This window comes from Diceros bicornis, chromosome 13 (genome assembly GCF_020826845.1).
Source record: "Diceros bicornis minor isolate mBicDic1 chromosome 13, mDicBic1.mat.cur, whole genome shotgun sequence".
In the NCBI taxonomy this organism is placed as follows: Eukaryota; Metazoa; Chordata; class Mammalia; order Perissodactyla; family Rhinocerotidae; genus Diceros; species Diceros bicornis.
In genome coordinates, this window is record NC_080752.1 from 22,780,124 (window position 1) to 23,059,129 (window position 279,006).

Consider the following 279,006-nt stretch of genomic DNA (forward strand, 5'->3'; position numbering starts at 1 on the left):
TGTGGCTATTTAGATTTAAATTAATTAAAATTAAATACTTGAACAAATGTTTGTACACCAATGTTCACAGCAGCATTATTCACAATAACCAAACGGTGGAAACAACCCAAATGTCCATCAATGGATGAATGCAAAAACAAAATGTAGTGAATACATATAATGGAATATTATTCAGCCTTAGAAAGGAAGGAAATCCTGACACATGTTACAACATAGATGAAGCTTGAGGACGTTATGCTGAGTGAAATAAGCCAGACACAAAAGAGCAAATATTGTTTGATTTCATTTATATGAGGTCCCTAGAGGGGTCAAATTAATAGAGATGGAAAGTAGAATGGAGGTGGCCAGGGGCTGGGGGAGAAGTGGGTTTTTTTTAAATGTTGACAGAGTTTCAGTTTGGGAAGATGAAAAAGTTCTGAAGATGGAGGGTGGTGATGGTTACACAACAATGTGTATGTACTTACTGTTGCTGAACTGTATGCTTAAAAATGGTTAAAATGGTAAATTTTATGTATATTTTACCACAATAAAAACATTTTAATTAAATAAAATTTAAAATGCCATTCCTCAGGCACAGTAGCCACGTTTCAAGTGTTCAGTGTACCCACGTGGCTAGTAGCGGCCATGTTAGGTGGCCCAGATATAAAAAGTGCCCACCATTCCCTCGGTCTGCCCTGGTCTAAAAACAATCACAGTCCAGTAGCAACGAGCACTCTTAGCACCGACTGTTGTCCCTACATGCCATTTCCCGCTAAAAGAAACCATACCTTCTTAGAAAAATGACTGATTTCTGATCTGAGGCAGAAAACGTACAAGATGATCCTGGAGCATCTTATTGACAGAAAGAAAGGCAATTATCAAGGATTCTAGCATGCATCAGAAGATTCATTAACCAGTTTGGAGGAGCTCTCACTGGCCAAAGTAAGGACAATTTAAGGATCAAAAAGAAAAGTAACTACGATGGATAGAAGCCCATCAAATATATTAATGTCCATGAGTTCATTTTTTAAATACAATCCTCATTGGTCACCTTTGAAGGATGCTAGGCTACTAAGTCACTATTCTGAAGACTGTTGTAGCAGCCATGGGGGACATCTCCAATCTCCCTTCAAGAATGGATTTGCATTTGGCCACAGGGAGCACAGCTACTGCCGTGGTGCAGCAGTGTTGGAGCTGACCCCGGTCGCTCTCTGGGTAGCCCCTGGCCAGTGACTGAGCATGGCAGGGTCTCTAGGGCCTGACCATGTCCACCAACACAGGACCCGTCTAATGGACAATCTCTGCTCCAGATCCTCCACTCCCCTCCTTTGGGTTGGCCAAAACTTTGTCAGATTTGCACTAGAGTTAGGCTCTCCCTGCCCACTTCTGCTTCCTTTCACTTTCCAGTCACAGGTTTCAGATCAGTATTGTGGTCTGAAGGCTTTCTCAGCCCAATTCCACTTCCTCCTCCTTGATCTTTTGTAGGCATGAGCCCCCTGAATTGCATTTCTAATTCCATCTCGTGGTCTGCTGACTGGAGGACCCAAATTGACACAGTTGGTGCCAGGAATGGTCTGAGAAAGCAATGGTAATATGGTGATTTGTAACTGGAGCTGGCAATAAGGAGCCCATCCTGGGTAGTATGCGGATGCCTTGAACAAGGTGGCAGCCCATTGGTAAAACTCCCACCAATAATAAATTGGGAGAGTGGTGGCTGGTACAGTGATTGAGAAGATGTGTGTTTGGAGGACAAAGGATATGTATACAAGAACAGTACAATGATCTGACCGTTACTAAGTTGCACAGACACCCTACAGAGGGATCATGAAAAGTTGGAGACAATTAACAGACAATTGAAACTAAGTGTGAAGGCCAGAGCTTCTTGGTAGTTTATAAAGAGGCTCTTCTCTCCTTCAGTGGGAGAAGAGGAGAAGCTGGAACCAAAACGAGGGCTGAATAGTTAGAGATGTTGAGCTTCAAAGATGACTGAATCTCGATCATGGTAGATTTGCTATATCAAGGTCAGGGTCCTCGTTGGGAAGACTTTGACACATGGGATGGGGATTTCTAGGTGGATGCCCAGGAGGTTTTGTCTCTGCAGACTCTTCTGAAACTTCAGAGCCTGCAAAGATGCCTCACCCCTCCCAAAGAGGAGCTAGCACCCCCCTCATGTGGGAAGACACTGCAGAGGTCTCCCAAACAAGGCAACCCGGTCTCTTTCAGGATCTGTCTCCCGGCCGCCAGGCTGGCAACTAGGGATAAGTGTGGCCATAACCTCATTGAATACACGCTGGGCCTGATGAGAGAGAAGACACAGCATGTCCCGTCTGGGGGAATGGGTTTCAAGGGTGCTTGGTCAAGGGGGCTGCAACTGAGACTCTGGAAGGGAGAGTTTATTGTCTTAGGGCGTTCTCTCGGGATACGAGATTTCATACTCTGGCAAGGACCCCAGAGGATGGGGGAACTCACTGCCTTAGTCGTGAAAATCCTCCAAACTTGGTGAAAACTATAAGCCCAGAGATCCAAGAAGCCCAGCAAACCTCAAGCAGAATAAATATAAGAAAATCACACCAAGACATATAATAATCAAATTGATGAAAATGAGAAACAAGGAAAAACTCTTTAAAATACTTAGAGAAAAGACACCTTTCATACAGAGCAACAAAGAAATGTCAGCCAACGTCTCGGGAGAAGCCAGAGGCAATGGAGCAACGACGTGAAAACACTGAAAGAAAGGAAAAGAAAAACACAAAACACCGACGACCTAAACTTCTGCACCAGAGAAAACAGCTCTCAGAAATGAGGGCGATTTCATGGTGTGCAAATTATATCTCAACAAAGCTGTTATTTAAAAAGTATTTGTGAAAAATAAAGGCAAGTTTCTGCTTCTGAGTGAGAGGGAGTAACAGGGACAGATTTTCCTTCTGCCTGAAACACCTAGAAACTCAACAAACTCTGTGGGACAACAGTTGTCAAGTTATTGGACACTGGGGAGCTAAGGACCACGATCCTGGAGAGGTGGGGACAAACGAGGTGAGACCTCTGACTGCCCCAGTTTATTGCCTGGAGAGAGCTCCCAGGCCACCATGCAGGGAAGGGCGGCCCAGGCGGAGCATGAGCAATGAAGGAATATAGACAACATGGATTTCAACAAGATGAAAAACTTTGACTCTTCAAAAGATATTGTTAAGAAAATGAATAGGCAAGCCCCAGACTGGGAGAAAATATTTGCCAAACATATATCCAACAAAGGACTTGTATCCACAATATATAAAGCACTCTTACAACTCAATAATAGGAAGACCAACAACCTCATTTTTAAATATTGACACAAGATTTGAACAAGTAAATAAGCATGTAAAAAAATGCTCGGTGTCATTAGCCATTAGGAAAATGCATGTTAAATCCACAATGAGATGTCTCTACATAGCTACAAGAATGGCCAAAATTAAAGATATAATCAAGTGTTGATGAGGCCCAGGATGAGTTAAAATCTCATACATCGATGGTGGGAATACAAAATGGTGCAGCCACATTGGGAAACAGATTGGCAGTTTCTTATAAAGTTAAACATACATTCCCCTTACAATCCCATAGTCCCACATCTAGATATTTATTCAAAAGAAGTGAAAATGTGTGTCTACACAAAGACTTATACTTGAGTGTTCAAAGCAGCTTTACCCCTAATAGCCAAAAACTAGGCACAGCCCGGATGTCCATCAGCAGGTGAGTGGTTAAACAAATTAAGGTATATTCATACAATGGAATTCTACTCAGCAGTAATAAATAAACTGCTGATCCAGGCAGCACCGTGGATGAATCTCGATGTGTTATGCTGAGTGAGAGAAGTCAGACACAAAGACTACTGCCTTACTCATCCATTGCTGCCAATAAATTACCACAAGATGCACGGCTTCCAATAGCACAGTGATCTCACAGTTTTGGCTCACTGGCTCGGTGTCGCTCACAAAGCTGCAGTCAAGATAGTGGCCGGGGCACGGTCATCTTAAGGTTCAACGGGGCGGGACCCACCTCCCAGCTCACTCTGGCCGTGGTGGGAGTCAGCTCCTCACCATCTCTTGGACCGAGGCCTAGTCTCCCGGTTCCTTGCCCCATGAGCCTCTTGCCACATCAGCTCCCGACGTGACAGCTGGCCTCATCAAAGCGAGCAAGCGAGAGAGCTTGCCAGCGAGGAGGAAGTCAGTCTTTTACACGCTGACCTTGGAAGCAGCATCTCATTGCTTTTGACACGTTGCTGGAACAAGTGAGGTCTAGACCTCACGCCAGGGAAGGGGTTTCCGGGAGGCAGGGGTCACTGGGAGCCATTTTAGAAGGCTGCCAACTTCCTACTTTGTGATTCCATTTACATGATGCTTCAGAAAGGGCAGAACTATAGTGACAGGAAGCAGACTCCAGTGGTTACTCGGGACCAGGGCTGGGGGAGATTGACTGCAAAGGGTCAGGATGGAACTTTTTGAGGTGGTGGAAATGTGCAATGTCATGATTATGGTGGTGGTTGTACAACCTACACATATTCCAAAACCCATCAAATTGTATACTTAAAATTAGTGAATTTTATTATAGGTAAATTACATCTCAATAAAGCTGATTAAAAATAAAACCTAGGCTCCAGGCCACAATTGAATGGGCTGTGCATGATTTGGCCCCTGCCTGCCTCTCTCTGCTACCCAAAACTCCTCCCTACATCACAGCCCACACTAGCCTGGCCTGGCTCCTGTTTGAACTTGCCAGTTCATTCCTGCCTCAGGGCCTTTGCACTTTCCGTTCTCTGCTGGGAACACTTACCTGGCTCCTGATATGGCTGGTTTTTTCTCCAGAAGAGATGGGATATAATTCAAGTCTCAGCTCCAATGTTAACTCACAGAAAGGTTTTCCTGACTGCCCTGTCTGAAGTGCCTCTCACCCTCAACACAGTTATTCTCTATTATTTTTATCTTGCTTAAATTCCTCCACAGCACATATTACATTTGAAACGATCTCTTTTGTTTGTTTACTCACTGAATGTCCATCTTCTTCCTTCTAGAAGGTGAGCTCAGTGGGGCAGGGACATTTTATATCTTATTCACATCCAACATCTAGACCAATACTTGGCACATAGTAGGATGAATATTCTATAAATATTTGTTAAGTGAATATTGATCTGTGTAGGGGCCTTTCTTGAGGGAGTTAATGAATGTATTCAAATATCGAGCCGAAAAAAGATAACAGCAAATCTCCAGCTTTATTCCTCCAACACCCTGCACAGAGGGTCAGCGTCTGGACCAGAGGGAGGCCGAGGCCACGGCCGCCTTCCTCGCAGAGTCCGGAGCAGCCTGCCGCTGGGTCTGGGGCAGGTCTCTTCTTCCCAGCCTCCCTTCTCAGGAGTTCTGTTGTCAATTCAGTCCTGCTCGCATCTCAAGTTGAATGTTTTTCTCACTTGATCGACAGCCCTTTTGTCAGGAGTGTTAATTCGTGTTGAACATTTTCTGTCACAGGAAAGAATTCAAATTGCCTCTTTAAAAAATGTAAAATACGAGAATAGAATTCTGACTCCACATTAAACATGAGCAATTGTACTTGGACGTCTATTTAGCTCGTGTAGAAAAAATTCTCTGAGTGGCCAAGCTTGATGGTTTATTGGTTCTCAGGGCCTTGATTACTAAAAACAGCAACAAACTGAAGCCGTGTCCTAGTGAAGTGCACCCTTTGTTTGGGTAGACGGCTGATCTCAGGCTGCTGGAAGGTTCTGCATTTGATCCTTTCTGCCAAGTTCCCTCTGCTTCTCCAAATGAATGGATTCCATCTGAAAAATCACAGAATTAATAATTACACTCTAAGCTCAAGAAAATTCTTCTCTGTGTCCCTGCCATTTTCTCTATTTGGTGCATTTTCCCAAGAAAATAATAAAGCAGCCTCACAAATATATCAGGCAGAGATTTTAAACTGAGCCTGTGCAGTCTCCCCTCCCGGGCCCCTGTGACTCACCTCTACCTCCCGGGGCCTGGCCTGCTGCTGCCATGGATTCAGGCCAGCTACCCGCCCAAGCCCTGGACTTGCTGCCATCTCCGCATAAGCTGAGAGCACCTGGCAAATCGATTCCCCAAAAGAAATAATGCAAAAAGGCTGCAGGCTGATGATCTCAAGAAGCAGCCGACCTGCAGACCATACTTTTGTGGTGACACCTGGGGCTAACCAAGCAGGCAGAGTCTCCATACCATCCAGGGCCGAATATGTGATTGTCCTGCTCAGGGCCCTAGGGGGAGAGCATAATGCCTCCCTGCACTAAATAGAAGAAAGAGGCAGCAGCCACTGCCCTGAGCCCCTCACCGGAGGGCCCTGCACGGATCCTGCCTGACGGAGAAGCCACCGTGTTACGTGTCAGATGAACAAAAAGGGAGACCACGGACGAGTTGACTAGACGTACAGGGATCAGATGCCTTAGGTTTGAAGTTCGAGCTTCTTTTTCATCACTGTGGTCCTGTACCAGGTCCCCTGTCCTGTGGTCTCAGTGTGCCAAGACAAGGGGGCCGAGGCGGCCCGTATGTGGACGAAGAGCACAGACCTCACCTGAAACGGAGAGCCTTCTGTGGACAGGGCCCCTCCTTCTTATTGATTCTGAAAGCTTCACAAAAGTCACACTTGGAGGATGGGGTTCTCCCCCCAAAAACACAACAACAGAACTGGAATAAACATGGGGAATAACCTACAGTATTTTCCAGAGAAGAGGGGTGCACCTGAGCACCTGTGAGTTAGATCTATGTTTCCAGTGAAGACAGCCTGTCATCTATCATTTGCAAGGAAATGAGACTCTTATTAATAGAGTTCAGCGGGCTGGCGTGGACTTCTGATACAGAGGAAACCAAACCGATTCCTGCTGTCACAGCCTCCTTTTGCAAATGAATAAAGCAAAGCCAGGAAGAATTACTTCCCTGAGGCCACATGGTCAGTTAGGAGCAGAGCTGGGACTAGGACCCAGACCTCTGACTCCGGGAGTAGTCCCAAATTCTCCAAGGGAGGAGAGAAGTGGACCGTTTCCGTCTCACAGGTGTGGACACTGCTGTGTCACAGGGCTTGCCTCAGCCAGTGGCTGACCGCACAGGACCAAGGCCCTGGTTTCCTGACCTCCGGTGGGCACGCCCCCAGTTGGCTTTCCCCATTCTGGGAGAGCTGGAGCTTGTCTGGGTGGAGCTGAAGATGAGGATGGGGAGACCAACTGGCTCCACGTATCAGTGGGGTGCGATCAAGGTTCAGAAGTGCGGCAAACTATTTCTCAAAACACTTGAAGGAGGAATAATGAAAATTCCCAGTCTTTAGGTCTAACAAACCAATTAGGGACAATATAGAACTGAAATGAAGCTTGCAGACTGTGGGGAAGAAATTAAGCCTTTGAGTTAAGTTAATAAATGTCCCAGGCATTCTGGAGAGAGCTGCATGAGAGAAGCCTGGGAGTGACGGGCGGTGTCTATGCGTCTACAAGAGTCTACGAGTCTGCAAGTGACTTCACCTCTTCCTCTATTCGTGTTTTGAAATGTGCTCTCCTCCGGGGTTCGAGGAAGAGGAGACAATTAGATGCCACCAAACAGCCAGAGCTCTGCCAAGATGCCTGTACAGGACAGCTCTGCGGTGAGAGTTAAGGGTGAATGTTACACCTCAGATGGCAGAGGAGAGTGAAGAAGACAGCAATAGTCTGGTTCACCCTGAACTAAGAGTCGAGTGACTCAAGGTCAACGCTACTTCTCAGAGGCTGTTAGCACCTGAATCTTCTCAGATACTGAAAGGAGTGTGACAGTGAGCCCAGCCAAGCACTGGGACGGACGCCTGGACCAGCACAGAGACTGGCAGGCAGGGGATGGAGTGCTGTGCATGGTCCCAAGCAGTAAAGAGGTGCTGACCACACCCGCTGTGCTGGCTGTTGGGGACCCTGAGCCTGCGTATTTTCCTACATTTATCGAGCACCTATTGTGTGCCAGAGGCTGTTAGACGTGAGGGACACTGTGAAGAAGCAGACAGACGTGCTCTCTGGTCTAGCAGGGGAACGATAGAAGCAAACCTCGTGGACACTCGCAGCTCTCACTCTGCGCCAGGCCAGGCTCTGGCACTTTTTCACGGATTAGCTCCTCAACTCTCCGAACCAGCCTGTGCGGAAGAACAAATGCGAATGAGGCCACAAGGCCCGGAGACTGGGCCAGAGCACACACTCAGACGTGCAGCAAGTGAACACGCTGAGGTCAGTGCTTCCCACTCGGGCAGGGGCCGGGGCGGCCTCTCCCAGGAGGCACTGGCAGCTGAGATCCGACTGGCTTTCCTAGAGCCCCTACCGGCTTTAGGAAAGAAAGCTGACAAGCAGTGCCGTCCTTCCGTCCTTGGCACTCAGGACTGGGCTGGACATTTCCAGCAGCAAAGCCCTTTCTACACTTTGCTCTACCTGCCCGCTGCTCTGGCCACTATCCACAGTCATCCCAGGGGGCTTAACCCACTCCAGGACCAGTTTGCCCATTTCTAGTGTTTTCATGAGAAGTTCCCTCTCTGTTGTCAGCTGACATTGAGTCCAGAAATGAATAAATGAGACCAATGATTAAAGTTTGTGATCAGCTTTTTGCGGGGAAACTGCTGCAGAACCTTATGTTCAAAAGAATTAAACTAGAAAATGTGCCAGGCCTTGACCTTCTCAGCTCTTTTGGTGGTATGGGGTAGATGTCACCGTGATTGGAGCCCAGCCATCTGCGGTGCCCTCAGAGCGGGTGTGGACAGGTGTGATGGAGCCTCGTCAGGCGGCAGGGAAGCCACTGCATCCCATGATCAGAGACACAGCCAGCAGAACAGCAGCGCCCAGCCGGGTTTCTATCTCTGCGCCCGGCGGAGGGTGGGCAGGACTGCTCTGCAGGCGCATTGCTCTGGCTCCCCGCAAGTGCCAGAGTTTTGGAAGTTGCTGCTGGGGTTGGGCGGGAGAGGGGAAGGGTCTCCCACTAGAAGGGGAAGGCTGCAAGGATGCTGCCCTCACCCACTCTGCCCGCGATGCTCAAACCAGCTCCCCGGGGCCTGTGACCCCCACAAACAGCTCCCGGCAAACTCCACCAGGGACGAGGTTCTGCCGCGCCGGTCGGTCCGCAGGCACCCGGCCGGGCAGCGGGAGGCCGCGTCCATGCAGGTCTTGAGCCTGGGTCACCTCCCGGGCAGACGCACGGAGGGACCCGTTTGCGTCGGCGAGGACAGCAGTGGCGGGGTGGGGAGGGCCAGATCCCGGCCCAGGAGCGCGGCCGCCTGGGAGGGGGCCGCGGCTAGGCGGGGGCCGAGGAGGGGGCAGTGCCACGTGGCTTGGGGCAGGAGGAGGAGGCTGGGCGGGGCGGGCGGGGTGGCCGGGGGTGGGAGACGGGCTGGTTCGGGGCGGGGCGGGCTCCGGGCTCCGCGCTCCGTCCGCCCCCGCGGCCGCGCGGCGCGCCACCCCCTCCCGCCCCGCCTGTGCCGCCGCCGCGGCCGCCGGCGAAGCAACTTCGCGAGCGCCCCGGCCGGCCGGACCCCGGCTCCGCCCCCGGTCCCGCGCCAAGCCGGCTGAGGCCATGGACGCGCTGGCCTGGCTGCTTCCCCCGCTCCTGCTGCTCTGCACGCAGCAGCACCACGGCACCAGGTGAGCGAGGCGGAGGTCCGCGCTGCGCCGGGGGTCGCCCTGGAGGGGATCCCCGCGCCGGCCGAGACCGAGCTGCAGGGATAGAGCCCGGCGTGGATCCCTGGTCTTCGTCCCCCCGCGTCTCCCCTCGTGTCTCCCCCACCTCCCCCCAGGGCTTGCCCCACTCGGTCTCCCGCGGGCCCTCCTCTCCCGCCGCCCGGCCGCCCGGGTGCTGTCCGCCGTCCCGGTGCTGAACCGGCGCCGAGGGCGGGACGAGGGCGTTGGGGCCGCTCCCGAGTCTCCCCGGTGCCGAGGCTCGCGTGGTGAGCTCCGATTTCTCGGCCACAGCCGGCACTTGGCTGATCCCTGGCTGGCTGGTGCCCTTCCAGGCGCGGGCTGGGCGCTCAGCACGGCACAAGCTGCAGGCAGGCAGGAAGGAGCGGGCCTGAGAACACGGGGAGGAGGCTGCTCCCTTTCCCGGAGGAGCAGAGCTACGCCGCCCCTCTGCGGCGGCTGGCGGGTCTGGGTGGACAAGAGGGAGCGTCCTAACAGCGGTGTGTGTTGTGCAAGAGTGTTGTGCAAGAGTGCGCTCCCGGGACTGTGGGCTCTGCTCTCAGGGGCCATTTCAAATGCCATCGATTGAACTCAAGTGTGCAGGTGGGAGGGAGCCAGGTGACCCCCGCAGGGGAAAGACTGGGGATTTCTTTTTAAGCGAGGTGGGGGTGGGGTGGGGGGGTGGAGGGTGAGAGTCCTGTCTCCTGGGAAAGGGAAAAGGCTAGGAAGAAAGGTCCCCCTGGGCTGAGCCTCCCTCGCTCTGGCTTCCAGGGACCAGCATGGTCCCAGCTCGATTTCTCAAGGGGTCTCCCTCATCCTGAACACCGAGCCTGGCCACCTTCCATGGGAGTTGTGAGGGACCTTTTTGAAAATCAACTCAGTGCAAGGGCTGCAGAAAAACAAGAGCAAAAACGGCCCCCCAGCGTTCTGGACTTCTTGGTCCACGAACTGACGTGGAGACTTTAGAAACCGGAAAGGGAGGAACATCAGCCTGCATTTCGGCTGTAGGCACTCAGGCAGCGTGCAACACGGAGCAGTGTGTGTGTGTGTGGTCAGGGTTTCCTTGTGGGCAGGGTGAGGGCAGAGCAGGAAGGCCTGGGTCCGGCCGTAGACATGGCCATCACACCCGAGGTCGCAGGCAGTGCAGAGATGGCCCCTTCCTTGGGAGGGTTTTGCTCACTTATGGAGCCCCATGGCCTCTGTCCTTTCTCCTCTTCCTACTTCGAGGTACCAGGAAGGGCAGAGCACTGTGGCGTGGCCGTGGACACGTGTGCAGGAGGCCCGGGATCAGCTGCTGGCCCAGGCCCACAGCCACGTTGCTGAGATTCTGAAATCCAAGCCGCTCTGAACCCCAAAGTCTTAGCTCAAGTTTGACACCAAAACTCATTTGGCAGCAAAGCCTGTCCTGCTCTGACATGAGGCTTGTTTTGCATTTATTCATCCTGCTTTTGGGGCGTATTTATACATTTCCTGCTGGGAAATTCTCCAGACCCCCCTCCAAGTCCATATGTGCACCATATCACCTTTCTAAAATCTGAAACCTTCTGAACTCCAACCCCATCTGGCTCAGGGTGTTGAGTAAGGGATGTGCCTGTTTGCCTGTTCGGGAAGGCCGGAAGGCCCCGGCCCCAGCCGAGAGGAGTGCCTCTGGGCTTTGTGAGTCAGACAGCGCAGTGCTGTCCATTCGGGGCCTCTTCCGTTAGCTTCTGTCCCTCCACTCCAGAAACCAGGAGGACAGCATCCTCACTTCCCTCGGTCTCATCCCTGTACGGGTGTGGGAGGACAGTGGGACTAACAGGAGGTACCTGTTCTGGCTGCCGCTGCTCAGTCCAGATCCCATGATCTTGGTGGGAAAGGCTCGGTGGGGTAAGAAGGGAGTGCGCCGTGCAGCATTTGTGGGTTGGGTCAAAGCCATGCATTCTCTGAGTCTGAGGATCTGCTCACACAGCAGGAACCCGAGCTCGCCAGCTGCACACCTGAGTGGGAGGCCCTCCCCGGGCTGCTGGCACCTTCATCTCCCTGGAGAAGCTGTGCCCGCAGCTCCTGCCTTGCCAGCTCACCGTGCGATCGTCGCAGGGTTCCTCTTTGCCTTGGTAACTGAGGTGCCAGCGTGGCTGGTGTTGCTCTAAAAGCAGAGCTGTCAGGGATCCGTGGGCCTGTGTGTGCACGGTGGAAGGATCCTTGGAGGGGGGAGTACCCCACTGCCTCGCTCAGCTACACCCACCTTCCCTTTCTGTCTCCAGGGGCACAGACAGTTACAGGGGTGGGCTCGTTTCTCAGTGGGGCCAAGAGAGCCAGGGAGACCCGATGACACCCAAAAGCAGCCCCCGGCGGAAGCTGCCAGTGTTTTCATGGTGCTTGCTTCGCCTCAGGAGTTTGAGCTTCTGTTTGTTTGCTCTGAGGAACCCCAAGCCTAGGCCACCGCTGGGTTCCAAGGCTGTCAGATGAGTCAGAAGGTCTCTCCCAAGATGCGGGTCAGTCACCACATTCTTACCACATGCTGAGCTCCCCCCACGTGGAGAGTGTACCCCACCCATCCCGTTAACTCTGCCTGAACTGTAGGAGGAGAGTAGGGCCCTCCTGAACCCAGACTGGCATGTAGCACACCCTCCCTGGCCCTCTGGCCCTCCACATCTCTTCACAGCTGGAAAAATGACGGCCCCTGTCCCAGGTGAGAGGTGATGGGGCCGGGGGGGTGGGGAGGGGAGTCTGTTCCCTTCTCACCCCCCAGCGATGACAAAGGCTAAGAATCTGTGGGCCCCCTCCCACTTCAAGGCGAGTTTCACAGCAGGGGGCTTCCCCAGGGCCCTGCCTGCAAGCCCCTGAGTGGGTGTGGGACCAGGGTGGAGGGACGCTGTGCCCGCCTGTGCCACCACTCAGAGGCCCGGGAAGGACGATGTCTCCTGACGGCCTCGTTCCAGACAGGCCAGCCACTGCAGCAAGACGGCAGCTGGGCCAGTCCAAGAATAAAGCCTAATTCGAATCCGTCTACACCCGACCTTCAGGGTGACCTCTATTTGCATTTTTAATTGTGCTTTACTTGGGGCCAGGACTTAATTTAATTCCTTCTTATACATTGTTACCAAAGTGCCCTCCCTGTCCCCACCCTGGACCAGGCCGAGCCTGGAGGGACCGAGGTGGTCCTGCAGGTTAGATCAGGTTTGCAGGTTTTGTTAGCTACGAACTCCTGGTTCAAACTCAACCCTCTTCAAAAGTGTAGGAAACGTTCGAGGGGCCTGGGCTCCTCCCTTGCTGCTGCTTCCCAAACCCAGGCAGCCCTCGAGGGCTTCTGGAACCCACCTGACGGGACAGTGTAAGGGGCAGGTGTCCAGGCCCCACAAACTCAGCCGCAGAGCTCGTTCCCAACCCCTCCCACCACTGCCACTCCAGCCAGAAACCCGAGGTCCCAGGGTGTCCCCCATCTGGGCCAGGCCCCTTCCTATCTCAGGTGTGTTTGCCACTCCCCACTGTTCCATCTGGTCCAGCCCAGCATCACCCCAACCCCTGCAACGGCCCCCCAGATCATTCACTCGCTTCTTCCATAACACGTCCCGTTCGTTCACCAGAGTCATGTTCTAGGAGTCTAATGCGGCTCCTTGTTCAGGGCCCGCATCTATTCCTCGGCCTGGAGGAGTTCTGACGTCCACCCCTCTCCACTCTTTGCCACGACACCTCCCGCACCCCTCCAGGCCCCACCACCAAACCCACCTCTTGCCTCTCCCCCGATCCTCACGTTCTCTGCCTTTGGGCTCTGACATCACTTTCTCAGGGAGGCTGTCCCTTCCCCCCCTCACCCCCAGCCAGAGGGGGTCCTGACCTCCCCTTTCTGTAGCTCTCATCACACTTAAAGCCACTTGCTTTGTCACCCCTCACAGACTCTGACCTCCACATGGACCTGGGCCGTGACTGTCCTGGTCATGGTGTCCTGACCCCAGAGGGGGCCTGGGGCTGCATCTCAAGGCAGGACTAGGAGAGAGGACGGAGGGTTCAGTGGGGGTGGGGGGAATCAGCATGAGAAAATGGGGGTTCAGATGGTGGAGGATCTGGAGGGTCAAGCAAGCATCTAAGAGAGGAGACACTGGAGAGGGCGGGAGTCAGGGACTAACTGCCACAGGCCTGGGGATAGGGGAGGGGCTTGCTGAGGAGGAGTTGGGGGTGCTGGAAGGGGGAGAGTGAGGCTCAGAGGAAGCATTGCCTGGCTCTGGAGGAGCAGGGGGCCAAAGGGGGCCAGAGCTGGAGAGACGGGGGCATGGGCTGCGGTGGCCCATAGGGGTGCTGGTGATGGGGCTGGGCAGGACCTCGGCTTGGCTGTACCGACGGGCGCCGCGTAAGCAGGAGCTGTGTACCAGAATGCAGTTGAACGGGAGACAGTTCCTGAGGGTGCAGGAGGCCAAGGGGATCCTGAGGCATGGCTGCAACCGCTGGGAGGGGACAGTGGCCAGCAGTGTGACAGGACCCTCGAGGGGATGGGAGTCCCCTCAAGGTGGCCAGAAGGGCCCAGAGTGGGGCACCTGGGCACATGGCCACGGCTGGCTTTGGGGATCTGTCTCCAGGGAGAGTGAGCCGTGGCCTCAGGGTCCCAGCAGCCCCTGCATCCAGGCCCTGGCCCCCAGCTCTCCCCCATGGGCTCTGGCCAGGCTCTGGGCCCAAGGTGACCCGGAAGCCTTGTCCTGAGTTGCTTCTCTGCCCGCTGGGAATAGAAGTGATTCAAAGAATAACAAGAGGGTTATCCTTGAATGCCCTCCTCATTCCCTGCTGTCAGATTTAGGAGAAATGCCCCTCCCCCACTGGAGGCTGGGGGAAGGAGGGTTCTGAGTTTCCTGGGGCTCCTGCAACAAGTGACCACAAACTGGGGGGCTTAAAACTACAGAAAGTAATTTTCTCATAATTCTGGAGGCCAGAAGTCTGAAGTTAAGGTGTGGGCAGGGCCGGTTCCCTCTGGAGGCTCTGGGGGAGAATCCGTTCCGGGCCTTTCTCAGCTTCTGGTGCGGCTGGAGTCCTTCGCGTTCGTTGGCTTGTAGACATTTCACTCCAGTCTCTGCCTCTCTTGCCACATGGCCTTCTCCCTCTGTGTCTTCTGTGTTTTTTCTTCTTATAAGGACATCAGTCGTTGGATTTAGGGCCCACTCTAATCCAGCATGACCCTGTCTTAACTAGTTACAGCTGCAAGAGCCCTATTTCCAAATAAGGTCCCATTCTGAGGTTCCGGGGAGACATGAATTCTGGGGGGACACTGTTTATCCCGGGACAGGTGAGCAGAAGGAGGTGGGCAGGTGAAGGTGCTGGGAAGCCCAGTGCTTCTGGCAGTCTGGCATGTGGGGGCCACAGGGCCACCTGGGACACCCCCTGTGGCCCTGCCAGGGACGAACACCAGCACAGGCTGTCAGTGGGACTGGCCCCAGCTGCTCTGGGGTCAGGCTAAGCTCAGAAGCACATGGCAATTTGGCGATCTCTGGGGCCTGCCTGGGAAGGGACCGAGAACAGGAGGCCGACTCGCAGCCTCCCCAGGGGCCCTCATCCTGGCCCTGGGTCCCGGTTTGGGACCTTACCCGATTCCCCCCCCAACCCTGCCCTCAACCTCCTGGTCACACGTCTTTTCTCCCGAGTCACCTCCTGCAGGACACCTCACCCTCTGAGGCTGAAAGGGAGACCAGGCGCCCTTGCTGAGGTCCTCCCAGGCCTATTTGATAAGGTATCCCAGGGGTGGGATGCTGGGGCAGGCCGCCCTCCAGGGGCTAGCTGTGGAGGAAGCCTGGGGGCTCGGCCCGTGCTGGGGACTCTGCCTCACCCGGACAGCCTCCCTCGAGCCTGGGTGGGCAGGACGAAAGCTGAGCGGAGAGGCTGGTGGAAGAGGCAGAGGGGTCCCAGGCCCTGCACCTCCCAGGGCTCCCTGCTTCCCGTGTGAGTTGCTGGGACTGGCCAGGTCCAGCCTGGAGGGGCCCTTGCAGTGGCCCTCCCTGTCCACCCCGGGCGTGGGTGCCCAGGACAGAGCTCCATCCCTAGGCTCCGTCCCTGGCATCCTGCCTGTGACCACTGGGCCTGCGTTTCCAGAGCAATGAATGACATTGGGGACTACGTTGGCTCCAACCTGGAGATATCCTGGCTCCCCAACCTGGACGGCCTGATGGAGGGCTATGCCCGCAACTTCCGGCCTGGCATCGGAGGTGAGAGCGGCCGTCGGGGGCAGGGGCAGACCCCTGGATCCAGCTGTGGGTGTGAGCCCTGCTGGGCTCTGGGCGGGCTCCCCGAGGGGTGCGTCAGACCTCGAGCGCTCGCCCCCAGAGAGACAGCTAGGATGGTGGATCTTCTCAGGCCTCGTTGCAGACTTGCACCAAGACGGTCCTCCCTGCAAACCCCTGGCTGTCCTCCGCCTCCTGCCTGGTCTGGCTGAGTGGCCAGGGGTGCTGGGGCCTGGCCTCACTCAGCCCCACCGGACTTGGGTCCTGCTCTTTCCTCGTAGGCCCCCCTGTGAACGTGGCACTCGCCATCGAGGTGGCCAGCATTGACCACATCTCAGAGGTGAACATGGTAGGTGCCAGCCAGCCTCCACCCCACCTCCCGGCCATGTGCCCCAGGAGAGGAGCAGGCTGACGGCCAGGGCCCCTCCACCTCCCTCCGCAGGAGTACACCATGACGGTGTTTCTGCACCAGAGCTGGCGCGACAGCAGGCTGTCCTACAACCACACCAACGAGACCCTGGGCCTGGACAGCCGCTTCGTCGACAAGCTCTGGCTCCCAGACACCTTCATCGTGAACGCCAAGTCTGCCTGGTTCCACGACGTGACTGTGGAGAACAAGCTCATCCGGCTGCAGCCCGATGGGGTGATCCTGTACAGCATCCGGTGAGCCCCGGCCCTGCGTGCCCGCCCCCGAGAAAACCCAGGATGCTCCGCTGAGAGCTGGGTGGAGTGTTTCTATCCTCCTGAAACCGCAGCTGCTCATGAAATGTCAACTAGTTTTTTGGCCAATATGGTGCCTTTTGTTTTTTAAATTGGGGTGAAATTCACATAGCAGAAAATTAACCATTTTAAAGTGAACAATTCAGTGCCGTTTAGCACCTTCTCAATGTTGTGCAAACATTACCTCTATCTAGTTCCGGGACATTTTCATCCCCCCAAAAGGAGACCCCATGCCCATTAAGTGGCCACTCCCCATTCCCTCCTCCCCAGCCCCTGAAGCCACCAATTTGCTTTCTGTCTCTATGGATTTGCCTATTCTGCACATTTCATATAAAATGAATCCTACACTGTGTGGTCTTTTGGGTCTGCCATCTTTCACTTGGCATAGTGTTTGTGAGCTTCATCCATGTTGTAACATTCATTAGGGTTTCATTTCTTTCTATGGCTGGGTAACCCTCCATTGCATGGATAGCCCAGTTTGTCTATCCACTCGTCCATCCATGGACACTTGGGCTGTTTCTACCTTTTGGCTATTGTGAGTCATGCCTCTATGAACATACATGTACATGTATTTGCTTGAACACGTGTTTTCTGACAAGTGCCTTGTAAAAATGGAATTAATTGCCAATATTTTAAACATCAGGAGATTTATATAGGAATCTAAATTCTCTTGGAAAATCAGAACACTTGGCAACCCGGGCCTTTTCCCGCACTGCATGGTCAGCGGGAATGACTGGAAGCTGTCCCTAGGGGCAGGCCGGTGTGCTCAGGCTGGACCTGCCTTCCAGGCCCGCAACTAAGCCAAACAGTCAGCATTTTGAAGGATGAAGAAAGTGAATGAAATCTAGTTCTTGATTCCTGAAGAAACACCCACAAATATCCATAAAGTGACGAGTTTTCAGTTTCCCTCCAGATGCCGGCACCTTGCCAACAAAGCCTGAGAGGCCCCGGGGCTGGCACAGGGCCATCCCCACTTGTTGGGGACAAAGGAGCTGCTGGATTCCGGGAGGGTGGGCTCCCCCCTGGGGATCTCACCAGCATGTTGTCTGGGCAGAATCACCTCCACGGTGGCCTGTGACATGGACCTGGCCAAGTACCCCATGGACGAGCAGGAGTGCATGCTGCACCTGGAGAGCTGTGAGTGCTGCCCCGGCCCCGGAGGGATGGGGCCTCTGCTCCGGGCAGGCCACGCCAGCTTCTCCAGTGGCTTTGGTGTGGGAGGGCAGGAGACTCAGACCGTGCAGGCCTACGCAGCCAGCCTGGCTTGGGGGCAGGAAGGTGCCTGGGACGGGGCATCCACGGAGGGAGAAACCTGGGCAGGAAGAGAAGAGACCAGAAGGCCTGAGCAGCCTAGCCCCCCTCCCACGGGTGAGTGCCCTGCCTGGGTCAGCCAGGCCTCAGAGTCCAGACGAGGCATGTATCTGCGTCACTGGGCCAGCCTGGCAGCCCCTGCAGGTCGCTTGGCAATGGTGACTGCACTTTTGCCAGCTCTTCTGGCCCTGACCACCTGCCTGAAGTGCCGGCCGTGGCCCCAGGCCTCCTTGCTCCTGTCTGGGTCTTCCTGCACCATCTCCTCTCTCTGCTGAGTCAGGTTCCCCGCGTGGGCAGGGCACTCCTGCTGGGGTCTGCCAGGGGCTGGGGGGGGGCCGGGCTCTGCTGCCCATCTGTGGGCTCTCCTGCAGACGGCTACTCGTCCGAGGATATCACCTACTACTGGTCTGAAAACCAGGAGCAGATCCACGGGCTGGACAAGCTACAGCTGGCCCAGTTCACCATCACCAGCTACCGCTTCACCACAGAGCTGATGAACTTCAAATCGGGTAATGCGGGCTCTCGTGGCCTCTTCCTGTGAGCCTGGCTTGTGGGTTTCTAGAGCTTTTAACTGAGCCACTAGCAGGCTCTGAGGGCCCCGATGATGCTGCTGGAAAACCGCTGATGGGCACAGGCTGGGCCCGACCAAGGGACTTGGGATATGCCACGGTGCAGACATGGGTCAGGTTTTCTTCATCTTATTCCTCAGTCGTTCGTTGCTTCCCGGGGGCTAGCAGCAGCCTGAGGGTGTGGGGGGCTCCCTGAGGGCTGCCATGGGTCCTGGCCCCTCTTGCCCTTTCCCTACTCCTGCTGCCTGGTCATCTGAGCCAGTAAGCCCAGCCTGCTCTTTCCTTGAGCTTGGCTGTGTACTGAGGAGGGCTAGGAGAGAAGGAGGGAGCTGACCCACTGCTGGGAGGGTCCCTCTGGGCCAGCGCAGCAACGTTGGAATCTTTCTCATCTCCTTCCTCTGGATGACCCTGTGCAGGGCCAGCCTCTCTTGTAAGACCAGGCCCAGGGCAGGGGGCACCCCTGACCCATCAGGCTGTGTGGGAGAGGTGGGGAAGGCAGGGGTAGAGGATCTTCCTTCCTTCTGAGGCTTTCAGTGGCCCCCAGTGTCCGCCAAGCCCTCCTCTCCCCCCGAGTGCCGTGGTGTGTGGCGGGTCTGGTGGGACCATGCTGGGTCCTAACGGGGCGGCCCCCCTGCAGCTGGCCAGTTCCCCCGGCTCAGCCTGCATTTCCACCTTCGGAGGAACCGGGGCGTCTACATCATCCAGTCCTACATGCCCTCCATCCTCCTGGTCGCCATGTCCTGGGTCTCCTTCTGGATCAGTCAGGCCGCGGTGCCCGCCAGGGTGTCTCTAGGTACGGGGCCCTGGCCTCTCCTCCAAGGGAGCTGGTGGAAGGAGCCTGGGAACCTGGGAACAGGACCCCGACCCCATTAGTCATGAGCCCAGGCCTTGCCCTCCAGCTCCTCAGGCCAGCTGTCCTGGGACCATGGCCTGCCAGGCCAGGCCTGGTCAGAGGACCCTGACCTGCACCCGGGCTGGTGTGGGGTGAGGGTGGTGAGGTGGCAGGGGCTCCAGCGATGTCGCCACCATCCCATCAGGCATCACCACGGTGCTGACCATGACCACACTGATGGTCAGTGCCCGCTCCTCCCTCCCGCGGGCATCGGCCATCAAGGCGCTGGATGTGTACTTCTGGATCTGCTACGTCTTTGTGTTTGCCGCGCTGGTGGAGTACGCCTTCGCCCACTTCAGTGCCGACCACCGGAGGAAGCAAAAGGCCAAGGTCAAGGTCAAAGAGCAGAGGGCAGAGGTGAGGCTGGGCAGGACCGGGTCGTTCGTGTTCAGGACCAAGGGCAGCGACCCACACCCTACACACGCCTGGCACAGGGAGGGGCAGCCACTTTTCCTGGGTCCAGCCTGGCACCCTCGGCTGACTGCCCTGGGGACGTCACTTGCAGCCTGGGCTCCAAGAGAGCAAGCCGATCCTCAGCCCCTGCCTGCTGTGGGTCAGGGCGGTGCTCACTGAGGGACGGTGCTGCTGGCCTGGGTGGGGTCCTCGTTGTCCAGGAAGGCTGACCACTCAGCCCTGCCTCCTCCTCCTCCTCCTCCCTGGGCAGATGGACGTGAAGAATGCCATCGTGCTCTTCTCCCTCTCGGCTGCTGGCGTCACCCAGGAGCTGGCCGTGTCCCGCCGGCATTGCCGCACGGCTGGGAACCTCATGGGCTCCTACAGGTCAGTGGAGGTGGAGACCGGGGAGACCAAGAAGCACGGGGGGACCCGCTCAGGGGGTCAGGGGACACTCCGTGCGCTCTTCAAGCCCATCGACGCAGACACCATCGACATCTACGCCCGTGCCGTGTTCCCTGCGGCCTTCGCTGCTGTCAACGTCATCTACTGGGCGGCATACACCATGTGAGGCCGGATGGCGGGCTGCGCTTGTCCTGTTGCTCAGAACCTCCTGGGAGCAGGGACCCTCAGATGGATCTGCCTGCTCCATGTCTCAAAGTGGGGACGACTACGGACCACATAAAACAAGAGGAAAACCTTGGCCCCCCAAAGCCTCTCACTGTGTCCCCACCCTCCTGGACACCACCTGGGGCTCTCCCATATGCCTATCCTGCAGACACCCCCGTCCAGCTCCTCCTTCCCAGCGGTAGAGCCCGCCTGACCCCGAGGCTGAGCCAGGTGGGAGCAGGGCCCTCAAGGGGCTATGCATTTGACTCAGAAATGGTCCTGATTCTAGGACTTTGCTCTGTGGGATAGGGACCAGGGAGCAGGAGGAGGCCAGATGTGGACGGTGCTCATTGTCTTGGTGAAATGGTGAAGAAGGACGTTCGTGGGCCTTTGGTCCCAGCATGAAATAAAACAAAGCCTTTGGCTGCCGGTTCCATTCTCTGTCGCTGCAGCTGGGCCATGGCCTCCCCTCCCCCTGCCTGGAGCTGCACCCTGGCTGCCTGGAGAGCTCTCCTCCAGCCGCGGGCACCATGGGCTTGGGACAGAGGGACTTGGAGACAGAAACTTGGGACAGAGCAGCTGAGGGGCTGCGTCCTGGAGGCTGAGCTGTGTGGCCACGTCCGGGGGCATCAGTAGGAGGGGCAGAGGTGTAGGGATCCTGGAAGGGCTTGAGGAGTCACAACCCCCTACTCCCCCCGTCTCTTGGTCCCATGGCCAGGGTGCCACTACAGTGCCTTCTTGGACGTGGTGATGAAACAACGGAGTCCACCAAGTACCCATATACACCCAGCCCCTTCCCACCTCTGCTGCCACCACAGACGTGAGGTAAGAGGTCACAGCTTGATGACCCCTGGCAATTGGAGATCTGACAGGCAGCTCTGAATAAGGGGGTCCAGATTTTCCATGGCACCAAAGCAGAGCATTACACTCGGAAGAAGCAGAGCTGCAATTAGAGGAGCAGCTGTGTGGGCTCTGCTCTCTGCTGAGGGTCGGGAGTCCTGACTCCCACAGGCAAGGTCGGCCAGGTCCAGTCCCCGGCTGTGGTCAGGGTGGCAGCCAGGCCATGGCCTCACTGGCTGCGTGAGGCCCCTCTCAGGGTGCCCTCACTTTAAGCCACCTTGAGGGGAGCATGACAGTGACTGTGTGAATCAGAAAGGGCGCCCTGCTGGGCCATCTGCCTCAACCTGTCTGGGGGTCTGCAGTGGCCCCAGGCCATGGCAGCAAGATGCTGGAGGACACTCACCCATGGGCAAGGCTTGGCTGGCAGTGACCACTGAAGTCCAGGTGTTCCAGCCCAGGAGTGCAGGGCCCAGCTGCTTCCCAAAGGACCAGGCCATGTCTGAGGTCAGAGGAGGGCATTGGCCCCTCTGCCCAAACCGTGCCCGGGGGCTCGCCGCCTCCACCTCCACCTCCACCTCTAGCTCAAAGGCTTCTCACCTCCTGAAGACCGCTCTGGCACCAGCCTGCCCCTTTGGCCCCTGCTCTAAAGGACTAGGCTGCAGGACTTGGCAGGGCCATCCCAGGGGTGGGATGGGCCCTGAAGCAGGGCTTCCAGGCTCCAGTGTGACCAGGACCTGCAAGTGGAGAGGACCTGGGAGCAAGTGGAGAGCAGGTGCCGAGGAGCCGCAGAGCCTGGATCTGGGTACGCCGGGCTGCAGGCCACCTCCGGACAGTGCGGGTGGCAGGCTAAGCCTGGCCAGCTCTATGAATGAGGACAGTGATGCCCAGGGGCAGTGGCCTCTTTCTCCCCTTCCCCATCTCGGCACCCTCTGGTCTGGGTGACCCCATGCAGGGTCGCTGCTCACCCCCCTGGAACCCAGAGAGTTTCCCTGCGGTAGGGGGTCCAAGCCCCAGATGGTGCACTGAAGCTACCAGGCTAGGCCCAAGACTGCCTGCACCACCCCGACCCCAGGAGCACCGAGGGTCCTGCCCCAAGACTCAGGCTTCTGCCTGGGCCTCCAGGGGGATGCGCGGATGGGTTCAAGGTTCACAGAGCTGCTGGGCTCATCTGGATGCAGAGGCCAGGGAACCAGCCCCCCACTGCTGCCAGGACCCTGCTGCAGCCCACCCCCGCCTCTCCCTGCCTTCCCCGCCACTTGCAGGCTGCCCTCCTTCTGCTGCACGTACCCACAAGGAGCTATTTAAAGCCGGCCTTTGTGACGGCCTTGGGTACCCACGCAGCGAGGCTCACCCGGGCAGAAGCCTCCTCCTGATTCCACAACCAGCAATCACTCCCTCCAGCCTGCAGGCTGCTATTTCTGCCCACATATTTACAGGGCCAGGAAGAAGGGACGGGAAGGGCTGATACTTTCTAAACCCAAGTTCTATTCTGGTGGTGATGACATGAGCAGATGGAAGGCCAGGGGCGGATCAAGGTGTGCAGCTGAGCGGAGCCGGCTTGGGAAGGGGATGTCAGCACCTGGGGCGGGTTCCATGGGCAGGGAGGGGGCCTGGGCTCTGCATGTGCCTCATTCCAGCAGGGACAGTCTTAGGGGGCTGGTGACTTCCTCGTCTGTGGTCCCTGGTGGAGGCTGGACTGTGTGTTGCCAATGTAGACTCTTAAAAGCTTCCCTGAGAGCTGGGACAGCTCTTCCCCAGGCCAGAGGGCAGGAGGGGCAGGGGACAGCGCCTGTGGCAGGGGCAGGATGAGCACTGACCCTCCCCTCCGAGTGAGGTGGACGGCATGCACACCGAGTGGAGCCCACACCTGGGGACATCGTGGGGGTTCCCTCAAAAGCAGAGCCTGAGACAAGGATTGGGTGCAGGGAGTTTATTTAGGGGGGGTATTAGTTTCCTGGGGTGGCCAGGAAATGAAGTACCACATGCTGGTCTTGAAACAACAGAAATCTATTCACTCCCAATCTGGAGGCCAGAGGTCCAAGATCCAGGAGTGGGCAGGGCTGGTTCCTTCTGGCAGCTCCGAGGGAGGATTAGCCCAAGGCCTCTCCCTCAGCTCCTGGTGCTGCTGGTGACCCCTGGCATTCCTTGGCTTGTAGACACAACACCCTAATCCCTGCCTCTGCAGTCGCATGTGGTTTTTCTCTGTGTATCCTCTCCTCTTCCTCTCCTCTTCTTATCAAGGCACCTGCCATCAGATTTAGGAACTTCTAATCCAGTATGACGTCATCTTAACTAATTACAGTTACAAAAATTACAATTACAGTTGCAAAGACCCTAATTCCAAACAGGATCACATTTTGAGGTTCTGAGTGGACATACATTTTGGGGGACACTGTTCCACCCAGTCCAGGGGGTGATGTGCAAGAAGCAGGAGCATGGGGTAGGGAGAAAAGAGGAGAGAGGGAAAGCCGACAGGGTGCTTTACTGGTCTGGGGCAACCAGACCACCACCCACTGCCTCCTACCACCTGCCACCACCCACTGCCATCTACCACCACCCGCCGCCACCCACCACCACCTGCTGCCACCCACTGCCACCTACCACCACCCACCGCCATCTACCACCACCCACCACCACCCACCACCACCCACTGCCACCCAGTTCCATCTGCTGCCAGCCACCATCATCCACTGACACCCACTGCCATCTACTGCCACCCACTGCCATCTACCACCACCCACCACCACCCAGTTCCATCTGCTGCCAGCCACTATCATCCACTGCCACCCACTACTATCTACTGCCACCCACTGCCATCTACCACCACCCACCACCACCTGCCGCCACCCATTGCCATCTGCTGCCAGCCACCATCATCCACTGCCACCCACTGCCACCTACTGCCACCCACCGTCACCCACTGCCACCCACTGGCATCTACTACCACCCACCACCACCCACCGCCACCCACTGGCATCTACTACCACCCACCATCACCCACTGCCACCCACTGGCATCTACTACCACCCACCACCACCCACCACTGCCTACCCGGTGTGTTCAGGCCACACAGGTGAATTGAATGGGAACACGATGGGGCCACCACTCCTGCATTCCTTATGTCCCTGAGGGTGGCATTAATGTCTGTGATTCCATCTGGAATGAGGCACATGTCTGTATTACTCTCTGCCTGGGGAGGAGAGCAGTTTCTGACTTTGCCCTTTTCTGCCACAGTGGCTCTTTCTCCAAGGGTCAGGGAAACGATGAGGAGATTCTGGCGGTTGCCAAGTAAATCCATTCACGGTGAACGTGGGGACCAAGGAATGACTGCAGGATGAGTCCAGAAACCCACTGAATCGACCATGAGATGGACGTGGGCCAGGACTCCGTTTGTTGCTTGGCGTCCGTAAGCCACCATGCTAGCTGGGGCCAGTTTCGACATTTTAGGTCCCTTGGTATCATTGTCAACTCAGACCTTGCATCCAAAAGCCCTTCAAAATTAAGTGTGTCCCTGTTCCAGAGCAGAGTCACTCTGGTGAACGGCAGTGGGGAAGGTCTGGGGGATATGTACCGTACGTGTGTGTGTGGCATTGTAGGGCCTTCCTGCAAGGAGACGGAGGGGGTCTGGACTGGAGAACTGGCTCAGATCTGGAAACCAGACCAGGAATCACAATTTCTACCATGGCTGTTGACATCAGCCTTTGCCCCCCAGCACCTGATGGTTCCTGGTCGGGCAAGCCAAGCAACGCCCTGCCTGCTGCTCCTCCACACCCCCAGGGGGTGCTATGACCTGTGATCCAGAGCTGTGGATTCCCACAGTCAGGGCACCTCCAGACCCTCTTCCTGTTACCACAACTGCACCGGCCTTGCCTCTGATGGTTACCTGCAGTCACACCTCCCTATTTCAGAACCCACGGTGGCATTTCCTCCCGTCAACACTGGCCTTACAGGTCAGGCATCGCTGAGCTTCGCAGCAACGCTGGTCCCCTCTCACCAGCTCCTTCCTTGTTGCTTTACTGAAAGGCACCTTCCAGGCTGTCCTGGGGACCCAGACAGCTGGTGATTTCCACGGACTCATTCCGATAGGCACACCCTGCTGAGCCTAGGACCCCTTCCTCATACTCTCCCAAAGATGTTCCAGTGTCCCCATCTGGTGTCTATTGGCCACCATCGTGTCCCAACTTCAGAGAGCCACTCCAAGTGCATTAGGGCTGATTCCACCCTGCTAGGGCATTAACTCCTCGGCATAGGTGAGTGCTCCTGTATCAACAAACTCTCCCCTGTCTGGCCTTATATTCCACCCCCCCATCCAACATCCTCCAGACCCAGTCCCACACGTGACCCCAGGGTCCCGCCAGTACAGACTAGCCAGGAGCTGCAGTTCCCTCCAGTAGCAGTGATTCTACACCCCTGCTGAGGAGTAGCTGCGTCTTGGTCCCTGTGGTGGGTCTGGATGCGATGAGGAAGGCAGGGGCAGGTTCCGAAGAGGACAGTGGAATGGTGGAATTGTGTCTCCAAAGATATGTTAAGTCCTCATCCCTGGGACCTGTGAATGCGATATTATTTGGAAATCGGGTCTTCAAAGATGTAATTAAGATGTAGGTTAAGACGAAGTCATACTGGATTAGGGAAGGCCCTAAATTCACCACTGGAGTCTTTACATAAAAGACATACAGAGAGACACGGGGGAGAAGGCCATGTGGAGACAGAGGCAGAGACTGGAGTGACATGTCTACAAGCTAAGGAACACCAAGGACTCTGGCCACACCAGAGGCTGAGAGAGACCTGGAGCAGGCTCCCCTCGGAGCCTCCAGAAGGAACCAACCTGCCAACATCTCGCTCTCAGACTTCTGGCCTCCAGAACCATGACAGAACAGCCACCTGGTTTGTAGGCCTTTGTTATGGCAACCACAGGAAACTAATACAACAAGCGTCATTTTGCGAGGTGTCCACCTCAGAGGAGGTCTTTCCAGGGACTCCTGAAAAGGAAGCCTGCTCTTCTTGAACAATTGGGATATGATACGGTGAATTCACTCATAAAGACCCCGAACCAGGCCCCAGGTCCTGCGCCTTCCATCAGGGCCCTGATCTTAGCACAGGAGACCTGGCGAGGCCATGTGCTCAGTCATCTCTGGGGTCTATGGCCCTTATGATTAGATCTTGGGCCTGATTTTCAGCACTATCTGCCCTCAGGCTGCAGGAGACAAAGTTCTCGGCCTGGGGAACTTTCCAGCTTCCATAGCGTGTCCCGAGGCCCAGTTGGCTCCAGACTCAGCGACAGTGAGGGCTCCGCAGGCCGGTCATCACCACCCTGTGATCCACCAGCGGGGCCCTCGTCATCGTCATACTAGCGAGTGACCACACTCCACAGTTACTTCCAGACCCCAAAGGCAGAGTCTGCGACAAGGACTTGGGTGCATGTGGTTAACTTGGGAACTGGTCCCAAGGTAGGAGCGAGCCAGCGGGGAGAGAAACTGGTGAAGTCTGTGTCCCTGAGCTGCTTCCTCTGGGGACAGGCCCTGGGGACTCTCTGAGGAACCAGACAGAATGCCCTTCGAACTGCCCTTCTGAGGGTGGATTAGCCAACCCCGCCCCACTGGCTGAGGGTTGCCCCCGGGGGTGTTAATTCCCCTCCTGTGCAGGCTGCCCCTGCCCTAGGCTGAGCATGTTAGAGACAGTCCTGGGGCAGAACAGCAATAGAGACAGAGGAGCGTTTGGGACAGAGTACTGCCAGGGTGCTTGGGGACTGTCCACCCCGCTGCTCTGACCCAAGACGCGAGCTGAGGGACATGGCACAGGGCACCAGAAGCATCTACGACCAAGAGGTTCGGGGTTTCCAGTATCATCGAGGTGACCCTTTGGAGGGAAATGAATGTGCTTTTCTCGTTTTCCCTTTCCGAGCGTGACTTTTTGGCTGAGCAGTCCTGGAACACGGTGGCTAGGAGTGCAGGTGGGCTCTGGAGCTAGATGCCCGCCCGGCTCTGCCACGTCCCATCGCATCACCTTACTCAGCCTCCCTGCACCTTGACATCCTCATCTGTAAATCGGGGTCGTGATGGCACAGTGCTCAACTCACTGGTGTCATAATTAATGAAAAGCACTTAGAACAGTCCTGGAACCTGGTACACTCAACAAGGGCTATTTACTTTTATTGGCTGGCCAAGACACCCACCTGCCTGCGTCAGGAGGCGAATAGCCTTGTTAGAGAAGAAATGCAAAAAGAAGAGCAGACTTAGTATTTGGGTTTAGACGTTAGAAATAGGATTTGTAGCAAGACACTAGCCTGGCAAGCCGGACCGTGTCTGAACATTCCCCAAACTCTTCTACCTCCCGTTCAACACAGCCAGGGCAAGTCTAGGGGACAGACTTACTCCTCGGTGGGAGGTAGTGCAGGCCCTGGGTTTGCTACCCCAGGGAGAAGGAGGATTGATCTTTGAGAAAAGGAAAGCCCACCTCTCCCAGCCCAGGGGCAGCGGGAAGGAGAAGGCAGACAGGCGGAGGAGGAGGCGCAGAGAGATCTGCGGAGGAAGGGAGCTCCTCCAGGCCCACAGGAGCTGAAAGTGTGCATCTCTTCCCAACTCCAAGTTCAGGGACTTCCTGCTGTGGAATTCAGCCAACACGACAATGGGGCCTGTGGTTTCCAGACAGCTGCTTTACCAGAAAGGCCGTGGTGGGTGCCATGCAAGAAGGGACATAGGTCAAGGGCGCACCTGCTCTCATTCTAGACTCCACACGGTTAGGAGGGTGGAGCGGTGGGGCTGGACAGTGGTGTTAGACCATAGGGCAGGACAGTGGGGTCAGACTTGGGGGGTTGTCCAGCCAGCCTCTGGAGTGCCTGCCTCAGGTCCACTGAGGCCGGGTGAGATGACCCCAGGAGGGAGGCTGGGGCTCCACCTGGACCAAGTAGCCGATGCACAATCAGGCAGAGGACTTGGAGGGGTCACCTACCAGGACACCCAGGGGAAGCCACCCCTTCTGACCATTAGGAAGCAGCGTCCCAATTTCCCACTGGGAGACAGTCCTCCACGGGTCTCTGTTTCTGCACATGTCGTGAGCGAGATGCTAACCACCTTTGTCTGGGCTGTCTCTTCAAGGAGGTTTGTTGAGCCAACAGCTTGGCATTATCTCCCTCAGGAGCAGAGGGCGGGTTTATTTTCTGCCCATTATGAATACTGGGGTTCCCTGAGCTCAGGGTTCGTCTCCTGTAATGCAACCCACTGCGTGTGCAGCGCCCACCTGGGCCATCTCCCTCACGATGGTTCCTCCCAGGGGGCCTGCGTGCACAGCACCTGGACAGGGTGGCCATGGGCTGTATGTCCTTGGCCTGGGGTGCCCCGCAGCCCCTGTTTCCCTGGGTATCAATGACTCCACACCCCCAGGCACAGCCCTTGAGCAGTTACAGGCCTGGAGCAGTCCCAGGAGCCAACAGGCGGGCTGGGCGGCTTCACCTGCAGGCTGGTCCCCTCAGGTCGACCTTGAAGGCACAGCTCTTGGGCTCCCCTGAGACGCCGTGGTGAGGAGGTGGACAGGTGCGCTGAGGCTCCTGCCCTGGGGACCTGCTTGGACCCCTGGAAGGTGCCGCAGCGCCTCCCCCAGGCAGGAGGTGTAGAGGTTGAATGAGGTCCTGTCCCGAAAGTGATTTGTCAACTCCAGCCGCCCTGCTCACGGGTCTGCTCCTCGGGGTCGGCGAGGGCCAAGTGCAGCCTCTGGGTGCTACTGGCTGTCCCTCGGGGGTGGCAGCTGGGGCACTGCACACAGGAGGCTCTTCTCCCGGGGTGACAAGGTCCTAGGGGATCTTGTCCCTGCATGGGGCAGGTGAGGTGGTTTCCTAAGAGACGCCTGGACACAGCTGGGCGGCAGGGCCTCCGGGCCTAGAGCCCCCGATGGGCAGGGCCCTGCTGATCCATCTGCTGTTTGCTGGGCCACTTGGCAGGGGTCCCACCTCCTTCTGTCCTGGCAGAGCTGCTCCTGCTTGGCCTGAGTGAGCTTGAGCAGGAGTGTGCGCATGTGCACACACATGCGTGTGTGTGTGCAACGTTAGATCTCAAAGGTCATGCAGGGCTTGTGGTGGACTTTGCCTCTGTTCTGCGGCCGGCCACAGTCACCTCCTACCTTCGACCCTGCAACTAACATGGTGGACACCTGGTGCGCACAGCCGTTTGCACTTCCCAGAAGTGGAACAATTAGACCGAATGATATCCACGTCTTTAAGGCTCCGGATGCGCTGCCTTCTAGAAGGCAGTCCCAGCTGCACCTCCCCTGCTGGGCGGCGTGAGGGCCTTCTCCCACACCCTCCCAGGACCGTGGTTCAGGACGATGGCTGGGATCCTCCTTGCCCAGAGGCCTGGAGACCTGACCCGGGAGCAGTCTATAAGCAATACCAGGCTTTGGGCCACCCCGCCTGGGAGCCACCATCTTAGTCTTTGAGTAAAAGGTAAAGGAAACAAGGGTGGGTGGGCTCAGCGAGGTGGTGGCCCCGTGGGTTCCCTGACACATGTGCACAGGTGTGGCAGGCCCCACCCTGCTGAGCGCAGCTCCCCACGTGAGGACTGACGAGGGGCTCGGCGGAGCAGTTGGAGACCTGTCCTGGCTCTGCCACTGCGTCTCCCTGTAATGCTTCGAGTTAACAGTGAATCTGTCTCTTTTCATGGGGCTAAAATAGCGCTGGCACACAGCCCCCATGCAGCCGCTATGGCATTGCCATGGTGACTGTGGTTTGGGGTGCTGCCTCCTCAGACGCATGTCAAGCTCGCTTTGGGTTTTAAATATAATCCCAGGCAGCAGAGGGGATGGGAAAGTGAGACAGACTCCTTTTCCCAGCAGCCTCGTCCATCTTGCAGCACAGGATGGGAAGTGCCTCGCCCTTGGAGGCACTCTGATCCGGCTTGTCTTTGACTCTGAGGGGAGGGGCTCCCTTCTGTGGGCACGTCCAGCCCAAAGAGAGAGACACGCAGTGTGTCCGCACCGGCCTGGACGGGCCGGCCATGATGTTGCAGCCTAACCCTGCGTTTTGCCAGCCCTGTGTCCCTGGAAAAAGTACTGGGCCATCCTGACCCTCGGTGTCCTCATCCAGAGAATGGGGCCGTGACACCCACGTCCTAGGGAGGTGCTGAGGGTCCCAGAGGTGACATCCAGGGGAGGCACAATTGTGCCCGGTGCAAAGCGTGGACCCGGGGGTTGCCTGTGCCTCATGGTTCTCACTTGCACAACGGGGCAGTGGCATCTGTGGCCTCTGCTGTGAGACTCCGCAGGAGAGTGGAGAGCACCTGGCACACCTGTGTCCAGCCCTCCCCAGCCCCTCTGTCCCCCAGTCCAGCCTCCCCTCCCCTCTCCAGCCCCTGGACACAGTAACCCCACCCCTCCTTGCTGTCCGGCCTCTGCCGGACGAAGCCTCTCCCAGCCCCTCCTCTGGGGCACGCACACAGAACACACAGGGACACAAACACGCACACACAGCACACAGGGACACACGGAGAACTCCACACACACACACGCACATGCAGACTGTACCCACTGGGGTCCAATCAGCAGACACAGGCCTCACAGTGACTTTAAGCAGGGACTGTTTTATATGAAGGATGGTTCAGCTGCGAACAGAGGGACAACAAGGCAGAAGACACAACGGTGCCCTGGGGCTGAGGGAGCCACCCACCGGGGGATAAACTTGGAGGGGCCCCTCCCAGGCTGGACTTGGGCCCCCAGTTCTGACTGTGTGGCTGGGCAGAGCACGCCCAGATGTCCTCAGCCCACGCCCCCACCACGAGGCAAGCAGAGCCCCTTCCTCCCGCCGTGTCCCTCCCGCGCCCTCTGCTGGGAGCGCGCAGCGCTGCGCTGACCGGGAAGGGGAGACGCTGGGGCTGCCAGCCTCCTGTGGGCGGGCTGGGGGTGGGGGATGCTGCTCCACACCTGCAATGCACAGTGCTCGGGCCCACTGCACCACGACGCAGGAACCGGCCCGAACGTCGGCAGTGCTGAGGGGAGAAACCCTCACCCTCGCCTCGAAGAAAAGCCCTCTAGAAGCACAGGTGGTAAGTGGTGAACTTGGAGCTGACAGGCGATCCACTGGTAACCAGCACGTGGACACGCACTGATGCACACAGACACACGTACAGACACACGTACAGAGACACGTGGATGCACACCCGGGTTCGGAGGCCCACAGGGATGCGGACATCCCTCTCTCTCTCCCTCTCCCTCTGGGCAGGACCTTGCACACTGGGATGGGACAACTTTTCCTGAAAGCTTCGGAGGCCAGGTCACTGGCTTGCCCACCCTCCTTAATGTGGCCCACGAGGCCCCTTGGGATCTGCTCCGGCAGCTTCTGCAGCCTGGCCTGTTCCACACCTCCAGACCACTCTGCCCCCTGGGGCCACAGGGCCTTTGCACAGGCCAGCCATCTGCCTCCCCTGCTCTCCCTCTTCACTCCACAAATCCTCAGATCCCATAGCCAGCCTCTCTTATGGGGGCCTGGTCAGACCCTGCTCTCTCCGACAAAGCTACCACGTCTGTGTGACCCAAAGGGGGTGGCCTGTCCCCCCACGAGTGTGCAGGATCTGTGATGAAGCAGCGACATCTGGCTACTCACCACTGAATCCCAGCATGATGCCTGGCACCCAGCTGGCCCTTGGTCAACATCTGCTGAACGAACGAATGAGTGAGTGAAATGAATGTTGTCACTTGAACCTGTTTCTCCAAATCCCGTGACGGTGACAAAGAAAGGAAACACCTCCTGCCCCGCCCCTCCACAGCGCCTGTCAGCAAGTGTCCAGGCTCTTCCTGTACGGCTGCCATCCTTGCCGGGCCCCGCCCGGGCCAGTGTCACACCTGGCAGGATGACCAGTGTCCCCGACCCCACGGGCTCCCTGAAATGCCAGCTCCCGACAGCCTCTTCTCTGCGCTGTCCCCAGTGCTGAGCTGGCACAGATGAGTCTGTGAGCTCTGAAGAGGACGGTGGCCCCCTGGGTGGGGGAGGGACAGCCGGCCCCCGAGGGAGGCTTCTGCTTCTGTCTGATGAGTCTCTCTGAGCGTAAACTCTGCCTGGCTTCCATCTTTCACCTAAAGGATCTTGGAAGTATTGCCACAAAAGAACTTTTATCCAAGAAAATCAGGGGGTGAGCCAGGTGCTGCCTGGAGGGCGAGGGTCCTTGGCCCAAAGCCAGGCAGCCCACCTCTGCCCTCTGCTGGCTGGCCACCCTCCTCCCCCGACCAGCCCCACACCTGGGGGCCACCCTGCACCTCCGTCTGCCCTCGGGTCCCAGGTGACAAGAGAGGGACAAGAAGGCTTCGACATGCATGTCCCCCACCCGACTGGATTTGTCAGGCGTTGGGGGCACAGGTCAGGAGGGCTTCTCTCTCTACACTGTTCCCTGTTGTAAAGTTTTACAAAAGCCCATGTCACTTTTATAACCAGTTAAAACAACAACACACCGTTGTATTTTTTCACTACAGAAAGAAGAGGTGTTGGTGATTATGAGTGTATGAGGTCTTGGCGAACATTTGGGAAGACAGAACCTGCAGAGAGGTGAAAAAGACCCACCCTCAGGTCTGGCCCCCGGCACGCGCCTGGGCCCAAGGGTCACCTCCAGGTCCTCCCATTGGCCATTACGCCTCTGCACACTGCAGACAGGGAGAGGCAGCAACCCTGCCCTGTGACCCCAGGACAGGGCCCAAGGTCCTAGGGGCCCACGTGGTCCCAGCCCTTCTAAGAGGTCTCCACCTGTTCATTCACTCCTCGTGTGCCACACGCCTGCAGACGCAGAGGGGACACAGCAGTGGCCCAGGCTGATGGGGTCCCAACTCCAGCCATGTCCAGAGGGGGAAGTGGTCGGCGAATTTGGGAATAAACACCCTGCTCTGGTTGCCAGGGTGCAGGGCACGCAGTGGACACAGCAACGCCGGGCCAGGCGTGGCTGCCTGTCCCTCAGGACCAGCCCTCTGCCCTCTGCTCCGCGGGAGTGGCTCAGCACTGGTGGCGGCCAGGAACTCCCCCTCCCCCCACAGTGATCCACCCCTGCCCTCCGGAGGCAGGCGCTGGCCTGGGCTGCCAGCGGGATGGGGGCTGTTGTTTTGCAGAGCTTGTTGAGAATACAAAAGGGGGGCTCCACCCTGTGAGGGAGGCCTCAGGAAGCTTTCTGGGCAATGCAGGCGACCCATATGCCCTCACCCTGGCCTGGGACTGGATGTGGTCCAAGACTGGGGTGTGAACCCCCTCTCCTGGAATAGGCCCCTCCCCCTCCCCCAGGCTGAGGGGCCTGGCACAGGGGGAGCTGTGTCCCACACACTCACCTGCCTTCGGGGTTTCTGCTCACGTGGCTCAGGGTTTCCTGCCCTTCCCCGTGAGCACCGGGCTGCTCCCCTCCCATGGCAAACCCTCGGTCCCCTTCCCTTCATGCCCAAATGACAGCCACAGAGCTCTGCGTGCCCATGCCGGGGGCATGGAGTCGTCACCCCGCGAGGTGGGGGTTGGGGAGCAGACTGCTAATATAGGCTTGAGGGATGTTAAGTAGAGATTCAAAGGAAGTGTGGGTCTGGGGAAGGTGCTCCTAGGAGAGGGAACAGCGTGTGCAAAGGCCCTGAAGCAAAGAGAGCCAGGTGGCTAGAGTGGAGTGAGCCAGGATGAGGATGGTGGGAGATGAGGGCAGAAAAGCTTGGGGTCCCAGATCCTGTAGGGCCTGTGGGCTTTTCCTGAGAATGATAGGAATCATCGGGGGTTTTGAAAACCAGACAGATGGACATGGACTGACTTATGTTCTAAGAAAATTGGAGGCTGCTGCAAAAATCCCAGCACAGAGGAGAGGGTGTGGCTGGAACCAGGTGGTAGCAATGGAGGTGGTGGGATGTGGTTGGAATCCGGAAATATGTTGAAGGTGGAGCCGCCAGGATTTGCAGGTGGAGAGGTGTGGGGTGTAAGAGGGAGAGGAGGCAAAGGTGACTCCGAGGTTTCAAGCTGAGCCCCTGGGAAGGGGGGGTCTGCACCGACTGGATGGAGAAGAGCACAGCTGAGGGGGGTTGTTAGCATGACAGTTTGAGTGTGTGTGGTGGGGGAAGCAGGCTCCCAAGTTCAGGGAGCGATCTGAGCTTGGGATGGTGTTTGGAGCCCTAAGAGGAAATGAGAAGCTCAAGGTCCTGAGACTCGCTAAAGACTGAGGGGGGTGGCGGGATGGGACACAGAGGACCAGATGGGGGGGGCCGCATTAAAGGCTGGGAGACCAGGAGGAGGCCATAGAGGGAGCTGGAGGAGGAGAAGGGAGAGAGCAGCATCCTAAGGTGAGAGTTTCCAGGGGACACACTGACAAGGGTCAATTAGGACAAAGCCTGAGAAATGGCCATTATACTTAAAACACAGGAGCTGGCGGTGAAAGTGGGGGGAGGAGGGGTTAAGCGGCAGGAGAGAGAAAGTGGAGCTAAGGGCTGCGGACAGCTCCTGGCAGGAGTTTCATTGTAGAGGAGCAGAGGAATGGGCGGGTGGATGGAGGGCTGGATGGTGCAGAGGTTTTTTTCCTCCCCAAAGCCCCGGTACATAGTTGTATATTCTAGTTGGAGGTCCTTCTACTTCTGTCTGAGCCACCACCACAGCTTGGCTACTGACAGACGAGCGTGTGGTTCCACGCCCAGGAAGCCAAACCTGGGCAGAACTTTAACCCTAGGCCATCAGGGCTGGCTCCAGAGGTTCCTTTATGGGGGAGAGTGCACAGCACTTTAAGTAGGTGAGAGGTAGGCTGTCGACAGGTTTCTCTGGGTCCATCTCTAGGAAGAATATGGTTCTATGAGCAGAGGGACTGTGTCCATTTGGTTCCCCAGGGTCATTCCAGTGCCTGGCACCAAGGACGCACCAGGAAGCATCTGTGGAATGAACGAGTGTGTGAATGGGGGGAGTGAGTGGTGAAGGCTTGGCTGGGACTGGAGTCTGGGTCAGAGGTTGCCAACCGGGTGGGGTGGGGAAGGGGAGGGAGGCAGCAGGGGAGAGGCTGACAGGAAGACTGTGTTTGGCAGGGGTGGCAGGGATGAGGGGCTGCAGACCTCTGAGTCTGCCGTGCCCAACTAGTGCCCAGCTGAGGTCCTGCAAACAGCAGATTTGGGTCCCTGTGGACGCAACCAGTAAGGAATGGGTTCCTGAGGGAAGCTCGAGCCCACATTTAAGGGGAACGGGCCCAGGACGCAGGCACCTGAGCAGGTGGTGTGGGGTGTGGATGGTGTCAAAGGTGACTGTCCAGGTCAAATGCCACGGAGTTAGTAAGACCCAGAGAGGCTGTGGATTCAGAAATGAAAGTCATGGGCGGCCTGGGCAAATGCAGTCTTCTTGTCCTGGGCAGAGGAGTGTACTGGAGCAGAGGGAGCCGGCTAGCGAGTGTAGACGAGCCTTTCCTGCAATGGGATCTTGGATTCCGCACGGGAACGAGGGCGGGTGGGTCGGGGGAACCAGCTGAGCCCGGACCTCCCCGGCCGTGACGCTGGCCGGCTTCTCTGCTCCTCGCAGCCTCCGTCTCCGCATCTGGAAGCTGGCCGGACGCTGGGTACGCGGTCCAAGCGTCCTTTGCAGTCGGGGGTCTGAGCTGCTGGCTGCACGCGTGCTCTCAGGAGGCGGAGCTCCCTCTGGCCGCGCCCCCCGCCCTCACGTCACCGGCGACCCCTCCCCGCTGTCCCCTAGATCAGCGGCTCTCAGACTCGCCCTCGCCCCAGAGGTTACCCGGGCTTGTTCGCAGACTGCTGGAGTTTTGATTCAGCGAGTCGGACTGGGCCGAGAGCTGGCATTCCCAACAAGTTCCCGGGGTGCGGCAGCGCAGGGGCCCTCCCCAGGAACCGCAGCCCCGCAGCCCACCTCACGGAGGGGCCAGCGTGCAGGGCGGGCGGGGGGCGCCGGACGGTCCCGGTGTCCCCGGGCCGCACGCACTGGCTTCGGTTGCCGGGCAGAGCTGGGCCGCGCGAGCTCCCATTGGCCGCAGGTGGGCCGCGCCCCGCCCGACAGGTAGTCCGCCCAGCGCCACGCCATTGGGCCTTGGACGCGGGGTCCCCCGGGGATTGGCCCAGGTGGCGGCCCCGCCTCACCCTCATTGGCCGCAGGTGCCACCGCCCCCGCCCCAGGACCGCCCGCCCCGCCGATTGGCCGCCGGCTGTGCCTCGGGTCGGCCATGTTCGGACACCCCCGCCCCCAGCGGGGCCTGGCGCCGGGACTCCGTGCGCGTCCCCCGCGCGCGCCCTCGCCGGCCGCGCCCCCGCCCCGCCCCGCCCCGCCCCGCCCGCCGCCCAAGTTCCGCGGAGTTGGCCGGAGCGGCGCCCCTCGGTCCCTGCGCCGTGCGCTCCCTTCCGCGTTCCGCCGCCGGCCCCACCTGGCGCCCCGGCCCGGCCTCTGGGGGCCCCGCGCCATGGCCCGAGCGCCCGGGGCGCAGCGCTGACGGCGGCCGGCGGAGCGCGCCATGCCCAGCAGGACGGGCCCCAAGATGGACGGGAGCGGCGGCCGCGTCCGCCTGAAGGCGCACTACAACGGGTGAGCGCGCAGCGCCCGACGGCGGGGCCCTGCCGGGGCCGGGGGCGTGTGTACTGAGGCCGGCGGGGCCGGGGGCAGAGCGGGACGCGGGGAGCAGCTCCGGACCGCGCCGACCGTCGGGGACCGTGTCACCGCAGCTGCGGGAGGGAGGGGACAGCGAGGCCCCTCTGGGCCCAGGGGCGCCCCGGGAGGTCCTGACGCACCAGCGCCGAGAGGCAGCTCCAGGCGAGGCGGGAGCTGCGGGTGCTGCGGGCGCCCTTGAACGTCACCCGCGGGAAACCTCATGGGCAGAGCGGGGTCAGCCTGGTCCCCGGCGCCCAAGGCTCAGGGTCGCCGGGCCCTTCCTGGAGCGCAGCGGGCGCAGGTGGCCACGCGGGTTTTCCCCCGTCGTGGCGAGGTGGCGCTCGGACTTGCCCCGACGTCGCCGCGCGCCCCATAGCCCTGGGGACAATGTTGACATTTTCCCTGGAAAGTTGGCCAGGATGTTTAAGGCCACAAACCTGTAAGGACTAAAGTTTTTATCAAATTGTGAAAACTGCTGGCAGACTTTTAAAAATCGGAGTTTCTAAACTTTTCCCCAATTTACCCGGCCAGAGGTCTCAGTTTAAGAAAAGTTTAATGACCGAGGTGAAGGCCAGGTGCGGTGAGCTGCCCGTGGTCGCACGAATGGAGGGCGCCTGGAAAGGCTCCCGCGCGGTTCCGTTGGGGGCCGGACCTTTCGGACTCGGTCCTGCGTACGCGCACGGCGCCCTGGACTCGACCTGTCTTGCTGTGAAATGGGGCGAGCGGGCGCCTCACAAGGGTCAATGGCCGGGAGCGTCTGGCCCGGCCCCGGGAGCGCTGGACGCTTGGCCGCCACCGAACAGCACTAGTGAGAGTTTAGGGGGCTGCGCCCGGAGGCCAAGATCCCGCTGCCCACCTTGAGCAGTGCAGACGGCGCTGGAGGGAGAACCAGGCGCCTTTGCTGCTGCTTCTTTCCACCGGTGTTCGTCTCCAGTCGGTCGCCACTGCTGGGGCGGCGGGAGGGGAGCGGAACGCCAGCCCTGCGTGTGAACTTGGCGGTCTCGGCTCTAGCGGCATTCCATGGGGTCTTGCCAGAGCCCGGCGCGTCCTCCGACCTGAGGAGGAGGGGCTTCGGGCTTTTGACCTCGGGAGCGCGCCTGGTTTGGTGTCTCAGGTCAGGCCTCTTCCGTCTCCTCTGCCGTCCTCAGCCGGGTCACCTGGGTGCACAGTGGGGGAGGGGAGTTGGTGGCAGAACCGGAGGGAAGAAAGATTTCTGGGAGACAGACCGGCCAGCCCACCTGAAGAGGCGGGGAGTCCTATCTTCTGGCCGAGAAGGGTGGGCTGCCCACTAAATCTGGTGAGATGTCAGCTCGGTCCTGGTTCTGGGACTCGTCCAGGGGCCAGAGCATCTTGGCTTGTGCAGGGGTGAACTCTGGAAGGCGTCACTATATCAGAGACACTGTCCTCTTTCCTGCCGGGAACCTGGAATTGAGCAACACGCCACTGTAAAAATCAGAGTTGATCCTTAATGAGAGGAAGTCCACACCCGGAGCCACCCGGGTGGGTGGGGACTGGACCCCCCAGCCTTTCCCCAGGGCGAGTTCAAGTAGGCACCTCCAGGCACTGAGCAAGGGGATGGAGGTGACCGAGGGGGTCACAGGCAAAGTTCACTGGAGCCCGGGGGAGTTCTGGGCTGAGCCACCCGCCCACCCACCCCTCCCCTGGCTTTGGCCCCTGGAGAGCGCTCTGGTTACCAGGGGTAATGTGACCTGTTGAGTCTGGTTTCCCCAGGCTGATGAGGCCACGCCCCCACACTCTTTCCTCTTCCTTGCATTCCCATCTCTACTCCGTCCTCCCCTGCCCCTCCCCCTCCCCTTCCACTTCTCCCCTTCCCCTTCCCTCCTCCCTCCTCCCCTCCTCCCTCTCTCCCCACCTCTTCCCCTCCTCTCTTTGCTTCATTTCCCTCCCCTTCTCTCTCTTTCCCCACTCCTCTTCAGCCCCTCTCCTCCTTCTCCTCTCCCTCCCACACCCTTCCTGCTTTCTGCCCCAGGCTGAGCTGAAGGTTCCTTCCCATTCCCATCTCCTCACTCCCTCCAGTGCCTGCTTTTCCTAAAGTGCTCTGCCCCGGTGCCCCTCCCTGAGGACTGGAAACCCCGCTGTCTGAGCTGGGAGACCTAGTCCTCAGAGCACAGCAGTGACCCTGGGCCCGAAAGACGCCCACCAAGATCGGGGCTCATTTATGCAGACCCCGCGGGTCCACGTGACATTCTGTCTGCTGCTGCCGCGGGAGGGAGGGCATTTTTGGGCAGCACGGCCAGGAGCTGAGGGTCAGACACGTTGAAAACTCTTCTTGAAACTGGAAGGGTCTTCAGCCGCCCCCACAGTGATAGCTTCTCCTCGCCACCCTTGCCCGTCCCCTGAGGCGCTCTGAAGGCTTGAGACCAGGGTCTCCCTGCCCCCAGCTGGGCTTCCGGAGGGTGTGCCGTCCCCGAGTCTGGGTGGGGTCCTGGGTACCTGCGTTCTCAGGGGACTCCAGCTGATGTGCTGAGTTTGCAGACCTTCTCTGCCCGCTTGTCTAAGATCACAGCAACAGCTGTGCTGGACCCTCCCTCTCTCCAGCTCAAGCTTGTGTTCCAGAACTTCTGTTCCAGAACCTGCTATGTGCAAAGCCCAGGGGTGGGTACTGCGGCCGGAGGGAGACCCAGGAGTCCAGGGAGGGGCAGCCCACCAGGTTGTTGGGTGCAGACTCCTGGTGGCTGCTGCCCAGGGCTCTGACTTGGGGCCCTGAGCTGGTGGCCTCCACAGCTCCTGTTTGCTCAGAGGAGCTGCTTGATTCAGGAGTGGGCTGACATTGGGGCTGGTGGTCAGGGTTTGGCCGTGGGGGTGGGATGGCCTCTCCCCACGCGTGCTGAAGTCATTCTGTGGAGGGGAAGAGCCGAATTGCTCTGACCAGGTTATGAGGGGCCCACAGTGGTCCAGCCTGATGTCAGGCGCTTCCACAGTGCTGGGGTTCTGGGGTTTTACAGGAGCCGCCCTCCTGGCCTCTGGGCCCTGAGGCATTGGAGGGAACCCTAGCTTCCACTTGGGGTCAGAATTGTAGGGGGAGGGTTATGGGGCAGGGAGAGGTCAAAAGTGAAGGGATTTCAGACCCCAACTTCCAGAGTTCTGAGTGACAGGAGAACTGGTGGGCGCTGGATCCGGTGGCAAGTGTGCTGGGCAGTGTGGGTACCAGGTCTGGGTGACCCTAGGATGATGGAGTAGGTGGGGGTGGGAGTTTGGTCTCTGGAGCCCCCACTGATGAGCCACGTGACCCCTCTGTGCCCCAGTTTCCCTCTCTGCCTGCTATCTGACCCTACAGGCTTAGCGACATTATGCGCTGGGTTAGTCTCCATGGAGAGCTTGGGGTACTGGGGGCAGGTGCTGAGGTGGCCAGTTCCAGTGGGAAGGGGTGAGCAGCTGGGGACATCTCCCTCCAGCCCCCAGGGTGAGTGAGACCTGTGGGCTCTGCTTGGCCAAAGTGGGCTCCCAGTGGACGGATCTTGGACCCTGGACCCTGGAGCCCTGGATTTATTGTCTCGTGGACAAAGACTTTTTTTATAGACCCTTGTTTGATGGAGTTCAGAAGCCAGTGGTATTAACTCCAAGTGGACCCTACATTTCTGTTGTTTGGGATGTTTCGGAGCTCTTCAGGTCTCTTTTTATAGGCTCCACACTCTTGTAGCATCTAACTTCAGTGTGTCCGGCCAGGCTGTGGTTCCTGCTCACAGTTTCAGTAAAAATACGTTGGACCTGAGTTGGTGCCATCCCTGCCATCCCTCCTCTCTGTTGTGGGGGACAGGGCTGGGTCTTGTTTCACTGCATGGGAGGAGGGGAACAGTGCCCCGTCCCTTACCCTCCTTGGGGGGATCCTTGGTTCCCCTGTGCTGACTTGCCTCACCTCTGAAGGGCCAGCCCTCAAAGGGTGACCGTCCACCTTCAACATCCCATTTTTAGATGAAAAGATAAAAGACAGTAACATTCTGTGACATGCTCTTCAAAAAAAACGTGCCTGGGGGCCGGCCCAGTGGTGCAGTGGTTAAGTTTGGCACACTCTGCTTTGGCGGCCCGGGGTTTGCAGGTTCAGATCCTGGGTGCAGACCTACACAACTCACCAAGCCATGCTGTGGTGGCGTCCTGCCTACAAAATAGAGGAAGATGGGCACAGATGTTAGCCTGGGGCCACCGTTCCTCAAGCAAATAGAGGAAGATTGGCAACAGGTCTTAGCTCAGGGCCAATCTTCCTTACCAAAAAAAAAAAAAGTGCCTGGACTATGTCATAGCCGCACTGAAAGCAGTTGGATGGTCCCCCCAGGGTTTAGAAGAGCAGCCTTAGATTCTTACGTTATTTCATTCTGCTCCTCCCTCACCCCGACTTCTGCCTCCCCCTGAAGGTCCCACTCCCTCAGATGAGATGTGACGTGCTGCCCTTGGCGCTGTCGAGGTTGGGGGAAAGGTTTTTGTTTTTGTTTTGTGAGGAAGATTGGCCCTGAGCTAACATCTGTGACAGTCTTCCTCTACTTTATATGGGACGCCACCCCAGCGTGGCTTGACCAGCGGTGTGTGGTCCATGCCCGGCATCTGAACCTGCGAACCTCGGGCCGCCACAGTGGAGCGCGCACACTTAATTGCTACGCCACTGGGCCGGCCCTGGGTGGAAGGTTTAGTGAAGCCGATGGGTTTGACTGAACAGACTTGTGTCCACCCCACCCCTCCTGGGTGACCTTCTGGGCAGAACTTGAACCTGGTGGCTGAGCAGGGGCTTGGCGGCTTCCACGAGAGGGCGCTATCTGCCGCCCCCACCTCCTTCTTTCTCCCCCTTTCAGACACATCCAGGCGCCAGGATCAGTCTCTCCTTTCTGTGCAAGGGCATTCGTGGTGGCATTTTTAAAAAACTGTGGTCAGTTCTATTGGGGGGGGCTGTAATATTTTCTTTGGGGAAAATTTCATCTCATTTATTTAATCAATAACTTGGTTAATCAGTAATCAGTATTTAATTTGATTTAAATGTGCTCTGTGGTGAAACATGTGTACCTACTCTTTGCCCAGGGACATCCTGATCACCAGCTTGGACGCCACGATGACCTTCGAGGAGCTCTGTGAGGAAGTGAGAGAGATGTGCAGTCTGCATCCAGGGCACCCGCTCACCCTCAAGTGGGTGGACAGTGAAGGTAGCCTGGACGTGTGTCCATCAGGCCGTAAATCTCTAAGTCTGTGCCTGTGAGGTGTGCCCGGCCCCTTCCTCAGGAGATGTAAAGCCACAAATTAAACTTGTTAACAGCCAGCTTCCCTTGTGGGGACATGGGAAATCGCTTCCTGGAAGGAGGTTGGCCGAGCGCGTGAAGGGAAACCGGGCTTGGGGGCCAGGAGGTGAGATGCCCCTGGGGAGGAGGACGTCCCGCCATATGGCAGACTGGTCTTGGGCAGCGGAAGGCTGCAGGGTCTCCCGGCCCCCGCTGTGGGCGGGTCCTTACCTCCTTACCTGGCCTTCTTGGCTCGCATGCTGGGCATCTCTGGTGGGTGATTGGGAAGGGGGAGCTCTGCATTTCCTCAGGGGAAGTGAGAGGGTACCTGCAGCTGGGGCCCCATGGTGTCCCTCCCTCCCTCCCTCCCTCCTTCTCTCCCTCCTTCCCTCCATCCCACCCTCCCTCCTCTCTCATAGTCGGAAACACATCCGAGAAAGCTGAGGGGTTGGGAGACGGTCCAGGAGAGACCCCCGTCCCCCACGTGGCTGTGACTATGACTGTCAGCTGAGGACGCATGAGCTTGAGGGAGACTCGAGGCCACCCCCTTCCCGTTGGAATGAGCACGTGGGCTGTGGTTTTATGAATTTCTATGTGCCTGTCCAGTGACAGAGGGCAAGGAGCCTCTCCCTCGGTCTAGGACTGACCTAAGAAGAATGTCCTTAATCTTGCCCCAGCCAGGAAAGTTCGTGCTAGCTCTCTGGGGGCCTTCTTGGGCTGTGAGTGAAATCGTCCCTTCTGAGGACTGACTCGTTCTGAGGTGGGGCCCTAGGCAGGGCGACAGGTCCTTCTGGGACCTCCCAACTCTGCTTGAGTTGGGAGTGGCCGGTCACGAACAGCACCCTCTCAAACTTGTTTCTGACGTGCCGAGTACACGTCATCTCAGACCCTTTGCCTTAGGCCTGCGGTGACCTCAGCCGTGTCTCTTGCCCTGCCTAGGTGACCCCTGCACTGTGTCCTCCCAGATGGAGCTGGAGGAGGCCTTCCGCTTGGCCTGTCAGCACCGGGACGAGGGGCTCATTATTCACGGTCAGTGGCGGCCGGCAGGCGGGGGCGGGAGTCGGGAGACGGGGACCTCCACGTCTGTCCCCTGCGGTCTGGGGAGGTGGGAGCCCGGTGGGTGGAGGGACTTCTTGGCTGTGGGCATCTTCACCAGACTTCCTGAGGCACTGGAAGCCACACGGAGGATCACAGTTTAAAATCTTAGGATGCCAGAGAATTTAAGGATGTTGAATATAATGCAATTTGGGTTTGTTTTTTCTCTCTTACATTTTATCAACCCAAATGAAGATTGCTCTTACTGGTAAAGGGTCAGTGAGGGTCTTCTCACTGGACACAGCCGCCTGGGTTCTGGTTGTTGACCCACATCACCCTCCTTTCCTGGGGGCCAGCCTCTCTGGTGCATTGGAAGCCCGGGTCCAGTCACCTGCCTCCACCTCTCCCAGAGCTCAGAGGGTCGGGGCCTGTGGCAGGTGGGTGGGATGCTGCCACCGCACTGCCCAGGATGGACCAGACCCTCCCTGTGGCTTCCCCAGGCTCAGCTCTCTTTAGCTTGTTAAGCTCTGAGTTGGGTTAAGAATTGGGTCTTGGGAAATACCAATTGTTTTCGTTTCAGTAGAGTCTTTAAATTGGGGGTTTTCAGACTGTGCTCGCAAGCACTTCCAGGGTTCCACAGGGTCTCTGTGGGGCCCGAGAGAGCGTGGTTCCAGCAGCTGTGGCCGACCGGCCATGTCTGCATCCACTTCTCATGCAGCTTAGGTTCTTCACCAGGTGGGCGGGCGTGGACAGCTGAACCCGAGAGCCTGGGACCAGAGCTCGAGACTGTCCATGGTTTCTGTCGGATCATCATTCTCCCCAACACCGAGCTACAAAATATCCAACTTTTGTAGCTCTTTATATAAATGAGGTTTTAAATTTAAAACCTAACCTAGTCGCCTTTATTTATCGTGATGGTAAGTGCGTTTATGTTGCCTCTCAACATTGAAGGCTGTGGTGCTTTAAAAATTCACTTTATTTTCTAGATTAATAAAAAGGTTGTTTTAGCTTTATTTTAATAATTTACTGTGGAAGCACAGGGTATATTTTAAGATATTTAGTTTTGAACTCCATATTGAGTATAAAGAATTGGAATCTAATGTGCTTTCAGAAGTCAGTTTTCAAAGTGATTGTAGTTCTTTCTCATATTAATTTATTAATCCAGATCGGGAGTTCTCCTTGGACGGCTCTCTTACCTCGGCTGCTCCAATTGCCTTCTCAGTGCATTTTGAGTCTTATAAAGGGAGTCTGGCAGCCGTAGATGTGCTTGGGTTTCTAAGGTTTTGCCTTAGCGAGCATCTCCCAAGAGCAGGTTCTCATTGCCAGGGTGGGCTTTGTGTGAACTACATTGGCCCGATAACTCGGAGTAGGACTTCTTAGGAAAGACTGTGCACTGAATGGCAGGCTGCATGGGCACTGATGTGCTTTCTTTCTCTCTGTCCAGTCTTCCCGAGCATCCCCGAGCAGCCAGGCATGCCGTGTCCCGGAGAAGACAGTGAGTGATCCAGGTTTCCTACGACTTGGACTGCGGGTTATGGGTGAACTCGCGCTCCGCGGGTTACGGGGTGGACTCTCAGTTTGCGGGTTACGGGGTAAACTCGTGATCCATTATGGCAGGAGGGTGACAATGGCGGCTGCTTGTGATCTGTCACTTAGGAACCTTTATCCTCACGAAGAGTCTAAAGGCAGAGCGAGCAGCTGCTGTGACCTCGTGTGGGGTTTTCGCTGGAGTCCTTGCCTTTGCCAAGGACTGTATGTGTGTATGTTCTGGCTAACTGCCATCGGGGATGGCCCTGGCTTGGTCAGTCGGTGCCATAAGGAAAAGTCCAGGAAACTCCCTGATCTCCCCCAGGAGGGGAGGGCCCAGGCTGGCATGACTGGATGCTGCTCCCATGTGTCTGCCCCAGCTCACGGCCACCCTCACACCTGGTCGTCTGCCCTTCCCAGTCCACACCGGCCCCCAGTGAGGTGGGTCCTTTTCGTGTCCACGGTGGGTCTGTTGTTAAGAGATGAAGTCCCAGGAACAGTGGGTGCAGAGGAGAGCTCTGACTGCATTCCAGAGGCCACCGGGCCATGAGTGGGTTGGAGCAGCTTTGCCCCGTGCCGTCCTTTGGGGCGGAGCACCCACGTGTCCAGGGTGCGTGGAAATTCCACACCGACCAGCACACCCTGCTCAGCCTCTGGCCCAGACTGTGCCGTCTCCACCGAGGCGAGCGAGGAGCTCCGGACCAAGGTGGCTTCGTTCAGTTCAGGGGACTTGGCTCAGCTCCCTTCCCAGCAGGGCGTCCCGGGGTGGGCTCCGGGCCAGCCTCCTGCTCCCAGGTCCGGTCCCTCGGCCCTGTGTTGGGCAGGGAGCTGGGGTGGAGCACATTTGGGCAGGGGCCGTGCTGAGTTTGCATCGCCTGGTGGGCCTGGTGAAGATGTCGAGCAGGCAGTTGGTGTGTGAGTCTCGGAATTGGGGGGAAGTCGGGGCTGAAGGTGGGGGTTTGGGAGCCCTCAGCATAGAGGAGGCTGTTGGAGCAACAGGAGAGAGTGGCTGATGATTGAGGCCTGGCCCTGGGGTCCCCCAAAGAGAGCAGGGGACCCTGAAGGAGTGGCCAGTGGGGCCCCAGAAACGTCTGGAGTGTGGATTGTGGCAAGAGTGGGGTGGGGTGGTCTGATGAGGCCAGTACTGCCCAGGTACCAGCTGGAGGTGTGGCCATGGCAAGTGGACATGGAGGTGGACGTGAGGGGTGTTTCAGGCAATGAGGGGAGAGCCTGAGGAGGCACAGGGGGCACATTCCTCCACTTGCCCCTGTGGTGCCTCTCCTGCTGGCGGGGGGACAGCAGGAGCCCCGTGATGGCCTAGCGGGAGGCAGGTGGCAGATGGCAGATGAGATACGTAAGTAAGTGCACAGTGTGTGTGGGGGTGCAACCTGCGATTCGGAGGCCCAGACGCTGCACTGGGAAGGTGGTGAGAGAGGAGCCCTGGGGGTGAGAACTTCCAGGGCGGAAGAGGCCAGGTGGGACCGCCTGGCCCAGGAGCAGCCGGTGCTTGTGTGGCTTTTCCGCAAGTGGGACGTGGGCGCTGCAAGGCTGTGGGTCAGGGAGGAGATTTAGGAGGTGGGGACCTGCAGTGGGTGCCTAGAGAGGCTGGGGGGGCCTGGCGGGAGCAGACCCCATGATGCAGAAACCTGCCTGCAGGGGCCCCAGGCAGCCAGAGAGGAGCCCGTCAGTGGGGGCCTCGGAGGAGAATGGCACAGGGACTTCAGGGTCCTTGTCCCTCAAAGGGCTTCTCCTGCCGGTGACCCTCCCTCTGGGGTGCCCACGTCCCATGGAGAGGGGCATGCACCCTGAAAGGGCAGTTACACGTTTGACAGTTTACGTGTCTTTTTGGACACATAAAAAAATAAAAGATGGACTTTCCCGCTAGGAAGGTGAAGGTTGTCCCCTCCACCTCACTCTGTAGGAGGGGCTCTTCCAGCCAGATTTGTTTGTCACCTGGATGGCTTTTGACAATGGTGACAGGCTATTTGCCCAGAGATGTTGCCAGCAGCCAGTGTGGCCTCAGGGCTTGAGGGACGGTGTTCCCGCCTCTCAGTCTCAGCCCACAGTGTGGCCAGGGCCCCGGCAGGGTGGCCCCATAGTCTCGGGTTCTTTGTCCGTGACCTCAGCACCTCCCTGCTTTTTCCCAGGTGGATGCTGACCCAGGCTCGCACTCAGGCCTCGTGTAGGGCGTGGTGATGGGCCCTGGCTGGGCTCTGTGTGCAGAAGTGGGGGTGGGGTTCTCTGCCGGAGGCTGAAGTGGGAGTGACACGCGGGTAGCGGCAGCAGCATCGTGGGGGAATGCGGAGAATGTGGTGAGCTTCTCAAAAGTATCGTCTTGGACACACGAGCAGGTCCTTGAGATGCTTACCAGGGGCGGCTCTGAGGCTTTGGGGACCACTCAGCTTCGTTGGAGAACATTCCACCAGTGCTTGGGAGGCGGCCAGGTCCCTGGGGAGTGCGAAGGGTGGTTGACAGGGCAGTGTCCCTCCCCTGCTCACAGATGCCCACGCCATGCGCTGACGTCCACTTGGCTGGACAGCACACGAGGGAGCAGGAGGGTGGTCACCTCACTGGTCGGGAGTCTGAGCAGAATGCCACCTCTTGCGGCGTCTCCCAGGCCCTGGGGCTCCTCGAGCGTTGGCCTCTCTCCCGTATTCTGCTCTTGGCTCGATTTTTTTTTTGGTGAGGAGATCAGCCCTGTGCTAACATCTGCCAATCCTCCTCTTTTTTTGCTGAGGAAGACTGGCTCTGGGCTAACATCCGTGCCCACCTTCCTCCACTTTATATGGGACGCTGCGCAGCGTGGCTTGACAAGCGGTGCGTTGGTGCGCGCCCGGGATCCGAACCAGCGAACCCCGGGCCGCCGCAGCAGAGTGCACGCCCTTAACCGCTTGCGTCACCGGGCCGGCCCCTCTTGGCTCGATTTTAACGCCAGTCTTGGGCAGTTAGGACAACTCTGTTCTGGTCACCTGACAGACACGGTGGACTGGGTGCACCGTGTGATTCTGGCGCCCCTGTGGGTGTTCGTGTGCACAGTTTCCTTGGCCTCAGGCAGCCCTGCCCGACTCGGGGAGTGAGTGAGAAGGCTCAGACCAAGGGTGTACATGGCACCCTGGATCCGAGGCAGGACCACGGGCCTGGATGGACTGACAGACGGCGGCCAGACATGGAAAAGCAGCAGAAATGCCGCCACACAGTGGCATCTGTGCATGTCCAGCTGGAAGGGCCTGTGTTCACTTTTAGCAAAACACCTTCCCACGCAGTCTGTTCAGGTCGTCGAAAGAAGTTAATCAGTTTTACAGGAGTTAAAAAAAATTCTGTAATGTACACATACCATAAAATTTACTGTTTTAACCACTTTAAAGGGAACAATGCAGTGGCATTTCGTACATTCACATTGTTGTGCAACCACCACCTCTACCTACTTCTAAAACACGTTCAGAAAGAAAACCTGGCCGCCACCAATCTTCACTCTGCCTCTGTGGATTTCCCTGTTTCGGACGTGTCATATACAGTAAATGGAATCATACGACATGTGGTCCTTTGTAACTGGCTTCTTTCACTTAGCATGATGTTTTTGAAGTTCATCTATGTTGTAGCATGTGACAAAATGTCCTTTTTTAAAGCTGAATAAGATTCTGTTGTTTACAAACATTTTGTTTATCCGTTCACGTGTTGATGGACACTTGAATTGCTTCCACATTTTAGCTACAGTCACGTGTCGCTTAATGAAGGGGCCATGTTCTGAGAAATGAGTTGTTAGGTGATGTCATCGGTGTGTGAACATCATAGAGTGTCCACGCAAACCTAGACGGAAGAGCCTGCTACACACCAAGGCTGTATGGCGCTGATCGATGGGACCACTGTTGCACACGTAGTCTGTTGTTAACCAAGACATCGTTATGAGCTGCATGACCATATTGTGAATGACGCTGCTGTGAGCCTGGGTGTACAAATATCTCTCTGAGACCCTGCTTTCGATTCTTTTGAATATGTACCCAGAAGTGGGATTGCTGGGTCATATGGTAATTCTACGTTGAGTTTTTTGAGGAACCTCCATAATATCTTCCACAGCGGCTGCACCATTTTACATTCCCACCACCAGGGTTCCAATTTCTCCAACAACCTGGTGTTTTCTGTGTTTTTGATGGTAACTATGCTAATGGGTGTGAGGTGATGTCTCATTGTAGCTTTGATGTGCATTTCCCTAATGATGAGCAATATTGAGCATCTTTTCACATGCTAATTGGCCATTCGCATATCTTCTTTGGAGAAATGTCTATTCAAGTCCTTTGCACATTTTGAATCTGGTTGTTTGTTTTTTTATTGTTGAGTTTTAGGAGTTCTCTGTATATCCTTATCAGATATATGATTTGCAAATATTTTCTCCCGTTCTGTGAGGTTTTTTTACTTTGTTGATAGTGTCTTTTGATGCACAAAATTTTTCAGTTTTCCTCAAGTCCAATTTGTCTATTTTTTTCTTTTGTTGCCGCTGCCTTTGGTGTCCTATCCAAGAAATCATTGCCAAGTTCAGTGTCATCAAGCTTTTGTCCTATGTTTTCTTCTAAAAGTTTTATTGTTTTACGTCTTACATTTAGGTCCTTGATGCATTTTGAGTTAATTTTTGTGTATGGTGTTAGATGAGGATCCAACTTCATTCTGTTGCATGTGGATATCCAGTTTTCCCAGCACCATTTTTTGAAAAGACTGTCCTTTCTCCATTGAATGGTCTTGGCACCCTTGTCAAAAATCATTTTACCATATATGTGAGGGTTTATATCTGGGCTCTCTATTCTGTTCCATTGGTCTGTATGTCTGTCTTTATGCCAGTGCAACACTGATTTGATTACTGTAGCTTCATAGTAGGTTTTGAAATCAGGAAATGTGAGTCCTCTAGCTTTGTTCTTCTTTTTCAAGATTATTTTGGCTATTTGGGGTCCTTTGAGATTCCATATGAATTTTAGGTTGGGCTTTTCTATTTCTGCAAAAAATATCATTAGTATTTTGATAGGGATTGCTTTGAATGTGTAGATCGCTTTGGGTAATATTGACATCTTAACAGTATTAAGTCTTCTGATCCATAGACATGGGCTATCTTTCCACTTATTTATGGTTTCTTTAATTTCTTTCAGCACTGTTTTGTAGTTTTCGGTGTACAAGTCTTTTGCCTCCTTGTTAGGTTTATTCTTAAGTATTTTATTCTTGATGCTATTGGAAATGGAACTGTTTTCTTAATTTCCTTTTTGGATTGTTCATTGCTGGTGTATAGAAATGCAGCTGATTTTTGTGTGTTGACTTTGTATTCTGCTGTTTTGCTGAATTTGTTTAGTAGTTCCAACAACTTTTTTGTGGACTCATTAGAGTTTTCTATATCATCTGTGAACAGAGATAATTTTACTTTCCCTTTCCAATTTATATGCCTTTTATTTCTTTTTCTTGCCTAATTGCTCTGGCTAGAACTTCCAGCTCTAGCTTGAATAGAAGTGGTGACAGTGGGCATCCTTGTCCTCTTTTTTATCTTAGAGGAAAAGCTTTCAGTCTTTCACCATTGAGTATGATGTTTGCTGTGGGTTTTTCATATATGGCTTTTATTACGAAGAGGTAGTTTCCTTCTGTCTTGTAATAAATATATATGGTCTTTGTTCCTGGTTCCTGGCACAGAGCTCTTCAAACCCTTGGAATTTCCTGAGTGATGGGAGTGTCTTTTGTTATTCATTAGGAGTCCCTTTTGAACACACTTGAGCTTTTGCTAATGAGGTGACTTAGGGTGGGGCCCCTGGATAGCCTCAGGATGAAGCTGGTCACCAGAAAGACCAAGTGATTAGAGGGTTGAAACTTTCAGTCCCACCCCTCTGACCTCAGAGGAGGGGGAGGGGCTAGAGGTGGAATCAGTCTCCAGTGGCCAGTGATTTAATCAATCATGCCCATGTAATGGGGCCTCCATAAAAACCAAAAGGACAGAGTTTGGGGAGCTTCTGGGGTTGGTGAACACATGGAGATTCGGGGAGAGAATGGAAGCTCCATGACCTTTCCCCGTGCCTTGCCCTTTGCATCTCCTCCTGAGTTAATCTAGTCAGTAAAATGTTTCTCTGAGGTCTGTGAGCAGCTCTAACAAATTAATCTATGCCCTGAGGAGGGCGTATTGGGAACCTCTGGCCGATAGCCGGCAGGTCGCTAGCACAGGTGACACCAGGACTGGCCATTGGCATCTGAAGTTGGGGAGAGGGGCAGTCTTATAGGACTGAGCCCTTGATCTGTGGGATACGATGCTATCTCCAGGTAGATAGTGTCAGAATTGAGTTAATTGCTTGGTAGTGTGAGGAAGAAACACACATGGTACCCTCTATTCCTAGTTTGTTGAGGTTTTTTAATCATGAGAGGATTTTCAACTTTATCAAATGCCTTTTCTCCATCAATTGAAATGATCAGGTAGTTTTTTCCTTTGTTCTGTTAATGTGATGTATTACATCCATTGATTGTTCATATGTTAAGCCATCCTTTCATTCCAGGAATAAATCCCACTTATTGTATATATCCTTTTAATACGCTGCTGAATTTGGTTTGCTGGTATTTTGTTGAGGATTGTGCATCAATATTCATAAGGGATATTGGTCTATAGTTTTCTTTTCTTGTAGTGTCTCTGTCTGGCTTGAGTATCAGGGTAATGTTGGCCTCCTAGAATGAGTTAGGAAGTATTTCCTCCTCTTCAATTTTTTGGAAAAGTTGGAGAAGGATTGGTATCATTTCTTCTTGAAATGTTTGGTAGAGGGCTGGCCCCGTGGCTTAGCAGTTAAGTGCACGCACTCCGCTACTGGCGGCCCGGGTTTGGATCCTGGGCATGCACCGACGCACCGCTTCTCCGGTCCATGCTGAGGCCACATCCCACATACAGCAACTAGAAGGATGTGCAACTATGAAATACAACTATCTACTGGGGCTTTGGGGGAAAAAAGGAGGACGATTGGCAATAGATGTTAGCTCAGAGCCGGTCTTCCTCAGCAAAAAGAGGAGGATTAGCATGGATGTTAGCTCAGGGCTGATCTTCCTCACAAAAAAAAAAAAAAAAACTAAATGTTTGGTAGAATTCACCAGTGAAGCCATCAGGTCCAGGGCTTTTCTTTGTCTGGAGATTTTTGATCACTGATTCAGTCTTCTTACTAGTTGTAGGTCTAGTCAGATTGTTTATTTCTTTGTGGTTTAGTCTTGGTAGGTTTTGTATTTCTAGAAATTTGTCCATTTCATCTAGGTTATTCAATTTGTTGGTGTACAGTTGTTCATAGTACGTTCTTATAATCCTTTTTATTTCCGTAGGATCGGTAGTGATGTCCTCACTTTCATTTCTTTTTTATTTTATTTTATTATTATTATTTTTTATTTTTGCCCTAAAGCCCCAGGTGATAGTTGTATGTCATAGTTGCACATTCTTCTAGTTGCTGTATGTGGGACGCGGCCTCAGCATGGCCGGAGAAGCAGTGCGTCTGTGCGCGCCCAGGATCTGAACCCGGGCAGCCTGCATCGGAGCGCACGCACTTAACCACTAAGCCACGGGGCCGGCCCTCTCACTTTCATTTCTGATTTTAGTAATTTGAGTCTTTCTTTTTTCTTATCCATCTGGCTAAAAGTTTATCAATTTCACTGATCTTTTCAAAGAACTAATTTTTGGTTTCATTGATTTTTCTCTATCTTTTTTTATTTTGTTTATCTCTGCTCTAATCTTTAGTATTTCCTTCCTTCTGCTACCTTCGGGTTTGGTCTGCTCTTTTTCTAGTTCCTTAAGTTGTAAAGTCTGGTTGTTGACTTGAGATCTTTCTTGTTCCTTAATGTCAGAGTTTATAGCTATAAGTTTCCCCCTTAACACAGCTTTTTCTGCATCCCATAAGTTTTGGTATGTTGTGTTTTTGTTTTCATTTGTCTCTAAGTGTTTTTTTTAATTTCTCTTCTGATTTATTCTTTGATCCATTGGTTGTTTAAGAGAATGTTGTTTAATTTTTACACATTTGTGAATTTTCCCATTTTCCTTCTGTTATTGATTTCTAACTTCATCCTGCTATGGTCAGAGAAGATACTTTACATAATATCTGTCTTTTAAAATATACTGAGACTTAATTTGTGGTCTACACATGCTTGGCCCTGGAGAATGCCCCATGTGCACTTGAGAATAGTGTGTGTGTTGCTGTTGGGTGGTGTGTTCTGTATGTGTCTGTCAGATCTGGTTGGCTCAAGTCCTCTGTTTCCTGACTTATCTTCTGTCTGGTTGTTGCTTCATTCCTTTTTATGGCTGATTAATATTCCATTGTGTGGATTTACCAGTTTGTTTATCCATTCATCCACCGATGGACACTTGGGCTGGTTCTGCCTTTTGGCCTTTGTGAATAGTGCTACTGTGAACATTTGTGTACGGGTTATAGGTTCTTAAAATACTGAATTGGTGACTTTGTTTTGGCTACAACATAAAGAGTTAGTCCGGCTTGTGTATATTGAAGTGCCAGAATAAACGGTCAGCAGGGCCTTGTGAGCTTCCCCTCTCCAAGGGATCTGACTTCAGTCCAGTTCCGGGTCCTGCGTGAGCAGACCTCAGTTGGCCCCCTGTTGCCCGTCAGAGGCAAGTGATGGAGGTGACTGTGCCGTCGGGCTTCAGCGGGGGACTGTGCTCCCTGCCGTCAGCAACAAGGGCCCAGTGGGAGCTGAGAGAGGAGGGTCCCTCCCACCAAGTGGAAGCACATTTCCAGGGCATTCCAGGGCTGGGCAGGGAGGAGGGTGTGTGGCTGAGTGTCTGGCACAATAAAGAATTGAGAATCCTGTGGTTTGGTGGGCCAGGGCACCGTGGGGAGAGGTGGGCTGGCCGGCGATGTCCCTGGGCAGGGTGGGCCCTGCAGTGTGCTGAATCCGTGGTAGCTCTGGGGGTTTGTTGAAGCGGAGGAACGATGCGACAGGCTGGTGTCTGAGGGAGGTCCACCTGCTGGCTCCGGGCAGGGAGCGCCGGGCAGCCCAGGGCCGGGAGGAGGGCGGGCGGCAGCACAGAGGGACTTTGTGACGGCGCGCTGATCTCATGGGTCCCCGCAGGTGGTGAGCGCCTCGGTCTTACTGCCACTCGTGTTTCTCCTTCTGTGCATTGTCCATTCACAGCTGCGCCCATTCTCACGCTGGACCGGTTCTTCGTGCACCACCGCTGCGCGGTGCAGCGATTTTCCCCCAGGCCGTTCCTCTGTCGTGTGCCTTGTCGTGTCTCTGGTCGCACGGAAATGTTAATATTTGATTTTTGTCCATTCAAATCTGTTAATGTTTTCCTTTCTGGCTACCCCAAAGGGTAGAAGTAGTTTGTGTCTTGAATTTTGGTCTGTGATCCATCTGGAATGTACATCTGTGTCCAGGATGGTGTTGGCCTGGGTGTCTGGCTGGACACATCTCCTCTCTCAGTCTTGAGTGGCCAAAGCTCATGGGCCCGAGATGCAGCAAACGCACGTCTCTGTGCTCTGCCCCTCGGGCCAGGGACTCACGGAAGCATTCTGAGCTGCTTCACCTGTAAGATGCAGCAAATGTCTTACTTGGGGGCGGTGAGGACATCGATAATGCACCACACACAGGCCGGGGCCACGGTTCCTGCAAAGTAGATAATTATGTGACAAGCAAAGGCTCAGTCCCTTGAACTCAGGTGCTGCCTGGTGAGGGGAGCAAGGCCAGTCCCCTGCCCGGCCCCACGAGATCACTGTTGTAAGAGTAATGGGCCCCACCTGGGCACTGTGGGAGGATCCCTCTTAGGGACCCTCTCCTCTCCTTCCCCCTCACCGTCCCTGACCCTAGACAGGCCGTGGAAGGCACAGGGCTGGCGGGCAGCTAAGCCCCTTCTGGACGAGGGGCATTGAGCGCGCCCCACGGGACGGCCCGTTCTGGGGCTCTGCTGAGGCCACCTCGTCCTCTCAGCCCCCTGAGCCCAGACGAGAGGCGGAGGCCTGCACAAGGGCATTGAGGATTCAGTGGTGGGCAGGGGTCTGTGATCTCTTTCTGAGCTGGGCAGCCCCTCCAGACGCCCCAGTGCGATGTGTTGATGGGTGTTAGGTTCCTGGGGCTCCTGCAGCAAAGTACCACAAGCTCAAAACAATGCTGGCCTCTCCGTCTGGAGGCCAGAAGTCTGAGATGGAGATGGAGGCGTTGGTTCCCTTTGGAGGCGCTGGGGGAGGGAGCGCTCTGGCCCTCTTCTGGCCCCTGTGGCTGACGGCAGCCCTTGGCTTGCAGACTTTGCTCCAGTCTCTGCCTCCAGCGCCACGTGGCATCTTCCCTCCGTGTCCGTGTCTCTCCTCTTCCTGTAAGGACGCCCGTCACTGGATTTAGGGCCACCCGGGTAATCCAGGATGATCTCAAGGTCCTTAACTTAATTACACATCTAACGCCCTTTGTCCAAATAAGGTCCCGCCTGGGGGTTAGGACGAGGATGTGTCTCTGGGGCCACCGTTCAGTCCTCTATACTTGTCCACGTTCGGGTCCGGTTGCCTGGCCTCCTAGAGGTGGTGTGGGTGGTCCGACTGCCCCAGCACTCTGGGTGGGGTCTACCCCCGGGAGATGCTCTCTGTGCAGGGTTTCTGCGGGCTCTCTTGTGTGCTGCTTTGTGGTGGAGGCTGTGCAGGTTTATGGGGAACCCAGTGTCCCCTCAGAGCTGTGTCCAGGGCAAGATCCCATGCAAGCTCTGAGGGGAGGGGCCCTGGATCAGACAGTGGTGCAGATTCGTACCAGGTCCCACGAGAGGTTTGGGTGCAGGGGGTGAGGCGGTCTGTAGGCTGTAGTTTTGCTGTGGCCGGTGCTGGTGGTCAGGGGCATCCCCGGGCCAGCGCCTTGTGGGACAGATGCGGGTCTGGGTGGCTCTTCTGTAGGTCGTCCTGCAGTGAGCAGCCCGGCAGGACCTTCACCGCACCCATGGACCCCGTAGGTGGGGCACCTTCTCCCAAGGACGCTGGGATCCTCCTGCCCGATTCCGGCCATCCACTGCCCTCTTGACCCCTTCTGATGGCCACTTGTCCTTAACGTCCAGCCACACTCCCACCAATGTGACCTGATCTCCATGAGCCACGCTGGGAAGAGCCACTCCTGCAGGGCCCTTCTCTGCAGGGGCCTCTCCCTGGGCCCTGACTGCGGCCTCGATGCTCCAGCCTTGGGGGCCGTGGGCTGGGAGGCGACTGACAGCTGGAGCGAGCCCCCCGCCCGGGGGCCTGGGAGGGGTGTGGCCACCGTGTGCATGGGTGGAGGTCAGGCCAGTGTCCAGACAGTGGTCATGGCTCTGCCCCCCGAGAATGGCATTTCCATCATCCTTAAGCAAAGGACTGACCCGTTTAGTGACTGCCTTTCCTTACCTATAAAATGGGAATAATGGGATTGTAAATAAAATAGTGTTTGTAAAAGTGCTGAGGACAGACTTCCCGCAGAGCGAGCTGTTATTTAATGTGTCTTCAAGGACAATTAGTGGCACTTATAGGGCGGGAGACTTCAACGCAATAAACCAAGCCCTTTCTGTTACTCGGGGCAGTCCCTCCTGGTGGGTGGTGAGTGGCCCCCACCCCTGGCAGTGAAAGTGGGGCCTCTCGACACCCGGCCACTCTGTGTTGGCCCCCAGGGGGCTTCCTGGAGGAGGAGGAGGAGGAGGAGGAGGAGGAGGAGGAGTCTCGCTGGACGGCAAGACCTGTCACATGGAGTTGGACGTGGATGCTGCGGGCACCAGCAGCTGTCCCTCTTTGGGCGGGGACGTTTGTGTTGTTCCAGCCCACGTTCTTCGGCGACCCTCAGTGGACGGCCACGGGCCTGGACAAGGCAACTCAATGGGACAGGGTGGCCCTGCCAGCCGGCTCCCGCCCTGGGTCAGGCCTCATCGGCCCCCCTGTGGCCTGTGGTGGAGACTCAGGGTGACCGCCTGGGAAAGCGGTGCCCAAAGGGGTGCCTAGTGTCTGTACCAGGGTCGAGCCGGGGGCGGAGCTGAGTCTGTCCTGATGCAGCTAGGCCTCTTAGTCCCTAGAGTCCACAGAGAAAATACAAACCTGCTGGGGGGTTTGGCTGCAGTGGACCCCTGTGCTGGCAGCTCCGTGTGCTTTGTGTCGTTGGTCCTGGCCTGTCACAGACTCGAGTGACAGAGGCGTCCCTGGACTCGCTGGTGGGCTGGCAGGCTGTGGGACTGGCCCCCCGCTCCAGCCTGCTCCCCGGGAGAGGCTGCCATGTTCACTCTGGCCCAGCTGGCGCACTGCTGTCTTGTCGTCTTGTTGCCTGGGGGCCCTGTGGGGGTTCGGGGGCCGAGCCCCACACCCAGGGCAAGACCCTCTGGGGTCGGGGAGAAGACTGCACCTGGGCCAAGACCCGAGAAGTGGGACCCTCTCCAGCCTCACCCACAGGTCTGGTGGGGCCTGGGGTTGGCCAAGAGTATGGCTTGACCACCGCCTTTGTCTGCAGCTGTGTCCCCTGTGGGTTTGGATGGCCTTCCTCGCCTGTCAGGAGCCCCAGGCCTTTGATAGCTTTCAAAGCCTTCTTGCTACCAATCGGTGCCAGTGGAGGGGCAACAGGCCCATCTGCTCTCACCCCTGAAGCCGGGCCCCAAACCATTTCCACTCCATCTCAAGGGAAAGAAAGTTTTCACAGCCTGAGGTGTTACAGGCAGGTGCCTGGACACGATGGCGACAAGATGCATGCCAACCTGGGGGTGAGGGGGAGGCCTGAGGGGCAGCTGGGCTCACCTGGACTTTCTTGGGCTCACCTGGGCTCACCTGGGTTCACCTAGACTTTCCTGGGCTCACCTGGGCTCATTGATCCTGAAGTCAGAGGAGCAGTGACCCTGAAGTGGGGGTTGGGTCAAGGCTGGAGGGGGGCAGCCATGGCTTGCAGGGGCCAAAGTGGGTTGGAGAGGAAGGGGCATCCTTGCCAGGGGCTGCGGAAGGAGAAAGGGGCTCACGTGGGCCGCAGCAGGAGGGCCAGCCCCCACCCCACTTGCCCCCAGGTCCCGCCTCGCTCATGCCCCACTGGCTGGGCCTGGGGCTTCCTGTTCTCTGACTTGGAAGCTTTGTGTGCTCCCTGGACACATGCTGGACGACAGCTCAGAAGCAGAGCTGGGCAGGGAGGGTTCCTCGCCCAGGGCGCATCTCGGTGGGCAGGACCCACACGGAGACGCCAGGTGTTGGCTCCATGTGGCTGTGGTGGCGCCAGGGAACGTGTGTGTTGGTAAGACCATAGAAGATGGCGGGCATAACGTTCAAGTGGGTGCTGCCGTGCTGCTGGGTCCAAACCCCAGTTTGGCGATGAGCCCACTGTGCAGCTTCGGGCAGGTGGGTGCAGCTCCCCGTGCCTCGGTTTCCCCCTCTGTGGATGGGGGTCTGTGGTAGTAGCCACCTCGTGGGGGCTGTGTGAGAACTGACAGAGTTTGGAAGGGCTCCTGGAACCTGCTAAGTGCATAGTAAGGCCAGCTCACCATACAGTCCCCCTGCCCCCGGCTGATAGATCAAAAGGGGAAGGAAAGTGCTCCCATCAGGTGTTTGAGCCCAGTGCGGCGTCCTCGGGTGTGCGAGGAAGCGAGCCCAGCTCAGAGGGGCAGGGGGTGCTCTAGGTCAGCCGGTAGGTGGAGCAGGGAGTCTGAGACCTGGGGGCTGAGGCTGTCGGGAGCATCCTCCAGGCACAGTGGGCGGGTTACCTCAGAATCTTTCCAAAACATCTTGACACTTTTTCCCCAGTGTTTATAGATATGTCTATTGTTTTATTAAAAATCCAGTTTCATTGAGCTTTGTCTCAAATTATTTGCAACAAACTGGAAAAGCTAGTTTTCTACCTAAAATAGGCTTCCAATAAAATTAGCAATCTGCCAGTTCTGCCTGGGTTTTCTAGAGTTCTGCAAAACTGGGTGTTTTGGAATGGATTGGAAGAGAGAAGTTGGCTGAAGGACGATGGTTGTGATATAGAGCCAGTCATATGTGAATTTTTACATTGGACTTGGGGTAAATTTGCATTCCCCATTGAAGCCCAATGTAGATATGGGGGTTTAGTTAGTTTATGATTTTATGGTCTTAGTCGGAAGTCTGCAAACTTTTCCTGTAAAGGCCCAGATAGTCAATATTTTGGGCTCTGTGGGCCATTTGGTCTCTGTTGCAGCTGGTCAGCTGCCACTGTAGGTGGAAACAACCACAGACTGCATGTAAACAAGTGAGCCACGATAAAACGTTACTTATGGACACCGAAATTTACATTTCACATATTTTTCATGTCTTGAAATATTACGGTTCTTATTTTGTTCAGCTAATCAAAAACGTAAAGCGTCCTTAGCTTGTTGGCTATGAGCACCGAGCCCTCTAGGTCACCAATCTTCGTTTGCAGAAAAGGAGATTTGGGGGCCTTCTCCTCTAACGCTGCCTCCAAGTGTTGTGTTTATGAGTCTCGCATTCTGTGTAATGCTCTCACACGCCGGTCAGCCACCGGGGGCTTGAAGCTCCCGGTGACGTCAGGCCACACGGCAAGCTACTGAAGGAGGCGGAATTTGAACCCATGACTTTGGCCCAGAGTCTGCCATGAACACAAATAATCGTAGATTTGTCGCCTGACGCCCGCTTACGACCGATTGGAGGTGGGAGGTTGACCCAGGGGGCACTTGCCTTTCCCAGACCTCTGCCCCGTAGTGTATTGACTGGCGTATTGATCACAGCAGGAGTGTTTGTTGGAGGGTGGGGGATAGGCGTTTCCTACAACTTCCCGTGCCCCCAGCGTGGAGCCTGACCATGTGGGGTCAGCGTGCCAGGCGGATTCCAGGGAAGTTGGCCAAGCTCCCTGGCCTAGGCTGAGCCGTCTTTTTCCCCACGTTTTTTGGAATTGGAGGGAAATGGGGTTGGATGCTCATTCAGCTGGCGAGGACGGGGTGCCTGGGTTGGGTGGGGCACAGGGTGGGAGTAGGAAGGTCAAGCCATCCATTGGTGGCTCCAGGTCTGCTCTGGCCGCAGCCGGGCATGACGCAGGTGGCGTGTGAGGTCCTGCGTCGGGTCAGCAGGGGCACCTCCCGTGTTTGGCTGGAGGGTGTGTGATTCCAGGCCCCCGCTTCTCGCGTCTTGTGTGTGGAGCCTTCCCCATTTCTGCCCTTCCCAGTACCCACTGCCCCCAGAGCAGCCACAGCATCACAGGCCGCCTGACCTCGAGTTTGGCCAGCTTTTGACCCATGGCCTCTCTCCTCCCCTCCTCTTCCGGCCGCAGCACCAGGGCTCAGATCCCCTCGAGCGTTTGTGTTGGGCCCATCCTCAGTCTCTGTGGACACAGGTCGGAGGTCCCTCGTGCTCCCGTGGCCACTGTGTCCCACATCCCACCTAGTGGCCCAGCTGGGCTCTGCCCCCGTGGCCGCTGCATTTGAAAGGCCTCCGAGGCTGAGCTGCCCTTGTGTTGGCCGCTGCCCCCCGCGTCCTCTTGGGACTGAGTCCTCTCTGGACGTCTTGATGCAGAGATGTTTGTCTTCACGTGACGTCAGCTCCCTGATATCCAGGCCGGGTTTTAGTCGGTGCCTCAGCTGCCGGCTCCAGCTTCCCAGGGGAGCCGGGTACCACCCGGGCCTGGAGACATGAGGAGGCAGGGATGTGAGAGGCGGGGGTCGGGCCGGCCAGCCTTCCTCTAAATATCTGCTCCTCTTGGCTGAGCCCACCCTGCCTATTGTCGGGGGTCCAGAGGAGCAGAGGGCAGCATCGGCACATTAAAGGGGAGGAAAATGCCTCCTTGCACGCCCACCGCTCCGTAGAGCATAAAGAATTCTGTGCTGAGGAGGCAGGAGAAGAAAGCCCGGTGAGTAATGCGCATCGCTCTGTGCGGTTTCCGCACCCGGAGGGGCCGGCAGTGGCCTGCAGGCCGGGTACTCGCAGCGGCCGATGCTGTGCGTCCGCCCGATGCTGTGCGTCCGCGTCGCGGGTCTCGTGCAGCGGCCTGGCCCCCAGTCCCCGGGCTGCACAGATGTTCCCAGCACAGATGCACCGCTGCCGCTGGCCCCGGCCAGGGATACGGCTGCCACAGCTCCGGGCCGTGCCCGGGGAAGGGCAGTGAGAGGCTCTTGTTTCCGAGGGGTGACAGATTTTTAGAAAAACAAGCTGTTTTTCATGTTAGAGGAACATGCCCAGTGAGCGATGCGGGGGGTGCAGGAAGGAAATATATCCCCCCAAAACGGACGGTATGTGACTGAGGCCTGTTAGTGCACAGCCGGCTGGCTCAGGGAATAATCTCGTTTTCCTCCGACCCCCTGGCTCGGTCGGGGCTCTGGCTGGGGGGTTGTCCTCGGCGGGTGCTCTCACGGTGGGGAATCCGTGAGTCTGCCGCTGCCAGAATGAGCGTATATGCGCGTTGGTGCTTTTCATTCTGCATTGCTGCAAGTGGAGGGGTCGAAGGGACCACAATGGGGAAGTCCGGAGACTGGGCCCCGAGGCTGGCGGCCGCCGCCGGCACCTGTCTGCCCGAACTGAGCCCCGCAGAGCTGCTCCCGCTGTTGCGCGCCTCTGCTGGTCCCGGCTCCGTGTTTGCGTTGACGACAGCGTCGTGCCGGAGTCCGGGTGGCACGGCCAGTGTTGACGTGCCAGCTCACTCCATCAGGGTCCTCGGATGTCGGATGTCGGTGATGAGCGTGGCCCCAGTGCCCGGTTTTCTGTTCTGAGATGGTTGGAGGTAGACTCAAATGCTCCCGGGGGCTGTGGGGTCGTTGATGGGGATGTGGGAATGCGGGTGCTTTTCTGACGTCCATTTTGCAAGGTGTTTTTGTAAAAAACAGAAACAACAGCAGACAGCCCCCTTGACAGGCTGGGCGGCAGATCCCCCCTCATATGGACGGTGCTGGGGTGGCAGGGAGGCCCTTCCGAGCAGAGCGCGCCCCTCCCCCCGGAGCAGAAGGGACCGTTGCAGTATGGGCCACTCTGTGCAGCCAGCCTGGGTCACAGGGGTAACTCGTGTGACTTGGATCTTGAATCATAGAATTTAGGATGTGCTGATGGGGCACATGGGCAGGGAGTGAGCAGGGTGTGGGCTCACGCGTGTGCCTGCCCGTGAGCAGAAATCAGCTGTGTCATGTTTCTTCGGGATGGCTGGGACATCTCGGCCTCTTTCCTCTTGTGTGGTCACGCGTGACTAGTGCACAGCCGATGAGGACCCTTAAAGTGTAGATACACTGCCAGGGGGACCCAGAACGCGGGTGGAGGCCACTCTTGCTGGTGGCGTCTGGGCCTTGGGGTCTCAGCTGGGTTTAGGCAGAGCCATGAAATGGGAGCAGGTTGGAGGAGTGACCCCCTGCCCAACAAAAAGGGACCCCCCTTCTATGTTGATGGTGCCAGACGGGACTGTGGCTGCGTTTCACCTGCATCTGTGTCCTGGTCAAACCCACGTGGATTCACCACATTCCTATCTTAACTGCATCAGTCGTCAACGAGGCGCCTTCCCGAAGTTCAGAGCTGCTGACGGTTATGTAAGGAGCGTGTGCTGTCTGCCCAACTCCGAGCTCCAAACTAACCCTCCAGGCGTCACCTCCAGGGCCGCCCGGCTCACAGACCCATTAACCAGTCGGTCACACAGAGCAGCCAAGAGTCCGTCAGTCCAGACGTGGCACTCCCAGCAGATGCCACCCTCGGCCATCCTTCCGCCAGCTGTCAACGTGGTGGGGACCCCGTCAGGGTTGTCTGTGGTCCCAGCAGAGACGCTCCCCCGTATTCCCTCCTGTCTTGTTCCCTTTAGCATCTGTGTAGGGATGAGGGCTGCGTGTTTGTGTTCACCCAGAACAGAGCAGTGCCTGTTAACCTGATAACCATCGCGGGGATGCTCTTCTTGACGCTCGGGTCAGCGGGCGCCGTGGGTCAGGCTCCGCACTTGGCTGAGGATCTGCATTCGTGGGTAGCACTTGTTTCCTTTACTGATTTAGAGCTGTTGTGAGGACACACTGAACGGGGGCTCTCCTGGGGTGGGGTGATGCCCCTGAACGGCTGCTCTCCAGAGCCAGGGCCGATGCACAGTCCCATTGAGGAGAAACCTTCATGCCAGGGTTGATGTCTCTTTGGTGTTTATGTCCAAAGAACAGAGAGTTTCCTTTCTGTGCTTGCCCCTCCTCACTCTTGGGGAATGACGAGTTTGGGGGCTGTGGGCTGTGCGGGTCTGGCCACATCTTGCTTAATCCCTGCTGCCCCTGGGCCTTTGCTCGTGCTGTTCCCTCTGCTCTTGCGGCGTGAATAGCCCTTAAGAGCACCGCTCCCACAACCACCACCCTATGAGGGTGGGATGGGCGTTCCTGCTCCCGTGGGGTCCCCAGCCCCCAGCCCAGGGGCCTGGCACAAAGCAGGCCCTCCATAAATGTTTATGCTTTATGGGAGGGGCAGAGAAAGCTTTGTCCAAAATAAGCCATCTGAGCCAATTGCTCATCCGACGTTCAGATTGTTTTTGGTGATAAAGTTGTTATTCGTACAAGAGACAGTGCCGCAAAGCCCCTGCCGGTGTGTTTGAATACAGTGGCTTATTTTTAGGATTATCCTAAATATGTAGAGTAGGGCACCTCATTTGTGACTGGCTTCTCTTCCCTTCTCTGTCTCTGAGGCCTGCACGCCAACCCAGCCCAGGCGGCCACGCTGTGAGCCGGTGGGTCTGCGGTTCCCCCCGAGCCGGGTTCAAAATCAGGAGAGGCGAGAACACCAAGTGCATGACCAGCAGAGCCTTTCTCGCTCATTTCAGAGGAGCTGTGGTTGTGGTCTGACGCGCGGGGGGCTGTCTCAGCTTCATCTTAGGCCGTGACAATTTACTGGGCAAACAAGAGGCTGTACAGTGATGCCGGTGGGTGGGGGGGACCTGACTTTCTATTTTGTTTAATTTGGTGGTGTAAATGTGTCTGGTCTTTTTAAAGTTTGCTTTTTTAATGTCTCTTCTGTGGGAAGTTTTAAAAGATTCGACTTGCAGCAAGATGGAGCAGCCTCGTGCGTCCGCATGGGGAAGGGCCCCAGATGGAGAGCAGCTAGTCAGCGCCTACGGGGCTGCCCTGGTCACGTGGCCCGAGGCGGCCCCCTTGACGCCATGTCTCTGTTTACTCTTCTGTGAAACGAGACTGCTGAAAGAATCGGATGAGGTCCTGTCCAGCATAGAGGGGCTGGGCCTGGTGTCCTGTCCTGTCAGGAGATGGTGGTGTTATTGCTAAAGGCCTGTGTGTAAAGTTTGCAGTGTACCTTATTTCTTATTTTGAATTTAATTTTGGGTTTTCTGTATTTCCATTTTAAAGTGTTCAATAGCCCCGTGTGTTTTAAAAAGAGAGAACGGGCTGGCCCAGTGGCGCAGCGGTTAAGTACGCGCTCCGCTTTGGCGGCCCGGGGTTCGCAGGTTCGGATCCCAGGCGCGGACCTACGCACCGCTTATCAAGCCACGCTGTGGCGGCGTCACGTATAAAGTAGAGGAAGACGGGCCCGGATGTCGCTCCCTCTCCCCCCACCCCGCAGCCAGGGGCTCACTTTCACCTCTTAGTGGGTTCTCCTTGCCGTTTATTTCCAGATTTCTCAATTGTGCACTTACGCTGCCATCTCTAGATGGCATCCGTTTGGGGTGTTGCTTGTTCCCCTCTCTCTCTGAGCTGTCTCAGAGTTTGGCTCTCCCTGCATTTGTCCCCCTCGGGTTGTGTCACCGTTTATTGTTCAGTCGTTGGGTGTTACATGATGGTGGATGACATGAATATTCATGAGCCACTAGCATTGCATTTCCTTTTTTGTATGACTTTCAATGTTTCTTGCAGTTAATACTTTTCTAGAGTTTTCTAGAAGTCCTGTCTCACATTTGCCAGATCTTTTTGGTGGGGTCAGCTCTCCCTCGATGCCGGTGGCGCAGGGACCCCTGCCTCTCCTTTCTGCCTGCCTCCACTGCCCCCCTTCTTGGCTTCGTCTCTGCCTAAGTCATCCTCCAGAGACCTTCTGAGAAAGGGGGCGTGGGAGGTAAATGTTTTGAGGTCTAGTTTGAAAATGCTTTCCTCCAGCCGTGCATCTAATGACAGGTTAGCTGGGTCTGGAATCCTGCATTAGAAATGATTCTGCCTGAGCTTTCTGAAAGCTTGCACCGCTGTCTCCCGGCTTCCAGATTGATTGAGAAGCCAGAGCCATTGTGATTTTCGCATGTGTGTTCTTTCCTCCTGAACATGTTTAGGATCTTTTCTTCGTCTCCAGTGTTTTCAGGGTTCAAGATGCTGTGCCTTGATGTGGGGCCTCTCTTGTCTCCCGAGCTGGAACTCTCAGTGGAGACTTGACGTTCCGGTGGGGAGGGGACACTTTATTCAGTGATTTTTGGGTGAATTATTCCCTCTGCTGCCTCTTCTAGACCTACCACTGACCACTTGTTGGAATCCTGGACTGGACCTCTAATCTTTTCTATTTTCCACTTCTGTTCCTTTTATTTTCTAGGAGATACCTTCCATTTTTCTTGTCCAAACCATCCATTAAGTTTGTTGTCTTGTCTTTATTTTTAAATTTCCGAGAGCTCTTTTTTGTGCTCTGAAGGTTCTTTTTTAAAATAGTGTCCTGCTCTTGTTTCCAAGGCAGAAGATCACACCATTCTTTGGGGTTGTTAATTATGGTGAGGGGGAGTGATATGAAGGAATTATGTAAGTTGTTGAGCACTTTTAAGGCTCTAAGGCATCCCGGGTGTGAACGCATTTGATCCTCACGGTGCCCTCTGATGTGCATGCTGTTGTCCCGTTCTGTGGAGACCACGGCACCTGAGGCATAGAGAGGTCAAGTGATTTTCCCAGATCACACAGTTTCTGCGTGGTAGCGAGGGGGCTCTCTGCCGTGTACGAGGCCCCACTCAGCCACTTGCCGGCTGTATGACCTCGGTCACAGCACTGTCCCCTCATGAACAGAGTGGTGACCATGGGTGTGGCTCCCCCATCATTGCGAGGACTAAGTAAGCACCCGCCCGCCACGAGGTCTGAACTGAGGGGCGACAGACCCATAGCGAGGTAACACAGCGGCACTGTCACATGGTACAGTCTTCCTTCCAGTGTTTCTTTGGCCCTTCCATGGCTGTTTCCACTGAGGTTCTTTTTCTCGGTTTGTCTGGCCTGGGATGCTTTCCTTGGCCCCTAGGTAACCCTCGGTCTGCCTACCCTGGCCCGTGGCCACCTCAGAGCTGGTGGACGTGGTGGTACGGTGACCTGTCTGGGCCTCTCCTGGGAGCCCCTGCGGTGGCTGGTCCAGGGGCCCCGGGGAGTGTCTTGCCTGGGGTGGCGCTGGAGGGGTCTCGCTGTTTGGAAGGAGACCCCTGCTGCCCCCAGTCCAAGCCCTTGTTCTGCCAGCTGCTTTGGGTGACTATAGGGGTCCCCTTAGAGGTCTAAAGCCTGTGCCGTGGGCACCCCACTGCCTTGCAGGGTCAGCCCTGCCCAGTCTCCTGCTGACCGCCAGGCTGCCTGCTTCCGATGAGGTTCGTCCCCCTCCTGCTGTTCTGCTGTCGTGGTGTTGTCGGTGTTTTTCTCCTCTGACCCCAGTCTTGGGAGGGAGCGTAGGTAGAGAATGTGTTCCTGCTGCCATGTTTATCTGGACACCATCTAGACTGTTCCTCTCCGAGACTAAGTTATGCTGGAGAACTGGTCCCAGAAAGGCCTTGAGCAGTGGATGTTGTCCCGAGGGCCCCGAGTCACCATGAGCCTGGGAACGAGGGATGGAGGCTTAAAAGGACGGGCTGTGGCTGTTCTTCCTTGACGGCCGGCAGGTGATTCCTGCGGGGAGTCGGTTCTCGCTCCCCTCGCCGGACTGGGGTGTTGGCATGGTGGAGCCGGGTGCACCCGTGGGGGGTGTGTGTGTGTGTGTTTAGTAGACTTTATTGTTTAGAACAGTTTTGAATTTACAGACAGATTGAAAAGATGGTACAGAGTATGATAGTTTCCCCTGTTATTAGTGCCTCACAGTGGTGTGTACGTCAGTTACAGTCACTGAACTCACATCACTACATGGCTATGAGCTAAAGTCACACTTTATTCGGATTTTGCAGATCCCTGATGTCCTCTTTCTGTCCCGGGGTCCCACCTGGGACCCACATGACGTTCAGTCGTCACATCTTGGCTCCCTTGGGCCGTGACAGTTTCTCAGACGTCCCTGTGTTTCAGGACTTTGACGCATTGAGGAGCGCCTGTGTTTTGCAGAATGTCCCTGGTTTGGGTTGCTCTGCTGTTTCCCTCTGGTTAGACTGGGGCTGTGGGTTTTATGGGGGAGACCCCAGAGGTGAAGGGCCTTCTCCTCGCATCAGGCAGGCAAGCCTGCTCTGACCTCCACCTGTCACTGTGATGTGACCCTGGTCACCTGGCCGAGGCGTGTCTCCATGTGCCTCCCTCTCGGGGTCCTCCCCCTCCATCCTGTGCTCTTAGGGAGGCCATCAGCACATAGCCCACACTGGAGGGAGGGCATTATCTCACCTGTGGAGGGGGCGTCTACGTAAATTATCCGGAATTCCTCTGACCGGTGGTTTGACTCTTCTCTCCCCTTGATTTGTTTATTCAGTCATTTGTTTATCCATATCACTGTGACTCATGGATGGTAATTTTGTGCTTTGGGTTATAATCCAGTAGTACTGTACTGATGTTGTTGCTCCCGTCCTTCCAGCTTTGGCCACTGGGCACTCTTTCAGGTTGGTCTTGGGGAGCGGTGAGGGCGAAACCCAGGGGCGGCAGGGGAGGTGGGCCTGGAGCCCGTGGGAGGGTACGGCAGGGGATCTCTGCCCCAACCCAGTCCCCCTGTAGCCGAGCAGGAGAGGAGCAGGTCCCCGGGTGAGGCAGGCCCTGGGCTCGTCTCTGCTGTGGCCATGGACCCACCCCTGGCAGCCCTGCAGGTCCTGGGGACAGTGCTGGGTGTGGGGTGTTGGGTGTTGGAAGGTCGTTGGTCCTGTGTCCAGGGCTCTGAGGGGTGAGGGCAGGGTTGGGGGCACTGGAGGGGAGGGGACCACAGGGCGGGCTCCTCTACAGACTTCAGCTTTATGGCCACATGGGGGTGTCCAGCATGGACACCCGTTTTGTCCTCTTCCCAGAAACAGCCTGAAAGCCTCACTGGACCAGGGGCAGTGAGCAGTTGGGTGGGCAGGCAGCTCTGTGCTCACAGGCCCGGAAATGCCCAGCCTCGGGACACAGACTCTCCTTCCTGTCCCTTCATCCTTGGAGCTGTCTGGGACACACAGAACTTTTTCCTTAGTTTGAGGAGAGATGAGAAAGGCGGGAGTGAGCAAAGAACAGGGTGACGATCGACCTTCTGCCGTGGCTCAGTTCTGGTCAGCGTCCCCATCTCGGGACCGGGCAGCCTTCTTTGTAAGTGCGTTCGGTTCTCTTGCATCTCGTAGTTCTGTTAAGCAGTGACATTAAAACAGGCTCGATGGTTCCAATTGGATTTCTAAGTCGGACACGATTTAGAACAAGGCGTAGTTGCACCGGGAATGTGTGCAAGCATCTTTCTACACTGCCGCCCAGGACGGACAGGACCCGAGAACCGCTAGAAACGGTTCGACTTAATTTTACAACCTCAGTGGCGGCTCCCTCTTGCTCCTTCTGTCCTGGGTGCCTCTTTCCTGCTCTGGTGTGAGTCCAGGGAGAGGGACCCTGTGCAGGGCGTCATGAGGCGTGAATCAGGCATGGGGCGCTTAGGGCTGCCTGAGCAGCTCTTCAGGGTGGGCTTGGTAAATTGCGTCTGTCAAGCTGCCGTCTGACTGTGTGCCCTAAACAAAAGGAAGGAAGTCTGGGGGTACTTTGTTGACCTTGGCCGGTAAAGAAAATAAATTCGTATGGAGACTGTAACCAATCTTTTTCTGAATATGACATTAGTTAAGCATTCCGAGTGACTGGTTTTGTGATGTAAGCAATGGTGTGCTGGAAATTTCAATATCCTGCTCTCTGGGGAAAGACAGAGAAAACCTTGGTTTGTAGCCAATTTCCCTGGTGTAAATCCTCCCGCCTGGGCGATTTCGTGCTGCTGCGTGACACTACTGAAGGCAGCATTGGGAAGAGAGGCTCCCACTTGGCTTTCGAGAGCTAGTACCTGCCCCCCCAGCTGTCCCCTGGAGAGGGGTCCCTCCGTCAGGAAGGGAAGTGACTCGGACACCGGGTCCTGTGTGGTTGATCACTGTGGCCCAGAAAATGGCACCCTTCCCTATGGCTCTGGGCCGTCCCCCTCGGAGTGGCGTCCACATGTCAGATTGTAAGCAGTGAGCCGAATGACGAGCAGCCTCCAGGCAGCAGACCCTGAGGATGGCAGTGAAGGGCAGTGTGTCTGTCCCTCGGGACGGCTCTCTTCTCCACCAGCTCCTTTTGCTCCCGGAAGGCCCTGCCTCCTCCTCCATCTCCTTTCACTGTGCCGTCTTCTCCTTGTGTCTTAATAGGTCTGGATACAAAGTTGCGTTCCAGGTTCTCATGCCATGGAGACCGGTTTTAAATACCTTCTTTCCGGTTGAGCGTGCACATGTTGCTCGCCTGAAAGCATTTGGGTCCTGGAATGGTCCAAGCATTGGGCTCCCTGGAAGTACAGAGAAATTGGGGAGAAGGTGCTGGTACAAGGGGAGGTTGCTGCCTCAACGGAGCAGACCAGACCAGAGGCCTCGATGCCCATCTCTACAGACCTCTGTCCTCTCCCATCTCTGATTCCCACCACCGAGCCCTGTTGGCCCGTCTGATGGCTTAGCCAGTCGTCCCCTTACCTTTGTGAAGATTGCTGAGGACCTCAGGGAGGGGACATGTGGGCTTTGTCTACTAGTATTTACTGTGTTTGAAATGTAAAATGAGAAATGTTTATTAAGTCATTCAAAAATTATAAACCCACTACATGTTAACATAAATAACACCTTTTCAATGAAAAATGACTCTAAAATAAAATTAAAAAATCGAGTGAGAGGATGGCAACATTTTTGCAAACCTTGTGAATGTCTGGCTTCGAGAAGATGACTGGATTCTCTTCTCTGCTCTTCATCCATCTGTTGCAGCATGTTTTTGTTGAAGCATTCGAGGAAAAGTCAGCATTCGGAAGAGCTTGGAGTATTTTAATAGCCTTTTCGGATAAATGGGGATATTCTTCTTTGGTATTTCTCTAAAACTCAGCAAGGTTGTTTCTTAGTTGCAATGTGGACTCTGACCCCATGTCAGTGAAGGTCTACTCCTGGATTAGAATCTGTCCGTCTGTCTTGCGTGTGAAAAGGTTTGTTACTCATGCCTGCTTTTGTAGCATCACACGCTGGTCATTGGGACAACGTCGGTTCACTGAGTTACACAGATCTTCCAAACACGCGGTGGAAAATTCCCTGTTCCCTCGTGAGACAGTGAGAGAAGAAGGCGAATACTGTCCTGTTATTATTGTGGGAATAGTGTGCTCTCATGGCTCCCTGTGAGGGTCTCCAGATCTCACTGGGCTTCACCTGTTACCTCGCCCTGTTGTGTGGCAGAACACGTGTGTGGCTGGCCAGCCCAGGGATGGGCCGTCCTTGTATTGGGGCAGCCTGCCTGCAGTCCTGTCTGTGACCCCTGCCCTGCCCTCTGAGGTGGGGACATGGATGGGGGTGAGGGAGGTGCTGAGGACATTGAGTCCACCCTCTCTGGGCAGCGCTCCGCCCAGGCTGCCCAGAGTTGGGCCTGCATGGCCGCACTCCGTCTCCAAGTGGAGGTCAGATGTGGGGCCAGGCACTGAAGTCAGGACGAGTTTCACATGTGGTATTTGCTCCCCAAAGTGACTGGCGCGAGTCTGCTGTTGGCTCTCTCCCACCCTCCTTGTGATTCCACGTGGAGTGAGATTCTTCTGTCAGCTGGGCCAGGGGTGAGGGGAGGGAGTCGAGTGTACGGAAGGTTCTTCTCAGTGTATCTGGATCAGCTCAGGGTGGGCACTGTGGCGCGGTGGGGAACAATGTGGTAGTGGGGCAGGAACAGACTCTCAGGGAGAGGTGAGCTTGGAGTTATCAGAGTGGTTCAAAGGGTGGGAGGGCCTTGGGAGAGGCACCTTAGGGTCTGCCCAATTTCAATCCCCACCCTTAGTTTTTGTGTCATTAAATTGCACTTCCTTGGATGGTGTTTTGTTCTAATAAAAATTTATTAGTAGCATTTTCAAAATGTTTGCACTTATTTGAAGGGAAGACGAGGACAGAGTTGTGTGCAGTCTCACAGCTCCATGGTGTTTATAAGCCGCTCTGCGGGGTTAGCCAACGCCTGGAGCCCAGTGCACGGAGAAAGCCCCGACGGCGGGAGTTGAGGCGCCTTTGTGCCGGCGCCTGAGACGACGTGTCCTCACACGTTCAGAACCAGGCGCCCAGGGGTTGGGCTCTCGGGTCCTCCCTGTGGCCCGGCGGCTGGCCAGCGACGGCCAAAACCCAAACTCATCGCCATGACGCCTACAACCCCCTTTGCAACCATGCTCTTGTTTATCGTATTTTGTCAAAATCCCGTTATCTGAAGACGCCTGCTTCATGCCAGTGCCGTCCGGTGGTCTCGCCTCCAGCCCGGGGCGTCTGGCAGATGCACGGAACACGGGTGAGGTCGGGGGCGGTGCTGCGGTCCCGCGTGCGCCTTCCCGCTCGGTGGTTTCAGCGGACTCCAGCATTGCTCCTGTGGTGCTGGAGCGGCAGTTTTCTGTCTCTCGTTCCCTTTACCAGCTCTATTGGCATTTTATGCTCTAAGGAAGAGCTGTCCCTTCTCCCTTCCCTATTAAAAAATAATGATACCAACATGGAATGGGGGATTTTCCAAAACTTGAGTTTATTAAAATCCGTTTCTGACATTATTCATTTTGAGACTAAATTTGTCACATTTGGCCAGCGGGAGCCTCTGTAAGCAAGTTCCCATGGGCTTTTGACGGTTTCCCATCAGTTTCTGAGCATTTCCTGGCACAGTAGCTTCCAGGGTCAGCGGGCACGCTCCGGTTCCAGCCTGGGCCTGGCTGTCTCTCCGGGGAGCCCGGCTTCCTGCTGGAGGAGACGGTGTTTACAAACAAGGTCTGGGGCAGGGTGTGCGCCGTCCTGGGCGCGAGGAGGTGTGCGTACCCTTTTCCCTCTGGAGTTCATGCAATGCTCAAGCCCAAGATCCGGCCTGAGACCACAGGGCTCTTCCGCTCTCTTTGTTCCTTTCTCCACGCTGCGCATCTGGGTCCCCGGCACCGCTGGCCGAGTCACTCCCGTGCTGTAGTGTAGACCGCAGACCGGAGGTTCAGAGCTTCCTGGGTACCCACGGCTCAGGTCTCCTTGAGTTCTTTGTCCTTGGACCACGTTCTGTGCTGGTTCAGCTGGAGCGCGGCTTCCAGGAGTTCCCTTGGATTTTTGTTGTCGTCTTGGTGGCTATGCTATTGATGTAGCCGTCAGTGGGTTTATTTATTTCTGTTTGTATCCAGTGTTAGGGTGTTTTCCTATCCTTACTTATTTTATTTTATTTTGTTTATGGGTTGTGTAAAACATTAACATGATTCAAAAATAGAAACTAAATGAAAAGATTCCTGTTCATGTGCCTTCGATCCCTTGTACACTCAATTTAGTTCATTTTTTGGCTTATCCTTCCTGTGTTTCTTTTTGTAAAAATAGGAATGTGTGTGTGTATTATTTACTCTTTTTTGTTGCATAAAGTGTAGCCTGATATATATACCCTTCTCTGCTCTACTCTCTTATGCGCATCTCCTTTTTTATTTTAAGGTATGAATGTGTATATGTATTTAGAATGAGAATAGAAATCAAAATAAATGATAAATTTTTAAATACCAACTGCACCACAAAAATCCAGAAAAATCACATTAATTAGACTCATCAAGTATCTGTTTGGCATGATTCTATAATGCTTTTTCCCCAGTATTTTCTAACTGCAAACACTTTGATTGCCTTCTCAAATAAAAATTTTGTAATATTTTCTATAGAGAAACCTCAAAGATAATCTCCTCAGTCTTTCCTGTAATATAGGTGACAAAATTTTACTTTTTGGCCATTTAGAAAATCTTTTTTTCAGCCTCACAAATTGTTATTGGTAACGTCACACAAATTTTTAGGATTGTTTTTAAATTTGGGAAAAATCTCAGTTTCTTTCATTTAAGATCTGTAAGACTTCAGAATAATTCGAGTTTTCTTATGCAGTGACTCATCTTAAATACTCTTTTAGATGATAATCGTGCATTAACCATTTTGTTGTCAAGGTCCTGGTTATAGGCACACATTATATGAATTTCGTGTTACCTTCATTCATGTTGTAGTTTTATAGAGATGCGTAAAATGTATGACTTGATTCAATATTTTTGTGAAAATGCTTGAAACACAACTTGTCACACGGAAGCACCAGCTGCCTCTAGTCCTGCTAAAGATCTGTGCCCACAAACACGATGATTCTTACATATTCTAGATCATGCAGTTCTTTTTTTATTAGCTATAGTTTTTATTCAAAATAACTACTTCTGGCTTTAAACCTGGGAGGTAGGTGATTGGTAGTTGTTGTCATACAAAGTGTCTTAACAGACCAGCCAGACTCCTAAGTATATACCATCTTCCACGTCCAGCCACATTCCTAAGACATCTTCTTTTGTTAATTGTGGTAAAACAAAACAAAACAAAACAAAAACACATAATATAAAATTTACCATCTTAACCTCTTTTTACGATTCTTTAAGATTTTATTTTTTAGAGCAGTTTTCGATTCACAGCAAAATTGAAAGGAAGGTACAGAGATTTCCCATACATCCCCTGGCCCCGCACCCCCCCCAGCCTCAGTCTCTCCCACTATCAACATCCCCCACCAGATTGTACATTCGTAAAAATCGATGAACCCGCATTGACATGTCATCGTCACCCAGAGTCCATAGTTTACATTGGGGTCACTCTTGGTGTTGTACATTCTGTGGGTTTGGACAAATGTATAATGACATGTACCCACAATCATACAGAGTAGTTTCATTGCCCTAAAAATCCTCTGTGCCCACCTGTTCATCTCTTCCTCCCCCACCCCTGGCAACCACTGATCCTATTCCTGTCTCCATAGTTTTGTCTTTTCCAGAATGTCACATAGTTGGAATCACACTGTATGTAGCCTTTTCAGATTGGCTTCTTTCACTTGGTCCTATGCATTTAAGGTTCCTCCATGTGTTTTTGTGGCTTGATAGCTCATTTCTTTTTAATGCTGAATAATATGTCTGGATGGACCACAGTTTATTTATCGCTTCACCTACTGAAGGACATCTTGCTTGCTTCCAAGTTTTGGCAATTATGAATAAAGCTGCTATAAACATCCATGTGCAGGTTTTTGTGTGGACAAAAGTTTTCAACTCCTTTGGGTAAATACCGAGGAGCACAATGGCTGGATCGTGTGGTGAGAGCATGAAACCACCAAACTGTCTTCCACAGTGGCTGCTCCATTCTGCATTCCCACCAGCAGTGAGCGAGCGTTCCTGCTGCTCCACATCCTCGCCAGCGTGTTGTGTTGTCAGTGTTTCAGATGTTGGTCATTCTAACGGGTGCATCTTAACATTCTAACGGGTGTATCTTAACCAGTTCAGAAGTGTCAACATTCACATTGTGTGCAACAGATCTCTAGAACTCTTTCCTCTTCTCATCTACTTTTAAACAGAAGAGTTCTGTAAGATGCAGGAAGTAAATGGCTTTGGAGCATCCTGGCTTGTGGGGCTGAGGCTTTGTCATGGGCCAACAGTGGGGAAGGGGCTGCCTTGCTGAGAGCCCAGAACCTCAGCAGCTGTGCCACTGATAAAACCTTTGCTTGACGGATTCCAGCGATGCCTTGTTTTTGTGGTGGTTATTTTGGTCTTCCCATCATCCAGAAAATTTGGTGTCATGTTACTAAAGGAATATAACAAGATATCTGAGCAATATGTATATTATGTCATCAAGAAGATTTACTGTGGGGCCGGCCCCGTGGCATAGCGGTTAAGTGCGCGCGCTCTGCTGCTGGCGGCCTGGGTTCGGATCCTGGGTGTGCACCAATGCTTGTCAGGCCGTGCTGTGGCGGCGTCCCGTATAAAGTGGAGGAAGATGGGCACAGATGTTAGCCCAGGGCCAGTCTTCCTCAGCAAAAAGAGGAGGATTGGCATGGATGTTAGCTCAGGGCTGATCTTCCTCACAAAAAAAAAAAAGAAGATTTACTGTGAGAAGAATAAATGAGTAACTCAGAGGTCGTTTCTTCGGAAACCAGCATTTTGGTGAGGGGGAGGGTTTACCACCTTCTGCTCTTGTACGTGGAGAGGAAAGTTTACTGGGAATGACCTACTAAGGAAAGACGTCTGACTCTTAGAAACAGGGCCGTGAGCCTGGTCCACCACAACACTAAGGGAGCTGCCTCTTGGTGTTGAGGCAGTCGGGGGGCAGCGTCTGGGTGCCCGCAGGCCCGGAGGTCTGGCCTCGAGGTGGGGCTGCCGCCACAGGCGTGAGGGATAGGCCGCCTGGTGACTGGCACGTGTTGGCTGCCCGGACACATGGCTTGAAGGCGTCCTTTGTTCTGACAAGTATGGAGCCAGTTCTGAATAGCGGCTTTCTCTGACCACCGTGTGGTGCGGGGGGGGGCGGCGGGGGGGCTGCCTTAGATGCCACCGAGTTCGAGTTTTGGGTCTACTGCTTCTCGCGTGTGTGACCTCAGGAAGGCCACTTAGCGCCTCCTCACCTGCATGGCCCCGCCCCCCAGGCTGAAGGAGCCTGTAAACAGGAGTCCCACTCGGCACAACCCCCCATGCCTCCCCCATCACCTCCTCCCCCACTCTGACCCCCACTTCTCTGTGGTCAGGCAGGGCCCCTCACTGCCCTAGCCCCACCTCCCTCTGCCTGGACAGCTCCTGCCAGGAGGCTGCATGCCTCCCCACCCCCTCCCCTGGAATCTCTGCTCTAAGGCCGCCTCCCCCCTACATGAGGGCTCACCCCCCCATTTATCCTCACCCCACACCCAAGCTTTTGTGCTCACCCCTCCCCCCACCAGAGTGTGGCTTCTGCGAGGGTTGGGCCCATCTGCTCTGATCTTGGGTGTGTCCTCCCTGGGCATTTACTGGACGTCCTTCAGGAAGACGTCCCTTCCTGACACCTGATGGACCTCATGATTCCGCTGCCCCTCCTTACACCAGGGGTGCTTCCAAAGGCCCCAGATCCCGGGACTGGTCAAGCATGGGCTGCCGGGGTGGGATGTCGCCTCTGCTATCTGGGTCAGGCTGCGGAGCCTCAAGCCAGCCCACGCCCCGGTCACGTGTGCTGCTCGGCTGCCTGGAAGCCTTCGCGGCTGCAGCATCTTCGCTCAAGGTTTCGGGAGGAGCAGCAGTGACCGTGAGTGGACATGGTGGCTGCACCAGGAAGAAGGGACTTTCCACTGTGTATTTATTTATTTGTTTGTTTATTTATTTATTTATTTTTTTGTGAGGAAGATCAGCCCTGAGCTAACATCCGTGCTAATCCTCCTCTTTTTGCTGAGGAAGACCGGCTCTGAGCTAACATCTATTGCCACTCCTCCTCCTTTTTTTCCCCAAAGCCCCAGTAGATAGTTGTATGTCATAGCTACACACCCAGTTGCTGCATGTGGGACACGGCCTCAGCATGGCCAGAGAAGTGGTGCGTCGGTGCGCGCCTGGATCCGAACCCGGGCCGCCAGCAGCGGAGCGCGCACACTTAACCGCTAAGCCACGGGGCCAGCCCTCCACTGTGTATTTAAAAGTGTTTCTGGTTGTAAAAGCAGGACACGTTGACTACAGAAAATTTAAAATGTGCAATAAAATGTTAGGGAAAAAATTAAATTGCTCTTTATGGTGCTCCCTAGAGAGCATATCATTTTAAATTTTATTCTAGTCTTATATGCTTATTAGTGTTAAGGAGACATTCATGGCATCAGATTAGTTAAAATTCCTCCCACTTATTAGCTGATGGTTCAAGATTCCGTCGGGGGCAGTTGGACCTGGAATTCACTGAGCTTTCCACCCTGGCGGGTCCCGTGGGCAACGCGTGGCCTCACTGGTGTGCTGTGGTCAGCCTTCTGGAGTGGAAATCCCAGACCATGTTTTGTTTCGTCAGTACAGATCCCAGAAGAGCAATTACTGTGTCAAAGAACAGAAATACATTTTTATCATTTAAAAGTTTGTGAAGCAGTGGAACCCACCGTGGTAGGTGGAGTGTACTTGTCTGCTGGGACGCAGGATGTGGCACAAACCCCTGAACCCACCACTTAACCTGGGAGCACAGGCCTGAACCCACAGCGGTGCCTGGGTGCCCCCCCTCCCGAGTTACAGCTCAGTCTTTTTCATCCACTTGTTTGAGCTTTTTCACAGTGGCACATTAAAGGACGGATTTCCAAGCTAGCGTCACATTAGACTCCTCTCGTGGGTGGGGGCTGGGGCTGTGCGGTTGCGCCTCCTCGGGGCCGTCCATCGGCTGACCCGACCCCCCGTTTGACCATTGGACCGTCCTGTTGAAGGACCTTTGAGCTGTAGACTGGCTGAGTGAGGTCAGTGCTCGCCTCCTGCTCCTGGCCCTGCCCCAGCCAAGGAAAGGTCTCGACCTTTCTGAGACATGGTTTCTCGATGTGTAAACTGCACATGGACCCTGGGAATCCGGAGTGTGTGTGGTTGGGGGGAGGGTGTGCGCAGGTGATGGGAAGAGGACTGGACATTAACGGGTTCGTCACATAATACCCTCGTTTTAACCTTGTCAGGAGAGTGGCCGGGGGAGGGTGGGGTGGGCTGCCGAAGCCGTGGTGGGAGGTTTGGGATCTGTCTCCGTCAGCTCAGCATCTGTAACAAAAACAACCCTGGCTGGGGCTTAAGCAGCAGGAACTTATTTCCACAGTTGTGGAGGCTGGAGTCCCGGATCAGGTGCCAGCAGGGTTAGGTGGCTGTTTCTGCTTTTAACATTTAGTTTGTTTGTTTTCAGACTTTTTTGCATACAAATATTTTAACCATATTAATTTAACTCTCTGCACAATTTGCAGAACCTCATTTTTCTTGACATTATGATCTAAGCGTATTATTGAATACACTTTGTGAATACCATTTTAAAGACTGCCAAGTGTACCACCAGGTGGATATATTTTAATAAAAGGGTCAGAGAACTATGGCCCACAGGCCAAATACAGCCCACCGTGATTTTTTGTTTTGGTTTGTTTTTAATTGTGGTAAAATACACATAATATAAAACTTACCATCTGAACCATTTTTAAGTGTACAGCTCAGTGGCATTAAGCACATTCCCGTTGCTGTGCAACCATTACCACCATCCATCTCCAGAACTCTCTCATCTTCCCAAACTGAAACTCTGTCCCCAGTGAACACTCACTCCCCACCCCCCTCCCTCAGCCCCTGGCACCCACTGTTCCACTTTCTGTCGCTGTGGATTTGACTCCTCTGGGGGCCTCCTGTGATTGGGATCACACAGCGTTTGTCTTTTGTAACTGGCTTATTCCACTCAGCATAATGTCCTCAAAGTCCATCCATGTTGTAGTAGGTGTCAGAATTTCCTTCCTTTTAAAGCTAAATAGTATTCTATTGTGTGGATGGACCATGTTTTGTTTATCCATTCATCTGACGATAGACATGAGTTATTTCCTAAATGGACGTTTTGGCCCTTGTGAATAATGAGGCTATGAACATGTGTGTGGAAGTATCTGTTCAAGTCCTTGATTTCATTTCTTTTGAGTATGTACCCAGAAGTGGAATTGCTGGATCATATGGTATTTCTGTGTTTAATTTTTTGAGGAACCTCCACACTATTTTCCATAGCGGCTGCACCATTTTACATTCCCACCAACAGTGCACAGGGTTCCAACTTCTTCACATCCTCACAACACTTGTTTTCTGTTTTTTGTTTTTGTTTTCGTTTTAGACAGTAGCCATCCTTGGGGGTGTGAGGCGGTGTCCCATTGTGGTTTTGATTTGCATTTCCCTAATGATTAGTGATGTTGAGCATCTTTTCTTGTGTTCATTGGCTATTCATAAATGGCTCTTCAAATCCTTTGCCCATTTTTGAATTGGGTTATTTGCTTTTTGTTGTTGTTGAGTTGTCCTGGTTAGTTTTTAATGACAGACTGCACACCATGCATATTGATCTTTGCCTTTTCCATTTGAACCCATTGATTACCACATTAAAGAAGCAGAAGGCGTCAGAAGGCATTGACTTCGGGTGTGGAGAACAGATGAGGGTCCACGGTGTTGGCACGGAGCGTGGATGATGGTTTCCCTTCTCTTTTACTTTCTTTTGATATTTTCCAAGTCTTTAATCAGAATATTTTTGCAATGCAAAACTTCATTAGGAAGGAAAAGAACTTGTGTGGAGTAGAAAGTGTTGTATCAGAAGGTACTTGATAGCCTGTGAGAATTACTCCATCCCCAGGAGGTAGTGGATTAATCCCATCCTTGCTGCCAACGGTGTGGCCGCAGTGTAGGCGAGCCGGCGGGAATTGGCAGACATTTCATTTCTTTCCTCAGACACTAATCTTCTGCAGGGTCTGGCCAGTAGCAGCTGCCCCGGTGAATTCTCGCTCTCTGTGTGTCCACCCTCCCCAGCATCCTTGGTCACTTCAGCACACACACACACACATATACCCAGCATGTTTTCCTACGTGAGGTGAATCCCCATGAGAGCAGAACGGGATAGAAGGAGCCGAGGATTCTGGCCCCTCTTCATGTGAGGGGACAAGGACGGCCCCCAGTGCTTCGTGGGGAACTCCGCATGACAGAAGACCCAGTTCCTGAAGAAGGGGGGCAGCCAGGGCCCCGCCTTAGGGTGCCGTGCGTGCCAGGGCGCCTGGACACCCCAGCAGAGTGGTCTGGGCTCTGGACGGCATTTCTTTGCTTTGCCCCCGTCCTTTCTGGGTAACCTTGGTCCACAGGTACACGAAAACCACCTTCGTATTCTCAGCGTTTGGGTTTTAAGAAAACTGTGGGTCAGGTGGACTTGAATCTTTGTGGGTTCATTCAGGGTGTAAACTTCAGTGAGCTTCACGTTGATGCTCTTGGAAACGAACAAAACAAGCATAATTTATTCATGGATTTTAGCTGGTCTGTTTTTGTACAAAGGGAGCTTGTAAATTTAATTATTTTCAAGCATTGAAGGATGGTATATCTGAGGAAGCGGGATGCCCGGTGTGGTCAGAGAGCGTGGAGGCCCAGTTTTGAAGGTGAGTGGACTGAGGGCCGTGGGGCGGAGGGAGGGCAGGGCTGAGCGTCCAGGCCCTGGGGCTAAGAAAGGAGGCGCCGGTGGGGGGTGGGGGTGGAGTGGGGGGGGTGGGGAGTGGGGGGCGGGTGACTGAGTTTCAGTCCCAGCCAAGACACTGAGAATCAGATCCGATACCTGGAGCCTAACGGGCCTCAGACCTCCACACAGAGTGCTCGTGGGAAATGCCCACAATCACAGGCCCAGAGACCCAGGGCTGAGAGCAAAGGCAGTGCCGGCTGCAGCTCGAGCCCTGGGACCCCTGGCCGGGGGAGGAGGCTGGCAGCACTTGTTCCCTTGAAAAGTGCTTCCTCCTGGTGTGGATGGGTGTGGATGGGTGTGGATGGGCATGGGCGGGTGTGGACAGGTGTGGATGCCATGTGGACAGGGGCAGACAGGTGCAGACAGGTACAGACAAGTGTGGGTGCTGTGTAGACAGTGGTGGACAGGTGCAGGTGGGCGTGGACACCATGTAGATGGGGGTATGGATGCTGTGTAGACAGACGGGGACAGGCCAACCATGGCCACTTCTTGGCCTTCCCGAGGCCTCCTTGCTGCCCCTTAGGCACTCATTCAGACCCGGCCCTGCTCTTAGATGGCAGAGCCCGGAGTGCCCCTCGGGCCTCTGGTGCCCTTGGTCAGGTCAGACCACGTGCGTGTGGCCGTGGGACCCTGACCTGCTCCGTGTGGGGACTCCCTGGGGTGCAGCTTTGGCAGCTGCGAGTTCTTAGTGACTCAGGACTCCTGGCTGTCACAGGGCATGTGGCCCAGCCAGCGCCTCCAACCCCAATTCTCTGGGAAGAAGGTGGTTTGGGGGCTTCCCCTAGCCACTTTCCCTGGAAACGGCCCTGGTGTTGGTGGGACGCTAGCTGGCCTTGGGTTCCCACGTTCCTCTATCCTCAGAAGTGAGGCTGGCCAGGTGGGCATCAGCGCAGAGCATCTGGAGCCCATGCCGTCTGCATGCCTGGGGTTTGGTCCCTGCAGGCCCCAAGTGTGGTGGGCAGAGAAGAAGGGGTGCTGGGAGAAGCCCTGAGGACCCCTAGTGTCTTGCAGAGGGACTTGTGCACTTGGGACTCCCCATCCCCACCACCCGCCCGTGCTCAGGGTTGCGCCGGGCCAGCCTGCCTTGGTGGGGAGGGGCATGCGCCTGATGATGGCAGGCGTAGACACGAACGTGCCCGTGTGGGCAGGACCGTGGACAGGCAGCACCAGCCCCTTGAAGGTGCTGAGTTAGAGGGGCTCAGAGCTGGGTCTGGGGCGCCGGAGAAGGGGATGCCCTGGTCCACGTGTTTATCTCCCAGTCTGAGTTTGGGCCACGTGTCTTTCCAGACGCCCTTTTGTCCCCCGCCCCCTTGAGTGACCGTCTCAGTTTGTCACGTCCCGTGCAGCTACCAGCTACCTCTCATGGGAACCTGCTCGTCCTCCGGAACTTTCTAACCCCGACGCATGCTCTTGGAGCTCTCCTTCGCCATCACCTGCCCCCACCCCCAGGAGCAGCCCCACCCCTGAACCCCATCCCTGGAGAGAGCTGGAAGGGACCTGGTTCCAGTCTGAGCCACGTGGCCTGGGGCCTGTGGCTTCCCCACATTGCCTCGTTCCCCCATGTGAAGGTGTGCACTGACACACCGTACAAGTGCTGGCACACGAGGTTGGACGTATCTGTCACTGTGAGGAGAATCGTGGGGTGTCGTCTTTTCTGAGGCTTCTGCCGTGGCCTCCTTTGCCATCCCGTGGCCCTGTCTCCTGTCTTGGCTGTTCTCAGCCTTGAATTCACTTCTTACTCTGTAGTCATTGTTTTTTTTCTTTTGAGGAAGATTAGCCCTGAACTAACATCTGTTGCCAATCCTCCCCTTTTTTGCTGAGGAAGACTGGCCCTGGGCTAACATCCGTGCCCATCTTCCTGCATTTTATATGGGACGCCGCCACAGCATGGCCTGACAAGCGGTGCGTCGGTGCGCACCTGGGATCCAAACCCGGGCTACCAGCAGCGGAGCGCACGCACTTAACCGCTACGCCACGGGGCCGGCCCCTGCAGTCACTTTTATTAAAGCTCAGTTTTGATCTCTTTTACTCTCCTGCCTAGGGAAAACGCCGCCCTCTATTCCCTCATGCTCCCCACCTGTTAGGGCATCTCCCTGTGTCCCCACGGAGCAGTGATGTGGACAGAGGTCATCAGCCCCAGCCTTCAGCACCTCTCCTGCTGACCCAGGAGCCTGTGGGCGGGGACTCTTCCTTGCCATCTCCGAGACCCCATGGCCTTTGGCTGCTGGGTTTGTCGGTCACCCAGGGTCCGAGCCACATCACTACTGGGTCTCAGGTCACCACGGCCTGACCCCCGGCTACACCATCACCCGGGTGCACCCGTGTGCCCTGTATTCTTGCTTCACACAGCATGTCACGTCATGGGTTGAGGGCACTCCACAGTTTGCTTTCCAGATCCTTTTTGGTTTCTGCGAGGGTCCGGCTCTGAGTTTGGAACATCTCAGCCTTGAGCTGTCCTGTTGGCCTCCTTCTGTAAGTGGTGCCTGCCCTCCTGGCAGGAGCCCTTGTGTGCGACCCGTGAGCTCGCTGGGGGTGGCTGGCCCTTCCATGGTTTGGTGGCTATGGTGGCAGGCCACCCTTTGAGGGAGGACATGCTGCTCGTGGAAGCTGCATGTTGGTGCAGGAGGTGGTGCCCAGTGTCGAGTATTTGATGCCCATCGTGGGCCTCGGGAAGTGAGACCCACTTGAGGAGGTACAAGAAACAACATGCTCCTCCTAGAAATGACTGTGTGTTCAAGTTGTTCAGGAAAGACTAAGAGGAAGAGGAGATGGTGTGCCGTCTCTCCCAGGCCGTGGCCGCCCCCCGTGCCCTCCCTTGCTGTCAGTCCAGGCTCACGTGTTACGTGGTGCCCACTTGACCCTCCTCCCTGGGCCCACACAGTGAACATTACCTGGTCAGCATGGGCCCCGGGGTCCAGACCAGGCCAAGCCCTCATCCTGCTGAGTGAACAGACATGTGGGGCCAGGGGGACCGGGCTGGGGGCTTCCGCAGGAGCAAGCTCAGTCTTCTGGGCCATCTGGCTGCCAAGGCCCTTCCTCCTGGGGAGGCATGCAGTGGCCAAGCAGATGGAGGACCCCAGCCGGCCCTGAGGTGGACTGAGCGGCAGACACGGGTCTTGCCTCTGTCTCCCGCCCTGTGGGTTTTTGGTCGTGCTTGTGAGGGAGCTGCTCCCTGTCTCCCTCCTGAGCCACCAGCCTTCGTCCCTCTGATCCTGGCAGGCAGGTGTGGGCTGAGGGACTCACGCCGAGGTCTGAGGTCACTGAGGGTCAGGGCAGCGACAGGCTGGATTTGGCATCCAGAGCAGCTACCACCCGGAGACCTGACCACCAGGGGGCTCAGAGCACAGGTATCGGCGTCTGACAGACCACCACGTCCCACTCTGTGACCTTGGGCGAGTCTCCTCTCTTCTCTGGGCCTCAGTTTCCTCAGATGGCAGATGTGGACACAGAACTTAATGACGTGGGTTTCGTGAGGATTTGTGCAGTGATATGTAAGCATACTCAGTGCCGAGCTTGTCTTCAGTAGGCGCTTGGGAGTGGTGGCCAGTATGTGTTAATGTCGTTGACACACTTCTGAAAGGGTGGTGAGAATTCTCCTGGAGGAAGCGCACGGCGGCTCTGGTGCCCTGCCCCCGTGATGGTTACTACAAGAATTAGAAATGGTCCTGGGCTACAAGTCGTGAGTCAGTGAACGTGGATCTGAGCATCTCCTGCATGGAGGGTCAGGTTTGCTTGCTGGACTCATGAACTTAGTCGACTCCTGGCTCTTCCTCTAGCAGAGACCCAGGGGCTAAGGGGTCCACTGTGACCTCAGTCTCTGCTGAATCCTCAGCCTGAGTGTCACGACACACACACACACTCACACTTTCTGTGCTCGCACAGACAGGCTTGTGCCCTGGCAACACAGGGAGCCTTAGACACTGGAAGCCGTTACTCACACTTGTGTTGCATTTTGCAGTGTTTAGGGGAAAAGAACAGTCAGAAAGTTTGGTTAGCTAATATGCGTGCAGAGCTGGTTTGTGTAAATTATCACCGCAGAGCTAGGTCCTGACAGTGCTTGTCACGCGGCACGTCCTTCAGCATCACCCAGCGGCACCCTGACTAACAGATGGGGCGCCTGTGGGGGCAGTGACTGCGTGTCGCCAGCATGGGCGGGAAGGGGTGGCTTTAGGGCCCGGCCAGTGAGCAGCAGGGCGGTTAGTCAGGATGCTGCGGACCTACCGGGAGAACGTTCCCAACACACAAGGGAGGGGCTGCCCTGGGCGCTGGGGGCTGCCTTCCTGCCGTCCTCCATTCCTGCTCCGTGCAGGGGAGAGAGCGGTTTCTCTTCCTCCACTTTGACGGAGGGCTGGAGCTCGGCTCTCACTCCTGTTCCTGCTCCTGGGTCCTGGGTCCTGGGTCCACCCTGACCATTTGTGTGGATGGGATGTGGTGCCCCTGGCTCTGGGCTGGACTCAGACCCACCCCAGGCCCCCCCGGTGCTGTTGCTGCTGGGGGGAGGGTGTTGTTAGGTGGACATTGTGGGGAGGGGACAGAGCCAGCTGGCACAGGCTGCCCCCCACCGGGAGCTGGTGGTCTTAGGGAAAGTACTTGCTCCTTGGCCCCGGCTCCCATTCATTCAGGGACAGGCTGAGATTTCTGCTTCTCAGGATGGTGGGAGCTCACCGACAGCCCGTGTGTCAACTGTGTGCTGGGCAGATGGCCACCCAGTAGTAAAGGCTGGGTTGTCTTACGTTCTGCTGTGACCGAGGGTTCCCTAGCCTCTCTCAGGGACTTCGGAGAATCCTGAAACAAACTGGGCCAGTGGAGGATGTAGGAGATGTGGCAGGTTCCCCTCTCTGCCCCCAGGAGCGGAGGTCCCTGGTGAGAGGGCAGAGTGGCTTCAAGCTGGGTCAGGCCCTGAGGGGCAGGCGGCCGCTCCTGGAGGCAGCGGTCAGGACTGAAGCCATGCAGGTCTGGGCCTTTCTGAGAGGACGGAGTGGGCTGTGGCCGAGGGGTGGTCAATGATTCCACTTCAAAACCAACCCCACACTCCTGCCCTTGAAGCCTCTGGTCAGTTGACTGCTGAATCGAGTTTTTCAACTCCGCACCAGCCAGGCAAAAGCAGAACGACCAATGCTGGTGACGGAGAACCGTAGCCACCCAACGGCCTCCAAGAGATCTCTATTCACACAGCGCCATGCTCTCTGAGCAAATAATAAGGCTTTGCTGCTTTGAACCTAATAACACACCGCCTTTATCTGTGTCGTGATTTGGGGTTCTGCTGGAGAAGTCTGCTCCTGGAGCCACACAGCTCTGTGCGACCCGGAAGCTTCCTCGTCCCCCGTCACAGAATGGGCAGTGGCACCCCCTCCTGAGTTGCTGGGATAGTAAATTAGGAAATCAATGTGAAATTGTAGTGTGAGGTAGCTGGCAAAGGGGCTGTTATTTCTCTTTCTAAGATTATCCTCGGTATGGCATTCTGAGCAGTTTTCCTTCCTGGAGCCCTGTCATTCATTTATTCATGAGTTCGTTTGTTCATTCCATGTATGTTAACAGTGGCCCCTGGATGCCAGGGCCGGGTAGGTGCTAGGAGAACGGCAACCTAGAGGATACGCTCCTAATCTCCCCTTACTGATGAGCAGACGTGAGAAACAGACAGACGCTTTAAAGTTCCTAGTTGTAATTAATGTCAGTGGCCACCACGGCAGAGCCAAGACAGAAACACTGGGTGGGGAGGGGTGTGGCTGGTACCACGGGCTCAAGAAGGCCTGAGGTGGCCTGACCCGGGAGGTGAAGTTCAGAGGACATGACAACCTGGCTGTGGAAGGAGCAAGCTGCGGAGTTCTTCAGGTGTGGGGCGCAGCACGTGCCAAGGTCCTGGGGTCGGGGTCGGGAGCCTGTTAGAGGAATGGGGAGAACCCCACTGGAGGCGAGGGTGGGGCACGAGGGGGGCACGTGAGTCTCTGGTCGTCCGTTACTTGTGCATTTTGTGAGGTTTTAAGGCAAGTGTTCATTCACTGAAACTGAAACCTGGGTATGACCCCATTTCCTGTTCCAATTAAGTTGAACATCACTTATCCATGTGTAGCCAAATCAGATTACTTGAAAGAAGCAGAAAAATCTTGAAACACATTTTCAAAATAATGAAAGGGAGATAAAGATGCCTTTTTTTGGGAAAAGAGAAAACTCAGGATTCCGCACCCTGGTAGCAACGAGCTGCGTCCACTGGGTGTGACGTGAACACTGAGCTTTGAGCCAGCTTACTAAAACCGTGAGTTATTTCTCGTCTTCTCAGAGCGCCTCCGATCCCTGCCAAATATTCAGTATCTTGGTGTCTCCCTAACAATAATTATACCTTTACACCCTGGACCCCAGGCTGACCCTTCACTCCCACACGCTCTGCCCATGGATCTGAATGCCACGTCCTGTCCTCTCCGTGGACAGCCTTGTCCAGACGCTGGCTCTCACGGGTCAGCTCCCGTGATGAGGATATTGGGCACAGGGGAGCTCACAGGCAGTTTGCAGGTCGGGCTCCGTCCAGGAGAGGTAAGCAGAGAGCGAGGCCGTCACTGGAGGACACGTGTGGACAGGCCTTCTCCCAGCTCAGGAGCCGGAGGGCCACTCGGGGTGACTAGTGGAGCCTCAGAGGGAAGGGGGTCGGGAGGGAGGAGGGATGGGCACGCCAGGTGTTCTGCCCTCGGCACCTCCCTTTCCTCTGACCCATGGACCGGCTGACCAGCTCGAGTGTCCAGGGTGCGCTGCAGGTGACTTCCTCTCGGGCCCGCATCCCTCCACCACCGCCTTCAGTCGCCTAAATGGAAACTGGGGCTGCACCCTCGAGGCAGGTGCTCTTAGCAAGCTCCTTCCAGATAAGGAGAGTCCTAGGTGGGGCCTTGCCTGGGGTCGTACAGCTTGGCCTGGCGGGCGGGGTGGGCAGTTGACAGCATTCCTTGGGGAACCTCCTCCATCTCTCACTGACCGGTGGGCGTTAGGTGGCCTTTCTGCGCCTCGGTTTCCCTCTCTGTGGTGTGGCCTGCACAGGGGCCGGAACTTCATCAGTCTGGACAAGCTGACGCACGGACACGCTGCAGAGCTGTCTCCGTCCTGCATTCTGCGTCACCCGTGCTGCCCAGGACTGCCCCATACACAGCAGCTGGACGGTGGCTCTCAGGACCACCGAGGCTGGCCCAGCCCTGCGGAGGTGGGGCCTGTAGAGGCCTCCAGGGTGGGAAGACTTATTTGGAGAGAGGTTTTGGTCTTACCAGATGTTCCATTAAATAAAAGGTCACATTTTAATTTTATGAATATTGATATGTAATCTTTGCTGCACGCTTTCCTGGGGCAATGTGAAAGGCTGTCCCCACGTAGTGCGCCCCACCTCCTGGAGGCCAGGGGCTCCGGCAAGTTCGCCTTTCTTCCTTATGTCTGACTCTCTAAAATGAGCAGGACGTGAGGACATACTTACTTTATTTTGTAAAAAGGCCTTAAAACTGTTCTTTGTAGAGGGACCCTGAGGGGGCTCCTCTGGGCCTGGGCCTGCCCCCCACTCACCGCCTAGTGGGGCACCCTCTTCCCCCACCTTAGGAGTCCCTCTAGACATGGAAATCCCCGAGTCTGAATTTAGGTGTGACAGCTCGGGGCTTTCCCCCCAGTAAATTCTTAAAACCTTTCAAGAGGGTTAATTTGAAGGAGAACCAGGCCCCTTTTGTGTGCTGAAGGACTAAAGCTGTTTTGAATCTCAACCACGATTTAAGAAATCTAAAAGAAGGCGCTGGCCGAGTCGTCTAAGTAGGGGGAGGCGGGTGGGCATCCTTGCTCCTCTGTCTTCCATGTGGACCCTGCACCCTGTGTGCTTGCTGACGCCCCCTCCCCCTTTCTCTCCTCTGACTTTGTCGTGAACCCCGAGGGAACACCTCCGCTGGGAGCCCTCTGAGGCTAATTTACTAGTTCTCTCTTTAGTTTATGTTTCATTCATTCTTTCATTCATTCATTCTAGCTCAGCTGATGAGACCAGGAGTCAGGCAGCTTCACCTGAGCTGCGGGACCCTGGGCAAAGGGCTTCAGATTCCCCGTGCCTCAGTTTCCCTTCTTATAAAACGAGGTGGTAGGAGTACCTCTTTGTAGGGCTGGTGTGAGGGTCCAGCACCTGCACCCGCAAGTCCCTTTCCCTGCTCAGTTCTTCTCTGTCCCCAGCAGTGGTCACAACTGCCCTATTGTTCATCCCTCACCCCACTAGAACAGGGCCCGAGGAAGGGAAAACTGCAGGGACACCAGCCTGAGCCTCAGCCAGACCCACAGGATCTGCTGTTGGGGGGGGTGTGTTCCTATCCACCGTGTTACCCTCTTGTCTGTGGCTCTGTTACTTGGAGGTTAAGGATCAACAGGCTTTGGAAATACAGAACTGATGTGGAGGCCAGACACTGCTGCTGTTGCCAGCCCTGCAGCCCTGCCTGTAAAATGGAGATGGCAGTGCCTACCTCCTAGGGGGCTTCTGAGGATGAAATGGTTCCATGTATAGGCGGTCTGAACAGCACCAGATACATAGCAGATACGTAGTAGACACATGGTAGACACATAATAGATACATACCAGATATATAATGGATGCACAGCAGAGATCCATAGTAGATAGATAATAGATACACAACAGAGATGCACCTATAATAGGTATGTAATAGATACATAGTAGTTATATAATAAATACATAGCAGAGATCCATAGGAGATAGATAACAGATCCATAGTAGATATATAGTAGATATATCACAGATACATAGCAAAGATGCATATATAATAGATACATAACAGATACGTAGCTGATATGTATCAGGATCCACACATGCTCATGAGGGACCATGGGCGTCCTGTGCGGGGACCGCATCGCTCTCTGTGGGTCCTTGCCTGAGGGAGGACTGTGGAGGGGGTTTGGACAAACAGTCCAATTTCCTTTTCCTCTCTCCCCCTTTTCCTTTTTACCACAGAAGAGCTACTTTCCTGTCTGGTGGGTGCAGGAGCATCACTTCTGTGTTGGTCCCTAATGTCAGGGGGTGACAGGCCAGAGTGGGGGGTGGCCCCGACTCCTTCCCCTGGACCCATCCCTTTGCTTGGCCCCAGGATGTTTTTGAATTTATGTCTTTTCCTCAGGGTCTGGTGTCAGTTTTTTGAGGCCTGCTACAAGCTTTTTGTTCTGTTTTTGTTTGTTTGGGGCAATCATATGTTCCTAGAAACTTCACATATCTTTTTCTATTCTTTGTTTTGACTTTGCAGAAAAGAAGTCTAAAAATGCAGCTCCCCTCCCTGCCTCGCTAAGGGGTCCAGAAGCAAACATGCACAGCCAACGGTGGGGGTGAATGGCCCGGAAACGGCCCCGCCCCGGGGCCATGGGACACTCCCCCACTTTTTCTTTTGCTTTTTTCTTCTCATAATGGGGCCTCTCCCTCTAGGGGAGAGGCAGCACTTGTCTTCAAGGAAGGGTGGCATGTGCTGATGAGAAGATGTGAAGGAGAAGCACATGTGCCTGTGGGAACTTGGAGACGCTCCTCAGAGCTGATGGGAGCAGCCCTCCCTCCCAGCATCGCTTTTCTGAGGCCCCCCTCCCGCGTGTGCAAGGGCTGCTTGTGCACACGGCTGCCTCCCTAGCAGCAGGCCCGTCGCCCCCAGTGCTCTGTCTAACCATCTCTGGAATGAATCACATCAACGTGATAAATAGATCTTTAATATTGTGGCAGTTGTCTAAGCTGTTTTCTCTCGGGAGCCTTTCCCAGTGGACAGAGCTGCAATTTGCTTTCTCCAGTCCCTTTTAGAGCAAGGCAAAGTGTAAATACTTGAAAGTCAGCTGCTGTTTGTCCATTTAACACACGTTTATTGAGACCCACTGTGAAAACAGAGATGTAAATACAATTCCTGCCCTCAAGAAACTCACAGTCCAGAAGGGAAGCCTGGAACGACAGCCGCGCTCGGGACGTGTGCCCGGGGGCGAGTGTCAGCTGCTCCTCCTGCCGTGTGTGCACCTGTGTCTCCCGGAGTCTGCATTCCAGGCGGCAGCGGGAGGCAGGGGGAGAAAGGCAAACCCCCTTTAACCTAGAGTGTGTGCCAGCAGTAGGTTTCTTGTTCACATGGGGCTCTGGGGAGGGCAGGGTGGGCCCCGAGCTGGTCCAAAAATGGCTTGAGAGAGCGGGGAGAGAGACTAGTGCAGGGTCTCAGTGGTGGTCAGGGGGTGAGGCCAGTGAGCCGGGTTGGGGTTTGTGGGGTTTGACCTTCCCCTGGCAACAAAGGAGGTGGCATCTGGGCTTTCTCCTCAGCTCACCCAAATGTGGGGAGAGGGGAAAGGTAGGGAGGTGGGGCTTAAAGGCTGCGGCAGCTGAACATCAAGAACGGGGCCAGACACTGTTGCATTCTCTTTGGCTAAAACCTAGACTCGCAGCCCTGTTGAGCTGCAGGCTGGGGACAGCGGCCCGGTGGGCGCTGGGCACTTACCCCAGAGCAGTGGGGGAAGACAGTGGACTTCATTGATTAGAAATTGTCTGCACCTGAGGGCCTCCTGTGTGCAGGCTGCCCAGTGGCCATCTCTGGTTCAGGGACCAGGAAGGTGCCACCTTTCCACGTGGTATTCTAGATGGGAGAGGAGGAAGAGACAGGGGAGCCTGTGGACGCCTCAAGCCATGTAAATGGCTGGAAGGGCCGTGGGAGGGCTGCTCCCTCCACGGGGAGGTGCCCTCTGCACCCGAGGAGGAAAGGAAGCCGGCTCTGCCCAGTGGGAGGGGGAGAGAGAGGACTGTCCCAGCTGGGGAGGGGACAGGATATGCCTGGGGTCCTGGCGTGGAAGGAGCTCATACGCTGAGGGACCTGGAGGTGGGGGAGGAGAGGGAAGCCAGGCCTGTCCTGGAGCCTGTGACGTGGGAGCCACGTGACTGGACGTGGTACAGGAGGCCACTCGGTGCTGAACGGGGCGGGCTGGGGCCCACTGCTGCCCACTAGGCCAAAGATGGTGGCGGCAGAAGGTCAGGGAGAAGATTGGCAGGACCTAGGAGGGCAAGGAAAGGGAGGGCTGGAGGATGGCTCCCCCAGGTGAATCTGGGCAGGTGAGCATGGGTAGGTGGATGTGGACAGGTGAGCGTGGACAGGTGAATGGGGCAGTCTTCTGAGGGAGGGGAGCAGCCCTCAGGATAGAAGTGTTTACCCTTCATACAGTCCCTGTTTATGGCCAGACAGCATCCAGTGATTTTATTCAGCCCGGAACGGCCAGCCACACCCCTGGCAGCCACTCAGTTGGCCTCTGGCTTCCTCGTATTCGTCCGCAGCAGCCTCGGTGTGTGTCATACTTCATGGCACTGTTTTGGCGAGGAGGCTTGAATACACAGCGTCCGTGGGAGAGGTGGCCTCTCGTCATGATGCCAGTCTGTTGTGCGATGAGGCAGTTTCCTGTCAAACAGCCCTAAAGGCGCCTGCGGTCGTGCGTCGAGGCCGCGCCACCCCCGCTCACTGGCTGGCACTAAGTCTGCACCCGAGAGGGGACAGTGCTCTTGTCCTGTGCCAGCACTTCAGGCCAGCGGATGGCCGGGGACAAGGGGCCTGCAGGGTATTTGCAGACACGAGCCCCGAACGGAGCTGAGGGTGTGGGAACTCGTGAGCGTGCGGGGGCTTTTCCCTCGGACCCATCTGGGAGTGTGGTATGTGCAGGGGTCAACTGTTCTGCTGTCACATGAGGTCTGTCTTTTTAAGTAAATATCCAAGAAAAATGGACATGGCGTGAGGTAGTCACGTGCCTGAGAGCTGCGAGGAGCAGGGCTGGCCAGCCGTGGTCTGGGTGCTGCTCGGGGGCGACAATCAGGTGATGTTGGGCAGGCTTCTTTGAGATATTTAGTAGCTGTGGAAAGAGAATCTTTTCTCCAGGGTGGACAGGGCTGTCCATGAGGACTGGGATGAGTCCTGAGGGGGAGGGCCCTCTGTGGTCACCAACATAGTCCCAGCAGGATAAAGAAAGCCAGCCGCGTGTGTGTGTCGGTTGTCTCCTGGGAGGCATCCATCTTGTTCCTCCTGTTCCTCGTTGGTCTCATTTGCATTGGGCTCGTTCCTGAGGCTAGAGAGGCGTGCGGGTCCCCCCACCCCCAGCTGACCAAGTCATCTGACTGACCACACGGCTCATGAAGGCAGAGCCCACTCCTCCGAGAGCTGGCAAGAGAGATCAGGGCTCCAGCTCGGGGTGGGCGTGAAAGTCAAAAGGTAGAAATGAGCTTCTTGTTCTTTTTAAGAAATTTTTTATTATGAAAAATTCTGAACATCCACAGAAGTAGAGAGAACTGTGTAATGCAGTCTCTTGCTCCCCTCACCCAGCTCCATCACTAACTTCTGGCCAGCCCAAACCCCCCTTCCCCCACCCCAAATCCCAGACATCGTATAATCCATAAATATTTCAGCAAAGATCTCTAAAAGATAAGTATCCCATAATAGTGCTATCTCACCAAAAAAGAAAAGAAAACATTTATTGTCATTTTTTAATATCACCAAATAGCTAGTGAATATTTCAATTTCCCCAACTAAGGCTTGCTTTTGGGCCAGCCCTGTGGCTTAGTGGTTAAGTGCACGTGCTCCGCTACTGGCGGCCCGGGTTCGGATCCTGGACGTGCACTGACGCACTGCTTCTCCGGCCATGCTGAGGCCACATCCCACATACAGCAACTAGAAGGATGTGCAACTATGATGTACAACTGTCTACTGGGGCTTTGGGGGAAAAAAGGAGGGGGATTGGCAATAGATGTTTGCTCAGAGCCCGTCTTCCTCAGCAAAAAAAAGAGGAGGATTAGCATGGATGTTAGCTCAGGGCTGATCTTCCTCACAAAAAAAAAAAAAGGTTTGCTTTTGAATCTATTAAAATAAGACACGTACCTTGCAATCAGAAGGTGCAAGAATTGTACAGAGTCTCATGTACCCTTCCTCAGCTCCCCCAGGGGTTATGTCTGTGTGGCTGTAGAACAGTATCAAAACCAGCAGGTTGCCATTGTGTGTGTGTGGTTCTGTCATTTTATCACATTTGGAACATCAAGATGCAGAATATTCCATCCATACAAGCGTCTCCCTTGTGCTGCCATTCTGGTCCCCCTGCCCCACCCCCCGCCCCCACCATCCCTAACCCCTGCCAACCGCTGACCTGTTCTCCACCTCCTTAATTTTGGCATTTTGAGAGTGTCATAAAGTGGCGTTATACAGTGTGTGGTCTTTTGGGGTCAGCTTCTTGCACTCAGCATAGCGCCCTGGAGATTCATCAAGGAGCCATGCGTGTATCCGTGATGGTTCCTTTTTCTCACTGCGTAGCACTCCGTAGGGTGGCCACAGCACAGGGGGTTCTACCGCTGGCTGGTGGAGCTCCATCAGGTAGCGAGTGGCAGGTGCATCCCTCCCTCCCCTTCTTGGATTCAAGCTTCGCAGCAGACGCCCTTCTCTCCACCCTGTAATGTGTCCTGTGGACCCTCCACAGACGAGCACCTCACTCCTTCCTGTGGCTGCATGGAGCCACAGGAGCCCCCTGTGCTCTTGTCACCTCTGGATCCCTGTCCTGGGGCCACGTTTTTGTCACCTCTGGGTCCCTGGTCCTGGCAGAGTGCCTGGCAGTGCCACTGGCCTTCGTAACAGTTTGAACGGATGAGCTGACACTCTTCTGAGAGGAGGCAGGAGGAGGTGAGGGAGGTGGTGGGGGCTTTCATGACCGTGGCAAGAAGGGGGGCTCCACAGATTCGAGGACCCCTGGACGTGACCCTGTGCCGGGCTCTCTGGAGCCTCCGTGGTTGGTGCATACGAGACGTGGAGGGCCAGGGTGAGTGAGGGGCACAACCCATGTGCTTCCACCCTCACGTCTGCTCCTCTGACTCTGACCCTCCTGCCTCCCTCTTATAAGTGAAGACTTTGGGCCACCCAGAGAATTCCCCCATCTCCAGTCCTTAATTTAATCACACTAGCAAAGCTCCTTTTGCCTTGTAAGATAACACATTCACAGGCTCCTGGGATTAGGACTGAGGACAGTCTCTGGAGGCTGATATTCAGCCGACCTCAGGCACTGGTGTTGGAAGCTTCTGGCCCCCTCTGGTGGGATTCCTGGAGTGAGAGCAAGACCCAGCTGAAGGGTGCTGGTGGGAGTGCTAGGGTGGGTGGGGGGTCCTGGGAGCCACCTCCAGCTCTCCCTGGGGGACCCTGGGCCTTGAGTGGCCTCAGTATGCTCATCTGTAAAGTGGAGTCCATGATACCTGCCCCTTCCTCCTCTGAATTGTTCTGGTGATCAAATGCAGTAACCGATGTTAAAACGTGCCCATTACAGCCCCTGGACTGAGCTCCATCGGACAGCCGATTGGCTAGGGCCAAGCAACAGAACTCACGTGGAGCTGAAGCCCTGGAGTGTGAGTTGTGGGACAGGAAGACGGTGCTAGTGACAGCAGTGACTGTGATGGTTGATATCGGCTCGGGGTCCCTGCGGCGTCGGGGAGCAGGTGCTGGGCCTGCCCTCCCAACACCCTGTTCACAACTCCTGCTCTGTCGTCCCCGTTGTACAGACCCACCCGCGGAGACATTGGTGGGATTTGATGGTGTCGGTGCCGGGAGCCACACAGGGGAAGATGATGATCAGCCCGGGGCCTGGGCTGGTGGGGAGGTGGAGGGGCAGGTGACCAGGCACAGGCACCCCAGGGATGTGGAGTGAGTCCCGAAACGTCCAGAGGCAGAATTGGTGGTCTTGGTCACTGGCTGGGGCATTGAGAGAGTGTGGGTTTCTGCCAGAGTGGCCGGGGGGGGGGGGGGGGGGGGGGACGTGGAGGAGCCAGGTGGGACGGGGCATTTCATCAGGATTCCAGTGAGGACCAAGAACCGAAAACAGGTGGGCCCAAGCACAGAGATCTACTGAGGCAGAAAGGCGAAGGGCCAGCACTGACCCTGCCTCATCCTCCGGCCAGGAGGACCTGCTTCTCTCTGTACTACTGGCTTCTTGGAAGGGCTCCACCTCGGTCACGTGTCTCCTTGGAGTCCTGCAACTGCTGGGTCACACCTGTGGGGAGCAAATGGAGCCTCTGGCCTGGCCCCAAGGTCCCACCAGCCCCTCGATGCCCATGGTCACTCGCCCACCTGCAGGCTGTCACTGGCAGAAACCCCTGCATGGAGGTGGGGTGGGCCGGGCCTGATGGGCACTGGGGGGCAGCTGTCAGGAGACCGGGGCTGGGCTGGGCTGGTGGGGAGCGGAGCCCTGCAGGGCAGGGGGGTGTAAGGAGAAGGCCTTGAAGCACCTGGCAGGGGTGCTGGTGGCTCAGAAGCTCAGACATGGCCACCTGGGCCTCCCCTTGGGGTCCCACACCTGTCATGCTGGCACAGTTTGTGAGATGACATGCTTCTGCCTACCCCTGGACTCCCCTGAGGGCAGGCCCGGCCTGTTCTCATAGCACCCCGGTTATGAGGCACAGACTGTTTTAATCCCAGTGCCCGGGTATCAGTACATATGCATTGAGTGCGTGAGTGTGGGAACCAGTGTGTTAGCATGGACAAGTCATTCAAGAAGGCTCCAGAAGGTATTCTGGGGACACCTGGAGGGACCAGGAGAGGACCACACATCAGCCAAGAAGCCAGGGGTGGGGATGAGGCCAGGGAGCGAGGACAGGTGAGGCAGGGTGGCGATGTGGGCATCTGGGGGAAGTGACAGGGAAGGTGGGTGGTTGCAGACTGAGAGGTGGGCCGTAGAGGTCCCAGGTGCCTCTCGGGGTCTGTGGAGAATCTGGGTTCTGGGGGCAGGGGAGGTGATGAGGAGGGGCTGGGATTTAGGGAAGATGGGGCGTGACCAGCACTGAGTCCAGAGCTGGAAGGACATGTAGAGGGAGGCAGGAAGAGGCGGGACAGGTCCACGTGCATCAGGAGCTCCCCCCGCCCAACCGCCTCCATTATCCGGTTTCAGATCTGCTCACAAGAGATGGCTTATCCCAGAGAACTGCCCTCCACACTCCCTGCTACTGTGACTCCAGGCTGCCAATAGCCTGAATTGTGGGGACACTCGGCCTTCAGCCCTGGCCCCCTCTTGACTCACCATTTGGACCTCACCCCTGCCAGACCTTCTTCGAGCTCCTGATCCAGCGGGGCCCATATCTTTTCCCCAAACCTTGTTTCTTATGATTTGACCCTCAATCTCAGGATTTACAAAAATTTGGCACATGTGCGTGTCCAGCCTCCTGTGCAACCATCTGGCCATATGGAGGTTCCCAAATTTCCATCCAGGTGGAAAAGACCAGTGTAGGGCGAAGGGCAGAACCGTTTCCTTTCAGAAGAGCCAGGGAGTAGCACCCCCCGCCCCCACCCTGTGTTCCATCAGTTCTAGGATGAACCTCTCACTTCCTGCCATCTCTGAAATCGGGGTGCATCTTGCAGGTCTGTGCATCCCAGTTTAGTTGGCAACATTTTTTTTTCTTTCTTGGTGGTGCTTAAAATAATGGTGTTTCTAACAGTTGATGGCCTTTTAGATTCGATGAAGAATGTTGAGGAGGTGGGCTGGCATCAGGGGCAGAGGGAAGGATTGGGTGTGGACAGGGAGGTAGTTGTGGTCCAGTCATTGGAGGTGGGGTGATTCCGAGGGGTGGTAGGTCTGTGCTATGGCTGAGGAGGAAGGTCTAGTTCACTGGTGTTGAGATGGAGAGAGAAGGGGACCCAGTGCCCAAATCTCTGAGGGCGGCAGAGATAATGGGGTTGAAGTGTGGAGAGAGGGAGGTGGTGTGGCTGGAGGGAGGTGGCTGAGGGGAGGCCCACTGACCATCCGTGGCCCTGGGAGTTGGATACCACCAGTGACGGGCCCCACAGGGCTGGCTTTGAAAGAAGAGGCACGGCTGCCATGTTGCCTAAGTGGCTTGTGGGTGGTGTGCAGTGAGGCATGTGAGCAAGGGTGTTGCAGGGTGCGGTCGTGTTTGTTGGAGAGTTCGAGTTTGAGACGTCAGGAGGTAGACAGAAACGGCAGAGAACTCTCCTCCGCAACCTTTTGCGATGAGGACGTTCCTCCTGGAGGTGTGTGGGAGGATGCAGGGGGATACAGTCTGGGCCGCCCCAGACTTCCTGACACGGGACGCCTCCAAGACGAGAGGGCCTCGATTTATTACGACTGTGTTTCGTGTGTGTGCTTCCTGGGCATCTGTGTTAATAGAAGTGACAAGACTACAGTGTCTGTGAGCGAGGAAGCATTTGGAACAGAAGAACTGCCTTGCTTCTTTGGACAAAAAAAGAATATGGTGGACATTAATTCCGTTTAGATGTGGTTTTATTAAAATAATTTACAAGGATCATCAAATAGCAGGTTAACTTTTGAGTGTGGGCCCCAAAAGTTAATCTTATGGAGGAAATAAAGAAAATAAGCCAAAGAAGAACGTAAGAGTACAGTATGCAGACACCTCTCAGGCTCGCCCTGTTGGTGGGGATTTCAGCTTTCTTTGTGGAGGTCATGTTGCTACCTGGCTGCCTCCATTCTCTGGTCCCTTTTCTTTCTTAATTTTTTTGTGTGGAAATAGCGCATCCCATAACATGTAAACTAGAGTGTCCAGCTCTATGGGGTTTTCCAGAGGATGCGCTCCGCACCGCCTTCCAGCCGGTCTAGGCAGACGGTCTCACGGTACCCAGAATCGCCTCCGCTCCCCAGGCTTCACCTGCCCTTCCCTGGCCTCCGAGGAAACCACTCTTCTGGCCTCTGCACCACAGACAGTTTTGCTTGTTTTTGAACTTTTTCTCGTGGAATCCTACAGGACCTCGGTCAGCGTCCCGTCCGTGAGACTGTCCCGCAGTGTGGGGTGCAGTTCTGGTTTCTCTGTCCTCTTTGCTGTGTGGTGTTCCACTGTGTGAATTCCCCGAGACATCATCTGCTCTCCTCTTGAACATTCCGGTTTTTGGCAACTTCGGGTAGTGCTGCTGCGAACATCCGCATCGTACATGCCTTTTGGTACACGCACACATGGTGCGCGCCTCATTTGGATCGGCACCTCGGTTGTAGGCCATGTGCCTGTTCAGCTTTGTTTGATTCTGCCAAACGTTTTTCTGAAGTGGTTGTACCAGTTTACACTCTGTGCTGTTTTCTGATGCTGATCCTGTGGGGTTTTTTCCATCCCCCAAGGGGGGGTCCTGCAGTTTACCTCAATTCTGATGCTGTCTGCCTGGGCTTAGTGCAGACCCCACAGGTTAAGGGCTCAGTCCCACACGACCGCCCCCACGTCAGACACCAATGGCAGGGCCCAGGTTGCCACCTGTACTTCTGACCAACCAGCTCTAAATTGGAGGTTCCCAAGACTCCCTCCTCGGGTTTGATTATTTTCTAGAACAGCTCACAGAACTTGGGGAAACACTTAACTTGCGTTTACCGGCTTATGGTAAAGTTCATGGTTCAGGAACAGCTGGATGGAAAGATACACGGAGCAAGGTATGGATTGGGGTGCGGAGCTTCCATTCCGTCTCCGGGCATGCCGCCCTCCCAGCATCTCCATGTTTCACCAACCCGGAGGCTCTCTGAACCCCATCATTTAGGGGTTTTCATACAAAGGCGTGACTGATGAAATCATTAGCCATTGGTGATTAACTCAACCTCCAGTCTCTCTCTCGTCTCTGTAGGTTGGGCCTGGGGCTGAAAGTTTCATCCCCTAATCATGTGTTGGTCCTTCTGGCGACCAGCCCCATCCTGAGGCTATCCAGGGGTGCCCAGACACCAGTCATCTCATTAGCATCCCAAGGACACTCTGGAGATTGCTAGGGTTTTAGGAGCTGTGTGCCAGGAACCACATGTGAATTCATCACACTCTTCCTCCGGGTTGTGGGGAGTTCCTCTCGTACATCACTCCCGGCACACAGGGTCATCAGAAGCTCTTCATTTGTGCCAACAGAGCAGATATAAAATGGTGTCAAATCGTGGCCTTAATTTGCATACCTTTGAGGTTGAACATCTTCTCACTTACAGGCTGTTTAGGACCCCCTTTTGTGAGGTGCCTGTCCAAGTCTTTTGCCCAGTTTCGAAGTCAGGTTATTGAAAACAATGTAATTGGGCTGTTCATCTTTTTTACTGGTTTGGAAGAAGTCTTTATGTACTTGGATATGAGTTCTTTGATTACGTGTTACAAATATCTTCCCTCACTCCACGGCTTGCCTTTTCACTCTTGTGCTGGTGTCTTTTGATGAACAGAACATGAAATCTTATTTCACAATTAGTGCTTTTCGTATCTTGTTTAAGAAATTTCCTCTTAACTCAAGGTCCTGAACATATTCTCTCATGCCAGAATTGCAAGCTTTCATTAGCCCTACAACACCTGGGCGTAGGCTCTGTGTATGGTACGAGGTAGGGGTCAAGGTCATTTGCCCCCATGGTGATAGCCAGTTGATCCAGGACCATTTATTGAAAAGCTCCTCGTTTTCCCAAGGCACCTTTGAGTGGCATCTTTGTCATAGACTAGGTGGCCGTGTGTGGGGCCTGTTTCTGGAACTCTTGTGTCCCATGGGTCTTTTGCATCAATGTCACACTGTTTACTCAGATTCCTAACAACTGCTGCATCTTACGTTGTAAGTCCTCCAAGTCTGTTTCTCTTCAAGGTGGTCTCGGTCGTTCTTTGCCTTTTCCATTTCTGTGCAAATCTTACAATTGGCTTATAAATTTCCAAAACCCAATGAGACTTTTTATTTGGATTGCATTTGAATTTATAGATCAACATGGGAGAATTTATATCTTTATGTAATATTGAGTCTCCGATCTGTGAACATACATTTAAATCTTTTTTAAACTTTTTCAGTAACATTTTGTGGTCTTCTGTGTATCTGTGTAGCAGGTTTTTTGTTAGAGTGCATCACTGGTATTTAATTTTTTATGCTACTTTAAATGGTGTTACTTTTATAATTTTCTTTTCTATTTGTTTGTTTATAGAACTGTGTAGAGAAATGCACCTAATTGTTTTATATTTACCTCTTGTCCAGTGACCTTATTAAGTTCACGTTAGTCCTGGCACTTTGTCTGTAGGTTCCTGTGGATTTCCTGTACAAACCGCCATTTCACCAGTGAATGGTTTTCATTTCTAACTCTCCAACCCCTCGTCTGTTGCCTTGTAGCACTGACGCTGTTTATCTTTCGAAAACAGTGTGGAACAGAAGTGGTGATAACCGGCATCCACTCGTTCCTGATTTCAGGGGAAAAAAAATTTCATCATTAAGGATGATGATGTTTGCAGAATGACCTTTCTTTTGTAAATCCCCACCATTAAATTAAAGAGGTTCTATTTTATTCCTAGTTGAGGAATTTTGGATTTTTATCTTGAATGGTATAGAATTTTGTCAAATGCTTTTTTTTTCTTCATCTGTTGACGTGCTGGAACTTTTCTCTTTTATTCTATTAATAAGGTGAATCATACTGATCAACTTTGAGGGTTAAGCCAACCCTGCATTCCCTTACTACACACCTTTTGGTTGTGATGCATTATCCTTTTGTATTTTGCTAGATTCAATTTGCTAATATTTTGTTTGGTATTTTTGCAACTATGTTTATGAAAGAGATTGACCTATAATTTTCCTTTTTTGTAATGTTCTTGTCAGAGTTTAACATGGAGATATGTTGGCCTTATAAAATTAATTGAGCTTTTTTTCAGTTCTTGGGAAGATTTACATAAGATTGATATTATTTCTAACTTAATTATTTGGAAGAATTCACCAGTAAAGCCCTATGAGCCTGGAGTTTTCTTCGTGGGAATATTTTAAATACTAAGTTTAATTTTTAAAATACAAATCAACTATTCAGATTTTGTGTTTTGTCTTTTGTCACCTTTAGTAAGTTGTGTTTTTAAGGATATTTTAAAGTCTAAATTATATTTATTGAGATAGTTCATATCTTTGTTATCTTTTTAATTATCTTTAATATCTATACATATTAAATTATTGGGGATTTGTCTTTCTCCTTTTAATTTTGTTTTTCTTCATGTATTTTGTGCTATAGTAGGTGCATACAAATTTAGGATTATTATATCTTCCTTTTGAATCGACACTTTTATTATCATGAACTGTTGCTCTTTACGATGCAAAATAGTATTAGCATTTAAGTCTCCTTTGTCTGATATTAGTATAACTATAACAGCGTGGTGGTGGTGGGGGAACTTAGTGTTTATGTGGTATATTTTTTCCATCCTTTTACTTTCAACTTTACTGTATCTTATTTTGGAAATGGTTCTTATAAGCAGAAGTTAGTTGTTGTTTTTGATCTAGTCTGACAATCCATGTCTTTTTTTTTTTTATTGTGGTCATAATAGTTTATGACATTGTAAAATTTCAATTGTACATTATTATTTGTCAGTCACCATACATATGTGCCCCTTTACCCCTTATGCCCACCCCCTAACCCCCTTTGCCTCTGGTAACCACTAATCTTTTCTCTTTATCCATGTGTTTATCTTCCACATATGAGTGAAATCATGCAGTGTTTGTCTTTCTGTGTCTGGCTTATTTTGTTTAACATCATACCCTCCAGGTCCATCCATGTTGTTGCAAATGGGACGATTTTGTCCTTTCTTTGTGGCTGAGTAGTATTCCATTGTATATATATACCACATCTTCTTTATCCATTCATCAGTTGATGGGCACTTGGGTTGCTTCCATGTCTCGGCTATTGTGAATAATGCTGCAGTGAACATAGGGGTGCATAAGTCTGAATTGTTGATTTCAAGTCCTTTGGATAAATACTCAGTAGTGGGATAGCTGGATCATAAGGTATTTCTATTTTTAATTTTTTGAGAAATCTCCATACTGTTTTCCGTAGAGGCTGCACCAGTTTGCATTCCCACCAGCAGTGTATGAGGGTTCCCTTTTCTCCACATCTTCTCCAACATTTGCTATTTTTTGTCTTGGTAGTTGTAGCCATTCTAACAGGTGTAAGGTGATAGCTCATTGTAGTTTTGATTTGCATTTCCCTAATGATTAGTGTTGTTGGACATCTTTTCATATGCCTGTTGGCCATCTGTATATCTTTGGAAAAATGTCTGTTCGTATCCGCTGCCCATTTTTTGATTGGGTTGTTTGTCTTTTTGTTGTTGAGTTGTGTGAGTTCTTCATATATTTTAGAGATCGACCCCTTGTCGGATATGTGATTTGCAAATATGTTCTCCCAGTTGGTGGGTTGTCTTTTTATTTTGTTCCTGGTTTCCTTTGCCTTGCAGAAGCTCTTTAGTCTGATGTAGTCCCATTTGTTTATATTTTTCTTTTGTTTCCCTTGCCTGAGTAGACATGGTATTCGAAAAGATGCTTCTAAGACTGATGTCAAAGAGTGTACTGCCTATATTTTCTTCTAGAAGTTTTATGGTTTCACGTCTTACCTTCAAGACTTTAATCCATTTTCAGTTCATTTTTGTGTGTGGCATAAAATGATGGTCTACTTACTTTTGCATGTGGCTGTCCAGTTTTCCCAACACCATTTATTGAAGAGACTTTCCTTTCTCCTTTGTATGTTCTTGGTTCCTTTGTCGAAGATTAGCTGTCCATAGATGTGTGGTTTTATTTCTGGGCTTTCAGTTCTATTCCATTGATCTGTGTGTCTGTTTTTGTACCAGTACCATGCTGTTTTGATTACTATAGCTTTGTAGCATATTTTGAAGTCAGAGATTGTGATACCTCCAGCTTTGTTCTTTTTTCTCAGGATTGCTTGAGCTATTTGGGGTCTTTTGTTGCCACATATGAATTTTAGGATTCTTTGTTCTATTTCTGTGAAGAATGTCATTGGGATTCTGATTGGGAATTGCATTGACAAACCATGTCTTTCATTGAAGCATTTAGTCCATTTACATTTAGTATCATGCTGATATGTTACAGTTTAAATCTGCTGTCTTACTGTTTGTTCTGTAGTTGGCCCATCTTTTCTTTCTTTCAGTCCCCATCCTTTCTTGCCTTCTTCTGGTTTAATCAAGCATTATTGTTACGTTTCCCCCTTTTTTAAATTAGCTTTTTAAAGTAATACCTTTTTTTAAATATTAAAAAATATATATTCTGGCTGCCTTAGAAATTATAAGACACATTTTTGGAGTGCACCTTAAGTTAATACTTTTACTATTTCCCGGATAAGGCAAGAACCTTACAACATGTCAATTCTATTTATCCCCTGTCAGTTTTTATGCTATTGCTATCACGTGTGTAAATTCTACATATATTTTAAACCATACAATAGCCATTATTAATATTGTTTTAGATAGTATTCATTCAGATTCATCCCCTTATTTACCCTTTTGATATTCTTACGTCTGAGACTATTTTCCTTCTGCCTGAAGTACTCCCTTTAGTATTTCTTTTAGCACAGATTTGCTGACAACTAATTGGTTTTTGTTTGTGTGAAAATGTGTTGCTTTTACCTTCGTTTTGAGGGATGTTTTCCACTGGGGATAGAAGTCTAGGTAGGCTGTCAAGTTCTTGCAGCCCTTTTAGTACATTGTCTTCGGTTCTTTCTCATTCCTGTTGGACAGTCATCTGTCAGTCTTGCCATTGTCCCCTTGAAGGAAACGCTGCTCCTTTTCTCTGGCTGCTTTAAAGATGGCTCTTGGCGTTCCACTGCATCAGCTTTGCTAAAGAGGGGAATATTGAATTTATCCTGAGTGAGGTTTGCAGAGCTTTTTCCATCCGAGGCGTAATGTCTTTTGCCTCTTTTGGAAAATATCAGCAGGTGTCTTTTTCAAATATTGCCCCCTTCACTCTCTTCTTCCCCCAGGACCCCACGTCCACATCTTAACCACACCCCATTTGTCCTTTTGCTCTTTTCTGTATTTTTTCCATCCTAGTTTTCTTTCCCCTCTGTGCATCAGTCTGGATCTTTTCTACAGAAATCTCTTGTTTTTTCTAATCTGTTCTTAATTCTATCTCTGAATTATTAATTTCAATTACTATAGTTTTCACTTTTAGGATTTCTGAAATCCTAGGATTTTTAGAATTTGATTTTTTTTCTTAGATCTAGTTCACGGGCGAAATTCTCTCATTTCATCTATCTTCTTAAATATATTTGGAATCTGAATCACCTGTGAGTCTATTTCTATTGACCATTCAGTCACATGCCTCTATTTCTTGGCCTCCCTAGTAATTTCTGATTGAATATCAGATACTATGTTTGAGAAACTGTAAGAGCTCTGAGTGATGTTATTTTCCTCATGAAAGGATTTAATTTTATTCTGGCAGATGGAGTGTGGACACATCACCTTGATTCAGTTAAGGCTGGTCTGTTTCTCAGTTTTCTTTCATCTCTTTCAATAAACTCAGCAGAGAGAGTCTGGGGGTTACCAGGACCCCAGTCTCTGGCTTTTGTCTCCCCAGCACCATGAGTCAGCCACAATCTCTATCTAGCTTTTTCTTTTTTTTCGCTTTTGGCAGCTGCTTTCTGCTTGGTGTGTTGGCCCGTTGCCCCAAACTTGTGCGGCTCAGGACTCAGCAGATGCCTCAAGGGGAGATCACACACTGATTTTAGATTCGTTTCTCCACAGTTCCCTTTTCTCTGGGATCTTGAGAGCCTCGTGGGCGGGGGTGACACTGCCCCTCCAGTGGGCCTGGAGGACAGGGCATCGAAGCAGAGGGGATCATCCTCGAGCTTTAAGGTCTAACGAATTTGCTGTGCTGCGTTCGAGACTTGCTTGGGAACTGTCACTTTTCCTTCCTCCCTGTTTCTCCTTTTCGGATTGGAAATGGCCTTCCCGTGCCTGGCACAACATTGTGTTTTGGAAACATGTACCTTGTCTGGCTTCACAGGTTCAGGCTGAAGGGGATTTTGGCTCAGGATGAATTGCAGCACGAGTCTCACCCCTCTCTGGTTTAGATGATGTTGAGATGAAACTTTAGAGCTGATGCTGGCAAGAGTTAAGGCTTGGGGGCTGACGGAATGGAATGAATGTGCTTTGCATGCGAGAAGGACATGAATTTGGACAGAGTGTTATGGACTGAACGTGTGCCCCCCAATTCCTATGTTGAAGCCCTAACCCCCAAAGTGACGGTATTTGGAGATGGGACCTTTGAGATGTAATCGATGAAGTCATGAGCCCTCATAGTGGGATTTGTGCCTTATAAGAAGAGACACCAGAAAACTCTCTCTCTCCCATATGAGGACGCAGTGAGAAGGCGGCCGTCTGTGAGCCAGGAAGAGACCCTCACCAGAACCTGGCCTGCTGGCACCCTGATCCCGGACCACCAGCCTCCAGACTGGGAAATAACTTTGTTGTTCCCGCCCACAGTCTGTGGTGTTCAGTACGGCAGCCCGAGCTGGCTGAGACAGCTCCTTAGGTCTGCATTGCCTTGGTCGTCCTGAACCCCAGTTTCTGTCTCCAGTTGGATACTCACGAGCTCTGGGCCTTGCTTTCCGTTTGGCCTCCGAGGAATCAGCAAACGCCGGAGGACACGAGGTGGCCTTGGTGACATGTCCCTCCTCTCCGGCCTCACCTCTTATTCTGACCCTCTCCTCTGGTCTCTGAGCCCCGATGCTGCTGTTGTTGCTGTTTTGCAGCATTCGTTGATGGTTCTTGGAAGCAGGTTAGACTGAGGCTGGCCACATCCTCGATCCTCGCCGTCGGTTCCCGGAGCCGGTTCACGTTTGTGGCTCATGTTTTCCAGGTCTGAGTTGTTCCTTCCTTCGGTAGCACTTTCCAGGGCACTCATTGGTGTGGCTTTGTCCTTGTGCTGCAGGAGCCAGCCTCCCTCTGTGCTGGATGTGGACCCGTGGACTCCGCCTGGGCCCCAGGCCTGCCTGGGACGGGAGCCTGGTCCTGTGACAGCACAGCTGGGACCGAGCAGCTCAGATGCCTCCATACAGGAGAATCTCTACGTAGAGATGAGCTGTGTCGTGTGTGAATTTACTTGTAATGTGTTACTTGTAATATGTTATTCCTTTTTCCATAGAATCTTTGGGATAATATTGGTCAGCCATTTCACTAAAATAATTCGTATCATGATAAATTAGTATCTTTGCGATAAAAATTATTAGAAAGTTGAACTGTTATGACCCCTCCCTCTCAAAACACCTCTTAGGATTGGTTTTCCTAATGTTTACTGACGGTGTTTGGTGACGAAAGGACGGCTCTGAGGAGCCCTGGACGGCCTGTGCTTCCTGGGAGCCCGGAGGCTGTGACCCTCGTCTCGCACCCCGTCTGCTTCCTCCAGGCGGGTGGAAGGAGGGGTCTGTTCTTTACGCCCCATCTGTGATCTGCTGTTATGGCAGCCCGAGCTGATGAGGACTGGGCGGGTCTCAGCTCTGGGTTGCCCTGGTGGCCCTGAACCCCAGTGTGTGCTGCTCGCAGGGCCCTGGGCTGTGCCGTGGGGTCCTCACCGCTCCCAACACCCGTCCCAGGGAGTGGAAAACCTGTCTGAAGCATTTCTCATTTTAAAAATCAGAAGTCTAACCCCTGGATGCGTTCTTTGCGCGTCCTGCTCTTCTTGCGCTGGGTTCATTGTGAGTGAACTGCGCTCCTTGAAAGAGGCCGTGAGGACGCGGCTGTCCAGCAGGGGGCCCACGCGCCTCCTCCGTCGCAGCTTTTCCCTCTGGAGGGAACTTCCAGTCCTTTCCCACCCCGACAGGCACTTCTCCTCCGTCCTTGACCGCTGACCGCTCTTCCGTGAGCTGCTCTCCTGTCCGTGGCGACTTCATTTTCCCCGATCCTGTGCTCTTGTGACCTCGCAGAGCGCGTCTTAGATTTCCATTTTGGGCACTGGGGAGGGTGTCTGTTAGGTCAGCTCCATGAGACTCGCTGCTTGTCCAGCTGCTCTGTGCGCGGGGCATCCGGAGCAGGCGTTGTCCTGGGGAGATCCTTAGCACAGGGGCTGGTGCCCTCCTGACACCGAGGCCAGGGAAACGGACGCGGAGTGCCGGCCCCAGGTCCTCGCTTGCCCTCGTGGAGAGGCTCCATTTTATGGTCTTTAAACAATTTCAGTTTCAAAACCACAGTCTGCGGCAGGTGCGGCCTCGCGGTTTAGCGTGGAACCTGGTGCTCTGGGTGCCGCTGGACCGCAGCCTTGGCAGGTGCTGGCAGACCACTGTGGCCACAGCTGGTGACAGCTCGCCCCAAGTGATGGCCCCACAGAATGTGTCCAGAGGCAGCAGCGCTGGGGTGGGTCCAGGCTCACTCGCTGTCTTCCGTTGGCCATCCTCAGTGTGTGGACACTGCCCTGGGCTGGCCCCCACCATGTCCACCCAGCCTGCAGTGACTGGGCCTGGTGTCCCTGCTCCCTTGCCCCAAAGGAGGAGGTGCCCCCGCCCTGAGAGGGAAGTCCCTCTCTGCGGCCTGAATGCCTTGGACCAGTGACATCACTGGGGTCCCCCTTCTCTGATGACTTTGGGCCTGGATGAGGTCGGCTCCCCATGCAGCAGTGCCATGGCTTGGGGGGCCGCATCAGGACCACGTGAGAAGGGCGGGCGGATGCTGGGAGGTGGCGCCCCACAGGCGGGAAGTGACCTTATTCCCACTTTCTCCCCATGGGGAAACCAGGGGCCCAGAGTGACAGTGACTCCCGCCCCCCGTGGGCAATGAAGCCTCGCCCCACAGCACCACCACCTGGGGGGCCACCCTGGGCTTGACCACTGAGCAGGCCACCCCCCACGGCTCCTCACTGCCCCTTCTGTTCCTTCCGAGACCCCTCAGCCACCTGACTTATCTTTTTCACTAGCACTCGACATTTTAAATATTTATCATGTTTGTTGCCATTCCTTGTCAGCTCCAAGGGGGCGGGACTTCTGTCCGTCTTCCTCGTGTCCCGAGCACCTGCCAGGCACCGACTGGTCTGCACAGATGAGTGTGACACATGGACGCAGTGGGCAGAGCTCCCTCCCATCCCGGCCAGCTGAGGACCTGGGTTGCTGCCTGTTCTCGCCTACGTTTTGTCGTGTTGTGGTTGCAAAAAGCCATTTCCCATGGGGAGGGGGGCCCGGCGGCACAGGGAGAATCAGGGAGATCTGCCGCTTCCGTGGGAGCCGGGGCTGCGGCCGACGTGGCCCAAGACAGCCACCGTAGCCCCAGCAGCTGGCTTCCTGCACAGTGGTTCCGAGACCTTGCCCAGGCTGCTCTGTCCCTCACCTCTCAGAGCTCAGCCTATTTTCAACCACATTTTCAGTGGGGAGGCAGATCAGTGGTGAGAAACAGGAAGTTGGAGCGCAGGCTGGTGATCAGGGACGGTTCCTCAGGTGGGGGACATCTGCACCTCGTGCTGCCCCATGTGCCCGGGACAGCAGCCGACCTCAGGTCCACGGCAGAGCTGCCCCCCATCCTTGCCCACCCTCAGGTCCGGCCGAGGTGTCTGTCCCCCACCACGTCCTGCTGCCCCATCCCCTGGAATGGAGCCCCCGTGGCTGGTGTGATCCAGTAGAGCTAAAGGAATCATCGAGTGCTCGTTCGAACGGCTCTCGTGGGGAGAGAGTGCCCAGGGCCCCTTGGAACACGGTGACCGGCCCCGGGGTACACGTAGCAATGAGCAGTCGTCGTGAGGCCGCATCCACGGTCGGGGGCGCACCAGCCACTGGATAAACATGGATGAGCCATGCGGCTCCCAGTGGGCTTCCTGTGCCCGTGTGTTTGTCCACACTCTCCGTTGTCCCTCTGGACCCCCAGCCAGTGTGGCCACCAGGCTTCCCAGCCGCACCAGATACGTTCCCTGGAGCCAGGCTAATGTCTTACTCGAAACCCCAAACTCCCGTTTCTAGAAGGTCACATGGCAGCTCATAGTAGGAGCCTTTTGGTGGACGTGTGGTCGGCGAGAACAGGGGATGCGGAGTAAGGGCACCGTGAACTGGACACCGTTGGGGCAATGTGATGCCGAGAACAGCCGTGCCAGGGTCTCTGGCCACCCACCTCTTTCCCCCTACACCCACGTCCCTGCATATGGTCCTAGATGACCACACGATCGGGACATCTGAGCCCTGAAAGCATGGTGTTCTTCCATGTGGCTGCTTTTGTGTCAAATATTTGCCTAGAGTGAGCCGGGGTTGAACCTCGTCCTGGGGAGAAGGACAGGCAGCCTTGCCCTCCAGGGCGCAGAATCCAGTGGACGTGGCTCCCGGGCAGGAAGCTGAGCCTGGAGGTGGCAATGCCCGCTCTGCCCCGAGCCCCGTCTCGGCTGCACCCCCCCCCTTTGGCCCGAGGGCACCTCACTGGCTCCTGGGCCTTGTTTGGGGCTGGTTCGCTGACCTGGGACCGCCACAGGAGGCATTCGACTGTTCCCGTGCGGCGTGCCCTGAGCCCCGATGTGGGGCGTTTCGCCCGGCTGTGTTGGTCACCCGGGTGGTGGGTCCGTTTCCAGCAAACAAGTGAGCCCTCGAACGCCACCCTGACCTGCTCGGGAAATTCGGCACACCCCACGCTCATCCCCAAATCGAAGGGTGCGTGGTTTGTTTCACAGCCTGTTGCTCTCAGCTCAGTTTTTTTAAGTGTATATTTTCTTCGCCTTGTCAGAGCCCTCAAGATGCTAGATTGCCATAGAAACTGAGCTCGTTAAAATTCCTACTGCCATCCTAATTATAGAATCGCACAGACGAGCAGAGAGCCTCTCTGAGGGCATTGGAGTTGAGGCTGAGATGCACTGCAAGCCGGTGGGAGCCAGCCGACGGCTTCCCACAATTCCACGGTCCTTCCCGTGACCACCGGCACCCAGGGAGGTGACCAGACGTGCTCGAGGCACCCAGCGGACACATGGCTCTGACTCCAGAGCCCGGCCTTGGCAGAAGCAGCCAAGAGGGAACCGTCCGACCCGGCACGGCCGAGGTGGAGCTGCTGGGCCCAACGTCCCCTCAGAGGCCTTTCCGGCTCGGCCGGCTCAGCTTTGGGACCGTTTCCCACGGGCGTCTCCTCTACTGAGCTCGGTCGGAATGACAAGCTGGCCCCCAGCGCCAGGCGCACGGCCCGGGCCACTCCCAGAGTGCCCGCCTTCGGAAGCGCCCTGCACACACGTGTTCTCTGGGGACGCGTCTTTTTTTTTTTTACACTGTGGCTGTCACTTCAGGTCAGGAATAGGGACTGTGACTTTTCGGGCAGAAACCCAAATTATGAAAATGTGACTATTGTCTGAGGCAACGGCCCAGGAGGCTGATGGCCCTGGCTGGTGAGGGAAGGGGACAGCTGGGCCCCCATGGCCTTCACGGTTGCCTTGGAGCTCAGGGCCTTAGAAAGCCGGGTGGGCGCTGTCCGATTGTGTCCAGGGCAGGCCTGCACTGGGGGAACCTTCTAGTAGAGTCTAAAGTTGGAAAGTTTTTGGGGTTTTGGTGATTGCCATTGCGGCAATGTGGTTTTTTCAAGGAAGGTGCTCAGTGGATTCAGAGGCTAAGGAGATGGTAACCCCAGTCCAGTCAGGAGAGAAACACCAGGCGAACCCCAGGAGAGAGACGTTCGACACAGTGCCTGACCCGTGCTCCTCAAAACTGCTGAGGTTGCCAAGTCTAGGGACATCTGAGAAACCGCCACAGCCAGAGGAGGCTGAGGAGACATGAGGCTGAATGCAGTGTGGGGTCCTGGGTGCATCCCAGGACAGAAAGAGGACATGAGGGAAAAGCTGAGGAAATTGGAATACACACGTACCTCAGTTAGTAATAATGTGTCATTGTCGGTTCATTAATTGTAACAAACGTACCGCACGCTTGTAAGATGTTAATAATTGGGGAGACCGGGGTTTGGGGTCTATGGGAACACTATACTCTCTCTGCAGTTTTTCCATAAATCTAAAACTGTTCTGAAACATAACGTTTATTAAAAAAGGAAGTTGAGGAGGGCTCTGGCTCAAGCTGGAGTCTAGGTAACAGCACCGGCTTTGATCCCAGTCTGGACAAATATGTCAGGGAGTCAGATGTGACCGTGAGAGCAGGTGGGGGCGGGTCATGTGGGAACTCTCTGTACTGTCTGTGCAACTTGCTGTCAATCTGAAATCACTTCAAAATAAAAAGTATCTATATTTTTATAAAGTGAAGAACGCCCTGCTGTCCTTGTGGTTCCTTGTACCTCACCTGGCCACTACTTTCCAGGTAGTGGTGTGGGTGTGGATTGGACACCCTGGGGGGCTCCCCTGCCTCTGCCTGAGATGATGGAAGGGTATCAAGTGCTGCTGGGGTCTGCACTGACAGGGGCCCTGCAAATGCCCTCCCGTCTCTGCAAGGGGTGGGGAGGTGATGGAAAGTATCAGTGTGAATCAGGGTTCTCCCAACAAACAGAACCAATAGGATGTGTGTGTGGAGAGAGAAGGAGATTTACTGTAAGGAATTGGTTCAAATGATTATGGAGGTGGGTAAGTCCAAAATCTGCAGGGTGGGCCAGCAGCCTGGGGCACCCAGGAGGAGCCGATGCTGCAGTTGAAGTCTGAAGGCGTCTGCTGCAGAATTCCCTCTTGCTCAGGGGAGGTCAGGCTTGTGTTCTGTTTAAGCCTTCAACTGATTGGATGAGGCCCACCACATTGTGGAGGGCAATCTGCTTCACTCAAGTTCCACTGCTTTAAATGTTAATCTCATCCAAAAATACCCTCACAGAAACATCCAGAATAATGTTCAACCACATATCTGGATGCTGTGGCCCAGCACAGTTGACACATAAAATTAACCATCACATCCCATCCCTTGCCAAAAGGCACCCATACACATCCCCTGAAACCATATGCAGTCTCTGGTTAAAGACAACACCAAGGGCATAGTCACGACTAACATGATAACGGCAGCCCTGCGGACAACCAGAAATGCCCTAACTCTTCCCCTAGGGGGACTGGTAATGGTGAGAGTGGGCCTGGCAGGGCTGTGGCCGGATGCGTGGGACGTGGCCTCTCCTTGGTATGCACACTCTAATCCCTACTTTTCTCCGCTCTTCCTTTCACATTTGTCACTTTTCTGTCACCCGGGAGCAGTGTCGTGTCTGTCCCACGGCCCCCTGGCCAACCACCCTGACCTGTGTCCTGCCTCTGGTGTGAAGCTTGTGATCCTGGGCGCCGCATTCCGTCAGTCAGGGTGTGAGCCAGCAGGGAGGGGGACGGGGCTGCCTCTGGGCAGCAGGGAGCATGGCCTTTCTTTGCAGACTTAGAACTCTGTATTGCTTTTTTAAAATCTGATACGCTTTATTTGAAATAAAATTCAGCACTTGTCTCCTTCCCAAAAAAGTTAAAAATGATTTCCTAAAGTTAAAAAAATGAGACAGAATTATTTGAAGGTGCATCTGAGGGAAATATTTGAAGTTAGTTTATAACTATATTGTTGCTGCCTCTGGGCCCCCCTCTGTGTTATTACAATCTGAATTGTATATCATTTAATGTAGCATTTAAGGACACGTCACTCACGTATGTTACCAAGCATACAATGTAGCAGACACGCATGCCCTTGGCAGCCAACCCAGGATAGAGCTAACCCACACCCACCTGCCCCGTGTGCTGTCCCCAGAGGCCACCACTGTCCTGAACTTGGCGTTGGTCATTCACTTACTAGAACAGTTTCATCTCATGACTGTGTACCTTAAAACAATACGTTGTTGATTTTGCTTATTTGTTTAGCTTTATAAAAATGGCATCATTTCATATAGCCTATTTTATATATATCAATGTATCATTTCATATTGATTTTTTGTTTGTTTTGATTTTCGAAGATGCATCTGTGCTACGAGTGTGGCTGAGGTCGGGTTTTAAGCTGATGGGTATTCCATTGTACAGCCACACCTGCACCACGCTTCATTTATCCGTTCTCTTGTCCATGCACCTGGGCATCCTCAGACATTGGTAAAGGTCCCGGAGCCTGCATGGGACTGTTTCCTGGGGCTTTGATCTAGGAGTGGTGCAATTGCTGGGTCATAGGGGAAGCTAGTGTCCCTCTCTGCAAACATTTTTGGTGCCGATCTAGCCCCTCTCTAGGAGGAAAAGCAACTTCTAGTTGTTCTGCGTCCTTGACAGTATTTGGAGTGTGGGGAGATGAGGTGGGCAGACCCTCAGATGTAAAGGATACCAAGGTGAATTTGAGTTTCTCTGATTACTCACAAGGTCGACCTTCTGACCAGTTCTCATTCACCATCTTTCTTTTTTCAGCAAAGCGCCTATTCTTATCTTTTGTTCATGTTTCTGTTGCTTTCTCCTCATGGATTTGTGCAAAATTCTTTATGCACCCTGAGTTGTGAGGCCCGTTCACTTGCATGTGTGCTGACGACTTAGACTGTGTGACGGCCTCTGGACGGACATGCGTCCTCACTGCGCCGTACTCAGAAGCGTCCCCTCCTCCTTTTTGCTGGTGCTTTTTATATTTTCAGAATTTTTCTCCCACTCAGATTATTTAGATCATCTCCTACATTTCCTTCTAAAATTTGCTGTCATTTTGCTTCTCATGTTTAAGTCCTTATTTTTGAGGGGACAGATATGTGTATGGAGTGAGGCCGGTGCCTTAGTCTGCTCCAGCCGCCGTAACAATACCCTAGACTGGGGGCAGATTCTCATGGCTCTGGAGGCCGGAGGTCTGAGATCAAAGTGCCAGCAGGGTTGGGTCCGGGGGAGGCCTCTCTTCCTGGATCTCAGACGACTGCCTTCCCACTATGTCCTCACGTGGTGGAGAAGGACCTCTAGTGTCTCTTCCTCTTCTTATGAAGACACTAATCCCACCATGGAGGCCACACCCTCATGACCTCATCTAACCTTGATTTCTTCCTTAGAGACCCCATCTCCAAGGAGAGCCACCCTGGAGGTTAGGCTTCAGCATAGGAATCTGGGGGGACACAGACATTCAGTCAGTAACAGCAGGATCTGGGTTTTTCTCCTTCGTGCTCCACGGCGGTGCAGGTCATGTGGGGCTCTCTGTCCTGTCCGCTTGGCGAGCATGTCCAGGCTGCTGTGGGCTCTCTAATATGCCTTGGCCTCTGCTATGACGTCTTTGAGTTTCTTATTTCCAGTGGCTTTAATCAAATTTAAAGGATATCCAGTTGGGCATATTTTTAGACATCAACATGCCGTGTGCGTTGGGCTCAAGAAGGAGCCAGAGCCTTGGTGCTGGTGTGTCTGCGTCTGACCAGCTCAGCTCTGCCTGTGTCTTTGTTTCTGTCTCTATCACTCAGCACCTTCTCACTCTCTCTGTGGGAATGGCCAGGGGGTGTGAGTGCCACACAGAGGGAGGGTCAGTCCTGTGGACGTTCGCAGGGACCAGGGGGCCAGGCTTCCCCCAAACCAAGCCAAGTGGCTGGAAGGGCCAGGGGTAGCAGGATGCACCCTGTCATCTGGTCAGAGGCCCTGAGGGGTCACCAGAGACTCGAGCCCAGGGGCAGATGGACTGAGGGCGCTGCTGCTCCCGGTGGTGTTTGCCCCGGTGGACCCCAGGCCTGAAGCCCAAAGTGTGGACTCAGAGGTGGGTGGAGTGGGAGGGGCGAAGGCTGGTGCTGCCTCCGGCCTGGCCCTCTTCTCATCTGGGTGTCGGCCGAGAGCCTGTGGCAGGAAATTTTGAGGGTTCTCCAGGCAACACTTGGGCCTCTACCAAATCCCCCCAGCTTTGGGGCTCCTGAGGCTCCCGGAGGGATCCAGACTTCTTGGTCTCTCCTCCTCCGTCTCCCGCTGAAAAGGAGAAAAGTAGGTTTTGCAATTGCCGTGACCTGATTTCACAGGTTCCAGCCAGAGCTGGTAATTTGCTTATTTTAAAAACATTCCGTTACAATTTCCACATTAGTATGTGCGTGGCACTTCCATGACTCTCATGAAAGTCGCTTTTACTGTGGAACTTTATAAAAGCACAAAGCTTCCCGTTGTATCCTGAATATTTTGTTTCCACGTACATTCATTTCAAAGGGTTTTGAAGGAGCAGAGTTAGAAGCATTTTAAGGAAGAATGAAACCAACCGTTCTTGTTATATGTTTAGCTCTGGCATTTTTAATGAGCGGTGTTCTTCCTTAGAAGTTTGAATTACTGAATGCACGCTGTGAAAGCGATGTTTTTGGTAACTTGCAGTTCGCTTTGCTTTCCTTCTGCCCACAGGTTTGTTAGGCTGAGGGGGGCTCGGGCAGGGGCTCCCTCATGTCCGGCTGAGGGGTGGAGTGGTGCTGGCTGAACGCTGCGTTTCAGGCTAGCCGAGGATCCAGCGCTGTAGCCGCTGCCCCTCCACTACAGTCAGGCATAAATATCACAGCCACTCACAGCCACCTGAACCACGTCCCTGTGTGGAAAAGGGGCCTGGTTTTCATGCCCCGAGGGAAGAGGGGGGAAAGGAAAGAAGCAGGAGAGCACGTGGTGCCTCGGGTGGTGTGACGGCCTCGACCCTCCACGGGCGGCATCCTCATGGTGACTCCCGGCCGCCCGGCTGCTGTCTGGGGGCTCTCCGTCTCTGTCCTCCACACCTGGGCTGGCGTCTCCAGCAGCCACGGCTGTGACATGAGACTCATGTGAGGAGAGGCAAGGAGGGAGTGGCCGCCAGGGAGGCTGTCACTTCGGCTCTGGCTTCCCGTGGCTCCGGCCACCTGGACGGGAGCAGCCTGTCCCGCCTGCACCGTGCGTGGTGGAGTGGGGCTAACAGGCCGCTGTACTGTTTCTTACACTTTTCTCACATCCTTTCTAGAATCGATCTACCGCCGTGGAGCCAGAAGATGGAGGAAGCTGTATCGCGCCAACGGCCATCTCTTCCAAGCCAAGCGCTTTAACAGGGTGAGTGTGCGCCTGGGGTGCGCTAGTCGAGGGCTGTCCACGTGCCCGTGTGCAGAGAGCAGGGGAGTGCTTTCTGCCGCTGGCGGGCTGGGCTTGGTCAGTGCACAGCGGACAGGCTGTCCGGGGCGGGTCCCAGAAACACTTTCTCTCCATCACGGATGAGCCTTTTACAAGGTTTCCTGGGCCCGTGAAGATTCCAGTTCAGGTCTTTTGGCAGATGGTCGCTGCTTGATGAATGCAGTCTGTGCGTCTCGGGGCTCGCTGGGCCGTCCCTGGTTGTGTAATCCTTTGTCGGGGACCCTGGCTCTGACGTCCTGGCCTGCTGGCATCCAGAAGCGGGACTGGGGATTTGATGAAGAACACCAGGCTGCGTGTTGTGCTGCACACAGTGTTTCCTGTTGGCTGCAAGCATCTCCTGTGAACCCTGGAAGCCCCAGACAGCCCCCAATCTCGGCCACCCACCTGGCCCCACCACCCATCCATTCTGAAGGGCACTTTAGCATAGTTTCCATCATTGCTCTTCATGATGCCTTTACATTCTCTAGAAATGACGTGATTCATGTGGCTTTGTAATTGTTCCATTTCACCGTGGAAGAAAAGGTGCCTCTGGCTGAGGACGGTTAGTGTCCAGGGGCTGCCAGAACCAAGCACCACAGCCTGGGGGCTGAAAACAGACTCATGCTCACAGTCTGGAGGCTGGAAGTCCAATGCCAGGGTGTCGGCAGGGCCACGCTCCCTCTAACGGCTCTAGGGGAGGGTCCTTCCTGCCTCTTTCCAACTTCTGCTGTGCCGGCGTCCCTTGGCGTTCCCTGGCCTGTAGCTGCAGCACTGCATCCTCGGCCTCTGCCTGCACACGGCCTTCTCCCTGTGTCTGTGTCTGTTCTCGTAAGGACTCCATTCACAATTAGGGCCCACCCACTCCAGTGTGACCTCATTCTAACTTGACTAACTACATCTACAGAGATACTTTTTTCCAAATAAGATCACATTCTGAGGTTCTGAGTGGACATAAATTTGGGGGACACCACTCAACCCACAACAGCAGCCAAGCACGTGCTCACCTGGGGGCCTTTGCACATGCTGAGCTCCCTGCCCGGCCCACATTCCTTCCTCCACATCTTCAGAGCTCATTCTCTCCCTTACTTTCTGTCTCGGCTCTGTGCCCTCCACTCACATACACTCCTGATGTTCCTCATAGTGTGTGCCATCTCCCCACTGGGCATAGCACTCTGGGCACAGGGACTCTGCCCTGTTCAGGCTGTGTTCCCACACCTGGCACATAGTAGGTACACACTACTTGTTTATTATAATTAGTGACTGGAAGATAGTCAGCTGGGGGAGACCTGGGGGTGCTGCACTGGGAACCAGGAATGGGGTGTGTCCATCAGGAATAAGAAGGCCCTGGGAACCAAGGTGGGCGGCGGGAGAGCACAGAGTCCACAGAATATCGGATGCCTTGGGGAGGTCGGACGTCACAGAGCAAGAAGCTGTGGGAGGACACCGAGTGCCGAGTGCTGCTGTGGCCTGGGGACAGAGGGTGAAGGATGCATGAATGATGGACCTTTGTCGAGTTTCTGGGTGACAGAGTGACTGACCAGGTGTGGACATGAAATTTTGCAGTGAGCCAACCAGACAGGCAGGATGAAACCTGGCTGCTGAAAATATGGAGAAATGGAAACTTTCAGCCCCCGGGAGGCGAGGCGCCCACTGCCCCACCTTGTGTTTATTTTGCCAGCCAGATGGCTTCTCTTTCTGTGCATCTGGGCACTGGCTCCATTCTGGCCATAGAGGGGTCTCAGGCAGATGGGACGAGCCACCCTTTGGGCTATCAGAGAGAGGGTTCTAGAAGCCCTGTGCCCCATATTGGCTTTCGGTGAAATGCTTGTTTCCTTCATTGCTGGCTGACTCACTGATCCAAGGTGAAGCCCACCCATCCAACGAGACAGGCTGGGGCCCGGGCAGTGCAGAGAGGTCTGGCCTCTCCCACCGTGCAGGTTTTTGGGAGAAAGACCCATTTCTGTGATTGCAGAGTGCAGACCCTGACACTCCTTCCCCACTGCCTGCCCCTCCTACCGCCCCCTCCCCAAAATCAGTGAGCAAATGCTTTTCCTCCCCGTGGAGGAGCGGGGCTCAGCCAGGCTACCCACTACAGCCCCCGGCCCCATCCCATTACAGATGCTCAGCTGTCCCCAGAGTGCCAGTGAGTGGCTTTTCACAAATTCGGAGGGGCTGAGAGCCGACTCTTAGATCGTTCAGTTGTTCGCGGACGGGGGGCCGGGTGTGCCTGCACCCCACTGCTGTCCTTGCATTCCAAGTTCCATGTCCTGCACAGACCCTGGAGGCTGCTCGGCGCCGCTCACTCTGGGTTAATCACAGGGCTGTGCAGCGCACCTCCACTTGTCTCTGGGAAGTGATGTTTCAAGAGCTACATGTGGGGTTCTGCGGGAATCAGCAAGACTTAGGGGAAAAGCCCACAAGAGGAGATCATTTCTCACGTTCTTTACTGGTGACCCAAGGATGGAAAGTGAGTGGGTGTCAGTCACACCGGCCCGACACTTCCGGCCTAGACCTTTAGTCACACGTGACACAACTTCTCTTCCAGAGCAACGAGAAAAGTTCAACTGGTGAATCAAAGGGAGAGCCCACGAGTTTCTGGGAAGGAGATGAGGAGGGCAGCCTCCACCCCAGAAGATGAGAGCCTGGTGGCATGGATGGGGGATGGGGAGGCCCAGTCTGTGGGACGGAACTGATGGTCAGAGCCTGGCCCTGGGAGCCCCGGGGCATGAGCATTTCCCGTAAAGGAGTGGAGGGGCTGTCCAGTAAATTGTGATGAGACAATTGGTTAACTATGGTGCTGGGAGGGAGGAGTCCAGGTCCTTTGTTCACATCAAAGTCACAAGTGGATTAATGTTAGCATAAATCCTAAAAACGTGGACACGATGCAGCTGCCTGGGAAGAAACTGGGCACGGAGGACCAGAGGGGAAAGGAGTCTTTAGGTTTGGCCATGTATTAATTTCAGGCTTCTGCAGTTTCCAAACAAATTAGATGCAAAAACACGCAGGAAACATGTTTGTAACAAATAAAACCTAGAGTAAGAGATCAAAACAATAAAAGAGCCTCCACACATCGGCTTTTTTGGTAAATGCTAAGAGTCTAAAGGTAGGCAAGGATCTAAATGGTTAATTAAATAAGAACTGAAACTGTTCATAAATGTAGGTGGCTTAACCGTCATTGGTAATCAAAGAATTGCAAGACATTTTCCCCGTCAGAGTCAAAGACGTTAAAAGTCATTAGTGCTCGGTGTTGCTGTGTGTGTGGCAATGGGGTCCACTCCCTCCTGTGGGGTGCAGACATGGACCCCTACTTTCTGGAAACCAGTTGGGAAATATGTGTCAGTGGCTCTAAGATGCTCCTGTCCTGCAGTCCTCTGCAAAGCATCTGTCCAAAAGAAATCTGACGTTCAAAGGTTTGCATATGAGGAAGATCAGCTCAGTGTTGTTTTCACAAGTGGGGACAGTATCTGAACTTACTGTTACTCCCTTTGCTGTGTAACAAACGACCCCATTCAGGGGCCTCAACCACAGCCCTGGAGCTGCTGGAGGAGCCTCTGCTGGTGGCAGGTGGGCCCCTCGTGCTGCAGGCCCAGCTGGGTGGACAGTCCAGAGACTCTGGCCTTTAATGTGAGTGCACAGGAAGCAGAGAGTCGACGCGCTCACCTGGGTCCTTGTAGGGTGGGGGAGATACGCTAGGGAGCGAGGGTGGGACAGGGAGACCAGTTCTGAAGACACTACCCCAAAGCGGCCACACCACTCAAGGACTTCTCTTACACTTTCTGGTCTGAACAACTAGTAGAGCAGCAGTTAGCAAGGTTTCCTGTACAGGGCCAGAGAGTAGTTGTTTTAGACTTTGTGGGCCACAAGGTCTCTGTTGCAACTACTCAACTCTGCCATTATAGGGCGAAAGCCGCCACAGACAGTATGTAAACAAATGAGCCTAGTTGTGTTCCAATAAAACTTTATTTATAAAAACACGTGGTGGGCCATATTTGGCCCTCAGCTATCGTTTGCCCACCCCTAGACTAGAAGATTGGAGTCACCACTTGGTTCATGATCAACGCCATGATGAGAGGAACAGGTTTGGGGCCTAGTGTGAGACCTCCTCCCCACCCCGCATTGGCATGAAGTGGGGTACAGAGGATGGAGGAGAAATGAGGCTGCCTACCCGGGGCAGCAGAATGGCTCCTTATACCTTATGTGAGGAGGAGGGGGACACACTTCCTGAGAATCTGAAGCTTCAAGCTGGACCTCACACACGCTGGTAGCGCAAATCTGCACAGCTGGATGGGCCCAGGCTGGCAGAAGCAAACAGTGTTTCTCTTCAGCCCAGCCTCAAAGGATTCCCACAGGTAAATGAACAGAACACCTGAGCTCGCAGTCAGAAACCACGAATTGCAGTGGGAAAAGAGGCGTCCAGAGCACGAACTGCAGAAACGCAGACCAGAGGCTTAGACTGACTGCAGTAAAGGGAGTGTTTAGTGCGATCGAAAAACTGAAACCAGTGATTGAAAATATGAGCAAGGAGCCAATGTGGCAGCACGTAAGAGAGACTTAAAAATATTTTTTCCCTTACTAATTTATTAATTCATGTGAATTTCTGAGAATAGAAGCTTGGATTTTAAGTTTTGTTTTATTTTTTAGTGGCACATCTCCTGAAATGTTAATATTTCAGGTGTATATTTGGAATAAAGGGCCTTTGGCAGCGTCGTGGCAGCCTCTCCTGAGGCGCTCCTGCGTGTGGTCTCCAGGTAGTTGGTGCTGATGCCCGGCAAATTCACGCTGCCGCCTGTCCGCAGTCGTCCTGGCCTGGCCCCTGGTGAGGGCGACTCTTAGGTAAGGGATCTTTGTCCATTTGTAAAGGCACCAGGAGGCTGTGAATTTGCCACTAAATATGACCCAAGCAGCGTTACAGATCAAGTTGCTAAATGGTGACTTAGAGAAAGCTAAACACATTTAGCACGTTATATTAAAAATGTGAATTTTTTTAATGGTTTTGTAAATGGTGAAAACTGGTCTTTGTGGTGAAGCTCCTTCTTTGAATTCTGAATTTATGCATTCAGCAGTTGCCCTATTGGGGCGAAGATGCCAGTGTCGGTGTTGAACTAGGGTGGCCGGAGTCGGAGGTCTTGGGTGAGGGCCCCTGCTTCTATCTGCCGTGTTTCAGGCCATTCCCGGATGGAGCTCACAATCCGTGTTTGGCTCCTTGTGGGAAGGATGGTTTAGGCAACACGGAGGACTTGAAATAAATTCTTTTTTTTTTTCTCGTTACCAAAGTTAAAAGCAGTGTGTGCGTGTATGTGTGTGTGTGCGTACTTGTCTGCAGCAGACTTTTATTGGGTGTCCACTGTGTGCTGGCACTGTCCCAGGTGCTGGCCCACGACTGTGCCTAGGGCGTGCGAGCTCTGTGTGTGGGGAGGGGGCTCCCTGGGCCCCTGGTTTCCAAGCGCGGCTCCTCCCTGATGAGAAAACTGGCGCCCACTGGCCTGAGAGCAGGCACATCCTACGAGATGTGGCACATTGGTTCGTTCGCTCGGCCACACCCTGTGCCCACACATTGTAAGGACTGGATGCGTTTTCTTGCATGAACTCACTTCAGATGGCTAGTGCACTTGTATTCCTTTTTATTCTTTTTCAGGAGTAATTTGGGACTCTCAAAAGAGACAAATTTGTTAAAAATGGCAAAAGAGGGCTAAAACGTGTAAATGAGTTACGGCTGGGGAAATTCTAAACGGAAAGCAGGTTCCTGCTGATGCAGGAATGGGCCGCGTGACTGTGCAGGTGACTTTGGCTCACGGTGAGCAACCGTGGGAACAGGTTTCCGAGCACATCCATCCTCGTGCATTTTCAGACATTCAGAATCATGATCACCAAGCAAAATGATAATTGTCATTAATTTCACATTGTTTAGAATCATGAAGAACAAAGATTGACCATTTAAAATCTTTAAAGAGGGCCGGCTCCATGGCTTAGCGGTTAAGTGCGCGCGCTCCGCTGCTGGCGGCCCGGATTCGGATCCCGGGCGCGCACCAGCACACCGCTTCTCTGGCCATGCTGAGGCCACGTCCCACATACAGCAACTAGAAGGATGTGCAGCTATGACACACAACTATCTACTGGGGGGGGCTTTTGTGGAAAAAAAAGGAGGAGGATTGGCAATAGATGTTAGCTCAGAGCCGGTCTTCCTCAGCAAAAAGAGGAGGATTAGCACGGATGTTAGCTCAGGGCTGATCTTCCTCACAAAAAAATAAATAAATAAAATAAAATCTTTAAAGATACTGAAAAACGTGCCAAGATAATTGCATGCTGCCCTATGGCAGTTTAAAAGTGTGACCAGTCAGGATGCCAGGCCGATCGTTTTCTCCGTGGTCGTCATTTGGGTGGGATGTTGGGATGAGGGTCAGGCCAGGGACTTCCCTAGCCTCTGTCAGCCTGGGTGACTCCACCGAGACGGGACCCCACGGCTGTTCTGCACACAGCCTGGCGGGAGCTGCGATGCCCCCGCCAGCCCCTGTAAGCAAGCATGCATGCCTGTGGAGGGGTCTCGTCACCCTGCCCAACAGGGGCTCGCCTTTCCCCTCACCCAGAGCAGGGACCCAGCCCCCCCACCTTGGGGCTGCAGGTTCCCCCAACGTTGGGATGAACCCGAGTGGGGGCTGCTGAGCCTGGGCAGGGCCTGGTGCCCAGATGTGACAAGGTGACAAGGTGACAGGGCTGCCTCTTGCTGCAGCTCCATGTCGTCCTTTGAGAAAACCAGTGAAGGCACAACATGCCCCAGTGCTCAGCTGAGTTCCCTCAGTGTAGCATGGGCTTCGGGAGGTGCCCGGGCCCCCAGCTTGACAGCTGCTGTTCTCGTCTGCAGAGAGCGTACTGTGGCCAGTGCAGCGAAAGGATATGGGGTCTCGCAAGGCAGGGCTACAGGTGCATCAACTGCAAACTGCTGGTCCATAAACGCTGCCACGTCCTCGTCCCGCTGACCTGCAACAGGCATATGGTGAGTGTGGGCCAGGTAAGGCCCTGGGGGGCGCGGGGTGCTTCAGAGCGCACAGGGGAGGTTCAGGTGCGGCCTTGAGCCTATTGTCCACGCCAACCCTGGTGACCCTTGGTCCTCCTGTCCCAGTGGCATCCTGACACTGTCCCTGCCACTGATGAGACAAGAGGAGGGGGCATCTGTGGGCTGCAGAGTGATGGCCCCGGCCAGCGGTCTGGGACAGGACCCTTCTTCCCGAGCCCTGAGAGCCCCCAGCGCTCTTGGGGGGCCTCCAGTGCCCTCTGTGGCTCTGGGCTGGGGGTGGGGAGTAGGCTGTGGCTCGTCCGTACCCCAGTCATAAAGCAGTTCATGGGGGGGCTGCAGAGAGGAAAGCCCCGTGCTGCTCTGCAAGTCAGGGGACCCGGCCCCGTGAGCTGTGTGCCCCTCACCACCAGCCAGCAATCGTGAACTTAAAGCGTCCAGGCCCTTCGGCGGTTATTGACCAACTCTCCCTTGCTGAGCATCCAGGCCTCCACTCACGTTCCAGCTGTGCACGCGAGTGGGAGCCTGGATTGAACAACTAATCCCTCCTGGGTGCAGCGGGTGTACACGTTGGGACAGTGGGCTCATCTGCATCCTGTCACAGTGTGAGCAGGAAGGACGCCTCCGGGGGCTGATAGGCTGTCACCTCTCATAGGACAGGGACAGAGTCTGATCTGGGTCTCACTCCGATGTTGGCAGAGCACCAGGACATGGGGTCCCCCCACAGACCGGTGCGGGGTGAATTGGCATGGTCTTTCTAGGGGTCCTTTCAGCCGTGGCTGCCAAAACCATAAAGGCGCACATACCTGTTGATCCCCTAGGTCCACGTTAGCCTAAGAAGTGAGGCCAGCCCCGAAGATGTAGGCAGTCGGGTTGAGGGACGCCGACACCTGGAGCCTAGATGTCTGCCGATAGGGAGCTGTCTCAGTTGTGACCTCAGCCCCACGGAACCCCGCGAGCTGGAGACGGGGCTCAGTGCCTGGCTGCTGACAGATGCGCATGACATGGCAGTGGGAGGGTGGGGAGAGGTTACCAAGTGTTATATAAAAACACCCATTTTATAAATCACCTGCCGGAAAGGTCACAGCCTGAGGTGCCTCTGCCTGTGGAATCACAGGTGGTTTCAGTGGCTGTCTTTCCCTCGTCCGTGCAATAATGTAACCGCTGTATTTGTATGAATGTATTCTGATACTTGTTACAATGTATGTACTAGGTGATTTAAAACGTCACATAGTGTCTCCAAAAGCTACCTGGTCACTTTGTAACGCCCGTCTCTCTGCAGGATTCTGTCATGCCTTCCCAAGAACCTGCAGTAGATGACAAGGACGATGTGGACCTTCCTCCTGAGGAGACCCATGGAAGTAGGGGCTGCTTTCTTCTCGTTGGCGGAGCACAGGCTCTGTTCGCCCTGGAATGCCTGTTTGCCTCCCCTTTCTGACCAGGAATCTTTTCTACATCCCAGCTACTCTCCAAGGGTCAATATTGGCGAGCATGGCTGCCTCACTGCAGGCTGGGGACATGCTGTCTAGGGCCTCCCCTCATCCCTGGGCAGAGGTGGGCGAGGTGGGGTGGCTTTCCCTGGGCGCCCATGTCTCCATGAGTTGCTGCTGTGGGAGTCCAGGGGTGGGGATTTCCCTTGCCAACTTCAGGAGTTCTAGAAGGCACTTGGTGCAGTAGCCACCACGGCCAGGCTCCTCCCACAAGTAGGCTGCTGCACAGAGCTGATCTCTGTGGGAGGGCCTGCTAGGTGGCCACTGTGCACACGATATGCTGTTGCATGGTTCTTGAGTTTTAGTGGATTTTTTTTTTTTTTTTTTTTTTGGTGGAGGAGAGACTTTTTTTAATGCTAAGAAGCATTCAGAGAGAAATTTTGAATACCAATTGGACTGATGGCCCAGCTCTGAGCTTCTAAAATTATGTGGACTATTACAAGGGTCTGTGAGACCCCTAGCCCTCACTTGATAAATATGAGTTCCGGCCCCTAGGAGCCCTTGAAGGTTGAAATGAGACCACGGAACATAAAGCAGTTAGCACAGCACCTCACACAAAGAAGACTCCTAACAAACAATCCACCCCCGCAGCCAACCATCCACCCATCTATCCACCCAATCATCCATCCATCCAGCTATCCAACCATCCATCCATCTATCTACCCACCCATCCACCCACCCATCTACCCAACCATCCATCCACCCATCTATCCACCCAACCATCCATCCATCCATCCATCCATCCACCCGCTCATCTATCCACCCATCCACGCATCCACCCAACCATCGATCCATCCACCCAGCCACACACCCACCCATCCTCACACCCAACCATCCATCCATCCATCCACTCCTCCACCCACTCACCCAGCCATCCTTCCATCCATCCATCCGCCCATCCATCTACTCAACCCACCCACCTATACAACCATCCACCGACCAACCCACCTATCCATCCATCTGTCCATCTGCATACTCTAAGAACAAAGACTGGAAGACTAAACACCAAAATCTTATGACTAGTTACTTCTAGATGAATCATTGGGGAAACATCGCAAATGCAGATTCCCAAGCCCCACTCTGAGATATTCAGTCAGCAGGTCTGGGTAGGGCCCAGGAAGCTGCATTTTCTTCAGACTCTAGTAGAGTCAGATGTGGCTGCTCCCTGCGTGTGCCCTGAGCACCGCTGGCTTGGCCTGGGCCACTGTGTGTCTGCAAAGGTGCCAGGGTCCGTGGGCTCCCTGTGTCTCAGGCCATACCACTGACAATACCCGTAACATCCATTTTTCCTCCTCTCTGCATTAGTTGCTTATATTTCTTCAACCCGGAAACATGACAACATTAAAGATGATTCTGAGGTGAGTATCTAAAATGACTCATTGGAATTTCCAGCATTCTTTTTAGAAGTTCATTAGCTCATTTCTGGGGCATTTATGGAAACTGAAATATGTACTAGATATGTTTGAGAATTGCTGCTCGTCTTAAATGAGGACAGGGTCTTGTGGACTTCCAGGATGATGCACCCTGTACCGTTTAGGGCTGAAGTCCCATGAAGTCTTTCAGATATTTAGCACAGGTAACCTTGAATAGCTAGGGGGAGAGAGGGCAAGTGAATATGGCAGGAAGTGAGCCACTGCTGGAACTCAGAGGTGAGGCTTTGGTGCTCACTGTACGATTCTCACACTGTTGCAGAGCTGGGGGGCGGGACGTCGTTGGCTGAGTCTCCGTGAACCCAAGTGGCAGGCCTCGTTTGAGCCTGGTTGGGGGACTTCTCTGACCGTAGGATCCTGTTCTGTCAAGTTTGGATAGCGATCGCACCTTTTCCTGAGGGTAAACGGAGAGTGTTTGTGTGAACACTGAGCACCAGGCCCCACACACAGGAAGCTTTCCACAGCACTGACCGTTGGTGTGACTGTTTCCACCTCAGTACAGGGTGGCTCAGGCCATCACAGCAGGCCACAAGCAGCACAGCAACCTCCACAGCGGAAACCCCACGTGCCTGTGCTTTGAGAAGTGGGAAGGCTGGCCCTGGGGGCTGGGACCACTTGCCTTTCATGTCTTCTTGGTCCTCCTGGTGGCTGGCATGGCCTACGGGGATCAACGTGTGTGAATCGCTGCCGATTGGTTTTGTCCTTTGTCCCGTCTGAGGTGTGTCTGTGGCTGGGTGGCAGGGTCAGGAGTGCACTGACTGATGCTCACAGGATTCACTGGGAGCTTGGCTCTCCTCTCGCTCCCAGTGTTCGCATGTTTTCATTTTCTAGACCGTCTTCTGTCCCCTGACAGGTGTCCCCTCACTGGAAAATTGGTGCCTCATGAAGCAGCTAGACGTTGCACCCATGGGTACCCCTCACCCGGGGCACGGGGCCCTCTGGCTTTGGGGGACGGGGTGTGTGGTGTGGCGAAGTCAGTCTGTCGGGACCCTGAGGTGGGGGGGCACCAGCCCAGGACGTGGCTCTGGAAACACGGGCTGCTGCTGCGTATTAGCTGGGTCTTGCTTGGGGCATATCCTTCATGAATGCCCAGAGGCTCTTTGGGGTCCAGATCCTGGCACCGTCTTCTGCTGTGTGTGCAGTCTCCCCAGCACCCTCTCCGCCCAGACAGCAGAGTGGGTCCAGGGCTGGCTTTTGAGCTGCAATTTTTGCTAAATTTTATTTGCATAAAAGCCTTACTTTATTTTCCCATTGTGTGTGTTCCAACACCACCAAGCAATTCTTCAGTTCTCAGTGGCCGCTGACCATGTGTCCTACAATATAACCCAATTCTGACACTATCTACCTGGAGATGGTATCAGATCCCGCAGGTTAAGAGTTCAGTCCCCCATGACTCCCCCCAACCCCCCACTTCAGATAACAATTGTAAGTCCAGGTTGTCACCTGTGCTTCTGACTGACCAGCTATAAATTGGGTGTTGCCATGACCCGCTCTAAAGTTTCGTTTAATTTGCTAGAACAGCTCACAGAACTCAGAGAAACATTTTACTCACTAGGTTACCAATTTATTATAAAAGGATACAACTCAGGAACTGCCAGATGGAAAAGATGCATAGGGTAAGGGATGAGGAAGGGGCACAGAGCTTCCATGCCCCACTCTCCCCGAATCTCCTCGAGTTTACCAACCAGGGAGCTCTCCGAACCCCGTCCAGAATTTTGTGGTTTTCCTAGAGGCTCCATTACACAGGCATGGTTGATTAAATCATCGGCCTTTGGTGCTACAGTCAACCTCCAGCCCCTGTTCTCTTCCCGGAGGTGGAGTGGAGGGACCGAAAGTTCCAACCCTCCAATCCAATCCTGGGTTGGTTCCCCTGGCAACCGGCCCCATCCTTAGATGCTTTCCGAAAGTCACCTCATTAACATAACAAAAGACACCTTTCTAGCTCTCCTCACTTAGGAAATTCCTAGGGTTTTGGGAGCTGTGTGACAGGAATGGGGTCGTAGAACAACTATGTATTTCTTATTATAAATCATAATATTGCAATTTGTCTTTGGTCCTTTGTGGGCTTTGGGTGATAAATAAGGCGCAACAGATTGTGTTCCTGAGCAAGGAAAACGGTCACACGACTGGTGTTCTCAGCCTCAGTCCAGGAAACCTCAGGGAACAGCTCCACCTTGCGAAGCCCACACCTTTCCCAAAATAGATGTCACCCCCCTGACTTCTAAATTTTTCTCCCTGGTCATTCTGTGTCTGGGATGAGTCAGGAGCATAGTTACCTCCTTCCTTCACCACAAATATCCTTGCCAGAAGCAGTTCACAGGAGGGAAGCCTGTGTTCTCAATCCCCTTGCCTTTCTCTTTCATTATGTGTTTCCGATAATACCTGCTGGGGCCTTGACAGGTCTTTGCAGGTGTCAGCTAGTTACGCTTTATCATCCAGAGGGAGGGCCAGGTGGCTCTGGGTCGGCCCCAATGGCCCTGGGGCATGTGAGCCTGTGGTCACCTCTTCAGCCATCCTGGCATCCCAGATCGCTCGTAGAGGGGCCACCTGTGGCTGGTGACAGGGCCACGGTCTGTGAAAATGAGTAGCTTTTGGATTTCTAGCTTCTTCCAGTCTTTAATTCTTGGTTTTTATCTCAAGTGGGGTGGGGGGTCCTTAGGACATGGAATGCAGACTTGGCTCTGAGCTCTGGGGCACACGCGGGGTCCTGCGAGGTTGGCACGGCTGATGTGTAATTCTCTGAGTCCCGCACAGGTTCCCGCTTCACTGTCTCTCCCTTTGTCCTCCCCTCCCTCAGGACCTCAAGCCGGTTATCGATGGGATGGATGGAATCAAGATATCTCAGGGTCTCGGGCTGCAGGACTTCGACCTCATCAGGGTCATTGGGCGCGGGAGCTATGCCAAGGTCCTGCTGGTTCGCTTGAAGAAGAATGACCAGATTTACGCCATGAAGGTGGTGAAGAAGGAGCTGGTCCACGACGACGAGGTGAGAGCCGCCTCCCGCCGAGGTGGCGCACGTGTGCTGGGTCGTGGTGCGTTTGCCGGAATCTTCGTTCGGGCTTCATGTACTTTTTTCTTTTAATTAAAGTAAAATGCTCATAACAAAATTTGCCATTTTAACCATTTGAAAATATACAGTTCAGTGGCCTTTAGCACATTCACGATGTTGTGCAACCACCACACTATCCAGCTCCAGGACGTGTTCAGCCCCCTGGAAGGAAACCCTGTTCCCATTAAGCAGTCACTGCCCTTCCCCCTCCCCCCTCCCCTGAAATGCAAATCTGCTTTCTTTCTGTGGATTGGCCTATTCTGGACGTTTCATTGAAATGGAATCATACAGTCTGTGGCCTTTTGTGTCTGGCTTCTCTCACTTAACGTGTTTTCAAGGTTCATCCACATTGTAGCGTGTATCAGAGCTTCGTTCCTTTTTATGGTCAAACAATATTCTGTTTATAAATATACTGCATTTGGTTTACCCGTCTGTTGCTGGACGTTGGGTTGTCTGCATCTCAGGGCTATTGTGAACGGTGCTGCTGTGAACACTCACGTATAGGTGTCTGAGTCTCTGTTTCCAGTTCTCTTGGGTATTTTCCTAGGAGTGGAATTGCTGGGTCATAGGGTAATATAATACTATGTTTAACTATTTGAGGAAGCATAGCTGTCTTCCACAGCAGCTGCACCATTTTATATTCCCACCAGCAATGCACAGGGTTCCAACATCTGCACGTGCTTTCCAGCACTTGGTATTTTCTGTTTTTTGATTATCGCCATCCTAGTGGCTTTGAAGTGGTATCTCATGGTGGTTTTGATTTGCGCTCCCATAAAGACTAATCATGTTGAGCATCTTTCCGTGGGCTTCTCAGCTTCATGTACTTTTGATCTTTTTCTTTCACACCTGAATGCAGGTTATATCTCTTAGGAGCAGAGAGAAGACTGAGGTGTAGATAACAATAATGCTGTTATTAAGCAACTGCTAGCACATAAGGTGACTTGGTGCACACAGAGCCACCAGACCACAGAAGGGCTCCCCTGCCCTCCCCTGGCCCCAGCTCGTGGTTTGGAGGGTAGAGCTGGGGCTGAGCTTGAGCTTTTACTTGCCCTCCCAGCCCGGTGCATTTTTGCAGTGCACAGACTACCCAACTGGCCCCTCAGCCCTGGGTGCTGAGCTCACAAGTGGGTGGTGGTGTCTGCACCTTACAGTGGAGGAAGTTGAGGCTCTGAGAGGTGCGGTGCCCTGCCAGCATCTCCACCGCTGGTCAGCGGCACCACAAGGTGAATCCAAACCCCTTCCCAGCACCGGCTGGCTGGAAAATTAAGGGGATGTGTGAGGTTACGTTTGCAGAACCCTGAGAGCAGAGGCCTTCAGAGGAGAGCCACGGCTCAGGTTTGTTCCCTTAGCATCTTCAAATCATCCCCTGTGGGCCGAGATGTGGAGGTGGGACTTCTAGGTGGTCTCTGGGGAAGAGTGTGATTCTAGGAGCTGGTGAGCGGGAGCCAGGTGTATGTGTGCGCACCTGTCTGTGTGTGCCTGTGTTTGTGAGAGACACGGGTGTCCCATGGCCACACATCTGGCCCGTGGACATCAGGCTTTAGGGGCACTGCAGTGGGCTAGATGGTGGCCACCAAGGAGACATGTCCACATCTTAATCCCTGGAACCTGTGAATAGGAACTCATTTGGAAATGGGGTCTTTGCAGAATGTAATTAAGAACCTTGGGGAGATCCTGGATTATCTGGGCAGGCCTGGAATCCAACAACAAGTGTCTTTTTAGAGAAAGGCGGAGAAAGATTTGAGACAGACAGAAGAAAAGACAAACACACAGAGAAGTTGATGTGAAGAGGGAGGCAGAGAGACAAGCTGAGGAACTCCTTGAGGCACAGAAGCTGGAAGAGGCAGGAAGGATCCCCCCTAGGGCCTTTGGAGGGGTCGTGGCCCTGCCGACACCCTGATTTCACACTTCTGGCCTCAGAACAGTGAGAGAATAAATTTGTCATATTTTTAGCCCCCAGGTCTGTGGTACTTTGTTAAAACAGCCTCAGAGTCTAGGCGGGAAGGAGGCAGCCGCAGCTGAGCGGAAGGCCCTGGTGGCTTGATCTCAGAGGGGGAGGGGAGAGAGGGAAAAGGAGTCTTGGCGACCCCCCAGGGTTTCCAGCCTGAGTGCCTGGGTGCCCGGGTGCCTTTGGAGAACAGATGGCGGGGCTGGTCGAGAGCTCTGGGGGAGGCCTGCTGTGCAGTGTGAGGCCCTCGTGGAGATGCTGAGCAGCCATGGCATGAGCAGGTCTGGAGCTCCGGAAGAGGGGGAAGAGAAGAGTTGGGGCTCAGGACTGAGCCTGAGGAGCAGAAACTGGACGTCTTTGGCCCAGTAAAGGGAAGCTCACTGAGAGTCTGCTCATTTGTTTCCACACAGCTTCATGAGAAGGCAGCCCTACTTCGGGCATATCCCTTTCCCTCTCGCTTTCCTAGCCCCTAGGGTGAGGGGTTTAACCTTGCAAGTTTTGGGAACCTCGTCCAGCTCTGCTTTCTGGGGTTGGAATGGAACCAAAGACATGAAATCATCATGACCCTAAAGTTGACTTGACTTTGCAGCTTTTCCCCAAGCTCTCATGTGAACTGGAGGGAGACAGCCTGTGGGAGGAGCTGGTGCTTGGGAGATGGGTGTAGTACATTGGGGAATCTGCATAGCCCTCCACCCTCCATTTCCTCATGTCTTAAGTGGAGATAATAATACCAACCTCCCAAGACTGCCATGAGGCAGTGCATGGACAACCTGTAGCCCAGAGGCCAGCACACAGCTGGCGATGGGGCTTTGATGGTGGTGGTAGAGATGGTGATAAATGATGATGATAGTAGATGATAAATAATGGTGCTGATAGCGGTGGAGATGGTGATGGTGGTGATGATGGTGATGGTGATGATGATGGTGGAGGTGGTGAATGATAATGGATGATGGTGGTGGAAATGATGATGATGATGGAGATGGTGGTGGTGATGGTGGTGATAATGGATGATAGTAGTGGAGATAGTGATGGTGGTGATGGTGATGGTAAAGGTGGTGAATGATAATGGATGATGGTGGTGGTGATGGTGATGGTAGTGATAGAGATGGAGATGGTGGTGATGATAATGATGACAGTGGGGGATAATAATAGATGATGGTGGTGGTGGTGATGTTTGCTTAATGGCATTTAGCTTTTCTTCTCTGCATTGTCTTCCCACAAGCAGGGGTGAGAGACATTCCTCTCTTGCCTCTCCATCTCCAGGATGCCTGTGAAGGGTGTTCAGGAGCCTCGTTAACGCTCCCTGGTTTCTATTTCAGGACATCGACTGGGTGCAGACAGAGAAGCATGTGTTCGAGCAAGCATCCAGCAACCCCTTCCTGGTCGGCTTACACTCCTGCTTCCAGACGACAAGTCGGTAAGAAAAAGAAGGTGTTTCTGAGATTCTGTTGGTTTCTGATTTGAACTGCATGGGAGCTGAGTGGGCGTGAGGTGTCTGCCGTTGTCTGTAGGGTTCTCCCGATTGCGAGTATGGGGGTTTTTGGTTCATCACACTAGCTTTGTTGCTCTCGTTGGCTGGTGTCATATTAAGTGAATTTCATACATCTAAACCTAAATTATTTAATTCTAGTAACAAGGTATTTATTGAAAGCACCCACTGAGTGCAGGCGTTGGGTCAGCTATTGGGATGCCACTGGGAAGGGAGGTGGGTTTCCATGCTTATGGATCTTACTGATTAGTGGAATAAATTAACCCATACTAAGAGCTTCACTTATAAGCTTTCTATATATTGGAATTCTACTGCTTTAAATAAGTTTGAAAACTATTGGTCTGGGATATTCAATACACTCTGTTCAGAATTTCTTTTGGCCAGCAACTTGGACGCACCCAATTTGTTTATCTGAAAAATTATTGACTGTGTCCTGTGTCAGGGTCCTCAACACCAGCCCCAGGTTGCATGATCTCCCCCAGGAGAACTTACAGGACTCAGCACATAGTCATACTCGAGGCTGAGAGTTATTGCTGTGAAAGGATATAAAGCGAAATTGGCAGAAGGAAAAGGCGCAGGGGGCGAAGTCCGGGAGGAAAGCAGGAGCGAGCTTCCGAGAATCCTCTCCCTGTGGAGTCACACAGGACACACTTAATTCCTCCAACAAGAAGTTGTGACAACTCAGGGGCTGCTCATCCCCTACCTGGCGTGTACCAAAATTCCAGACTCCCAGAAAGTAAGCGGCTGTTCAGCAGAAACCACATTGTTTATGCACAAACAGTTTAAGCACAGTGAGCCACTCTTATCTTTTAGGGGAAGTTTTCTATCAGTGTAGAGGACTGTTTACCATTCAGTGCCCAGCCTCTGGCTAAGGGCCAGCCTTGCAAGCAGGCCTTTCTAAGGCCAGCAGTTTCAGTCCTGCTACTTTAACTCTTTCTGCTTCGTGCTTTAGCTGTAGTTCAGACCAGGGGCTCCCACCCCTCTACATCCACCCTCAGTCCTCTCCTGATCTTTGCTCCCCTCTTCCCACCTGTACTGGCTGCTACCTCTGTGTCCAAAACACCTGGGATTAACTGGCCTGTCCCCAAACCTGCTTAGCTCGATGCTGGTTAATGGCATCCCGTCTTCTCCGTCGTCCAGGCTGGAACATCTGTAGTTGTCCCCTCCCCGAATCTCACTGATTCCGCCTCCTCAATATGTCTCAGCATTGGTGGTCTAGCAGTGCGCATAGCTGCCTTCCTAAATACGTCTCAGATTCCTCCCTTTCTCTCCTGCCTGAACCCCAACCACAGCCTCCTCGGGGCGTCCAGCCCCTAGGGCTCCCCAGGCTGTCAGTTCCCCCACGATGGAACTAAGCCATATTTCGAAAGCACAGATCTGAAGTGTCTTTCTCCTGCTTCAAAGCTCCTCTGATTCCTTTCCCAACTGTTTCTGGGACATAGTCCAGGCTCCTAGGCGTGTGGACGAGGTCGCTGTGACCGGGCTCCACCCTGGGTCGCTCTGCTCTCTCCGTCTTTGCTTGGCTGCTGACAGGTCCTGCCCTTCCTCACCTCCTCTCCTCCTGCCCAGAGCCATCTGGAAAGGCCCAGCAGGCAAAGGTCCCCTTTGTCGTGTCCCGGTGTGCTTTCTCCGTGCCTCCATTTAGCACTGACCACAGTCTCCTGGAAATACAGAACACGCCCAAGGGAGGGCAACCCACCCCAATCCCTATACTTCCTAAATGGGTTGCAAAAAAGTTTTGTTTTGTTTTTTGGTTAACTTTACTATGTAAGCTTGTAGGGATGTGGATGTAAAAGCCTCATATATTTCAGCCTCACTTCCATCTCTGTTGCCCAGAGCACAGCACTTTCTGCACTCACGTCCCTGGGAATCTTCTCCAAGTCACACGTTCCCAGGTGCGTTAAGTTATCATCCTGTGTGAGCCCCACGACGTGACCACTTACTGTACTGCTTTTTCACACTGACGTTCAGAAGACTGTTGACACTCATCCTGGGAGGCCACATCCCAGGAATAATCACTGTGCACGTCTAGCTCCTTTGCCTCTTATTTTACAGAACCTGTCCGTGACCTCTAGAAGCACCTAAACTTGGTTGCTCAGAATAGGGTGTCTTTCCCGGGCTGTATTTACATGCCTGCTTTGACCCCAAATTTTGTATATGCCTGTCTCCCCGGTTAGGTGTGAACTCCTTAAGAGCAGGCTGTGCTGGATATTTTTGGACTCTGAGCGTTTAGTTAATACCTGGCACCGCTTAGGCAGTCGCGGTGTGAAAGGATTTTAAGGTACAGTCATGTCTTTGGTACAAATATAAAGTGAATATGTGTAGATTTTATGTGACTCACGAATTAATGAGGAGCTGGGAAGATGTTACAACCAGCTCAAAGGAGAGTGCAAATTCCTGCACATAGTTGGGTGATCAGGAACCTGAGGGAGATTTGCATGTGGGTGCAGACTGTGCAAGGTGGGGGTGGCAGTCGGGTGTCCTCCGCCAGACAGACCTCATTCGCACGTCTGTGTCCAGGCACCATGTGCATGGCTGTCTGTTGTGTGTAAGTCACAGAGTTGGAAAGTCACCCCGAGACAACGACAGGCCCCATAGAAACAGAGAATCGGGAAGGTGTGTGCAGACAGCACCCAGTTTCCCTGAAGACACCAGTCCTCATTCTGGTCTGTTTCAAAGCGTTTTGCAGCCTTTTCTGTGACAGCGGTGCTGCAGAGGCTCAGAGCCGAGAGCTAGGTTCAAGTTCTAGCCCCTCGTCTAATTGGCTGTGCGACCTTGCATGGGGTAACCTCTCTGTGCCTTGCTTTCTTCCTCTGGGAACAGGGAATAGCAGGAAGGCCCGCCCCATCAGTTGCTGTGAGGATTAGTAAGTGAAAACATCACGATGTTTATATAGCAAGGCTGCTCGTGGTAAATGGTGTAAACTTGAGCCACAGGGCCTTGCTTCCTGGTGGCGCTGCATCTTTGAGCAGATAAACTGGTAGCGTTGCCTGAGCCCCTGAGAGGGAGAAGAACCAGCAGCTCCCTCAGTTGGACTTCGGGTGTTAGCGCTGTGCCCCGAAATCCTTACCGACTTTGCCAGTATTTGGAGAGCAGAGCCACCAGGACACCCACGAGGACTACAGTCATGAAATGTGGTGGGGCACCAGCCAGTCCTGCCGTGGGAAGTCTGGGCGGCTTCAGGAGATTTGGGGAGCCCCCGGGCTCTGCCTGGCCTGGAAGAGCTCCGCCTGGAGTGGGGTGCGCACCACCCGCCTCCGCTCCCAGGGTGCTGAGGGTAACTGTGGGTTTGTGAGCGCTTCTCCTCGCTCACGGGCTTCTCGCCAAGCGTGTTCCCCACAGGTTTGCTGCGGGCCTCTTGCTGGGCCCAGAGGAACGGCACCGTGTTCGCACTTCCACTGCCATCAAACACGCAGGAATCGGTTAAACCCTGGAGCTGTGCCAGGTGCTCACTAGCGGCCACGAGTAGAAATCTGGTAAATGAAATGGCAAACGTTCCACATGAGCTAGGTTATTAGAACGGGTCTCTGAACAGGGAGAAAATAAGGATTTCTTCCCTTCCTCCCCAGATCCAGGAGTGCCCATTCTGGTTGGCCACGTTCCGTTCTCCCTGGGCAGCGACAGGGCATCCCAGATGTTACGGTTTGGCATTAATATCACAGCGTGTATATACATGGTAGAAACAAGAACGTGGTGTTTTTAATACAAAATAAACATCTGTGTGATGGAAAAACCGTACTTCTATCTGCACAGACAGCCCATCTTTTCCAAATGACAGCCCAAATTAACATTAACTACAAAATCACCAAAAACATGGAAACTGCTTCCGTTTAAGATATCGCAGGAAAAATGGGTGATCTGAAGATTGTAGCTGAAATTACTATTTTTATCCCCCCCCACATTAAATTGTAGTTTGGGGACATTTTTCTCACTTCAGCATCTCAGCTCATAGATGAGCAAACTACCATTAAAATGTTTACAGTTAACTTGCTGTTCCCAAATAAAACCTTCAACTGTTCACCCTAATTTATTATTTTACACTCATCTCGTGCATGGAATGTGCTCTTACTCCTTAAAATCAGACACACACATAAGTGCGCGTGCTCTGCTGCGGCGGCCCGGGTTCACCGGTTTGGATCCCAGGCGCGCACCGACGCACTGCTTGTCAAGCCATGCTGTGGCAGTGTCCCATATAAAGTGGAGGAAGGTGAGCACGGATGTTAGCCCAGGGCCAGTCTTCCTCAGCGAAAAAACAGGAGGATTGGGGCTGGCCCGGTGGGGCAAGCGGTTAAGTGCGCGCACTCCACTGTGGTAGCCCGGGGTTCGCCAGTTCAGATCCCGAGCGCGCACTGACGCACCGCTTGGCAAACCATGCTGTGGCAGCGTCCCATATAAAGTGGAGGAAGACGGGCACGGATTTAGCCCAGGGCCAGTCTTCCTCAGCAAAAAGAAGGAGGAGGATTGGCAGATGTTAGCACAGGGCTGATCTCCTCACAAAAAAAAAAACAGACACACACGTTACTCCCTTGTTTGTGGAGGAGCCTCATGTGCATGTGCCTACTTAGATCCCTGAGTAGATTCTTCTTGGTTCAGAGTGGCTTCTGGATAGTCAGTGCCGCTTAGCTGGGCCCTGGTCTTTGGTGCGAGTCTTTATAAATTGCACCTAAGACCTGCCTGCAGCTCCGGAAACTTCCATCTGGACTTGGTAACAGGCCTGGCAGGAGGAGGGATGCAGAACACATGTGTGCCAGCCCTCGAATACCCTAGAAGTGCCAGAGATGGGGGGACCTCGGCCTGAGGGCCTCATGGATGGACAGTCAGTAGGGACGTGTCCCCGAGGAGGCAGTGTGTGAGGGGAAGGAGGAGAAAGGGGCTTGAAGATGTGGGGGGCATCCTATAGCTGTCCACAGCCTTTTAGGCTCCGGGAAAACTGAGGCCACCAAGGTGGTGAAGGCAGGTTCAGGCCATCGGCTGACACCCAGCTCCCAGGAGGGTGGGCAGCTTAGGGTCAGGGCCTTGAGGGAGGCCTCAGAGCAGAGATGAGGCCGGTGGGTGTCGCCTGATACCAGGGAGAGCGTGGCAGGACTGACCGACAACCTGGGGGTGGAAGTGAAGGTCTGGGGTCGGAGGTCAAACACGTGTCCAGTGGGCGGCTGTGGGTATGGTAGCCAGGTCAGCAAGAGCTGGCAGGAGACGTGGGGCCACCTGCGGGCGGTGACAGTCGATGGGGTGAGAAGCAGGCAGGTGTGCCAGGCCAGCAGAGCGGGGATGGGCCGAACCCTCTGCAAACGGCCTCATGACTGGTCGGAGGAAACCAGGTTCTCGCAGGGCCCCTGGTGATAGAGGGAGGCGCTAATGGGACACACGAGTGACAGGTGCAAGGACGGGGCAAAGGGCTGTGAACTCAGCAGGAATCTTACCGAGATCTTGAGAGTGCAGACGTCTTCCTCTTTGGGAACATGAGTCACTGCACTTTCAAAATGCAGTGAATTTGTTACAGTCACAGTGTAAACCCAGAATAGAAGGAGCAGACGTTGGGTGACACATGGCAGAGCAGGGCGTGGGGCAGTGTCAGTTCAGCCTTTGTTCTCCTGACAAACGGTGACGGCTTAGAGCCCTGCTTTTGCCCACTTTTCATCTGAATCACCTAAAATGGTTAAAACACAACCCCAACCCCTGGGTTCCTGGAGCAGGACCACTCGGCCTAGTGGACTGCCAGAGGTGAGGGCGTTCGTGAGGAGAAAGGACTCCTCCATCAGAAGTGAATCGGGCGTTTCGGAGGTTTCAGGGATGGTGTTGTATTTTCACGTCAGGTGTGCGTAGACTGTACTGTCTGTGGAAACACTGGACAGCCGCTGGTGAACCGTCCCAACATCCTGAACAGTGAGGGACCCTCGGGATGCGGCCTCCGCCCACAGAGCCGGGGGCACCGAATCCTGCCATCGTGGAGCGCAAACACACTGTGTGAAGGCGGTTCGTTGTTTCTTCCTAATCTGGAGGCGCCCGTTGCTCTTGGACCAGGACGAGTTGGGCTGGGGCGTGTTACTGTCGTGCATTCGGGAACAGAAGTGCGAGGGTGTCGGCCATGCTCTCCATGGGCCTGCGTCCTTGGACCGTCCTGTTAGGACATGGTGACCTCGGTGCTCGACACGTGGATGACTGCGTGGAGATGCGGCCATGCTGCCGCCCCCTCATCCAGCCCAGGATGCCCTGTCCAGCTGTGTCCCTCCCCAGGACAGGGCCTTGCTCGGGCTGGGTGGGGGCACCCAGACGAACCCTGGGGGCTCCTTTTGTCAAAGTAACTGTCAGTACCAGACCTGAAATTGTGCTTTTGCCAACTATTAAATGACATTAGAAACCACATAAAAGAATAGCTTCTTTTTTTTTTTTTTTAATAATTTTATTTATTTATTTATTTTTTCCCCCAAAGCCCCAGTAGATAGTTGTATGTCATAGTTGCACATCCTTCTAGTTGCTGTATGTGGGACGCGGCCTCAGCATGGCCGGAGAAGTGGTGCGTCGGTGCGCGGCCGGGATCCGAACCCGGGCTGCCAGCAGCAGAGCGTGCGCACTTAACCACTAAGCCACGGGGCCAGCCCAAGAATAGCTTCTTTTAAAGAACGGTACACAGCTTTAAAATGAGGGAAAGTGCAGAGAAGGAAATCCCTCCTGTGCCCTGGTCAACTGGTCCTGTCTGCACCACATTTCTCCTTCTTGTTTCTCCTCTATGCTATTTATTTTTCCATCTGGACTTTAGAATCAACCTGTCTTGCTCCAGATAGAAAAAGAAACTGGAATTTTTATTGCGATTTGTTAAGTTTACAAATGACCTGAGGGAAAACTGCCCTCCTTATGACGTTGAGGCTTCCTGCTCAGGCGTACGGTTCACCTTTTTGTCTGCTCACATCCTCTTTCAGGAGATTTTAAAGCTTTCTTCATGGAGATCTTTTACTTTCCTGCTTAATTTTCGTCCTGAGTATATATCTCTTTTGTTTCTATGTAGAGTTCTTTTCTTCTGTTAGAGCGTCTACTGACAAGCAATGTGGTTTCTCCATGTTAATTTTGTGCCTCATGGATTCTTCCTTTAGGGATTTTCAGGGGGTTTTCTTGGGTTTTTGGGGTTGCTGTGATAACACCCACAAAGAGGAGTAATGCTGCCCCCTCCTTTCCAGTTCTGATGCTGTTCATTTCTTTCTCTGTCTAATGTCGTTGGCCAGTACCTACCTCTTTTGGGGTGACTGGTGATGGTGGGCAGACCTCTCCTCCTGACCCCGTGGGAATGCTTCTGGTGTTTGCACTGCAAGAGCAATGCCGGCCACTGTGGGCCATCTGGGTATTGGGAAAGCAGAACCAAACCACTCTACGCATTTCAGACAGCTGGCATTGGCATGTGCTACAGCTGGCTGGCAGGGTGTTGGGAGAGGAGGGGGGCAAAGGGAGCAGAGACCAGGGTCACCACTTTCGGCCTTCACTCGGGGTTCCAGGTCTGCAGAAGAGGTGCCCCACCTGCCGGGGCTAGAGGCTGAGGAGGTGCTGCTCCACCTGAGCTGTTGGAAATGGGAACAACCCCTCCCGATTCCTAGACCGCATCATCCATTCTCCTCCAGGGCCTTCCGCTGGCAAAGGGGCCTGAGAAGTGCGGCTTGCAGGCTCCCAGACCCAGCAGTTGGGAGATTATAGACGGGGTGAGAAAAGACAGGCCGATAACTGGCACAGAGAGTTGTCCTTTGTCTTAAGGAAGTTTACATCTGTTTCTCTTTTACTATCAAGAGAGAACACTGAATTTTTTCAGAGATCTTCTCAACATTTATGAAGGTGATGCTTGTGAGTTTTACTCCTTAGGGCCTCCTAAAATGATGAATTGTGTCATCATAATATATTTCCTAGTGTTGAACTATCCTTGAATTCCTGGGGAAAACCGTACCTGGTCTTAGTGTATTATTCTGTTAATGTGCTTTTGCATTTAATTTGCTAATATTTTATTTAGGATTTTTTCATTGATATTCATGTTGATATTTGATTGATCTATAGTTTCCTTTGTACAATCCTTATTGGATTTTTTAATTGTCCTTATTTTTTTATTTCCTGCAATATTCTAGATAGCGTTGGGGTGATCTCTTGGCAGGATTCCCCATGAGACTGCTGGGGCCTGGGCTGTTTCAGAGGGTAGCTACCTCTCTCTGCCTCTCAGTTTTTGTTTGTTATTATTTTTACATTCTCCTGGTGGTAACACTCTCACCCTAGTCCTGTAGCTGCTTCGCTGTTTTGGTCTCTCCTTATTTGCTCAGTTTCCTCATCAGGCAGTGTCTCCGAGTCCAGGAAGGGCGTGAGGTTTCATTCCTTGCATTCTTTCACATTTGAGAATGCCTGCATCCACCTCTGCACTTGGACCCCAGCTTAGCCAGGTCACACCTGCCCTCAGATGCTCACAGGTACTTTGTGGGTGTGTTCTGGCATTTATCCGCTATGGGGAGACCAGAGGCCCGTCTGTTCCTTTTCCCCCTCTGGTAGGAGAGTTCTTCGGGCAGTGTGAAACCCTAGCGGCCCAGCTTTGTCAGCTGTCCTTCTCTGTTAGCATCCTTCTCGGGGCTTTGATCTCTGTCCAGTCTGCGCTCATTGGGCACCTTAAGTGTCCTGAGTCAGGAATTTGGTTTTTGACCACGCCGGATGTGGCCAGCTCCTGGTTTATAGTAGTACCTCCTGATCTCATCATACCGTATCTCATGATATTGATTTTTCCCTCTGGGCTGATATGTGGGTCCTAGGACGTTTTCCATGAGGGGTGTGGGGGACCACCTGGCGAAGTGGTGTGATTAGGACCCTTGTGCTAAGGAGAAAGTCTATACCCAGTCCTTGCTCTGAGGTTCTGTGTGCCAGGGAAACTTGACAAAAATAGGTGAATGCTATGGCAAGGTCAAGGTTACTGGAGCCTTTCCAAGCATATCCTTTGGAGGCAGGGGAACAGGATAAACGTGAAGGAGTGAACCGTCCCAGCCCTTCCACATATGCTGGGTTTTTCTTGAGGACGGTGCCCCTGCTCTCGGCCTGCGGAGTGGAGGTCTCTGGCTGCTGCCTCGGTATTCTATTTGCTTTTGTTTCCGTTTCTGCATATTTACATATTTCAGAGTTGTTTCTAGTCTAAATACGCGATCAGACCTCCAGAGATGATTTGCAGCTTGTTCACTTGCTCTGTGTATGTGGCGCTCTGTCCTCCCTGGGCTAATGCTGGGTGCTCCGGGGAGGCAGGAGGACGGGCGCGTCATTTCTGAGTTGGTGATGCAGACTCAGCGTGCCGAGAGCCCGCAAGAACCAGAGAACGGTCGGATTTGCTCCCCCTTCTCCTTTACTCTCGACTCCCTCCTGCACAGGCCCTGCTGAGCCGAAAACACCCCAGAGGAGCCGTTGACCTAAAAATCTATGAGCCGCCCTCAGCAGAGTATTTCTAGAAAATTGTGTGTGAATTTAATTTTGAAAATGGACTCTTATTAAATGTGAGGAGTATCTTATCAGGAGAGAAACCACCTGGTAAATTGTTTGGAGACCTGAAGGGCCCTATGTGCGTCCAGGTGACATCATGCATGCAATCCCCATCCTTTAAATCACAGGATTGGGCCAGCCCCAGCCCTGACCCCCTCGACTTCTGCCCATGGAGGGGCGGCTGGCATCTCGGTCTCACTGTGGCCGGATCAGCACTCCTGACTCCCCACCCCCGGCCTGCTGCTCCGCATCGTCCCCACGCTGGAACCCAGCATCCGGGCTCTCCCCTGGAGTCCCTCCCACTCCTCCTTTCTTTCCTGGTGCCCAGCCCACCACAATCTTGTCAGCTCTGCCTCGGCCCCTCCTCGAGGCCCCACTCCCTGGCCCAGGCCACCTGTGCTCACCTGGCAACAGGGCACCTCCTTCAATCCTCGAGCCCACCCACTCAGCCCTCCCTGAGGTCCGTCCAGACTCAGCGGCCGGAGCAGTCATTCCCCGGATGGTATGGTCCCCACCACCTGGCCCGTGCACCTGGCCGTGCACCTGCCACCTGCTCTTCTGCCCATTCCTCTGCCGGGTCGAGCTGGTCCCCTTGGCCTCGGGGTGGTCCCGCAGCTCTTTGCTCTCCCCCTGCTCCCACACGCCGCCCAGGCCTCTCTGCTCCCTGGGGAGGCCCTCCCTGGCCAGCTGGCCACACAGCACCCTCCCCACCCTTGGGGGCCCCCTGCCACCACCCCTGCCTCATTTTTACCTGTTTTACCCCGAGGCAGGCCTGGCACCGTTAGGAGACCAAATGAGTGAATGAAAGTTGTCTGTGTTTTGTCTTCTGAGATTTACTCCTCGGGGTCAGCACTGAGCCGCATCTGCCGACAGGCGGGGTCTCTAGGCGTTGCCCGCGATGGCGCCTTGATGACCCAGGCACAGAGCCCCGCCTTGGCTTCGGCCTCCCGTCTCAGTCTGGGCTGCTTTCCCCACGGACCCCGGGAGCAGGTCAGGCGACCCCAGTGGCCAGCAGGCGGAAACGGTTGTTTCACTAGTGAGAGTAAAGCTCCTGGGAAGGTTCTCAGCCACAGGGGCTTCTTCACGTGGAGTGCCTCAGGTGAGGTCCACGTTGCCACTGTGTCACTGCACCCTCCATCGCCCTCTCTCTCCCGCTCAGGTTGTTCCTGGTCATAGAGTACGTCAACGGTGGGGACCTCATGTTCCACATGCAGAGACAGAGGAAGCTTCCGGAGGAGCACGCCAGGTGGGTGTGGGGGATGGGTCCCGGCCCGGTGGGCACGGGCACGGGGAGGAAGGGTGGGCGTGGGGACCTCCCGTGGGGGTCAGCGTGGGTTGGAAGGAAGGAGATGGGGTCTGGGAGATGGCCGAGGCCACCGCTGTCCCCTGCTGTGCGACATTCCTAAGCTGCTCAGGAGTCATAAAATTCGGAGGGTCCCCTGAGTCGCAGAGCCTCAGCCCCGGCCTGTGGGGTCTGCCCCTCCAGGAGCGGAACTCTGCCTCTTCCAGGGGAAACAGGGGTTTTGTGGGAGGAGGGCATGTTTGTACAATGTCCTAGTCTGGGCTTTTCCCGTTTCCAAAGTGGGGGACAAGTTCCAACAATAAATGTGCCTGAGGGGACATTGTGGCTGGCGCCTCCGGTTTTGTTTCATGTGGATACAAAGCAGGGGTTTGCTCTGCACGAGGAGAAAAATAATCACCATTTCTCTTTAAATGACACTCAGGGCCACCCACCCCTTCCTTTCTGCTGGCCGTCACCAACTGCCCTCCATGGCCTCGGGCCCACGGGCATTTATTTCCACTCCATCCATCTTTCCTGTTTTCCATCATTTTCCCTTTTCCTCATTTCCTCACTTAAAAAAATTCCATGCAGTTTTGTGAGTCACCTTAGATCCTATTTGGGGAAAAGCAGGCAATAAATCAAAAATAGTGCACCCCCCACACACTCACTTTTTCTTTTTAATTTTGGTCAAATACACATAACATAAAATTTACCATCCAAACCATTTTTAAGTGTACAGCTCAGTGGCATTAAGCACGTTCACGTTGTTGTGCAACCATCACCACCCTCCATCTGCAGAACTCCATCTTCCCAAACTGAAACTCTGTCCCCAGTGAACACTCACTCCCCACCCCCTCCCCCAGCCCCTGGCACCCACCATCTACTTTCTGTCTCTGTGGAGAGGACACGGGGTCACCTGGGTGGGGAGCAGTCAGGGTCTCTCTGTCTCTGAGGGCCTCCTGTGATTGGGATCACACAGCGTTTGTCTTTTGTGATTGGCTTCTTTCACTCAGCATAATGTCCTCCAGGTCCATCCATGTTGTAGCGTGTGTCAGTATTTCCCTCCTTTTTAAGGATGAATAATATTCCGTTGTGCTTATAGGCCACGTTTGTTTATCCATTCATCTGACGGTGGACATTGGGGTTGTTTCCACCTTTTGGCTCTTGGGAATAATGCTGCTGTGAACATGGGTACACAAATATCTGTTCAAGTCCCTGCTTCCAATTCTTTTGGGTATGTACCCAGACATGGGATTGCTGGATCACAGGGTGATTCTATGTTTAATTTCTTGAGGAGCCTCTACACCGTCTTCCACAGCAGCTGCTCCATTTGACATTCTCATTTACAACGGTGCACAGGGTTCCAATTCCTCCGCAACTGCCAACACTTGTTCTTTTTTGTTTGGATAGCGGCCGTCCTACTGGGTGTGAGGTGGTGTCTCGTTGTGGTTTTGATTTGCATTTCCCTAACAGCTAGGATGTTGAGCATCTCTCATGGTCTCGTTGGCCCCATGCACGTGTCAGCGAGAGGACACGGGGTCACCTGGGTGGGGAGCAGTCAGGGTCAGCAGCGGTCCCCTCTGGTTTACGCTGTTCGCACGGGCCCCTCGTCCAGGCTCTTTGCTGGGTTCTCTCTGTTGACGTCAGGATGCTCCCCCACCCCAGATTCTACGCTGCTGAGATTTGTGTCGCTCTCAACTTCTTACACGAGAGAGGGATCATCTACCGGGACCTGAAGCTGGACAACGTCCTCCTGGACGCCGATGGCCACATCAAGTTAACGGACTACGGCATGTGCAAGGCGAGCAGCCCCGGTCCCGTACGATGCTGCTGCCTGCCTTCCTGGGTCACGGTCAGCACAGCACCTCGACCTTCTGAAGGTCGAGACCCCACTTGGTGTCGGGCAGAGATGCTGACCGACCGGCCACTGTGGCTCTGGGGTGACCAGGCCTGGGTGCCTCCCGCTTGGACTGTCCTAAGTTGGTTTTCTGTGAGGCAGGTCGTTCCACCAATGGGGTCGTATCTGGAGGTTTCCCTCCCTCTCGGTAACTGGCTTTGTCCCCACAGGAAGGCCTGGGCCCTGGTGACACGACAAGCACTTTCTGCGGAACCCCGAATTACATCGCCCCAGAAATCCTGCGGGGAGAGGAGTATGGTGAGGGCAGCGGCTGCTGGGCAGGTTGGGGAAGCTGTCTCGTGCACAGGAGGCAACATGGACGAGAACAACCCCCAGCCCCTGGAAGCTTTTTGTCCTTGGGGACACAGTCACGGAGCAGAGAGGGAGGGAAGTGGGCCTGCCTGGGGGCGACCCTGCCAGGGGTTCTTACCAAGGGCTCCGGGCCCTGGCCCAGCTGCCAGGGAGGGCAGGTTATTGCCCAAATTACACTTAAAACATACCCCCTTACCTTGTTCCCAGCCCTATCACCATCTGGCCTCAGCCCCCAGCCCCTATCTGCTGTCCCGTGTGTCCCCTCGAGTGTCCCCTGGTGGAGGACCCTGGATGGGATTCCTCTTATCAAGGATCCCTAATGGCTTGGGAAAAAGGAAAAGATGTATGCAGCAAAGACAAACTCAGGGGTCCGGGCACCCCGAGTCAGTGGGTGCCGCCCCTCGGCCGTGGAGAAATGAGGCCGTAAACCATGCCCACCAGAAGCTCCTGCGGCCCCTGCTGGTACTGGAGTGCATTCTGCCTTCTTCCTTCTCTGGGTGTGAAATGAAAATGGGATTATAGCACGTGTGCGTGCACGTGCGTGCATGCATGTGTGTGCGTGTGCACACCCCACGCACATTTGTGTCCTGGTGTTCCTAGTGAAGCCTATCACAAATACACCATCGAATATTTATAAACGTTTTCTTTGCCATTGAAATGGGGAGGGAGGCACTCTGCCTTCTCAGATAACTGGACACCAGGGAGGCTACTACTGCTGAAGCACTTAGTAGCAGAGGAGGACAGACAGCAGATCGGTGGACCAGAACAGAGTCTAGAACCGGCCCGTGACTGAGATCCCAGATGTAGCAGAGACTCTAGGGACAGCTGGCCTCCATGGCAAAACTGAAGTCAGAGCCTCCTGTTCCACCGTGCACTAAAATTCATTCCGGATAGATTAACTGCATTCGAACATTAAACCAAGGCAATGAAAGTAGAAAAAAATGTGGGAAAGTATTTTTTGCAATCTTAGAGAAAGGGATTTTTCAGGCTCAGGTAAATAAAGAGAGAAATGAGACAGGACGGTTGTCCAACAGATTTGCTCAATTTTACGTGTCCGTGTGGTCAGAGGTACCACGAGCAGAATTAAAAGGCCAGGTGACAATCTTGAAAACATGTGCAGTGCCAGGTAGAAGGTTAATGGCCTTGATGTGAAAGCAGCTTTGCAACTAGTTATGAGAAAGACAGGCGTCCCCGGGACTGGGCAGAGGGGAGGCCAGGCCGCCTGCATGGAGCTGGGCCCACCCAACCTCAGCGCTGGTCAGAGAAGTGCAGACTGTTGCTCCTGCGCTCTGCTGCCTCCCCGTGACTGGATGTGTCGTAAGGACCCAGAGATGGGCATGTCCTGCGGCCGGTGCACATGGCCAACCAGCCGTCGTGACGGCCCGTGCTCTCCCTCCAGGGTTCAGCGTGGACTGGTGGGCCCTGGGCGTCCTGATGTTCGAGATGATGGCCGGCCGCTCCCCCTTCGACATCATCACCGACAACCCTGACATGAACACTGAGGACTACCTTTTCCAAGGTGCGTGGTGCGCCCGGCGTCAGCTGAGGATTCTGCTGCCGTCTGTCCCCCAGGCTGTGCGTTCGGTTCCTCCTTGGCTAACGGGTGTTTCCCCTCAAAAGTGGGGGCAGGTGGGCCTGCCCCCCAGGCAGGGCCCCGAAGTGCTATGAAAGCGCACCTGTGACCGTTTGTGTTGTTCCCACAGACTAGGTCAGGCCAGCCCTGTTCTCACAGACCTGCCCTCAGGAGGCAGAGACCAGGTCGTGGAAGTGGTGACGGCCATGGGGTGGGGAGACTGCTCATCACTGGAAAACAGAATCTGTCCTGATTTGGCCCAAACTCCCTCCTGCCCCGGCCAGGGTGCAGTGTGGAGGCCTGGGTGGGTGGGGGCCCCCTCAGAGAGTGCTGCCCCCGTTCCAGCCACCATTATGGCTCCTTGCCATCTGGAAGCACAGAACACCTGCCCTGGGCCAGAATTAACTGCCCCTGGGATGCTGGGGCTCAGGATCAGCGCTGTCTCCACGGTGCCCCCTGGCAGCCTTGTGCAGAGGTGCCTGTGTACATGGGAAAGGCTCAGAGGTGCTCTGCAGGCTGGAGATCCTGCCGGGGTGTAGGAAGGGTGCTCCAGGGCACCAAAAACAGCCCCAGCACTCCTGCTGGGGAAGGCTTCTGGGCACCCTGCGGATGGCCCTGGGCAGAGCAAGCGTGGTGGGGGGCACGGAGGGGAGCGCAGCTTCTCACCGGGTCCCCGTCATTGCAGTGATTCTGGAGAAGCCCATCCGGATCCCCCGATTCCTCTCCGTCAAAGCCTCCCATGTCTTGAAGGGATTTTTAAACAAGGTACACTTGTCCTGTCTGCGGCTGCCTGGGCCAGGACTCCTCTGTTAGGGGGCCGAAGCTCGACCACTGCGGCTGGTCATTTTCGGTGTCTGCTCTGGGACATTCAGGTGTGGGTGTGACTCTGCTCTGTTATTTGAGCTCTGTCCTATGAATCATCAGTTGTTATTCATACTTAAAATATAATGAGGAGAAGTTATACCAAAGAGGAATTTAATGAAGAAGCTAACACTGGGGAGAAGGATTTTTAATGAAGGGAATGTCTGATCTTCACCTGGTGGTTAGGACCGGCCAGTGGTTATTCAAGCTCCTTACATCACGAGGGTGGGCAGGCTGGTTCCCTGTTGAGCACAGGCTGTGAATCGGGGGATTCTTTGCTCCGAGCTGATTTGTCCTAATTTGAACTCTGACCCCTAGGACCCCAAAGAGAGGCTCGGCTGCCGGCCACAGACTGGATTTTCTGACATCAAGTCCCACGCGTTCTTCCGCAGCATAGACTGGGACCTGGTAAAACTTCGCACAACCCGGCAGCCCCTCCTGTGGTGGGCGGGCAGCCTCGTGGTCGGTGGGCAGGAGGGGATGGAAACGAGGGGTGTGGGGGGCACTGGGGGTGATTTGGAAACTCACATTTGATTGAGAACAAGGAGAGCGGGGGGCCACGATAAGCCCCCGGGGGTGGCACCTCTTGGCACCGCTGGGAGAAGTCTTGTGGGGCGTACCTTGGCCGAGCCAGGCCGCTGGGGTCCCGTAGGGGAGGGACATCCTCCATCTGTGACCAGCCGCCCGGTTGGCTCCGTGCAGAATCCGCAGGAGGGGCTGGCCCACAGGGTATTTTCTTTGGTTTCATGGTTGGTTTTCCAGAACCTGCCGTTCTTGATCCCGTCTCAGGATGCCGCTGACAGCACGGTGCTCAAGCCCTTTTGACTTTAGTGCTGCGGTTCCTGGTGTCAAAGGAAAACGGAAACTAATTTGTTTCAAAATATATAACCTGTTGCAGAATTACTGAAATAGAACCTTTAAAACATGCTTTTCTGAGGGAAAAAGGATTAGATAGCTGAGGAAGTGCAGAGCTTCAGCTTGAACCGGATCAGAAGAAAGCCGTGCTCCGGGACCTGGGGCGTCCCCGGCCCTGACTGTTCCAGGCGGCCACTCCCACCGCGAGCAGAGACGGCTCTCGTCACTCCCTCTGGTCCCTGTCAGTGTCCTCCCGTGGGCTTCCGTCTGTGCATGTGTGGGGCCCTGAGGAGGGGGCAGGGCAGCCAGGCGCCCGCCCGGTTCCCAGGACCCTGGCCAGGGTGAGGGAAGTGGTCAGAGTGGAGGGCCTGCGTGGGACTTGAGGGGACGTTGTTTTCTGTGCAGGGGACGTGGAGACGGAGGAAGAGGAGGAGGCATCCTGACACAATGGGGGCAGGGTCCTCCGCCCTCACGGGTCCCCAGAGGACCCGGCTCCTGGTCCCGTCTCGCCTTGGCCCTGGTTCTTTCTCCTTGTCGCCCAGACATGCTGGGCCTCTGCCCTCTCGGATTACTGGCCATCCGAAGGCTCCAGCGGGTCCCTTGCTCGCTGTACGCCAGGCAGCACCACATCGCCCCGATGCAGTGCCCAGTTGGTGGTTTTCCTGGTATTCTAACCTTCTGGATCTGGAAGGTCTCGGAATAAACAAGTGGGCCGCAGGATGCCAGCTGGCCTTTCCCTGAGCTTTTGTACCGAGCCATCAGAGGTTTAGGGTCTAGTGACTATGTTTCCCAGTTTTAGGGTTTCTGGGTGGTCATTTTGCCAATTTACAGTGGCATTTTGTATGGTGTGTGGCTCTTTGCTGGAATGTTGCGCATTCCCTCGGCAAGCACAGAGAATAAGGCTGACTTGACAGGCGGCTCCAGGCAGACCCTGTCTGTGGGTCCCGCATCGGTCTCTAGACGGTCTACACAGGTCTGTTCTTGGGGCGTCCCAGCCTCTCACGGGCCTGGTGCCCTTCCGTCGGCTGCTGAATGTAGCACCTGAAACATCAGCGTCTGAACGGTTTGAGGCCCGCGTCTCCTCCACAGACCTGGGCCCCGCACTCGAGAACTGCCCTGGAATAGCCGAGGCCAGGCTGCAGGGGCTGGCTTCCCCTTCACCATATTCCTGGCTGCTGCCCTGGGGGGTGGCCCCATCCCTGGCAGGTCTAGGGTCTGACTTTTGTCCCTGGCCTGCGAGGCCCTGCACAGGACTCGCTGCCGACTGACCACCAGCTCCTGGTGTTTGCTCAGCACTGACAACAGCTCTGGGGGATTTTAGGAGGAAGTTTCCGTATTTTGTCCAGATTTCTTTAGTTGTCTTCAGCGGGAGGGTTGGTTGGATTACCACTGCCTCTGCCATTAGGAGAAGCAAAGTCGGCGGCATCATCTCAAATTGCAAGAAAACAGGACAGAAAGATGCTCGCCCACCACCCTCCCTGCTGTTGGAACGTGGAGCCACTGTAGGTGGTGTGGCTGCTGCCGACCAGTGCGCACACACGGAGGCGTGCAGTGGGGCGCAGCGAGGTGCCAGTGCGCGCACACGGAGGCGTGCAGTGGGGCGCAGCGAGGTGCCAGTGCGCACACACGGAGGCGTGCAGTGGGGCGCAGCGAGGTGCCAGTGCGCACACACGGAGGCGTGCAGTGGGGCGCAGCGAGGTGCCAGTGCGCACACACGGAGGCGTGCAGTGGGGCGCAGCGAGGTGCCAGTGCGCGCACACGGAGGCGTGCAGTGGGGCGCAGCGAGGTGCCTGGGCGCACACACGGAGGCGTGCAGTGGGGCGCAGCGAGGTGCCTGGGCGCACACACGGAGGCGTGCAGTGGGGCGCAGCGAGGTGCCAGTGCGCGCACACGGAGGCGTGCAGTGGGGCGCAGCGAGGTGCCAGTGCGCACACACGGAGGCGTGCAGTGGGGCGCAGCGAGGTGCCTGGGCGCACACGGAGGCGTGCAGTGGGGCGCAGCGAGGTGCCTGGGCGCACACACGGAGGCGTGCAGTGGGGCGCAGCGAGGTGCCTGGGCGGCGATGCGGGGCAGGGCGGGCCCAGGGCTGCCTCCAGCTTCAGAAGGTGTGTGGCGGCTCCCCACCCTTCCGCCCCGCCTTCCTCAGCCTCCTCTTGGTGTTTGCTTTGAATTGTGTTTGAAAGTTTGCGCATTTTTAACAGCTGTGTGCAGGCGTGACGCACGAGCCATCCACTCCCCCATTTAAAGTCCGCAATTCAGTGGTTTTAATGCATTCACAGAGTTTGCAACCATCACCACAATCAACTGGAGAACAGCTTCGTCACCCCCAAGGAAACCCCGTCCCCATGAGCAGCCACTCATTCCTCCTCGCCCCCCAACCACTGATCTGCTTTCTGCCCGTGGGTTTCCCCGTTCTGGGCAGCTCACGTAAATGGAATCGGACGCTGTGTGGCCTCTTGTGTCTGGCTGCTTTCACGTAGCATCATGTTTTCAAGGTTCATCGTGTCGTAGCATGTGTCCGACCTTCATGCCTTTCTGTGGCTAAGTGACGTCCGTTGTGCGGATCCACCACAGTCTGCTCATCCACTCGTTGTCAATGGACGGGGGGTTGTTTCCCCTCTGGCTGTCATGAGCAGTGACGCGCGTCCACGTTTCTGTGTGGATGCTATTTTCTTTGCTCTCGGGCAGACGCTTAGGAGTGGAATCGCAGATCAGGTGGTGACCGTTTAAGCTCTTGAGGGGCTGCCCAATGGTTTCCCCCAGCGGCTGTGCCCAGTCCCTTTGAGGGCCCACGGCTGCTCTCCGCTGCCCAGAGCCCCCAGTCCTCCATGTGCAGGGGACGCGGCTTCAGAACTGCCCCTGGGTGGGCACCTTCTGTCATAGGAGCATGGGGCCCCCTTGGCCCGCAGGGCTTGTGGGTGCGCGTTCAGGATGCTTCCTTCACTGTGGTGTTTCCAGAGCCGTGAGGAAGGTGGTTGAGACCAGAGGGGGTGGGAGGTGTGGGGATTTGGTGCTGCATGTCCCCCGTCTCTGAGCGTAGACCTGGACGGGGTCACAATTCCAGACCCACTCCCCAGTTCCCTGCTTCTCTCCTGCTGACTCGGACTGCTCTTCTCGGGGAGGTTGCTTGGCGTCCCCCTGCAGGTGGGGCCAGCGAGCATACACCTCCTCAGACCTCGAGGGCGTGGGCACCTCTGGGTCTCGAGGTTTGGGCTGCAGACACTGTGACCAGGCTTCCGTGGGGTTGACAGGCAACACAGCGAGGTCGTCTGTTGTCAGTTTGGAGGGAGAGGGGACCCCGATCACAGCAGCATCGGATACTGAAATGTGCCTCGTGTGGATTTGTGGCCCTGGGCTCGGTGCCTCCTGCAGGTGTCGGGTGACTGCGAGAGAGCCCCACAGAAACCCGTGCAACCCGCGCCTCTGAGCCACTTGCAGGTCCAGTGTTCCTGCCAAGCTGCGCGGCCCGGAGGCCCCTGGACCCGATCATTTGTGGGCGGGGTTCCTGGGAACGGAGGTGGGCGAGAAGTTCGTGGCAGGGAACGGCCGCTGAGGGCGAACCTGGCCATCTGCCCGCACGAGAGCCATGCTGTCCTCTGGCTGCAGAGTGGCTGTTCTGATGTCCCCCAACCCGGGGCCGCCCTCTGTCCTCCACGCTGTGGTGGCAGAGGTGACTGTGGCCGTGCGGACAGTGATCCGCTCCCCATCAGTGCCGTGAACTAGCTCCCCAATGTTTCCACTTGGCCATCTAGTGTGACCAAACCAGACACCGGGGTGCACCGTGTCACACTGACTCCACTGCCCCTCCCACCCCAGCACACAGTGCCAGCTGACCCCTCGCTCAGGCCGCAGACCCTGCAGTCATCCTTGACCCCATTCTGCCTCTCCAGCCAGTCCTCGGGGACTCACTCTCCAAGGTCTGGGCCTTCTCCCCACGCCTACTGCTGCCATCTTGGTCTGAGCTACCCACATCTTGGCCAGTCAGTCCCCTGCTCCCTGCCTGGCCCCTGCCAGCAGCGGTCTCTTCTATGCAGGGACCCCCTGCCCCCTCCACTCAGGCTTCACTGAGCCCCTCGAGGGTCCCCGACATGTCGGCTCCTGCCTCAGGGCCTTTGCAAGGCTGTGCTCCACCCCCTCACCTCCTTCAGGCCATCACATCAGAACTGGGGCCCCCTGGCCCTCACAGCCGACTCCTCCCCTGCCTCCTTCCAGCATCCTCTCCAGTCACACGGAGCATGGCTAAGCGGTGGCCTGCACAGGAACGTTGCTTCAGGGCGGCACCATCCCTGTTCACTGCTTTAGACTGAGGAAGGAGGAGGTGACGTGCACGTGGGACACTCTGAGGAAAGCTGAGGCAGCCTCAGACTCTCAGAGCCCAGGATGGGGCCCGGGGCTGGCGGGTGGGCTTGGAGGACCCCAGCGAGCACCCAGCGTGCTGCCGGGTCTCTTCTGACTCTTGCCATTTAACCTTTTTAAAGGAGCCCAAGACCTAAGGCAGGGGATGGTTCAAGAAATGCCCCCTTTTCCACTTTTTAATCAGAAAGTATTTCATACTGACAAAGGAATATAGATAACTGTATATGAAATGTACTGAATGACGGGAACGCCTGTGTCCCCATAACGCTGCCCAGTGTGGCCTGTCCCGCCATCACCTGGGGCCCTGCCTGTTCGCAGCGGCCTGTCCCAAAAGGCCTAGGTGATCTGTTGCATGAGTGGAGCCGCTCCCAGCCCTGAGGGCTGAGGGGTCCTGCTGGAGGGCTGGCGCCCCCCTGGGCTCCGTGTGGCCATGTGGGAGGGAGCGGACTCGACATGACAGCTCCAGGAGGCAGGGGCTGGTGTCTCTTGCTTACGGCTCCATCACAGCTCTTAGGGACGTGCCTGGCCCAGCACAGGTGCGCAGCACACACCTGCTGAGCGCATGAGGAAGTGAGCGTGTAACTGTGCGTGTGAGTGTGCGTGTGACTGAGCGGTCCCTCACTGTGTGACCCATGTGCAACGGAGCACTGAGTGGCTCCTGCTCCGGGCACTCGACTCGCCGCCCTCTCAGGCCACGAGTGTGAGGCCAGGCCCTGTGAAGGGCGAGTCAGAAGCCACAGTCAGGGTCCTGAGAAGTCTGTCTCCCGCCTGAGGATGTTTCACCTTTGGGCATCCCCTCAGGGTTAGAAATAGAAACGGTCAATTACGGCTTTATTGGGTGGGGGGCTCCGGTGGGACAGGGACTTGCTGAGTGCCAGCGGGGGTAGGGGTGTTTCTGTCAAGTCCCAGCTCCATTACGATCAGGGTTCCAAGATGTAAGAAAGAAAGGAAACTCTCAAAACCCGCTTCATTTGGTTGAAGTGGCGGGGCTGCTGGGGCGCAGACCCCGGGACGGCGTGGGGCTCCTGCACGGGCGGTTGGGCCTCGTGCTCAGTCCCAGGTACAGGGCCTGCACGGCCTGCAGGGCCAACCTTTTTCAGCTCAAGTAGGTTTTTTCTAACTTTAGATAGTATCTGTTAGACTTTGTGTTTCAAGGGAGAAAAACAATTGGCATTCGAATATGAGGCACACTTAAATGCTCAATTTCTTCCTGTTCCGTTCTGTGATTAAGTACGTGCAAAATAGTCCGGTAGAGACGATGCCCATCACTGACCTGACTTCTCGTCTTGTCTTCCAAGTTGGAGAAGAAGCAGGCTCTCCCGCCGTTCCAGCCGCAGATAACCGATGACTACGGGCTGGACAACTTCGACACGCAGTTCACCAGCGAGCCCGTGCAGCTGACCCCCGATGACGAGTAAGACCTGCCGGGGAGGGCGGGGGGTCAGGATGCCGTCCTGCTGCCAGAGGGGCGTCTGTCCATCGTCTGCGGTGGGTTTGGTGGGGGGAGGCTTACGCGAGGGCCGACCCAGCAGCCATGCTCTCTCTGCCCGTGCGCACAGGGACGTCATCAAGAGGATCGACCAGTCCGAGTTTGAAGGTTTTGAGTACATCAACCCATTACTGCTGTCTACCGAGGAGTCCGTGTGAGGCCGTCGTCTGTGTCGTGGACACGTCTGTGAATGACCCCTAACTCTATCCTTAACCACAGCGTATGCATGCCAGGCTGGGCGCAAGGCTCTGAGGGCCGCCAGGGAGGGACGCTGGCCGCTGAGACCACAGAGGGAGGCGTCCGGGGCGCTTCTCGGAGCAGAACGGTCTCACGTCTGGGCCCGCGGCCGGCGCCGTGCCAGAGGAATTTGCTTCTCATGCCTGCATCGCGGAGGACCCACGGTGACCGTGTCTGAGGAAGAAACTATCCCACAATTTCGAAGGTGCACACTTTCCACAGAAACAGAACTGACCTGCTCCACCAGGAGAGTCAGCCTGTAATGTCCTGAGGAATAAAATGTCCCGATGATGTTGAAGCTTCCCTTTGATGCCTTTTTTCCGTGTGTGGCACCTGCCCATCGGCACAGGCACCACCACACGTGAGGAGTGGGCGGTGCTGCGTGTGCAGAGTGTAGGCTGGGGACGGGAGACGGAGTGCCTGCAGGGATACACTGCAGTGGAGAATGTTTACAAATCGGAACGTTTTCTAAATCCCGGTAAGCTCCTGTTGTCGACATTCAACGAGGATTTTCATAGCAAACATGTGAGTAGCCACCGCAGTCTGACGCTGAAGCCGCACCTCGCCCCGACGGGTGCCGCCGGTCCTGGCCGTGCACCGCGCTGCCGTGAGGAAAACGGAGTCATGGGGATTCTCAAACGTGGCTCGCCAGCGCACCAGTAGACCAAAAAAGAAAATTCAAAACTAAATCTGCACAAAATATATTTCTGAAAACACTAAGCAGTGCCTACATGATGTTTTCTGTTATCTATTAGATTTTTGGAAAATATTTTTATCAGTAATTACAACGCTCAGAATTAGAAAATCTAGAGAGAGAGATGTGTGATGGGCCCGAGCCTTAAAGTTAATAAATCTAGAAGCCCACAGACATCCTGCATCTTCCTGACACAGCACAGCTCCTACTTCCGATAATCTGCTAGGTGGCACATGTCAGTTGGTCACCCCCCTTCTTAGGTGAAGGGACAGCTTGAAAAGCCAAACTGAAGGTTTTCTACAAAGAGGAGAACTATCTGGGTCTTTTTAGGTCCGTAACACGTTAGCTGTGGCGGGAGCCGGGGCAGAGCATGGGAGGGGTTCCCCGAGCATCCCTCGGGAGTGCATGTCTACTTCCCCACCACCCTCGGGGCGCTGTGATGGGCCAGGCTCGCTCCTCCCCCGTGTGGCTGGCGGTCTGGGGCAGGAGGTTATGGTAAGAGGAGTGGAAACGAAGCAGCTGCCGCAGGCCTGGCCCCTGCTTCGCTGTAACTCAGCAGACAAGCTCGGCCTCCCGCCTCCCAGCGGTCACAGTGGGTTTCTCAGGGCACGGCGCCGTGTTGGTGTCCACCAGGCCCCAAATGCAGCCCTGTCCCCGGGCCACCCAAGGCCTCTGGACCCCCCACCCCAAGCTTGGCCCCTGGGTGGCAGAGCAGCTTTTATGGAACATGGAGACTTGTCCTAACCAGCCCCCATTGTAACGGGGAAGACTTGCTCTCAAGACCGAAACTAGAGACCACAGAGCCGAGTCCAGAGCTGACTTCGGGGTCGCTCAGGCATGTCACAGCCCAGTGTGATGTCCAGCAGCAGAGCCCTGGTCTGAGGGCTGTGTGGTCACTCATGACTGGTGGGCAGAGCACTGGGATAAGCAAACATTGCCTGGGGAGGGAGAGACCCCCAGGGTGTGCAGGAAGGGGTAGCAGACAGCCTCCGAGAGCCCCCCTTTCTCCTGGCGGGGGTCACTGCTGTGCTGGGCACAGTGACATCTTGGCTCAGGCAGCACAGGGGGCCACACTTTGTTCAGATTTAAAGCGTTTGTTTCAATTTTGCCAAATAGCGTCCCGGTTGCTTGTGTACAAAATGTGAATGTGTGCTGTGCTGGTGGTGAGGGGCAGATTCTCATATCCAGCCATTTGCTTTGTCAATTAAAGAAGGTGCAGGATGTGTTGAAGTCGGGTTTGGAAACAGAAATCCCAACATTTGCAGACGGCTCTGGTCACGATGGGGTGTGTCCTTTTGATGTAGTTCATGGAAACTGGTGACATGGCAATTGTGAAGTGGTCAGTACGTCCGTGTGGTCTTGTACAATGACTGAGCGGAGCCTGTCACCTTCTGTGGACGAGTCTCACCCTCAACTGACAAGGTCGCTCATATTCTCGCACATCTATTAAAGACTTTAATGAAAATGCTTGCCATTGTTATTTTCGTTAAAAGTAGGTGTTTCCAGGAAGCAGAGGTTTTTGAAGCCATTTTTTAAAAATAGATTTAATTATCTGGAGAAGTTTTTGGTTCACAGCAAAACTGAGAGGAAGGTATGGCGAATTCTCATGTGCCCGCCGCCCCCCCAGGCAGCGCCTCCCCCAATGTCCACACCCCGCAGAGGGCACTTTCGTCATAACTGACAAACCAGCACAGACACGTTGTCGTCACCCCGAGTCCACATCTACATTCTGGTGTTGGACATTCTACAGGTTTGGACAAAATGCGTGATGACGTGGCCACCATCACAGATCCTACAGACTAGTTCCACTGCCCTAAGGTTCTCCGTGCTCCCCTCCTTGTCCCTCCCTCCTCCCACCCCTGGTCTTTCCACTGTCTCCGTAGTTCAGCCTTTTCCGGAATCTCTCGTTGTTGGAATCACACAGGATGCAGCCTTTTCCGACGGGGGTCTTGCACGTAAGTCATTTGCATTTAAGGTCCCTCCGTGTCTTCCCAGGACTTGTGTGAAGGAAAGCATCGACCTCTGGAAGTTAATCTTGGGTTTTCGCGTTGTGTCCCCTCCCCGCCCAGTGCCCTGCGGCCGCCGTGGCTGTGGGGGAGACAGGGGATCAAGTATGAGTCGGCACCAAAGTCTGGCTCTTCTAGAATCTGGGGCCGACCAGCACTGGAAGGAAGACTGCCTACAGACGCCCTTTCCCCCACCTTCCACTCCCACTGGAAGCCTGAGCAAAATGTGGCTGACTCAGAATGTTTTGGCGCTGGCGCTGGCCCGTTCCCTCCCCTTAAATTCCCTGTTTGAGGAGAAGCTGCTCTAACCCTCGTGCCTGTCGACGACGAAGTGCCAGGGCACCAAGGACAGGATCTTCACCTCTGGTTGTAATCGCGGCCACATAATGAACAAGTTCATTTGGGGAATTAAAACAGCCGTGAAACGCGAGATGTCAGTACAGTTAGGAACATGCCCTATCCTGAGCCAGTTCACGTGTCCGTAGACGGGGCCGACGGAGGTACGGACACCCAGGGTCTGCTTACCCGCCTGGGACTGGGTACGTCTGCCAAGCGGCTCTGTCCATTTTCTGCCTGCAGTAAGGCGCTCTGCTTAGCGTGAGCCAGAAAAGAAAGAGGATCCAATGTTTCAGTCTCAACGCAGAGAGAGACACAAGCAGTCCACAGATATATTTTTTTTATATATATATAATTTTATCTATTTATATTTCCCCCAAAGCCCCCGTAGATAGTTGTATGTCATAGTTGCACATCCTTCTAGTTGCTGTTATATGGGACGTGGCCTCAGCATGGCCGGAGAAGCGGTGCGTCGGTGCGCGGCCGGGAGCCAAACCCAGGCCACCAGCAGCGGAGCGTGCGCACTTCACCACTAAGCCCCGGGGCCGGCCCCACATACATTTTTAATATGACGTAGAGTAGAGAGGAAGTGGTTCCAGCAGGTGCAGCAAGAGCGGGGCTCCTGCGCGGGCCGGGTTCCAGGGGAAGACAAGGACGCCACACTGCACAGACGGGCAGCTCACCACACCACATCTTCTGCGCTTTCCGCTAAGCACTGAGCAAGGTGGCTGTCGACGTCCAGCTGGGCCAGCCTGCGAGGGAGAGGAGAGGTGGTCACTCACACAGAGGGACACGCTGACCTCGTGCAAGGGCAGCCCTGGCCAGAGCACGTCGCCCACCTTCACACCCTCCCCAGCAGGTGCTCACAACTGCACCAAAGACTGGTGGAAGGAGGCCCACGACGGTCTCTACAGCTGGTCGGAAACAAGGGCAGGGTCCAGGAGGAGGGGGCCGCACCAACCAGAAAAGGCCTTTCCAAACCCTGTTCCTGGGGTCAAAGGTTCTCAGTGCGCCCTGGACTCACAGCCTCCAGAGCACCTGTCAGACGCGTGTTCTCAGGCTCCTGCGTCTGAGGCTGGAGGGGCACCCTGTGTCTGAACGAGCCCCACAGGGGACTCTGGCGCCCACTCATCTTGAGACTCTCGGGGTGCCCAGTGAACTAATGGAGACTGAAAGCCAGCCCCGAAAGCCCAGCTGCCCGCCAAGGGAATGAGCAGAACGGGCCGGCCTGACAGCGGCAGCGGGTCTCTTGCCGGTCTCACGGTCAAGGGCGGGTCCTTCCTCACGCCCCCGCCTGCCCGTGGCAGGAGCTCCATCTCTTCTTTTGGACAAACCCATCAGGTGTGTTTGCATCCACAAATGGCCAGGGCGTCCCCTCCTCTCTTAAAACCACCACCCCACTTGGCAACCCGGAGATGCACGAAGGTGGTGCCCCGGAAAGCAATCTCTTCATCTGCAAGAGGCAGGAAACAAGGGATGGAGGTGGGTGTGCAGTTCGCGTCCGAGAATCGTCTTGACATGGAGGCACGGGGATTCAGTCAACTCGGGCTGGCGACCCGCCTTCTGGAGGCTCCAAGGCCTGTAGGTGGGCCCCTAGGCATCCTGCGGGGTGTGGGAGGGGTCTGGATGCGCGTCACAGAGCAGGCCTCTCATCCCTGCCCTCCACTGACCCCGGCGAGGAGGGAAGGCCATCCCTGATGTGCTTGCGGCCCGTGGCCAGGCTCCTGGCCGACTCCCGGAGGGCGGCAGAGCAGCGGCGCCCAGCAGAGCTGCGGGGGCTGAGAGGCGGTTTCAGCCCGGACTCCTGCCAGATCCTGCCCGAGGCCAGATGGCTCCCTGTCGCATCGTGCCCTGCACACCGCTGCTGGGCACCGCGCCTCTTGCAGACTGGCCGAGGCCACGGCTGCAAGCAGTGAGGCTCCTGGTGTCCACCTGCCATCTGGGGCCTGCCCGTCAGCCGGCCTCCCCTCAGCTCCTGGGGCCTCCTGCTGTTGGCCAGGGCCAGGCCAGGGCCCTCCTGCAGCCCTTCTCACACCCCGGACAGGCCCTGCCTCCCTACGTCTCCCTAGGCTCAGCAGCCTGGGGGATGACCCCCTCCACACTGGGACTTGCGTGTCCCCTCAGCCTCTGCCCTCAGACCAGGTGAGTGCAGGGAGCATCACCGACCCTCGGGGTCTGCTCTGCTCCAGCAGCCCGAGGCCACTCCCTCCTGTGGCTCCCATGCCCATCCGGGTGTCACAGCGGCTGGGGGCCCCACCTGCACCTTACAGAGCAGGACACACCTCACTAGTCTTGCCCCGCCAGCCTTCCCCATCAGGTTATCTGGGTCCCTTCCAGCAGCTGGGCGGAGAGGCTGCCCCAGGCCCACTCGGGCTTATAAAATACCACAAGTCCTGCAGGGCCCTCTGAGACGCCCCGTGGGTCACGGCCTCTGAGGTAGTTTGGACACCCTGCCAGCCAGCCCAGATGGCCTCTCCCTACCCTCAGAGACCTCCCAAGACGTGGCCTATCCTCCGCCCACCTCCGGCCGTCCTGGCAACCAGCCGAGTTCACTGGCCAGAAACGAAAGGCCCTTCCCTAGACCACAGAGTCACAGCCCTGAGCCCAGAATGACCTCCTTTCACTGCAAAGCGTGGGGAGCCAAGGGCTGAGGTCTACGGCCACAACAGGCCAGCCTCTCACCCAACCTAACCCCACAGCCAGCTCCAGCTGCCCCCAGGAAGCTGTGCTGGTGCTGGTGGCCTTCAGCTGCTTCTCAGGTTTGCAGGCCTCGGCCAGTGCATTCTGAAGTCCCTGGGGGCCACTCAGCCTGTCCTCGGAACCAGCCCCTCCAGAGGCTTTCTCCAAGGCTGCCAGAAGATTCTAAGTTCTGGACCTAGGCCATCTTGTCCAAGGATTTCTAGGTGATATCTCTCAGGTCGGGGGCACCCCCTGGGACCCTGTCAGACCTCCGCACAATAAAAGATCTTCGTCTCGGCTGGATCGCACACTGTGCATCGCAGCCCTGCCTTGCAGACGTACTCACAACCCCATGTGTGGGCGGCTGCACAAGAGCGGGGCTCAGCCGAGACACGGCAGTGGCTTCTCAAGGCGGACAGGGCACAGAGCAGGCTCGGCGCCCAGCAGGTGGAGGGGCCTTGGAGCCGTAGGATCCCAGCGACCGACCCCAGGTCTCAGCACACAGACGGGGACAACTCAGGTTCCGGTTTCTTCACGTCAACTGGCCCATGGGAGCCGATCTTCCCCACCACGTACATGCCTCACTGGCACCAGAAACACGGCATATCGGAAGACAGCAGCAAGGGGACCTAAGGGGACAGCGTTTCACACACGGCCCATTGAATCCAGCATGTAATTGTCCGTCACAGCAAAGAATAAAACGGTACTCTGAGTGACCCAGAGACCGCTAAGGCTTTGAGGAAGAGGGTGAGCTAGTCCTCCCGCACACACTCCCCGAGGCCCCACTCCGCCAGAACGCAGGCCATCAGCAGCCTCCCTCGGACCAGCCCCGCCCCTCCCGCTGGTCAGAAGGTGCTGCACTGCCGAAAAACTTCCTGAGAATCACTCAAAGCAAACGTTTTTCTAGGGACAATCACAAGACAATGTGACAGTTCTGTTACTGTGTCCAGCTGCTAAACGGGACCCCCCACGGCCAGCCTGTCTCTTTGCCCCAGGTCCCTGCTATCCGGGGCTCAGAGCATCCCACATGGTGTGGGACGTGTTGCCCACGACAGGGAACTTCTGTTGTCCCCTAGTCGTTGCTGCAGCCGAAGGCGTGTGTTCTGGCCCAGGAACTCTCTCTCCTTTATAATCAAGTGGAAGAACGTGCTAGAAGCATTCCAGACACGCTGAGACCTGGATCCAACTGCACTGACACCTACTTTGGAAAAATCAAGGCACTCTGCCAAGCCTCAATTTAACTGCTTAAAAAGCTCAAAACTGAAACTTTTTTTCCTCTCTAACGTCCCTGTCTTCAGGAGTCTTTTTATAGACTGTACAGAAACACAAGCAACCCAGGGACACTAGGCCCCCCGAGGACAGGGAGGAGGGCTGGGGCGTCCTGACAACATCAGAAATCTTCAGGGCTTCTGCCAAGAAAATGAATTTCCTTCCAGGGCTTCTGCCGGTATCTTCTGTCCCTGCGTTTCTTTTGATGGGTATGAATCAAGAAGACTTCACTATTTTAAAAAGCGTTCAGTGCTTTGTCAGAATTGGCAACGGAGCCAGTATTTGCAGTTTACAATAATCCCGAAACATCGGTATAGGCGAGAGGAGGGTACAGTGAGATGCTGGGTCTGGAAGTGTTTTGCAAGTTCTCTGGTGCTACTAGGAGAGCTGGGGTATCTGGCTGTGGGCCACTTCACCACCCCTCCTGCCAGGCCCGACTTGTACCCACTGGGGCTTCACCCACGCACACAGGCCCCACCTGGGGGCAGCCCCTGCCTCGCCCAAACCAGCCCAGTCTCATCTCCCTGTCCCACCCCGAGCTGGAACGGGCAGGGGGTGCTGGCGGGGTGCCATTAGGGCTCACCCCCAACACCAGGCTCTCAAAGGCTTGGTTCCAATAAAACATCAAAGATTGGAGGAGCCTACGTATTTGACTTTAGATGCGGATGTCACCTCTCGGAATAAGAAGTAGCGTCTAAAGATCCCTGTGCAGGTTTTGTGTTGTGTATTTTGATAACTGGTCTGATGGCTTTTTGTTTTTGGCATCAGCTGCTAATTCTGGAATCCATTCCCTTCACCCTCCAGGGCTGTTTTTGCTTCTGGAAGACCAGGGACATGCATGTAACTTAACCACACAGTTTCCCGACCACACAAAATCTGGAGCAGGTCCAGTTACCCAAACCTGGTATCCACTCACTTCATCTGACCAAGCTCCTTCCGCCATCTGCACCCTCATGACCCTCACGACCTCCACACCTGTGTCCTTGGTGTGTGACATACGGCCCACAAGCTGGGTGGTTTGGATTCAACTTCTTAACAAAATTGGATTCCATCCCCCTTAGTTACTTACTTATACTTAAACATATAAAGATATGTATTGGGTTTTTAAAAAAAACCAAAAGCATCTCTGGACACAAATACAAAGTCTTCATTGTTAACACCTCCAACCACCACTGGGAAGGCACTCGTGAGGCCGCTGAAACAGGAAACTGCTCCCCGACCCACAGACTGGCTTGGCCCTGGAGGTGTCTCAGCCTGCAGATGTGGTCACCACCAGGTTCCCGACCTTGACCTCGGGTGGACTGGGTGGAGCCGGACGACAGGCTCCCTGCCTTCCTGCTATGGAGTCCCAAAGCCTGGCAGGGAGACTGCAGCCAGTCCGCAGAGCCCCAGACAGTGGACCAGCAGATGGAGCCCCAACCTATAGCCATGCGTCCTCTGGCTAATTGGCACAGAGGTTGCCAACCTGATGCATAAAATATTACTTTAAAAGGCAGAAGCTGAGCTCAGGCATCTCTTAGCCTCCTAAAAATGGCTGGGGTTTCCAAACAGGGCTGGGGTCACCGGGCTGTGGCAGCAGAGGGAGGAGAAGCCCAGCGCTGCGCGCACTCACCCAGGGCCGAAATCCGCCTGGCACATGGGGCAGCTTCGCAGGGTCAGCGCGCCCTCCACCGACGGCTGCTCCTCGGCGCTGGGGGTCCCGCGGGGCTCGGGCGCGGGGCGTCCTTGCGGGGACCGGGCAGGGGAGCCCAGGCGCCCCCCGGCCCGGCGGAGCACCCGGTAAGAGCGGCCCCGGCCTCGCCCGGGGGCCGGCGGGAAGGGCGTCCAGGAAAAGGTCTCAGGTCCGACGGTGAAGACCTCGGGGGACGTGGTGCGCTCAGGGCCGCGCCCGGACTCCTACAAAACGGAGTCGTTGGGCGGGGTCATCGGCGCCCCGGCCCAGAGACACCCCCCTCAGGCACCCCGTCGGTCCGGGTGCACGCACCTGGCCAGGGAAAGCGGGCAGCGGCGGCGGCTCGCCGTCCATGTCCAGATCCTCGCTGGCCGCGCGCAGGAGCTCCGCCCACAGCCGCGCACACTCGCCACCGCCCCCCCTCGAGGGACCCGGGGCGGGCGATGGGGGGCCTAGGGGGTACGGCGGGGGGCACTCAGGGGGGCGGCACTCGGCTTGGGGGCTACTCAGCGTGGGGGCACAGAGCAGCGAGGAGTAGTGGCTGGGCGGCGCGGGAGAGCACTCAGAAAAGGGGGCACTCAGTGAAGGGGGTCCTCAGCGCGAGGGCATTCATGCGGGGAAGGGGTCTCAGGGGGGAAGGGGTTGGAGGAGCGAGGGAGGGCGGGCGGAGCGGGACCGAGGCGGGTTCCGGGAAGCACGAGGAGATGTGACACCGGCCACAGCTCGGCTGGAGGACCTGGGCCCCCTCCCGCTCCCCCATTCCTCCCCCCGTCAGCCCCCCACCCCCAGCCTCACCCGCCCCCCGAACATGGCCTCCGACGGCTCAGCCTCAGCCGCGGCCTCCGCGCCTCCTCCATGCGCCGTGAGCGCGCGCGTCCGGCGGAAGTGAGCGGCTTGCGCGCCCGGACCCCGCCCCGCCCCTGCCCTGGACCCCCAATCCTCGCCGCGGACCCAGATACCGCCCCGCCCCCGACCCCGGATCCTTGCGCAGGCTCTCGACCCCCGGCCCAGTGGGGGACTTGCTTCCGCCCCCGCTCCCGCCCCGCCCCGCCCCGCCCCGGACTCCGGCTCGGACGCGGACCCCGCCGCCGCCCTGGACACGGACTCGCTAACCTTGCCCTAGACCCCGACCCCCACCCCAACCTAACCGTGACACACCCCTGACCTGTGCGCTGGGGGCCTGCTCCCCAGGCCATGCAGCGACCTCCGCTTTGTGACACTATCAGAGAGGAAGGTATCCTGAACCCAACCTTTGTGGAGACTGAGGCCAGACGACCTTTCTCCACCACAGAGGTGGGACTGAGGTGGGACTGAGGTGGGGGAGGCCGACTGGCCCTGAAGGAGCCATTTCCAGCTGAGGAGGGGTAGGGGGAGGCCCCCCCCCCCAGCCCAGCCCAGCCCACAGCTGTCACCCCCGCAGGCAAGCTGGAGTCTGCAGAGGCCTCCGAAGTCACACTAGGGGATCCCTGCTTGTCTCTCCAGGGCGTAGGTCCCCCCTCAGTTAAAGCCCACCCACCTGGCTGCCAGGCCTGCTCTGGCTCAGCCTTCTCCCACTGCCTGGGACAGCTCTGAGCCTTGGTTTCCAGCTCTATGGACAGGGCTGTCCTCCGCGGAAAGATCTCTGTTTACTCACCAAAGAGAGGAGCTTGGTTTTCTTAATTAAGAGGAAAAGTGAGGCAACAAAGTCTAGGTGGCCAGCGAGGGTCTGGGGTCCTGGGCGGGGGGTTGGGGCCTCGGGTGGAGGGCCTGTGAGGGGCTTCCCTGATACCCGGGTCGCTCCCACTGAGTGACCATGCGATCCACCACTTGGTGGCAGCAGATGCCCAGGCACCCTCGGCCACTACTGTCCCTGTGCCTGTCCTGACTGGGCTTGCACCAGTGCCCTGTGGGCCCGGAGGTGGACCCCTGGGGTGACTCCCCCTTACCAGGGCTGGGGCGTACAGGGGGCTGGGTGGCAGGCAGCTCCTCTCCACGGACCACAGGCAGACGTCACTCGGGCTGCTGGGACTCCTTGGCTCTCCCCACCCTAGCTGCTTTGGGCCTCTGCTCTGTACCCCCTTCCAAGGGGCTCCCACAGCCCTGTTCCGGTCTCCTCACCTTGGCCCCTCTTCACGTCACAATCCTGTCCTCCTCCCAGCCCCAGTGCTGGGCACGCCTCTTGTAGCACACTGCAGCGCCAGGCCCCCCATCCCTGAGTCAAGGCCAGCCAGATGACCAGTCGTCCTCCTGTGGCATTGAGGTCATCCTTCATCCAGCTGCCAGTGCAGACCCCCAGAGCAGGGCCGGGTTCATTCACCAGACATTCCCTGAGACCCGACCTGTGCCGGGGACCTCTCTAGATGCCGGAGACCCGACCTGTGCCGGGGACCTCTCTAGACGCCGGAGACCCGACCTGTGCCGGGGACCTCTCTAGATGCTGGAGATAGAGTCCTCACCCCCAGAGCCTGCCAACTGCTGGAAAACAGACTCCACTTGCATGAACACACGGAGCTACTGTAGCAGAGGGGCTCGGGGGCCCCTGGAGGAGGTGACCTGTGGCTGGCCTGCTCCCAGGTGAGAGAAGCCCAGGTGAGGAGCTCCCAGGTCTGGCACATTGCAGATGCCAGCTGACCGAGGACTCTCAAATAGCTTGTGTCTGGGGTTCCTAGACACGGGCCCGGCTGGCCCTGGCTTCAGCCTCTGCTGCTTCAGAGGCTTTCTTGGAAGTGTCACCACACTTCTGCAAGCCAGCCGTGGGGACTTCCAGGAGGAATGGCGCCAGGCAGAGGCAGTGGGAGGCCCCCGCCAGGCCTCAGACAGTCAGGGTGTGCCCAGCACTCAGGCCATGCTGAGAAGCTACGTGGGGATGTCTGTGTGAGCAGCTGCTGCTCCTGATCAGGGCCCTGGGAACTGAGCACCGGGGTCTCCAGCATCCCGGCCACTCCAGGCCCCTTTCAGCCCCTTCCTCTACAGATCTCACATGGCCCGGCTCCCTGACTCAAGAAGGCAAGGCAGGAGGGAGGAGGGGTCTCAGACGGACCCAGGATGACTGACCTGGCGTGAGGGTGGGTGCCCCGAGGAGTTGCAGGCCCCAGGGGGCTGTCAGGGCTGGGCTGAGCCTGGCTCCAGCCGATGGCACAGAAGGTGGGGGTCACCCACCCTCCTTTGGCCTTAGCCACCCCAATGGGCCTCATTTATCCTTGGCTTCCAGGGGAGGGGAACCGGACCCCAGGCCAGGCCTGCACTGACTAGGGGAGCAGATGCCCTTGGGGCCCCGGCGCTCTCGGGACAGCAGAGCCAGAGCAACATGTAAACGTTGTCCTCCCGGGGCTTCTCCTCTCTGGTTTCATCCGGCTACTGGGGATTAACTCCCCTCCGTCACTCCTGGGACCCACAGCCTAGGACACTTCCACGGAGAGCGGAGCTGGGGTGACCCTGCACCAGGCACACAGCAGGTGCCGGTGCTCCTCAGGAAGCCCTGCCCGCGCCCAATGCCCCCACCCGCAGCTCTCCCGACAGCTGCCTGCCACCGCCCGGCCTGCATAGGGGTGTCAGGAGGTGGGATGGGAGCTCCATGCACCCCGAGAGGCCCACCTTGTCCCAGCTGTCCTGGCCTTACCAGCAAGACTCGGCGGCCGTGGTGGGGCTGGAGGAAGTTTAAAAGTTGAACTTGATTAAAAGACACGTTTTCTGAGCCATCCGCTGCGGTGACAGGCAATGGAGCTTTACTGGAAAATAATTTCTGATCGGGACTGACGCTGGCACCTGGAAAACAAGCTTTTTATGAGCCAAAATTCATGTTTACAAAGAATATCCCAACGTTTTGTAGGAGGCACCCCTCGGGCAAAGCAGAAAGTACTCAGTTGGGCAGGGGTGTCAGCGCCCCACTCTGCAGCCGAAGGTGTGGCCCAGCTGCGAGGCCACCTCACTCTGTGCTCTCTCTGGCTCTGTCCACCATTGACATGTTTGTGGATGATGAGCCAGACCCCCCCCCCTTCAAGGCACCCATTCCAGAATCAGGGTGACGTCTGCAGCCAGCTGGTCAGAGCACGTCCCTCCCCAGCACCTTCCACTACCAAGGAACGGTGTCTTGGCTCATGGAGTCCTCAGAGCAGGTGTGAATGGGCCTCTTGCTCCACGGGGGGCAAGGTTTGCCTCTGACCAGTGCTGATGCTCCCAGGAGTCCAGCTGGGGCTCTCGATCATCCTCTGCTCCAAGGCAGGGCCTGGGCCAGGCAAACCTGTCAGCCAGATCCCGCTCCAGAGCGGACTGGGGTGGTCTGAGCCCTGCCTGGCTTCCCCACACCCTCCTTTGATTTCTCGGGGGTCAGTTCTGCCATCGGGCCACCCTGCAAATGGGGTCAAGATGGCGCAGGCAGGCCGAGTAGGGCCCAGGGCCAGCAGGCACGACCAGCCCCCGAAAGCAGCGTGGCCTTCCAGCTGCCAAGTGAAACCAGCGACGGGCAGGGCACGTGCTCGCAGCGCGGGGCTGCCGCCATCCCTCACCATGCAGCAGAACGGCACAGCACCCACTCAGGGTGCCCTGCCAGTGCCTGCTCACTGGGCAAGCACGGCCTCGAGGGCTGGGCCGCCTGCTCCCCGGAGCCCAGCCTTCTGATGCAGCCACACCTGCCGGCCTGTGTGTGCCAAGCAGGCGAGCCTGCCCGGAGCCAGGCGGTGGCATTGGTGGGTGTGCAGAGTGCCAGGCAGACAGGCTGGATTGAAACAGTTGCCTGGGAAACATCGCGAGATCCATTGGGCAGCAGAGCGGGCACGCGGGGCCCACTCGCCGGCGTGGGAGCAAGGCCCCCTCGGCCTCCTCAAGGCCCCTCCTCACAGCTGGAGAGGGGATAGGTGCCTATGGCTGAGCCACCAGCAGTCAGCAGGCTAGAGCCAAGGGCTGGCAGAGCCTCCAGCCCTACCTCAAGGCCGAAAGCTGAGGGGCAGCTGGGGGGCTGGCGCGGGGGAGACAGCAGCCCCGTGCAAGCCCCGGCCACCACCTTCCTCCTCCTGGACAGCCACCCTCTCCCAGCGTTCCTAGCGGACCTTGTCACTTCCGTGAGGTCCCCACCTCTCATGCCCCCCGACTCCCTCCTCTGCCCTCCACTCAGCCACACTGGCCCTTCCTCTGTCCCCATGTCTCCAGCTCAGGCTTCTGCCCTTGCCAGTCTTCCCTGCCCCCCACAAGTGGCAGCTCCTGCTCCCCCTCTGGCTCTGCTCTGGTGTCCCCTCCCAGAGAGGCTGTCCTGACCGGGCTGAAGCCCCTCACCAGCCCCTCCATCCTGGCATCGTCCTGCTGGGTTTTCCTGCCCCCCTGATGGGAATTGTAGAGCTGGGGTGCTGTCTGCCTTCCCAGGAGGGCAAGCCTGTGCACTCTGCCCCCCACAGTGTCTCCAGAGCCTCAGGGGTGCCCGGCCCAGAGGGGCTAGCCCACCAATCCTGAGGGGAGCAGGGGGGGTGGGGGAACCACCTGGGCACCCTTCCTGTGGGGAATGTAAGTCAAGCAGAGACCAAGCTTTGGGGATATTGGAGGTTGAACAGTGTCCTCCCGAAATTCACGTCCACTGGGAACCTGTGACGGTGACCTTACTTGGAAATAGGGTTTTTGCAGATGGAATCAAGTTAAGATGAGGCCACACTGGGTTAGGGTGGGCCCTAAATCTAGTATGAGTGGTGTCCTGGTAAGAAGAGGGAAGTTTGGACAGAGCCACATGGAGGAGAAGCCATGTGACAATAGAGGCACATCCAGGCAGAGGCTGGATGATGTGGCCACAAGCCCAGGGACACCTGGAGCCCCCGGAAGCTGGAAGAGGGAAGAAGGATCCTCCCGTACAGCCTCTGGAGTGAGCGTGGCCCTGCCACACCTTGATATTGGAATTTTGGCCTCCAGAACGGTGACAGCGTGGGTTTCTTTGTTTTAAGCCCCCAGTCTGTGGTCATTTGTGCAGCAGCCACAGGACACTGATACAGGGTCTCATGCGCCGCTCCAAGCCGTCCACACCATGTGCAGCTTAAAACTCTGAGCAGGGTTTGGTTGGGGACAGCAGGGCATCCCAAATCTACTTCTCTCACCCGTGGGTCCTGGCAACCATCCCCCCAAAGCGGAAGAAGCTGCTGCCACTGTCGGCTGAGAGCGTGGCCCGAGAAGGGCCAGCTCAGCTACAAACCCATGTGTTTCCTGGAAGGGCCCAGAATGGGCACCGTTAGGCCAGGGCCCCTTCCAGGAGGCCTGTGCAGGTGGAGAGGGTGAGCCAGAGCGTCTGCAGCCCTCCACAGGGAAGGCTGGGCTGCTTGGCTCTGGCAGGAGCAGCTTTGGCCTGTCTGCCGCCCCCTTACGGCAGATCCGCTGGCGGGGGGCCTCAACTTCCTGAGATGCCCGGAGCCTCCTGCAGCTTCTAGGCCCTGACCCCACTGCCACCATGAGCTCCAGCTGAGTGTCACCCCCATTTCTGAGTGAGCGGTTTCTGACCTCATGGTGTGGGGGAGGTCTGATGTGGAAAGCTCTCATCTCCCTCCCCGGGTCCTCCTCACGCGGGGGCCACCCTCGAACTGGCCTGGCGTGAGCCTGGGATGGCCCACACATGGGTGTGTCCCTGAGAGGAGCCGCTGAGCCTCAGCTGTGGTCCTCCCGCTTCTCCCCTCCTCCCCTCCCTCCCTCCCCCTCCTCCCCTCCCTCCCTCCCCTCCTCCCCTCCCTCCCTCCCCCTCCTCCCCTCCCTCCCTCCCTCCCTCCCCCTCCTCCCCTCCTCCCCTCCCGCTTCTCCCCTCCTCCCCTCCCTCCCTCCTCCTCCTCCCCTCCTCCCCTCCCTCCCTCCCCTCCTCCCCTCCCTCCCTCCCCCTCCTCCCCTCCCTCCCTCCCCTCCTCCCCTCCTCCCCTCCCCCTCCTCCCCTCCTCCCCTCCCGCTGCTCCCCTCCTCCTCCTCCTTTCTCTCACCCTTCTGCCCCCTCCTCTCTTCAGAGGACACAGGCCTCAGCTCTGCCCAGCAGACACAGAGGCCAGGTCAGGGGTCAGCAGATAGTTATTTGACCTACTTGTTAATAAGGGGCAGGCGTCTGTTGGGACAGGGGTGGTGGGCACAGGCAGGGAGAGCTGCCTCCTCTTGCCCACCCCCACCCGCAGGGGCCGGGCCCCCGGAGCTATTCACCTGCCTCTGAGTCTTACTGGGACCAGGCTTTGGCCGACCAGAGGGCCCAGCAGCAACCAGGGGTCACAGGCTCATCAGCTTGTGACACAATGAGGGACACCAGCCCCCCGCACAGGGTCAGTGTCTCCCGTTTCCACTTGCCAGGTTTGGGGCAGGCAGCTGGTCAGGGCGTAACTGTCCATTGTCTGGTGCAGGGGGCCAAGAAGGAGCCAGGCTAGCTCTCTGACCTGAGACCCCTTGGCCTCACCATCAAGGTGCAAGAGCAAAGGCCGGCCCGGTGGCGTGGCGGTTAAGTGCACGCGCTCCACTTTGGTGGCCCGGGGTTCGCAGGTTCTGATCCCTGGCACGCACCGACACACCACTTGTCAGGCCATGCTGTGGCAGAGTCCCATATGAAGTAGAGGAAGATGGGCACGGTTCTTAGCCCAGGGCCAGTCTTCCTCAGCAAAAATAAAAAAAGGTACAAGAGCAGCAGGTACTCCCAGGCCCCCCGACTCCCGCTGCCGTGGGGCCTGGGCCTTCAAGGTGGGCGCTGAATGCTCCTGCCTCTGCTGCCACACGACCCTCCACGGTCTCGCGACCCCCCAGGCCAGAGCGCAGCCCAGGCTCCCGAGGGTCTCCTTTGAGACCTGTGGAGGCTGTCTGGCCAGTGGGAACAGTGACCTGCCGCCCTGTGGAATCGCTTTTCTGCACTGGCCTTCGGCCTGCCTGCGGCCTAGGGTGGGGCCAAGATATAGTTGGAATCAGGACAGGCCAGGGGTGAGCGTCCACATCCACACAGCCAGCCGCTCCAAGCCCCCTCGGGCCACTGAGACCCGCCTGCTGGTCTCCCCTCCGCCCCCATGAACCTGCAGGCCTTGGGCTGGGATGCTGGCAGGCGGGAGGGAGGGGCCTGGCTGAGGCAGCGGTCCAGGGAGGGGACCGGCCTCCATAGTCCCCAGAGGCGCCTTCAGGCCCATCTGGCTGCTCCAGAGGAGAAGGGTTGGGGAGGGAGCAGTGTGCAGGAAGTTGGAAAAACCCCCAGAGGTAAGGGAGCTGGGGCATATGGGGAGGGGGGTGGAGGGAGGGGGCCAGGCCGGGGACTCGCGACCAGTTTTGTGGTCTTTCTCGGGAGTACAGCCCACCAGGGGCAGTGGGCACCTCTCTGGGCTGCCACTGCCCACCTGCAGGCCAGTGGTACCCCACCAGAGAGGGCCCACCAGCTGGTCCGCACACAGCACCTCTCCCCCAGCCGCCTCCTCGTCTCCCACAGGGAATGCCCAGGGCTTCTCCACGGCCAAACTCCTAACACCACGGCTGGTCAGGCCCCGCCGCTGGCCGCCCCACCCAGGCCGCACGCAGCTGAGCTGGGCGTTCCTGGCAGCCATGGCGCGTGTGGGTCACCTTTCCTGGGGCCAGCTCGCCCAGCATGGTCATTCTCTCCGGTAAGCCTAGTGCTGACTGTCCACCCCTTCAGGAGGGGAGGGCAGACAGCTGGGGTCTGAGCAGCCCCTGGATCCCCAGCTTTGGGGCTGGCTGGTGCCCCCAAGCCCTGCCTGGGGGGGGTGCTGGGGGTAGGTCCCTGAGTTCTCAGAACAGCACCAGCACATAGAGCACGAGGCTGCGTCAAGGTCTGAGCAGGAGCTGCTGGGCTGGGCTGGCTGCTGGCCTGTCCTCTCTGAGCTGCTTCCCACACGCCCTGCCCCAGGGCAGCCCCAGTGTTGTGCTGGGGGCCCTCGGGCCACGAGCTCACTTTCAGGGCCCTGCCTGTTCACCCGCCCTCCAGCCCTGCAGGGGAGGTGCTGTTGCTGCCCTCACTTATACGGGGGCCCACTGAGGCCCAGGCTGTCCGTCCCCTTCTCCTAGGCTGCATGACAGTGAGTGCCCAGCTGAGGCTTGAACCTAGGCCTCCCATGCTGCTGCCTGGGCTGATGGCCTTGCTGACTTAGTGGCACCAAGTGGCCTCGAGGGACGGGTCAGAGTCAGGGAGTGAAGGAAGTGCTGGGCAATCTGAGCACGAGGGGCTGCTTCTCTGACCCAGGAGACCCAGCCCAAGGCTGGGTAGATGGTGAGGCCAACTCGGGTCCCCACGTGCCCCCACGGCTCCTCCCAAGCTGCGGAGGGCCTCCCGCTGGCCCTTGGAGACCCTTGGGAAAGGACTTTCCCACCCTGACTCTGCACCCACGCACAGCTGTCCTCTCCTCATCTCCCACGGTCGGCTGCCCAAGGCCCACACCCAGAGACCCTGGCTGCCCACAGTCCACTGACTTGCAGCCGTGTCTCTCCGGTGTCCCCAGGCCAGGAAGATCCTGACAGGAGTTGCGCCAATCAAGGCTGTGCCGAATCTCCTAGGCCGCCTCCTTTGAGGGAGCTGTCCCCTGCTGGGATGTGCCCCAGGATGGTCACTTCCCCCAAATAACTGCTGCTTGTCTCCTCATAATGAAAGCATCTGGCTGCAGGGTGGGGAGGACAAGGAAAGAGCCACTAGCGAGGGGGCAGGGAGATGCCGCTGAGATCTGGGTCTGCCCAGGGCTCAGGCCGGGCCCTGCAGCCACGTGACCTGTGGGGACAAAGTGGGGCCGCAGATAGATGCCCTGTCACAGCCCCAGGGGCCTTCTCTGATGCCCAGTGACTGCCCAGCATGCCCAGGAGTTGGTGGGAGCACCGCAGGGTGACACCCTGGGGTGGACTCCAGCTGCCCTCCTGCCCACTACCCAGCACATTCGGAAATAGCGCGCCATGGACCTGTGCTAGACTGGCCCATGACGCCCGGGCAGCATGGGGTCCTGTGAAACGGATGCTGAGCAGCATGGCCCCCTGCCAGCCATCCCCTGGCTGTCACCCGCAGGCGCCGCCTCTGTCTACTGGTCACTTGTCCCCGAGCTGCACCCTGACCCACCACTCCTCTAATTTGCCCTCAGCTGCCAGCCTCTGTCCATCGACCTGCCCTCTTCCAGGGTCATTTTAAATTTATAGTTGCCACCCCACGGAAAGGTAAAAGGAGGTAGGTGAGATTCATTGTAATAATATACTTCATTTTAACCCAACATATGTAAAATGTTACGCTTCAACATGGAACCTGTGTGTAATGGGTAATATGTACTGGTGTGTTTTCACCACATTCGTTTGTTCACACTAGGTCTCTGTGCCTTGCACGTTGAACACAGCTCCACCGGCCACATTTCCAGTGCTCAGGAGCCACACTCAGTGGTGATGAACTGGAGGGCAGGGGCCTAGAGCATGAGAAGTCTCCTGCCACGTGCCCACTGGAGCCCGGGGCTCGTTCTGGGCACTCTCTGCCACACGGAGGCTGCAGGCTCCAAGGAGGCTCTCCTGACTGTCCCCCAAATGCCACATCAACGTGTGGGGGACACTGCGAAGGGCACCAGGCAAACCCCCGGCCTGTCGCCCTGCCACATTCTGCACTTCACCTGCTGGTGGGCCTGGGCCTGAGCCCTACACACGCCCTCCTGCAGGGAAGAGGAGAATTCCACTGACCTCGGTTTCTCCATTTCTTTTCAACCTGGCCTGAAAGCTCATGGCCAGCGGCAGGGACAGAGACCAGCTGTCTTAGGGGTTCAGACTACTGTAACAGAACACTGCAGGCTGGGCAGCTTATAAATAACAGAAATTTATTTCTTCCAGTTGTGGAGCTGGAAGTCAGAGGTTAAGGTGCCAGCAAGGTCTGGATCTGGGGAGAGCCCTCTTTCGGAGAAAGACGGCTGACTTCTCGCTGAGTCCTCACGTGGTGGAAGGGGCAAGGGCACTGCTTGGGGTCCCTTTTATAAGGGCACCAATCCCATTCATGAGGGCTCCACCCTCATGACCAAGTCACCTCCCAAAGGCCCCACCTCCATAATTGGGGGTTAGGATTTCACCATATGGATTTGGGGGACACAATCACACCATAGCACCAGCTTGGTGGGAACAGGGCACCCCCAGATCCGGGTTGCTTTCATCACGTGCACCATTTTGGGGTGAGGTAGAGGCAGGCAGAGGCTTCCGCTTGCCTGGGGCCCCTGTCCATTCCCTTCCCAGACCTCACTCACCAGCTGTCATGGAAGGTGGTGATTTTCCTCTTGAGAAGGAAAGTGTGAAGGAGGAAGAGCCCTGAGAGGGCTCCTGTCCCGCAGCCCCACACCACAGGGGACTCCCTACTCTGTCCAGGCCCTTCACCAAGCCCGCGAAATGGGTCACGGATTCAAAAGCTGTGATGGAAACGCCGCCTGTCCCGGCTGGATTGTAATTCTCAGCAAGGAACTTCAAAATGAAACAGTCTGACTTTCGTGAAAGAAAGTTGCAGAGCACAGACGCCAGAACTGGGAGAGGGTTCCACCGAAGGTTGTGACTCAGCAAGGCCCCTGCTCCGCCTGGTACGGGTGCCCACCTCGCCAGCTCCGGCTCCCCAGGGGTAGGCAAGTCAGGGAGAACGAGCAGGTTGGAGAGGTGTGTTTTTCCCTGTGAAAATACACGTTTGTGGAAAATAAATTACTTGACAACTTAGGTTTACTACATTCTGGAACAGAGAGGTGAGGGGTGGGTGTGGTTTTTCCCTGGCATGAGGGAGCTGGGCCCTGGGCTCACAGGCTGCTGGCAGGGCTGGGTCCTGGTGGGGGAGGCAGGCAGACCCCATGGGGCATGGTGACCCAGGGCGACCTGTCCCCAGTGCAGGCTGGGGCCAAAGACCTCTCCCCTTGGTCCTTTGGAGTGGGGCCTCTCCAGGGTCCCCTCAGTCTTCTCAGGTGGGCTGGTCGACACTCAGAGCTGGGAGAGGCTGGACGACGGCTGAAGCCACTGTCCTCTTTTTCGGGTGAGAAAGTGGAGCCTGAGGCCGGGGGGCAGGGCGGGGGCAGGAGAGAGCCTGGTGCTCCTGATGGGCGCTGGAACACTTCCTAGAGCAGATGAGGGCAAACTGGCAGGGGCGCTGCCCAGCAGGCACTTGGTGGTCAATCCTGAGGGCCAACCTCCATTTGGGGACAGCCCTGTCCTGGCTGCAGGCCTGCCCTCCTCTACCCCGGCTGGGACCTCATCCCTGCTCCTGCCTCGTGGATTTTTCCATCCTTGTGTCGAAGCCTCAGAGCTGCAGGCTGGCCGTTCTGCTCACAACTGTGTGTGTGTGTGTGTGGGGGGGTATATATGTTTGTGTTCGTGTGTGCTTATGTGTGTGTTAGTGTGGGGGGTGTGTGTGTGGGGGGTGTGCTCATGTGAGTGTGCATGTCTTGTCTTCTCTATCCCAGAGCTGGATCCCAAGGCTCCTCCTGACCAGAGTGGTTCCCGAGGGGAAACCGAGGCTGGAGGGGCTCAGGCACATGCTCACTGTGTGTCTTCCAGCCGTTTGGCCTCAAAGCTCCCACTCCCGGGGTGGGCGGGCCTGGGGCCTGGGCCTCTCAGGGGTTCAGGGCCTCAGCCCCTCGGGAGCATGGCACTGAGGCCCCAGGCCGAGCAGTCCTTCCTTCCAGCTGCCTCCCTGGAGCACTGGTCCCTCAGGCTGCCTCCCACCCTCCTTTCTTCCTCTCAGCTTTGCCCTCCCACCCTCGCTCCCTCCCTCTACTCCCCCCATTCCTGGCAAGCAGATTGCAACCCAGACTTGTTGTTAACTTCTCCCCTGCAGTTGTCCGCCAGCCCTTCCAAGTTAAATATTACTCATGGAGATGAGAGCCCGCTGGGCAGCGCTCGGCCTGGAGGTGGAATGGTCTGTGGACGGTGCTGGGTGGAGGCCAATGCCAGGCCTGCGGCCACAGGAACCCTCCTTGTGGCGTCTGTGGGGCCGCTGGGTTGGGGCAAGGGTGGCAGGCCAGACAGCCCGCACCCTGTACCCAGGTCCTGCCGGCTTCCCGCTCGCCCTCTGAAATCAGCTGTTTACTTAACCCCCTGCGCTGCAGCCAGAGTGGGCTGGACAGTGGGCAACGGGTCCCTGGGCAGGGCAGGGAGGGGCTGCCCGGGGGCTGCAGAGGGGCTTGGGCTGGGCTGGGCAAGGGCTCTCTGCTCGCTGGTCACTCCAGCCCTGTGCCAGGCTGGAGGCGGGACTCGGAACAGAAAAATAGCTTCGTCTGTTTCAAATCGATTCCTCTCCTCTAGCCCTCAGTTTTCCCAGCAGCGAAGTGGAGGTGCAGGGGTGCTGTTGCTGAACTTCCTTCCCCCTCTTGGGAAGCCCCCGCCTGCCCCACCAGACAGATAGCTGCTCCACCCTATCCTGTCAGGGATGGGCTGTGGCCTTGGGGGCATCCCAGGCTGAGCAGTACCCCCCCAAGCCCTGGTCCCCTGGGGGGAGCGAAGCTGGGCTGGACAACAGGCTCTGTGTCACCTGCCCACCCTCCTCTTCCTCTCTCACTGCCCTGCCCTCCTCCTCTTGCGTGTACCCTGCTGGGACCAGGCACACTTCTGCCTCGGGGCCTTTGCAGCCTCTGCCCAGAATGCTCACCCCTTGCCCATCTCAGGGCTCTGCTGAAATGGACCTCATAGGGAGCCCCTTGACTCGGCACCCCACAGCCTCACCCTGGTCTATTCTTAAGAGCATGTACCCCCATCTAATATATAACATATAAAATTTAATTTTTCATCGTTTCCCATGGAACCACTTGAGAACACTTTGCTCATCTCTGTGCTGTTGCAGGTAGGCCCTCGATAAACTTGGTGGAAGAAATTAATTCCACATTCACACCTGGTATGGGGGTCTCCCCCACAGGCACTCACTGCCCCTCGGGGCACAAGCCCCCCGGTCAGCACCTGGCTCCACCCTAGCCTGGGCAAGACATGTCTGGCTGACCAGAGCTCAGACCAGGGGCTTCCCGTGGGGGCCCAAAGGGTCCAGAGGAAAGGGCAGGGGCAGTGGCAGTCCCAGGATCCTGAGCCGTTATATAGAAACCCCAAGGGAGAAGGGCAGGACAGAGGAGCAGAGTCTGGGAGCAGCTGCCTGCAGGTCATGGCGTAGTGCCACCACCCTACTAGTTCCAGGGCCACAAGCCATTCATCCTCAAACCTCATACCCTCACTGTGAAGCCTGCCCTCCTGCCCCTCGCTGACCGACGGCCCCCAGGACCCCGTGTCTGCCCTCCTGCTTTCTGTCCAGATGGAGCTGGTCGGAGCAAGTGCTTAACTGGACAAGTCACGTCCACCTCCCTGCCAGAGCCACCTCCACTCCAGGGAGCAGAGCCACTGCCCTGGGACCGCAGCACCCTCAGGGCCTCCGTCCCTACCTCTGGCCATGGACCCTCTCTCAGGGGCTCCTCGGGGCACCGCACGCCCGGGACACAGCCTTAGGACAGGGAGGCTCCTGGGATGGGGCTGGTAGAGAGGCCCACCTGCGCCGGCCTGGCTGCATTCTCTGCACACCTTTTTGTGGATGGATCTGTGTGGGGCTGTGGAGACGGGGCCGCCCACCTGCCTGCCTCATGCCCAGACCTGCGAGTGAGCCTGCCCATGTCAGACGGAGGCGAGTTGGGACTTCGTACCTGAAATCCAGCAGGAGGGCAGGAATGTGAGCCTCAAATCTACCTTCTTTCAACGCCGTTTGTGGAGCAGAGACATCAGCTAATGAGATATCTGCTAAGTGTCTTCTTTGCCTTTCTGGATGCTGGCAGGATGGAGTGTGGCCCTGACCCTCAGCCTGGCCCGCGCCAGGGCCTCCAGCCTCCCCCGCAAAGCCCCCACAGCCCTGCCTGCTCCCCTCCACTTTGGCCCCAGACCTAGTGTCTGCTTTGGGGCGAGGCCGGTGGGAGTTGTGCTGGAGTTTATTTTGTCACAGGCCCTGTGGGGTGACGAAGAAGAGCAGGCCCTGCTTAGGGGACGAGACCCCAGCATCCCACCAGGCCAGGTGGCAGGTGGAGGCCTCCACAAGCCCAGGGGCTCCTCAGCCATGAGGAAGCTCCTTTTGAGCTCAGCACGGAAGGTGGAGCTCTCCAAGCCACACCCGCCAGTCCTTCAAGGCACTGCCAAAATTTCTCAGGCATTTCAACAAACGTCTGAGTTCACAGCAAAGCTAGCACCCAGGGTGGAATGCTTCTCCAGGAGGGGAGACCCAGGGTGCAGGTAGCCCACCCTCCCACCCTATGGGGGTCAGAGGTGGCCAGCCAGCCCTGAGTGTCCCCATTCTTGGTTTGGGCTAAGGGCAGACCTCAGGCTGTGTGTGGCAGGGACAGCCGGGTGACGCGTGGCCCAGACAGAGACACAGCCTGGCGACCCACTGCAGGGAACGTGGGCCTACGAGGATGGGCTGTGGCCCCCCAGTCCAGCTTCCTAATCAGGACCAAGGTGTGGAGCACACAGCCTGAGGCAGGCCTGGACAGGGCTGCCACAGTGCAGGAGGGCAGCAGCCCCTGGCTGGCGTGTCCGACAGACTCGCCCGAGGGGGCCAGATGCCCACAGGCACTGAGGCAGGCCATTGGCAGAACAGGCCACAGGCCCTCCTGGCGCCCCTGCTGCCTCTGAGGGCCCCTGCCACCGTCATCACTTTCTGATGTGGGGGCCACGGTGCTTCCCAGGCCAGCCAGGCTGCTGCCCCAGCAGCCAGCGAAGCCCAGCGCTGTCCACCCGGCCTCCCCAGCACTGGGGCCCGCGCATCTCCCACAGGCAGCCAGCATGGCAGGGATCCCGGGAGGGAGGGAGAGAGGGACGACCGCCCTGGGCTGTGCCCTCTGCGGGGCTCCAGCACTGCGGCTCTGAGGGGCAGGGAGAGGGATGGCACTGGGCCCTGGCCGCGGGCTGGCGCAGCAGCAGGGGCGGCTGTGGTCCAGCCTGGGGGCTCGGCTCGGGCCGGGCACCGGGGAGGAGGCCGGGGCGGCCCTACACCCTCGGCTGCGCGGCAGCGCCTCGAGGCCTGGGCAGCAGGAAAGGGAAAGGTGACGTCATTGCCGCTTGGAATCTGCTGTTTGGAGGCGTCGCCATGGAGACCGGAAGGCTCAGGGTGGGTAAAAATAGCAAACCCAAGAGGCTGTAAGTTCCAAGAACCGAGTCTCTGAAAAGAAAGGAAGACAGGGGCCGAGGCCGGCGCGAGAGGGCGCGGGCTTTCCGGCTCTGCCGCCGCTCGCTGGCACGCGGGCGGTGGCCCTGCTGCCCCGGGAGCCTCTTCCCCAAGCAAGGCATGGCAAGTGTGTTGGGCTCTTGCAGGAGCTGTCTGGAGGCCGCGCGCGCTGGCTTCCCTTAGGCGGGGCCGAGCCTTGTGCCCAGGGCAGCCCCCTGCGGCAGCCACTCTTCCTCAGGCTCTTCCTTCCGTGGTGGGAGGAAGCGGGAGGCCGCCGGCAGTCCAGGCCGGGATGCCTGCCTCTGACGGGCGGGCAGGGCCCAGAGCCCCTGTCTGCTGCCTACCGACTCCGTGCCTGCCCTGCTTCCGCAGCGGGGAAGGGGCTGGCCCAGGAGAAAGGCATGAGGAGATGCCCCCAGCCCCTGTGGCTCCACAGCAGCCCTCTGGCCTCTCCTTGCAGGCGGGGAGGTGACCTGTCCTGCTCATCTCCTGGCCAGGAGAAGCCTTGGCCCCCAGGATGCCCAGCACACGCTGTCTGGACATGCCTTCAGCTTTGTCCTCTAGGGGTCCACTGTGTCCTCACTGGTCGCCTTCAATCCCAGGCCCCAGAAACGAGGCAGGAGTCCAAGGTCCCCAGGCCCCCTCTCTCCTGACAGCTGAGGACAGACAGAGCAGCCAAGTCCTGGGAGCACCCCCTGGGGTGGTGCCTACCTCGGGGACACACTGCTGGCCTGCTGGGGCTCCTCCCCCAGGAGGCACTCACCTGGGCGTCCTCTGTTCTGACCAAAGTGAAATCTGGTCACAGCTCCTCCCAAGAGTGTATAAGTCCTGGCAAAATGTCCCTGGGCTCAGGGCCCACAAACGACCAGGTGCCCTCAGAGGAGGCCAGAGCGTGGGGAGGGAGTGCCAATGGGGGCGACTCCCAGCCCCAAGAGAGGACAGTGACTGTCAGTGACAGCAATCAGCAACCCCTGGATGACTTCCTTCCTTCCTGCACGCCTGAGCTGGGGCTCTGCCCACTGCCCCCGGCGGTGCCGACTTCCTGGGGTATCGGGAAGGAGCCGGGGCTCTTCTCTTCCGCAGACACCCTTGTTCTGAGGGGGCTGGGACCTGGGCGGGGCAGCCCCTCCCCTCACAGAGTGGGTGGGTGGGGGCCCAGGAGCATGGGGGTCTCACCTCTCAAGCCCAGACCCCCTCAGCTTCTGGGGGTTGGTTGTTCGAGAGGGAGAGAGGGAAATGGAGCCCCGTGTAGGGAGCTCATCCCCCAAGAAATAGCTCACATGCCTTATGTAATGAGTGAGCTCACAGCGGCGTCTGCCAGGAATGACGGCAGGAGCGCGGGAGGGGGCCTGCTGGGGAACCGAGTGTGGCTCCGATTTGATTTACGAGGAGCCAGCGGGCCCTGCCTTGAGGAGAGAGGGGCCCAGGACCTGTGTAGCAGGAGGGGGCTGCTGGGTGGCCCTGGGGTGCAGAGCAGGCGGGTGAAGGCCTGAGTCCTCTCAGGGCAGGATGGGGCACAGGAGGAGCCAGGGAGGGATCAGGGGCCTGGGTGCTGTGGCCAGGCCTGAGGTGCAGGGTGTGGCCGAACAGGCCGTGGACCCAGATCCGCCCCGGTCCCCCCACCAGCCAGGCGCTGGCAGGACGGTGATTTCAGAGCAGGGGCCCTCCTAAGTCACCCACGACCTTCTGGGAAGCAGCTCAGGGAGCCTTTGAGGACTGGGCACCAGCTGCCCTCTGCCCTCCTGTGTCCCCGACCACGGGACGCTCGGCCAGGGCAGACACTGCTCTGAGGATGGCCTCCGCTATCTCCCTTCCCTGCTGGAGGCCTGGCCCCTGCCCCTGCGTGCCCCCTCCCCTCTGGGGTGTGTGGCCCAAACCCTAGAGCCAGCCCAGTCACCCTCTATTTCCTAACTGAATGATCTCAGGCCCAGAGAGGGAAAGGGGCTGAGGGAGGCTGCAGCAGGGCATGGGCTGTTCTTGGGGCCTGGGGGTACCTGACCAACCCCCCCACCCCCCGCCCGCGGCTGAGCCTGGGGCAATGTGCCTCATCTCATTAGAGCTCCGTCATTCACTAAGATTTAACGAGAGTCTCCCCACCACACACTGCCAGGAAAGTCCTGAGGCCCCTGAGGGGAAGGGACAGGTGACAGGCAGAGTGACGATAGCAGCAGGCAAGAGGAGGCTGGCCCCAGGGCCTCGGTTGGGGGCACGGAGGGGCCGAGGACAGGGCTGGGAGCCCAGCGTGGGGCAGACCCTGCTCCCAGGAAGTGTGGCTGGGAAGGACAGAGAGAAGGCGGTGGCTGGAGGGGCTGTGGGCACAAGAGAGGGGAGATGGGCCACGTCCTAGTGCTGTGGGGAGGGCGAGCGTGGTGGAGAGCAGGCATCCATGGCGCGGCTGAGGGGCCAGGAGGTGGGACTCCCTCCGCATAAGGAGAAGTTGGGTCTCAGGCCTCACCTGGCTGCTGAGTGCGTCTGGAGGGCGGGACCTGCATGGAAGGCTCCTTGTTGCCCCTCCTGGGCCCTGGGGCACTGGCGTCTGGCCCTCAGAGCACCCCCTGGACCCTGCCTGCTCATCAAAGCCCACCTGTCCACGCCCTGCTGCGGGCAGCTAGGCCTCACCTGGGCTCCCACTCACCTCCCTCACAGTGCCCTGAGCAGGTCCTGGGCTGCCCTGCTATGACAGAGGACGGTAACACCACCCCCCTCAGCGTCAGCATGCGCACAGCCCTGCACTGGGTCCTGTTGTGCTTCTGACCACGAGGCCCTACTGTTGGTACCAGCAGCGTGGCAGCTCGGCCCCTGGAGGATTGTCTCTGGAAGGTGCCGGTGAAAAACTGCATATGGGCCAGGACCTGCCCTTCCGCCCCCATCATGTTTCCCAAGCCCACCTGGTGGCACTCAGCAATGTCTGCTGGGCAAAGGGACAGCAGGGGGGTCCTTTAAGGACGCTGGTGGTACCCAGGTCCTGGCAAGGCCCCACCTCCCCCTCCACCCCTTGTGCTTCACACATAGGACCGGGCCTCTGGCCTTGGGGCCCCGCTGGCCCAGCGCTACAAAAGACAGGCATGAGGCGGCCACCGTGTGATCGGCGGGGTGTGGCCAGAGCCCCAGGCGGGCTGTTGCCAGCAAGGCTCACATTCCAGAGCAGCACAGGACGCTTCGGGGGACAGGGTCCTGCGGGTGGGGGCGGGGCCGCAGGGCAGGGCACCCACACAGGCTCTCTCTGCACTGTTCCAGGCTGGGCCCTTGCTAGAGTGCCCCACTGGCTGAGGACATGTCCCCAGAGCCAGGCCAGCAAGGCCCTGGACCCCAAGCCCCAGACAGGTCGAGGCCTATGCATCCCTCTCTTATTCCTGCTCGTTCCTCCTGCTGCTGCTCCTTGACCTCCAAGGCACCTCGGGGTGCTGAGCAGGCGCCGGGCAGGGGTCTCCCACAGGAGAAGGGGCTCCAGAGCCCCAGAGGTGGGGCCGAGCAACTATCTGGCTCCTAGGACTGCCCAGTGCCCTGCCCAGGCCCTGAAAGGCTGGGCAGCCCTGATATTGCCCCATCCAGTTTTGTCCAGCAGCAGAGGCCAGGACTGTTGTGGTGCCGGGCCGCCAGGATGGTGGTGCTGTGGAGCCGTGGCGTGGGCTTTTGGGTGGCTCTGCTTGGCACAGGAAAGGGTCCCCTGCTTTTCCCTCCTTCCGTCTCCAGGAAGACAAGAGTGGCTCCTGGGCAGGGGATAGGCCCGTGGTGGTGCTGCCCACAGTGGGAGAAGGGCAGGACTTGGGAGCTCTCGGGGAGGCTATCAGCCCACTGACCAGCCCCTGCAGCGGAGTGCTGGGCTCGTCCTCTCATTCCCAATGGCGACAAGACTGGACTTGGATGCCCCACAGCCAGGTGCTCCGCTCAGCTTCCCAGGCATCACCTCGGTTGACCCCCATGCGGCAGGTCTCGCTGTGTACCGGATGCTGGGACTCACGTGTGAGCCCGCATAAGCCCCGGCCCCCGACCACCCCAGGGGAGCCAGACACACGCCCCCAGCCACGTGGGATGAGGAGCCCTTGTATGGGCCACGAGGTTGACCCCACAGAAGGTCCCATGGGGGAGGGGGTCCCTCCCAGCCGGAATGGTCCAGAAGAAACAACAGGAAAGGTCAACAAAACCGAAAGCAGCTTCTTTGGAAAACTAGAAAATGCAGGTCAGCACAAAGAAGAAATTAAAAATACCTGTAGTTCCCTCACTCTGCAAAAACCACTTTCTTGTCTTCTGATATAGGAACTGAAGGCTATAAAAGTCTGAGTACCGCGTCGGCTGCAGCCAGGAATTTTGATTGACGGTGTGTTCAGTATCGTTCAATTTAAAACATTCTGTGACTCCCATTTTGATTCCTCTTTAATTAATGACTTAGCCAAAGTATGTTCTTTAATGTCCCAAACTATGGCATTTTGTGGTGGGAACGTGAGTTCGTTTTTCTTTGTCATTTATTTTTAGTTTAGCGTTCTGGTTTGTTTTTTTTAAATTCTTACCAAAGGAAGACAGACACACAGATAAAGGATCAAAAAGAACCCAAAAGGTTAGGACACTTTGAACAACTCTGCAGTGGTCACCGAGCCCCTCCGACCCTGGGTCGAGTCTGGCATCAGCCTCGCTCAGTTCTTTCAGCCGCCTCTTGTCCACTGTTTCTCCGTATTTCTAAATGACGTCCTTCGCTGCTTTTTCTTGGTTTGCCAGTTTCAAACACTGTGAGTTGTCCCTGGAGGAGCTCTCCCCCAGCACAGCCCCCCTCCCTTCTCTTCTTCCATCTTCCCAAATGAGCTATTTCATCATTTTGGTTAGGTTGCTGTTTACACTAGTATAACTATGTAAATATTGTTCATTGCTGAGCCAAGCAGTGAACTCAGCTTAGATTTCTCTTTGTTTCTCCTGGAGTTAATATTTGCCTTGCTTTATTTTTTCACCTGCTGAGTTTTCTCTGTGCCTATAGCTAATCCCTCCTACATCTTCCGACAGGCTCTCCATAGAGTTTCTGACCTAGTCGAATGCACCCTGCATTCCGTTGGTTCCATGTTTTCCTGGCGCCCTCTGTCCTCTTGTCCTGGTCTAGGCCGGTGGCTCTCTGGGCTCCACTTCCAGGCTGCTGAGCAGTCTCTATACCCCCTTTATGGACTGAACAGCCCCCTCTCAGCTTGTCTTGTCATGACAGAAGCCCGGTTCCAGCTCTCGCTTCAGAAAGGGCCTGTGACCTGGCCTGCATCCCACACTGGCCTCAACTCCCAGCCCTCAGTGGGCATGAGGCCAGCCCCAGGCCTCATGTAGGCTGCTTGTTCTCCACCCTGCTCACCACTGCGCTCGAGTTCCATCTTCGCTTCCGCAGAGCCCCCCCCACACACCGTGCGTTCTCACAGAACGAGTAAAGAGCATACCTACACTCTCTGGCATGCGTTTGTGTTGGACCACGTGGGGGTCCAGCTCCTCTGCCATCTTGGTTGGAGTTGCAGCAGACACTCTTACAGTCCTGTGTCCCCTCAGGCCTCCCCGCGCAGTGGCCAGTGGTGGGACTTCCAGCAGCCTTAGGCTGGAGCACGCTCCACTGGGCAGCTCAGGTTCAGCAGGGCTGAACAGAGAATTTGTGCCTCCTCCCCATAACATTCTTAAAAATAAATTTTGTATTTTCTGACAATCTCAAGCTTACAGAAAAGTCACAAGAACGGTACAGGAACTCCCCTCCCCCACCTGAAGCATCTGAGAGTAAATTGCTGACCTGGTGTCCTACCGCACCCTGGAACCAGGCTATTCCCTGACATAAACACGGTGCCACATCTGAGGCAGGGCTGCTCTCTCTGGTCCTCAGACCACATCCAGGGCTTTCTGGTGGCCCCAATAACGTCCTTGGTAGTAATGAGATCCAGCCCGGGACCACACGTTGCACTGAGTGTCATTTCTCTTTAGTCTCCGCTGGTGGGGAACATTCCTTGGCCTTTCCCTGACTGCCATGACCCTAACCCCTTTGAAGGTTCCTGGCCGTCCTTCTGTACAAAGTCCCTCCGTGTGGGTGTCTGAGGTTTCATCATGGTCAGCTGCGGGTTATGCCCCTTTGGCAGGACAGTCACAGAAGTATGTGGTATGCCTGTCCCACCGTGTCGGGTGGTGCAGAATGGCGATGGATCCAATGACTGACAGGGTCCACTTTGATTGCTTGGTTACAGTGGTGCCAGCCAGCATCTCCCGTGGGAACTCAAGCTTCTTCCCTTTGTGACTAACGGGAACGTTGTGGGGAGGAGCTTTAACACTAGGCAAACAGCCCCTTTCTCATCAAACTTCCAACTTATGCATATGTTTATTTTAATAAATATTTAAATATGCACAGACTTGCGGTTTCCTATTTTATTCCATGGTTATAATCCGTGACTAACATTATGATCTCTGATTTGCCAGTAGGGGCCCCTTCGAGCCGGCTATGTGTCCTTCTGACATGTCCCTGTTATGATTTGCACCCTTCTGTACTTCTAGGCACAGCAAGATGTTCCACGCTCGTCCTGTGCTCTTCCTACCCAGGCCCTGAGACCAGCCATTTCTCCAAAGAACTCTAGTTCCTTTTAGTGAAGGATGCAATTTAGAAGCCAAGCTGTGGGTTCTCGGTGAGCTCACTGCTGTTGGGGTGTCACTCCTCGCAGGGCCTCTCACTGGACAGAGCTAGGGATTGTATGGACGTTTGCACAAACACACATTTACATCTATGGTTTTCCTATTTGTTTATAAATATTGATATTCATGGGTTCACATACATATAGCTAATTCCAATCCAATACCACATAGTTCATTTATCCCTTTCTGTGTTTTAATTCCCATCTCTAGCAGTGAGAAACCGGACTCCTTACCCGTAATGCATTTCCTTATTTGGTCAGTCCCCCAGTTGTGTAATCAACTCCACGCTCCAGTGGTGTCCCCTCACTCCCTTGGCTCCCTTGGGCTCTGACTTCTCACTCAGGGCTGCCCCCAGGGATGGCTCTGTGCCCCTGGATCCAGCTCCAGGAGCCCGAGGGTGACAGGCTGCATAACACACTCCTGTGTCCTGCCTTCCCTCCCATCTCCCTTCCTCCAACCCCTGCCTGTGTGTCCTGGGATCACCTCCCAAATAAACTATTTGCACTCAAATCTTTGTCTCAAGTTCTGCTTTTGGTGGAACCCAAACTAAGACCAAAGTCTTTTCTAAATTTTTATCAAGCTCATGTTACTTGATATTTTTTTTTCAAATTTAAAGTTTTAAAACAGTATCTTAGCACTTTCCTGACCACGGCAGTTTGTGCCTGGCTGTGACCAAGTGTTTCCTTCCAGTTTGTAAGGAATAGGGAGTAGGGAGCAGGTGGGAGCCAGAGAGGGCAGAGCTGGTCCCCTCCAGGGGAAGCTCTGTCAGGGTCTCTCTGTTGGGGCCTGGTGATCTGAGCCTCCCAGCCCATTTCCCCAGCTGAGCCTCCGACCTCCCCCTGAGGCAAGGGGCACCTGATCACAGCCAGCACACTCATCTCTCTGGTCCTGGAGCGCTGCTGGCTCCAAGGTCAGCCCCCCGACTCGCGGCCCCTCAGGACCCAAATGATCTTGCTCCTTTACTAACGGGTTTGTTGATCACTTGCCAGACTCGCCGCAGGAGATGGGAGCCACATGGGGCAGAGCTTGGACTCCTCCCTCCCTGGTCCCAGTGCCAGGCTCTGTGTCTGCAGGGGTACAGGCTCCACACATGTGTGCTTGCTGTGTGAGTGTGCACACGCATGACCACAAGCCCACACCCATCAGTGTGGCAAGGGCCTGGGAGTGAGCTGCGAGCAAGGGACAGGTGTAGTGAGTCCCTGTGCCTGTGGCCTGGACCCTCCACCTGCCAGTGTGGTGCCTGGCCCATGGCACGGGGGCAGTGGGAAGAGTGGGCCACTGGCCAGAGCAGCTGCTGGGACGGGTTGGAAGGAGGAAGGCCAGCAGGTGGGAGCCCTGGCTGGGCACAGGGAGAAGACAGGGCTTGGCCTTTGGTGGGTGGGGTGGGCTCACCTGCTCCAGAAACTCCAACATCTTGTGGGGAGGAAGCCTGAAAGTCCACCGAGGTGGAGAAGCTTTAGAGATGAGTCCAGGCTCTCCCTGCTGCTCAGGGCCCTTCACCCTCACCTATCCTCCACCACACTCCCCCTGCAGCTCTGGGAAAGTGTTGGCCCCTTCCCAGAGCCCTGCAAAGCCAGACCGGGTAGAGGGAAGCAGAGCATCAGAGCTGGGCACTGCCCATTCGGGGGACCTCGGGCTCAGGGTCCTCCTGGGAGCACCTGCCTGGCCAAAAGAGCAGAAGAATTCTGCACCCGGCTAGAAACCCCTCCTGGCCAGCCCTCTGGTGCTCCAACCACCTTCTTTGGATTACAGGTTGCCTGAGCTGCCTGGGATTCAAATCCACGTGGAAGAAATTGACTTTCTCAGGTGCAATATAAACTTTTTTAGTCCAAATGTGGGCCAAGGAAACAATCTTCAAAAACAAATAAGTCACTTTTCTTTGGTTTTTAAATACCCTTTTCCTAGTTTTCTTCTTTGTGCACATAGAGAGGCCTCGTGCTGGGGGTTGCCGACTGCTGGGGTCATCGAAACAAAGAGTGGGAGGGACAGCGGGAATCGTGATGACAAGGAGGGACAGTCCCTAGGGCACAGGCGAGGGTGGGGGAGGGTTTACGTCCACGGTGAGGAGCGATCAGATTTGTAAACACGGGGCACTGCACCCTGAATCTCAAGGCTCCCCACACCAGGCACCGGCCTGCGTCTTGAGCCACGCAGGTGTGAGGTCACCTGTCCATCCTAGCTGCCCATCCTGACACCTGCCCACGCCTCAGGGGCCACCGAGGCCTGCGGGGATGCTGGGTTGGCTCCCTGGGGCAGGTGCTGCCCCCCAGGAGTGCTGGTTTGGGGCCCGTTCCAGCCTCCACCCTGGGGGGGGGGTAGGAGCAGAAGGTGACAAGGTGAAGGTGACCCAGGCTGCCGCAGGCATGGCCCTCTCGCCCCTGCCTAGCACTGCAGGCATCCCCCATGTGTTGCCCAAGGCTCAGGGCAGCTTGGGTACCCTTGTCTTGTGGAGGAAAAGGTGCCACTACCCAGCTCAGCTGGACTGTCCTTCTGCCCCCGAGTTGAGCACAGCCAGAACTGTCCCCCTGATTTCAAGTCCCCACCCTCGGGGTCTCTGCTGGATGCTGCCTCCCCCGGGGGGCCACTCGGCTAGCCTGTCCAACTTCGGCCCGTCTTCTCCCACCGGCCCCTTTCTGGTTTGTCTCTCCCCCCACGACACAGCCAGTGCGTGAAAGGACGGACAGTGTGGTCTCACTCTGGCCACGCTCTGGGCGCCCTGCAGATGTCTAAGTGGCTCTCGGCAGGGAAGGCTGCAGGTTAAGGGTCACGCTGTCCTGCCCGAGGCACGAAGGAGCCAGGTTCCTGAGGACCCACCTTGGGCTTGGCCCTAGCAGTGACCTGGCCGGCGTGCACAGGGCACAGCTCCTGGACGCAGGGCCGTCCATCTCAGGCACAAAGCCCTACCCCGTGGAGCAAGCAGTGCTGCTCTGGGACTGCAGCGGGGTGAAGCTGCTGGCTAGCGGCCCCGCCAGCCGCGGGGCGGGGACCAGAGGGCAGGGGCGCGGAGTGGCTGGCGTTGCGTGCCAATCATGCCGGGGTGGGGGTGGGGTTGTGCCGCGCCTGCGTGGTGCGGGGGTCCCGGACACGTTGCACGCGGTGTCTCCTGTGTGGGGCCCCGGGGTGCTGCAACCCTCACTCGCAGTTACCGCCACTGTGTTGTGGCGTCCCCGTCCTATGTGGACCTTGGGTTATACTGCACGGAGGCCCTGTCGTGCGTGTGGCGTCCCCGTCGTGCGGGGGCCGCGAGGGGTACGATGGAGGGTGCGCAGCCCCGTCCCGCCCGCCCCTCAGCTGGTTTGCGGTTGTGGCGGGGGCCGCGTGTGGGTTTCTAGGCCCCGGCGGCGGCGGGACGGGCGCCTTCCCAGCCGCGCAGGAAGCGGCCTCGGCCGGAAAGGGGGCCCCCGGGCGCCGCCGCCGCCCCCGCCCCCGCCGAGCGGCCTTCCGGCGGGCGGGGCCGAGCGGGGCCGAGTCCCGGTGGGTGGAGCCGAGCGGGCCCGAGTCCCAGGTGGGCGGGGGCCGAGTGGGGCCGAGTGGGGCCGAGTTGAATCCGAGCGGAGCCGAGTCCCGGGCGGACGGGCCCGAGCGCAGCCGAGCGGCCCGGGCGCGGGCGGGGGAGTGCGCGTTCTTGGAAGAGCCGCGCCGGGAGGCGGTCGCATTCCTGGCCGGCGCTCGGCTGCGGCGGACGCGCGGCCCCAGACGGTGCGCGGGGCGGGGCGGCGGCGCGGGGCGGGGCGGCGGCGTGAGCTCAGCGCCGGGCGCTCAGTCCGAGCCGGAGCGAGCCGCCGGGAGGATGTGCGCCGAGCCCCGCGCCGCCGCCGCGCTCTGAGGGCCGCCGCCACAGCGCTCCCGCCGCCCCGGAAGCCGCGCGCGCGGGCGGACGGGCGGGAGGGCGCGGGCGGGCCGCGGAGCCGGCGCGGGCGGCGGGGTGGGCGCGGGCCGGGCCGGGGCGGCCGGCGGCGGGCGCGACGCGGCCGGCCAGCGCCGCCGGGACGAGCCGGGCGGGCGCCGCGCGGTGGGAGGAGCGGGGCGGCGGCGGCGCGCCGCGCGAGGACGGCCCGGCGGGCCCGGCGCCCGCGCCCCCGCTCCTCCCGGGCCCCTCGGCCTCGGCCGCCGCGGCGATTCGCGCCTCGCGGCGCCGGCACCTGCCCGCGCGCCCCCCGCGAGCCCCGGGCCCGCGAGCGTTGGCGTTGGCGTTGGCGGCGCGCGCTGGGGCATGCCCCGCGCCTAGGGCCCGGGGGGCGCGCGGGGGGCGCGCGGGGGGCCCGGGCGGCGGCGGGCGCGGCGCGGGGCGCGTGGATGTGGCGCCGGGCCCGGGCACCGGCGGGCTCCAGCGGCGGGACCCCTTTGCCCCGCCCGCCTTCCCCTTCGCGCCCCCGGGCGAGGCCGAGGCCGCGGCCGTGATCGGCCGGGAGCCGGCGGCGGGGGGCGGCCGGGGCCGGGGCCGGGGCCGCCGCCGGGGCGCGCGGGGCGGCGGTGGGGGCCGCGGGGGCCCGGGCGCGCGGGAGCGGGAGCGGCCCGGGGAGCAGGAGCGCACCATGGAGGCGGCGGCGGGCGGCCGCGGCGGCTTCCAGCCGCACCCGGGGCTGCAGAAGACGCTGGAGCAGTTCCACCTGAGCTCCATGAGTTCGTTGGGCGGCCCGGCCGCCTTTTCGGCGCGCTGGGCGCAGGAGGCCTACAAGAAGGAGAGCGCCAAAGAGGCGGGCGCGGCCGCGGTGCCAGCGCCGGTGCCCGCGGCTGCGGAGCCGCCGCCCGTGCTGCACCTGCCCGCCATCCAGCCACCGCCGCCCGTGCTGCCCGGGCCCTTTTTCATGCCGTCCGACCGCTCCACCGAGCGCTGCGAGACCGTGCTGGAGGGGGAGACCATCTCGTGCTTCGTGGTGGGCGGCGAGAAGCGCCTCTGCCTGCCGCAGATCCTCAACTCGGTGCTGCGCGACTTCTCGCTTCAACAGATCAACTCGGTCTGCGACGAGCTGCACATCTACTGCTCGCGCTGCACGGCTGACCAGCTGGAGATCCTCAAAGTCATGGGCATCCTGCCTTTCTCGGCGCCCTCGTGCGGGCTCATCACCAAGACGGACGCCGAGCGCCTGTGCAACGCGCTGCTGTACGGCGGCGCCTATCCGCCGCCCTGCAAGAAGGAGCTGGCCGCCAGCCTGGCGCTGGGCCTGGAGCTCAGCGAGCGCAGCGTGCGCGTGTATCACGAGTGTTTCGGCAAGTGCAAAGGGCTGCTGGTGCCCGAGCTCTACAGCAGCCCGAGCGCCGCCTGCATCCAGTGCCTCGACTGCCGTCTCATGTACCCACCGCACAAGTTCGTGGTGCACTCGCACAAGGCCCTCGAGAACCGGACCTGCCACTGGGGCTTCGACTCGGCCAACTGGCGGGCCTACATCCTTCTGAGCCAGGACTACACGGGCAAGGAGGAGCAGGCGCGCCTCGGCCGCTGCCTGGACGACGTGAAGGAGAAGTTCGACTACGGCAACAAGTACAAGCGGCGGGTGCCCCGGGTGAGTGTCTCTGTCAGCCTTGGCTGCAGGAATGGTGGGATGCTGGGTGAGCTGGGCCCCAGGGTCTGGAAGCTGGGGAGGTGGCACGAGGAGGGGCCAGTCCCTGGGAAAGGGTGGGGGGCCTTCCTGGGCTAGGGGTTGTGTCTCAGCAGGCTAGGACCTGCGCTTCTGCCTCCTCTGATGTTGTAGGGTTTTGTTTTGTTTTGTTTTAAGGAAATCTAGGGTAGTGTTAGTTGCTATCAATGGCCATGTAGCCTGGAAGGAAGGACCTTCTGGTGGACCCCTAGGACAAACTGGCTTGCCCAGTGTGAGGGGCCCTGGGGGTCTGGGGCCAGGCCTGGTGGGTGGAGAAGCCTTCTTGAGGCCCACAGCCATTACCCAGATGAACCAGGAACGGCAGGCCTCGGGTGCTTCTGCCCTGAGTCCTGGGAAGTTAGATTCCGACTGGGCCCAGGCTGGAGCCTCAGGCCTTCCTCAGGGCCCTAAGGAGGTGTCCAGACCGGGTGGGGGTGAAGGGCGCTGTGCTCGTCTCGAAGTTCTTGGGCTTGCAGACAGAGGGGTGCTTGCCCATGGTCTCCAGCAGACAAAACTTGGCGAGGTGGGGCCTGTTTGTGCCTTGAGGTTCTTGGAGACAGACTCAAAAACGAAGCCAGGTGTCCAGGCTGAGGTGGCAGGGGGCCGAGACTCTGCGACTCCAGCTCTGTGCGTCGCTGTGGGCCTGCCAGTAAGTGCATCCCAGAGTCCCTTGTGCGGGGGTGAGGGCCACTTGGCACTGGGCTTGGGGCCTGGTCAAGTGTTGGAGTAGCCGACGGCTTGCGATTTGTTTTGGACGCCGTGTTTCCTTCTGTTCTTCTCTCTGAAACGCTGAAGGGTGCGGCTGGGAGGGCCGTGACCGAGGCTCTGTTGTTTGCCAGACGGAGGATCTGTGATCGGCCGGGCAGCTCCTGGGTCACTAGGTGCCAAAACCATCCACTGGGGTCTTCACCAACTTTTCATAGTATCTTCTCTCTTCCTAGCTATTTGTGATTTTCATTTTAAATATCTAGGCTTATTAAATTGCACACACAGAATGCTGCATTGGTTTAGCTATTCTTGGGAGGCCTAATTAATTCAGCTATTGCATCAAACTTTTTTTTCTAAATCTGTGAATAGATGCTCCCGCCCGGTTTTCTCTGGGCGCCCCTCCAGTGGAGTGTCAGAGTCTCTGGGAGCGGAGGAGGGGCTGGAGAACAAGGGGCCTGTCGCCTGTGCTTGGAGGGGGTGCCACACATGTGAGCGTGTGCGTGTGCTCGTGGTGTTTCTGCCCTTGGCTAGGCCAGCGCCCAGGTGGCAGCTGTCTGCAGACTGTGTGGTTGGGGTTGGGCAGGAGGGATGGTCTGAGTGGGCAGCATGCGGTGGGGGAGGATGCAGGTGGCAAAGGCCAAAGGCAGATTCCCAGCAGGCTGGCTGGGCTCTTTATTTCAGATAGGGAGTTGGCTGTGGGTGGCCTGATGGGCGCTCCCTGTGAACTGGGGCCTTTCTGTTTGGGGTGCCTGTATGTGGCCCGAGGGAGCCCCGTGTGCAGGATTGTGGTGGGTCCCGGCGGATGAGCTGGGAGGTGAGGCTGTGGCAGGTCATTTGCCTGCAGAGCGGACAGCAGAGGGTCTTGTCTATGAGGGTGTGTCTGTCTGTGTTTGTGTCCGAGTCTGGGTCACGTGTGTATTTGTGGTCTTCCTGGGGTTGGCTGTTTGTCACAGCTGCAGACCCGGGCCCAGGCTCCCTTGCAGCAGGCCCTGCGGTTCTGGGTGAGCGTGTCTTTAGGCTCAGGGAAGGCCTGGCCTGAGCTCGAGGGCTCAGGCACTGCCTGGGGAGAAGCCAGGACAGTTCCCTGAGCCACAGTCACAGAGAAGAGGATAGAGTACGCTTTTGCTCTGGTCATTGCAACAGATGGTCAGTGCTGCCCTTCCTCCTTCAACACTCTCCCCAGTGGTGCTCAGAAATCTCATTTACTGATAGAAAGCAAATTTCCCAAGTAATGTGCAAGACATGCTGCTTGTAACTGGTTAGGGTCTTCAGGCCCAAGTGCCAGTCCAGCCTTGTCCTCACTGTGGTGGGCTGGGCGCAAGGTCCGGCGTGTCTCCTTCCAGGCCTTGGCACCGTCCGGCGTCTGCTCCTGTGCTCCCCGGACCTCGCCAGGCCCCCGCCTCCGTGAGCTCCTACCTGCTCTCTTCCCGGCTCCTTCACCTCCGGGGCACCCTTCCTGTTGGCCTCGTTCCCTCGTCCTGTTCTCGGGGCTCTGCCTGCTGCCTGGCTCTGAGACTGTGCAGTTGGGCGTTCTGGGGGGCATGGTCCCGGTAAATCCGCCCAGCGCAGCGCGTGCGTGCCTGTCTGCGTGCCAGTGGCACCACGTGAGAAGCAGGGTCTCAGCCTCAGAGTTGGCGGGACCAGTTCTGGAAGGAGCTGCCCCAGCACCCAGCCTGTCTCCGCCTGCTCCTCCCACCTGCTTCTTGACAGCTTATTCGTGGGATATGTTTTGATTTCTTCACTTCCTTTGTAGCTTATTTTAATATTCTTGATCTACCGAGGATGAGGACAGGAAAGAACAAAGAACGTGCTAGAACTGTTCTTTGGAGGGGACACGGCTGCCCTGGGGCCTTGGGTTCTGGTGAGGTGAAGTGAGCTGAAGTGCGTTTGGGTGTTGGGGGGCTGAGGTGTCCGGCAGGTCTTCTGCCAGGCAGACTCAGTCAGCGCTTCTCTGACCTCAGTGGTGGGGAGGGGTCGGTGATTTTCGTGCTGGCCCTGATGTCCGACTGTCTTTGTTCTCCTTGCTTTGCTTGTGGCCAGGACACGGTGGTCATGGTTCCCGTGGTTGTCCCAGTGTGGAATTGAGTGCAGGCCGAGGCTCCAGCTTCGAGCCTGGAAACCGTGTGAAGGTGGCGTGTCCTTGTGTGCAGGCTGGCGGCCTTCCTCGGTGCTGTCCTCTAATGTTATGAGGATCCAAAGAAAGTGCAGGGATGCTGGGGAGCCACTTCTTAGGTCCCTCTGGCTGCTGTCCTTGGGTGTCTTGCACTGGGCCAGCCCGGTTGTGGAACCCCACGAGGCTGCTCCCACATCCCCACTCGGTCCCTCACTGGCTGTGTGACCTTGAGCAAGTCGGTTAATCTCGCTGTGCCTCGGTTTTCGCATGTATGAGATGGGAACTGTAGGAATTGATAATGTTTTATTTCGCTAGCGTGTTTAGGTGTCGAGTGTCACAGGTGGGGTGGGGACATGTCATCTTGCTGCTGGGAACGTGTGGCGAGGAGATGGAACCTCAGAGCCTCCCGCACTGTCGTCCTCCTCTTTTCTTTTGCCCTGTTGGCTATGTCTCTCTCGCATGCTTGTCTAATGACATTGGGGCTAAATTGGACTAATTTTTTAGTAGCATAGATTGCCATCAGTCATAGAGGGGGACGTTGGTGCCACAGGCTTGGCAGCTGCCTGGGGCACCCCTCCTTGCCCCGCAGGACGCCTCCTCTCTGGGTGACCAGGTTCTTCCCTTGCAGGCCAGGAAAGGACGGGGCGGTGCTCTCCCTCCCTGGGGCCCGAGCAGGGTTGACACTCGTGTACGTTCATGTGCTCAAGAAACAGGCTTCCGGGGGCTGCTGCTTGTTCTGCGTCTTCTGACTCCAGCCTGAAGAGCCTGGCTTGTGTGAGTTTATTGTGTCTTTGTCCTTCAGACACCCCAGTTCTTGGAGGCGTCTTTTCCATAGGATTGCCCTTGTCGTGTGGGTTGATGTGTGTTAGGGCCCTGTGGGCTGATGGCCTCTCTGTGTGCTGCGTGAGCGTTCACTACTGATTTCTCAGAGTTCCTAACGTTGACACGGTTTTCCTTGTGTTATCTGATGACTTCCTTGGTCAGAGGGCAGTGCTTTCTTAAAGCAGAAACCCAGCCAGGCCCTCAGCGTTGAGAAGCATTGAGTCTTGAGGTCTCTTTTGGGGAATGACTTCGGCTTTTAGCTGCAGAGGCCAGGAGGATTCTCCTGGCCTAGGAACTCTCTCTGAGTGGGATGCATTTTGCTCTTTTGAGCTGAAATTACCACAAGAAGGAATGGCATCAGGAATGTTCCATCAGGCTGGAATGGACTGTGACCGCACTTCTTCCAAGACCTTGTCTTTAATGGAGCAGCTGTGCTCACCCCAGTGCTGTCAGGTCTGAGCAGAGATCTAGAGGGTCAGCTGTCCCTTTGCTGCTTGTTTTGCTCTGGGTTTTCGGGGGACTCCGTGGTGATCTTCTGGCTCCAGATGCTTGGCTGAGAAGGGCGGGGTGCCATCTCTAGTGATGCTCCGAGGCAAGGGTCCTACACAGGCCCCAGCCCCCCATGCAGGAGGATAGGGTGTGTGAGTCGGTCTGGGCTCCAGTCAGTCTGGCCCCAGAGCGAAGGTCGGGGGTTGGGGAGCTCTTCTCAAATGGGGGAAACAGCAGCTCAAGCAAGGCCTTGGTTTCTGCCCTGCGCCCGTTGTTGGCTATGCGAGAGCGGGGAGGGTGCGGGAGGCCGCCTAGCTGCCTTCCGTCTGTCTGGAGTGAGCACAGCCATGTTTAGGTGTTTTCCAAGTGTGGTCCATCTGTTCGTCTATCCATCTGTCCGCCATCTTGCTAGTTTCCAGGACCTTCCTTTGGAGCTGGGATGGGCCCCTCACCTCTGGGGTTTCCCTAGTGCCAGCCTCTCACTTGAGGGCAGCAGGGTCATTGAGTGGTCCTCATTTCTGTCCCTGCTGCCCTTGCAGGGTCCCTCAGTCAGCATGGGGCTTTGAGGGTAGGGTCATGGACTCGAGGCGTCTCGGTTTCTCAACCTTCCCTGCAGCCGGTTTGTGTAATGTGTGTCTGAGATGTCGGGTGAGGGCAGACGGGACAGGGGCAGGAGGAAGTCTGGGGGAGGGTGCCCGAGTCCCGCCCTGGCTGAGCTGAGCGCTGCCCCGCACCCCTGGCCTGCCCGCTGGGCGCAGGGAGGGCCTGGGGAGGCAGTGCTTCCGGGGCCCTGTGCCCTGGCTGTCTGGCGGGAGGTGTCCATGGCCGGTGGCCGGACTCTCCGTGGCCTGGAGACTGTTACACAAGCAGCAGTAGTGTGTCTCTTTCTAAGGATTGCGAAAGTCAGGGAGGATTTCTCCACTGGAAGCATTAGGCAAGTTTCAACTGAAATGTTTTTAAAAAGTTTCTTTGTTTTGAGTCAAAATACAGAGGCTGAATTATTTCCCTTAATATCTGTGAGAGCGGAAGGAGGAGGAGGGCGCTTTCCTTCTTCCTAAGGGCCCATCCCTCCTGCTGGGCGGCCACTGGCAGCCGGCTGGGGTGGGTGAGGATGGAGCACAGTGCAGCCTGGAGACCGTGCCCAGCGTTCTCTGCCTGCCTCCTGCCCGTGGGTGTTTGGTTTATTAATCGGCTCAGGTGTGGGGGGCTGATCAGAGTTGCAGAGAAGGGACAGGAGGTCATTTCCTGGGAATGTGGGGCCACGTGCGGCTCTTCCCTGCTGTGGCCACCCGTGGTCTGAAGCAGGTTTTGGTTGGTGTTGGGTTAGAGCCACAAACGATGTCTGTGGGAGTGGAGTGGGCTGTGGGGGCCGTGTGGCCACTGTGCTGCCTGCAGGTGCACTGCTCAGGTCCCCCAGCCTTCTGCCTGATCTCTCGCTCTTGGAGCTGGGGCCCCCCAGGTAGACTAGGTGTGGCTTGTGCTCTGGAAGCACCTAGCGCATTCCCAGGGCGGGCAGGAGAGTGAACAACAGCTCTTAGGCAGCTTTTCTGTGAATAGAGGACGGTTCTAGAAGAGACCTGTTCTCAGAGCGCTGAGGACAGCCGGTGAGCCCGTTTTGTCGCACTAGACTTACTGTTTCTCCAGGCAGCATTGCTGGAGTGGCCAGGCGAGGTGGGGTGGCTTTGCTGGTCACAAAGCCTGGGAGATGAGGGCTCCTGGGAGTCCTCCAGCTCTGGGGCTCGCAATTGTTTGCGTCTACTTATTTACTAACACGAAGGACTTGGGTTCGGGTGTGAATTTTAAATAAGATGGTGGGGGATGAGAACAACATCTAGAGGAAGGACCAGAGTGGCCAGGACACCTGCTGGGGGGAGGCAGCCCGCTGGCAGTCCACGGGCTCGCCAGTGACGTGGCGCCTTTCACCTGTGGTGTGTGTCCTGTGCGCTGCTCTGGCCTTTGCTTGAAATTCCTGTCGGTTTGGATAATCCTCGTGGCTTTTGTGTGGGTGGTAACAGATGGGGGGTTTCAAGAGGGGTCTTGGCATGAGCCTAGGAGACAACTGCAGTTCTGTCTTGGTATTTGGCATTGTGTCTTCTCTGATTTTACTGTTTTGACTTACAAAGATTCAAAGAATGCTGTGACTTCTTGATTTTGCAGCTACAGATAGTAATTTAGGAAGTCTCGGCATGATTCTCTCTGGGCCACATGGCCTGCAGCCATCGAGCCTGCCCTTCGGTCTTGGTTCTCCGGGGAGCCCTTGTTGCGGCCAGCCCTGGGGGTTGTGTGATTGTGGTTGTGTTGTCAGCCTTGTGGGGGCGGGGGGCTTGGTCATGGCTGGGTCTGCAGTTCCGGGCCCGGAATAAATACTCATTGAATGACTCATTGGAGGCATGAAATCACTAATTGTCAAGGTTTATTGGCAGCTCTGCTCTTGTTGGCTAGAAAAGGAAAGATTGAGAAACTTTCTTGGGAGTGAAGTTGAGACGTCCTTGGGGTGTCACTCGTCCTCCTCTGTGCTACATTGGAAGAAGGTGGCTTGCTCAGATCTGTGTGGGGGTGCTTCAAGCCTGGTTCCTTGCTGGACACTTTGCTGCTGCTTGTTGAGCAATGGCACCCCCCACCTCTGGCCCAACGAAAGAAGCCTCGCCACGCCCTGACTTGGCTTCCACTGGGACATTGGCTGGGTACTTTGAAAGACATACCTCTTGTTGAAGATAGCTTCCTGCAGGGCCCACTGTGCTGCTTGCTGCAGAGAAACGTGGCGGCGGGCCACTCCCGGGGCTGCTGCGGGGAGGGAAGCTGGCGCTGATCGGCACCCTAATCGGGTTCCTTCTGCCCTGAGGGTTATTAGCAAAGGTGTGGATGCTTTGGAGCACAGGTGATCTGAGGGCCCAGGGCACCAGTGGGGCTCTGGCGTGGCCCTTCTCCTCCTAACTCAACCCCTGAGCCATGTGTGCGGTGGCGATCACACGATGGCAGCTCAGCCGTGCCCCCCTAGCCCCTAGGTCCAAACCCCTGTGGTGTGGTGGTACAAAGGAGCTGGGCTGAGCATGCCAGAAGCACATTAAGAATATGGGTGGGGGTGGTGGACGTGTCCTGGGGGCACCCACCAGGTGTCAGGTTGTCCTGTGTGCCCGTCCAGGCCTCCCTCTGCTCCGGAGGAGCTGTTGGCCGCATCATCACAGGAGCCGTCTGGTTGTGTCTTGGTGTCTGGGGCCCTGCCTGGAGCCTGGGCCTGGCAGCATGTTCTCCTCTGTACTGCACTCTTCTCAGCCTGGTGGGGGTCTCTCCTGGGCCACACAGCTTGTTGGAAGAGGGAGTGCATTCCCGGGAGGGCTGAGGGTCTGTCCTGCCTCATGTGCAGGACACAACCCCCAATACTGGAGCACATCCTGTAGGCGAGCACAGCCACGCCCAGCACCAGCAGCCAGCAGGGAACCGGGCCCAGTGAGGCCGGAGGTGAGTCCTGTCTGGGTGACCTGTGAGAACCTGTTATGGGGCCTGTGAGTGGCTGCGCTTTCCTGGGGCCAACATCTCCGTTTCCCTAGGGAGCATCGCCAGTTTCTCATGCACGTTCCATGCCTGTGCGCTGGCACCTCAGCTTTCCTCTCATGATTCCAGCCTTGTGGCGCTGGTTTGCGGCTCAGACCTGGCTGGCGGGTGAGGCGTCCACATCAAAAGTGGCAGTGACTGGGAGAGCTGGTGCCAGGCCGTGGTCTCCTCCCCACGTCGTGTGTGCTTGTTTCTCAGACCTGACCTTCTCACCATCTCACTGTCTGCAGAGGTGGAGTTTGCTGTGGAGCCACTTTTGCGAATGGTGCTTGTGGTTTTTGTGGCACTTGTGGCCCTCCTGCTTGTGATGGAGCCTGTGGTTCTTGTGGCCCTCCTGCTTGTGGTAGGGCTTGTGGTCCTCCTGTTCGTGGTGGCGCTTGTGGTTCTCGTGGTGCTTGTGGTTCTCGTGGCCCTCTTGCTTATGGTGCTTGTGGTTCTCCCCTTGGCCCTCGTGGTTCCACAGAGCTGCAGCTGTTGGGGCACCACTTCGCGCCGTCTGCCCATCCCTGTGGACGTGGGCTTCTGTTTGCCCACCGTTCTCCTTTCATGTCAGTGCACTGCTACACTTAAACCATTAGAGCAAGAAGTGGCTGTTGCCCCTGTAGACCCTTCTTGCTTTGTGTGGGGCTGGGGTGCCTCATGCGGGTCCAACTGTGGGGAAAGTGCCAATTCAGTGGACAAGGGTTGCAGAGTCTTTATGTAGACTCTGCGCTGAAAGTAACATGTCCTGAAACGTTGTGGCCTGCTCACCTGCCTGGGCCTCACGGTGCACAGCCTGGCCCCGAGCAGCCCTGGTCGACCGTGGCCTGCCTACCTTGGTGAGGTTGGTGCCTGCCCTCTCCTGTGTCTGGGCACTGGTTGGGCCCCTGAGCACAGGGAGCTCCCCTCCCCAAGGGTGGTGCTCCCAGCCTCATAGTTCCCACCTTGTGGCCCCCTGTCCCCAGCCACAGAGCAAGGCCCTTTGTGCTGGCTGGTCTCGTGCTTGTTTGTGGAGGGTGAGCATGGTTGTCAGGATTTTGACCCATCGCTACCAGTAGGGTGAGTGCATCTCGAACAGCAGGGCCGGCGCTTGACGAGCGCGTGGAGGAGCCAGGACAGACGGGGGGCAGTTGGGCGGCACTTCTCGGGAAGCTGGGGGCCCTCTCCCTGGAGAAACGATGAGTGCACACGTCCCATGAGTGCATGTCCCATGTGCACTCATTGCTGGGGAGGTCGAGGCAGAGGTGCTGAGCAGCAGGGAGGTGCCATCACCAGCCCGGGCCATGGTGGGGTCTCCGTGCTGGCGTCTCCCCTCCTCTCCACTGTGGCTGGGGGCCTGGGCTAGTGCGTGGTGCTGCTGGCTCCACCTCACCTGCTGCCTCCCCACTTCTTGGTGTTACAAGCGTGTTGCCCAAACCATTAAAAAAATTATGCTCCCAAGTTGAATGATATGCAAATGTAGTCAATTAAGCGAGGGGATTTTAATTAGCAGTTTAAGTTCATGTGTGAAGTGCCTTGCCTTAATTACTTGACAGTTTTGTTGTAAATTTGCTAAGTTTTTTTTGCAGAACTATCAAAACTGTGATTTTTTTTTAACATCTTTGTATGCAATAAGTGTCGCCCAGCTTGCCTGACCCTAGTCGATTTTGTCTCAATTTATAAAACTCTTTAAACTGTGAAAACACGGTAAGCCTGTGTGTCGCCTCAGTGTGGCCCCGTGAGTTAAGCTGTTCTCTGTGACCCGGCGCTGGGGCTGGCGCTGCTCTTGGGCTCTGGATGGGAACACGGTCAACCAGCCTCTGGCAGTGCCAGGGAAACGTGCTGAGACCAGAATGGAGGTGGGGAAGGGTCTTGACTGGTGGGACCTCAGAGGACTGGCGGCCACAGAGCCCAGCCCTGGGGAGCCACGTGGTGAGGGACCTCTCATCCTGTCCTCCAGGGTTCCTGCGGGGCACACCGTGGTCCCCGATGCCTGCTGAAGGCCCGGAGGAATTGTGAATGTCGGAGCTCCTTCCTGACCACGCAGAAGGAAGTCTTCCCTCCTCCCTCCCCCGACCCAGAGTGCCGTCACCCCTGCGTGGCGTGGCCTGGGCCGCCCTGGTGTCCAGTCTTTGCTGTCGGGCGCGTTCTGTCTGCGTGGTTGGCACAAACTGTTCTTTCTGTTGGAATCTCCTGCTGTTTAGGGGAGAATTTCCTCTGATTTTCCTGTTGCTGCTGTAGAGGTGGTCTCGTGTTATTGGGGAGTCCTCTGTAGTTTGTAGTGCCCTCCCCAGATTCAATTACCTGATGGAGCTTGACGCCGCTCGTGTAGTTAGGTTATTTTCTCACTTAAACGTTTATCTCTGGGTTGTGATTTCTTTGGTGGATTGGTTTCTTCTCAGGAGTCTCTGTGGCAGGGGCTCATGTCTTGGTTCCTTCTGTGATCCCTGGGGGCTGAGGATGACGGCCCAGACCCAGCAGCGTGCCCTCACAGTGGCCTGTTGTCCCCATGGCCTCAGACCTCTGGGACCTTGGCGGGCGTGGCTCTGTGGTCCGGTGTCAGCGGGCTGGAAGGATGGGGAGGGGTGTGGGCAGCGCTGGGGGCTCTGTGAGGGGTTGCAGCAGCTTGGTGCTCGCCCTGCTGTTGCCGCTTAAACCTTGACAGAAGTGTGGAGCAGAGAGCCAGGAAGCTGTCCATGAAAGGTGGGGCCACGCTGAGTTCTTGCCTGTCACTCCCCAGTGGCATGCATGGCGTACGTTCCCCCGCACCCATCCTCTGACAGGACAAGCAAGGAGCGCTCTTCTTTTAGTGTCATCCTGACATGTCTGTGGACTTATAAAAATGTAGCGTTAGGGGAAATTTCAAGCTTACGCCGAAATAGAGAGACTAGTTAATGCAGCTCATGTACCCAGTTCAGCAGTTACCAACATCTTACTTTATTTCATCTAACTCTTCCCTCCTTTTTTTTGTAAGGGGCTGTAATTTTTTTTTTAAAGCAAATCCCAGGCATCATTTTATTTCATATTTAAGTATTTCAATATCTAGCAGATACAGGATTGTGAGAAGTCATAACCACAGTGCCGTTAATGTACCTAACAAAATTAACAAAAATTTTTTCATGCCAGCCTGTATCCAGCCCGTGTTCAGATCCCTGCTGTCTCAGAAACAGCTCTTCTACGGTTGCTTTGCAGGATCCGGGGCCACCATTGCCTGTGGTTGATGGGCTTTCTGTGCATGCATGCCTCTGCGTCTGCACGTGCATGTGTGCACGTGTACAGCCACATAGCATTTTCGAGTGTTCTGTGACACCGAGGGTTCTGGAGTTTATTTAACATCTAGGGCATGTGCTGTAGTTTCGTTATTACAAGTGACGCTTCAGGGAGCATCTTACCTACAGGTGCTTCACGGAAGCCTCAACACGGCAGCGTGTAACAGTTCGGAAAGCCAGTGTACAGCGGCTGCCACTTGCTCCATTCCCACGCAAGCTAAGAAATGCACTCTGCCCATTCCTCTCTCGCTGTGCCCTTCCGGGGACGCCGTCCAGCACGTCTCCCTCGTGTCTGGACCTGTGTCCCAGAGCAGCTGTCAGGGCCCCGGGCAGTGACGCCCGTCTGCTGTCGCTCTAGTTTGCTAGCCTCCTTGCCGTGTGAGCACACCAGCCTGTCCCCTGCTCGTGTTGGTGACATTCGGGCTTCCCGTGTGGGCACCTTTGAGCAAGAGTGCAGAGTGTTCCTGGCACACACCTGTGCACGTGTGTCTGGAGCACGAGCCGGGAGTGAAATGGCGGGCCAGAGGGCACACAGATCACACTCAGCTGTTTCCGAAGTGGTTACACTGGCTGACACTTCTGCCTGCAGGGAGGGCAGAGCGTGTCACGTGGTGGCTCAGACCCGTTGTCCTGTAAGTTCATCTCCTCAGATTCGGAATGCTGGGTGTGGAGTCAGTTTCTCAGAGATTTGGCAGGTCAAAGGGGATGCTCACTGGCCTGCGTGTAATCCTTTTGTTTGTTTTACTTATTTATTCACACATAACATACATATATATAAATATGTATTTTTCTTTTGCATCTTAAATCACATGGGGTGACTATGTTTGTGCTTAAATCTTCGTGCACGTTTCTGATCATTTCCTCAGTCGACTCTGGTCCCTAAAATGCATAGGGCCTTTGTTAGTGCTCTTGATTTCACATGTCACCACATGCTGTTTCTGAGTGGCGTGCCGATTTGCACACCCGCGGAACTAAGGCGCTGCTTGCTTTCCTACCTCCTCACGACCTGAGGTGACTTGTCATTTACAACATCTTTGTTAATTTGAAAGGTGCATTCTCACTGTTTAATTTTTTCTAGTTGGATTGGCCATTTTGTAATTTTTAGTATTTTTTTCTGTAATTTGCCTTGTGCATTTTTTAATTGTGGTAAATATACATAACGTAAAATTTACAGTCTTGACCATTTTTAAGTGTACAGCTCAGTGGCATTAGGCATATTTACCTTGTGCGATCATCAACACCATTCATCTCCAGAGCTCTTTTATCTTCCAGAACTGAAAGTCTGTACCCATTAAACAACAGCTTCTTGTCCCCCTCCCCCAGTCTCTGGTACCCACCATTCTACTTTCTCTTTCTATGAATTTGATTACACTAGGAACCTCAGAGAAGTGGAATCATACAATATTTGTTCTTTTGTGACTGGCTTATTTCACTGAGTATAGTGTCCTTAGGGTGCATCCATGTTGTAGTGTGTGTCAGAATTTCCTTCCTTTTTAAGGCTGGATAGTATTCCATTATGTGTATATACTGCACTTTCGACACTTGGGTTGCTTCCATGTTTTAGCTATTGTGAACAATGCTGCTGTGAACATGGGTATACAAATATCTCTTTGATTTCAATTCTTTTCTGAATTCAATTCAGTTTCTCCTTTCAGTTCTTTTGGGCATATACCCAGAAGTGGAATTGCTGGACCACATGGTAATTGTTTTTAATTTTGGGGGAACCTCCATACCATTTTCGCCAGAGGTTGCACCATTCTGCATTGCCACCAACAGTGCACCAGGGTTCTGATTTCTTCACCTCCTCACCAAGACCTGTTGTTTTTGACAATAGCCATCCTAATGGGTGTGAGGTGGTATCTCCTTGTAGTGTTGATGTGCATTTCCCTGATGATTAGTGATGTTAATCATCATCTCTTCATGTGCTTATTGGCCATGGTATGTCTTTGGAGTAATGTATATTCAGGTTCTTTGCCCTTTTTTGAATTGGGCTGTTGTTTTGTTCAGTTGTAGGCCTTCTTTTTGTATTCTGAATATTATTCCCATCACATTGTAGTAAGTGACTGATGTTTTGTCTACTGCATACATTGTGGTTTATTCATCTCTCTGTTGCTAGAAATCAGGCTGCTTTCGGTTTCTAGCTGTGGTATGTTGGAGGCAGGAGTATCTCTGTGCTGGAGAGGAGACCTCTCGTGTGCCTTGGAGACTCTGGTGCCCCCGGGCAGAGGCTCCCCACTGGCAGTGTTCCTGCCCGATGAAGAGGTGGTAGTCATGTGCTGGGGTGAGGGGCTGTGAGAGCCATCGGGGGAGTGAGTCTCACGGTGGGAGTGCAGCAGCAGGTGGACCTGAATGTGGATGTCCTTCCGTTATGGAGCACCTAAACTGTGTGCCTGGCCTATGGCGGCCAGGAGGGAGAACCTGCAGAGGGCCACGGGGTTGGTCTGACGGGCTGGCGGCCCCACCTTGCCTGCTGCACTGAGGGCTATCTTTGCTTGCTGGGGAGGCCTGTGTGAGAGCTGTGGCGTGTGTGCATGTGTGTACATGTGTGTGTATGTTTCCTGGAGAGGGCCAGGCTCTGGACAGATGGCCGGGCCTCAGCCTGGGGTGGGGAGAAGGGCAGCAGGAGGGCTTCAGGCTCTGAAGGTGGTCCGGTGAGCCCAGCATGCACTTCTCTCTCTCAATTCTATGTCCTAACAGTTTCGGGAGAAAATTCTTTAAAAAAAGAGGTGCTGGACTCACTGAAAGTGATGCTTCTCACCACACAAAGACCTGCCTTTTTGATCTCATTGGACTCACAGCAAGGGGACACCCACTCCCGCCCCAGAGGGCTTGGCCCTGACTGTCCTGGGAGAGTTGGGGAGAGAAGCCCAGGAGGGCCCGTACTGGCAGGACGAAAAGAGTCAGGTACCTGGGCTCTGAGGCGGGCTGGGTAGCATGTGCGGTGGGCCTGGGGCCAGGTCCAGCTCGGCTCTAGGGAAGCTGGGAGCTCGTGGGGCCGCTTTGCTTCCTCCCTCCGCCCTGGATGCTGATTCCCGTGCAGCCGGCCGTCGTCTGCGTGGTTCCTGTCCCTCTCACTCAGACTTTCAGGTCTGGGCCCATTCTTGGCCCCATGTGCACTGGCTTGGCTCTGCTGGTTCGAGGAGGCCGTTGGTGACAGGCGGCCCCGCCAGATGCTGCTCCTCCAGACGGGCCGCGTGCTGTTGAGCTCCGGCACCTCATGGGGAGGCGAGTGTGTGAAGTGGCTGTGGCCGTGAGGCTTGAGGGGGTGGCTGAGTCTACCCCAGAGCCCCAAAAGGCCTGGCCCACTGCCTCTCCAGCCATCAGGGCCTTGAAGTCATGGGGTGGCCCTTGGGGCCTGGATGGTCGCCTTGGCCAGAACAGGCGGTACCGTGCTGCCCGCATCCCTGTCCCCGGGGCTGCACTGACCAAGCTGATGACTCAGCCGCCAGCAGCCGTTTCCGCTGTTTGGTTTCCGAATGCCCCGTCTTGGCCTCCTGCGTCAGGAGCAGGCTGATGGGCCTGGGGGCGGGTTCCTGGCTGAAGTGACACTCTGCTCTTTTGCCTGGCTTTGTGTTAGCTGTTGAATATTAATGAGGGGCTGGGGTGTGAGGGAGGCACCACCGGGTGGCTCTGGAAAGGAGGGTCCTTGCTTTCTGTTTCGCAAATGGTGCTGGGGTCCCGCCCTCCACCTTCTGGGTTGGGTGACGCCGCTGGTTGGATTCAAAAGGAAGGCCTGGTGGTGAGATCCTGGGTAAGGCGCCTTGTGACCGGCCAGCCACAGTGAGGGTGGCTCTTTCTGTTTGGGTTAAAGAAAGAGTTAGAAATCTCTGAGGCCACTTACTTGCTTCACCTGCTGCCCACAAGTGAAGCAGAAATCACTGTTGTGGGATCTGGTTTTGAACTACTCTTTCTCCTTCCCTCATCTTCTCTGTGCAAAGAGAAGCCAGTATAATTTTTTGGTATTTCTGATCAAGTAGAAGTTTCTAGAACTTTAGAGAAAGGCAGCACAGCTTAGTAGTTAGGAGCATGGACTCTTAGAACCTGATCCGTGGGCCCAGATCCTGGCTCTGCTACTTCCTTGCTCTCGGATCTTGGGTCACGTCACTTCCCCAGGCCTTGGTTTCCCCATCTGTACAAGGGGGTGATGAGTGTCCCCGCCCCTGCGTCAGTAATCCTGGAGGCCTAGCACAGTGCGTGTGCTGTGCAGCAGCGTTTCAGCTTCCATCTGTTCCCGTCCTCTCTCTTTCCAAAGCTGGGATGTCCGACAGGCTGTCCCAGGAGCCCAGCCAGGGCCGCGTGCGGGCCTCCCCACAGCCAGCCAGGCCAGTCGGATGGACGCCAGCAGGTGCTGTGAGTGGAACCGGCTTAGAGAGGCTCGATTCCCTCTCCTGCTGTTGTTGGGTGCTGACTGGAAGGTCGGGAGAGAGAAGAGCCAGTGAAATGGGTTCACGAAACTGACTTCTCCAATCGTCACCAGCCTTGGCCAGGAGCTGGGGTCTCGGGGTGGGGCCTCTCTGCCCTCCTGCCACCTGTTGGTCCAGGTCCACAAGCGTGTTGGATTCCTGGATCGTTGTACCAGAGAGTTGAACTGGAATTTGAGCTCTCTTTTTATAGCCAGGGTTTGTTACAGTTCAGGAAATTTGGAATTAGAGTTAGGTGTCGTGCTGCTGTTTCATTTCGGATGCTTTTGGTTGCCTGGTGTAGAAAAACCGCTAAACGTGGCTTCAATATTGAGAGAGTTTGTTGTCCCACGCAACCCAAGGCTCAAACGTGGCACTTGCTGGGCCATCCCCGGAGCACCTGACATCCGTTCTCGGCATGTGTTGTCACGTGTTCCCGTGTATGCTCCTGTTGTGGGGTGGCTGCTGCCGCGCCTAGCCAACAGAGGAGCAGAAATCAGCCTATGTGTAAACCTGCCTCCTCTCCTCGGCTTAGGACTTGTTATTTTGAGAAATCGTCAAAACCTACCGTGGAGTCGTGAAAGTGGTGTTCATCAAGGTTCGCTCTTGCTGATCCCTTGCCATGTTGGCGCGCTGTCATTTGAGAGTCTGTATCTGTCAATGTGGTCCTCAGTGTGAATTTCCTAAAAACAAGGGCGTCCTGGTGTCTGGCCACAGCATGGTGACTGCCTGGGGCCCAGCCCGCAGCGCGGTCTTGCTTGCCCATTGTCCGATAGGATCCTTTCACTGCGGTTTGTTTCTGCCCAGGACTTACCAGGACATGCCTCGAGGTCGAGTTGTCTTCCTTCCTGAGCCCCTTTTCTTTTGGGGGCCTCACTGCTTTTGGTCCTTCATGACGCTGGCGCATTTGGAGGATGGGGGCTGTCCTGTAGATTGTGCCTCCAGTTGGGGTGCCTGGCGCGTCCCCTGGTTGGACGCAGGGGCAGCATTTTGGGTGGGAGCCGCCATGTTCTCCCCAGTGTGCTGTGGCAGGAGGCTGGGAAGTGGTCCGCCTCCCCTTGGGGACAGTATCTTTGATGGCGCTCGTGGGTGGGGTCTGCCTTTTTCCCTCTGTGGTTAATAAGTAATCCATGGGGAGACTTTAGACCCTGTCAGCATCCTGTCCCCATGGACTTTATCCCGGTGGGATCAGTGTCCCTGCATGGTCCTGCCTGACCCGTTTCTGACGGTCCTTGTGTCCGCTTCTCCTAGAGCGCCTGCTTCTCTCTCTCCTTCCTGCTGTTTACCATCACTGTGGACCATGTTTTTAATTCAGTCCATTACCATGCTGCGATCCATTCTTGTCATTATTTTGATGCCTAAATTGTCCCTCTTTTGGCCATGTACTGGGACTTGCTCCCTCCCGGTGTCTTTTCCCTCAGACCCCCATGAATCCCTCACACCCTATGGCAGGTGTGTGGCCCGTCCATTCCTGAACTGGTCACTGTAACCAGGTCAGCAGAGTGGTTTAGACTAATCAAGACGCACCCCCTAGATGTGGACACGTGCTTCTCTCCAGCCAGAGCCCCTGGTGAGTAGACCCCAGTCACGGTGTGGAGTTGGGTTTGGGTTGCCCCCCGACGGGATAGCCGTGGATGGTGGCTGAAGGCAAAGTATTTTTCTGCACAGGCAGGTTGCCTGTTTTTCCACATCTCATCATCGTAGCTCATTTATAGAAACTGAGCCGCTTCCTCCCGTTCCGTGGTTTGCTCTGGCTCCCGTCTCTGGAGGCCTCCCACAAGGTTCTGTCTGTGGACAGTTCACTGTCTCTGACAGTGGTGGGACTTTAACCTCTGGGCCCAGAGCCCGTGTCTGTGCCCTTTGCCTCTGTCTTCGTTGTGCACAGACACACCGTGACACGTGAACACTCAGGCTCTTCCTTGCCAGAATGTTCTCCTCTGCTTGCACGCAGTGCTCTGAGGCTTCCTGGCTGTCCTGCCACCAGGTCTGTGCCGTCCTGTGTGGCGAGTGGGGTCGGGGGAGAGCTGGAGCTGAGGTTAGGCAGGGCATCCTTCAGACGCTTGTCACTTCAGTTTGGGTTGCAATGGGGAGGATTGGAAACTGTCATTTTTTCCTCCAGTTTTAAAACAAACCTTATCCTACCTCAAACTTTTGAAAGCCTTGTAAGGTATAAAAGGGTCGGTTCATTTCAGCTGCCTCAAGAAAGATGAGAGTGTTCCTTGTGCCAGGCACACTCAGCCTCCTCAGGAGCAGCCTGGGCCCTGGGCCACCTGGCACTATATTGGGTACAGGTCACGATGCTTTTGTACCTGCCGAGGGCTTCCGTCCACTTCAGCTGCTGACCACAGAGTAAAGCCAGAGCACTGAGCAAAGAACAGGCACCTCAGTGAGTTCTGCCTGAAGAGAAGATGAGGCTTGAAGAAATGGGCAGCCGTGACATGGCCACCTTGCTCTCCGGCTTTTCTGGCACAGAGGACCAGGCCGGTGCTCAGCTCTTTCAGAAGAGCCTTCCAGTGGTTCCGACTCATCAATAGAACGTAGATAGTGAACCTCACCAGAAGCAAACTAGGATTGCCCAATTGGGATGAGTATTTCATGGTATGATTTGATTAAGGTTGCTTTGGCTGCTCTGTTGGGTACCATTCACCACACATGGCCCTGCCCTCTGAATCCACAGCATGCGGATGTGGGCTGAGACCACTGTCTCCAGCACCAGCCTCCACGTTCAGGAAGAACTAGGTGTCATGGGACTAGGGAGCCCCCCCAGCCCCAGGAGTCTCAAGTCCTCCCTAGAGGAGGCTCCTGAAGCAGTGTTGGTACTTCTGTTTTTGATGTACCTTTGTTCATTTAGGGGCTGGGCCTTCTGTGAGAGGAGAAGGATGTTGTGAGCCTGGGTCTGTCCTCAGAAGGGCACTTTGAGGTAACAATGTGCGAGCCTGAATTCTCTCAAACCCTCCTGCACACATGCACCTCGTCCCCAATGCTGCGGCCTCCACAAGGGACCTCGCTTTTATTCCTGAGGACACGTTCCCAATTTATTTATGCATTTATTAGTAAGTTAGCCACATGCTCCACAGCTCAGCGGTATGAGGCAGAGGCAGGAATAGGCCATTTTGAAAGGATGAGGAGACGGCACTGGCTCATGCGTTCTGGTGGCTGTTGTGTGCTGGACCCGGTATCCATCTGCCAGTCCTGTCCCTCTCCACCTTCCGTCTGCTGGGGCCCAGGGTGATTGCATGTGAGTGAGTGGTGGGCAGAACAGGGGCTCTTGCCATGTGGTGCTACCAGTGCTTCCCACTGCCCCGAGGACCTGATGCTCTTAGTTGATGGCCCTGCTCTACCTGGGTGTCAGATTCTTTGTGGCTTATGTTGAACCGAGAGGCCTTCATTCAGATGCTTGACACGTTATGGCCCCAGGGAGCCCACATCCGAATAGGAAGGAATCCCACAGCTGCCAGGTCGCAGTGAGGGGTGTGGAGGGGTGGAGGTGACCTTTCAACAAAGGCTTTGGCCAGGCTTAGTGCTGGTGATTCCTGTACATCGTGGACCAGAGTGGACATCATGGACAGAGTGCTTAGTGCTGGAGGAGAAGGTTCTCCATTCTTGTAGATGCTTCATAGTCGTGAATCATGCCCTGCCCTGTTAATCAACTCTCAGGGATTTGCTCTGGCTGAGGAACCATCCCAGGCCCCACATGTGCCTGACCACAGGCTGCCATCTTGTTGACATGGCCTCGCCCTCACTGCCGTAGGTGACTGTACTCATTGGCACTAACTGCTCTGCAGTCGGAGAAGGGCCTCTCCCAGAGATGCTGAGAGCAAAGACAACCCAATCTCTCTCTGGGCCGCCGGGAGAGCTCAGCCGTGATGGAGGAGGTGAGGGCCACTCAGCAGCCTTCTGGGCCAGTGGTGTTTGAGTACCTCCATGGCCTGCAACTGTGCCGTGTGTTCTTATTTCAGATGACCCAGGCGCATTCATAAGTGGCCTTTAGTTGGGTCCAGGTGGACGGCTGTTTCTCTGAGCCTTTTTGATACACGTGGGAGTTGCTTATTCATTTCTAGACATTGTTTCCGAAGAGTCTAGAAAGTTCGCTGTATAGAATTGGCTTTAGCCTAGTGGGATGGACCTGCTCGGAGTGCTGGCTGAGCGGGCCTTTGTCTCTCCTGCTGCAGCACACTGGTCCTGTCCTCGGCCTGGCCCCTCTGCCTCCCTGGGGTTGTCACCAAGGTTGGTGCTGAGGGAAGGAGCTGGCCCCAGGCCCTCCTGCTTCACCCTGGGGCCCCTCCCCATGCGTCTCTCGTGTCACAAGGTGCTTGGGGGACCCCTGCCCCACCATGGTCCCTCTTGTTACTTACCTGTCCCTTGAGTAGCCTTGCAGTGATGTCACCTCATCCCAGGAATCGCCAAACTGAAAACTCAAAAGATGCTATTTAGACGTTTATTAGGCTACTTTTTCTTTGAATTTACTTGATGCTCAGTCTGGATAAGCTGGAAACGCACCTACCAGCTGTCGGACTGTCCTTGTGTGCACTCCTGGCCTCACTACTGCTTCTGAGAATGGGCTCAGCAGACCAGGGGTGGGACCTGAGTTGGAATCTTCTCTTGGCTCTGCCGTCCTCCCGGTCTAGGCCGAGTTACTCTGGCTGTGACTCTCAGCGTTTGCAGGTAGGGTGGGCACTTCCTGGGTCAGCACGGCTGCGGTGGCTCTTCTTCCTCCAGATACTGTCCTCTGCTGTGGGGCACAGGTGGCCGCTAGCTTTGCATTGCCCGGCAGGGCCTGCTCTGTCTTGTGATGCAAGATGCGAGCTTGCGACCCTGCTCCCCAGGCAAGCTGACATCACTTCTGCATCTGTTTGGGGTTTGATATTTGTTCATATCACGATACGAGTGTTCTCTTCACCTTTTATCGTTACTTAAGGAATCTGTGGACAAGGTGTTTGGCTGAAGGGCATGGATGGCACAAACCGGGCATCCCCGCCCTGTCCTCCCCGCTTGGCCTCAGGCCGGGGCTTCTTGCTGTTTGCTGCTTATCCTTCTGTTCACCCCACGATTCTCGGTCACCTGCGCTGCTGCCTCCTGACCCCTGGCTCAGCTGCTAGCACCCTGCAGCCTGTGCCTGCCACCTGCCCAGGCCTGCCACGTCGTGTGTCTCAAGTTTTGATAAATGCATCCTTTGTGTTTATTATTGTGCAGATTACGATGACTGTGGGGCTGTGTTCACCTGACCAGTGTCCAGGTTCTGACCTCACTGCCCGTCTGCTCGCCCTGGGTCCTGTGTTCTGACCTCACTCCCTCTCCATCCTGTGTCCCGGAGTGGTTGTCGTCTCGCCTACTGCCCTGTGGGGTGACGTCTCTGGCCTTGGCCTGCGAAGGCTCTCCCTGCCTAGGAGGCCGGGGCACTGCCCTTGGCGTGACCCACCTCTCTCCTTTCCTCTCTTCTCCTTTCGAGCCTGGTGTCTGGGCCTGGCGTGTGGGTTGGGCCGTCCTTGCCAGCTGCCCGCGGGCCCTCGTGGGGTGTGCTGGCGATGTTTCTTGGCCGTCCGTCCCGTTTGCCGCTGTTCCTCTGTAGAGCCTCCTGGCTCCTGTCGTCCTTTTGGAGGTCTGGGCCTCGGGCTGCCTTGGTCCTCCTGCACTGTCTCTTAGTGTTACTTTCTGGAGATTTCTTCAGCTTTATCATTGAACACTTACTTTTTACCTGTCTACTTTTAGTTTTTGTGATTTCATTTTCAGTTTCCAAAACGTCCTTTTTTGTTCTTTGTTTGCTTTGTGAAAGGGCTTGCGTGTTTCTGTTTCATGGATGTGGTATCTTGTCTCCTATCCCCGGGACGTTAACAGTGATTTCCTCTGAAACCCTCTCTTTGCTCTGTTTTGGACCTCGGGTTTCTCGAGGCAGCTGTCCCCACGTTGGCGGTTCTTGCCCGTCTGGTTGCGCCAGGGCTGAAGCGTGGTGGGCAGCGGTGGAGCGGTGGGGGCTCCTGGGAGTGCAGGGGACTGTCCTCCATACTGACTTGCAGGCCAGTCCCTGATTTTGCTCCTGTGAACCTCCTCCTCCTCCCTCTGAGGTCGCTGGCGTCTTCGCAGCCTGGGCTTTCCCATGTGGTTCCCAGCCTGCTTGGCTCCAGCCGCCTCCTCCCAGCTGCCCCTCCCTTCCCCCCCACCCCCGCATGTGCTCAGGTTAAGACGATTTCTCCTTCGTTGAAGAGAAGGGGTTTTAGGGATTTTTGAGAGAATGGAGGTGAAGCATTGTTCTTCTTCCATCTTGAAACTGGCTTTCTTTTCTCATGATGCATTTTAATTATTATATCGATATGTTTCTCTAGATTTGCAAAAGGTTTTGGCATTTTAAGCATTGAAGAAGGAAGGGCGTAAAGAGCTGCTTTAAAAAGGAAAATATAGTAATGCCAGTTATTTGTGACTCTCAGCAGAATAACCGGGACTTATTTTCTTGGAATGCCTTGTATCACGTTTGTGTATGCATGCGTGTGCGCATGTGTGTGTGCGTGTGCTCACAGACTCACTGTCCTTGAGAGTCTTCCTTCAGTGTCCATGGCTGATTATAGTCTTGATTGATGTTTGGAGGAATGACTTCAACTCATTATTCTCAGATTTCATCATCTCCGAAGAATGATTGAGTTCCAAATTCTGTTGAGTGGAATGCGGAGTCAAGGAAGAGTGTGAGCTAAGACATTTTAGAATTGTTTTTTGAAACGGGTTGAAAACTCTTTGTCTAGAGGTGAAAAGAACCAGTAACAGCCATTTAGTAACAGGTTTGTCAGGAGGAGTTTCATTTTCCTTTCTCCTTTTTTTGAGTTTTTTGCCCGTGAGTATTCTTAGTAGACTTTATGTTTTATCCGATCGCCCAAAGGCTCAGTGCTCCCTTCTGGGGAGTGTGGTCTGAAGCTTCCTGTTAAATGTTTAGTTCGATTTGTTCATTCTTGGCTCAAGATCAGTCCGTCACTCTTGCCGGTTTTCTAGACCAGTGGTTCTTAAACTTGAGCTTCAGAATTCCTAAACGATTAGCTTCTGGGTCCCACTCCCAGTTTCAGAGTCCTCAGTTTGAGGTGGGTCCTGAGAATTTGCATGACTAGCAAGTTCTCAGGGGACCTGTTGCTGTTGCTGGGACCATACTGGGAGGACCCCTGATCTGCAGCTCTGCCAGCTGTGGCCCTGGGCCAAATCCAGCCCTTGTCTGTTTTTGTAAATAAAGTTTTACTGGCTCTCAGGCCACATCCATTTGTGTCCACTTTGCCTGTGGCTGCTTTTGCATTGCAGCAGCGGCCTTGAGTGGTTGCTGGGGAGAACACCTGGCCCACAAAGCCAAGAATACTCAGGATTTGGCCCTTGACAGGAAAAGCCGGCCTATTCCTGATCTGGAGAAGAAATTGTTTTAATGCGATGCTACGGTATTTATTTTATTTTTATTTTTTTAATGATGTCTTAATAGTTTATAACACTGTGAAATTTTGGTTGTACGTTTTTGGTTGTCAGTCACCATATACATGTCTCCCTCCACCCCTTGTGCCCACCCCCCACCCCCACTGCCCCTGGTAACCACAGTCCAGTTTTCTCTGCCCATGTGTTGGTTTATATTCCACATATGAGTGAGATCATACAGTGTTTGTCTTTCTCTTTCTGGCTTATTTCACTTAACATAATATCCTCCAGGTCCATCCATGTTGTTGCAAATGGGACGATTTTGTCTTTCTCTATGGCTGAGTAGTATTCCAGTGTGTATATACCACATCTTCTTGATCCAGTCATCAATCGAGGGACACTTGGGTTGCTTCCACTTGTTGGCTATAGTGAATAAAGCTGATGCTATGGTATTTTTGTGAATTGTTTTGGAATGGAAAAGGATTTCTTTGGGATCAGCCATAGAAGTGGTGGCCTTATGCTGCTAGTTTATGTTTGTCACTGGCCGATGGAGGTTGTTTAAAGCTGTAGAAGAAATGAATGCTGGAATAGAAGGGGTCCAGTTGGGATAATTGCTGTATGGTTATTTGAAAAAACAGCTTTTTAGAGGTATAATTAACATAATACACTGCACATATTTAAGGTGTACAGTTTGATAACTTGGATGAATGTGTACACTTGTAAAACTGTCACTGCAGTCAACATCAGGAACCTGGCCATCACCCACAGTGTCCCCTGCCCCTTAGTGATCCCTCCCCCTGCCCTTCCCCACCCTCACCCCCTGGCAGCCACTGATCAGCTTCCTGATCAGTTTGCCTTCTCTAGGGCTTTATATAAATGAAATCTTTTTTGGAGGTCTGGTTTCTTCCGCTCAGCATAATTATTTTGAGATTCTTCTGCATGGTTGTGTGTGTCAACAGTTCTTTTTTTTTTTTTTTTTTTTGACTTGGGTAGTGTCCCATAGTATGGATTTGCCACAATTTGTTTATCCATTCACCTGTTGAGGTGATTTGGATCATTTCCAGTCCTTGGCTATTACAAATAAAGCTTCCGTGAACATTCACTTACAAGTTTTTGTAGGGATATATGTTTCATTCCCTTAGATAGATACCTAGGTGTTGAATGGCTGGATCTTAAACAAACTGTATGTTCAACTTTTTAGAATTGCCCAGCTATCTTCCAAAGTGCTTGTACCATTTTTTGTCCCCACTAGCAGTGTGAGAGTCCAGTCGCTCCACATCCCCACCAGCACTTGGTGTGGTCGGTCTTTTTAGTTCTTGTCACTCTAATAGGTGTGTGGTGGTATCTCATTGGGTTTGAATTTGCACTTCTCTAATGACTAATGGTGTTGGGCATCTTTTCATATGCTTATTTGCTGTCATACACCTTCTCTGATGAAATGTCTGTTCAAATTTTTGCCCGTTGCTTTAAGTTGAGTTGTTGTTTTATTGTTGAGTTTTAAGAGTTCTTGATATATTCTGGATTCAAGTCCCTTTTCACATTTATGCTTTGCAAAACCTTTCTCGCTGTCTTTGGCTTTCTTTTTTCTTAATGGTGTCTTTTGAAGAGTAGGGTTTTAAAATTTTGATTAACTCGAGTTTATCAGTTCTTTTGGATTGGGCGTTGATGTTCTAGTTGAGAAATCTTTGCATAACCCAAAGTCACAAAGATTATCTCCTATGTTTTCTTCTACAAATTTTATAGCTTTAAGGTTTACATTTATGTCTATGATCCATTTTGAGTTAATTTTTGGATATGGTGCAAGATGTGCAGGTTCATATTTTTGTATGTGGATGTCCAGTTGTTCTAGTGCCATTTGTTGTAAAGATTATTCTTTCTCCACTGGATTATTTTTGTACTTTTGTCAAAAATCAGTTGCCCATATGTGTGTGGGTTTTTTTCTGGAGTCTGTTGTGTTCAGTTGGTCTGTTTGTCTGTCTTTGTGTCAATACTGTGCTATTTTTGATTATTATGGCTTTATAATTCTTGAAATCAGGTAATATTAACTCTCCAACTCTTTTTCAGAGTTGTCATGGCTATTCTAGGTCCTCTGCATTTCCATATGAATTTTAGAATCAGTCAGTCAATTTCTATGAAAAAATCCTGCTGAAATTTTGATTAGAATTGAATTGGAGCTCTAGATCAATTTGGGAAAAACTGACACCCTAACAATATTGAATTTTCCAACCCATGATCAAGGTATATTGTTCTGTTCACTTAAGTTGTTGTTCATTTCTCTCAACACAGGTCTTTCATGCCTTTTGTCAGATTATTGATTTACCTCCAAGTTTTTCTTCTTCTTTTTTGTTGTCATTTTAAGTAGTAGTGTTTTTTATATTTCAGTTCCTGATGATAAGGTGCTAATTGAAGGTGTTCTGAGCACCAGTTTCCAGTGTGGGGGCAAGGGGTTCCCCACACCAACCGGCAGTTCTCAGACATCAGCAGGGTGTCTGAGAATTCAACTCAGGGCTGACACTGTACCCGGAGGTAGAGTCAGAGTCCACAGGGAAAGGGCTCCGTCCCACACGACCGCCCTCACTTCAGACGCCAGTCGCAAGCCCAGGTTGTTGCCTGTGCTTCTGACTGACCAGCTACAAACTGGAGGCTCCAATGACCCCCTCCAACCCAGCAGGCCAGTCACAAGTCCAGGTTGTTGTCTGTACTTCTAAACAATTGGCTACAAATCAGAGGTTTCCACGACCCCCTCCTTGGTTCAATTAATTTGCTAGAACAGCTCACAGAATTCAAGACAACTTATTTACTCACTAGATTACTGATTTATTACAAAGGACATTAAAGGATAGGCATCAACAACCAGATGAAGAGATACATAGAGCGAGGTCCTGAGCAAAGGAGCTTCTGTCCTCGTGGAGCTTGGGGCCCGGCAAGGTGGCCCGTGGAGGCATTCTGGTACCCCAACATGGAGCTCTGTGAGAAGGGCCCAGGAGCTGTCCTTTCGGGTCTCTATGGAGGCTTCAGTGTAGTCGTGATGTACTGAGTCACTGGCCGCTGGCTGCTGATTCGACCTCAGACCCCTTCCCCTCGCGGGAAATTGGGGCCGGACTGAAAGGGCCAATCCTTGGATCACGTGGCTGCTTCTCCTGGCAGCCAGCCCCCACCCTCGAGTGGGATCCAAAAGTCACCTCATTCACATAAACAAGATACCTATTTCACCTTTGTGGGGCCCCAAAGCATTTTCAGGAGCTGAGGACAAGAGACCAAATACTGTAACAAAAGATGCTCCCATAGCTCTTAGTGCTCAGCAGTCTCCAAAGGTTTTGGGAGCTGTGAGCCAGGAACTGTGAATGAAGACCAAATGTATCTGAGAAATATATTTTGGTCATCTGAATGACAAAATATATACATTTCATATAAATCAGAATATCACACTAGTGCAATTCATTTTTGTATATTGATCTTGTGTCTTTCAACCTTATAACTCACTTACTAGTTCTGGTAGCTTTTGGTAGATTCCACGAGGCTTTCTACATAGATGATGTCATCTGTGAACAAAGACAGTTTTACTTCATCCTTTCCTAACCTGGATGCCTTTTATTTGTCTTGCCTGATTGTGCTGTCTAGAATCTCCAGTAGAGTGTTGAACAGAAGTGGTGTGAGCTGACATCCTTGTTCCTGATCTTAGGGGAAAGCGTGCAATCTCTCACCATTGGGTGTGTTGTTGGTTGTTGGGTTTTCGTAGATGCCGTTATACTGACGAAGTCCCTACAATTCTATTCCTAATTTGGTCAGTAGTGGGTGTTGGACTTCGTTAAATGCTTTTTCTGTGTTTATTGACATTAATAATATGGAGAACATCTTTCTTTTTTAGTTTATTAATATGGTGAATTACATTGACTGATTTTGAATGCCAACCAACCTTTCTTTCCTGGGGTAAACCTCCCTTGGTCATGGAGAGGTTTAGAATATTATTCATTTAGAATATTGTTGAATCTGATTTGCTAAAATTTTGTTTATAATTTTTGTATTTATATTCATGAGAGATATTGGTCTGTAGTTTTCGTTTGTTTTGTTTTTTGTTCTTGTAATATCTTTGTCTGGTTTTGGTATCAGAGTAATTAATGTTAGGTTCACAGAATTATTTGGGAAGTAGTCCCTCCTCTTACATTTTCTGAAAGAATTATTATTTCTTTTAAAAATATTTGGTAGAGCTTACCATTGAAGCCCATTTGGATCTGGAGGTTTCTTTTTTTTTTATTTTTATTTTTTATTTTATTTTTTCCCCCAAAGCCCCAATAGATAGTTGTATGTCATAGATGCACATCCTTCTAGTTGCTGTACGTGGGACGCGGCCTCAGCATGGCCGGAGAAGTGGTGCGTCGGTGCGCGCCCGGGCCGCCAGCAGCGGAGCGCGCGCGCTTAACCGCTAAGCCACGGGGCTGGCCCGGATCTGGAGGTTTCTTTGTAGGAAGGTTTTTAGCTATATAGGGCTCTTCAGATTAACTGTTCTTGATTGACAGTTGTTTGTTTGTTGCAAGTAATTGCCCAGTTCTTCTAAGTTGTCAAATTTATTGGCATAAGATTGTTCATAATGTTCCCTTATTATCCTTTTAATAGCTGTAGAAATCAGTGGCACTGCCACCTCTCACATTCCTGATACTAGTAATTTTTCTTTTTTTCCTGCTAATCCATTTGGCTAGAGGCTTATCAATTTTATTGATCTTCTCAAAGAACCAGTTTTGGTTTCATTAATTTTCTCTGTTATTTTTCTGCTTTCTATTTCATTGATTTATGTTTTGATCTTTATATTTTTCTTCCTTTGGCTTGCTTTGGGTTGAATTTGTCCTTTTTCTAGTTTCATAAGTTGGAATCTGAGTCATTTATTTGACACCTTTTTTTCTGATACGAACATTTGGTTTTCTCCTATGTCCTATTTTAGGGGTATCGCACAAATTCTGATATGTTGTTTTCATTTTCATTCAGTTCAAAATACTTTCTAATTACCATTTGTTTTTTTTTCGTGGGGAAGATTAGCCCTGAGCTGACATCTGTTGCCAATCCTCCTCTTTTTGCTGAGGAAGATTGGCCCTGGGCTAACATTCGTGCCCATCTTCCTCTACTTTATATGTGGGACGCCCGCCACAGCACGGCTTGACAAGCAGTGCGTAGGTCCATGCACAGGATCCGAACCTGCAGACCCCTGAGCCACCAAAGCGGAGCGTGTGAACTTAACACTGTGCCACCGGGCCGGCCCCTCTAATTACTTTTTGACTTCTTCTCTGATATGTGGGTATTCAGAAGCGTGTTAGTTTCCAAATATTTGGGAATTCTCCAGAGATCTTTTTGTTACTGATTTCTAATTGAATTCCACCTTGGTCAGAGCACACTCTTTGTATGATGTGGATCCTTTTGAATGTATTGAGACTTGTTTTCAGCCCAGAATATAGTCTATCTCAGTAAATGTTCTCTGTGCACTTGAGAAGAACTTGTGTTGGGTGGAGTGTTCTGTAAATGTTGGTCAGGTCAAGTTGTTGATAGTGTTGTTCAAATTGATTATATCTTTGCTTATTTTCTGTTTACTGCTCTATCAGTCGTTGACAGAAGAATGTTGAAATCTCCTATCGTAATTGTAGATTTGTCTTTGTGCAGTTGTGTCTGTTTCACTGCATCTATTTTGTAGCTTTGTTATTAGGGGCATCATTGTTTATAATTTTTTTTTTTTGATTGCTTGACCCTTTACCGATTATAAAATCTCCCTCATTGTCCCTGGTTAATATTCTTTGCTCTGAAATCCACTTTGTCTGATATTAATATAGCTGTTCCAGCTTTCTTTTGACTATTGTATGATATATCTCTTTCCAGGTTTTTTGCTTTAACCTGTGTCGTTATGTTTAAAATAGGTTTCTTATAGGCTGCATGTGGTTTTCTTATCCAGTCTGATAATCTCTGCCTTTTAATTGGGGTGTTCACACCATTTAATGTGATTATTGATAAGGTTAGGTTTGAGTCTTTCATCTTGCTGTTTGTTCCTTCTATTTTTTGTTGTCTTTTTAATGGTTTTCTGCTTTCTTTTGGGTTAATCAAGTGCTTTTTTATGATTCCATTATATCTCCTTGTTGGCTTGTTCACTATACTCATTTTCATTATTTTAGTGATTTCTCTGGAGTTTTAGTACACAGCTTTACACTTCCTGCCTTTGACTTATCACCGTCTTCCTTCAGTGATATTCCAGTATTTGGTCTGTAGTGTGAGAACTTCACTGTAGTCTGTTTTTTCCCTCCTGGCATTTTGTTACCATGCACTGTACTTTCACATATGTCATAAGCCCTGTAATACATTGTTATTGTTAATGATTAAACAATTACTTCTTAAAGGCATTTAAGTAATAAGAAAGAATTTGATGTATTTACCTATGCAGTTATCATCTCTGATACTGCTTATTCTTTTGTGTAGATGTGGATTTCCATCTGGTATTGTTTTTCTTCTGCCTGAAGGATGTCCTTTAACATTTCTTGTTATGTGGGTCTGCTGGTGATGAGTTTTTGTGTGTCTAAAATGTCTTTATTTTCCCTTCATTTTTGAAAGATATTTGCAGGGTGTACGTTGGCAGCATTTTTTTCTTTTGGTGCTTTAAAGATGTCGATCTGCTGTTGTCCTTTGTTCCTCTCTATGTAACATCTTTAAGATTTTCACTTGATCACTGGTTTTGAGCATCTTGATTTTGGTGTACTTTGCTGTAGTTTTCTTTAGATTTCATGTGTTTGGGGTTTATTGAGCTCTTTGGGTTTATAGTTTTTAATAAAGTTTGGAAAATTTTGGTCCAATATTTCTAAAGATTTTTTTTTGCTCCCCCACCTCCTTTGGGCACCCCAGTTACCCATGTGTTAGGTTGTTTGAAGTAGCGACCCCCAGTACACAGTTGCTCTTCTCATCCTTTTGGATTCTTTTTTCTATGTTTCTTTTGGATAGTTCGTGTTGTTATATATTCAAGTTCACAGGTCTTCTCTTTTCGCTTGTCTGCTCTGCCATCCCATCTAGTGTATTTTTCATCTCAGGTATTGTAATTTTCATCTCTAGAAGGCTGACTGGGGACTTTATCATATCTTCTATGTCCCTATTTAACTTTTTGAACATGTGTAATATAACTTTAATAATGGTTTTAATGTCCTTTGCGAATTCTTATGTCCATGTCAGTTCCGCTTAGTTTCAGTGGAGTGGTGATTCTCCTTGTTATGGTTCATATTTTCCTGCATTTTTGGCTGCAGACATTTTGAAATTTACCTGTTTGGGTGTGGAATGTTTCTGGTGTTCCTGTAAATCTTCTTGTCCTGGGTGCAGTTCAGTTACTTGGAGATAGTTTGATCCTTTCAGGTCTTGTTCTTATGATTTTTTAGGTGGGTCCAGAGCAGTGCTCCTTCTAGGGTTGATTTTTCCCCATACTGTGGCAAAATCTTCCTGAGTAGCCAGCACCCCATCACATCAGAGGTTTTGCAGTCTGCCTGGTGGGAACAGGGGCTACTCCCAACTGATGTGAGCCCAGGCCCTGTCCCCCCTGATCCTCTGTGGCTCTTCCACAGCCTCACGTGGTTGCCTCACACGCAGGTGCTGAGCTGTGCTCTGCAGACCCCATGTTCTCCCCTCGGCTGCTCCATCCTGTGAGCTCCGTCCGCGTTGGTCTCCCTGGACCGTCAGCTCCATCTCCTCTACTCAGGGGTCTGCTGGACCCCGCCTGGGTTCCCTCCCTGCACTGCGGCCTGGAAACTCTCCGGGTGGTAAGCTGGGGTGGTCGGACGGCTCACGTGATGGCCTCGGCCTCTTGGCAATCACTGTCCTTAGTCCCCTGACGTCTGTGCCTCGAGGGCGTCATCTCCTGGGTCTTGTCTGGGTTTTGACTGTTCCAGGTGGGGGGTGATTGGTCCCTATGGCGCTATCTTGGCTGCAGGTGGGTCGTCCTCTCGTCACAGAGTGGTTGCCCCATCCCAAACAGACTTTCAGCCTCTCTAATCAGGCCCTCTCTCCATAAACAACAGTAGAGAAATGAGATGAAAAATAAAAGAGTTGCTGTCATCTCGCTCGCTGCACACATCTGCAGTGTGGAAGCTTCCCTGCACAGGTGGAGGCTTCTATCTGAGAGTTGTGCATTTGGTCTGGGACTGAACACCACAAAAAGCAAAAATAACTCAAGAGTTTGAATGACAGGTGATCTTGGGGTGATCTCGACTCTAGGAGGAAGGTGAACAAGCTCTGAGGTAGAAGGTTTTAAAAAAATCGCTGAATCGTGCTGACTGGCATGTCCGTTGTGAGCGGATATGTTTTCCTTTTTGCAATAATTTTGGCTACATTAAATTCGTTTTGTTAACATCTTCATTACTGCCTTTTCAATTTTAGTCGGAATTGATTATGAACAAAGTGCCATGATTTAGACTATTCAGACTAGCAGCTGCATCAAGCCAGCACTTAACTGGTCTAGTAACAGCCTCGGTGTCCATGTACTCTTGGTGACACCTGCAAGAATGGGCTCAGTGTCCACACCCTCTTGGTGACACCTGAAAGTGCAGACAATGCTAACAGTTGAGGAGCTGGCTACTGGGAAGAGGGAGGGATTACTGAAAATTCAGCTTGAGCAGAGATAGAATTGAATTGTTTGGTTTGTTGCAAAAATTTCCAGGCAGTGATCCCTTCAGGAGTGAGGAGGGGCACACTGGTGCTGCTGTTCAGGACGGAGCAGAGCAGTACGAATGGCCTGCATTCTTTCATGTGGAGCGTTGTCACGTTTAAATACCGTATTCACCTAGAACCTTCTTTTTGGGCTGAAGGCACGGTTGATAGCTTTGGGATTTGGCCAGGCCTGAGGTTGGTGCCGTGTTCTCATGAGACACGTTGTGGGGAGGGGGCTTTAGGGACCATGTGGTCAGCGCAGTGCTCTGCTTTCATCTGAAAGGCACGGGGCACGGGAAGTGGACGTTGGGCAGTGGCCAGAGCACCAAGAAAGGCTTGTTCTGAGGAGGGGAGACCCTGTGTGGCTCTCGCCATCTGGGGCCCTGCTCCTGAGCATGTTTCAGGAGCACGATGGGCCTGGACGTCTAGGCGCCAGGTTGACTCGTGGGCTTTGTGCTTCCAGACAGTTCATTTTCACAGGTAAGTGGTGGCAGTGCCACTGCCGAGTGAGCGGAAGCACCCCACGCACCTGAGGACTTGCTGGAAGGCTCTTGCGTTGGTTTAACTTCAGAGCTCGTGTCAGAGGCCGCTTCCGACAGAAGGCTGCAGACGTTTCTAAACAGCCTGCACTAGCCCCGAGCTCCGTGCTCGGCTCTGTGCTCTGTGGTCGCTGTTTTGGTGCAAAGGGGACAGTGGCCGCCGTGGCTGCCTGGACGCTGGACAGAGGCCTTGCAGGCTGAGTGGCTCCCATGCCCTGCTGCTGGCCTCTCAGTGGACGTCACTCACTCCTAGAAGCCCTTTCCCAAGGTGCCATGGCTCAGGACTCTTCTGAAGACGCTCCACGGAGCTGCTGTCCCTCCCCTAGGTGTGCCTGACCAGCCCTGGCCCTGGACCAGGAGCCTCAGCCCAGGGGAGCTGGTCCCTTGTTGTTTTTGCTGTTGTTGTGGATCTTTTCCGGCAGCTGGCTGTCACTGTTGTGCTGCACCCCCCACCCTTATTCCTCCTCTCAGGCTTCTGGATTCTGTAGCCAGGTGTGGGATCGGTGCCTTGAATGAGTGTACCTGCATCTCGAGTGAGGGGCAGGACCTCCTGCTGGGGTCGAGGGTGGGTGATGCCACGCGGCCATGACCATGGGTTGCACCTGAGTGTGGAATAAAGCGACCAGCACATGGGGTGGGGAGGAGGGCTCTGGCTGCATCTCAGCTGCTGAGGGTTGTTTTGCTTCCCAGGTCGGCTCTTCCTGTGTCAGCAGGACCCTCACAGGCTCGCGGCTGCCTGGAAAGTTGTGTCCACGTGTACAGGGTCTTATCCAGCCTTCCTGGGCTGCCAAGCTGACTGCAGGCCAGCCATGGGGCAGGAGGCTGTGAACACTGGAGTGACATGGAAGACAGGTGGGGTCGGCAAAGACCCTTGCCCATGCCCACTCACCTGCTAGGCACCGCTAATCCCCGAAGATCATCCTGAACCACATTTGATCTGTTTCTTTGGGGATGGGGTGAGTTTTTCTGCCTAGTTTTATAGTGTGGTTCTTTTCCTGGCCATGTGGGGTGTTTTACCTGATTTGCTCGAGGAGGGCTGCAGAGCAGAGAGGCAAGGGACTGTGGTGTGTGCCTGGAGGGAGAGGCCCTGCCTCAGCCAGGATGATGGCAAGCAGGGGGACGTGTGAGGCACTGGAGGGCTTGGTGCTGCTGTCCTGGCAGTGGATCAGAGCCCACTCTGTTGAAGCTGAGGACCACCTGGTTGGGCTGTAGGATGTGTGTGGGGAGCCTCCTGCGTTTGCAGTGGTGTTGGGGGTCTGTACCACTTGTGACAGTGACCTGCTCAGTTCTGGCTTAGATGTCCCTGTCATGCTGGGCCTTTGGCATGGCCATGCTGTTGGGGACTCTCAGAGAGCCCTGCTCGGGACCTGCTGTGATGTCCATCGTGTACTTCTGGGCAGTGCGTCCCCTGCAGGCCACTGCCAGTAAGTGCTGAGGAGGCCACACAAAGCCACGGAGGCTGGGGAGGGGCCAGCACAGCAGGAGCAGACATGGCGAGGGCCCAGGGGTGCTTGCACCCTGGCGCTTCTTTCTCCCATTGAGCTCCGTGAGGGAGCGCCTGGATTTGAGGCTCTGCTCCCAGCACCCGAGTGACTGTTTAGGGTGATCGCGGACTTGACAGAGATGTGAGCAGTGGCTTGGAATAGAAAACGTATGCAGTAGGTGCTTGGGGTGACTGCAGGGCGCCAGGGGAGCTGCCATCCTCAGCCGACATTGTCTTTATGAAGGAATGAGGTTCTGACGGCGTCTGGTCTTGGGTCGTGGCGATGCACTGCTCGTCTTGTCCCAGACAGCACGGCACTTGTGTTGGTGTCGCCCTTGCAGGGAGGCCCCGGTGGTGGAGTTGGGTGGACGCCTTCACCAGGAGAGAGCAGGTCCGCCTTGCTGATGAAATCTAGCGCCTAGTGGGGAGGGGGTGGCCTGATGACCGGTGCTCGGCACGTTTCCTTTCCTTCCTCCATACCTGTTGGTGGGGATGCACTTGCCCTGGGCTGAGGGAGCAGCAATGTCCAGGGTGGGCGTGTGATTCAGTGTTCTCAGTCCCTGTGCACAGACCCACCCGTGTCCTCCTCCCATGGTGGCTGTGCCCTGGGTCAGCAGTCACTGCTAGAGAGCAGGGATGGGGGCGCAGACGGGGTCTCACAATAGAAGCGCCTGTTGGGGTCGGATGCCAGGCGGTTCCGCTGGCCGCTTCTGCTAGTGGGGCCCTTGTCACTCTGGGGCTGCTCTGCCCTCGACGCCTCTGCTGCCTCCTGTTCCCGTCCAGCAGGTTTTGGTTGTTTTTGGTTCTCACGTGAGTGGGTCTGGGAGATGCTGGATGCGGCCTGGTGATGTACGCTGGCCCTTCACGGGTGCGGGGGTGTGGCCACAGGTCCTGGGGTCTGTCCCCTTTATGAGAGGTCAGGCGGTCACAGTGGGTGATGAGGCCTGCAGGCCCTGGGCCACCATCTGGCGATTGTAAAACAGGCAATACACATTTTTGGAGGCGGGGGTGGGGAAGCAAAATGCAGACAGAGTCAGTGGCCGCCCTCCGCACCTCCCTCCCGGGCAGACACCTTGTGGCTCTTTTTTCCTGGTGTCTGTGTGGAGGGTGGAAAGTTCAGGCTGTCTCATCTGCAAGGGGGCTGGGGGTGGGGCAGAGTGACATGCCCGCTTTCCTTCCTTCGGGTCCCTGGATTCGAGGGGTGGTGGAGCAGGGCTCGTCCAATTGTTGGAAATCCCCGAGCAGACAGAGCAGGCCAGCATGCACTGTGCAGGACTCCCCCTTGGCTGGGCCAGCATGGGCCCGGCCTCGGGATGGACAATTTCACACGAGCCCCGCTCCCACCCCGCCACCCCCAAGAAAGGGCTGTGGGGACGACTGGAGCCTGCACAGGTTCACTCTGTCCACCATGGGTAACAGGGGAGCATGAGGACCGCTGGGATATTCCCCTCAAACTGCCACTGCCCCTCCCTGCAGCCTTTCCCAGTGGCTCCAGGTGGAGGGCCCCTGGCCCCGGAGACTGCTGTGGCCTTTGGGGAGCTGTGGGGTGCAGTTGTCCCCGAGAACGCCGCCTCCTTACAGGACGGGAGTTGGGCTGCGTGCAGCCTCTGCCTGGCAGCCTTGAGGGCCCTTGCAATTGGCCACAAGACTGGTGCTTGTCCCTTTCGAGAGTTCTTTTTAGGAGGGCCTGTTCTGTGTCCCATCGCTCAGTTCCCCTTGGGGATGAGGGGCCAGTTTGGGGACTAACGCCGCAGAGCTGCTGCAGGCCTCCTGGGGGCTTTGTGCTCACTGCCTGCCCTGTGCTGACCCATATGCTCCCTGTATGCTGAGCGGCTCCTGCCCCACGGAAGCCTGTGTCCCTTTGACCCCACCAGTGCCCTTGTTGTCCCCGCAGGCCCCTCTGGGTAGGGCTGTGGCCCTTGTCCCTGAGGGGTTCCTGGGTGGCTGCCTGGCCCACAGGGACTTGGGTCAGCTGCTGAAGGGCCGGGAGGTGCTGATGACATTTGTGCAATGGCTGGGAGGCTGATGCAGGGGAGAAGGGTCGCCTGGCCAGGTTTCCAGAAAGCAACTTCTTGGAAGGGGACCTGGTCCCCAAAGCAACAGGTGACACTCCCAGGATAGGGGGGCTGTGGGGAGGCTGGTGCCTGTCCTATTTCCTTTTTCTTTTTCTTCGTCTTTTTTTTGTTTTTTTGGTGAGGAAGATTAGCCCTGAGCTAACATCTGTTGGCAGTCCTCTTTTTTGCTGAGGAAGACTGGCTCTGGGCTGACATCTGTGCCCATCTTCCTCCACTTTCTATGGGACACTGCCACAAGTGGTACGTGGGTCCGTGCCTGGGATCCGAACCTGTGAACCCCCGGCCACTGAAGTGGAGTGCGTGAACTTAACCACTATGCCACCAGGCTGGCCCCTTTCCTTGTTTCTTTTTCTCCGGGGGCACTGGGCCCCGTGGGCAGGTGCAGGGCCAGCAGAGCTGAGGGGCCTGGGGCAGGAGGCTTGCTGGTGCTCCAGGCCTGGGCCCTGCAGAGGCAGGGTCGAAAGGTCACTGCCCTGATTTTTATTGCTGGCTCTTACGTTCTCACGACCCCTCGCCCTCCACACAGACGGGGCAGGACTGGGGCTTTAACAGGGCCTTTCAGGGATGAAAAACATGCTGAAAGGTCTGAATGGCGAGCCACCAAGGTGAAATGCTTCAGTAGCTTAGGAATGGTGTTAAAAATGGAGAAAACACACATGCACGTCTAGGTTTAGGGCAGATAGAAACCAGAGCTAGCTGGGAGGGCACCACCTCCTAAGCAAAGTGGAGTGGAAAGAAATGGGGAAGGAGGCTGTTGCTGGGACTGCTCCCCTCCTGGGACATGCGGACTGGGAAGGGGGCGCCCCTGTGGCCCGTGGGTCTGTGGGTCTGGCCTGCAGGCCGGGCACCCCCAAGCACGGGGAAGCTCTTTGTGACTTTTTTGGAACAACAGAGGGTGAGTTAGTTCGTGTTTTTGCACTATGATTGATCGCCTAAAAACCCTTAAATTAAACACTACCATGTCTTGAAAACATTGTCCTTGAGGTAATTACATGTTTTATCAAAACCAAAACTTCCCTGTTGCTGTTTTAGCGTTTTGTCTGCAGTGTTGGTGTCTAATTTCTCTCCTCTCTCCTTTTTTCTTATGTGCTGGCCCTGTTTCTCTGGACCCTGCAGCAGGTAAGCCATTTCTGCTCACAGGACGACAGCTAGTACCTTTATAAAAAATGCCGTGCCCTCTGTGACCCCCACGTGACCCCACGGCGCTCTGGCGCGCTGCCTGCCTTAGATGTGTGCCTTCCCAGGGGCGGGGCGGGTGGCAGGAGCACTGGGTCTTAAATCAGGGCTGCCCTGGCGGTATACCGTAAAAATAATCGCCGGCTCAGGGGGCACCGGAAAACACAGGCTGTGCGCTGTTCCTCCAGGAAGATGCTTGTTATGTCGCCAGCAGCCCCCAGGCCCAAATGTCCGTCCCAGGCTCTGTCTTCCTCAGATGACCCTGAGGCCATCTGGCCCTGATCCCCTACAGCCGAGGGGTCCCCGGTGTGCACCTGGGTCTCGGCCCAGCTGGGCTGTGGCCTCAGGCAGGAGGGCGCTGGTCCCCTTTGGGCCCCGCTCCTGTGTGCTCGTCTTTCCGGCTGGATTCTCGGACCTTCCGGGGTCGAGAGCAGGTGCCAGCCGTCCTTCTTGCACACTTGTTTTGTGGGTGAAGACATGGCAGTTCCACAGGTCTCTGTGTGCGTGGTAGTGCCGGGACAGAGAGGACAGGAAGGGCCCCATGCAGTTCCTCTGCGCCTGTAGCGGGGTCGGGGCCCTGGCTGCTCCCTTCTCGAGGGCCGGAGATGGTTCCTGCGGCTGGGTGGGCATCTCGGGGAGCCCTCATGGGCGTGGACGTCGTTTCTGTTGGGTCTGCCCCCTCAGGGCGGGCTGGGCTGGGGGCAGCTGGCCTAGCTGGATGAAAGCTTGACCGCCCGAGTTGTTCCGCCGGGCCTGATCTGGGCAGGCGTCTTCATTCGGCTGGGTGCCGAGGGAAGGAGCCGCAAATCTAGGCATAAGAGCCACGGTGAGAAGTGGCCGTGCTGTGTTCTGGTTGAGGAAGCGTTCCATGCTGGTTTGTGCCTGAGGTCCATCAGTCTTGGCGTCTCAAGGGCTGCGGCCTGGTCCTGTCCTGCGCCATGACTCCCGGCAGGTTCCTTGACGCTGGGATATTGCCTTCCTCATCTGCTATGCGGAAAGGCTGATAGAGTGGCCGGTAGGGCAGGACCAAGGGGGGATCTGGGGAGGAGTGTGTTTCAGGCTCCTCACCCCCCATCCCTGACCCCCGCCCATAAGAAAGAAGTAAAGTGGATGTTGAACACGGCCTGAGGACCTGGGGTGGGGTCTGGCTCTGCGTGAGCCCCCAAGAGACTGTGACCGCAGAGCTCCTGTGCCGGGCCCTTGTTTCTGGAATGGGCTGTTGTGACTTCTCGCTGCGTGGGGCCTGGTGGCTGTGAGTGTGCGGGGCAGGTTGGGCTCCAAACTTGGGGAGTGGCCCAAGGGGCCGCCTGAGTGCTCAATGTCTGGAGTAGGGGTCACAGAACCACAGGAACCAGGGGTCAAGGATCGGTCGTGTGGCCTTGGTGAGGGGCATGCCTGTACCCTGAGATGGCCCCTCCCACGGACAGTCTTGGTGTCATTCCCTGCAAGTGGGCATGGCAGGAGTTGGTGGATGGCCTTCTGGTTTGTGAGGTAACAAGAGCATTCTGGAAGGGCAGGGTGGACACATGGCTCTCCACTCGCTCCCTCGCTCCCTCCCTGGCCTGGGCGAAGGGGGTTGGCCTTCTCTCCTTCTTCCCGCCGCTCAGCTGCTCTGCCCGTCTCTTAGCCCTCTCTGTCCTTCCATTTTCTGTGTTTGCTGGGAATAGGTAGATCGTTCACAGGCCAGAAATATGAAGTATTTGTAGAAACCTCCGTCATATCTCTGTTCTGGCTCCTTCTAACTTCCAGAGCATTTCTGCAGCGAACCTGTATGTACTTTCCCTGTGATTTGGCACAGACGGGCGCTGCATGCTCATGTCCCTCTGTGTGCTCATGTGACACCCGAGGTTCTGTGTCCACACCGTGGCCCTGTGTGTTCTGGCATGTGGACAGCCTGTCCCCGCAGCAGGCAGCACCAGCAATGCCTGGCCACGTGCATCCATACGACATGTTTCTAGAAGTAGGACTCCAGGTCAGGGGCCTGCATGGTGCGATGGACAGTGAGATAGACATTGCCATCTGGCCCCATGGTGGTCAGTCAGCGGGACTTGAAGGGGCTGCAGTGCCAGGCCCCAGGAGAACAGAGGGGATGACGGGGACTGCAGGAGGGAGGGCCGTATTCCTGGGCAGCAGAGGCTGAGCAGCATCTGCCCCTGTCACTGCATCCGTTTTTCATCGCTCCCTCTGGCCTCTTCCGGGGGGCACAGCACTGTGGGTCGTGTCAGATCTTTACTGTCCTCTGCTCTCCGGTCTTTCAGGGTCCTTCCTGGGCTAGGCGCTTCCCACCCACCTGGGCAGAAGCAGTCACTCGGGGGGCACTCAGGGCTTCTTCAACTGGACAAGCTCATATTGGGGCCCCACCTGTGAGAAGGGCCATGAGAGACAGTGACCACCCCAGGGCAGAGGTGGGCATCCAGTGTTCGGTGTCCTGGCCAGGTCCTGTGCTGAGAGGAGCTTCAGGCCCTGAGGAGGCCAAGCAGTGGGAAGGACCCTGGTTTGGTTTGGGCAGGTGGCTCTGGTGATTTCCCTACTTGTGAGGTTGTGCCTCCTGAAGTCCCAAATCTCCACGTTGGTTTTCCCATGAGGAAGACACCTCAGTCACCTTAAGGGTGCAGCAGAGGGGACTATGCCGAGATAGACATGGGGTGACAAGGGGGCCATGGTGGCCCTCTGGCCTGCCTTTGGGCTGAGGTGTCCGAGTTTGTGTTCTGAGATGGGGGCTCGTTTTCTCTGACTGACCTGAGAGGGGTCTGGCCAGGATGTGTGGGCAGCTCTGCCCTTTGTCTCAGCCCCCCTGAGTCCCGGGGCCGGAGTGGGGAGTGAGGGGATTGTTTTTTCCATAAACATTCTGCTGTGTCTTTAAATTTGCCGGAAGCCACGGAGGGGTCCTGGCCCGGGGGGCAGGACGAAACAGCCACAGGCCGGTCCTCCCAGCTCTGTGGGAGAGTCCTGCACACACTCCTTCCCCCCAGCTCCCAGGACGCTAGCGCTCCCAGGACGCCAGCGCTCCCAGCCATGCCTTTTTGGCCCTGCCTCCCCGCCCGGCCTGTGCAGGGACTTTTGCAGGCCCCATGTGCCTGGGAGGAAATTGGCGCCAGGTCCTGGGGGGATGCAGCCCCTCAGCGCTGCCGGTGCTTCTCAGGGCTGTGGAGACACTGGGGTTGAGCGATTTCATTTTGCTCCTTCAGGCTTTCCTTTCTCTCTGAGATGGGGAGGTTGCTCTATGTGGAGGAGCCTTTGGTCCTGGCTCTAGGAGCTGGTGTCTACCCTGGTGTAGCTCAGGCCCCCAAAGTCCCCTTCACCCACTGTGCCCACAGCCCTGGCACAAGGCCAGGGTTCCAGGTTCCAGTTGACACCGCTGAGCTTCCTAGAGGGAAGTGCTGCGCACCTGCTCTCCTGGGGGAGGGTCTTGGCCTTTTGCGGTGGGACAGGGCACACCCCCGGGAACACCAGGACCCCTTCTCTGCTCTCTCGGAGGTCACTTGCTGCAATCAGAGATCATTTTCTTGACGCCCAGTATCTGTCTCCAAAGAAAGGGCTGAGAGGAGAGGTGAGGAAAGGAGGCTTCCTGGGGGGCCAGGACCCCACAGGGAGGTTGCAGCACCAGACCATGTGTGCCTGCCCTTCTCCTGGCCCCTTGGATGCCTGCTCCTGTGGCCCTGGGGTGGGAAGGGCCAGGGCCTTCAGGGACTCTGTGCCTCACAGGGTCCTCCTGGCCCACCTCCTAGGGGTTCATAGACCCCTGGAAACGCTCCCTGGGGACGTGAGGCAGCTTTGCAGCCAGTGAGAAGTGTGGAGACAACATCGGTACTCACGGTGCCCGAGTGTGAGTTCACCCCCACCTGGCCTGCACGAGCTCTGCCCACAGGGATGCTGTGGTCTCATCTGTGGAAACACGCTGAGTGTGGTGGCCCGTGGCAAGGAGACGTAAGCACTCTGCAGGTCGGCCGCTCTCCTGTGAGTCTTAAGGTCCCGGTTGCTCTCTTTCATAACTCTCATTAGCGCGGCTCATTGGTACCCCAGCCTTTGAGGGTTTCCTTTTGGGTTCTGAAATTTGGAGGCTTCTTGGACTCCTGCATCCCCTAATGCGTTTGTAAGGGGTGCCGACAAGGGCTTGTGCCTCTTGGCCTTTGGGCTCCCCCCGCTCACTGGGGTAATTTAAACACAGTAGGACTCTCCGCCAGGGCGGCGCTGCGGCTGGAGCACCCACTACCGCAGAACATGGCACTGAGGTTTCCCTCGTTCAGAGGGCGTGGTCTGGGGGGAAGGGTCTCGGGTTGCCTGTGGGGAAAATTATTTTGTTTAGAAAGAATGGCTATTTTAAACCTTCTAAACTTTAAAACTTCTTGAGACTTGTGACCTTTTGCTTTCTCAGTACACGTGTGTCAGTGAGCATCTCTGTCCTTGATTGCATTCTCTCCTTCATGATTGCTTCCAGCTAGGATGAGATTTGGCAGCACGTGATGATAATATGCACATGCGTGCATACAAGCACACGTGCACGCACGCACACCAGTGGCTTCCGCGTGCTAGGTACTCATCTCTCTCTCTGCTGAGTGAAGTCTGGAGGCAGGAGCTGCTGGGCAGGTGGACAGTGGTGCTGTCCTCACCCATCTCTCCATGTCGCTCTTGCGTCCTGCCTCATGGCCCAAAGTGGCTGCTCAAGCTGAGTCTTCATGCACACATACCAGTTGAGGCTGGTGCACCCTGCTTTCAGCCCACAGGACAGGGTGGAGTCATGTGGCCGCACTTTGTTGCAAGGATAGCTGGCAGTAGAGTCCTTTCAGCTGAGCCGTGGTGTGCTGGTGCAGGTCCAGCCACATTGGCTCAGGCCTGGCCCAGCTTTGCCTTCCATGTCCTTGCTGGGAGGTCAGTGGCTAGGACAGGGGCCCTGGGGCCAGACTAGTGGCCTTTATAGGGGCCATTTGTGCAATCTGCAGATTCCTAAACCTGATTTGAAGACAACTCCCCGTGGAGAAATCTTACATGGTCACTCACCAGGACAAAGACATGTCCCGCTCACGTGTCCCTCTCCCTTCGCAAGTCAGACCTGTCGGATCGTGAGCTCCTCCCTCCAGCCTGCGCTTCATCCTCAGAGCAGTGGGCCCGTCCTTCCTGTTCTGAAGACAGAGGTATTGGCGTCTCTGCCTCGCTGTGGGTGCTGGGCTGTACAAGGTACCAGGCGAGTTGGGAGGAGACTGAGTAGAAACGGGGGTTCTGGGTAGGGCTGTGTAAGGTCAGCACGCGTGAGACCAGCTGTAGGATTTCCACGTTGTCCGTGAGTCCTGGCTTTCAGCCGCTGCTGTGGTTTTTTGATAAGTGCACAGCTGGGGTCCCATGCAGGCCTGCAACTCGGGTGGGATGTCCCTCTGTCCATTTCCCTCTTCTGTGACAGAGCATGGGTTTTGCCAGGGAGTGGACAGGAGCCCTGCTGGGTCCCAGGGCATCTGTGGAGGTCAGCCCTGGCCTTGAGGTGGGGATCTCGATTTGTCTAAGCCAGTCTGAGCTGGGCTTCCTGTTACTTGTAGCCCTGCTGGGTCCCAGGGCATCTGTGGAGGTCAGCCCTGGCCTTGAGGTGGGGATCCCGATTTGTCTAAGCCAGTATGAGCTGGGCTTCCTGTTACTTGTAGCCAGATGCATCCTTAACTGTTGCAGGAGAAGAGACCATCCAGGCCTCCCCAGGGATCGGGCGCCTCTGGAGGGGCAGTGTCAGCTGGACTCTTGAGAGCTGCCTGGGAATGCTGTGTTCCCAACACCCTAAGCAGAGGACCCTGGACAGATGGTCACCGCTGTTGCAGCCATCGCCTTGACTCCTGGGAAGCTCGGGCCGGAGTCCTGCCCCTGCTCCTGCTCCAGGGCTAAGGGCCAGAACCCAGAGAAAAACCTTAGTGCCCCCAAGACACCCAGGGCCTCATGACAGCCACGGCCAGGTGGCATGGGACAGACGGACACATCCACAGATCCTCCCTCAGGCTTCGCTGCACCCCTGAGCTGCTTGAGTGTGTGTGGACCCCCCAGGAGTAACGTAGCCCAGGTTCTTGTGACCTGGCCCCTGGGGGGCATTGCTATACCAGCTGGGTCCCTCTTGTAGCTGCATCGGTGAGATATTAAGTCAGTTTCCTGACAGTGTTCAGAACCAAGTAGAAATCTCGTCCTCCCTTGACTTCGCAGTAAGGTTTGGCTCTCTGTGTCCTGCCTGGCATGCAGGGAAGGTGTTTTAGACAAGGCGTTTTGAGAGCCTTTGAGAGGAGGTGGGAGAAAGCAGCTGAGTGGAGCTACTGCCTCCTGACTCCTGGAGTTCCTGGTGGGTGGCTCCTGGGCTGGCCCAGCCTCCCTGATCTCCCTTCCCCTCGCCCTCACGTGTTGCACATGTTGCTTGAACATTTGCCAGGGGCCTTGTGTCTTGGAGGCCCTAGGGCTACAGTGGGAACACAGCAGAGCTGCCCCCGAGGCTTCCTCCCAGCCCAGCCAGGACGCCTGAGGAGCCCCCAGCCCCCCCCACCTTGTGTCATGCTTCGTAGTGGCCAGTGACTGGACAGTCGCCTGCCCATCTGGCACCTCTGTGTCCTGGAGGGGCCTCCACTGGGCTGGACTGTCCACCCCACGTGACCAGCTGTGGTTTTCAGCCATTGTGTGGAAACCCCGTCGTGGCATGAAGGCTTTGCTTGCGTATTAACTGTTGCATTGTGGTTCTTTGGAAATCCACCGTGGTCCAGCGTGCCTTAGAGGGCTCCCACCTCCTGCTTCCCGCCTCACCTCCCCTCCTACTGCATCTTTGTGGGGAGGTGTGGACCTGGTAGACACCCCGGAGGGAGAGAGACCACAACGGAGAGCCCCTGGCAGCCCTGTTGGCCTTCTCTGGGCACTGTGTCATCCCATAATTTTCATGCCCTGTGTGTCTGGGTGAGGGGGGACGTCTGGCGCCCAGCCCCCTCCCGGCTTCTTGCTGCCTCCTCTTCTCCAGGCTTGCCAAGAATGTCGGGAAATTAGGGGGAGGGGGACACAGGAAATGCCTCCTTCCCTCTAAGGACAGCTCCAGCTGCAAGTGGAGGGAGCTGGGGGAGGGGCGCAGGCCAGCGGAAAGTTGTCCCCCCGCCAAGGCAAACCCGCACGGCCCAGCCTTGCAGACAGAAGGGCTCTTTCTCCCTAATTTTGGCCCATTGTGAATGTCCTGTGAGCAAGGAAATCGAGGCCCTGTCCCTCAGCGGTCTCCTTGCTTACAGGCAGGTCTCCTCTGAGAGAAGTGAGGTGTCTTCTCTTAGCCGTTTAAAGTGGGGTCTTGTAAAAAGCAGATAAGGGGTCACTCCCCCAGCTATCTGTTCTTCACCATTTGGGAGACACATTTGGGCGTCAGGGTGAATCTGCTTCCACCCCGAACCCGCTCTCGTGAGGGCTGACCTAAGCGCTGACTATGGTCCGTTCTCTGGGAGGCCACCCTCACGTCACCGTCACTGCAGGAGGGGCCTGAGCATCCCCAGTCTTCACAGTCTTCATGGCAGGAGCCTGGCCTCCTGTAAGTGCACTCTCGGGGTAAAACCGCTCTGAACAACCTCAGACAGTGCCCCAGTCTCCTCGCCTTTCTTGGTGACCTGCAGGAAAGGTTTCTTCCTGGAAATGGCCATGTTACCCCACACCTCACATACGCACCTTTTAAAAAGATAAACTGAGACTAAAAAACAACTGAGGGCCCGCCCTGTGGCTTAGCGGTTAAGTGCGCGCGCTCCGCTACTGGCGGCCCGGGTTCGGATCCCGGGCGCGCACCGACGCACCGCTTCTCTGGCCATGCTGAGGCCGTGTCCCACATACAGCAACTAGAAGGATGTGCAGCTATGACATACAACTATCTACTGGGGCTTTGGGGAAAACAAAAAAAAGGAGGAGGATTGGCAATAGATGTTAGCTGAGAGCCGGTCTTCCTCAGCAAAAAGAGGAGGATTAGCATGGATGTTAGCTCAGGGCTGATCTTCCTCACACACACACACACACACACACAAAAAACTGAGAAGACAGGCTGTAGTGTAGGTATTTAAGGAAAATAGAATAGGAGACCACGATTATCCTAATTAGATCATCTGAACCTGGGTCTCAGAGTAAGTGAGGGCCAGAGCCCAGGTGGGACGGGGGTGGGTTGCTGCAGACCCTGTGCAAGAGGTCCACCACATTGCTGTTGGTGGTGGGCGGTGCTTTCAGAAACCGTGGAAACCCTCATATTCCTGTGAGCCCACTGCCTCTGACCCCGCCCTCCACCCTATATTCCAGGGCCTGTTACCCTCCTCTCTGCCTGCGAGAAGGTATAGGGGGGCTCCTGTCCTTGCTCCCCAGCTGGGCTGCCGCTGTCTCCTAGAGACTATCCTCTGTGTGGGCCTTGTCTTCATGCAGTGAGGGAAGGGGGCCCAGTGGGGTGTGGTGTGTGATAGCAGGGGAGCAGGTGCCGGAGCTGGTGTTGGCAGTGGCAAGGGAGGGGGTGTTCAAGTCCTGGGCCAGAGCACCAGGTGCAGGGATGTCACCCAGACACTGGCCTCGCAGCCTTGGTGAGAACCTTGGTGCCCTGAGCCCAAGCCGCCTCTACCTGCCAGGCCCGCCATCCTGGGTAGGCTTGCCCCCGGCCCGCCTCTCTTGCTGTTGCTGGGGGCCTAGAGCCTGTCCTTGGATGCTCAGCTGTAAGGGAGCAATAGGGGTCTTGGGGCAAGTTGACCAGTTTGTGAGTCATGAGGAATTGTGCAGTTTAGGGAGGCGTAGTATTTCAGGCGTCATGGTTCCTATCCTATGGAGGGCCGTGTTTGGCGTTAGTGATGCTGAGTGCTGCGTTCTCCTGCCGTTGGCTGCTCTGAGGTAGCAGAGACTGTGTTGCTATTTTTCAGATGAAAAAGCGGTTGTGGTCTGAATTCTTGAGTCTCCTGCCTCAGACCCCTGTTGCACACACAGTCCTGGCTCCTTGGGGTCCTTGCGGGCCAGCGTCCACCTGGGCCCATCGTGGCCCACACAGCCACCTCCCTACCTGCAGGCGGGGCTGGCCCAGGGCCTGTCAGGGCTCCTTGTCCCCCACCCCACAAGGCAGTAACTGAACCTTAGACAGGAGAGGGTGGAGCCCTGTGGAGACCTTCAGCCCGTTTGTCAGTGATGCTCGTCACACTTTGTGGAGTGTGTCATTTTGTCAGTTTACCAAGGAGAATGCGCGTTGTTCCGGAACCATTCTGGAGGCCTGGCCCTTCTGTGTGCTGTTCAGAGCCACTGAAGGTTTGGTGCCAGCAACAGGCCAGTGGCTTCTGGGCTCTGGGTATCTGTGTCTCCACGTTCAGAACACAGTCATGTCTTTGGGGAACTATGAGCCATTTTGCAGCCTGGGTGCTGGGGATGCACCAGGGACACACCAGTGGTGACTTCGCCATCCGTGGCCGGCCTTGTTGCCACAGCGCGGAAGTTGAGGCGGCTGCTGCTCGAGCTCTGAGCTGCCCTGTGGTTGGGCAGCGCCACCCCTCCACTTGGGCTGGGCTCAGTGTTGTGTCTGTTTCTATGGAGAGAAAACAGCGACTGCCCGGGAGGAGGCCAAACAGACCCAGCCGTGTAGGCGGGGCGGGCGGGGCAGCCGCATATTTCCACTTCCTGACTGGGAAGCGGGTGAAAGTGCTCTGTCTCTCGAGCTGCCCGTTAAGGCCAGGACCGTCTGCAAGAGTGGGGCCTTGTGGGCCAGACACCGTCTCTGCAAATGCAGGGCCCGTGCGGCCTTTCCTCCTCTTTGTCTCCTGCCCCCTCTGCCTCTGGGGGGACCTGCCCCAGGGGAGACCTTTAGGCAGCTGCAGAGTGGAGGGCAGGCACCCGGGAATCCCTGTCCTGCTGGTGGGAGTGTGCAGCTGGGTGGAGATGGCTGCACCGAGTCTGGGGCCCGGCTGCACTGTATGTAATGACTGGATCCACGTCTTCCTCTCTGCATACTCTTCCCCTGTGATCCCACTTCCCACAACCACCTTGCCTCTGTTCTCCTTGCTTGGTGTTGGGTCACCCTGCTTTCTCTCCGGGCCTTTTGCAGGCATGGGTGTGACGACTCCTGCAAAGGTGAGCAGCTGAGACCTCATCCCCCTGCTTGTCATACATTGCTGCCTCTCGGCTACCAGCTCCATGGGCATCACATCCCAGGAGCCCCTCCAGAGGAACCCGGGCCCCCAATGTGGCACCTCCCCAGCCGAGGGCAGCCCCTCGAGTACGTGACCTGCAGGGAGGTTCCCTAGGCTGCTACGGCGTGGCAGTGTCTCCTGCCGACCCGGAACTTGTGCTGCCAAGACATCTCCTAGCGTTGAGTTCCCTTCCCTTCTGCCCCAAGGAGGCCGTGCGCCTGGAGGTGGAGGGGTGGGGAGCGGACAGGGCTTTGGGGGCCCACCCTCATCTGGGGGCACCGAAGGCTGACTGGCTGCACCCACCCCGGGGCTCTGCTGTAGCCGCAGTGGTGGGAGGGTGAAGTCACTGCTCTGGCTGTGGTTCTGCAACTGTCCTCATCAGTGGCCGGGGTAGAGGGGGGACTTTAGGGACACTGTGCATGCTTCTCTGTGTGAACGCACCCCTAAACTAGACCTTCCTGATGATCAAAAGAAGAAACTATTTCATTTTGTAGTTTGAATTAGCATGGAAAACCCTTCTACTCTTACTGAAATATAGGTTTATTACTTAGTGTTTGGACCTACTAGAATATTCTTGAGTCTGAGTGGGCAGTCTGAAACCATGCATCAAGCTCTGGTTCCCAGGTCAGCATGCGGCAGTTTTTGTGGAAACCTGGCCTTGTGACGCGGCGGAGCTGGGCCTCCACCTCTCCTCCCCGTGGTTCACGGCTCTGCTGAAATATCTCCAGTGAATTTCCATCTTCTGTGACGTCAGCCGGCTTTTTGCATACATTTGGAAGGGTTAACAAGTGGACTTCAAACTTTTCCTTGGGAAGATTTTGTTTTTTAACAGATTAGAGAATAGTTTCCAAGTTCCCTTGTCTGGTGTGAGCAGAGGTTCAGCTGTGAGGCTCTCAGCTGGGTGGCCCCCCCAGGTGGCATTCCCAGGTACTTGTGGGCTCTGTGTGGGCCAGCACACTTGAACGCCCGTCTGCTTGAGTCTGGCTTCTGTGGGAAGCCCTTTTCCCTGCCTTCCTCAGGACTGTGTGTGGCCATTGCTGAGTTCTTGTAACCCGATGCCCCTTGGCCCTGCCCCTTAGGCCCCTCGCAGGCGCCTCCTGCGGGAACCTTGTTGACAGTGTGAGTCTAGGTGTGTCCAGGGCCAGCTGCACAATTCGAAGGGCCCTTGCCCTGAAGCAGGAAGAAAGCGCTAAAGCCACTAAGATGCAAACCCCTTGCCTCTTCTGCGGTCTCCCAACTTGTCATGGTAGTTTTTATTGCTATTTAATGTCGTTTGAAGTACAGAAAAATCAAAAACTTAAATTATTGCTCTAGGTTTACCATTCATCTTTATGTTGTGCAACGCCGGCTTTAAATGCAGATGTGAGAGCTTTTAACGCATATGCAGGATCACTGAAATTGCACAACTTGTATTTTGTGCCTTGAACATGCATATGTATTTCGTTCTTACCAGAACAGTGGAAACACTGCACAAAAGCTAACTCAGCTGTTTCTCATTCGCTTCTCGCTGCCACACGTTCCACCACCACCCTCCGCCTTCGCTCACTGAGGACGGGGCAGGGCTGAGGGGAGGACGACCGCGGGGCCCCATCCCCTCTTCCTTTCATGTCTCTGCCTTTAGCGTGGGTATGAGAGGCCAGGATGCCTCCCTGGCTGTGTGTGTTGGGGACACATGGCCCTCCCTCTGTCTGAAGGGAAGCCCTGGCCTCTTGGGGCTCTGAGCACCCGTCACGCGGTCGTGGCCCTAACTCGCTTTCCTTAGTCTTGCTGGCTCCACGCACACTCCATTGTCCCATCAGACTTCGCTTATAGCACTTTATCAAAGATGAAATTTTCACAAATTTCAAGATGGCGACTGCAGAGCATTAAACCCAGTGCACAGGTTGCTTGCCTACAAAGCCAGCCCTGGGAATAGCTTATCTTTAGATTAAAGAGTAAACGAGCAGAGGCCTAGCTTGTGAGCGCCCAGAGGGCAGGCATCCCCTTTCCCACGCTCCTCCTGCCTCCAGAGGTGCTATGGGGGTCATATGTCCTAGAAGGACTCTTGGCTCATTGTGTGGGTGCCAGTCTCTGGGGGGCCTGGCAGACTTGCCCTGTTCTGTGTGGAGATAGGCTGCTTGTCTTCTTCCGGGTGGACACCTCTTGGGGATATTTTTGTTTAGATTTTGAAGATGGAAAAGTGTTGGTCACGGACAGAAAAAATTCCGATCTGGAGAGAAACGGAAATTTCCCAGTGTGGGCAGTTCGAACTCCAAGAAGCATCGTTAACAGGCTCTCTACCCAAGAGTGGTGGCAGGTGCTGTGGGCCCCACCTCAAGGTGGGCTGCTCTGAGGGTCTGCTCCCAACAGACGTTAGACATTCGTTAGGAGGTGGAGCCTGGAGCCAGGCAGTGCTCCCCACCTGAGTCCATCTTCCCTCCAACGGGAGATCTTGCCTGAGTGGGACGGGGTGTGTGGGCTACAGACCTCATCCTCAGAGGGCCTCACAGGGTCCAGGCGGCACGGGGAGCCAGGGGGCCGGCCGGGGGTTGTTTTAGAGCAGAGGTACCTCATTCCTCCTCCCTCTGCCTTTTTCAGAGCCCCCTTTGCGGTCGTGCTGGGTGCATTGCTGCAAGGCCAGCACTGAAATGCGGGTCTGGTGGGCGGGCGCTGTGGAGTCACGTTTCCCGTGTGCGTCGTGGGGTGCTCAGAGTCGGGGCCTGCAAGGCACCCTGTGATTCCCTCACTGACCGCGGGGGGCCTTTGCCACCGTGGCCCGGGCCAGCAGCAGCGCTTCTCACATTTCTTTCATGTTTCTGATGAAGTTGTGTCTGCACATCGATAAACTGAAGGCCGAAGGTTGCACTTGCCCAGCTCTGAGGGTGGACTGTAGTTGGCCCGTTGGGGTCCTGGCAGTGCCCTTGCGGCTCAGGTGATGGTGGGCTGGGATCTGGGGTGTGGAGTTTGGGACGTTCTTCCAGGCATGGTGCTCTTTGTCTTTGGACCCCTCCAAAAAACCAACCAACCCTGTGCATCTGTTTCCTGCACATGTGCAGATGCCAGGTTTCATGGGGCGTGGACAGCGGTTTCCCTGTTGTGCTGGGAGCGTCTCTCCAGAACCCCATCTCACCTCCTCCAGAACCCCAGCCACCAGGTTGTCCTCCTTCCCCACTCCTGGGCTCCCACACCCGCCTCCCGTGTCTCCCATCATAATTGAGCTGTTATGCATAATTCATGACAGGGCACGAGCCGGGAACCTTTGTGCGTGGGAAGAGGGGGTGGAACGAATAGAAGGCTTTCTTTGCATGGAGATTTGGCAGGCTCGGGCTTGCCAGCGCTCGCGGCCCAGCTGCTCTCCCTGCGGGAATGGGTGGCAGGTGAGATGGTGCCTGGGGAGGTGTGTGGCCAGGGACACGACCCTTCCATGGGGTTGGGTGTCCTCTAGGGTGGGAAATGGAGCAGCCCTCAGCTGCATCCTCCCTGGGAACTCGAGACCGCTCTCCTGGGCCCCTAGATGCTCTGCTGGTTCCTTCCTCTGAGATTCAGCACCTTTCCCTCCACTCTCGGCGAAGGCCTGGGGAGATGCACCGGATTTCAAGATCCTCGGCTGGCGTCAGATTCGGTGTTTTGAAGAGCGAGAAGGCCATTTACTGGAAGGCAGTGAGAGGCAGGAGGCGGCTGGGTCCCAGAGGCCTCTGATGGTGGCTTCCACTTGAATTCTGAGTTGGACGTGTCCAAGGATTCGGCAACACCTTGGTTCAGCCCCTCGGCCAGCATCTGGGCTGATGTCTTGTACTGATGTGACCACACATCGGAGAAGCAGGGGATGTCTCTCTTTCATGAGCACCTGTCCCAGGGCTGCCCGTGAGCCCAACCCTGCCAGCCTCTCTGGATTTGGGTCTGAAAGAAGTTTCTTTCCGTCCTTTACTCTGGGAAAGGCCTTGTCAGGCCCCTGGGGCTGGGCCAGAGCTGACAGCTCCCTGAACGCTGCCATGCAGGGTGGCCTTGTCAGGCCTCACCTTGTTTCCGACTGTGTCCTCCCACACCGCACACCGACTTTCAAAGCACCCCTTTTTCCTCTGAGGGATTTCCTCTTTGACAGATTACAGATTACACACAATAGGGCACATGCCACAGACGCACCCCATGTCCCCACACATACACATACCCACAGAGATCTTTATGTGCCCCCATCCTCGTCTGAGCGTGGCAAGTATGGCTGTGAGTCAGGGATGTAGCCTTTGTCCTGGATGCAGGGTCGGGTGGTGGGAGAGTGTGGGAGGTCCCTGTGGGTTTAAGGAGAGCTACCCAGGGTCTCCGCCCCAGGCAGGGCTTTTGACTCCTTGGGGGAGGCGGTTAGCAGAAGCTGAAGGTGCAGGGCCTTCAGAGGGTCCCTGGGGCCTGCAGGGCAAGGTGGCCGCTGTCTGCGTGGGAGGCAGCAGAGATGCTGTGGAGGTGTTGAGGAGGGTGGTGTTGGAGGAGCCCATGGCACCTCCTGGCAGCAGATGCAGGAGAAGAGGGCCAAGGACACGCTAAGGGTCTGGGCCCAGGTGTGGAAGGAGCGGGCCAGGGCTGTCAGGAGGTGGGGAGCGGGTGACCACTGCCTGGTGCCCTTCTCAGCATTTCACGTTCTCTGTGTTTCTGGCTGCATGAGATGAGCAGAAACTGAAGGCTGTTGATTCCAACTATAGGGAGAGAAAGCCCCAGCCCAGTACGGCGAGGCATCCTAGTCAGAGCTGCTGGCATCCACTGGGACGATCCTCGTCAGATGTGAGGCCTGCCCTGCCCTTGTGTGCTGGGCCTTCTGGCCGGGGGACCTTTATCTGAAGACCACCATCTCCTTCGTGGGTCAAGTCTCTTAGCCCCCACTGTGTCTCAGTGGCTTGTTGGGGGGAGATGGGAGAGGCTGTCCTTCCTGAGGGGCCCTTGCAGGGTGAGGGCTGGTGTGGGCACGATTGTGTCGGCCTAGCCCTAACCTCACCCCCTCCTGCCATCCTTTTAAACATTCTCTTTTCATTAAGGCCCATTCTGAGTCAGTCAGCCTTCCAGGAATGGTGACCACAGCATCCTGTGCTGCGTTCCGCATTTTCTTCTTTCTGCAGAGTTTCCTCTCATTCTGGATGGAGAGGCAAGTTCGTCTTTATCCATCTATGGTGAAGGGCGGGAGGACAGACGCCTACCACGGCTGCCCCTCCCACCGGCCAGTCAGGGTGCTGGGAAAAGATCCTCTTGCCCACCACCCCCCAAAACACAAGAACATTGTTGAAGGGTTAGAATAAGCCCCAAAAACAAAATCGTGGGTTTTTAAAACAGCTTCATTGTTCTTGGGGTTCTGTTTTTTTGGTTTGTTTTTTTTTCCAAGTCCTTTTAACAGTTACTTTCCAATGACTGCAAAGGAAAAGAAAGGTTCCATTCCACCCCACCTTGTCCATCTGGGGACTTCCCCTTTGTTTTCTGATTCTAAAAGTGAGGTTTTGCAGAGGTGTGGGGTAATGGGTGTGGGAGGCTTTGGTGTCAGGAGGGCTGGTTGCGATTCTGCAGGACACTGGCGATTCCGCGGACAGGGGCAACAAGGGCACCCAAGACCTCATGGGATCAGGACAGATGTCCACTGGAAACCCATTCTTGGTCTTGGCTCTAGTGGACACCTCAGACTGGGGTCCCAGACCCCCTGCCGCAGTGGAGGGGGGCCTCTCCCTTTCCTCCCCAGGTGGCTGGGCCAAAGGATCACGTATTTGCTTCCCACCTCCCCTAAGAGTCTCTGCGGAAGGGCTGGCATGGCAGGCCGCTGTCCACCCCCCTCCTCCCAGCCCCTCCCTCAGCATTCGCAGGTTTCTTTGTGTTTTGACAGACACGGCTGGTGGGCCATCTCCAAGTGTGCCCGGGAACTTCGCGGAGTATCTGACCCCAGGGGGCTTCCTTCTGGGAACTGGAGCCCAAAGTGTCCCTCTCTCATGGTGCACAGGCCAGAAACAGCGAGGTCCAGGGGTCCTTGGAGAGAGGAGGTGCCAAGTGGCACTGTGAAGGTCAAGGCCCTGGTGAGTGGGAGGGGAGCAGCGCCAGCCTCCAGTGAGGTCGAGTTCTCGGTGGCGAGGGCACAGGACAGAGAGGCCTTGGCTCAGTTTCCTTAGAAAGGCCTTAGCTTATTCTCATCAACAGCCTGGAAGTAATGGAAAAGATGACCTACTTAAATTGAAAAAAAATCAAAGGGAATCTTTAAAATTGCTATTTTCACTTCATTTTGGGGTTTGAGGTTGTCTTCCAAATTTAATCTGCTTCCTCTGTACCACAGTAATCAGAAAATAGGTTAATTTAAGCATAATATGAAACACGAATTATCATGTGGAAAATATTAATGGTACTTATAAAAATAGCTTTTTAATTTCTAGAACTGTAAAATCTTCAGGAATGGTTCATATCGCAGATCTTGGGCTGATTTAGCGGTGGTGGTCCTAGCTGAGAAGATAGAGTTCACCTGTAGGAGACTGTGGATGGTTTTAGCTGGATTTGGTCGCAAAGCATCCGGCACCCCAGTTAGAGAGGACAGCTTGGACTAGGAGGCCCCGCTGCCGTCCAGGGGCTGTGCTTGCTCCTTTGCAGGCCTCGGCCCATGGGAATCGCCACATGGGAAAGAGCATCCAGTTCCCTGCTGTGCTTGAGGGGGTGCTCGGCCTGTGTTCTGGGCCGTGGGCTGGTCAAGGCTCACCCAGGTCTTGGGTGATGGGTTCACTTGCAGGAGCTGGGGTGACTCCCCACCCTGGGAGCTGCTCCTGCCTCTCAGCACCTGGCTTGTGCCACAGCAGGAGATTCCAGCAAAGTGGGGTGGGGGCGGTTGTAGATGGGGTGGGGTGGTCCACGTCGGCTGGTGTTCTTCCACATGTTCACATCTCCTCTTTGCTCAAGAGTGTGCAGACCCTGGCCCGAGAGTAGGATAAAGGAAGGGGCCCTGAGCAGAGGGGGCCCCCGCCGGAGGCAGCATCCTCTGCCTTTCCTGGGCCTGGCGATGGGGTGCTGCGCAGCCGCGATAGGGCGTGTGTTCTGGACAGTTGTTCCTGACGCTTTCTTCTCAGGACCCCAAAGTGCTCTCGTGATGTGTCATATTTGTAGGAATTTACCGCAGATGACGTTGAAGCTGAGGCTTAATGGCCTGAGAACCACAGCGCACGGTCATGACACGTGTGTGGTGTTGGCCCCCAACCCGAAAGGTCACGCTGCTCTTCTGGTCCCTCTTCCCGAGGGAGGGACGAGCCAAGCGAGGCTCCTCGCCTCTGCAACCCGAGGGCCCACCTCTCACCAAACCTGGAAGGTTCTCGGCTGCCATCTACCTGTTCCCTCCTAGAACTCTTGCTCATCTCCTCTTTCACGTCTGTTACCATCTCTGTATGTCTTCATCTGGCTTTCGTCTGCGCTGCCTTTGGGTAGTTTCCTTGAGAGCTAGTTTTATTCTGGGAAGTTCTCCTTTTCTCTGATCTACCTGATCTTTTCTTTTCTTCTCTCTGTGTTCAGTCATTTTGAGCCAGTCTCTTGTAGTGTTTCCACCCTCCCTCTGTTGGATGAGGCCTGGGGGCCGGCCCGCTCCTTGCGTGTCACCACAGCCAGTCTGCGTGGTGCTGCCCCGGGACCCCTGCTCATTTCCACCCCATCCCGGGCCTCTCAGGGCTCCTGTGGGTCTGGGGTTACCGGTTCTTGGGGGGCTTTCCCTGCGTGCGGGTGGGATGGGGCCTTAGTGGTCTCCTCTGCCTGGTGTGGGTGGCGGGGTCCTTGGCCCTTGGTGGCCACGGCAGATCTCCCTGGGCCAGCTTGGTGGTCACATGACGTGGTTTTAGTTCCTCATCTTTGGCCCCAGGGCCTTGGAGGACTCATCCTGAGCTCAGCTCCACATCACGGGGATGCTGTGTCATCTTCTCTGACACCTGGAGTGTGTTGAGGATGGTTCTGGGCCTCTCCACGCCACACGGCTGAGAAGCAGGCATGGTGGGGTACTCCCCCCAACCAGTTCTCCAGGGATCACGGCCTGACAGCTTCGTGGGGTTTGCTGTTGTGGCAGCTACACCCGGGTTAAGAGAATCGTGAGGGTGGGTTGTTTTGGAGGCTTGATGCTATTCAACTTGACATTTCCGTGAAAAGTTTTCATCTGTATTTGTGGTCTTGGCTAGTTTCCTGCTAACCTGCTAAATGACAGGAAAATTACAGAATGAACACTCGCACTGTCAAGCTCTCTGTCCGAGTGTCATGGAGACAACCCCAGCACTGCCGCTGGCCCTTCCATGTGCCTTCCCCAGAGCCCCGGCCTCAAGCCTGCTGGGCTGCAGTCATTTCCACACCCCTGCTGCTGTTCACTTGTCCTCGCTCTGGGGATAAAACCCACCTGGTTCCCATCCCTGGGGCTTGGAAATCTCAGTGAGGTTGATGTGATAAAAAATTGCAAGTGTGGGGGCCGGCCCGGTGGCGCAAGCAGTTAAGTGCACGCGCTCCGCTGCGGCGGCCAGGGGTTCGCTGGTTCGGATCCTGGGTGCGCACCGACGCACCGCTTGGCAAGCCGTGCTGTGGCGGCGTCCCATATAAAGTAGAGGAAGATGGGCACAGATGTTAGCCTAGGGCCAGTCTTCCTCAGCGAAAAAAGAGGAGGATTGGCAAACATTAGTACAGGGCTGATCTTCCTCACCCAAAAAAAAAAAAAAATTTCAAGTGTGTTTCATTATTCTTCCCCTGGAATCTGTGGGTGACATAAATGCTTGGTCCTACCTCAGTTCAAAACCTGCAGCGACTTTCTAACTTGGAAATATCACTCAGTAGTTGAATTCCATGTTAAAATCTGCCTACTGAAAAAAGAACTGCAAAGTGAAATAAGTCAGAGGGAGAAGGCCAAATACCGTATGATTTCCTTCATTAGGTAGTAGATAATAACAACAATAAACAAACACATAGGGACAGAGATTGGATTGGTGGTTACCAGAGGGGAAGGGGGGAGGGAGGAGGGTGAAAGGGATAATTCGGTACATGTGTGTGGTGATGGGTTGTAATTAGTATTTTGGTGGTGAACATGATGTAGTCCATGCAGAAATAGAAGTACAATGATGTACACCTGAAATTTTTGCAATGTTATAAACCAATGTTACTGCAATAAACAAAAAATTAAAAAAAAAAAAAAAAAAGAACTGCTCTTTGCTTTAGCCTCTAAGTTAGGAAATAGCATTGTATTAAGATTCCTAGATGCGGTTTTCGTATGACATCTGTAACTTCTCAAAAAACGCTCCATTGTACTCGGATACGTTTTTGCTGATTTTTAAGAATGTCTCTCATCACTTTTCCAAGGCCCTGCCGGCTCTGAGGCCTCAGTCTGGGGGGCACAGGCTGGTTCTCACTGGTGTAGGGTCCCTGAGGTTGAGGGGTGGGGGCTGCCTTGTCTTCTCAGTGGTTCATAAGATGGCCATGGGACCACAGTGATGCCAGAGTCGATTCTGTGGAACACACTGCCTCTGGATGCCAGCCCTGGGCGTCGAGGGTCGAGAGAAGCCTTGTGGCTACGTCACTTCAAGGGGGCCTGGATCTTCAGGCCCTGAGGGTTGGGGGACAGATGGCGAGGGTCAGAGTGTGGGTGCTGGTGGAGGAGGGGTGGGGCATGGATGCCAGCTTGGTGACTCAAGAGTAGCGGTCTCAGGTCCAGTGCGGGGGGCTTGGGTACTGTTCTCCTGGTCCTCTTGCTGTGCGCAGTGGTGGTCTCAAGCACCGCCACCTGTCACTTGGCACTAGGTTTGGGAGAGCCGGCTGGGATGGGCCTCCCGTGGTGCCTGCTGCCCAGGACACCAGGCCACAGGGCTTTGGGAGGTAGAGGCCAGACTGGGCATCAGGAACCTTGCAGATGCCCTCCATGCCTGGCCGGGGCCCAGGGCCCTCCTTACCTGAGCCCCTGTGTTTCCATGTAGCCCTGCCCTTGCCCCCACAGGACCCTGGCCAGGGCCACGTTGTCATCCTGGATGTCCCCTGGCTGCCTGGCCAGGTGCTCAGCAGACGCTGGCCCTGCCATCTCGCCCAGAGCTGACGTAGGGTGCCCATCCCCCACCTGACACAGAGCTGCCTCTGGGTGGCCCAGGCCCCCACCCGCAGCCGGTCTCCTGGCCCCGGGGCCTGGCTCAGTGGGAATGAGCAGTGATCTGTGCCAGGCGAGACCCCACCCTCCATGGAGTCCTTGCCTCCGCTCACTCCACGTTGTAGACCAGCACGTTCTGCATGTCCGGGAGGGGCCCCCTGGGACCTGACTCCTGACAGGGTGTTCTTTTCCTGATGGTTTGTTTGTGAAACCTGGCCTTCCAAGAGAAGGCCCATGACGCTCTGGTGCTGGCGTTGGAGACCCTGTGTATTCTATTGATCCTGCTCGGCAGCTCCGTGAGAGCCCCGGCGGCGTGCCCGGGAGGAGGTGGTGCCCCTTGGGCTGCTTCGCTTTGCAGGCGTTTCTCCTTGTCATGGCAGCACCTGTGGCAACTCTGAGCTGCTCCCCTGGGCTCCTCAGGCACCTTGTTCTGTCCTTTGCTGGGAGGACTGTCAGTCAGGGAAAGCCGTTGACCTCGGCAGTTTGGTTTTTCAACCAACAATTAATTTCATGTCTTTTTTTTTTTAATCGATTTTTTTGTGTGTATGAGGAAGATCAGCCCTGAGCTAACATCCGTTGCCAATTCTCTTTTTGTTGAGGAAGACTGGTCCTGGGCTAACGTCCATGCCCATCTTCCTCTACTTTATATGGGACACCGCCACAGCATGGCTTGATAAGCAGTGCAAGGTCCATGCCCAGGATCCGAACCATGGACCCTGGGCCGCCAAAGGGGAGTGTGCCAACTTAGCCGCTGTGCCACCGGGCCAGCCCTTAATCGATTTTTTTTGGTAACAGATTGATTGAGATACAATTCACATACCATAAAATTCACCCTTTGTAAGAGTACAATTCAGTAGTTTTTAGTATAGGCAACCATCCCCATTATCTAATTTTAGAACATTTTCACTACACCAAAAAGAAACCCTGTATCCAGTAGTTCTCACCCATCCCCACCGCCCCAGCACCCACTCACTCACTTGCTGTCTGTGGATTTGCCTGTTCTGGACTTGTCACATAAGTGGAATCACGCAGTGTATGACTTGTTGTGTCTGGCTTCTCACCAAGCGTCCTGCTTTCAAAGTTCATCCACATTGTAGCCGTGTCAGTGCTTCACTCCTGTTAAGGCTGAATAATACCCCACTGTGTGGGTGGACCGTTTTGTTTATCTGTTCATTCGTTGATGGACATTTGGGTTATTTCTACTTTTTGGCTCTCATAAATGGTGCTACTGTGAACACGCGTGTACACGTTTTTGTGTGGACGTGTGTTTTCAGTCATTTTGAGTGTGTGCCCAGGAGTGGGGTTGCTGGGTCACACGGTAATCCTGTCTTAACTTTCCGAGGAGCCACCACACTGTTCCGCGGCGGCCGCTGCCCTTCACCTCCCCACCAGCAAGGTGCAAGGCTGCCGACTTCTCCGTGTTGTCACCAACACTTTGTGTGGCCTATCTTTTAAGAAGTTACTGCCATCCTCGTGAGTGTGAAGTGGCAGTGCATCGACTGTTTAGTTCGTCTTTTGTTGTGATCGTTGCTGGTTCACAGGCAGCTGTAGGAGTCACCGAGTCCTTCCCTGTGTGCTTCATCAGAGTTCCTCCAACGGTAACATCTGGCAGAATTACAGTACGAGTGTTTGAGTCCTTTTCAGTTCTTTCTAGTACTTACCGAGGAGTGGGATTGCTGGGTCGCCTGGTGATTCTGTGTTGAGTTTTTTGAGGAACGCTCGTACTGCCTTCCACAGTGGCCACACCGTTTTCCCTCCCCACCAGCAGTGGGTGAGGCTGCGGTTCCCCCATCCTTGCCAGCCCTCACTCTTCTCTAGGTTTCGATCACAGCCATCCCACAGAGTGTGAGGTGGTGTCACAGTGCGGTCGGGCCTGCATCTCCCTGGTGATTGGTGCTGCTGAGCATCTCTGCGTGTGCTGATTGGCCATGGCGCGTCCTATTTGGAGGAGTGTCTCTTCACGTCCTTTGCCCTTTTCTTAATTGGGTGGTTTTGTGTTGAGGAGAAGTTGTTAATGAGGTCTGGTCCCTTAACAGAGAGCTGATTTGTAAAAGTTGCTCCCATTCCATGGGTCGTCCTTTTACTTTCTTGATGGTGTCCTTTGAAACGCAAGAATCTTTGTTTTTTGTTTTTTTGTTTTTTTTGAGGAAGATTAGCCCTGAGCTAACATCTGTTGCCAATCTTCCTCTTTTTTGCTGAGGAAGATTGGCTCTGGGCTGACATCTGTGCCCATCTTCCTCTACTTTATGTGGGACACCGCCAAGGCATGGCTTCATAAGCGGTGCGTCAGTCCATGCCTGGGATCCAAACCTGCGAACCCCGGGCTGCCAAAGCAGAGCGCACGAACTTAACCACTATGCCACCGGGCCAGCCCAAAAGTTTTTGGTTTTGATGAATTCCCTCTTTTCTATTTTATCTTTTGTTCCTTGTGCTTTGGGGTCATCTAAGCAGTTGGGGTTTTTTGGGTGAGAGGAGGCTGGGACCGTTGCGATGTTCATAGTTCCTAGAGTGAAAACCTTACTATACATAGTAGCCTTGGCTCTGTAGACATTTCGGTCGTTGGGTTTGGTTTAAGGAAGCAGTTTATTGTAGTGAAGCAGCACAAAAACAGTCTTTGCTGAGAGGGCGTGAAGGGGCCTCCCCACAGGAATGTGGACACAGGGCGGCAGGGCCCCTGCCCGTTCTCTATGGTGCGGGCCGCCCCACTGGGAGAGCATGGTAGGAACACATGAGAACCAGAGATGAGGTTTGGGTTTTAAGAAACTGCTTTTCAGCCACGTAGAAAATAAGCCAATCTTGGTAGCAGTGCTCAGTGAGGGGGTCTTTCAGAAACAGGACCACAGGCCGCTTCCGAGAGGCAGTTGGTACCTCTTGGCAGTTCCCAGAAACTCTTCCACTGAAATCAGAACAGCTTTGGATGTTTGATGAGGTGCTCTCCCCAGCTCCTAGCACAGCCTGCCCATCCCTTTGGTGCGGAACTCGGTCTGGTGCCACCAAACAAGGTACTGATGCTGTGCAGGTGACTAGCTGCTCGCAGGTCAGATCTGAGACTGGCTGCTCTCCGTAGCATGCCAGGCAGCTCCACCTGTCCCCTTGGAAGGCTCTCCTCATGGGCTGCGACCTGGTGGGAGAGGGTACAGGAGGGGATGCTAGGGAGAGTGATGGAGGGGTGCAGAGGAGATGATAGAGGGGGTTGCAGGGCAGGTGTGTTGCGCACCAGAGCGTGTGCATGAGAAGTGCACACCCAAGCTCTGTGTTAGCTTCACATGGGGAGCACTGCTCACCCAGGAGGGCGTGTGTTCGCACCCATGAAGTTGGGACGTGGCCCCTCGGGTTGATCTCATGGAACTTGTGCCTGCTGTGTGATGTTCAATTGCAATAATGAAGCTGCCTCCATGGAGAGGCTGACGATTGTCCTAATATCTGTTCGCTTTCCCAAAGGGCTTCTCAGCCGGATATCTGCACACTGTGCTACTCATGGGGGCTCGATGGCAAGCCCTTGCCCCGTGCAGACCTCGGGCTCTGTGGAGTGGACACCAAGGCTGGTGCCATCCTTCTAACAAATTGACCACTGTAAGATTAAAAAAAAAGGAAAATGCTTTTTTCTAACTGGCTAAGTTGTTTTGGTGGAGGAGGTTGTGTCGACATCGCTAGAGGCACTTCTCTAAATGCCCTCCTTTGGAGTAGGCGTCACTAGACTTCTGGACGGAGATGTGGTGTCTCTGGTATGAGTCGTGGCCGTGGCTGGGCAGAGGTGGGACACCTGTCGGCATTGCAGCCTCTTTGCCAGGTGCTGGGTCCAGCGTTTTCTGCGCTTTGTTCTCTGACCCTCACACTGTGCCTCGTAGCCAGCAACGGTGAAGAGACCTGTTTGAGGTGTGGCGGTCAGCCTCCAGGTTAGGCTGCCTGGGGGCCAGGCAGCAGGCTTGCAGGTGAGGTGCAAACCTTTGGAAATGGATTTATACTAATTCTGGCCACTCTGAAGACCCACCCGCTGAATGGGACCTTTGGTCTGCTGATGAACAAAAAACAAGAAGTGGTCACTATGCGTGGCCCAGGGTGTGTGCGCACGGCCCCCAGGCTGCCTTCTGCACCATCCGGCTGCAGAGTCCTTGGTGTCCAGGCCTTGTCCGGGGTCCCTTTCCCCTACTTGGGGACCCTCTGCTGCCTCCCCACAGAGCCCTTCCCACTGGCGCCGTGGGCCTTTGTAGGGCACTCAAGTCTGTGGGTCCTGCTTGTGGACCGGCACCTCCAGAAATGTTGGCATGGAATTGGGGAAGCTCCGTCTCCAAGGAGTGGCCTGAGGCCTTTGCTCCATGGTCCAGCCCCTGCCAAGTGCAGATGCTGCTTCTCTGTCTGGAGCCCAAGTGGCCTCACCCCACCAAAACACTCCACTGGGGACATGCCCATGGCCTCCTGGCGGCTTAGCTTCTCCACCCTCCTGGGCCTTGGCGGGGTTACCTGGAGGCCCTGGGCCCTCATTGCTCGCTCTCTGTGGGGCGGTAGACTGGGGGCCTTGGCCTGTCTTCCTCTGCCACCGCCACCTTCTCTCTGCGCAGCTGGCCTCTCTTGGACGAAGGGAATTAGCTGACCTGGAGCTTGTAGGAATGGCTTGTTCTCTCAAGCGTGAGTGAAGGTCAACCAGAGTGATGCAGGTGGCCCCTGGCCGCCACCTCCTCGCCACGCCACACCTCAGTAGTGCCCTCAGCAGTGAGCATCATGAGAACTTCATCTGAGGTCATTTCCAAACTTGGCAATTGCGACTTCCTCCACTGTTGCTAAACCAGGCCTGGAGCGGTGCTGCCTGTGTGTTTGCAAGTTGCCCTTGGTGGGCACTGCAAGACACAGGGACCCTTTGACCCCTTGGATGCTGAGCCAGTGTGTAGGCTTGTGTCCGGTGGTGCTTTGTTTTGATTTTATGTGTATGAACCCTCTCTGCAAAGGTTGACTCAAACTCCTGTGTCTGGAAGGTTCAAGGCAGGGACCGTCAGCACTGAATTGGCAGTAAGAGGGAAAGGGGCTTTGGTCTAGGGCCCCTTGTTTGCCTTTTCATTAGTAACCAGGCATTAACAACTGAGTTGGATAAGCACAGTGCCCAGAGCGCCAGGCTGAGGACCAGCAGCTGGGTGCTGCCTACAGTGACCGGGTCCCTGCCTCAGGACTGCCTCGGTGGACAGGACAGCGGGTTCTGCCCACGCCCTCCTGCATGGCATCTCTGAATGGGCCTATGAGGGAGCAGGACTGTGCTCTGCTGAAGTGGAAGTGCCGAGGCTGTGGGGAGCTGGCCGAGCTGACTGCCGAAGGCTCTCAGTGCCCCGAGCGGTGGAGCCATCAGCCGTAGGGATGCAGACTGGGTTCAGCCTGAGGTGGGTGCCCCTGTGGGCAGCCTTCATGGCCGCTCCGGCCGAGGTGCTGATGACCACATGGCCCAAGTTGTGGCCCAGGCCTTTAGACCTTCAGTGCTGCGCTCCCCTTGGAGGATGTGTGCAGCTCGCAGCTCTCCACGGTCTTAGATTTTGGTAAGTCGTCCACCGCCACGGCGTCTCAAAGGGGTTAGCCTGCTCCTGGACGCTGGGGAGCCTCTCTGGGTCTGGGGCATTGATCTTTCATCCTATTTGAGCCCTTTGGTGTCTGTCCCACAGTGAGCTGGGGCTCTTGGGAAGATAGGGATTCTGCTCTTAGTCTCTCATCTGTGACTTCGAAATTCCCTTTCCTGATCCCCAAGGAATTGACTGGGTTGTAGCCCCAGACCATCTGCGTGTTAGGCAGAAAAGGGTCTTCAGAGGATCTTCCTGATGGTCTTTTCTGTTCTGGCATCATGGGGAAGCCTGTGACTCCCAGCTCTGCTGTCATCAGCTCACGGGGGGCCAGGGAGTGCTGGCTGCCCATCTCACCTCTCCCGTGTCCTCAGCCTGGGTGCCTGTAGCGTTGGGCCAGGACAAGTACGAGCTCTGTGGCCTGGCTGCCACCGAGCTGCGTCATTTCGACACTGTCCCATCCCAGACCTGGCCAGTCTCCCGTCCTCATTTCTTTCCGCGGTCTCTGACCAGGTTGTCAGCTGGACAGTGGGTGTCACTTCCTGTGTGCACACTGTCAAGAGAGGTTCCTCGCCAAGCGTGGCTCCTGCAGCCCTCCTGCAGACCACACACGCACGCATACATACACACACCCACCATGCCAGGCCTCCCAGGGGCTGTGTCTGACACTCAGCTGGGCCTGGTGCCCCTGGCTGAAGCACATTGCAGCTGCCGAGCACCTCCCCGGTCCCAGGGGGCAGATTTCCTGTCATCCAGCCCTGTCTCGGCCGCCAGGGCCTGGCCCTGCGGCAGTGAGTTCAGGGACCCAAGTGTCGTTTCCCCCGTAGGAACGTATCTCATCTCTGACGGAGGCGCAGAGGGGCTGGAGCTCTGGGCACTCTGACCCTCGCACAGTGGCCGGCATCCAAGGCATCTCGCTCTGCATACACTCCCGCCTGGTCCCCCAGCCACAGTGTCTGGCACAGTTGGACCAGAGGGTACCTGGTGACAGTTGATGTCAACCCCGCTGAGCAGCATCTGGGGCAGCACACATCTCCAGCCTTAGGCCACGAGGCCACAGTGGGGCACCTTAGTGTGATGGGAAAACAAAACCAAAGTAGTCCCCCTCTGGATGGGGTGGGGAGCGGTGTGCTGCTCACCTTTGGGCTGATTGTGTATGTTTCCACTGTGTGCACGTGGGCCTTTGTAGTTGTGAGCAGCCTGCACACACAGCTGAGCTCCATGTGTGTGCCTTTGCGGTGCTGAGGCCTGGTACTGACCTAGTGACGCGTGCTGAGGGCGCAGATGTCAGGAGTGGGGGAGGGTGACGAAGCCCCAGATCCTGATCCCACAGGTGGGGACGCCCCCTGGGCTGGGTGAGTGGGGGTGTGCTGAAGTCGATGGTTTGCCCTGAACAGACGTTGGCTTCGGAACACAGGTAGAGACAAACAGATGGTCCTTCTCACGGCAGAGCTGGCGCCCACCTGAGGTCACTGCTGCTTATTCCGTGAATGTCTGCAGCCCCAGGATAACAGTAGGCAGAGTCCTGAATCCCTTCATGTTCAGAGTCCTTAGCCTGAGGCCCACATGTCCCCCAAGGTCCTGTGGATAAATTTCGGGGTCTGTGGACCTGGGTGGGAAAGGTGACTTTATTCCCACTGACTCAGAGTGACCGCTTCCTCCCGCTGGGCAGCCCCTCGGGTGGCTCTTGTCCCTCCCATGTGAGCTCGGTGTTGGGTGTGGCACGTCACCACACAGCCTTGTCTCGTGAGTGTTGGCGCTGTGTTCAGACGGTGTTCCCTTTCCAGCCCTGCCTGCTGCGTCTGTGCCTTTCAGGGCATGCATCTGAGAAGGCCCCGGCCTGGGAGGCCGGGAACCCTGAGGAGCCAGCCCAGCCTTGCTCTCCTGAGCCCGTGCTGTCTGGGCTGGTTCCGTCCTTGCTGCTGGACTTCCCTTCCTCTGTCCCGTCCAGGTGAGCGCTCGGTGGCTCTGTGCCTGGCTGGCCTCCGGCTCTGCCTTGCGGTTGGGTGGGAGCCACCCCTCTGCACTGCCAGGGTCACCCCAGAACTGGGTACCTGGGGGCTGGTCAGCGTCTGGTGTAGCAGCCAGAGCTCCATGTGCAAGTGAGGCTATGCGCTCGGGCCTCAGCCCAGCGCCATCAGCCAGCATCTGGAATGTTCTTTCTCCCTTCTTCTCTTCCATGTACATTTTTTCTTTCTTTTTTAAGATGTGCAGGCCATGCCCGGTGGCGCAAGCGGTTAAGAGCGCACCCTCCGCTGCGGCGGCCCGGGGTTCACAGGTTCGGATCCTGGGCGCGCACCGACGCACTGCTTGTCAAGCCATGCTGTGGCGGCGTCCCATATAAAGTGGAGGAAGATGGGCATGGGTGTTAGTCCAGGGCCAGTCTTGCTCAGCAAAAAAAGAGTAGGATTGGCAGATGTTAGCACAGGGCTCATCTCCTCACAAAAAGAAAAAAAAAAAAAAGATGTGCAGGCCAGAGTGCAAGAAATGGTACATGAGAGGTGGCAAGGCCGGCCCTGGAGAACTGTCCCGGGTTTAGGCTCTGAGTGGGGGAGTTCGTAGAACATCCCCAGGCGGCCTTGGGAGGCAGAGGGGTGGTGAGCTCGTTCTCTTAAGAAAATATGGGGCAGGGCTCCAGCATCTCTCCTGGGAGCCCTCGCTACCGTGCGTGGTCCCCGACACCCAGGTCAGTGCCCAGCGGCCAGGTTTGCTCTCGCCCACCTGGAGCCTGGGGCTGTGAGTGAGTGCTGGGGAGGGGACTCAGAAATCCAAGGCAAGTCATTCGTCCTTGGGGCCCAAAGCTTCCCTTCCCTGCCTCTAGATCTTAGCACAGGGTGTGGGCCTGCCTCAAGGTATGTCCAGGGCCCTCTGCCTGCAGAGAGGAGCCCCCCAGGTTTGGTTGGCTGGGGGTGACCTGCAGGGCCCTTTGGGGCTTGGGCACTGAAGTACGGCACAGCTTTTGTGAGCGTGAGGCCCAGGGCTGACACCAGAGGCTACTGTGCCTTCTGGTGGCTGCCGTTCCCCTAGTCTGCCCTGCTCTCCTCTGTTTTGGTCTTGGGGGGGTGGCCACAGCCCCAGCAGCCATCCTGACCTCCACTGTACCTGTGTCTGATGGACCATATATTTTGGTGCCTCTGACCTGACTGACAGACCTGGTTTGGGCCAACAATGAAGGTCAGAGGAGTAGAGTTATCCTCAAATCATACCCCCAGATCCTTCCGAACATGCACAGGTCCCTGGGTAAAGCATGCAGAACCCCGCAGTGGGGCTCACTCTGGGTAGACGTGTGTGTCCTCTCCTTGGTGATGGACCCACACTGCTGCCAAGCGGCTCTGGGTGGGTGCCATCACTGTCCACAGCCCACTCTTCACGATGGGCACTCAGCTGCCCCCACTGCTCTGGGACTGATGTCTTTGTGCTGTCCCTGTGGACTTCTCTGTCAGAGGTGGCATACATCCTGCTCTGGGCTGTGTGCCTGTGGACACACTCATGCATGGTGGCACATGCTCTTGCCCCTTGTCCTTGGAGCGTGGGGCGGCGTCCACTGTCTGGAGCCCCTGAGGGGAAGTGGCCACGGGCAGTGCTGTGGCTAGCTGTTTTAGCCCCCCATCCTGTGTGGGGCCGACAGTGGGCTCCTCGCTGGAGGCTCAGGGCAGTAGACCTGTCCACTGCCCCGGCCATGTGCGTTGGCGTGTCCTGGGCCCAGAGCCCTGCTCCCTCCTCGAGGGCTGTAGGTCCCCATGGACTGGCTTTGAGGTGCAGAGAAGGGTCAGAAACCAGAGGCGACTAGTGTTCTTACCTCCTTGCTGATCCTTAGCGGAGTGGGGACTCGGTGGGCTGTCACTGGACACAGCTTTGTCCCTGACCATCTGCCAGTGCTGGGGCCCAGGTGGGCCCTGCTGGGCACGGTGGCATTCCAGGCCTGAAGAAGCATGTCCTTCCATGGGCTTCGAGGAACTGACATCTCTCGGGCGAGAGGGAGCAGACGCTCCCTCCAGGCCTGGTGGAGGTGCTGGCCTTCTTGTACAGGTCCCTTTGTGCTCCTTCCTCGCTGTCACGAGTACCCTTCCGAGAACGAGTTGTGCTTCATAGAAGTGCCATTGGGGTTTTTCTTTGTATGTGCATCTCGAGCCTCGCCAGCTGCCTGAAGATGCCTCCCCATCCTGAGGTTACAACAGGCTTCGGGGGCGGCTGGTGGTACAGGAGGCTCCAGCCCTTTTTCCAGAACCAACGGGACGGGTCTGAGTGCTCAGCACCCGCTGGCAGGGTCCCTGAACTAGAAGGCACCCCCTCCTCGCAGGCATGCCACCCGGCCCCCAGCAGTGGGTGGGGCTCGGGGCTGATGGGCGCTGGGTGCCGTTCGCTGCCTGCGATGCACGTGGGGCAGCCCGCAGCCGGCAGCCCAGGTTGTCTGGCACCCCCAGAAGCCTCACTGAGGTTTCTCGGAATCGGCGGGAGCCGGCGCTGGGCTGTGGCTTTGCTCTTGGTGAGAACTCGGCTGTTTCCTCCCTGTTTCATATCCGCTCAGACAGGAAGCTCCTCCCTGGCCGGCGTAGCTGCCCCCGCCCCGTCTGCACTCACCAGTGTGGGAGGTGTCTGGACAGTGCAGGCAGAGGTCAGGCTCCGCTGGCCGTCACCGGGACTTGTTTCTCCTGAAAAGCAACACTGAGTGGGTCTTTCTTTCGTGGCTGACTGTTTTCACATCCGAGCAGACTGTCCGTGGCCGCCTGCGGGTTCCCCTCTGAGACACCTCCTGGGGGCTGCGCCGCACCTGGCTCTCAGCTGTGGGGCTCCAGGCTGTCGGGGCAGCTGCTTCTGTCCGAGGACAAAGGCCAGTGCGTCCCTGCGGCAGCCTCCTGCCCCACGTGTCAGAGGTCGTTGTCTTTCCTCCCTGGGGCCCGAGGGCTATGCGTTTCCTGGAGTGAAGTTGCCCCTGCCCCTTCGTCCCCAGAGGGCCTGCAGGACTCACGTAGGGGGCAGTGCGCGCGCACGCACACACACACGCGCGCGCATGCTGGCTCACTCGCTCCGTGGGCCCGGGCGGGGTCTTCCTCTGGGGCTCATGGTCAACGGGCTCTCTGTCTGGGGTCCCGCCTGTCCCAAGTCCCTGTGTCTCGTGAGTTTTGTAGTGACAACCCTGGTGAGCAGGACACCTTGACTGGCCACTTGCCTCTTGCTCCTCCACCCCCCACCCAGGGAAGTACGTGCCCCCACGGGGTCACTTCTGTGATAGAGTGTTTTCTCAAAGTGTTCCTGGTGTGGGAGGAGACCCCCACCCCCTGCATTAATACTCTCCCCTTGGAGGCTTCCTGGCTGTAGGCGAGGACCCCCCATATCTGCTCCCTCCTCCTGAGGTCAGGCCTGGGAGAGTGACCAGGCATTGTCCCTTTGGCCCATGCTGTGGACCCTGGCACAGCTGTCCTGGATGGCCCCTGAGGCCTCTTGGACATGGCGGAGCCCATTGTGGTTTCTGCTCAGGTCCCGGCCTGGAGGGAGGCACCGTCCGTCTTCCAAAGACTGTTCTGTTTTCTTGGGAGGAGACCCTGTGTCCCTCAGGAATCTTGTGCCATCAGGTTGGGGGAGTTTGTTCTCATTCTCACGCTGGCTTGAGGCCACTTGGAACATAGCTTCCATGTCACTTGTCGGTCTGGAGCTGCGGCATCTGGCAGACACAGCGCTGGGCTCCGGGCGAGCCTCCTCCAACAGTGAGCCTGAGGAAGACTGGAGGGTGGCTCTTCCTGGGAACTTCGGGTCGTTTGGTGTAGAGGGCTGTCCTTTACGGTGTAGAGAATGTTCCCTTCCTGGGGGAGGGAGAACCTTCTCAGAGGGCTGCTCTGCCACCCCTACCGGTGCAGCTGCCGCAGGCCCACAGGGAGCTCTGAAATGGGTTCTGTTTGGTGAAATCCAGAATTGTGGGGACGCTCTGTGACACTCCTGGAAAGCTCTGGGTGGCCCCGATGGAGCCACATACTTGGCCAGCGCTGATTGAGCCTGCTCACTGGGGGCTGCCCCTTCCCAGACCTGCCACACCTGGTGGGCGGAAGCAGAGCTCCATTCTGAACCGACTTTCAAAGGATTTGAGGTTCCTGCTGACTGGTTCCCAGTTCCCAGTACATACGCAGGGCTGTGGCGAGGGGCCAGTCCGCTCGAGTCCCCACTGAGAACTCTCTTGGGTCCTGGGGAAGTGGAGCTGCTCTGGGGGAGGCAAAGCAGGCCTCGGCGCTCTACCCAGAACCCTTTGCGGCTGTGGGGTGAGGTCATGGCGTACCGGCCCCACAAGTAGTGCACAGTGCCCGCTCTGTTCTCGTGGAAATGGTTTGTCCCGCCAGAGCAGCACCCGGCCGATCTTGCACGCGGGTCAGGGTGTGCACATCACTGGGCACACCTCGTGCACGGTTGAGTCTGCTGTCTGGGGACCCTGCCCTGGGCTCGGGGCAGACACCACCCGAGGTGCCACAGGAACTTTTGTGTCATTCACAGGTCTCCTCCGAGCCCCCCGCCTCCATAAGAAAAATAGATGATGCCCCCTCCCAGCACCCCACGTCTTCTGAGAAGGACAAACAGTCGGGCTGGCTGCGGACCTTGGCCAGCTCCTCCAGCAAGGTTCTGTGCGGGACGGTGGGCGCGGGTCCTGGGAGGGTGGGTGGGCCGATGTCACACTCACTCAGCCTCTGACGCAGGCGCCTCCTCCCCTACAGGGCCTCGGCTGCGTGCATCCTCGCCAGCGCCTCTCAGCCTTCCGACCCTGGTCCCCCGCGGTTTCTACGAGTGACAAAGAGCTCTCCCCGCACCTCCCGGCCCTGATTCGAGACAAGTGAGTGCCCGCCATGCTTGGCAGCTGGCAGTCACCGTAGGCCTGGTGGCAGCAGGGACACAAGTTGATTCTGCTGCCTCTGCGTCAGTAATTACTTGGTGAATGCGACGTTTCCTTTTTCGAGCTGACTGGAGTTGTTTTTCCAAACAAACGGAGTGGGTCCAATTTGGGAGTGTTTCGAGAGTGGTCGTCGCCGTACAGGTCTGAGGACTGGTGCCCGCCCCGCCTGTCGCTCACTGCAGACTCGGGGCTCTCCCTCAGGGGCCCGAGTGCAAAATAACCTGTGCTGGTCGCGGACGCGAGGAGGCCGCGTGTTCCTGGCCACGCACGGCCACGCTCTGTGGTGGCTCCGCGACTCTCGGGCCTGCGTGTCACCCTGTTACAGGCGCTTCCACGTCCCTGCTCCAGCCTGCGTCCACCTTGGGCCATGTGGCAATGGAACCAGCCAGTGAGGCGGGTCCATGTTTTCATTATCATGGAGCGCTGTGTGTGCACGGCGTGCAGGTGGTTTTGTGGGCTACATGCCCAGGCCCCCGACTTCCCTGTCAAAGCAGTCGCAAAAGTGTCGGTCTTTTTGATCGGCCTCAAGGTGAGCAGATCTAGAACTTACTGTGGTGTCTAGAGTTCACTGCACCCTCTGCGTTGGGTGCAACCCATCGTGAATATGGTGGCTAGTGTCCATGTTCCAGCTTCCCCCAGGGCCCCTGGCTCAAGTGTCTCCTCCTCCACACCTTCCCAGGGAGCACAATGAGCGTTTGTGTCCTGGCTGCTGTGAGGTGGGGGGCGAGGCGGACACCCACGGCCCCAATGTCTGCCGTGTCCCCACAGCTTTTACTCCTACAAGAGCTTCGAGACGGGTGTGGCCCCCAACGTGGCCCTGGCACCGCCTGCCCAGCAGAAGGTCGTGAGCAGCCCACCATGTGCCACCATTGTCTCCCGGGCCCCTGAGCCTCTCTCCACCTGCATCCAGCCGAGGAAGCGGAAGCTGGCCGTGGACACCCCTGCAGCCCCAGAGACGCCGGTGCCCGTGGCCGCCCCTGAGGACGACAAGGACTCGGAGGCCGAGGTGGAAGTAGAAAGCAGGGAGGAATGTAAGTGTGCGTCGGCTTCCTCTGCTCCGGCCGCAGGTGGCGCCGCGGGTCCTCGTGTCTGTCCCAGCCCAGCTCAGCCCTCCCTCTGGAGCAGAGCTGCGTGCGGAGGACGCTCTGGTAACTCGGCGTTTCTGTCTCTGTCTGTTTCTGTAGTCACCTCCTCCCTGTCCTCGCTCTCTTCTCCATCCTTTACCTCATCCAGCTCCGCCAAGGACCTGAGCTCCCCGGGCGTGCACGCCCCGCCCGCGGTCCCCGCCGCCCCCGATGCCACAGCCCCTGCCGACACTCCAAGCGGCGGGCTGGAGGCGGAGCTGGAGCACCTGCGGCAGGCCCTGGAGGGCGGCCTGGACACCAAGGAAGCCAAAGAGAAGTTCCTGCACGAGGTGGTGAAGATGCGCGTGAAGCAGGAGGAGAAGCTGAGCGCCGCGCTGCAGGCCAAGCGCAGCCTCCACCAGGTGAGGCTGCCACGCTCTTGCGCTCCTTGGGAGCCTCAGTGGAGCCCACGGCTCTGGGCTTTGCAGGAGGCCCCTGCGATGGGTCTGCCCATGGCTCCCCCCACAGGGCCTGCGGGACGTGCCCTGAGCCCGGCTTGGCCCCTGACGAAGCCAGCCTGACGCTCGGGGGCAGTGAAGGCCGGGCTGTTTTTATTGAGGAGCCCAACAGTTCTGCGCTCTGGGTGTGCCAGAGTGTGTCCTCGCACGCACGTGTCAGCATGGCCTGTTGTCTGCAGAAAATGGCTTTGAGGGGTCATTTCCTAGACCTTTCTTTTCTAGAAGGTAGTGCTGCTGGTACCACCTCTCAGCCGCGAGTGTGCAGGTAGGATGTGGGGGCTCTAAGAGTCTCGCCTTGGGAAGGAGAGGATTCTGGGCATTTGCACACACTTACACACACTGCCTCTCCAAGGCCCTACCTTGCATTTCCTGCACACCAGAGTCTAGATAATTCTACAGCAGTGACTGCTTTCTTGTGAAGAGGGGTCTGGAGGCCTGAGGATGTCTGAGCCCCGCCTGAATCCCCCTCTTGCCCTGAGCGGGGCAGACAGTGGAGCCAGCCCAGGCTGGTCCTCAGCCATAGCCAGTCTCCCCTGCACCACCTTTTCACACTGGTTGTTTTTTTTTCTGACAAGTTGAGGAGGAGGCTGCGAGTTCTCAGCACCTAGGAGAGGGTGGGGCCTTCACACTAGAGCTTCAGGCCTCACTCAGGCCCACCCAGTGTCAGTAAATTCACACCCCCGCCGCTGTGTCTGGCAGGTCTGGGACAGCTTCTCACGTGGGCTCCTAGCACAACACAACCCTGGCGGTCCTGAGAGCCCCAGGATTTCAAGTGCCTTCCCCCAAGTGTATCTCAGGGCGCTCAGAACGCCCTGCCCCTGCCCCTCTTCCCTGGTGCTGGTAGGAGGTGTGACTTCCCACATGCATATTCATAAGCATGTTTGCAGAGGGCTGAGTCACTGGTAACAAGGGTGGCCATCTCCATCTGGCTGCGTGGGGTCCCAGGGCCCCCAGATGGCGCGATGCCTGAGGCTGAGAGGAAGTCTCATGGGCTTTGCACAGCGGGGCACAGAGGGGACTTAAGGGGGGAGGCGTGTGAGGCCTGCTGCACCTTTGGAGAGTGGCAGCCCCCCGTCAGACCCCAGGCCCAGAAACGGGTCTGGTGAGATCGAGGGAGCCCTTGGGGAGGGGTGGTGAAGCACGCTGGGACCTTGGTGGAGTGGCTCAGGGTGCTGGGGAAGGCAGGAGGTGTGTGAAGGTGGAGGGAGGCCTGGTGGGGGCGTCTTGCGGAGTCGGGGCTGACCAGGGCGCCGTGGAGCGTCCGGAGGGTGGGAGGTGGAGGCGGCAGGGTGACCACAGTGGGTGCGGGCTCGAGCAGCAGGTGCGCTGGGCCAGCTGCTGTTTGGTTGGCTGTGGGGAGTGGCGAGCAGAGCCGGGGCAGGTGAGGTCCCCAGGCAGGGCAGTCACCTTGAGCCTAGTGTCTGGCTGCCTGCCCCTCCCAGGAGCTGGAGTTTCTGCGTGTGGCCAAGAAGGAGAAGCTTCGGGAAGCCACGGAGGCAAAGCGCAACCTGAGGAAGGAGATTGAGCGCCTGCGAGCGGAGAACGAGAAGAAGATGAAAGAGGCTAATGAGTCACGTCTCCGCCTGAAGCGGGAGCTGGAGCAGGCGCGCCAGGTCCGGGTGTGTGACAAGGGCTGCGAGGCTGGCCGCCTGCGCGCCAAGTACTCGGCCCAGGTACGTGGGGGGCATCCAGGTTGGGGCTCTGCCGCGCTGCCTGAGATCAGGGCCTGGTGCCTGGGTGGTGGGTGGGGAGACTGAGGCTCGCAGGGCCCAGCGCCATGCCATGCCTGCAGGCCGTGGAGCGCCACCTGCAGGCGCAGCTGTGTGGCAGACAAGGGCGGGGCACTGGCGTGTCTCAGGTCCGGGCAGTAAGGGGCAGATATTCCATCGGCATTTCAGGGTCCCTTCTCACCTCACGAGGTCCGCCCCAGGCGTGGAGGGCCAGCAAGCTCTCCTGGGCTTCAGGGTGTGTCCTCCATGGGGCAGTGTGTGGAGGCCCCAGGCTTTCTTCTCTGTCCAGTCAGGGCCAACAGGCAGGGACTCGCTGGAGGTTGCTTCTCTCTTGACCACACCCCTCTTTGCTGGTTTTGCTGGAGAAACAACCTCTGAGCCAGCCCTGACCTCTCCTCCTGTTTTTTCGGGGCAGGGGACTACAGCTCCGCCTCATGCATTTTCAAAAGTCTCAGCCTGTCCTGATTGGCTGTCCTGCCCAGCCAGCGTCTGGGAGATGGGGTGTCACTGACGCCTTGGGGACCTGGCCTGGGCAGCAGGCTCCCAGTGGAAACTCGGGCCTCAAGAGGTGGGGAGGGGCCCAGTGGCCACTGCTCTTTGAGTTTTGGTAGTTCCCATCTCTCAGGGACTACGAGTGCCGGGTTGGTGGCAGGAGCGGGTCTGGACTCCTGTCTGGGTGCCGCCCAAGAGGCTCTCCCAGGCCCTGCTGGGCTCTGCCTCGCTCAGAAGTGTGTGTTCTAGCGGGCAGTGGGAGGGGGTGAGCCTGTGATGGGGAAGGAGGGTCGGGCCAGGGCAGCGTTTGGGGGGGTGGGTGCCGCTAACACGTGGCATCCCTTTCAGATCGAAGACCTGCAGGTGAAGCTGCAGCATGCGGAGGCTGATCGCGAGCAGCTGCGGGCCGACCTGCTGCGGGAGCGGGAGGCGCGGGAGCACCTGGAGAAGGTGGTCAAGGAGCTGCAGGAGCAGCTGTGGCCGCGGCCCCGCTCCGAGGCAGCGGGCAGTGAGAGCATGGCCGAGCTGGAGCCCTAGCCCGACCCACTGTCTGCTGCTGAGGGGGCGCACGCTGCAGGGAGAGGGTGGGCGGGCACCAGCTGAGGGGCTCTGTGTGCCCGGGCGGGGCCTGCCCCTCTCCAGCCCACACAGCACAACGTCTTACTGTGCCTACAACCAAGCAAGTGTTTGGAACCACACGCTTTTGGAATCCACTGCAAAATTTTCTACTGGCCAAGTTTAAGTGAGCAAGCTGAGTCCCCAGCTGCAGCCAGAGACAAGGCCAGCTCGGTGGCTGCGGCTGGCCCTTGGCTTGCTGGAACATTCTAACATTTACACTTTTGTTATAAGCTATTTAAAACCAATAAGGAGACTTGATATTCAGAAAATCAACACGTTTTTTAATGACTAACTTTTAAAAGCCCCACCAACAGTGACGCCATCTGAGGACCTGCCAAGGGAGCCAGGGTGGCAGCCATCCTGCCCCTCGAAGCCATCACAGCTCATCTGCGCCCGCGGCTGCTTGAGGACAGGAAGGGTTTTTCTTCAGAGTCTATTTTTTCAGCGACGAGGACCCAGGTCTCCTGTGCTGCTGCCAGGAGGAGCAAGGAGAGTGCCGCCCGCGCGCCATGAGCTGGAACACTGCCGCCTTACGCCCGCGTCTCCCGGCCTCGGTGCCATTGCAGGTGTGTCCGGAAACGCTGCGCCCGAGGGGCGTCCTCTGTCCATCTGGGAGATGACAGAAGGCGGGTCCACGCTGCTGGGCGCACGAGCTGCCTGCCCACGGCGGCCCCTTCTCAGTTCAACAAACGTCGCTCCTTTCATTTTGGGACTGAGGCTGCAGCATTGGAACAAAACACAGCATTATTTCACTTTTTCTTTTTGTTTGTTTGTTCATTTAAACGTATATTTAGAACTGCACTTTGTCAAAAATCTTCCCTTCTCTTTTTATTCCCATTAACTGAGGTTTCTACTTTTCAAATATCGCAGACCGATTTCTAGAGCAGTTCACATCCTAAGTGCTCGAGTGTTCGGAAACCCCTCTGGTGCTTGGTTGAACAAGGGAATCACAAGAAAACGAAAATGCAAAAACTGAACTTCGGGGGGTAGTTCTGTGCCTTCCAGCATCTTGTACAGCAAATCCTGACTCATCTTTTTACCCCCAAAATATCTGTCTTCAGTAGCGATTGAATCTGCCACTATCAGAATAAGTTACGTGCATTTATTCCAAATAATCTCGTTTACTCTCAACTGTTTATGCAAAGTCTGTAAGGTTTCTTATGCCCAAGCTTGAAAAATGATTTCCCAGTAGACAAGAGGCGGCTACCCATCCTAAAATTATGGTATCTATTCATATAAGAAAGATCTCACCGGAATTCTTTGCTTGACTCTGTCCTAACACCACGGCAGCTGCGAGTGCAGACAGGAGGTGGAGATAGCTGGTGCAGGTACAAACGGCCGCCGCAACGAGCAGAGACTTGGGTGGTGACAGCGTCTGCAGAGTTTTGCCCTTGGTTTACTGCAGGGGGGTGCCAGGTGCTGCTGGACCCCCTTCTAAAGTGCAATGCAGAAGCGACATCATGTATATGCAGCGTTTGTTTGGAATTTTATTTTTTTTGCTTTTGTTTTTCTTTTGCAGTTATTAAATCTGTATGCATGGAATTTTAAACTTCTGCCATACGTATATCCCTCGATGGGCATTATTACCGTGTCATGTAAAGGGTCGGTGTGTTATGCAACACTCAGAATGCTGTGTTCAACCTTGTTTTTCCAGAGTTGTGTTTTTTCAGTCATTTCTTCAAGGGAAACTAAATGATTTAGTTGGAGCAAAGCTTTAAGTGTGTCAGTGTGCTTCTGTGTGGCTGTGCTCTGTTGCCAAGTCTGAAGATCATAGTGAGGTCAAGGGCCCCGGGCTGGCCCGTGGGACCTGTCGCCCGGGGCTCCCCAATGTGCTCCGTCTGCTTTTGAGTGTTTAACTTCAGAGGGAGATACACTTTTCTCACTTGTGTGCGGGGGCACCGCCACTCCTTGCCCTTGCATTGCCCTCTTCGGTCACCTGCACATCTTGGCCATCGGGTCCACGCCTCCATTAGCCGGCTTTGTCCTACAACATCAGGAAGAGCTGGATATGCAGTGGCAGCTCTTCCCCGAGAGCTGGGCAGACTGGAGCCCTGGGGCCCTGTCCCACCCAGGCCTGCCCCTCCCAGCCCTCCTCGCCCCTTCCTGAGGGTCCCGCAGCCCCCGGGCTGGGGTGCAGGAACCAGACGCGGTGGGCTCCCCGTTCACCAGCAGCTCGAGCCTTCCTGGGCAGCTCCTGGGTGAGGCTAGGGGGCATGGGGTTGTCCTGGCAGCTTCCATCCTCCAGGGGCCAGGTCACAGGGGCAGCTGGCACTGCAGGGCCCACTCTGGACCACTGCGCCCGGGCCGTCCCCGGGCCGAGACCTGGCTCCTGTCAGCGCAGCTGCAGTTGCGTTTCTTCTCAGAAGAAGGGAGAAGAGGAATCTATCTCGTAGGCTGTTGACTCTCCCTGTGTGTAACATCCATTATCGAAATGATTGTGTATTCAGTTTAATTATTCATTATTTCTATGCTGAAGGAAGATTTTTAACGAAGGGAAAAAACAACAGCAATAACATTCATATCTATGGAGCAGCTAACTCATACACATAACTCTGCTTTTCGTACAGAACTCGCCGATGTAAAAACAGCGACCGTGTAAATACTTGGTTTCCTTTTACACTGTTGTATCATACGTGTATATGGTGGTTCCTTTTTCGGAAACTCTTTTCTTACCTGGTAGTTGTCTTGTTTTCTGGGTTGTTTTTAACAGAGGAAGACCACACTCATCTGCCAGAGGGGACGGAGAAACCCTTTGCCAGTTTTCCGAGCAACCAGCCCGTGGGCGCTGCGCTCCCCAGGTTCCGTCCCCCCACCCCCCCACCCCTCCGGCCGCGTCCACCAGGCCAGAGGGAGGCCTCTCATTCTTGCTGTAAGTCAGGAGTCACAAACGACATTTTTTTTCAATTAAGGAAAAAAAACACAGCTCTACCTTTACGTCCGCCAGGAGCGTCTGCATCACCGTCCCTGTTTTCTCCTTTGCTGCTGCTAATGACGATATGACGACTTACTCTACTATTCGAAAACTATTTTTATGTAATTAATGTATGCTTTCTTGTTTATAAATGCCTGATTTAAAAAGAGAAAAAGAAAAGGCTTGGCATATTTATCTATTTCGCTGTGTACCCATTAGTCCTTCGGCACCCCTCCCCTAACATGACATTGTACAATAAAGGACTTTGAGAGTACGCTTGGGACAGCCATGCTTGGGCCGCCCCCAAAGCCCCTCCTCTCCGGGACTCCTTGCCCCGGCCCCAGGCTGCCATCCGGCCTGAGCCCAGGAAGGGGAAGGGGTCATCTCATCAGATCATGGGGGCCTTTTGTCTCCATTGACCCCAAGTGGACACAGGGCACAGTGGGCATCACCCTGGCTGGGTGCCCTCTGTCCCCCTAGGTCACGCTGAGCTGTGGCCTCTCTCTGCACTGTGGATGTCAGCTGGAGGCCCTGCTTGGCCAGACCAGGGGCAGGAGCCAGGCTGGGTGGACCCTTCCTGGCACAGCCTCCATGTGTCCTGTGAGGCCTGGCCCACTGGAGGGGACCATGTCTCAGTCCCCGCAGAGCCACCCTATGTCTCTAATGGGGAAGGGACATGTGGTTTCAGAACCACAGACTTCAATGCACTGCCCTGAGGGAGAAGCAGAGGGGCCAGGGGCTTCCCCAACCTTGCAGACCCCACTGGGCTGGGCCCAGTGCCTTGCACTGCCACATCTCTGGGCTCCCTTTGGCCACCCACGTCTGGCCTCCCAGCCCGGCCCTGGCCTCTCAGAGGTCATCAGGAAAAGTGGGCGAGTAGGAGCTCAGGTGTACCCCAGCCTGGGAGGACTCTCAGGTCCCTATGTCCTCCCCCTAACCTCAAGAAGCCCCCGCAAACCTGGGCCCAGAAGTGCTCTGAAGCCCCCTGCCCCCTCACCCCTACCAACCCCTAGGAGCCCCCGGGGAGGGGGTGCAGCGTGGGCTGTGGTGCAGACGGCCTCGTCCAGGTGGCCCGGAAAAGCCCACTCCACCTGAGAGCTGGGCTTCCACCCCGGCAGGCTGGGAGCATGGGGCCAGTGGGGCCCAAGAGAAAGCCCTGATGCCCACCCCAGCCTCTGCCTGTCACTCACAGGCCTCTCAGGCCCAGAACCCGGCCTCCCTACAAGCTGCCCCTTGTGAGGTGCCACCTAGGGTCTGAGAGACCAGGTTGGGGGGCAGGGTAGGGGAGAGAAAACAGGCAGTGTGACCACGAGGCTGGGCCCTAAGCTGCAGCGCCCACCTCGACTCCCTCTCGTGCATCGGGCCCTGGAGCGCAGCCTGGGGTCCTGGGGCCCTGACGTGTGGATGACAAACCCACTTCAAGGGGGCACAGCTGAGACCCTGCCCTCAAGAGTAGAGGCCCTCACCCTGTCACGGCTGCCCACCTCAGCACAGTCGTCACCTGGGCCTGGCTCCCTGCCCCTCTCAGGGGTGGCTTCCCACTAAGTTGTGGGACCCTCGGCCAGAATCCGAAGGCCCCCTGCCTGGGCAGGGCCGGACACCTTGGCGCCGCCCATGCAGGGTGAGCACGGCTTCCCCAGGGGAGAGGAGGTCAAGGTGCAAGAAACTTCCCAGGTATTCTTGCAGTCCCCTGCCTCCAAGCCAGGGGAGGGCAAAGGTCAGGAGAGGTCAGAAATGGACCACCACCCTCCACTTCTGGGTCTCCAGGCTCAGGACCGCCCATACCAGCGCCACGCCACCAGGACCTCAACAGGGCCCTACGGGGCTGTCCTGCAGCCTGGCCCTGCCTGCCCAGAGCCCTGGGTGGGAGCGAGGCTCCCTGTGCGGGCAGCTCTCCCCTGCTGGTGCCGATGACCAAGTCCCCAAGGCCTGGGGATGAGGTGAGCCCAGGGCGGAGGGGGTGCTCCTGGGAACATCCTCGGGTCCCTAGTTGTCCCTGCCCCCTGATGCCCCGCCCCCAGCTTTCACTTCTGCCTCAGTTACCACCAGCCGGGCCCCACCCTGGCCCCCTCGGCTCTCAGCTCTGCCTGCGTGTCTCCCTCTTGGGGTCTCCACTCCTCCTCCAGTCTGTCGGCCCCAGAGCCACAGTCTGGCCCCCCAGCCCCCACCCACCGCCCTGTGGTCAAGGGTTGACCGCAGACCAAGAACCCCAGCCCTTATCTGGGGAGGCGGATGCCAGGCGTGCCCTCTGTGGAAAGAGGAAGCTGCCTACCCATTTACAGTAACAGCTGGTCCTCCCCCTTCTCGGAGCCTGGCAGGGGGCTGCAGTGTCAGCCTCCACCCCACCCACACACCCTGTGCAGACCCAGCTGTAGCCAGCAGCCCCCTCCCTGGCCCACTCAGCCCAGCCCCAGCCTGCCCCTGTTCGCCCTGAGACCCTTTCTCCTTCACCTCTGCCTGTCTTGTCGCAGGGTCGCCCCTTCTTGCTGGCCAAGAAGAGACAGGCCTGAGAGCTCCCCAGGCAGGTCAGGGTATTCCCGAGGCCCCCCACCCCACACTCTGCTCGCTGAGCTTGGGGCAGCTGGGCTGGCCAGAGGTCTGGGCCCTGCTCTGGGGGCCCTGGGTGACCACCTGCAGGGAGGTGGGGATCCCATAGGGAAAAGAGGGAGCTGGCTACTTCTCAGGCCTGTCCCCGAGGACAGTCTATGCTCTCAGGAAAGGGTGGGGCTGTGACCTGGCTGTGCCGGCCCCAGCAGGATATGAAAGCAGGGGCTTGGAGGGGATCCTGGACCCTCCCCACAGAAACCCACCGTGCTCTGGGGGTAGCAGCCCCGCACCCTCCTGCCTGCCTGCCAACTGCCAGGCGACCTGGGGAGAGGTGGGGACAGAACTTTTGGGGCCTGGATGTCTGCCTGCCCCCCACATATTGATGACGTGCACCCTGCAGGCCTCATGCACGTGGCCATCTGTGCCCAGGCCTGGGCCAGGGGCTGGGGGCCATGAGGGCTGAGGCTCCCAGCCCTCGAGCAGGTGGCTCCACTGCAGGGGGGGAGGACAGGCAGGTGGAGAGCCAGCCTGGCTTGTCTTTGGAGCGTCCTGTGCCGGGCAGGTGTCTGGCCGGGCTGGGGTCGGGCCTTCCTGCTCCACGCCCGGCCTGGCAGCCCTTACCGGCAGGCAGTTTGGCCCAAGCTCTCGCCCAGATCACTCTTGCTGCCACAGAGGCCTGTTTTGGAGACCTCCGGGGACAGCGCACCTTGTGAAGGAGGGAGCTTGAGGTCGGGGCTTAGGGTCCCCCTCCCCATGAGGCCCCCATTAGAGGCCATGCGTCCAGGGCCACCTGAGTCCAGGTGAGGCTCAGGCAGGGATGGGGGGGCAGGGCCACACTGCAGCCCAGGGGACAGACCCAGAGAGGCAGGGTGAGCCGTGGCTCAGCCACAGCGTCCACGTGTGGGTGTGCATGGGAAAGCCAGGTTGGCTTGCACACGAGCCTGCAAGTGTCAGGCGCCTGCCCCCTCCCCTCCAGGTCCCCACTTCCGCCCTCCTCCCACGTTCCCCCACCCCCCTCCACGAACCCCTCCCCTGTCCACATCCCCCATCCCCCCTAGGGCCTCCTCTCGGTGCTCAGAAGCCTCTGGCCCCTCCTGCGAGGCCCGGCCCTAGCCAGGCTCCTTGGAGGAGACAGTACCAGGCCGGGGCAACTTGAATGAACGCAGACTCCCTGGCCCGGCCCACCCGGAGCTCGGCCTGGCCCGCTGCTGGGTATGCAAAGGGATGTGGGAGGGCTGAGTCGGGTGGCTGCTCCAGAGTGCCTCAAGTTCACGTCCAAGTCTATGTCCGTGGTGCACCTCCACGGGCTCCTGGCCAGAGGAGCTCGCAGCGGGACCACCAGGTCAGGGCCTCCCGTGAGCGCACAAGGGTGTCAGACCTGGGGGCAGGAGTAGAGTCGCAGACTCCCACATTGCCCAATGAGCAGGACACGCAGGGCCTGGGGGCTCCGCTAGACAAGAGAAAGGGTCTGGGGCACCAGGGATGGGGACGGGGGCCCAGGTCCTCCGGGGAGCTGGCAGAGCTGGAGTTGCCCAGGAATGGGAGGGGCACCTCGTCTGGGGCAGGCGTCTGCTCCAGCGTGTATGCATGCTTGTACACACATGTGTGTGTTTGTGCAAGGACATTCCTTGACTACGGGACTGGGGACTGGGAGGAGGAAGAGCGGGACCAACAGCAACACACGCTCTGGGCTCCTCTGTGTCTGAACTCATTGAGACGGCACCGAGGGGGTTGAGAAGGGACCCCAGTGCTGGGGCTGGCACCAGTTTAGGCCACGGCCCCACCGAGGCAGCCGGGCATCCTCCTTCCCCTACTCGTTCCTCTGTCTGCTGTCCCTCTCTGCTTTGGTATCTGGGGTTCCCACGGGCACTGAAGAAGCAGGGCAGGGTGACCAGTTCCCCTGGGGTCCAAACCCCCAGCCTGCCCTGTTCTTGGCGGGGCCTTGACCTGGTGGACGTGTGGCCCACACCCCAACTTCCTGTTTCTAAGAAAAAACAGTTCCAGAAAAGGCTCTGGTGGTTTGTGGGGGAGGCTCCCTGCCAAGGCCTGGGGCAGCTGGGAGGCCTAGGGTGGGCTGGGGAAGGTGGGGGAGGGCTGGGGTGGCCTGCCGACTCCTGGGGAGGACTTGGGGGGGGGCCAGGGAGGCCTGGGGAAGGCTGAGGAGGGCTGGGGAAGCCTGCATTGGGCTGGGGAGGGTTGGGGTGGGGTGTGGTTTGCATCTAGAGGCCTGGGGAGGGCTGGGGGGAAGGCTGGGCAGGGCTGCAGTGCGTGCGGCCAGGTGGGTGTCACTGGCCCCTGACACTGGGGGAGCCATCTGCCCTCCCCCACACCTGCTTCCCCAGGCATATGGGCCAGACCTAGTGTTGGTCCCAGCCAGCTGGAGCTCTTTGGGCTCAAGTGTGGCCACCCTGGGTCTAGTCTCCCCCACCGCAGTGTGCCGTGGCCTCCTGGTAGCCACCCCTTTCAGGACACCGGCCCTCCCCTCAGCCATCCTACACCCCCATGCTTGGGGTTGGCAGTGGACAGGGGTGCCCAGGCTGTCCCCCAGCCCCTGTTCACCCAGCACACACAAAATCTTGTTTCTGGCCAGGGCCCGCCCCTGCCCCGCAGTACCCCCACCAAGCAGATGCAGATGGAGCTCCTCTCCCTCGCCCGGCCATCCCTGGGGGAAGGGCAGGGGCAGAGAAGCCGCCGGGGGAATTATAACGCTGGTTCAAAACATTCCGAATTCCTGCTCCTTCCGGCATGGCCGGAAGCCGGACCGGGGAGGGCTGGGCTGGGCGCTGTCCCCTCGCGGGGCCCCCCAGGCCCGAGGAGCACGGGTGTACTCTCCGGGGGCGCGGGCTCCTGGCAGGCTCTTCTGGGGTGAACCTAAACCCCTTTGCCACCTTCCACAGGATTCCGTGTTCCCTGTCCGGCCATTCCCGGTCCGGAGTCCAGGATACGGATATGGGGCCACGCCCTGCTGGTCAGAGGCAAGGCGACCCCCCAGCCGCGCAGCACCCCCACCAGGGCCCCCTAGTCACGCAGGCTAAGAAGCCCTGCAAATGCACGATGGGGGGCAGAGCGAGAGCCCGAAGTGCGCCCCAGCACGAGGAGCCCTTCTCTCCGCTTGGGCTCGGCGCCCAGTGAGTCAGGCCAGGAGTGGGTGTCACCGGTCGGCGTGAGTCACCGGGAGGGTGTGCGCCCCTCGAGGGCGGCGCCAGGAGCCTTGGGGGACTGACCGTGGAGCGGGGGAGGGGGCTGGGCCCTCCCCAGCAAGGCCCCGCCCCCAGTTGGGGGGCAGGGCAGACACCCCCCCCACCCCGCTTCCTTCGGCGCAGTTGCCTTTAGAGGGATCCCGCGAGGCTGGAGCGGCCGAGAAGGGGAGGGTCCTGCGCCCTCCCCCTAGTCGCCGCAGCCGAGCGGGCTTCCCGGCCAGGGCGCCGGGCGGCGGGAGCGCAGCCGGCTGGGCCCGGAAGGACCGCGCAGCTGTCGCGGCCCCGCCCCGCGGCCTCAGTTTCCTATTACAAATCTTACAGACAGCCCGACCCAGCCCCCGGGGCTCCCCCGGGGCGCCCCCACCTCCCGCTTTCACTTCCCCTATCCCCGCCCGGCGTCTGGCCGCGGGGGGCGCGCCCGGCTCCCGGCCCCATTCCCGACCGCCGCCCGGATTCCGACGGCGGGGGGCCCTCCGGCCGAGGGGCGCCCTGGAGGTGAGGGCTGCGGTGGCGGCACCACACGGTGCCCTCCCTCCAGCAGCCCCACCGCACCGGGGCCGGCCCTCTCCACGCCTGCGCGGGGCGTCCCGGGGGTGGGGCCGAGCGGTCCCCCAGCGGCCACAGGACCGATCCCTCCCTGCTGCCCCCTCGCGAGGGGCGGGCCGGGCTCAGGCCTGGGCGGGGGTGGGGCGCGAGGGCCGGGGGCGCAGGAGGGGGCCGGGGGGCCCCGGGCGGCACGTGCTTGGGAAAGAGGCGCGGGCCGGGCAGCAGGAAGTGCCCCACCCGCGCCCCCCCCTCGTTCTGAGCGCGGTTAACTCCTCCCGCCCCTGCGCGGGGGAGGGGCGGGCTGGAGGGAGAGGAGGACCCTTGGGGACGGAGAGGGCTTGGGGGCACGTTGCGCTGGAGCCGCAGCACTCCCCCGTCGGGGCTAGGAAGGGGGCGTCTCCGCGCCGTCAGAGCGTTTCCCAGCCCCCTCCTCTGACATGTCCACGTGTCCGGAGTCCGAGCGCCGCGCGGCTTCTGGGGGGTGAGGGTGGGGGTCGCCGCGACCTCCGGCGGTGGAGGTGGGAACTACCGCTACGGGCCGAGTCCGGGGAGGGAACCGGGACACCACGGGGATGATGCCTGGGCGCGCCCCTCCCTCCCCCCTGCCCCGCTCCGGTCTGCGTCCGAATCCGCTTTCCGCAGAAGGTTCCCGCTCAGCCTGCTTGGATGCCCTTCTCTGGGGTGCCGCATCCCATTAATGCGAGATCCGTTGGAAAACCGGATCTTTTATGACCCCCACCCCCACCCCGCAGCCCCCTGAGCCCTGGGAAGCGCGTCTCGCTCGTGTGGAAAGGCGCCCCTGCACCCAGATTCCTACCGGGGCTCCATAGGGGTCCTGGCCCCTGCCCTCCCCAGTGCCCCCCAACCAGGCCAGGGGGCCCAGACTTGACTCAAGCCACCTCTCAGAGGGGCAGCCCCACAGTCCCCAGCTGCTTTCCTCTCTGAGCCCTGCCTCCCTTGGTCCCCCCAGTGGCTTGCCCGGCTATCAGGGCGTGGCTGGGAGATGGGGTGCAGGCCTTAGAGAATGCAAGCACAAGAGACCCCCAAGACCACAGAAGGCCACATGGGGTGGCCTGCTCCCCCCTTTAGAAATGTTCCTCCTCTGGCCTCTCCCCTCCTTTCCTCTTCTAGGCCTGGCCTCCCCTGACCCCTGGGCCTCACTGTCATCATGATGGCGACGCCCAAATCTACACAGCCTGCTTCTCCCTTGAGCTGTCCCCTACTTGGGCCCCCACCTGCCCCCTCCCCAATCCACATCCAGGCCTGGCACTGTCTTGCCTCTGGAACCTCTTGCCCTAAGCCCCTCCCCTGCTGCCCAGGCTGCCTCTTCCTGCCATTCTGCTGCTAAGGATTTGCCGAGGAGAGAGAAACCCCTGGAGGGCCAGCCCCTCCTCGCCTGTGGCTACTGTGGCCTGTGGCCCGCACCTGTGCTGCAGGGACGGCCAAAGAGGCTTGAGGGGTTGGGGGTGGGTGGCACCCCTCCCCAGGCCACCCCAAGAGGTCCACTGGGGTCCACCCGCTGGGCTCTAGAGCAGCATTCATGGGGGACACCTTGTCCTGGTTCCCCTGTCTCTGCTTGTTCAGGGGGCAAGGCAGGAGTGGCTGACGGTTCCCTGAGGCCCTGGGAGGAGAAGGGACATCCAGAGTTTTGGGGAGTGTCGCTGTCGGCGGGCCACGCGGGGGGTGGGGAGAGCTGGCCTGGTGGCGGAGCCCGGCACATCTGGCGGGTCCTGTCAGGCTGCCCGGCCGGCCAATGACAGTGCTATTTATAGTCTCCACCAGAAACTGTCCCTGGCATGGCAGTGGGGTGGCCGCCTGCTCCTCGAGACCCGGGGCTTCATGCCAACAGGAGCCCAGGCTGGGGCAGCTGTGGCCGGTGTGGGTCCCCGCCTGGCCAGCTCACTGCTGCCGACCCACCCCCAGGCTTGCTGAGGGACCGAGGCAGCCCTGGGCCTGGGGCACTGGGACCTGGCGTTACCCAGAGCTGATGGGCAGGGGGCCCAGGGCAGCCCCTCCCCACCTGCTCGGGCCCCTGCTAGGATCCCAAGGTCCCCTGTGCCTGTCTCAGCCAGCCTCTTCCATCAGAGAGGCCCTGGGCAGACCTTTGCTGATGGCAGGAAGGGGAGGGCCCCGGGCAGCTGTGTCTGCAGAGCACTGTCTGCCTGGCAACTCCCGCTAATTCTCCCCCAGGGCTGAGGGCTCCCAGGGCGCTGAGGGCCACCTCAGGCAGGCAGTGAGCTGGCGGGCGGCGAGGCTTCACAGAAACCAGTCTGGCGGGCTGGGTCCCCAGGCACCCTCCAGGAAGCCCTGCGTGGGGGGGGGTTCCACACAGCTGGCCTTCCCACCCGCCTGGCACCGAGACCAGGCGGCCTGCCCAGGCTACAGAGAAGAGAGGCCTCCCCTGGGAGCGTCCTGGTTGACCCGCCGGCCAGCGGGAGAGGAGGCCAGGAGGAGCCGTCTGTGCCAGGCGGGGCCCAGTGGGAGGACGGGCACAGACAGGGCGGGCTCTGTCCTTTGCTGACCGCCAGGCCAGCGGCTGGGTGGTCTGAGAGGCTGTGCTTGCCAAGGTTGCACTGGGAGGTGGGCTGGGCAGAGAGGGGCAGGTGCCCCCACCTTGCTGTCTCTCTGTCGTCTGTCTGTGGGCCCTGCTGCCTCTGCGGTGCGGTGGACCCAGACGCCAGAGTGGAGGGACACGGGAGCTGTGGGGGCTGTGTGGTTCCGTGGACAGTCTTGGGGCCGAGCCTGGGGGCACTGTCTCCAGGTGGGGCCCTGGCCTGGCCTGGGCCACCTTGCTGACCTGGCTCTTCATGGTCACTGAAGACGCTGGACCTTGGACGCTGCCGTCTCAGGCTCCTTCTTCTCTCCGCCCGGCACCTTACCCAGCATTCTTGATGGCCAGCGTTTGTGGCCACACAAGCCTCTGCTGACCTCTCTCTTTTTTTGTGTGAGAATTCGAATTTCATAAAGATTTGCCTGTGGGTTACAGCGTGAGGACCCGGGGTCTGGTCAGGGTGGGAGCAGCTGCCTCTGGCTTCTGAACCCGTCCAGCACCCTCACGCCTTCAGCAGAAGTCCAGGCGAGTCCCAGGGGCTGTAGGCCGAAAGGCCTGCCGTCCATGGACTCAGAGGTGCACTGCCCAGGAGAAGCACCCCTTCGCTCAGCGGCACGGCCGCTCCCTCACCGGGAATCCTGGCAGAGGGTGGGCAGTGGGGTGAAGCAGGGGACAGCCCGCCTGCTCCACGCTGGGACCCTGGTCCTGCCCAGACACAGCTCCCTGGGGTCTGAGCTCTCCCCCACCCTGCTGGACAGCCCCCACCCCCACCCCCGCCCCGGCAGCAGCGTGAGGCCTGTCTTGTCACCTCATGGGCCCTTCAACTGGGCAGCCAAGGGGCACAGGGCCAGGAGTCCTGCCAGACCCTTGGGGCGGCCGGAGGCCCTCAGGTTTACTCTAATGACCTTGGAAAGTAGGAGGTTTCAGGGTCACCTGTTTGCAGAGATTTACTGACTGAAGAGCCAGCAGCTCCGTGTCCACAAAGGAGTCCACCATGGGGCAGACCCTGCATCGGGAGCCCGCAGTCCGTGAGGGGCGGCGACTCGGCACTTCCAGCCCTGGCTTTGTGGCTGAACTCGCCCTGTTGACCGGGAACCAAGCGCCAGGGGCACCTCCCGATGCACGGGGAGCATGCGGCTGCCTCTGTTCCAGAGCTTCCTTCTTTCTAAATGAAGACGTCGTTTTCGTTGTTTTTCTTTTGACAGAGATGTGGCTTCGTCTGGAAGAGAAGAAAGAGCTGCAAAGCGATTTGCCAGATCTCAGGGGCAGGTCCCAGCGAACGATGGGGCGCAGACGTGGCAGTTCCAGGCAACTTCGAGGAGTGGGCAGCCCTTCCGACTTCTGCCCGTTTCCCCGGGCTGCTGCCTGAGGCTCTGCCCCCTGTGTTTATGCCGCCGTGTGTGGACACAGCTCCCACTGCAGCTTCTCTGCCACCCCCTCTGGAGGGGGCTCTGTCCCGCAGCCCCCGTCTGCCTCTGCACACTTCGGGCAGGACAGGGCCCCCCCACCCCCAGGCCCGGCACTCTGACCCAGGGGTCAACGGTTCCCGAGGATGGGCCCCTTCTGGGGATTCACCGCTGGGACACCTGATGGACAGTCAGAGGCAGAAGCCCTGCTGAACCAGGCTGGCAGCATCTGTGGTCATGTGTGCTCCTGGAACCAGAAGGAGGCTGGCAGATGCGGCCTGCTCCAGGTGGCCCCAGCTGCCGCCCCATCTCTCAGGCTCAGAATTGCATCGAGTCCCCGGTCATGGAGGTTCTGGAGTCCCCTTCCCTCACTGGCTGTCTTCTCTCCAAGCTTCCACAGTGGTCTGCCTCGGCTGTCAAAGCTGGCCCTCTGGGCGGCTCGCTGCCTGGCTGCTCCACTGGGTCTGGGAGCCGGGAACAAGTAGGGGTGAAGAATCATCTGTGATGGGGGCCCAGCTTCTCTGGTCCTGCAGGGGGACCAGCTCCCTCTGGGCTGCCCCATCTACCAGCCGTTGACTGGCATATTGAGGCAGGCAAATTGTTGTTCAGTTATGTTGAGGAAAAATTGGGTGGGAAACCTACGAAGAGAAAAGCATGAGGGGGGGAAGTGATGGGGTGGCTGCCGGGGGCACGAGGGAAAAGGCTCCCTGGTTGCATTGGTTTTGATGTAGGAATGCTTTCTTCATCTGCCGCCTCTCACCTTTCAAGTAGGGACAGAATTATTCCACGTGGACGTACCTCCTAAAGACAGACAGACCTGTGCTCCATCTATCCATAATTACATCCATCACCCACACATCCACCCCCCTGACCATTCATCCATCTGTATGTCCGTCCGTCCATCCATGTAGTCATCCATCCATTCGTTTATCCACACTTCCACCCAACCGCCTGCCCACCCACCATCCATCCCTCCATCCGTCTGTCCAACCATCCATCCATCCATCCATCCATGTGCTCATCCATCCATTGGTTTATCCACACTTCCACCCATCTGCCCATGCACCCACCATCCCTCCATCCATCTGTCCATCCATCCATCCATCCATCCCTCCATCCCTCCATCCATCCATGTGCTCATCCATCCAGTGGTTTATCCACACTCCCACCCATCCGCCCATGCACCCACCATCCCTCCATCCATCCTTCCATCCATCCGTCCTTCCTTCCATGTACTCATCCATCTGTTTATTCATATTTCCATCCCTCCAGCCACCCACCCTCACACTCGTCCATCCATCCACCTCCCTTCCATCAATTCATCTAGTT

The 279,006-nt window shown here is 56.0% G+C and overlaps 4 protein-coding genes and 1 long non-coding RNA gene across 8 annotated transcripts; 3 read left to right on the forward strand and 2 right to left on the reverse strand.

Moving 5' to 3' along the window:
• Positions 1-9,416: 9,416 nt before the first annotated feature.
• Positions 9,417-20,746, forward strand: GABRD (gamma-aminobutyric acid type A receptor subunit delta). Of its 2 annotated transcripts, XM_058552003.1 has the most exons (9): positions 9,417-9,604; positions 15,689-15,801; positions 16,098-16,165; positions 16,259-16,479; positions 17,591-17,673; positions 18,219-18,356; positions 19,054-19,209; positions 19,454-19,665; positions 19,973-20,746. In XM_058552003.1, the coding sequence occupies exons 1-9, from the start codon at positions 9,537-9,539 to the stop codon at positions 20,270-20,272; spliced, it is 1,359 nt and encodes a 452-aa protein (XP_058407986.1). In that variant the 5' UTR covers positions 9,417-9,536; the 3' UTR covers positions 20,273-20,746. The 2 variants fall into 2 exon arrangements, with proteins under 2 accessions (XP_058407986.1, XP_058407987.1); XM_058552004.1 differs by lacking the exon at positions 19,054-19,209.
• A 15,660-nt stretch (positions 20,747-36,406) lies between these two features.
• Positions 36,407-154,258, forward strand: PRKCZ (protein kinase C zeta). 3 transcript variants are annotated; one of them, XM_058552682.1, is made up of 18 exons: positions 36,408-36,634; positions 41,723-41,844; positions 42,856-42,945; positions 44,396-44,446; positions 115,071-115,156; positions 122,073-122,204; positions 123,505-123,583; positions 125,018-125,070; positions 127,940-128,128; positions 131,459-131,556; positions 142,265-142,351; positions 144,053-144,188; positions 144,455-144,542; positions 145,996-146,115; positions 146,855-146,934; positions 147,349-147,438; positions 153,540-153,655; positions 153,801-154,258. In XM_058552682.1, exons 1-18 carry the CDS (start codon positions 36,564-36,566, stop codon positions 153,886-153,888), a joined length of 1,776 nt encoding a protein of 591 aa, XP_058408665.1. In that variant the 5' UTR covers positions 36,408-36,563; the 3' UTR covers positions 153,889-154,258. The 3 variants fall into 3 exon arrangements, with proteins under 3 accessions (XP_058408666.1, XP_058408665.1, XP_058408667.1); XM_058552683.1 differs by lacking the exons at positions 122,073-122,204; positions 123,505-123,583; positions 125,018-125,070 and having other exon boundaries at positions 36,407-36,634; XM_058552684.1 differs by lacking the exons at positions 36,408-36,634; positions 41,723-41,844; positions 42,856-42,945; ... (2 more) ...; positions 123,505-123,583; positions 125,018-125,070 and adding an exon at positions 59,995-60,249.
• LOC131412721 (uncharacterized) lies at positions 37,234-38,312 on the reverse strand. The gene is made up of 2 exons (XR_009221834.1): positions 37,936-38,312; positions 37,234-37,854 (listed from the first exon to the last, which is right to left on the reverse strand). It is a non-coding gene; the product is annotated as an uncharacterized LOC131412721 (long non-coding RNA).
• A 3,207-nt stretch (positions 154,259-157,465) lies between the features above and the next one.
• FAAP20 (FA core complex associated protein 20) lies at positions 157,466-163,488 on the reverse strand. Its single transcript, XM_058552685.1, is given in 5 exon segments — positions 157,466-157,755; positions 162,564-162,847; positions 162,936-163,043; positions 163,045-163,075; positions 163,419-163,488. Coding segments are annotated over 5 exon segments (558 nt in total). The 5' UTR covers positions 163,481-163,488; the 3' UTR covers positions 157,466-157,682.
• A 26,280-nt stretch (positions 163,489-189,768) lies between these two features.
• Positions 189,769-267,701, forward strand: SKI (SKI proto-oncogene). Its single transcript, XM_058552686.1, has 7 exons — positions 189,769-190,814; positions 259,701-259,823; positions 259,919-260,034; positions 260,863-261,125; positions 261,279-261,580; positions 263,119-263,349; positions 264,247-267,701. Exons 1-7 carry the CDS (start codon positions 189,846-189,848, stop codon positions 264,433-264,435), a joined length of 2,193 nt encoding a protein of 730 aa, XP_058408669.1. The 5' UTR covers positions 189,769-189,845; the 3' UTR covers positions 264,436-267,701.
• The last annotated feature ends 11,305 nt before the right edge of the window (positions 267,702-279,006 follow it).

What these genes read in the sequence shown, in the direction of transcription:
- GABRD (XM_058552003.1), top strand. Translation starts at nt 9,537, where the DNA reads ATGGACGCGCTGGCCTGGCTGCTTCCCCCGCTCCTGCTGCTCTGCACG. An exon ending in CAGCAGCACCACGGCACCAG is followed by an intron (nt 9,605 to 15,688) that starts GTGAGCGAGGCG and finishes CTGCGTTTCCAG; the next exon opens with AGCAATGAATGACATTGGGG. An exon ending in CATGCTGCACCTGGAGAGCT is followed by an intron (nt 17,674 to 18,218) that starts GTGAGTGCTGCC and finishes GCTCTCCTGCAG; the next exon opens with ACGGCTACTCGTCCGAGGAT.
- SKI (XM_058552686.1), top strand. Translation starts at nt 189,846, where the DNA reads ATGGAGGCGGCGGCGGGCGGCCGCGGCGGCTTCCAGCCGCACCCGGGG. An exon ending in CCGGCCCTGATTCGAGACAA is followed by an intron (nt 260,035 to 260,862) that starts GTGAGTGCCCGC and finishes GTGTCCCCACAG; the next exon opens with CTTTTACTCCTACAAGAGCT. An exon ending in AGTAGAAAGCAGGGAGGAAT is followed by an intron (nt 261,126 to 261,278) that starts GTAAGTGTGCGT and finishes CTGTTTCTGTAG; the next exon opens with TCACCTCCTCCCTGTCCTCG.
- PRKCZ (XM_058552682.1), top strand. Translation starts at nt 36,564, where the DNA reads ATGCCCAGCAGGACGGGCCCCAAGATGGACGGGAGCGGCGGCCGCGTC. An exon ending in CGAGGGGCTCATTATTCACG is followed by an intron (nt 42,946 to 44,395) that starts GTCAGTGGCGGC and finishes CTCTCTGTCCAG; the next exon opens with TCTTCCCGAGCATCCCCGAG. An exon ending in AGCTGGTCCACGACGACGAG is followed by an intron (nt 128,129 to 131,458) that starts GTGAGAGCCGCC and finishes TTTCTATTTCAG; the next exon opens with GACATCGACTGGGTGCAGAC.